General features: G+C 44.8%; 7 protein-coding genes across 8 annotated transcripts; 5 read left to right on the top strand and 2 right to left on the bottom strand.

The window, feature by feature from the left end:
• Nucleotides 1–4,630: 4,630 nt before the first annotated feature.
• LOC310813235 (alpha-1,6-mannosylglycoprotein 6-beta-N-acetylglucosaminyltransferase A-like) lies at nt 4,631–14,229 on the bottom strand (the record flags this gene model as incomplete). Its single annotated transcript, XM_083682098.1, has 17 exons — nt 4,631–4,832; nt 5,087–5,244; nt 5,341–5,415; nt 5,523–5,636; nt 5,989–6,135; nt 6,457–6,606; nt 7,443–7,576; nt 7,930–8,063; nt 8,494–8,613; nt 9,146–9,315; nt 9,622–9,804; nt 10,103–10,147; nt 10,958–11,047; nt 11,606–11,685; nt 13,016–13,225; nt 13,815–13,949; nt 14,061–14,229. 17 exons carry the CDS (start codon nt 14,227–14,229, stop codon nt 4,631–4,633), a joined length of 2,316 nt encoding a protein of 771 aa, XP_083538224.1.
• Nucleotides 14,230–37,763: 23,534 nt separating this feature from the next.
• On the top strand, nt 37,764–65,964 carry pth2ra (parathyroid hormone 2 receptor a; the record flags this gene model as incomplete). Its single annotated transcript, XM_083681532.1, has 12 exons — nt 37,764–37,839; nt 39,379–39,489; nt 40,199–40,320; nt 40,689–40,786; nt 43,393–43,576; nt 48,696–48,849; nt 53,055–53,115; nt 55,794–55,860; nt 59,779–59,873; nt 61,199–61,337; nt 64,970–65,011; nt 65,566–65,964. The coding sequence occupies exons 1-12, from the start codon at nt 37,776–37,778 to the stop codon at nt 65,962–65,964; spliced, it is 1,536 nt and encodes a 511-aa protein (XP_083537658.1). The 5' UTR covers nt 37,764–37,775.
• A 17,531-nt stretch (nt 65,965–83,495) lies between these two features.
• Nucleotides 83,496–91,833, bottom strand: mrasa (muscle RAS oncogene homolog a). The gene is made up of 6 exons (XM_083682688.1): nt 91,711–91,833; nt 88,471–88,680; nt 87,523–87,676; nt 87,173–87,272; nt 86,038–86,117; nt 83,496–85,384 (listed from the first exon to the last, which is right to left on the bottom strand). Exons 2-6 carry the CDS (start codon nt 88,661–88,663, stop codon nt 85,285–85,287), a joined length of 627 nt encoding a protein of 208 aa, XP_083538814.1. The 5' UTR covers nt 88,664–88,680; nt 91,711–91,833; the 3' UTR covers nt 83,496–85,284.
• A 4,666-nt stretch (nt 91,834–96,499) lies between these two features.
• On the top strand, nt 96,500–98,417 carry tmem177 (transmembrane protein 177). 2 transcript variants are annotated; one of them, XM_083681418.1, is made up of 2 exons: nt 96,500–96,564; nt 97,154–98,417. In XM_083681418.1, the coding sequence occupies exon 2, from the start codon at nt 97,206–97,208 to the stop codon at nt 98,136–98,138; it is 933 nt and encodes a 310-aa protein (XP_083537544.1). In that variant the 5' UTR covers nt 96,500–96,564; nt 97,154–97,205; the 3' UTR covers nt 98,139–98,417. The 2 variants fall into 2 exon arrangements, with proteins under 2 accessions (XP_083537544.1, XP_083537543.1); XM_083681417.1 differs by having other exon boundaries at nt 96,507–96,572.
• Nucleotides 98,418–100,138: 1,721 nt separating this feature from the next.
• ptpn4a (protein tyrosine phosphatase non-receptor type 4a) lies at nt 100,139–147,559 on the top strand. Its single transcript, XM_083681763.1, has 27 exons — nt 100,139–100,507; nt 116,609–116,763; nt 121,374–121,481; nt 122,111–122,153; nt 122,478–122,556; nt 123,483–123,527; nt 123,861–123,913; nt 126,137–126,257; nt 126,498–126,585; nt 128,028–128,116; nt 129,846–129,909; nt 131,593–131,765; nt 132,424–132,492; nt 133,120–133,254; nt 133,574–133,735; nt 136,901–137,057; nt 137,270–137,353; nt 137,465–137,521; nt 138,157–138,313; nt 138,674–138,840; nt 140,047–140,137; nt 140,468–140,529; nt 140,869–141,015; nt 141,233–141,361; nt 141,994–142,142; nt 142,921–143,056; nt 144,736–147,559. Exons 2-27 carry the CDS (start codon nt 116,626–116,628, stop codon nt 145,051–145,053), a joined length of 3,021 nt encoding a protein of 1,006 aa, XP_083537889.1. The 5' UTR covers nt 100,139–100,507; nt 116,609–116,625; the 3' UTR covers nt 145,054–147,559.
• A 1,020-nt stretch (nt 147,560–148,579) lies between these two features.
• Nucleotides 148,580–179,169, top strand: epb41l5 (erythrocyte membrane protein band 4.1 like 5; the record flags this gene model as incomplete). Its single annotated transcript, XM_083681442.1, has 25 exons — nt 148,580–148,721; nt 149,875–150,077; nt 153,640–153,744; nt 154,431–154,473; nt 154,717–154,795; nt 154,941–154,985; nt 155,857–155,909; nt 157,401–157,521; nt 158,235–158,322; nt 159,122–159,210; nt 159,325–159,415; nt 163,931–164,100; nt 165,091–165,197; nt 165,411–165,429; nt 166,567–166,597; nt 166,782–166,909; nt 172,411–172,565; nt 173,209–173,300; nt 174,792–174,920; nt 175,141–175,211; nt 175,809–175,931; nt 177,482–177,563; nt 177,736–177,816; nt 178,810–178,872; nt 179,026–179,169. The coding sequence occupies exons 2-25, from the start codon at nt 149,898–149,900 to the stop codon at nt 179,167–179,169; spliced, it is 2,289 nt and encodes a 762-aa protein (XP_083537568.1). The 5' UTR covers nt 148,580–148,721; nt 149,875–149,897.
• Nucleotides 179,170–183,292: 4,123 nt separating this feature from the next.
• On the top strand, nt 183,293–211,656 carry ramp1 (receptor activity modifying protein 1). Its single transcript, XM_083682503.1, has 3 exons — nt 183,293–183,785; nt 197,045–197,180; nt 210,618–211,656. Exons 1-3 carry the CDS (start codon nt 183,728–183,730, stop codon nt 210,871–210,873), a joined length of 450 nt encoding a protein of 149 aa, XP_083538629.1. The 5' UTR covers nt 183,293–183,727; the 3' UTR covers nt 210,874–211,656.
• The last annotated feature ends 3,344 nt before the right edge of the window (nt 211,657–215,000 follow it).

Here is a 215,000-nt window from a genome sequence, read left to right as displayed (position 1 = left end):
CTCACATCGCCAAGACCTAATTGGATCCTTTAAAAGTAGAATTTGACTTTTTAAGAGTTAAAAAGTTCACCTCCTCCAGTGAAACAGACTGTGGAAGTAGTGTTTAGTGATAGTTGAATTCCATAAGTATTGTTAGAGTCTTTCCTAGAGGAGCCTCATTAGCCAGGTCTCCACAGTGGTGCTGCTGGCAGCCAGCCAGCGTTCATAGCCTGCCGTGTCACACCAAGTGAATAAGCCCCTTTTAATGTCCACAGAAGGGCTTTCTCATCCCGCCCCGTAGAATGATCTCCGGTTTGTTTGTGTGGTGGCGGACTACGAGGGAGACACATCTCAAATAGCCTCAACACGTAACATCAAAGCACTTTTCTATAGACAATTCGATTTTCTAAAAAAGTAGTTATTCAAATCAATTTGACTGTGTGGTATATGGAATATGCGAGCCACCCACCCACCATGTAGTTCGCTGGCCTAACTAAAACACACAAATTCGGAGGAGGCACCGTCGAAGCCTGGGAGTGACTGGAAACACGGTTGGTCTCGTTGGCACACGCGGGCAAGCATAGCGTTGGCACCACTGTGGAAATGGAGCTATTGACCCACCACCTCTGTCTGTCTGTCTGTTTGATGAGCTCCCTGGTGCCCTACTGTATATGAGGCTCCAGCCATGGTTCTCTGAGATGAGGGTGTAGATCAGGGGAGGCTGGTGGAGGTAGAAATCAGAGGACAGGCTCATTGAGATGCCTGGGATGGAATGAGGAAGGATATCAAACACGCCTTCCCCCGGTGTAGATGAAGTGGAGAGATACAGAGAGAGGAGGAGAGGTCACACAGTGTGAGTCCTACTGTACTGCTCTGTGCTGTACCCTCCTGAGTATGTCCTCTCTGTAGTGTTTATCCAAGTTTATTTACTGACAGATCCCGGGGGGGGGGGGGGGGGGGGGGCGTCTAGTAGACTACGGTCCTCCACAGAGAGAGAGAGAGAGAGAGAGAGAGAGAGATGGAGGGATGAGAGAGACAGAAAGAGAGAGAGAGAGAAAGACAGAGACACTTAAACAGCAGGGGCAGACCAGCATCTGGAGGGGTATATGATATGACTGCCTCTTGAGCAGTGGTGGTAAGCCGTCACATGGCCCACCATACAGTGTGTGCATTCAACAGAGGCAGGCAGGCGAGAGGTCTGGAGCAAAGAAGGGAGTAGTTATCAGTCAACATCAACTTCAGGGTTCAGAGCCAAAAGCAAACTGTTGGCATTGACGGAGATGAGACACGTTGATTTTCACATGGAGAAGCTGAAAAGAAAGCACCCATATTTACGGAGAGAAGTACAGAAACACAGCCTTTCTCCTTGACAACGCATATGTACAGTAGTATTCATATGTTAGCACAAATTATTGTCCCACTGTGAAATAGAGGGCTAGTAAGTCTTACTGTACACCAGATAGACTTAGCTCCTTTGTTTTATTCTTGACAGCCTTGTAAATCCCGCCATAATGATAACAATATCAGATAGTGTCTGCAACGTTTTGTGGGCTCACCATGACTTCAGTATCCTGTACTAGTCATCTTTTTCAGTGCCATACTTGCTCAAATACATAAACCATGAGGGTTAAGTTATAGTTTTTTGCTTTGTGTACCTTATTTATCAAGACGTTTTATGTTTACAATGATGCATTTTCAGTTTGTTTCATGTGTGTACGTTTATAGCAGTGAATTATAAGCCACTTAATTCTACTACTTAGACTAGCTGGTCTATTGTTGACGCAGGCATATTGATATAATGTTGGTTTTCTTCGGCATATAGAAAGTAATCACAATCTTAATTGCTTGATCTTGTTGAATGGATCCTCTTAGTTTTCCCGCCAAAGTACAATTCCTAACATGTCATGTCAGTAGATCAAGTCGCTACGATCAGTGTTTCTGTGCCATGCTTTACGTTTACAGTAGATATCAATCATTTCTACTACCGTATAGGAAAGGTTACCTGTGGGTTGTTTGGCGAAAATGCACAAATCCCCACATAGTCTGCATGGCCTGACAATAAGCACAATGACCAAGAAGAGGCCATCAGTCGCTATGCAGATCAGTGACTGCTAGCAGCTAACTGTAGGTACATTAAACCACACAGCACAGTAGGAACGACTTCTCTCTCTTGCCATTTGCTTAGGCTGTCTTTGCTTCCCCCTCATACTAGTCATTGCCAGCACGTTTTATAAATACGTAAATTACTGTAAATACAAAACATGAAATGTGTATAGATGTTTGATTCACTGTTAAGGTACAGTAGAAGCTTTTAGGTATAGAGAATGTGTCACTATAGCCAGTGTCACAGACAGATAAAGGATTGCTATTTGTTCTTTTACTAATTAGATTATTAGATTGAATTCAAGTCTTTTAAAGTCTTATATCTTTACACTGTACGTTATTATCAGATGCTATCAGTTAATACACTGTAAATGTGTAAAGTAAGAGTTACTCTTTATCTGAATATGAAGTATCGTGGGTTTAGGTGACTAAACTAGACTACTCATCTGTTCAGCTCACCAACAGCACACCGATTTGTATGGTCCACTCCCCCCTCCAAGATGACAATCGTTCAAGTCTAGAATGACTTAAAAATGACAAAGCACAGTGACTAGGTACGTACTCAATGTCATCCCTAGAAGAAGCACATAAATACGCAGAATGAGTCATGTTTTTGTTTTTAACAAAAGACAAGGAAGGAAATGGTTATACTTCGTAGAATAATATGCTCTAATAGTGTCATAATACTGTACGATCATCGTTTAATGATGTCCATGTGAGGTGCTACAAAGAGAACAATCCCATTCACCCATACCGCTGACAAATTGTGTAACTGGTTCAATTCTGAAATAGTGAAAAAGTCAAACTGTTGTACAGTTATGGTCCAAAGCAGTGTGTACTGTCACAATAATACCATATGAATATCAGTGTATGACGTTTCATTGTCAATTGAGCTGTGCATATAGTGTTAGATGATTATTCTGTGGCTGCGATAGACTGATGTTTAGGAGCAATATGGATTTTGTAATGACTTCACTGTATGAATGCGTCTTCTCAACAATGTTGGAATAAGATGACAGTGTTCTTGTAAAGCTGACTTCTTACTCAACATCTCTAGAAATTCCCATTTCAAAGCTGTGAAGGGATTTTTATTTTTCAGATATAATACTGTATCTTTAATGATGTCTTTTTATTTTTTAATGAATGAATTGGCCCATGGGTTTTACCTCATAAGTACTGGGAATATGACAGACAGGGATACATAGAAACACACGCAGGTACCGTAGGTGAGCAACCACAGACACACATGCACAATCTCACAGTGTGCAACCATAGTGATGCCTTCTACTAGTCATTTCATTGAATTATATTCTAGCAATACTACTAGCCCTTTCTATTGCTTAGCTTTGCATGGGCTGATAGACTCTAACCTTCTACAATAGGCCTAATTTATACTTTTAAGCTTATCCAATTTAAATGCATTCAAATACAGTACACACAGACACACACACACACACACACGGCTACATTTCAATTTACAATAAGGCTGTGACCAGCTTGAAAGTAGTGTATTTGTCTGATTGTAAATATTTCAATGGTATTACAGATGATGATGATGTAAACACTATGTATATTTATTTAGGATGATGTGGAACCTCTGTCACAGTGGAAAAATGTATTGAAAAATAAAGTATCCTGCTTATTCATCAAAAATGTTGACACATCTTCTCATCTTTGGCACATTACATGCTAAAAGATTTTCAGCCTTGAACCCACAACAAAAATCCTAAGATACGTACTTATCTTAAAACACAAGATGTGTACATGATAGCCCATTCTGATACAAAAACTGAACATTGAGGGATGAAGTAAGTACTGTATTTGACCAGCAGGGGTCACCAACATAACACTGTGGGCTGTTGCAGGTGTGGGCAGTACCAAATAACGTACGCTGACTTGTGTACAATTTGTAATGACGAACATGTTTTGCCAATGTTGTTGACATACCCAAGTGCAGTACAATCATTCTTCATAAATAGAATAAAAGAGGGCAACAGAAACATCTGTAAACACGGATGTGAATGTTTACTTATTCAGCATAGGGCAGCAAAGCAACCAACCATTTTATTGGACAAAGGCTTTCAAGGTTTTCCCTGAGAATGTAGCTTGCTTTTCAGACACAGTATGATTGTTTCACTGTATGCTTGTTCCATTCATTCTAACTTACATCTCAGTGTCTTTGTAGTGTAGTCTCTGATAGATGGTGTGTTAACGGCCATACTCCTAGTTTCAAGTGTGATGTAGCTCAAGTTCTCTCAAGGCTTCTAAGAATCTTACTTTCATCACCTCCTTTGACAAGTCAATGATTTGATAGAATTTCACCCTATTGCCTCATCCCATGCTTGTTCAACCTCAATGCAAAGGAAAACTCGACAGCCTGGTGTCAAAAAAGGGCAAATTACTGATAAGAATGTTACCAGGCCAACAAGCTGCTTTTTCTGATCATGAGAGAGAACCTTTCACTCCGAGGCCCTCGTCACAGAAGCCCGTGGTCCGCCTGATTGGTCGTCGCAGTGCGAGAGAGTAGGGTCATGGGCGTTGGTGACCTCTAGAGACAGTCCTTACAGAGGGCAACCTGGTCCTTGATGAAGTCTCGACAGGGGCAGACGCGCGCCAGGGAGCCGTGAGCGCCGGCGCAGCTGAAGAGCAGTGCGTCCGACTGGAACACACAGTGCTTCATCGCAGCGCTGAACGCAGGCAGCGCCACTGTGGCGTTAGAGGACCGAGCTGTTTCACACTCCACACCAAACCTACCACAAAGCAATCAGGAGGTATGGACAGTTGAAGGCTGCACACACGCGCACACGATTACATGACTAAGGTTGGCCTCCATTAGGCCGACTAGTAAGGGAGGCGAGCCATATCAGCGTTGAGCCTTACATTGAGACACGTATGCAAAAGAGAAGCTGATTTGACTTTCAATAGCAGAAAGCTATTTGCAAAGCGCTCGACAGAGGGCATCGGTGTCATGTTCAGATGGGTAGTACTGTTTGAGATGACTCACCTGGCCAGGTCCTCGGTGCTGTTGAGGTGTCGGAAGTAGGACGGCTCGCAGATTAGCCCCTCCCTCTGACACACCTGCTTACAGGAAGACCCGACCTCTGCCACCTTCACCCGGAGCGTGCTCAGCGGAGGCCACCTCGCTGGGCCATGGCAGAAGTCCTAGGAGATGAGGACAAAGTGAAGGAGGATATCTTCAGTCTCTCTCTCTCTCTCTCTCTCTCTCTCTCTCTCTCTCTCTCTCTCTCTCTCTCTCACCTGGTTGTGAATGAAAGCGTTGACCCTCTGGAGCATCCCCTCACAGGTGAACTCATAGGGCAGGTAGGGCTCAATCTGGAAGGAAGAAACATGCGATAGGAAATCCACATATTTTCCCTTGTCCTTATATTGAGGCCCTGTGGACACCAAGGACGAGTGACAACTCGTGTACTCTTTACTACCGTTTGGTTGAGGATGGCCTTGATGGCTCGTTCCACCTCTGAGTTGTTGTTTATGTCGATGGTCCATACGTAGGGCTCTCCGATGGCCTCGGCATAGGGGTGCTGGGAGGTCACCTTCGCAGGGGAGGAGAGAAGCGGTCAGCACTCAATCACAAAATTGCAGGGATAAAGAGACTCCTCTTCATTCTCTACATTCTACTGAACACAAGTCACTGTCTCACTGCCATTTTTCCACCCTAACAGAGGAAAAAAAACCTTGATGCTCTCCATATTGATAAGGGAGTGAGCCTGTTTGGACTATAGATATGTATAGATAAGAAAAAGAGAACCCAGTACAGGGGAGGCTGGTGGAGATAGGAATCGGAGGACGTGTTTCATACCATTCCTCATTCCGTTACATGCATTACAATGAGCCCGTCCTCAGATTTCTACCTCCACCGGTCTCCTGTGACCGACAACCCCTGACCTCTCGGCGGGTGGGCTTGTCCTTGAAGAAGTCTGTGTTCCTTCTGCTCTTTGGGGGAGTGAACCTCGGATTGAGGAAGGCACACCCATTGGCTATGGCCTCCAGAGGGGCGGGGCCCTCGTAAGGGAAGGACAGTCCCACAAACAACTGCAGGGGAATCATATGTATTATTACTCCAAAGCCACTGACTTAGTGTTCATACTCGACAGGAATACACAGTGTAAGAGCTGGTCACAGTGTACACTGGTTAATCCCCAGCAGACAATGGCTGTTTTCTTTTTGCACCACAAGATGGTGGCATTGGCCAGCACACAGTAAGCTCCGAGTAGGATTATAAAGTATGCCATTTAGCTGACGCTTTTATCCAAAGCGACTTACATTGCAGTGAGTGCATACATTTCAGTATATATGGTTCCAGTGGGAATCAAACCCACAACGTGTGTGTGTGTGTGTGTGTGTGCTCCTCACCTTGCTCTCCCTGAGCAGGATCTGTACCTTCCTGCCAGTTAGGAAGCCATGGTTCTTCACATAGCTTGGCAGTCGCTTTGAGTTCTTCTCATGGACCGTCCCGTGGATCTCAGTGTAGTTGTGTATGAGATCCAGGTACTTCCTCTTACCCTGCAATACCAAGAAACACAAATACAATCTGGAAAAGCTCCGAAATGTATTTTCTGAGAGTTTAAATGGCATCAATGGCATCCCTGTATGATACAGTATATAGGCCTTCTGTCTATGTGCGGTAGGTGATGGATTAGTAAAGTTGTGAAGCTGTTGACCTTTGTGGTGGAAATTCTCCACTGTAGTATTTCAGCAAAGGTTAGATTCAAGATTCAAGGGTCTTGTTAAGCCACAATATAAGTCCATTATTATACTTGCAAGCAGAGAGACACACCAGACAGAATTCAGTGAAATCTCTAAAGCAGCACAGCAACTTTCCTTCCTAATAGGGAGGGTTGGAGCACACCGTGCCTCAACCAAGGACAGAGATAGGGATGTTGAGGGTTAGAACATACAAGGGCTGTTTTCTCCCACAGTCTATTTCCAACCTTCAAACCCTGTTTTGCTCAGTAACAATGTCAATAAATTTCCACAACCAGCCTTACTATAAGGGCAAGGCCTAGTACATGGTTATAAGCAACACAGCAGTATTCTGTCTAAAACATTTCTATCAATAATATTTCTATCACAATCCCCCCTTTTAACATTTTACCCCTTAATGTTAACAACTTCTCAAGCCAAGCTTTATTAGTGAAGCAAAAACAATTACATTTCATTACATTTCAGTTTCATCAGACATTTCATAGTCAGGAAAAGGGAACGAAAAGTTGGGGGAAGTCAGGCGTGTCCTCTCGCTGTCCTCCTGATTTCTCAGCGTGATGAACCAGTGTCGGTCCCAAGGTAGTGTCTACCCACACTTGGCGTGTTGTGTACAGTCTCACTCTACAGTACGGTACCTTCCAGAACTCAGCCTTCTTGCCGTAGACCAGAGCCTGGTTCTGCCTGCCGACGGACCGGAGGTGCCGGGAGTCATTTGCGCTCAGCTGCCGCTCCACCACGAACCCCAGGAAGGAGTTGTCGGGCGTGTGGGCTGAAGGGGAGCACAGAGTGAAGGATTAGACTGTCCCTCAGCCCTCAGTAATCATCAACCGCTGACATCACAAACTGGATTGACACACAGTACTCGGCCAGATGTGTTAAGTTCCTTTATAAAATTAAAACAAATGTAAATACATTTTTTGAGCTGTCCAACAGGTATTGCTAAAAGCCGGGGTATTCAATGAACTATGAATAAGATTGACAAATCATCATTGGGATGCCAGTTTATGACTACAAAGACCAAAGCGAAGACAAGATCAAATTGCAATGTCCCCAAGGTAACTGACATTTACTGACATTTACTGTTCTAAATTATGTTGATCCAAGGCAGTATATCTGACATACGGAACATAGTGTAGAACTGCTGGGGGTTGAGGTGTAGCATGCCCCAGTAGTTATTATGGCCTCTCTCTGTGGCAAACACTTCATGGTTAAACTCTGGTTCAGTACCAAAGGAGTCCAACACCCGAATCACACACCTACATGCCACAAAACGGAAAACAAAAGATTTCGGTCGCTAACAATCACATTTCAACACGGAACAGCATTGATCTGAACGATGTGACAGAACTGGTGGATTCTGTTCCTTAGTACCTGCTGCCACTTCTCAAGACTGTTAGATTTATATTCCATAACAGCACAATACATACATTACATTACAAATACAGACACAGTTTACACGACTAATACAAAGCAGAATGTTCTGTATTCCTATTTGTTCTTCTTGTGAGACTGCATTTCAGTAGATGCTGCCTTATCTATTAACATGATGACTGTGACATATCCCCTGGCCTTGTATATATTTATGGTGTGGTTGTTGTTATTGTGGTTGTTTCATTGCTGTTTTTAGACCTGACTGCACTATGGATTTTAAGATATTGATTGATGGTTATAAACGGTGATGCTTACTTGTGGGTGACCCAGGCGTGACCCATCTCACTTTTGAACTGTTGCAGACCCACAATGTCTGTGTAAATCAGATCCATCTTGAGACCAGGGCGAGCAGACCAGTCAGAGGGCACCATGATCCTACAGTATGGCATAGCAGGGATAAATACAGAGAGGGTGAGACTGACAGAGAGAGAGAAAGAGGGAGAGAGAGAGAGAGAGACAGAAAGAGAGAATGAGAGAGAGAATGGGAGAGAGAATGAGAGAGTGACAGAGAGAGAGAGAGAGAGATAGAGAGAATGACAGAGAGAGAATGAGAGAGAGAGTGACAGATAAGAGAGAGAATGGGAGAGAGAATGGGAGAGAGATCGAGAGAGAGAGAATAAGAGAGAGAATGGGAGAGAGATAGAGAGAGAGAGAGAATAAGAGAGAGAATGGGAGAGAGAGATAGAGAGAGAGAAATGTACATTGATAGCAGATGAATAACAGCTAAAGTACAGCTACAAGTTCCTAAAAAAAAACTAAAATTGTATTATTTTAGGAGTGAAGAACATGAGGTTTTGACCATCTAAGGCCTTCATAATTCTGGTTTTGGAGAGCCGGGTTCCAACCCAGTCGATCGCACAGGCACCAGGCATGCACAGGTACAATATACCAGTAGGTGCTTACTTACTTCCTGAGATCATTGAGGGAGCCAGAGAGGTGGACCTGGTGGCCCAGGACGTGAAGAGAGCTGATGAGGTCGCTCCACTGGACCAGCTCCCCTAGTGGCCCTCCGAGGAAGGCCGTCTCAGCAATATGGAACCCAGAGGCCGCCGTCACCAGGCCCATGTGCACAAGGATCTGAGGGGCAAGAGCACAGTGGTAAACGTGATATTGTACAGGCACCTTCTCAATCTCAGTTTTCATCATATCGATTACAAATTCTATATTACCGAATCCCAAATGGATTCAAAATACAAGTATAGTGTGGTTGTGAAGAATAGGGGGCTTAACTGTTCCACACAACAGGGTCATCGGAGAAACAAACATCGGTGCTATTTAGACACCGAAAACTCTTCACACATTAACATGGCGGAGTGGACAGATGGTGGCAAGTGGACATGTGAGGGAATGTGTCATTTGGAATGGAGTGGGATTTGTACCAACCCTCTTGGGCCTCTGTTTGGCGAGGTCTTGCTTGGCTGACAGGGAACGGACAGCGTTCACCCACAGTTCCTCCATGCTCTGGATCCTTTGGAGGACCCACTTAAACTCTTGCCTGTCACCCATGGCCTGGAACAAACCCCCTAGACTGCTCCGCACCTCCATCTTAGAACTAGCTTCATCCTCCTGGGAGAAGATAGAGGGACACGTCTCAATCTCTAGTGCGGGTCTTCATTAAATGAGCTCATGGTCAACACGGTAAATCCTACCGGTCACACATCTGGATAGTTTTAACAATAGCCTATAGCCATGCTGCTAAGTCACAATTGTTTACTGTACAGCATATGGTAAAGTGGTCTACACTTAGGTTAAGGGTTAGGCATGAGTTTAGGGTAAGGGGTTAGGGTTAGTGTTAAAAACCTGATTTTAGGAGCGAAAAAGTAGGCCCTCTGCTTCGCAGCACGGCTTGTTAGTGACAACCCACCTTTGGGACCCCTCTGCCTGGGAGCACAGGACACCATCTCTCCACCTAACCCATGACACAGAAGAGGGGAGAATGCGAGACAGGTACTGTAGGGTCCTGAACACCAGGAGGTAAACCAACCCATATACATACAGAATAATTACACTGTATCCTTTATATTGTGTAAATGACCAATACAATGTGAATTTGAATACAGTTCATATCCGCTGGTGGGTAAACAAATCATGCATGCAGGTACTGTGCGACATGATTTGTCTGACAGAATGGTTTCTGTCAGACAAATCTGCAGGGACATGTGCTGTAAACACATCATGAATATTGTGTACACAGATACATTGTTTTCAGGCGTAGTCAGGGGCAGAGAGAGTGAGGCTTGTGGCTTTCTTAAAAGGTGCAAAATGTAACGTTCAAGCTTTCTAATGGGAATGACCCCTTGAAAAATATCTCATTTCAGAGTGTCTAGGGGTGACAATTGTTTACAATTGGCCAGGGGTGTTCCAGAGGAGTGGACTTCACTGATTTCCGCCTATCACTGGTGGCTGCCTCTTCAAATTGTACACATATGCAGAAACATAACAGCAAGTCCATTTTGGGGGGTTATATTATTATTAGGGAGGATGTTGTTGTTTGGAACTTTGAACTCTGTGGCCAGAGGTGGCAGACTTCCAACAGACTTACACCCCCGGCTCCTTCAATAACTGACTCATTAATTCTCTTTAACATGCATATCATTTAATCATTTCAGTTTTTTACTGTACTCATCGTACTCGTACAACCCACTGGATTGCATCAGATACATACACCAATACAGTGTATTATCATCATCAACACGAGGCTCTCATAAGCGTGACTCACTTCACTGAGGTAGATGAGGAAGGAGCAGGTGGATCCGTTGACCCCGTAGTTTTGATAGCAGGGGTCAGAGTGCCACATGTTCTTTAACCACTGTGGATCAGACAAGCACACTCTGTTATGGTTTCTCTGTCAATGTGCTGTTGACCCTGCATTACCACACGTTCAGCCTTCCCTTCACTTCACTTCACTTTCCACTGACATGAGTGGAAAGATACATCTCTAACTATCTTCCACCGTAGATTAAAGACCCATCTCTTCAGGCTACATCTTAACTGTCCCTCCTAAAGACCTCTTCATCCCCACTCCCCCCCTGTGCAAGTTACTGTACTGTAAATAATTTAATAAAAAAATAAATACAAAAATAAAACGTAATTCTTCCTTCTTCTAGCATTGTGACTGCCAATAGCCCCTGGTCCTACCATAGATGACTTTTTCTTATGATGACTGATGGATAGATGATTCACTTACATAGACAAATGTATTTGTTGTAAGTTGCTTCGGAAAAAGGCGTCTGCTAAATGCCATAAATGTAAATGAGTGACATGGTAATGTGTGTGACAGTGTAGGGATGTCATGGGGACAAGGTGAGGGTCTTGATTGTGGGACCATCTTAAGCAATGACATGAGGTCTTTAGAGCAATCACTCACTTCAATTTTATCCTGGCATGATGGGAAGCCATCCAAAGCTGGCAGGGGGCAGTCCTCATTGTTGCTGGTTGGTGGAGGGTCTACCAATAGGAAGTGGAGAGAATGACAATATAGCCAACATATACCAAATAGTGGAGCCATCAAATTTAGTGGTTTGTGTTATGACATGAGAGGAATAGGGGCAAGTCTTTATTCCACTTAGGTAATAATACAAACTGCTTAGCCTTATTACTATGCAATTACACAACTGTACTACGTAACATCATGTTAATGTTGTTCAAGAGTCATTACAGAGGTATACTACTATACCACGCAGGTATGTGGGTGACTTAAGGTAAAGTGTGAATTTGAGCTGTACAAATGGTCCAGGCTTTCTGTGGTAAACAAGCCTTGACAGGCAAGGGCTGTGGGTTTATTACTGCCTGCATTGTGTTGCTGCAGTTTCATCAGACCTTCAATCATTTCAATGCCACAGAGGTCTGAAATACTAAAGTACCCTCACATTCAACAGGTGGGCTCAACTGCTGGAAGTTTTGGTCCACTGTCACCACTGTCGAAAGGCTGCTGTTGAGAGGCAATCACTGGAAATAAGTTTTGGCTTAGCCCCAGAGGCCAGAGATGCAGGCCTCTGTGGCATGCAAATATTGAAGTTCTGATGAATCTACAGCAACATGATGCAGGGCAGTGTATGGAAAATACCTTGATAGAACTGTTTGAAGCATATACACTTTCATATGACTGATACAACTTGATACAACAACGCTGATTGATCAATGAGAAAGTCTCCCCATTGTTCTCGCTCTCTCGCCCCCTCCCTGCGTAAGCACAGGCCCATCAGCTGATAGACATTGTGGCGCCTACCATTATGTTTCATCTGTATAAAAGTCAACCTTGAGAATTGCCTCTTCAGACTTGCGCTGAACAGACCTCTGGATAGACGCTGAGCTGCTGTTACGCTCTTGTCTTGATTGCAAGCAATAAATACCGGACTCAGATATTGTGGCTACTCAGGACTTTATTTCTTGAATCTCACCTCCGAAGAGCTGAAGTACAGAGTGGCAAAACCTAGACATCCACCACAGCAGTAATGAACCAACAGAGGGTTTATCGTCTGTGGCCACTGAGACACTATTCAGCCAATTCTACTACAGAAGAAGTTCCCAGTCAGTTATACAGAAGCGTAAGGCCGAGATGAGGCATACAGACACTGTGACTCCGGTGTACACACTCAAAGGTTTACTCTGACTGACAAACAACACTGACGGGAAAACCATAAAAACAGGGGAGGAGTTTTATCGTGGCACCACCGACCCAGAATCACCCTGCAAGGCAGAACTAACAAGAGCCGTTTAGTTGTAGCATTCTAATTAATATAAAAAGTCAAATCTCCCAGTAGGTTGGGGGGGTCACCTGTGATAGAACTCTTCCTCACTTTGTCCTTCCAGAGGTCTTGGATCAGCGCCTCCATGCGTGTCACTTCCTGTTGGAGGTGGAGCTTGTCCGTCCTCATGTCCTGGAGGACTTCCTCCTTCAGGCGACCTCTTTCCCTCTCTGCCTCCAGATGCACCTGCATTAACTGCAGCTTATGCCTCTGACTGTGCAGCAGCTCAGGAAGGGACACTGGTCGAAATGGGATATGTAAGAGAACAGGGATCTACAAGTCGGACAATACTGTCCCAAGCAGAAAACAGTTGGAACGTTGGAAAGCCTTTTGGATGACTGCTCTCCTATTACATATTTATTATCGATTAGTAATGTTGGCCTTGTTGTCATGAACACAGACGAAACCGAGACAAAGCGTTATTTGATATCGACATCTGTTCAAAAGGGAGCTGCTTCCTGGGACAGAGTTATTGGGCCAAAGACCGGCCATGCAAATGACGCACAGCCATATACATCTGTGGGAATATGAGTGAAATCCGATGATGCACATCACTGCTTTGAATAACATACGCACCCACACAGAGGACCGTCGTAACCTGTTGCTTTCCTTAAATTGAAAAGCAATAGCAGTTAGACGTGGCCTTTCCCACTTGTACCAGTCACATACTGTAATTAGTTTGAAGCATATGTCTTAATCAAATAATGATTAAGACATATTTGTGACACAATCAGTGACTGTACTGTGATACCGGTTTTAAAGTGTTAAAACAGAGATTGGAGGTCAAACTCACCCCTCTAATGAGATATAATTATAGGTGCTGTTCACCTGCGCTGCGTGAAGCAGTTCTCTTCTTAGCGTCTTTGCCCAGGCTGATGCTGGTTCCACTGTTCAGCAGAGACTCGAATCTGACTGCGAGCTGCAAAAGCCTGTGCTGGCTCTGGTTAAATGCCCTCTGCAGGTCTGAGGGGGAGAGGGGAGGGGGGGGGGTGTACCACAAGCATGGTTCTGCATCATTTATTTGATCCAATATTCATCACATCAATACACTCCTCCCCAGCAGCCCTTACTCACCTGCCCATTTCTGGTTGTGCTGTGCTAGGTCTCTGACATACAGCTGGTCACTCCTTCCCTGGTCATCTGTGTGCACCTTAATGATGAAGTGAACCATCACCATGCTCCAGGAGAAGCCCACAGCAGCCAGGAGGATAGTCAGCCTGTGACTGAACAGCTTCAAGCCCATGGCTCACCTAACATAATCCCTCATATTGGAATTTGGCCTGATGTGATAATCTCCATAACGCATACATACGGCACTCTACATTGCATATTAATGACCAAAAAATATGTTTTAAGTAAGAAGTTATGGCTTGTCAAAAACGCAAAACTGTACAGGGGGGTAGTGGGGGGTGAAGAGGTCTTTAGGGTCATTTTGAAATTCCTGTGTTTATCCTAGATATTTTATACATTCAATAAAAACTGTATTACCTGCAAACTTAACTTGGTTGTGACGCAATGCTCTGGGACATCACAGATATTGCTGTGGGTCTGACTAGAGAAATGTCTTTAGTTTTACGATTTTTTTTTTTAAGGTAAACAAAAGCGGCTAAACAAACTGTCACAATACTCAGGGGATGTGTCGACAGTGACACGGCAGACATGCTAAATAGCATAACAATCGGTGGTCAAACGGCTGAGAAATTAGCAACAGCATCACATTGAGAAATTCGAAAACAGTACATAAGCACATCCCTTCGAGAGTTAGGCTCAATTCCATCCCATTCAGTCTATTCAAGAAGTAAACTGTCATTCCAATTCTACATTTTCCTCATTGAGGAAATGTGTAATTGGAATTTCGGTGAACTTCTTGAATTGACGAGATTGAAATGGAATTGACCCCACTCTGGTACATCTTGAGGTCATTAGGCTTCAAGGAAAAAGTCAGTCATATCCTGTTAGAAGGTGACCGAAGAACATGTCTTTCATTAACACATTATTATAAAATGGTCTGCCTACCTCTCTGGCAGTTTTGCCTTCTTAAAAGGTTGATAAGCTTTAAGACTCCTTTTATCAATCCTGAGAGTGAGTTACTCTATGAGAGCTGGACACAACATTGTACTGTGCCATGGTAGCGAGACATTATTCAAATGAGCCGAGCCATCCAGTCCTATTGTCCATGCAAATAGGCTGGAGAGACAGCTGAGAGAATGGTAACTCCCGTTCCTCCTTTCCCCACAAGCCACCTTGGTTAGATTCAAGATTCAACCAACCGTCAACCGTCAGATCTCTTTATGTCCTCTCATCGCAAACCTGAAAACCATTGTGTGGCTGCAATGAAACGAGACTCTGTTTTCCATATCTGTGATGACCCTACAGTCATCAAACAGGTATAATTAAAACTGCACTTTTCTCCAAAATATGAAACATACAATTGACACCAGTGAATAACCCTTACCCCCTATTTAAGAGTGTGTGTTGTCTCCTACGCTGGGTAGTTCAGCTCCCACAACCAGACCTAGCACCACAGTATGAGTATCAGATGATCTCTGATGGAACAAGGCCCTGGAAGAGGGCTGAAGCAAGTCCACTAATAATAACTAGAAAAATAAGTTCCAGAAGAAACTTCATGGGCTTGCAAAGTCTTATTTTGGTACTGGAAAAGGTTTAAAGATTTTTCGATAGATAGATTTGCTGGGTAGTTGACAGAAAGTGAGAGTCTTATGATGGTAGCGGATGAAGTTAGAGATGGTTTAGTCGGTTGGTTGGATGGATAGAATGTTAGATAGATAAATAGGATGAGCCAGGGGTACTTCAGTGGAGTGGGTAGAGAGTGGTACAGTTGGTTGGTTAACCAGATGAGAGTTTTTGGAGTTTATTGGGTATCAGAAAGCTTTTACCAGGGTTGATGATGATGATGATTTTCTGGGTAGTTGAAAGAAAGTGAGATAGGTTGCATGATTGGATGGATGGATGGAAGAATGAATGAATAGATGAAAGAATAGATGAAAGAGAGGATCAATAGATGAGAGAGGGGAGGTATATAAATATCTAAACAATTAAAAGATTAATCAGTATGGGTTATACTGAGTGAAGCAGTAGTCACTGGTGAAAGGAAGAAAGGATGATGCTAGGTCGTTGAAAGCTTAGATAGATAGAAGGTTGGAAAGATAGAAGGTTAGAAAGATGTTGTTAGAAGATCATAGATAGATAGGACAAGCCTGGGGTAGTTCAGTGGAGTGGGTAGATTGGTTGGTTGAGAGTGGTAGAGTTGGTTGGTTAAGTGGTTGAGAGTGTTTTCGCTCAAATGTAATACAAGACAGCCAGTTAGCTACCTGAGTTTAAGAGTTTAGGACCTGGCAACTGCATCTCGAGCTTAACGCTCTATCCACCTTATCATTTAAGGCACGAGAAGTATATTTACATTATGATTTCGCTTTTAAAACAAAGTGAAATCTATAGAAAACATTTTGTTCTTGTGAAATATGTATAAATCCGTAAACCTTTATTATTATTATTATTATTATTATTGGGGTTCCACCGCAATCCGCAGCGATGTTGACTATTTACACGTTGACAATTTTTTTTAAACTTTGTTTTAATGTATATGAAGCATATTTTATTTGATTCTCTTACCTGTTTACCTGTAGGCTATGGTCTGGGCTTGCATCACAGGTTTATCGTTCTTTAATATTTTATGTAGATCTTCCAGTAAAGTTGTGGTGTTGTGCTAGCCTAGCCTGCGGTAGCCTAATTTATGCACGCACCTGGCAATCAGGCACTTAGTAGGGGGGTGTCAGCGGTTTTAATTTATACATATCTCATGTTCTTGTAATGGTTTGTGACAGTATGTGGACGTCTATAGTATGTGTGTCATCTAGGCTACTGGTTAAATTATGTGACTGCTGTTGGATTCAACGTTTTTCACACGCTTTGCACTAACCACGGTGTTACTCGGGTAAATCAGCTGCAGGCCTTGTTTAAGTGGTGTAGTAGAGGCCATACGCAAAGTTACGCACACCCACCTAACTTGGCAGGAATTTTGCCTATACCCACCTAATTCATCAATGATAGGTATAATTGCGAAAAAGCGATATACGACGCAGATCATCCCCCTTTCCCCTTTTTAGCATAAGCCTTCATCTAATTGTTAGTAGTGGTAAAATGAAATGCAGTGAGGTAAAATGAAAATGAAAAATAAAATTTAAAGCTTAAATCTCAATATACTTTCTGTCGCCATGGTGCTGTCCGAGTGTTACTGACTGTCAAACACTATTTGCCAGTTTCCCGGACGCAGGTGAAGCCTCATTCATATTATGCCAGGCCAACCTTGTGCATTGTCCTCATTCCTTTAGTGTTTGTGAGGGGAATATTGACCCACTCTCTTTCTCTTTTCTCTGTCTCTCTTTCCCACAGTGCTACAACTCACACTAACGCGCTGTTTGCAACGCAGTGTGACACGCAGGCTTTGTACTGGAAACGTCTGTGTGCGTCTGCCCTGGTCGTCACCTAACTCTCTACCAGGTACACACATACACTCCTTCCATATTTCTCTCAGTCTCTTTTTTTCTTCCGCTCCCTCCCCATTTACTTTTCTGTTTCCATTTATGGCATTTAGCAGACGCCTTTATTCAAAGCGACTTACAACAAATACATTTGTTTAAGTAAGTGAATCATCTATCCATCAGTCATCATAAGATAAAGTAATCAATGCTCAGACCAGGAGCCATAGACAGTTATTTTTTTTAATTAACAGGAGAGAAACTTGTAGAGGGGGTGAAGAGGTCTTTAGGAGGGACCGTTAAGAGGTATCCTGAAGAGATGGGTCTTCAATCTACATCCAGGCCCTCCTCTGCCTGTGCTCAGGTCCTGGGTCACCTAGGCCACTCCCCGGTCACTTCCATTGCATGGTCACCTAATGGATCTCTCTGAGTGTCAGCCTTTCCCAGGGACACGGCCAGCAGTCTCAGTCCACAGCCTCCACTCAACTGGTACTCAACTGTGAAGTTGTAAGATATTTGTGACTATCTCTTTCTTGTCTACCTCTCTCTCCCACGTTCCTGTCCTCCTCCCCTGATGGCAGCTACACCCTCTGCCCTCTTCAGGTCAGAGACAGTAGTGCAGGAGAAGAGCTTTATGTAGTTTTGGTCTGGTTGATGTTTCTGTATTATTGTCCATGTGTATCTGTCTTATGTGTGTTATATGTCTATTCTGTGTGTGTTGCTGCAGGATGTGGACTTGTGAGCAAAGGCCTTTTCTGAAGGGACACTGTCAGGTGAGACAGCTGGTGTCATTAACCCTTCTGACTGAGAGTTCTCAGGTTCCTGGCATCTTGGTTTTGGTGTGGTGGCACTGTAGGAGTTTTGAGAATAGTTGAATTACACTGTATGATACTCATTCGAGGTCACACCTCCATACGCCTGGTCAACAGACAAGATTGGTACTGGCACAAAATCACCAGGAGCAAAGAGATACAAATATTGAATTACTTTTGATCAAGTCCGTCTTGTTTCTTTTGAACACTGCCAAACAGGACCAGTTAGAAACAAGATGGATCAGAATATTCCAATACTATTTCATCTCCCAAAGCCTTTTCATAAATGTTTCAGTGCTATTGCCATCCTTGGCCTCCTTATGTAATAACAACACAAATTGGCACCCCTGAGTCGTGCAAGCAAAATGTATTACTGCAAAATGTATTTCTCTCTCCAACTGTTGCTTCTCTGTTGTTTCTTAAATGAAATAATAAAGACCTTTATATTTACAGCACACCAAAGCTGCTTGGGATTGAACAATGTGCCAAATAAAAGTTTCCCCTTGAAATACAGAAGCAGCTCTTTCTTCTAGCTAGCACACCAGGCCCTAAACTGTCTAACCACAATGAGTGAATCCCATCACTTAAGGAATGGAAAAGAGTTTTGATATCATCATTTTATGTTTCTGTTGAAAACTCGTTGACGAATAGAACAGGTCTATTGCTGATGTTTGCTGTTGATGTTGTCTCTGTGTAACCAAGTTGAGATGGGAAACTCACTCCTAAAGTTCAAATACATCCGTGCTGTTGAGTTTCTGTGTTCTGTGAGCTTCAATATTGGAACTCCGCCCACTTAGCTTGGGTGTATGTAAATGAGGATGTAAACTTGTTTAAGCATTGAGAAATGCTAAATATGGATAAAGGCAACACAAATTATATATAACTATATCTGGAAATAAACATTTAATTTGTTTATTAATGTATTATTTGTGTTTTTAAAGGTTTGTAGATTCTTCTAATGTGCTAATTGCCCTAATTAAAGACTGCTGCACTGCATAGGGAACACATAATGGACTGTACACAAAAACATTTCCGAGGCTAAACACTTTTTTTTAAAACTATTTTTACTACCACTCTATTCAGCAGCCATGGAAAATATTTTTCCATACAGTCCACTGTATGACACCCCTCATGGTTGAAACTCATTTGATATGTACATTCACTTAACACTTTATTAGGAACACCTGTACATCTTCTCATGGTGTAATGGTGTGGGGATAGTTTTCTTGGCACATTTTGGGCCTGTTAATACCAATCAATCATCATTTGAATGCCACAGCCTATTTGAGTATTATTGCTGACCATCCCTTCATGGCCACAATTTACCCATCTTCTAATGGCTACTTCCAGCATGATAATGCACCATGTCACAAAGCAAAAGTTGTCTCAAACTGGTTTCATGAACATGACAATGAGGTCAGTGTTCTTCAGTGGCCTTCCCAGTCACCACATCTGAATCCAATAGAACACCTTTGGGATGTGGTAATACAGGAGATTCACAGCTTGAAAGTGCACCTGAAAAATCTGCAGCAATTGCGTGATGCAATCATGTCATCATGGACCAGAATCTCAAAGGAATGTTTCCCACATCTTGTAGAATCAATGCCACAAAGAATTTAGGCTGTTTTGAGAGCAAAGGGAGGCCCTTCCCAGTATTAGTATAGTGTTCCTAATAAAGTACTCAGTGAGTGTATACTAGAACTACTGCTGAACAGAGTGGTAGTAAAACATATGTTTAGCCTTGGAAATGTTTTTGTGTACAGTCCATGATGTGTTATTGGAGGTAGAGATGCCTGTGCTGGCTGAAGCAGCCATCTTGTTAATGTTGTTGCCAGACATTGAAAACACACAACATGGCTCAGTGTGTAATGGACTTGCTAGTGCAGAAACCAGTGGTCTACCGTACCTCCACTGATCGATAGTCAAATACATTTGTCTCCCCTATTGGTCTAAACTGAATACAATAGTATGAATCATATTCCGGGCACTTAAATGCAACATTCACAGTAGGAAATGTACCGTGGCATTTGTTTTCTTACATCATCACGATGTAATTCCTATTATTTAAATGTGTCCTCCTTCCCATCCTCATTATTTTCAAGGCCCTAATCATTGCTTCTGGATGTCACTGTCACCGCGAGCATTGTACAGTATGTCAGTGGAATTACTTTTAGTGCAGTGCCACAGTCACTTTGAGGAAATGTACAACAATCCACTTCCTATAGGGTGGACCCCTGTGGATCTAGAATAGCCTGCATCACAGCTGACCCTTGAACTCTGAGGCTTAGAAGTGACGATGACGACAATAAGTTCCCAAAACACATTTGTTGCACAACCATATGCTGTAGGTTACATAAACTAATACATACAAATAACATACCTTACAATAACTGTTAAGGCATAGGAGCAAGGCCTCCTGTTTTTCAGATAGAGTTCCTCAAAAGAACAGGAGTCATCTCAGTGTGAACTGTTGGGCCTTTACAAAGTAATGAAAAAGGAATACACAATAGAATAGAATGAATTGTATCGTTCCATTGAGGAACATTTCCCAGCTGCCTATCAGTCTTTCATGGCCATCTTAGAATAACCTTGCGATTGACAATGCGTTACCTACTGTACCTAATGCGTTACCTACTGTACCTAATGCGTTACCTACTGTACCTAATGTGTTACCTACTGTAAAACAGCTTCCTTCAAGGCTAGGCCAACATTATCATGCACAGCGTGTACACACTGTGTGTGTGTGTGTGTGTGTGTGTGTGTGTGTGTGTGTGTGTGTGTGTGTGTGTGTGTGTGTGTGTGTGTGTAATATATAATATATGCCAATTAGCTGACGCTTTTATCCAAAGCGACTTACATTACAGTGAGTGCATACATTTCAGTATATAACCTAAGCGTTGTTAGCGCCATGCTCTACCAACTGAGCCACAGAGGAGTGTGTGTGTGTGTGTGTGTGTGTTTGTGTGTGTGTGTGTGTGTGTGTGTCTGTGTGTGTGTGTGTGTGTGTGTGTGTGTGTGTGTGTGTGTGTGTGTGTGTGTGTGTGTGTGAGAGAGAGAGAGCATCTGCAGAGCACTTGAGAAACTGGGCTATTGCTGCCATATTCATTTACTGCTACCTCACTGCAATCTCAACATCTTTATCTCAGCACAATCCCAGCCAAAAGGGAGAGAGCCTCTCTCTCCTGGAGACCAAAGATATGGTCCCTAAAAGCTCTTACCTGACAGACCAAGCTATGTGTTTGTGTGTGTGTGTGTGTGTGTGTGTGTGTGTGTGTGTGTGTGTGTGTGTTTGTGGTTGTGTGTGTGAGGAAGAGGCAGACAGTGAGAACCTTTTTTCAGTTCATCCTCCACTAACAGGCCCTGTTCTTATAGAGCAGCAAAACCTTGTTCCCAACTACTACCCTTTGAAGTCACCAATTCTTCTCTGGTAAGGCAAGGCAAGGCAGGGCAACTTTATTTATATAGCACATTTCCTACACGAGGCAGACTCAATGTGCTTCACATAAAAAAATTAATTCCGACAAAAATAGTAATAATCATTTATCCTCAATGGTGTGTGGTTGTCTGTGACACTCTGAAGAGTCGTGATATCCACCGCACTTGTCTGAAACAACATGTCAACAGCCACTTAACTGGGAAGGGAACATGTTATCCCTCTGATGTGTAGAAGATGAATATGACAGATTGATGATACTCAAGGAGGATTAACAAACACGTCATCTCATCACAATTGACCATAAATTATAATACACTTATATACAGTATACGGCTGGAATTCAATCCAACCTGTACTGCATAGGAAACAATGTTACAGACACAAAGCATGTTGAAATCAATATTGTTTTGATTTGATGAGTAAGCTCTAGCTAATTAATTGTATTAATGAAAGGCAGGCATTATGATTATTGTGATTATTCATTTAGTTGAGCATTCTTACCCTCATTCAAGGAGCTGTCTTATGACCTGCATTTAGGACCTCTGTGGCTCAGTTGGTAGAGCAATGCTTAGGTTGTGGGTTTGATTCTTGCTGGGACCATATAGAAAAATGTATGCACTCACTGCAATGAGTCAATTTGGATAAAAGTGTCAGCTAAATGGCTTATATTATTATATTAGTAGGAGCTGTTGGATGAACTGTGATGACTAAGCATGATCAAAGTAATGATCTAATCTAATCTTGGAACAGACAATATATATGCTATGTGTGCTATATGTGCTATATAAATAAAGTTGCCCTGCCTTGCCTTGCCTTACCAGAGATGTGACAACCGTATGCAAATCAAACACACAGTGGCAGTCAAGTTACAAACTCAGAGTAACGGTCACAACCAATCAAGTCACACTCATTTAACAAGGAAGTGATCTAATAGGAATGTTGATTCCATGAAGTTTCATCTGACAGTACAGATTTAGAATTCTCAGAAATGAGAATCCAGTGGCACTATGACAACACTTAGTGAAACAGTTCCTCTTGCAGAGTGGATAATCAAGGAGTTACTGATTAACATTTGTGGCCTCTGTCAATCAGTTTTAATATGGACGTCAGGCAAGGATGGATGTGTGGCTGGGTTCAAAGATCGCAAATTGAAAGTTGAGCGACTGAATTTGCAAAGCCTTTGACATAATCATCTTGTCCATCACAAGCAATGGGAATCGAAGAGGTCCTCTGTGGCTCAGTTGGTGTAGCATGGTGCTAGCCACACTAAGGTTGTGGGTTCAATTCCCACTGCTAAATGCCATATACTCTATGTAAATGGGAAAGTACTCCCCATGTTTCATTTCCGATGTTAGCATGCTTTCTACTTTCCTAATCTGTATTATTCGGGGCGCTCAGTGGCGTAGCACCATATCATCGCAAGGTCCCTGGTTCAATTCCGGCCATTGACATATCCTGCATGTCATCCCTCCTCTCACCCATCCTTCCTGTCAATCTCTACTGTCTCTATCCCAATAAAGCAGAAATGCCCTAAAAAGATATTTAAAAAAAAACTGTATTATTCATGAAAGAGAGAGAGGGAGGAGAGGTCGTGAGGAGAGGAGATGGGGTCGAGGCTCGATGACTAACGGATAACAGGTAATAGTTGGAACATGGCACCAGTACCAGCATTATGTAACCTTTGGCATAATCGTCTTGTCCATCAAACGGTTTGGGAATCAAAGTCCTTTTAAGAAGACCCGATATCTCATTTCCTCATAGCATTCATCAGTGTGCTTTCCTCTTTCTGAATCTACATTATTCAGCATCACATTTTCCCCCTGGGTAAACAGATGAGGAATCACAGTGCCTGTTTATTTTCTCTTGTGCAGGACACATTGCTCCCGCCAAGAGAGTGATGAGATTTCATTCTATGATAATCATAAGATCCTTCTGTAATAGCTTGGCTATGGAGATGATAACATAGAAATTCATTGGTGATGGTGAATGGTATGTCCACACTAGCATACCCACTTCTTTAATTAAACCCACGTTTAATTCTTTGTAGAATGCTACTGTAGTGTATATTTGCTATGCAATCTATGAGCCGTGACTCTGGAGTGACCATGATTCTGATAATGCCAGGCATCTCATGATTCATATCATGGAGTCATCTCATGATATGATAGATACAGATGGTAGGGTAAACTTCAGGATGGATCATCATGATCAGGATCACTGAGCTGACTACAGATGAAAGAAGTCAACTGTGTTTTCATGACATCTTCAAAGGCTCTCTCTCTCTCTCTCTCTCTCTCTCTCTCTCTCTCTCCCTCTCTTCCTGTCTCCCCTCTCTCTCTCTCTCTCTCATACCCCGATTATGTCACCAGTACAGTTTTCAAAGTACTGATCACAGGTCCTCTCTGGCAGGTATACGTTTCTTTATTTTTTTATTTAAATACATGAAAGAAGAAAAAACATGAGATGTGAGTCTTATAAAAACAGCAGAAGGTCAGTCAGATAAAAGGAGCATATTTTCCTCCACATCCTCCTTGCTACTCTGACTGATAGTGAATCAGTATGGGACCTGGCTGTCTCTCACAATGGGTGGTGTGAAACCCTTTGAGAAACACTAGCACATCAGCTTGTATTCAGTGAGTGAGGCTGATTCAAGACACAATCAGCTGTGTTTGTGTCATGACACTGTAGAAACACAAGGCAGCATTAAGTATATTGAGTATGATGTATAAACATATAGTTCAGAGATTGAACATGCTGAGAAAAGACCATCTAATCAAATGATCTTGAATCAGAATTGCCTTTTAACAAAAAGCCGGAGCAAAGATCTGGTAAGATAAGTTCTAGTAACAGCAGAGGAGGGTAAACTTTTTTCTTTTTCTGTTTTGGAGAGAGAAGCCTGTATTATAGATAACTGTGCAAGGGCAGTTTGCCCATGCGGGTGTATGTGGGAACGGGGCTGATCAAAGCTTAAGACAGCAATTATCCTGTGGGCTTGGGCTCTGCGGAGGCTGGGGGGGCTGGGGCAGCCAGGTACGTCACCTGCTGGGGGGGAAGATGAAAGCAGTTGGAGGGTCACATCTCGGTTCACACCCCACCTCACCACAGAGAAATCTGTGAGGAAAACACCAAATACCGGGGCTCTTTGCCCTCTTTCAGAGTCTATCTGTGTGTGTGTGTGTGTGTGTGTGTGTGTGTGTGTGTGTGTGTGTGTGTGTGTGTGTGTGTGTGTGACTGTGTAATATACAGTGCATGTGTTTTTGTGTGTATAGTGTGCAATCTGTTTCTGTTTTTTTTCTTCTGTTTGCCAAAAGAACATGTCTGTTTTGAAAACAGCCCCAATCAGTGCATGTATGAATATTCATAATTAATCCAAAACCACCTTACCACTTGGCTGCTTTTCAAATCCATCTACAAACCCAACAGTTTTGTAATGTATACCCTCATCAGACATATTCTAAATTGGATTATTGGTTGATGATTCATTTGTATCATCTATGTTCATGTGTATTCATATACTTCAGTACTATTATTTACAGTACATTTGAAGAGTTTGTTTGCAAAATTGTATATCCACATTTTTTAAAATGTGACAAAATGATTGCTGTCATGACATAAAAACCCTTTATGATACTTTCGAAAGGAAATTAGCTATGTTAAGTAATTTGCTTACATAATAATGATTATAAATGTAACATGACAAACATTTGCAAATGGATATAAAGCGTTTCTGAATGAAACTTAATTTAAATGGGGCAGCTTGCCTCTCTATTTAATTTTCTCACGTAAGCGTGAACATGTTGATGTCTACAGTAGAGCATCACAAAATTCTCAGGTTAAAGGGGCAATCTGGGATTCAAACAAGCTATACAGTGTTTGAAGCTATATAGTGTTTGTTTACAATTAGATTGTTTACAAAAATGGAGTAAAACAAGCTTATATTTTGGGTTCTGATAAGTTAGTTGAACGAAGATCATGAGGCATTTATAAGTTATATTCTTGGCTATATAGTATATCATTAATTTAAAAGTAAAACAATTATCAGGCTACATCTTGACTGTCCCTCCTAAAGACCTCTTCACCCCCCACTGCCCCTCTGTACAGTTCCTCTACCGTTAATAATAAAAATAAAAGAATCCTTCCTTCCTCTAGCATTGTGACTGCCAATGGCACCTGGTCCTAGCATAGATGTTTTTCTTATGATGACTGGTGTATAGATGATTCACTAACTTTAGACAAATGTACTTGTTGGAAGTCACTTTGGGTAAAAGCTTCTGCTAAATGTCACAAGTAGTGCCACTATAGTGCCACTTTAAGGCACTATATATGCAATCATTCTCTGAAGTGCTGCATTCTTAGCATTATTCCTCATGTTTTATGTAGTAAGCTATGTGTAGAACAGTATTTCTGAAGATGAAATATCATGAATGGATTTCCTGGAATACACCCTCCAAACCCCAAGGCCAGCTAGATAAATGTATACATGTTGAACCCATTTTTACCCTTACTTGTGCTAAAGGAAAAAATCCATTTTAAGGTAATGGACAATAAATTTTTCTCATCTTATATTGTCAAATGTCCTTTACTGATGACCTTTACTTTAATATGGAGAGTGGTACTGAACTCTATATTGAGGGTTGGCCAAATCAAATATAATGACTTTCCGCACATACATAAATGTCTTTCCGCACATCATATTCAGCGTGACCATTGTGTTATGGTTCTTTCTGTGCCAAATAATGGTTTGAATGGATTCAGGAAGAACACACCGGAAACACATTGACAATGCCTCTTTCTGCTTAATAGAGCACAAATGAATATTGAGCACTCACTGTGAATGAAAGGATGAAGGATGATGGCTGTTTAATTACATAATTGGATTAGTTTAACAACACTGTCTAACTCACACTGTCGGTGCACCAAGGAGCAGTCTCTGAATTACCCTATGACTTCCGGGGATGTCACTGGGGATTCCTGTTAAATTACATGATGATAAATATTTAGGCGTACATCGGAGCTGCTCAGACAAACCTGGCGTCATTTCAGCTAAACCTAGGGCATGGCAGCATGCCATTTTTCAGCACCATTTCTAAGCAGCAGGTTGCTTGCTACCAAGCCACAACATGCAGAAAGAAAACCTGCTACTGCATCAGTTGTGTATACTTTACTTTCAAAGGGCTTGTCACACGCAACAATTGGAATTGGAATTCTTTCAATAGGCCTATGCCTCGTTGAGCAACATATAGCCACTATTGCACACATGAAATAAAAGCTGTTTTTAATGTTGAATTATTTTCTCAAGGTATCTTTTACAAAATGCAACTATTGCACTTATTCAATATGCTACCCGACTTTTCAAAGACAACCGTAGCCTAGGTACAGGGGGCTATTTCTACATTTAGAGTACATATATTACTGAGAGGAGTGAGAGTATCTACATTGATTATCTTTGGTTTTCAGGATTGAAAGTCGATGGAAATAATTAAATCAGCATTTACACAGACCCTCCCAGCATTTGACTTTTGATGCTTTTGGGGGAGCTCAGCTCCCCTTGACTCCCCCTTAATTCGGACACTGCCAAGGAGATGGCATTTGATGAAGAGTCAACACTGAGTAAACTTTGTAATTGTGGCAAGCTAATTGTTGCTACAGGCAAGAGCTGATCAGAGAACACCTGCTGGAGCTCCTCTGTGAACGATAACATCTGTACCGCCAAGATGCCGCAGTTCTGGTCATTAAATACATTTCACACTTTAGCTATATAACTGAAGTTATTTCACAAATGCTTAGGTCTCAGAAAAAATCCAAAGTCACTGAAGAGGAATGATATGGCTATGAACTCTGGAAAACGTGTTCCATTCAGTCTTTTCTCTGGGTTTGTTCGTTTCACAGAGCAACCCCGGACGGATGAAGAAGTATGAAGCTTGTTGAACCCTCAGCTGTGGATAGCAGTTACATGGTATGTTTCACTATCTACTGTATATATATAATCTAATGTGTATATATAATGTACAAAGACATACTGCCTCTATATTGTTAACCATGGGGTGTCTACAAGTGTAACAGGGTAGTATGGTGTGGACCCAAGTGCAGGAAGGACACAGGAGTCAAGGTTTGCAATAATCAAAAACATAGGGACTTTACCTGTAAATTCAGCTAACACAGATACATCCAATGGAGAACGCTCAAGACTGAAGGTGATTATGCCAGACTTATATGCTGGGCTGTAAACTATACACAGTTGCGAACAATAACTCGTGGTGAACAAGGAAAATAATAAGACTAGTGGCCAGTGGAAGAAGCAGCAGGTATAGGCGGATTCCTCACAGCAAGGACATTTCATTGATTTCATTTGATCTAAGATGAGCAAGGCCAGCGGCTGGCATAAACAACGGGGGGCAAAACAAGAGCAGTATTTAGCAGATCCCTTTCATAAGACCACACAGTAACAAATGGAGAATGTTTTTAAAAATGGTCTCAATGTAATGTGCTAGTTATTAGTATCAGTATGACTTTGAAGTACGTATTTATTTATTTATCCAGGTATACTGTGTCCCATTCTGAATCATACAAAGGAGCCCAGAGCAAGATGGCAGACATACAGTGTGCATAACAACCTTATAACTTGTGCCGTCTCTCCCTTTATGCAGACTACGTGCAAGTAAAAACAAAACTAATAAATAAAACAGTTTTCGCTTAATAGTGCCGTCATTGTCTATAACCTTGATTATTAAACAGTTTCGGAGAAATATATGATCTGATTGCCTAAAACTGGTAATTTATCCAAGGTTCATCTCTGACAATCACACAGCTGAGAAAGGGGTGCCGGGCGGTTAAGGGTTAACCCTTATACGTGAGCCAACCTGGCGGGCGTCATGGCCGACATCATGCAGATAACAAGGATATCCACACTCTTCCCGTCCTTTGAGGAGTCAACAGCGAAAATACAAAGATGGGATCCGTTTTTACAAATGCATTAATACACTCCACGGTGTGCATTAACAGCCGATATCCGCACGCTTCTGGCTATGTGCAGGAGCATTTTGAGTGAACTATAATGATGTGGCGTATTAACACTGTAGAATTCCAAGGTGTTAGTGGAGATAACAGCCGATATCCGCACCCTTCTGGCAGTAAGCGCACTCTGTCACACTTTCACGACCACTGGAAGCGTGCGGATATCGACTGTTAATGCACACCCTATAATGCATTAATGCTTTGGCAAAGCCTTTATTTAATAATGATAATGTCACGGTTAAATTCCCTTGACAACGTTTGTAGTTTTGGGAACTATATTTCTCAGCGCAGGGCAGAAACCACCACATTCTATCACCAAAAAAATACGTAAGGCATTGTTTTCTGGCCCAATTTTCTGATTTGTTGTTTAACCATTGTATAAAAGCAAAAATATTCTCAAGGCCGTGATTTATTGTCAATATTGTCACTTGGTAGGGGTTTTCTGACACTATTTACAGCATTATTTCTTAAATGAACTATTTATGAAGAGCATCAGCTCATTCATGGTCAGGCTGACTGTCTGTCCCTCACAATAAGAGCTGGTAGGAATGTGCATGCCGGTCCATAAATGTATCTTGTTATTATGCTACTCAATATATACAGTATATTTACATTTATGGCATTTAAGCAGACGCCTTTATCCAAAGTGACTTACAACAAATACATTTGACTAAGTAAGTGAATCATCTATCCATCAGTCATCATAAGAAAAATCAATCTATGCTAGGACCAGGGGCTATTGGCAGTCACAATGCTAGAAGCGAAATGAATAAAACGGCAATGTAAAATATTTCCTTTTTAGTTTTCACACTTCATAAGCACTTAAAGAATACAATAGGAGCTGGGGTGAATGCAGCCTTGCTTATATAACTGGAAACACAGTATGATAGTTAGTACCAAGGTCAGAAAAACTTCAAATCGACCTTGGCAAGTGTTAAATTAATTTTTAGAAGAGACATAAAATCCACTTTGGTCCATTATCATAATTTTGGATTTCTAATCACATCTGGGAAGTACTACTATCACTAATAACAAAACGTAATCTAATCTTCTGAGTGAAAATCTCTCCTTCCTCTGATTGCACAGTTTCTGTGGAGATGATTTCCACAAATGATGATATCATTTGGATGTGCTGTCTACAGTAGGAGTAATGGAAAAATCATGACCTGAAAAAATGAGAAGATTGAAAGAAGTCGTCCATGGCAGCATTCTGTCCCTGGACTCTCGAAGGAGGCCCATTGTCAGGGTATTAAACAGGCCTCTCATCTTCTACAATCATCCCCACAGCCAAAGATAATGGCTGCATCCGGGTTATTTCCCTCATTTCCTCATTCCCTACTCCCTGTATGTGACAATCTACTGTCAGGACACAATTCGGACACATAGGCGGTGATTTCGGACACATAGGGGGTGATTTCGGACACAGGGTGATTTCGGACATAGCCATAGGACATTTTTCATTTTATTTCTCCTCCTTTCTCCTCCCAATATACAGAACTTGCACTGTACCATTCCCCTGTGCTTAACCAATCACCAGTGTGGCTGACAGAGCGAGATGTAGTGTAATATTGTTGTTGTCTTAGTACTTGTATTGAACCTTACCTTATTGTGTATTGTTTAGGGTTAGGTTTTATTTTTTTAAATTTTTAAATTTGTTTTACTTCTGTGTTACCACTGCACTGTTGAGAGGAAGCTTGCAAAGTAAGTATTTCATTGTACAGTTTACAACCTGTATCCTGTGCATGTGACCAATCAACTCTAACTTGACTTGAATTGATTAGTGACGGTGAAGTTGCTGCTCATAGTATATTCTACGGTAGGTCGGTCACATTTTACAGTACTTGCTGCAGACTCCAAGGGCACTACTGTGAATTTATGTATTGTAACCCAACTGATCTGCCCTTTCCATCCTGGGTGAACAGCAGTGGAGGCTGGTCTCTTGTGACAAATCAGAGACCCTGTAAAAACAAAGATATTAATTCCAAAATTACATGAACTATTATCCTTGCATTAAGATGGACTCAATTCAACTTATTGAGTGATTTGTTGATTACATTTTTGCATTTAGCTAATTGTAAGAGTGTCATAGCAAAGGGTCTTTAATACATTTACTGAGATTGCTAAAAACCTGTTTTCACTTTGTCATTCTGGGGTATTGTGTGTGGAGTGATGGCAAATTATTTTAATTTAATCCATTTTAAATGTGGAAAAAGTGAAGGGGTCTGAATACTTTCCGAAGGCACTGTATATACTGTCCCCTGTAATCAGTTCGGTAACACAAGAACTATTTTGTTTGTGCATGTGATTGCCTGGGGATGATATCGACGCAGGTCAATTGCGATCAACATATTAAGACAGAACATAGAGATACACCAGAGAGATCATATGCAGTACATAACATTTCACTTCATCAGGCCCTGTGGTGCCAGCAGACTCACTGTCACCAAGGACATTCTGGCCCTGAACATCAGCTGACAAGCTAGAGATTCATCAATAGAACATAAAAGTATTCAATAAAGTTGAAATGGTTCAGTGATATGATCAGTCATACAATCATGTAGAGGTGGAAAGAGGACTGACATATCCTACTCAAGTAGAATTTTACTAAAGTAAAAGTAAAGTAAAAGTAAAAGTTTAAGTCTAGGAAACAACCCAAGTAGGAGTAAAAAAAAAAGTAGCTCAAGTAAAAGTAATTTGCGTTACTTGCCTTGATTATAGCTTTTAATCATCATCGAAATGAAATCTTCTGACCGATCAGATTTTGGCCACGGTTTGATTTGTTTGGCCTGTTTAGGCGTGGTGCTCATTATTGAATATGATTGAGTACACTGAGCTCTACTCTGTAAAGGATGATTTTAAACGTACAACATTTAAAGTACACTACTTTGGCACTACTACTGTAATTGCTTTATTATTACTCTATTATATGGTATTGTTGATTTATTGATGGTTGTTGAATGAGGAACTAGATTCAAAAAGCATTTCACTATATCGGATGTATGTGATGTACGTGACCAATAACACATTTTTGGGGATTTGATTAGAGAAATAGAATACTTTATTCAAAACATACTCAAATAAAAGTACAATTCCAGACTTTCTCAAAATACAAATACTTTCTTAAAGTACAAATCGACTCAATTACAGTAATGTGAGTAGTTGTATTTAGTTACTTTCCACCTCTACAATCATGTACAATTGAGAGCCTCAAGTGATTGTGACTTCCATTCCACCTCGCTGAAACAACAGGTGGGAATGTTCTTGATCTTTATGGAGGAGATATACTCCACTGGAGCACCCAATTATCAATTCTCATTAAACAGTAACACCTGATGCTCTACTTCAACTGTGCTTCCCCATTATACTGTCTGCTTGCACATATGATATATATATATATATATATACTGTATATATATATAATTATACACACTGAAACTCCCAGCGTCTTGGCAGATGATGTCTGCGGGGGTTTATAATCGGGAGTGTGAGTGTCAGTTCCTCCAATCAAGTCTCCGACTGAGATACTAAACACTCATCACTATGCTACTGCATAATCAAATAACTTGCTGTGCATTATAAATCACTTCATTGTCTATTCTCTATGTATACAATCATATGCATGCACTCATAAATGCATTAGGCCTACTTTATTGATTTGATGCAGAACTTATTTAATGTAATTCAAAGCCGACTGTGATTTGAAACAGTAATTGTAGTAATTTAAAACAGTGGAACTCCAAACATGCATATTGTCATTTGAAACCATAATAGAGCGTTCCAATGTGTTCCAATTCCAATGTGTTCCAATTCCAATGTGTTCCAATTCCAATGTGTTCCAATTTTGCACATCAATCTCTTAGAGGTACTTCACAACTATTGATTTATTGGTGTGACAACACACTATGTCATGTTTGAAAGCATCTCATGATGAGTGTTTCATACATCCTAAAACATGTCTCAAAACCTTAACAAAAATGTGTTTCAGTACCGGTGAACGAATGGTTTTGAATGCTTTAAATTGGTGGCAGCTCAGCTGAAAAATCTCAGTTGAGCAAATTCAACCTTATTTCATGATTATAATAGGTTTCACTCCAGAACCATTTTGGTATAGGCCTACATAATACCAAAACGTTTTTCTATGACATTTCTATTGCTTGTTCTCATATCTTTTCAACCATGTAATGTATATTATTTGTCTGTAATACATGATCACTGACAGACGGTTGAGCTCAAATCTGAAAATACATTATAAGCCCGATGTGGCGCTCCAGTCAGAGAGAGAGAGAGAGAGAGAGAGAGAGAGAGAGAGAGAGAGAGAATTTATTGACTAGTTTAACTGAGCGATATTTCACATTATAGCGTACACGGCTCTAGATCGCATCTTATAGTCTACACCCAGGGACAACAGCCTACTGGGTGATCAGCATTTAAATTAACTTGGAACAGTAATCTTTTGAATTGTACGCTATAGTGTTTCTCCTGCTTGGCTGGATGATTCAAAGACTCTTCGCCCCTGTCTTGAAGCGCACCGTCTGTAAAGTTCCCGTTGAGCGAAGTTTCAGCACCGTGGACAGTTCTTCAGCACTGATTGTCTGGACAGCACAGACAGCCACCGAAACACACGGTTCTCTATGTCTCATGTAGCTGGAGGATAAGCCCCTTGTTGAAGAGAACAGTGGAATTTGATTATCGACTTCTGAAATTTGGTTGTAATTTGGCTTGTTATGCTACTTAGCCTACTTATCAAATGTAGTTGAATGTTGATGATGAAGTAGGTGGGATCTCGTGTCATTAGCCACTCGTTATATGTGCATCACATCGCAGGTCTACTTTCCACTCAACTGGATACCGAAGTAGCCTTACTGCACCAAAAAGACAATACTTGGGGAATTGACAAAGACCTGAGGGATTTCTACCAGAAGGTTGCCGCCTTCTCAATTTGTGGGACCTACAGTACACACGTGCCTTTCACGTCTTGAACTGCCTCTTGAAAATTCAACCTTTTTTTTAGTTTACCGTGGCCAGTTTGCGCATTTCTTTCAGTTAGTGTAGACTCAATTCTGATTCAGTTACAACAACTGGAATGGATATACAAACTTACCCGATTGGCAGGAATGACTTCAAGAAGAGGATGATGCATGTTGGATGAGAAATTCACCAGGTGTAGCCTACATGTATAAGGGCACTCTGATCTTGCATTTACTTGCTCCGCGTATTGCGCGCCTGATGGACATAGCATAAGTCTATACTGGTGTCGATTGGAACCAAACGTGTGTGCAAATTACAGTGATTGGCGGTTTTTTCCCACAATTGGTAAAAGTCTGATGTTGGGCTTTTTTTCTAATACGGGCAGGGTGAACCTAATGATCCGGCAATTTGTCACTGAAAATCACTTTTATTTGACATGAATCAATTTATTTACCTTAATTTCCATTTGTGTACACTAGCCTAGCCTACTATCCGGAGTTTTTACAAAAATATTTTTTCATGTTTGGAAGCATGGAGAACTCACTCTTGTGGAACTTGGCCAAATTGCTCTTGTGCTGGACTTTGGTTGATGCACAGGTAAGTAACATATCGCAGTATTGCACCCTTGAGCAGATGGATTTACGGTCAGTGTAGCCTACCCTTCAATTGCATAAGTTGAACATCCTACATCCTACATCCTACAGAAGATATTTTAAATGTTTTATTATGACCTAAAATATGATCTCCGACATCGTTCTTAATTGATGTATGATTTGCTAATAGATCCAACCATTGAGTGTACTAATTGTGTGGTTTCACACGTGGGAAATTTGTTTTGTAAATTCCAGGTACATTTAATTAGACCTGCTTAGTTGGTGTTGGTTGTCATTTAGTCTATCTGTGAAAATAATTTTTTCTGTCCATTTATAATTTCATCTGCAGGCGCAATTATCTTATTCAATTAGAGACGAGACACTAACAACAATGTTGCCATTTTTAATTCCACTGTATTGTATACACTGACTCTTAATAAGTGGTTACATGCAGAGCCCTAAGCTTTTCCATATAATTACATTCCTGGTATTTACCAAAAGTAACAAAATGAGATTGAGACAGTCTAAAATAGGAGGTATGATGCGTCGAATTATGAATCCTGCAATTACTGCACATGTAATTACCTGCGCACACAGTCCCTTGTCCCTACACTTATCAGCAGCATACATTAGCCTCCTTCTTCTGAAGCTTAAATGCATGTCGACACACATATATGCCATTTAGCTAATAATAATATATACCATTTAGCTGACGCTTTTATCCAAAGCGACTTACATTGCAGTGAGTGCATACATTTCAGTATATATGGTCCCAGCAGGAATCAAACCCGCAACCTAAGCGTTGTTAGCGCCATGCTCTACCAACTGAGCCACAGAGGACCACATGGTACGGTATTATCTCTGCAGACACACTAGGATAGGCCTATGCCTATACATGCATATACTATGCATATACATACATATACTATGCATATACATACATATACCTATGCATATACAGCATATAGGCTGCAGATAAATATTATGTAACTGCTGGCCACTTCTGAAACCTGCTATTTCCTCTGACAGAATAGTGACGGTGTCTCTTGAAGAATTCACTCACCCTGAGTCTATTGTACTGTGTATGAACTCAGCATGACCCCCTTCTAGACGGATGATAATTATATTCAGGGGACTGGATAATGCTGTTGACACTCACTTGTAACATACTCTTGTGCTGGGCGATACTCTATTCTTGCATGAAGTGGCTGCTTGATTGTTGTTGCTCTGTATTAGCAGTTGAGGTAGATGGGTAAATGCAACTGTATAGGCACTACACAAGACAGATACACCAGCAGCCTCTTTGTTATCACATACATTCCCAGTCCCTCTCAAACCCCATCTTTATCACAACAAAATAAAATCACATTACAACATGGCACTTGTTCTATCAGCCATTACGTACCTGTAGTGCAAACACAGTGTCCACTCATCTGAGCTGTTGTGCCTCTGGGCAGCTGAATGAGCAACCTGTTATTGTGGTCTCTGTATGAGTAGCCTCGTCCCTCCAACCAGGTAATACCTGTTGCACTAAAGAGCAACATGAGCTATTTACTCTGAAGGCAAACAACTGTCCTCGGGACTCAGCTTGCAGGGGTGAATACTGTGTTAATGTAACATGCTTCAAGGTGATCCCTTCAAGGTGATAATGGTTAGATTGCAGGCTGTCAGTAAACTGTCAAAGATCTCTCTGTAAAAACATTATATACAGTTCAAAGGAGTGAACATGAGACAGAGAGATGTGTGGATAAGAAAATTAACTACGGTATGTATTGACTAATTGGACTTTTGAGGTTCATACAACTCAAGTTATACAAGTCATTCACATTCACTTATGACTAGTTCACAAATCAACTCAGAAGTACTGTGGGTAGAAAGGGATTTGAAGAGACCAGGACATAGGAAAAGAGCCTCATACTCAACAGTCTAGCCTCCCAGCCTCTATGACGCGCATGTTCATGAAGTCTAACAATGTAAGCCCACAATATGTTTGGCAAAGTCAAATTCCTTTTTCGTGAGGTAATGATTTTGAATGGCGTATCGTTTGAACGTTTGTTAAATATTTTCGGTGAGATTTTGAAAGGAAGCAATGCTGGCTTTAAAGGGGCAAAGCGGTCACCCCACTACTTTCTTTGGTAAACAGCTGAGGGACAGGGCTGGAGTGTAACCACTCTCAAATTCATAGAGGGAACTATGGAAGCCCGTCAAGAGTGACCAGCAATGCAGTAAGATAATTGAACTTAGCTCATGAGGCATTTATAAGTTACAGTATATTCTTCAAGAATCAATGGCTATATATCATTAATTTAAAAGTCAAAAAATGGATGTACCAATCCCAGATTGCCCCTTTAAGGACATAGCTTCCCCATACCTCCTCACACTAGTTCTCTGGACCGCAGCTGCCTCCTCCACAATGACCTCCATGTCTATAAGCAACACGACTTGAGATAAGAGAGAGGGTAAAACTCACAAACAACATCATTAAACCCTGCTGTGAAATTCCCATTAGGAACCCTAATATAGTGTACTGTGTTGATTAGAGCTAGGAATTACAACACTCTGTCTTATGGAGACCTCACTTGAGAGTGACCCACTCTGAAATGCAGTGCCCTTCGTAAGTAATGGGACAGTGAAACATCTTTCCTTTCCATGCTTGATTTGGACAATATATGAATCTGGCCCATTACTTTTGGTGACCTGAAATATAATATAATATAAAAAGTGTTTTTATTTCTGAATGGTGAAACCAACAGGGTACAAACATACCCTTAAATAAAAGCTATACTTTAACCTCATAGTTTGATTTAAAATCCAAACCTTTGGAGTATAGAGCCAAAAGAAGAGACATTGTTTCACTGTCCCATTACTTACACATGGCACTGTAATTGCTAGCTCTTCTGGTGTCCTGCTAATTACAGAAAACTATGGAGATAGAATTTCTGTGACAGTTATCGTGGGAAGAAAGTGGCAACATGTGGATTGTATCCGTCTCATTTATTCAGGTGTGATGTAGCAAATGATCTTGTGTGACAGTTGCGAGCCCTCAGGTAATCATCATGTGAATCATGTGATGAATCAAATGAGATGGTGATTGGCCCGTTGGGGTCACAAATGTCAAAAGAGATTCATACAGCGAAGAGCTCAACTATTTGTGCTCACAGAAATCAAGTGAAATTAAATAAAACTTGATAACCATGTTTTCACAGGTTAACATCCGATGTTAACGTCCGATGACTCGTTCCTGTCGCTGTTAACGCAGTCCGCAATAAACAAGTTTGCAATCAACAAACTTGTTTATTGCGGACTGCGTCAGCAGTGACAGTACGTTAACATTGGACGTTAACCTGTGAAGACATTAGCCAACCATTCATTCATCTCAGTCATATACCTTTCACACTGTGCAAGACTCACACCAGCCAATGATCTGTCCTCCACAGGTGGGATCTGATCTCACCGCCCGGGAGCAGATGTACATACTATATGACATCAAAGTCCAGTGTCACCAGAACCTCTCTACCCGCGACCCTGCAGGTATAGTACTCGGACAGGGCATTAAGACTGACACCAAAAACACACACAAGTCTTTGTATCTGTGGTGGTCTGTGGTTGTGTAAACACTGCTGTAGCTAGGCAGAGAGATCAAAAGAACGAGACTTCCCTGGAAACTATATGTGTTGTGGGCAGACCTGGGTTCAAATAGTATTTGAAATGTCCCTGACTGAGTTTGCCTGGCGCAATGGAACCAACACAACGGACTAAATTATACCTTCAATAGAACATCTCTGTTGAAGGCTCTTTTTGGTCTAAAATCTGTGTCTGGGAAACGGGCAATTTACAATACTACTTCTACACCCAGGCCTGGTGATAGGCTACAATTGAACAATCAATAATCTGCCACCTCACTTTCTCTCTGAGGTGAATACATACAGGACACGTACAAGGAAATAAAGCACACTGCTGCACACCCAATTTCTAAGAGGATGTTTTGTGAAGGCATTTCAAATCAGCCTGATGATGGATCTGTGATGCATTCATTAGTCATGCTTGAGAGACTTTGTCTGTGTCCCCCTCTACCCTACAACTCCATACCTGTCTAACCCTGTTGCTTATTTGATTCATCACTCATCTTTTAGAGCTTTTATCTGTGCAAATTTGTTGCAGATGAAAGCAAGAAAACATTGCTTCCTGGGAACAACATGAAGTTCTCTTTGTTGCTCACTTTCTCTTTCTGACTAACTCAGAATTGATTCCACGGCAGCATCCAGTAATGACTTGAGCTGGCAACTCAAGTTGGCTACAAAGCTCCTGGGTTAACAGCGCCCAATTTTCCTTCGAACAAAAATGTAAAAGATATTAATCAAAACACTTGATATTCTAGACGGCATCTTCTCGATTTTCTCTGGTCAGTCATGCATGCATTCTCAGGTAGACACAGCTAACCAGAGAAGGCATTGATCTGATACTCTTCAAAAGCAACCACATTTTTAATGTGCGCACTTTCCTTTCCAATTAGCTTTTCCCATGACCTAACTGTTTACAAAGCTGACAGTCTGACTAACTGAATCTGACCAATGATTGGAAATCGATCTCTGAATCGCCTCTCTTGCCCACTGGCGAATTAAAGTGAATAGTCTCCTCTACTACAGGAACAATGTAGTAGAGGAATGTACACTGTGTAATTCAATGTCTGTGTTCTGAGGAATTCAATAACTACTATCTTTAAAGGCATGCTTATTAATTGTGCAAAAGTAGTCTAGGTAGGTGAAGATACAGCATACTGTGTATAGACAGCAGTGGGATTTATGTATTACAAACACCCCCTGAGGTAAATAGAGATCTATTTAACAAGAAAAAGAATGCACGCACGCACGCACGCACGCACACACGCACGCACGCACTTACACACGCACTTACACATACACACACACATACACACACACACACACAATGAGAACATTCCAGTCAAGGACAAAGTGTGCGCCTCTGTGAAAAGTTTTTCAATGTCTGTGATTGGATGAGATGAATGAATAGCCAATTGAGTGACGTTTTTTCTGCCCCCTCCTCCTCCAGATGACCTTTGCCCCCCAGGATGGGATGGCCTCATCTGCTGGCCTCAGGGTTTCCCTGGAGCTGTTACCAAAGTCCCCTGCCCCAGCTATGTGTACGACTTCAACCACAAAGGTAACACCCAAGGCTTTTTAAAGGGAGCCGTGTAACAGATCTGGCATATTGGGCGTTTATTTACAATAGAGAGATGAAATGCTTTGCTGTTTTTTGATAAAAACACAATTCACACAAAAATGATACAGACAAAGCATATTGTAAATCAAGGGAGTGGCATACAGTACCAGTCAAAAGTTTGGACACACCTTGCCAAGAGTGTGCAAAGCTGTCATCAAAGCAAAAGGTGGCTACTTTGAAGAATCTAAAATATAAAACATATTCTGGTTTGTTTAACACTTTTTTGTTTACTACATAATTCCATATGTGTTCCTTCATAGTTTTGATGTCTTCAATATTAATCTACAATGTAGAAAATAATAAAAAAAATAAAGAAAAACCATTGAATGAGAAGGTGTGTCCAAACTATTGACTGGTACTGTATATCCTTATTGTACAACAGCTCTGGTACCTCTCTGTTTGCTAGGGTATTATACCCCCTGTTTGATAGAGCATTAACATGCTGTTACATAATACTGTACATAGTAATAGAAGGATACTAATTCTTCTTCCACCTGTGTTATTACACAAACTGCTCAAGTCCATATACAGTACCATGTAATTACCTAATTACTATGTACTATGTACTACACAGGTATACTGGCAACCTTCTAGTGTTACCTTCTCTATTGTTACCTTCTCTATTGTTACCTTCTGTATTGTTCTCCAGGTCAGGCGTACAGGAGGTGTGATGTGAATGGTTCCTGGGTGTTTATGGAGAGCTTGAACAGGACGTGGGCCAACTACTCAGAGTGCCTTGGGTTTCTCCAGCCAAGCAACGAGGGAGAGAAAGTAAGTACCGTAACGCAACTGATTTACCCCCCTCCAACCCCCCCCCCCCCCCCACACACACATACGCAAACACACACACACACACACACACACACACACACACACACACACACACACACACACACACACATACAGTATACACATACAAACGGACGCACCCACCCACCCACCCACCCACCCACCCACACACACACACACACACACACATGCTCACATAAGCCTCACCATGTAAACACTTGGCTACAATATCTGTGACTGCTTTTATACATCCATCTACTGTCTATCTTCCCACTGGGACCACATATACTGAACACTGCATGCAAACCGCTTTAGTCAGCTAAATGGCATATGTTATTCTCTCTCCCCAGCAGGACTTCTTTGAGCGGCTGTATGTTATGTACACAGTCGGCTACGCTTTGTCCTTCAGCTCCCTTCTAGTGGCCATCGCCATTATAGGATACTTCAGGTAAGAGGGCATATGTGAGTAAGCATATGTGAAGAGTGCATGATGAATCAATGGTGTCAGTAGGCCACCCAACACTGAGAATAGGAGTTGAAGACTGATCCAGAGAGGGTAGGGGGACGGGAAAGAGAGGGTGGGTGGAGAGACAGAGAGAGAGAGAGAGAGAGAGAGAGAGAGAGAGAGAGAGGGAGAGAGAGAGACAGAGAGAGAGAGAGACAGAGAGAGAGACAGAGGGAGAGAGAGAGAGACAGAGAGAGAAAGAGAGAAAAATAGCAACTGGCTGTGCATTGCAGTGTGAAATCACATTTGACAAAATGGAAATGCAGCCTGCAGAGTAATCCAAGATCCAAGTGAATACAATGACTATAACAAAAAGCCTCCCAACATTGAGCTCAAGCATATGAAATAAAGGATAAGGATTCAACATAGTCCACATGGAAGCCTGTTGAGAAAGGCCTTCTTTAAAAGGATTAACCAAAATACCCAAAACACGCCCCGAAACCAAGCAACAAAAAAAAGCCGAGCTTTTTTTTTGCTAAAAGTTTTCATCCGTTTCTTTCTATGGGAATATATTATGTTTTGTCATTTTCCTTTTGTAGACAGAAAAAGTGACTAAATGAGTGAGAATTGCTTTGTAGTCTTTGTAGCCACTACAAACATCATTAGTATGGGCACTGTTGACATATATACTGAAAAATGTAGGCACTCACTGCAATGTATGTCGCTTTGGATAAAAGTGTCAACTAAATATCATATTATTATTCTATATTATTATATTGTTGAGAACGTTGACCCAACTGATCCAAGAGTTCAAAATATATTCATAATTGAAGCCAGTTCCTTTTGTACAGTAGATGACTTAATTAAATCAACACTTCAAAGCAGAATTTGAGACATCTGAGACAGTGTTGTCTCAGCATCTGAGACAGTGTTGCCTCAGATGCTGTTGTTGTCTCGTCAAGCACCAATCACAACAACATCAACTTGAAGTGAGCTCCTAATGGGGTGGCTGTTTTGCACTTTAAAGCTGTAATGACTGTGGACCAAAGCAGAGGACTCAATCACACAATAAAAGCTTAATCCAAAAGAATAATCCTTTAATTCCATAAAAAGGGTTTCTTTACACAGGTAGACAATTCGTAGAGAGGCAGATATCCAAAAAGGGTGTAGGCAAGGCAGGCTACGGTACACGGGAGAAGGCAAAAAGGCGAAGTCAAAAAACACTCAAAACCATGAAAACTAGACACGAGGGAAATTGCTGGGATGTATCGACACAGAGGCACAATAGACAAACTGGCAACAAAACAAAGGAACACACAGACTAAATACACAGGGAATGATGATGAGGAACAGGTGAAATCAATCAGGGCAGCATAAACAATTACATAGGCGGGAAACACACATGGGCAGGTAGTGAAGTGTCTGGAACGAGAGACAAGGTGAGAGACAAAAAATAAACAGGGAACAAAAATTGAATAACATGAAACAAAGACAAAGAAACGAATGAACAAGATGAGACAAACGAGTAACAAAAGCCCAACACAGGAAGACAGCGTCCCTAAAGTGTTTGTGTTCTGTGGGGAGATGAAGTTGAAGCATACAGTACATCAGTGCATATGCAGGTACACTTAGGGTGTACATTTGCTTGTGTATTGTCAGATAGGGACATTTTCTTGTATATTCTTGTCAGTTAGGGATATTTGTTTGTGAATTCCTGTCAGTTGGGGAAATTATCATGTTGGTACTTAGACTTTTCTCTCCGGTAAGCAGGCGGGCTGATGTTGTGGCTGCACTATCAAGCTCTATAATTGTGACAAAGAGGCTTGGAATATAATGGCCAAGACTGAATGTTCTGTTTGGTTGTGTGCATCCCAATCCCTCCTATGCTCTACACCGCACAATGTACCTCACACAGACGCTGTATTCATATTCAGTCATTAGTAGGAAGTGGCTAACTACTGGAGCGTACATGAATTAATAGGCTCAAAGTACGGCCATTACCAAATCCTGCAATATTTCATACTTAGCCATCGACCGACCACCCTGAGATAGTATGATTAAACAGCTTGTGACACACTTCAGCACCTAATTATTATGTTGCCAGCGTCCCCTGGCCTTGTTTGATATGAGGCCCATGCTTGTGCTCCAAGTGCAAGTTCCCCAGAGAGAAGGAGAGGTGAAAGCTACCAGACAGCTCTTCTTGAGAAAGAGAGACATGTCTTTATTTAGAATGATTCCAGAGGGGAGTAAAGACTCTATTTCTTCTAAATGGAGCTTTTGAATAGAGAAGGAGATGGAGAGACTGTGGAGAGAGCACTCAGAGAATGACTCCTCTGCCGCTGGCATCAATGTGAGTGATGGAGGTTTAATACAGTATTGTGGCTGGGAGAAGTATAATGTCAGTCTAGATCTGTAATGTTCTCTGTACTGTACAACAGTTCTCAGGCAACACTTGGAGGTGGGGTCATTTTTGAGTTATCAGCAAAGGTGCGGAAGGTTTTAGAGTTTTTCTCTATCCCCCTGGCGAAGACTGGTCAAACTTCTAGCTCTATTGTGTGAAACCACACATTACCAACCATAATGCCTCATGATTTCTTATTTCCTTCCAGGCGTCTTCACTGTACAAGGAATTACATCCACATTCACCTGTTCGTGTCCTTCATGCTACGAGCCGTTAGCATATTCGTGAAAGACCGGGTGGTTCACGCCAGCGCTGGCCTGCAGGAGTTCGACGCCGTGCTCATGGACAATTTCAAGACTGTCGCCGTGGCGCCCCTTGACAACTCTCAGTATGTGAGTAGCTACAGCTTCCTGTACCTCCCCTCCACTGATGAAGGACTCAATGGTCTCACATGAATCAAGCCTAATATTGCCTATCCAACCAATCACGCTCTTAGCAACAGGCCCTGTTTTTTTTTTCAGTTCACAGTTTCCCTCAACACCACAAAGACACCCATGTTGATCCAGCTGATAGAGCGAATCAGCTAGCTTAATACCCCGTGGCTAGCTTTCAACCAGAAGCCACTTTAAACTCTCTATCCAGAGCCAAGTCCAGCTCGGAAGAAGCTCTGTCTGTTCTCCTACGACTATAGCCAACCTCCTCTGCCCTCTAATTGCTGTATAGACAAAAACAGATAAACAGTTAAACATAGCCATGTGACAAGTAAAGGAGGATAGCTAGACCACAGGGTGCACGTAACGTAGCATGGGCTCTAGTTGCAACAGCAAACCAAGTCACACTCGGGTTGCACACAAATAATTGGACGAAAACAGAAAAACACAGCGTCGCATTCTGTCACTGAATAAACACCAGCTAGTTTGTTGAGTTGTTGCTTCTTTTGAAAAGTTCAAAGTAAATCAAAATAATCGCAAGAAGAGTTGTTTGATTACAGATTGTTTGGTGGTGTACTGTATTACTGGTCCCGGCTGATGCTAGAGCACGCTTTTCACTCGATATGCGACTTGCATGAGCCGGGACTGAAAAATGGATCAAACATCACTTCTTGTGAGTATTTTGACTTAATTCAAACTTTCCACAAGAAAGAACAACACAACGAAGAAGTATGACATCTTGAAGCAGGTTTTTATTCAGCGCTAACGTTTTGTTTTCGGCTATGTATTTGTGTGCAACCCAAGGGTGATGCAGACTCGGGTTGCTGTTGCAACTACTTAGGCTCCTACATCACACAGACCAATGTGTCTCTTCTCTGTCATCAGACAATTGTGAGCCAGATCTGGTTTCGTGATGGCACATATGGCTGAGTGCCGGAAACGGCAAGTATTACATGGGCCAGCCCTAGCTGAGAGCTGGCAATTTGCTGTGGGCCAGCTCTGGTATGAGGAATGTGGCCCTAATACTTTCCTGTAGCTACTGGGCCATCTTTGGTCTGAGTGTGGTTGGGTTGTGGGCCACATCCACATTCTGGCCAAGGTCTGGCTTTTTCATGGCAAAGTTAAGGCTCAGCAATGGCAGCCAGAGCTGGCCCACATCTGACCTGGGGATCACAGTTGTATCTGGGCCTGCTGGTAGAAAACAGACGTGGGCCAGATCTGGGCCATCATTTCTCTGCTGACTGGGTTTTTTTATAGAGGGAAAGCAGTTCAAAGGCAGTGTGTCAGCACAGTGTGGCATAGTACAGCTGGTTCATGTCGTATGTCTTCAACCTACAGCCTCCCGTACAAAACCAGACATACAGGAATTGGTTGTTGTTTCAGTGCTACGTGTGACCTATTGAATAATATTACAGCTCACTTGGGAAGGCCTCATTGTTTTCAGTTAATTAGCAGTTAACCCTCTACTGAGCTTAGTGGACCTCTGTGAGTATACAAATCAAGTTTTTTATTTGGTGCAACAGAATTTTTCTACTGAATTACCCTCTCCCTCTCCTCCTTTATTTCCATTTCAAGTCGTGTGTGTGTGTGTGTGTGTGTGTGTGTGTGTGTGTGTGTGTGTGTGTGTGTGTGTGTGTGTGTGTGTGTGTGTGTGTGTGGGTGTGGGTGTGAGGGGGGTGCAATGAGAAAGAAGAAATGTGTTTATCGTATCAGATGGAGTGGTAGTGGCGATGGCTCATTCTGCTAGCATCCAAAACAAAACACTCGACCGTGCATTTGCGTGTTCACTGACATGAAAAACACACAGGCCGCTTAAATTAGTGTTTTCCCCAAAAGAACCCCTTATCAAATGCCCTTAGCTGTCTGTCTGTCAATCTGATAGAGGAGCTGACCCACAGTGCTTACAGAGACAGATGTCAATGCTGCTAGATTAGAAGGTACTGATGGTGTCTGGCAGAGCAGTGCTCTGATACGTGTGATAAATGACCTACCGTTTGTAATGGTTTTACCTTGTTTTGATGAATGTTTTGATTAGTTTCTTGATGAGATAACAGCTGATACAACGGAAGCTGAGAGAGAGAGAGAGAGAGAGAGAGATACATACAATAACTATGTGGGGAGAAAACAGAGAAGAGTGTGCAAACCCATTAGAGACCCATTAGTTTTGCTAAGGTAGAAAGGACAACACAATCGTAGTAATACCTCTCCCGCACTTGTTGAACTGCATGAACAGTTTGTCTCAGGGCTGTTCACAAGCTGATTATGTGGGTCCACACCTTGGGCTGCTGTTTTAATTGAATTGCATCGTTTAGGTGAATACCTGCCAAGGTCTACACTCCAGAGTGAGAGAGGGTCCATGCCGTTCTTGGCCATGAATGTTTTCATAAAGTGTAAGTGGAGTTACGTCTGATGTGTATTGTCAGATCATGGGTACTAGAATCTATCAAGGACAATTCCAAGGATACGTCTTTTGTTTCCTATCTGCAGGTAGGACATCGGAGAGTTTTCTCTTGTTGCACTCCCACAAAATGCACATGTGCTGTGTCCTTTAAGAGCTGCACTCCTGAATAGAAAAGTACAGTATGTCCCCTACGATCCAATCAGTTTGTCCTTGACCAGTGGTTGGGTTTTAAATTACTTTAACAACAATGTACAGTACCAGTCAAAAGTTTGGCACACCTTGCCAAGAATGTGCAAAGCTGTCATCAAAGCAAAAGGTGGCTACTTTGAAGAATCTAAAATCTAAACATATTCTGGTTTGTTTAACACTTTTTTGTTTACTACATAATTCCATATGTGTTCCTTCATAGTTTTTATGTCTTCAATATTAATCTACAATGTAGAAAATAGTAAAAAATAAAGAAAAACCATTGAATGAGAAGGTGTGTCCAAACTATTGACTGGTACTGTATGTGTACTAATTATGTGTAATTGTCTGGAAATATTGTATTGAATTGTTTCGTTTATTATAATAATATAAGCCATTTAGCTGACGCTTTTATCCAAAGCGACATACATTTCAGCATATATGGTCCCAGCAGGAATCAAACCCACAACCTAAGCGTTGTTAGCGCCATGCTCTACCAACTGAGCCACAGAGGACCACCATTCCTTGAAGTGAAGGCCACGACAAACGGTTACATATGATGCTATTATTATCTGAACAAAGGAGGACAAACAATAACTGAATTATTTCTTCATCTCGGGTTATTTTTACCACAATGTCACAGTCTTTCATTGTTGAACTGGACTCATGTATCAATGACACTTTTGGAGCAATCAGTATATAATAATCTACTCATCAACTCTTGCTGTAATTTCTTCTCTTTTTACCTTAGTTTTTTCTCGACAATTTCCTTTACAATTCAACCTTCTCCAGGAGGCCATTGAACAGGGACATTATCCATTTCAAGTGACTGATTGCTTTATTTCACTGCTCCCCATTATAATGAGCTGCTTGCTAATAAGGAGGATAGATGAGTCACACATATCAAAATGCAAAAAAAAAGTACTATTTTTCCTAGTCAAGATGTCATGATGTAGTTTACGAGCTATATGCTAGTCATATCTAAAGGCTAATTTGTAGCTTTCAAGTACTTCACACGTTTCACACACTAAAAACCTCATTCATTTGGATGGGAGCACATTGTCTTTGAACACGCTGTGCTAATCATCAGCTGAAGCGCAGCTAATAGGCTCATTTAAAAGCACCCTGGCTGCCCAGCTTCTACAGCATATGGCTCGGATCAATGTGATAAGTGCTTGTCAACTTAAACGTAGATTAGAGTTGGATTGGCAACGTGAATCCTGTGGCGCTTCCTCTTTTTCATTTGTTAAACCAATCAGATACACTCACACTGCTGTATGAATTTATAGATGCAGCATGTTTCATGAGTTTCTAATGCTGATTAATGATGCTGTGGATAATGTCTAATTGGAAAGATGGCTCAATGAGGTCTCTCAGAGTCCTGACGTTTGCATCCCAGCCCTGTGTGTCTTGTATAATATATGTCATTTAGCTGACGCTTTCATCCAAAGCGACTTACATTGCGGTGAGTGCATACATTTTTTTTTCTTCCAGTATATATGTCACGATGAGTCTGACATTATACTTACACAAGGAAGCAGCCATTTTCAGAGTCTGTCAATGATAGAGTTCCATCTTGAGAAATGTTACTGGTGCATGATCTAAAAAGTGGTAGTCTGAGTAAATCATTGTGTTGTGGTAACAAATAAACAGCTTCAGCCACCTGTATTTACTTGCATTCTGTAGCTTTGTTCACTCTGCCAAGTGCCCTATACATTCACCTATACTTCAAAAGTCGTCTCAAACTGGTTTCATGAACATGAACATGGTTTCATGAACATGAGTCCAGTGTGCTTCAGTGGCCTTCCCAGTCACAGAATCTGAATCCAGTAGAACACCTTTGGGATGTGGTAGAACGGGAGATTCACAGCTTAAAAGTGTACCTGAAAAATCTGCGTGATGCAATCATGTCATCATGGACCAGAATCTCAAAGGAATGTTTCCAACATCTTGTGCAATCAATGCCATGAAGAATTGAGGCTGTTTTGAGAGCTAAGGAACTCAGTGAAAACTTGAGAAATAAACCCCAGTTGTTATTCTTTCTCATGATTCTTTTTTAATGGTCTCGACATGTCAAATGTGGGCTAATGGGGAAAAAAACAGATTTGGAGAAAATGTCACATTTAAAAGTTTCCACTGTCTCCCTGCTGTGGAGAGCGCACAACCCTTGGCAACCCATGGGATACTGTGAATGATTGTTGCATCCCAGTAATTGCTTGCACTTTCGTTATGAAAAGCAACTGCCATCTCCTCCTTTGCATTTCAGTAAATATTACAAACTGCCGATTTTTGGCACCAGTGAATTGCAGAACCACTTCCTACTTTGAAAGAACTTTGGCACAATTCCTACAGAGAGAACACATCGTTACTTTAAAGGGGGGAAAGGAGGGGAAGACACAAGTGTAAAACCCTGGAAAATTTCCGTTCGTATTCTGAAAAATGTTTATATCAGTATATCATTTGACTTTCTGTCTGTCTCTTTCTCTTCCACAGATCGGGTGTAAGGTGACGGTCTTGTTGTTCATCTACTTCCTGGCGACCAACTACTACTGGATCCTGGTGGAGGGGCTCTACCTCCACAGCCTCATCTTCATGGCCTTCCTCTCTGACACCAAGTACCTGTGGGGCTTCACCCTCATTGGATGGGGTGAGTGGATGGAGTGATGTCATCTTAACACCATAACCTGCAATGGTTTTGATGTGGTTGGTGCATAGGCGCCATAAAGGTCGGTCCACAGGGTCCCCCCCCCCCCCCCCCCGGCACTTCTTAATTCTTAAATCACAGGTCTAAGTGTGTGTGTGTGTGTGTGTGTGTGTGTGTGTGTGTGTGTCTGTCTGTCTGTCTGTCTGTGTGTCTGCCTGTGTGTGTGTGTGTCTGCCTGTGTGTGTGTGTGTGTGTGTCTGCCTGTGTGTCTGCCTGTGTGTCTGCCTGTGTCTGCCTGTGTGTCTGTCTGTGTGTGTGTGTGTGTGTGTGTGTGTGTGTGTGTGTGTGTGTGTGTGTGTGTGCGCGTGCACAGTATGTTTATGTTATCAAACTGCTGGTAAGCACTCATTACATGCCTGCCCACTGAGCCGTCCATCCTTTAGGATCACTCCTCTCATTACTACCCCAGGGTTTCAGGTGTGATGCTCATCCTGGCTTGTCTCTGTGGAATCCCCTGGCATCTAGGTACTATGGAAGGCAATGGTGGTGTACATTAATAAAATATAACCAGGAAGGATATTATACTAAAGTAAGTATACCATAAGTAAAGCAGCAGGAAGGTATAAAAGTATTTGACCACGCGGGATAATATAGTCTTTGACCCAGTTTACGGTATGTTCCATAGCAGCAGTCACATCCATCCGTTTGATGTTGGAACTAATATTCCTTTTGTTGTCTTTGAGACCTTTACCAACTCAGAGGAGAGGACTACCTGCATACACGACTGAAGACCAATAAGACCAATACTGTTGTTGCAGATTGCTTTGATCCTGACTGAGTGTTTAGAGACATTCTTCTATGATATTGTCTTTAATAAACCACCATATGACCAACAGGCCACTGTCAACTCCCCTCTCTACACTGCAGTGAATCATCTTTTTTATCCAGTAGACTTCATAGCAGTTTCTGGCCCACAGCCATCGCCGTGGGGAGTCTGTGATCCTCCATCAAACACAGCAACGTAGCTGCAGCTGAACATTCTGCACAGAAAGCATACTTTGAAACAGCACACTTGACTATCAGCACACTTTGGTACATTTTTAACCTTCATTCTTTTTAAGTGTTAGCGTTTCATGGACTCTCATTATGCGAGTCCTTACAGCTCCACCGCTAGAGGTGTGTGCGCATTAATTCAGACAGTCGGGGGGAGTCATCGCAATCCTGCTCCCTCCTTCTGTTCCCCCTCTCCCCCTCACCACCTCCTCCCTACTCAGCGAGAGCCACAGCCACAGCCACTGTGTTTGTTTTGATTTCCTCTCTCTTAAAGTGTTTTTATTCATGAGCCACTCTCCTTTGATATGCTCACCCTGGTAGCATGAGCAGCACGAGAGACACCTTTTAAAATGCAGATTTCTTTTTTTATTGGGGAAAAGGATACAGTCAAAAAACTGGATACACAAAACTGGATATAGTTTCAAGGAACTGTATGGTGGTTGCTTGTGTGTGCACACACAGGCAACACACACACACAAGCACACGAACGCACGCGCACGCGTGCACACACACACACGCACACACGCACACACACACACACACACACACACACACACACACACACACCTCGGTCCTCAAACTCAATCAGTGTGATCTTGCCTCTGGTCAAGCGAGACAGGGAATGACAACAGAAATCTGTGTCAACCTTTGTAATTACACTGTGGAGTGGCTTACCTAATGATGGGTTCCCTGGGTTTACAGCAATGCAAATTGTTGTGTTATGTAAGTGTGTGTCTTAATCTGAGGACCCATTATCTTCAAGCCTTTCCTCACACATTGGCCCCTGAGCATTTTCCATTTTGAATTTCTGAGGGATCTCCTAAAGGTGCAATATTTAACAAGCTTTCTAAAAATCAAATGGTCCTCTGTGGCTCAGTTGGTAGAGCATGGTGCATAGGTTGTGGGTTCGATTCCCGCTGGGACCATATATACTGAAATGTATGCACTCACTGCAATGTAAGTCGCATTGGATAAATGCGTCAGCTAAATGGTATATATTATTATTATTTGTATAAGTGTCTAGTGTGCGACCCCTAGGTTTGTTTACAATTGGCCAGGTGTTGGTGTTCTAGGGGAGTGGACTCACAGATTTTTGCCCATCTGTCTCTGGTGGCTGCCAATTCAAATCGTGCACTCATGCAGAAACATAACAGCTAATGTCCGACACTGCAAGTCAATTTCGGGGGTTATATTATTATCAGGAAGGATGTTGTTGTCTGGAACTTCAAACTTCAAATTTCACCCCTGTGGATAGAGCTAGCATATTTCCAACAGACTTACGCCAGTAGACTTATGCTATTGATTTGCTGAATAATCCAGGAAAATCATCAAGTATATGGTGAAATTGCCATCTTGGGTAATTTCTCGTCAAAATCATGCTGCGGTTTGAGTGGGAGGATAATTAGAAAAGACATCGCCAAAAATATTTACATCCAATAATTACTGTATGTGGATGAAAATATTGATGTGCAAATCAAATCGGGCTTATGATTTGACTTTTGATTAGTTTGCAACAGTTACACAAGCAGTTATCAACTCTCACCTTGAATCAGTGAGTTTTTCAGTAAAGCAAATGAAAGGTAGAACTCCCCCTCAGACAGAACCATGTACAGTACCAGTCAAAAGTTTGGACACACCTTGCCAAGAGTGTGCAATGCTGTCATCAAAGCAAAAGGTGGCTACTTTGAAGAATCTAAAATATAAAACATATTCTGGTTTGTTTAACACTTTTTTCTTTACTACATAATTCCATATGTGTTCCTTCATAGTTGTGATGTCTTCAATATTAATCTACAATGTAGAAAATAATTTAAAAAAAATAATAAAGACAAACCATTGAATGAGAAGGTGTGTCCAAACTTTTGACTGGTACTGTATATGATAGAACTGACACTAAAAACAATACTGTAGCATATGAATACTGCTTTTTTTGCACTTCTGGTTAGACGCTAACAACTTCGTTGTCTCTGTACTTGTACTCTGCACAATGACAATAAAGTTTAATCTAATCTAATCTAATCTATTATGAACAGACACATCACAGACAATCAAAACACAACACATACCACAGCTACTGTGTGTATATGGCTGCTGTTAGCTTGGCTTCATCTGCTTGAGGGGAAAATGAGGACTTAAAATGGATGTTATCCCTGCAGGCCATCTCCATGCTCCAGATTCAGACTGGAGGACCTTACAAGAAGTAGTACTGTAGCTTTAACAACATTACGGCAGCTGCCAAGAAATTGACTGTATACTGTTTGTCACGACTGCCTGCTTTCTCTGTTCTCCTGAACAACATATTGCAGATGGACTCCCATCCCACCCAAACAACAGCCTAGTCATTTCTCATTGTTTGCGTCACTCGGCTTTTAGTGAGTCATTACAGCAGATTCGGTTCCTGTATATTCAGTATCTAGGATACAGGAACTGAATCTAGTCAACAAGCTCTGTGAGACGCGCGAAAAACACTTATAAACTAATGAAGACTTGGAAAACAGAAAAACTTTGAAGGGAAAAGATGTAACACTGTATGATTAATAATGATTAATAATGATTAATGATGATTTGCTCATCCCTGCATATCAGACACTCATCCCAGATCCTACATTTACAGTAAGAATCCCATTATGTTACGACCATGCAGTTACAAGAAATATAACAAAAAATACTACAAAAGTTTACGAAAGGTAGGATACCTGATGTTGATGACTCAAGGCTGGGTGTTGTCAACTATGTACATGAACATTAACATTAAAGTGATGTCTATGTGAAAATCTGGTCATGAGTACGTCTTGCTGTTTTAACATAACTGTTAGCGCACAATATTACATTGAGGCAAATACTGTAGGAAGAATGAGTGTTGCATATCAATACAAAATAATAGAATGCAGTTGTTAAAAGATTGCTTCCCACACAGAAGCACATAACTAAATTATTGTTTCCACCACATCGGTCTACGCTAATGATAACAATCAGATGAATCACTTTCTTAGAAAAATAAAGTTTCCATATATATTGTTATATTGTAATAAAGTTATTTCTATATATATTGATTTTCTGAGGTTGTACTGTTTCTGATTTGTTCCTTTTATGATGAGCTTTTTTAAACGTTGCCAACAACTGATTGTCGATTCTATATTCATGACCCATTACAGGTGTTCCTGCTCTCTTCGTCGCAGCATGGGCAGTCGTCCGGGCAACCCTGGCGGATGCAAGGTGAGACGCCCCCTACACATTCAAATGTATGCAGGCCATGGCTATCCCCAAGCACTCCTTTATCCAGATGGAACACTCAAGCCATGGCTATCTCAACTCAAGCACCTCTTCCGAGGTCCTGAATGAGAACGCTGCGTTTCATATGATAAAATATAAAAAATAAAAAATAAAATCATTTGTGAGTGTTCCAACCAGTAGCAAGAGCACATTGTGTCTGTATGCAAGAGCACGGTGCCTCTGTATGCATCCATTATCTGCTCCACAAGCAACCTTCTGGAAGTGTCTATGTGAAGAGAAAGCTGCTTTGATCAATTAGAACTCATGTGCTCTGGTCACGTCTTGTCAGGTCTAATACGGCGTTCTGTACTAAGATAGGGTTAGAAATCCAACACTGATGAAGCCTAGTTAGGAGAGGATAGCATAAACTTTAATGTCCCTGGAGGGGAAAATTGTCTTGCATGCATCCAATAAATAAGGATGCAAAAGTATGCTGTTGAATGGATGGTAAATGTCTTTCTAAGTATAGTAATTATATGGGCTATCGAACAGTATTATGTGTTGAGTCATTATGAGTCAATTATGTGTTGCCTCATTGACTCATCGTGCTGTGAGGAGCCATTTGCACAAGCAAACTACTGTATGTACCAGACCGAAATGAAGGCTTGGTAACACGGCCTTGATATCCGTAATGAGGGGTTGCCAGTTAGCGGTTAGAGTTATACCCATTAGCAGTGGGTCGTGTATGTGCAGAGGCACCAGGTCTCACCGAGGCCTATCATATAAACCTCAACAGAGCGGGCGGGGGATACTTATTCCCCGCCAGGGGAGGTTTGGTGTGTTTCCTGAACCTGTCTGGGAAAGTATATGGTCCTCTCAGAGCTGCTTTCATCAAGTATTCAGAAAGGTAGCTGCTAGCTAAAAGGTGCACTGCCTTCCAAACTGTTTCCGCTAGACTAGAGTGGAAGACCACTGCCAGGTTGTTCCAGGTAGGTTCCCTCCCCAGGTAGGTCCCCCCCCCAAACTGTTGTCAATTAACCATAGCCACAAATGGAGCAAATACCATCTTATGCTATACTGTATGTAAATACAAACCTATCAGGAACCATGCCGAACTCTTGAGCTTTTCATCACAAGAGAGCTACATAAAGCTGTCCTAATGATTTAATGTTCAGAAGCAGTCATGTCAGTTGATATTACACAGTATCGTCAGGCGCTGAGGTAAGCCACGCTAGAATGCTCGTCTCAACCTAGCCAATTATAGAGCCAAAAAACAGACTGTGTCATCGCAATGAAAAGGCAGCTAACAACAATCTGAAACCAGCTGTGCGTGAATCCTTTATGTTTGTTTGTCATGACAAATAATTAATTTCTGTCTGACTCCTCCTCGCGCCCTCTTAAAGAGCAGGAGCAGGGAATTAAAAATCTCAATGGTAGCTCATGAAATCTGACAGTGCCTGTGCCACCAAATTAAGGTATTTGTCACTCTAAGCACTAAATGAGACTGGGTGGGTGCTGCTCTCTCTTTACCTCCTTCCTTTCGTCTTCAGTGTTTCATTAAGCCGCTTTTAATTGTTTTTCCTCACTTATCTTCTCCAGCAACCTTCGGGAAGCGTCTGGCGTAAGAGAAAGCTGCTTGGATCAGTTAGAACTCCTGTCCTCTGGGTTCGTTGAGCCGGGAGGTGCTGTGTTAACACACATCTTGTCAGGTCTAAAACGGCGTTGTGCGTTAAGATAGGGTTAGAAATCCAATGCTGGGGACGCTTAGTGGCGTAGCACACTAATGCACTTACCACGTAATCGCAAGGTTCCTGGTTCGATTCCGACCCTCGACCTATCTTGCATGTCATCCCTCCTCTCTCTCCCATCCATTCTGTCAATCTCCACTGTCTCTATCCCAATAAAGCAGAAATGCCCTCAAAACATATTTTTAAAAAAAAGAAAAGAAATCCAACGCTGATGAAGCCAAGTTAGGATAATATAGGATGATGAACTTTAATGTCCCTGAGGGGAAAATGGTCTTCAACACACACAGTACTGCTGTATACGGTAAAAACACTGTACATTACACACTCCACATATAAACAATGCATCATTGGAGACCTCCATTTGCACAATCTGTATAGAGTGTAACAAAAGCCCCTCTTAGAATCCTATGAGCAGAATGTCAATATGACATCCCATCCTCCTCGGCTCTGAGTCTTTTCAGAGCTACTCAGCCAACGATGGAATAAACACCTCTAAATGGAAAAAATATGCCCGAATGAAAGGATAAACACGTCTCTCAAAAAACACTGAATAAACAGTCTCACAGCCTTGACAGAGCTCAATGGAGCTTTATCTGCTGGGTCTCTGTAGTGGATAGGTAGAGAGAGTCTCCAAATGGAGTTCATTACCTGGAGACCAAGACCCCAAAGAGAATGTCAAGAGCACTTATCAGGCGACTTCTTTTTCTCTCTTCCACTCACTGTGTGTGTGTGTCTCTCTCTCTCTCTCTCTCTCTCTCTATCTCTTACTTCTCTTTCTCTCCATTGTTCCTTCTGTCGACACCTCATTGATTTCTCCACTCCCTCCAACTTCATGCCTCATTTTTTCTCTTTGGCCATCTCTCTGTTTCTTCCTCCTTCTCCTCTTTCCTCCTCTTCTTATTTTCATTTCTCTCTGTTTTGCCATGATTGCAGGTGTTGGGAGTTAAGTGCGGGGAACATTAAGTGGATCTACCAGGTCCCCATTCTGACGGCCATTGGGGTAAGTCTGAGAAAGCGCTTCCTACAGAACATGCAGTCTGTCTGTCTGTCTGTCTGTCTGTGTCGGTGCAGCTGAATGACAATACCTTGCTTTAGAGAAAAACAAATCTACATTTTTCTCCTTAATTTTTCCTTTACTCAGGCCAATTTACAGTACCAGTCAAAAGTTTGGACACACCTTCTCATTCAATGGTTTTTCTTTATTTTTTATTATTTTCTACATTGTAGATTAATATTGAAGACATCACAACTATGAAGGAACACATATGGAATTATGTAGTAAACAAAAAAGTGTTAAACAAACCAGAATATGATTTCTATTTTAGATTCTTCAAAGTAGCCACCTTTTGCTTTGATGACAGCTTTGCACACTCTTGGCAAGGTGTGTCCAAACTTTTGACTGGTACTGTTTAGACTGGTACTGTTTAGGAAGTTCACGTTACATCCATATTAGACTTTTAATGTTCTTCACTTTTCCTTTCATAATGCAGAGTTGCAAACCCCTACGGAGACAGAGACACATATGAAAGTAGGAAGGACAAATTCAGTTTACATTATAATTGCTCTCTCTCTCTTTATCCCCCTCTCTCTTTCTCTCTCTCTGTGCACATTGAGGAGCTGATGAAGTCCCAATTATTCCACAGTCACCACCACAATAAGAACATATTCAAAGTAGTCTCCTATCCTTGGCAGTTACTGTAGTATAGAAGGCCTTGCCATGCATAAACAACAGCATATAAACTCTTTCTCTGTGCAGATTGAGGAGCTAATGAGGTTCCAATTATAGTATAGAAGGCCTAGAAATCCTAATCATGCATAAACAACAGCATAGATCCCACTTGTTACATTCAAAGACCTGGGCATTGTTATATAAGGATATAAACAGGGACATAATCAGTTATTAGCTTGCTTGGTTACTAATTACCTTGGTTACGATTATAGTAGGGGGAACATCGATCGATAGATCGAGAGAGAGAGATTATTTAGCCTGAGGCTACTACCCCATGGGCATTTTTTTAAAAACTGCCTTTTATTAACAGTTTTTTTGTTGTTCCATTGTATAAACGATGTCGATTTACTGTCTTGTGTCAACCATAGAGTGGGTCAACGTTCTAGAATGTGGTAACACCATCATACCATGCTGGTTTATGATTGTCATTAAAAATGAAAGTTTTCATAACATCTCACAGTTGAAAATAATAGTTTTTAAAATGTTGCCTATTACAGGTTTTCTGAAAATGTGACACGGTTGCATGTGGACTGTAAAGGAGATTTTCTACATGGCATTATTCAACAGTCATGATCTAACATTGTAACAAGCTTTCCCATTGATTCCTAACCAAACGGAAGTAAACAAATTATTATAACTTGAATGCTTTACTGAACATTACCTATATGAGTACTTTCTCCATGCACTACGATTGAATAAACACTGTTGTTTATGACACAGTTTCAGATTTTTTAGTACATTGTTCTGTCTGCACTGCCACTGCTGCAACATAATGGTTTTCAGATTGTCCATCAGAGAAATTAGAAAGTTGGGGAAATACTTTCCTTGAGGTTGTAAAGACATTCTGTAACACAGAGAATAGTTGGACATGTTGAACATTTGTAAGAAGAAAATGTTGCAATAGCCTTTTCAGCATGGTCTGAACTGTATCCTCCATTACTACTTTTACTGATTTTGTCTTGTAGACTAAGAAATCCTCACTATGTAATAAAACAGAAGTATATCACACCAACATTAGACAACTATGCAGAAAATACTGAAGTTGTTGAAATATACCTGTAGAAGTAATGTATAATAATAATAATAATAATAATAATAATAATAATAATAATAATAATAATAATATAATATATGCCATTTAGCTGTAGAAGTCAAATAAATCAATGGTTAGTGTAGAATAACTGAAACACTAGATAACAGCTCAGGCCAACTTATGGCAATCTGTGCCTAAGTATCCATTTGGTTAGGAAGTTCACGTTTCGTTAATATTGGACTTTAATGTATTTACATAAATACTGAAGGCAACATTTTAAAAACTATTATTTTCAGTTTGGTACGTTTTTGACTGTTGCACAACTGTGACACAATATTAAATGCCCATGGCTTAGTTAACGTATAACACATATTGTAGACACCTAATCCTGCTGAGGCTGATCACATAGCTGAATAGTTTCAGAAGCAGATGAAAGTGTGATTATGTCTGAATGTCATCCTGGCTATGGGGATGTCTAGCATGACAGAGACCAGCTGGAGAAATGTTCTCTATCAGGAATTCTTTTATCTCTCTTTTTGATTGGAGATCAAATAACACTCTGCCCCCCCCCCCCCCCCCCCCACAGCCTCATGTGTTCACTCTATCAACTCTGCAAAACCATTCTCATGCTGACTGCACTTTGATTTGATAGCAACTGGTACGGAGGAACACTTATCTAATCAGAGGAGACTGTTGCAACACGCTTTCCGTGTGACACTTTGAAGCATTTATCCCTGGGGGGTGTGTGTGTGTGTGTGTGTGTGTGGGGGGGGGGGGGGGCGGATAAGGGTTGGATAAGAGTACAGAACAGTGGATCCGATTATATTGGAGAGATGTGAATGATGCCAAACTAACTGTACTAACTGTATCGTCAATGCAAGATGTATAGTGTACTGTGTACTGTATAGTGTACTGTATAGTGTACTGTATAGTGTACTGTATAGTGTACTGTGTATCCTTATTTGTAATGAGTTCTCTCTCTTCATTGACTTGCAAGGGGGGCCGAGGCACCTTGCAGTGTGTGTAAACATCTACTCACAATTAGTGTGGCTCAGGAAAGGGGTTTTCATCTCGTTATCTCTGTGTCTACAGACGTTTTCAGCCTTCAGCACCCACTGGGTCCCCACTGGGAGCAATGTGTTTTTAGGCTGGAGTATGGCATTTGGAATGGAGGATATAGTTGGAATCTGAGAGAGTGATCTGAATCTATAAGTGCGGTGAATATAGGACCAAAAACACCGGTGGTTTGAAGGAGCTCTGTCTGAGATCAGGAGTAAGCTGTGAAAAGATTATCAGATTCTGAGTTGAGGGAGAAGGATGTTATTCATTTAACAGGTCTAAACTTCCAACATTTGACTTACTCACCTTCGAGAGGTTTGTATTAATGAATGGAAATAGGATATGTGAAACACAGATACACATATAATGTGACCACATTGCTAGACTACCTCTTCATCAGTATCTGGTTTAATTATTGTAATTAGCATGCCTCTTCTCTCTCTCTCTCATACAAAGTGACAGAGAGCGTTCATTCTACAGTATGTTCCGTTCCATAAGGAGCTCCATTGAGAGAGGCCCCCGCTCCTGTCAACAAACTGCTGAAATACTGAAATGGCAATTTGCATTTTGCAATTACTTCATGCCATTGAGTCAAAAGAGATTCAAATAATTCCTGACAGTGTTAAAAATGATACTAAGTGCCTGGTGTTCCAGAGATATGATCGTCTATCATAAAACGAAGAATGACTTCAGTTTATCAGACCGAGTGCGGCAAATGAGTTTCTGTCTCAACACTCAAGTCCAATTTTAAACCTTAATCTCTAATGTTGTATTACACTTGGACTTTTATAACTCGTACTCTAAAGCGGATAATGTCCTGTAGTACCAGAGCCAGAACAAGTGTTTTCACACACTCATGCACACTGTTTGGCCTCATCTATTACTGAAAGGCTAAGATGCCCTCTGACAGATTACCTCTGGCATTGTGAAGCGGTATTAAAGACCTTTTCAGAATGTGTTCAAGACTGTAGGGAACTGAGAGGAGATTAGAGGAAGAAGGAAGGATTTATTTGGAGCAGGGGACTCTCTCCTACCGTCTTCAAGTATCCATCACCGCACTGCTAATGGTCACATTTATATTTTATCTTCTCTTTCAGCTGAACTTCATCTTGTTTGTGAATATTGTAAGGGTGCTGGCGACTAAGATCAGGGAGACCAACGCAGGGAGGTACGACACTAGAAAACAGTACAGGTGGGTGTTTTGTTTGGTTTGTTGTCGCCACTGTGGTATAGATTAGGTTACCATAGAGATCTGTTTTCGGATAACAGTGCTTGAAATTAACATTAACATTAACACTCTAAATTAACTGTGCTCAAGACTACAAGAGATGCTCTGTAGAATTACATTACAAGAGTAGAAGATGTGTTTTGGGCTGCACTAGGGTGGGCTGCACTAGGGTGTGCTGCGATATTAGAGTTTTCATCATTTTTCATTCCTTTTTTTTCGAAAGTAATAGAAGACCAAAAAAACAAAAAACAAAGCTGAACAAAAACAAAAACTTTCTTCATTGGCATTGATTTTGTCCCTCTGTGATTCTTGTTTTTACCTCAGGCTCTTTTCTTGTATGCTTTTATGCTGCCTGACATCTCCCATGTGCCTCTAGAACCCCGAACAGGGATACACCATTAGTCACACAGTGGAGTACCCTCGCTATTTGTTATTCTTACATTATTCATCAGCATTTTCATGTTAAATCCCTATACTCGATCACAATATAGTCAGCTGTTTACCCATTAATAATAACCAGTCGTGGACTAAAGGAGCAGTGCAATTGTTCCATGAAGGTACCAAACAAACCCAGTGCTACTGCTGCTAAAAGCCATGATAATTACAGGACTTTGTCGTTCGGAGGTCTAGGTTATTGGTTATTTTGGAATATTTACGCTGGGGTCCCAGATTGGACAAACACCATGTCACTCAGCAGGGCTAATGAATCTAATAGGCCTGGCCAGCCTGGTCTCTCTGTGCCGCAGCTCGGTAGATGGCTGGGGCTTAGCTCCTTGATGGACCCCAGGTGGCTGGGTAACACCAGAAACAGAGACAGGAGTGGCCATGTTTTATACATTAAACTGAGTCACCTCCTCAGAGCTCTGAGGGGATGGAGTGTTGGCATCCTGCCCTGGAGGCTGGCCCAGTAGTGGGCGTCACTCATGAGTTCACTGATCCACTACGTTGGATGACACCATACTCCCATTTGAATGTGTGCATTTAGAAATGGGGTATAATTATTACCTCAAACACTGAAGGGTTCGTTGGATAGTTGGATCGCCATTACTGATGGATCAAGGGATTATATAGCTAATGCAGGTCCGAGGTGGAGAGACAAACTGATGGCCAGCGAGGGCCATGACTTGACTTGTAAACTCTTTGTCAACACCATCTGACTAATGGCCATCTGTGAGATGTGTAAACAGGAAGTCCATGGGTGTTATGAGTGAATCGGTTCTGCTGTAATGATTGGTGACCCAGCCTCTCTCTCTCTCTTTCTCTCTCGCTCTCACTCTCTGCATCCACAGGAAGCTGGCCAAGTCCACCCTGGTGCTTGTGCTGGTGTTTGGGGTCCACTACATCGTGTTTGTGGGGATGTCACACACCTTTGAGGGACGGAGCTGGGAGGTCAGGATGTACTGCGAGCTCTTCTTCAACTCCTTCCAGGTACTTAGCACTTGGGAATCGGGAGGTTACTGATGTTAGATTAGATTCCAGTAGTTTATTGTCGACAAGGAAATTCTCCCCTGCCGTAATATAACAGTATCCATTTCCTACACCACTCTGCGATTTGTCAAGCTCCCACGCTTTTCTGGATGTTTTTGGTAAGCGTATTAGAGTGCCAAGCGGCTATGATGGATTCTGTATGGAAAACCTTTCCCAGCTTTAATGGCCTCAATTGGTTCCCTCAACATCGTAGTGGCCTCAGGGAGGTTGGGTGGTTTACAGCCACGTCTCACTGTCATCCATCACAAATAAACAAGCTGCAAAATGTTTGCTTCATCAGTTATAGTGTACCGGTACAGCCTTATGTATCAGTGACATTTGAGGAGATGATGGACGCCAGACTCCTGGCTACTGTACTGTTCTTTTTAGCATTATCATCTGCTCTCTGCACATACAGTACCTGTATAATCAATAATACTTGTGGGAAAACAAACCAAAACTTGCTGCCAAAATACTACGGTTTCTACTGTGAATGCTGCTCGTGAGGTGATAATGATAGATCACTCTTCCAGTCCCCCAGATATCCAATCATCCAGTCGTCTCCCAGGAGAGAAGGGCTTATATCCTCTGGTTGCTTCTGGAGAGGCTGCTTTAGTTTGTGGACTCTGGGAAAACTTCACAGTTTGTCACAGTGACTTAAAAAGGCTGGGTTGACTCGTATGAGTACGGATTGGGAGACAACAACACTCTCTTTTGAACTCTGCTAGGGAGCCTACAAAGTGCACAGGGACGCATTCATTTTTGAATAAGGTAATTTGATAATGAGTTTGATAATGTGTTTTGTGGAATCAAAGTTACCATTGTTAACTTTTACCACTTTCACACCTACACACGCTCAGAGGTCAGCCAGTGCTGAGAGCCGTAATTATGTTTGCATTTCAAAGCGCGATGTAGGAGAGAGAAACCCGTCATGTCCAATAAAAAGAAGTTAGACATAGTGTGGGAGTGAGACTTGAAGCTTTGAGGGCGGCTTGGCTTCGCAGCCTTCGCCCTCGTCGGGGTGGTGTGACAGGCCCTGCTGTGGTTCAGAGAACCTGAGCTGTATCCTGACTTCATCCCACTGTCAATCTGCTGTCTACTGTACCTCTCATCTGTTCTTTCACAGAGACCCATGATTATGTGGCCTTTCGAGGCACAGTGTAGAAAAAAAGGAACCCCCCCCCCCACACACACACACACACACACGTACACACACACACGCACACACACACACTCTCACACCCACACACACACACACACACACTCTCACACCCACACCCACACACACACACTCTCACACCCACACCCACACACACACACACACACACACACACACACACACACACACACACACATACACACACAGCTGCTTTGGTGCCTTTGAATTGATTTATTGAAGTGTACCACAGCAACACTCAACCGTTGTTAAAAAGAGCTAATGTATTAAGTGAATAGCAGACTGGGGGCGGACCCTATCTGAACCTCACATTCCTGTACAGAGGTAATCCTCCTACAGTCAAACAGCCTTGGCATCGTAGCCTCAGGATTTTCACTCTGTAGCCACTCAAACAAACTTTCTACAACAAAGTGTGATTATTCTCACACAACACATCTTCGATTTTTGTTCCCAGGTTTGTTCCTGATTCAAGATTCAATGCTTTATTGTCATCCCAATAGTAGAATAGTAGTTATGAATTCGCTTCGGTGTTGCACACATAGAAATACATGTATAAACATCCACACACATACGCTTAGAAACGGCTAACAATACGGTAGGAAAATAGAATATGCAGTATAAAATATAGATACTCTGAGATATTCAGTACTGTGTCAGTCCATAAAGTGAAAATATTAAATAGTAAAGTGCACCATGAGGCTAATGTAAGTTGGATGTACGAATAGATAGCATACAGCCTCCGGGTAGGTGCTGCTAAGGAAGAGTGCTGTTTTTGTATTAATGGCCCTCAGCCTGGTGTTTCTTCTTTAATGACATAGCTTTTAATTAAACAAAGTTTTAGCCCTTTTCTAAATGTACTGTTCACCGTAACTGTATTTCCCCCATGGCTGTATAGTTTCTTCATACAGTACGTCTCAAAGCATTTACTCATTAAAACATATACAAACGTACAGTATTTCACTGGCAAGAACGTGTGAAGGCTCCTGTGATTCATGTAACAAATGGAACACCATATATGTGAACTTTGAAGAAAGGTTAACATACAGTATAGTTTTGGTCATTAAATGTTTTGCTCATCATAATGTTGTCATTTTGTATGATGTACAGCATAGCCTAACTATAAATTGTGTATGGAGAGCTACCTTGTAAAACAGACATTGATCTCAATGTGACTTCCTTCCTAAAGGTTGAGGAAAAACTGAAAAAATAATCACTATTCCCTACTATCGATGTGTTCAATCGATGACAGAGAGTGGGAATAATGACATTTTATGACATTTACTGTTCCCTGTTACCAGGCTGCTCATATCTGCTTGCCTCAGTAACTTTGTCTCTACCTCTGCCACACTGATGTACAGAATACAAATGTACACCATTGTGTAATGCACAATAGAGAGCTCACACAGATAGAGGGAGAAGCGCAGAAACAAGGGAGGGAGCAGATTTGAGGAAGGGCAGATGACGGGGGTGAGATTGAGGGTTCCTTGGGAGTGAGATTGAAAGACAGGTAGACAGATTGAAAGAGAGGGCTTTGAATAAAAAATAACGTGACTGTCGACCATGAACGTGTTTTGAATTATGTAGTAAAGGAAAGAAATACTATTAAATCACTATTAAAAAGATGTTATTCACCCTCCTGAAACGCCGGTCAGCTCTAAAGAGAGAAAGAGAAATAAAGAGTCAAAGACCAAAAAGGAACATTTAGAAAGGATTTTTCTGTGTTATGTCACCAGATTGATAAAGTTGCCAAAGCCATGAACAATGTTTGTCTTACAGTGCCTTCGGAAGGTATTCAGACCCCTTCACTTTTTCCACATTTTAAAAAAATTGGATAGCAACTGGGGACTGTTGGACTGTTGGACAGCAATTTAAAATGGGTTAAATTAAAAGAATTTGCCATCAATCCACACACAAAATCCCAGAATAACAAAGCGAAAACAGGTTTTCAGACATTTAATTCAAATACAGAAATACCTCATGTATTTCTGTATGTAATACAATAAGTATTCAGACCCTTTGCTATGACACTCTTAAAATTAGCTAAAATACAAAAATGTCATTAACAAATGACTCAATAAGTTGAATTGAGTCCACCTAATGCAAGGACAATAATTCATGTAATTTTGGAATTAATATCTTGTCTTATGCAAATCTGTCTCTGATTTGCATAGGAATCAATTCCGCACTGTGTAGATTAGGTTTTCGCTATGTCATTCTGGGGTACTGTGTGTGGATTGATGGCAAATTCTTTTAATTTAATCCATTTTAAATTGAGTCTATAACACAACAAAATATGGAAAAAGTGAATGGGTTTGAATACTTTGCGAATTCACTGCATTTGCAAAGCTCCTGTAACACAGTTAAAACTGATAATTCCCTGTGGATGTCTCACCATGTGCTCTTTCATCTCTCCCAGGGCTTCTTCGTATCCATCATCTACTGCTACTGCAATGGAGAGGTGAGTCTGGAGTGTCAACATCAATGTGACTGCATGCCCTGAACAAAGTGCTACTTTAACATATTCAACCCAAAGAGGGCTCCACAGGTTGTACAGAAGTGTGCTTGTACTTGCACTTGTACAGAAGTGGTTCCCAAGTCTTTCAGACTCGTGGCCCACTTGAAAATATCAAAAGTGTTTGTGTATCCAACAGACCACTTGTAACGATAATGTAGGAGCAAAACGTTGGGTTCTCACAGCGACTTTTATTTAAATGATGGGGAGCTTTTCCATCAGCATTACACACAAACAAGCACGGACAGTGAGGGACTAAATACAATATTATCAAGATTTAGCCACAAGCTATAAGCTATAAATTATATTATAAAAAAGTATATCTAAGTTTGGCAATGATTTGCCAGCCCACCTGCAGTAACCCTGTGGCCCACTAGAGGGGTCTAGTGGGCCATCTCTTAATTTACCCCTAACCCCTCTCCTCTCTCTCTTTCCCCCCTCCACCCCCTCATCCTCGCACCCCCCATTCCCCCCCCCCCCCCCCCCCCCCTCACCCTCAGGTCCAGACCGAGATCAAGAAGACGTGGACCCGTTGGAACCTGGCGTTCAACTGGAAGGGTCCGGTTGTGTGTGGCAGCTACCGTTACGGGTCTGTGCTGACGGGCCTCAACAACAACAGCACCAGTAGCCAATCACAGCTGGCTGGGGGCGGCCCCGCCACCCGCTCCACCACCCTGTTCTCCAGTCGCGTGTACCGCAGCAACGGAGCGCCCGCTGTGAACACACACGCCACCCTGCCTGGATACGTCATCAGCAACTCGGACCCAGATAGCATGCACCCGTCCATCCCAGAAGAGCTGGAGGACAGCGCCAAGCAGGTGGATGACATCTCTCTGAAGGAGTCTCTGCCTGTGATGAACAGTAGCACCACAGCAGATGACGAAGAGGAGACGCTGTAGACATGGGGACCACAGGGAGGCGTAGACAGATACATGGAGATACACAATACACAGAGAGTCACACTCTCCAAATGTACTGTGTGTCTGCATACACAGACACACACACACACACACACACACACACACAGACACTACACACACTATCTACACACCACATACAGATGGACACACCAACGTCATCCTATGCCCATCTGTTTGTACAAACTCATGTTCTGCATTTTGTAGCCAATCAATGGCATTTTAAGGCAGAACCCTCCCAGAACCCTCCTTGCTTCTTCATTCTGGGCAACACTTTGCTCATGCCAAACCCACTTGTTGACAATCAGACATTTCACGCTTCAGGACTGAGAAGGTCAGTACAAAGGGCTACTGCATAATGTGTCTGTGCAAGTATGTTTTCAATGCAAAAGATATGTAACTGACTTTCGTTGAAAAGCCAACGGTGTTGTATTTGTCCCATGTCAAGCTGAGATTAGAGGACCTTGAAAACAGCACATTTTCTCAGTGAATTACTTGTTTTTTTGGCTTTAAGAACAAAATACAGCCACCTCTGTGTGTTGATGCTTGTTGTTCTCTCTCCTGTTTACTTGTGATAAACGTCTTTAATTGCTTCCCGATCTTGATATTTTCTGTTGTAATTAACTGTAATGTCCCTGCTGTCAGACTCTCATTAGGCTGGTATATCAGTGTGTAGTCAGACTGATTCCTCGTCTGGTATCATACTGTCAGGCCAGAGGATAATTAAATCATCCCAGGTTTACTGTGTTTGTTCATCCAGAGCCATTGGAGTTAATGGAAGCGATGAAGCCTTGCCATTCACATTTCCCTTCTGTGTCATGTAAAATGGACTTCCATTTTAGAGAGTGGCTTGGTACAGCAAATGGCTCAGCATTGTTAGTCTGTGTGTGCGTGTGCGTGTGTGTGTGCGTGTCCCATTATTCTGCTTGACGTTCAACCAGCTGTCAGTAATAGCTTGTATCATTGTGGGAGGCAACAACAGACGGTAGCCATCGCTGGCTGTGGTTGTCATTGAGTGAGCACCCCTGTGAGTCCTCAAACAACATGGAGGTGGGGGTGGGGGTGGGGGGAGACTGTGTGTTCATTGTGCTGTCACAATAATCACACAGTTACAGGTTTGTCTGGGATCAACTGAGTGGGACTGATCCAAAAGCAACGTGAAAGCTTCACTCAGACAATGACTATTTCAAAATGCCATATGTTTTCTCTTAAATGTCTTCTTCAAATAACGTGAATATGTTGTTTCGTAAAGACAAAGTCTTTGTTCCCACAACAGCTCCCTCTCCCACAATTTTCCTGCCAGACAACTTTTTTGTTATTGTAAATCATCCCTACCACTTGGCATTTGAGCAATATATCATTATGGGTAAAGATCACCAATTGCTGTCGCATTCAAAAAGACAACGCTGATTTCATGTCAAAGAGAAAAACGCACTCGGACTCAATGTGTTCTCACGTCAAACTTTGCTTTCAAGGTGTTTACGTGGCCTTAGCACAAGTTCAGCATACTTGCTCACAAGGTTGTTTTAATGGCTTCGGTGCCAACAACTTGCACTCACTGGAAACTAGGGAGGACAGGTAGAGGCAGGCCGTTAATTCCACTGATGAGAGATGAGAGAAAAATAGAAAGAGAAAGAAATTAAGAGACACAGAAGTGGCTCTTCGTTAGTGCAAAATCTTCCTCTCCCAAAGAACCAATTAAGTCCCTAATTGGGCACCTGCCTGGGTTCTGCATATGAGATGCGAAAGCACAAAAGGAACACAAGGTCGCATGTGGCTTAGCCTCCAGCTTACCCATAAATCCCTGCTCTCTGCGCTGCAGTGATCCATTAGTAGGTAACGTGTGACGTCTGAACCTTGTTGCTGTCGGGGCAACCCTAACAAACAACTTCTAACAGTCAAGCAGTTTCTTTATTCAATTATACATACAGTATTCTCCAACTCGGTTGGCTGATATTGTATCCAAGGTTGTGTTGCAAACTACTAATCTCACGCAATGAAGTAGCAATGGGACAATGTGTAAAATCATGCCATTTACATTTGTGTTACGTCTTGTTTATTGTTTGTGTCAGAATGTATGATTTCTTTTCTTGTCTATTTCTTTTATTTTATTTACCCCCTTTTGTTTAATAGAAACAAACTCGGAGAGAATGAACACACTCTGAATGAACACATGGTGTTCTCCATTGTGTGTGGAGTGTGTGGGTTTGGCTTGGCTCGACCTCAAAATTCGAACGACCATGGTTTCTTTTCAAGGACCATCTTGACCTACTTGCTGTGGGCCCGTCTGAGTAGGCTAGAAGAACATATCTGGGACAGGGACGCTGTTATACTGTTGATCGGGATATCCTCACAAAAGAAGTTGAGTAGCCTCAAGGATACTTGCTTGGTTAGAAAAAAAATCTCTCTCTATATATATATATATATATATATATATATACGTAGATTAGACTATTATGGTAATAGTATTACCGCTTTCATTGTTGAACTGTTTACCAAAGCCTCTTTAATGTCTGTGTTTACTGTATTGACCAATGTTAGTTGGTGGTGGTGGTGGTGAGGACATTGTGGTTATGGTGAATAACTCCTCTCTCTCACCCATCCTTCCTGTCAACCTCTACTGTCTCTATCCCAATAAAGCAGAAATGCTCTCAAAAAACATAAATATAGGTGTTCCTAATAAATTGTGCGGTGAGTGTATAGTATGAAAGTGCTCATGATGGCACCAAGTGGCACCATTGAAACCTGAGAATGACTGAAATCCATTATGTTCCTCTCATAGACCATATAGTGAAAAAACCTTTTTCCAGGCTTTTTAAACACTCTCAATATAATCTCCACTCTCTCCATCCCCTTTTCGAGTTCTTAAAAACACCAGTGAAAAGCAAATTTCCTTATTCTGTTTTCCTATCCTTCTGCCATTAGTTGGATTTAGAAATGGGGTTCTGTGGAGTTCTATGGCGAATTATCATAAATTCAAACTCTGAGACTTCAAAAAGATGCCCCTTGCCCCCCGCCATCCCCTCTTCAGTTTCCCAGGCTACATTAGCAAAACAGGCAATGGTAGCATTGATCTTCATTAGTTTTACCCAGCTGGTTCTCAACAGACTGCAGTGCCCACAGAGAGGTGTGTGTGTGTGTGTGTGTGTGTGTGTGTGTGTGTGTGTGTGTGTGTGTGTGTGTGTGTGTGTGTGTGTGTGTGTGTGTGTGTGTGTGTGTGTGTGTGTGTCCGCATTACTCTTAGTTACGGGGAAGTTGTGTGGGCTTGACTGTTGTGGGAGAAATCCTACATGCATGCCTCTCTGTGCTGCGGTCGTCCTTTCAATCAGCACAGCCAGCACTTTGCTTCCAGCGTGAGAACTGAGAAGATGATGTTCTATGATTGCAGGCCATTAAACTCTCCCAATCCAAATCCTACTTTTTTTTTTTTTTATCTGTAATCAGGTGTCCATGGATGGATGTCTTCTTTTCTCTCATTTACACGTCATCCAACGTCAAACAGAGAAAAAAGGGCGGTGACTTGAAAGAAAGCCAATAAGAAAATAAAAAGAGAGGGGGAGAATGGAAGGAAACATTGGAGGAGCGCAGAACACAGAAACCAGAGGAAATCGAGAGACTGAACAGATTCAAAGAATCCTCCCGACAATGGCAAACGGAAGCCTCGCGCCATCATTCCTCACGTACAAAGCATTCGCTTTTTTCACATTGCTGTACGCATTGCGTCAAAAGGCTGTTGATCGGAATGAGTGAGTAACGATTGAGCACCACAGAATGTCTCTCCTCCATTGTTGGCCTACAGTTGGCCTACATCTCTAACTCAAAGGGCCACCTAACTCTCACTCAAAGTTATACTGTATTCTGGAACTTTGATGCCAGAAGATCAGTGGTATACAGTTAGGGTTAGGGTTAGGGTTAGCCCTAACATATCCAATCAGAATTCCCCCACAAACACCATCAGAAAGGGACACAATGCACCGCATCCTCCTGCATCTGAACATCTCATGTATACAGTACAGTAATGTTCATGCTATTATTAAAACATATATAAACATTAATCACATGTATTCAGAAACACACTAAGCACCCCCACAGAAACTCCCATGCATTCCTGTCGTCTTCAAACACATGGTAACATTATTATCATCTATGGAGGACCACCTCCCACACCAACACTAACAACAACATGTTTTTGATGGTGGCTTGTAAGGGTCATACAGAGCAGGGAGCAGCAGCAAATATCAAAGTATATAAATGAAGTCTGATAACCACGGAGAGATAAACAAGGCAGTTGATGGAAGTGTGATGTGAGAAGAAAGTGAGACAGCAGGAGGTAGAATCAATCACCATCTGCTCTTATCCCATCAGGACGACAGTAACAAAACACTTGTGTGTTGTCCGTGAGGTCACAAATCGAAAAAACAGCAAGTGGCCAATCCTGTTTCAGTTTCTAAAGTGAGGGCTGTGCATGCAGAACAGGTCTCTATGACTTGTGGGGTTGTGTTTTGTTCCAGCAATACAATCATTTCATTCACATCTGCCAATGTAACTTTGTCTCACACACTACTGTACTGAGTGAGAGATTGAACTGTATAACTGTAAAGCAAAGTCACACATCAACTCCAGAGTTCTATTCTCCCATGTCGGGAGTGGCGACAAGAGGGAGTGGAAAAATAAAATAGTCCACCGTGTCCACCGTAAGTTCAGAACCCATTTCCATTTATGGCATTTAGCAGACGCCTTTGTCCAAAGCGACTTACAACAAATACATTTGTTTAAGTAAGTGAATCATCTATCCATCAGTCATCGTAAGATAAAGTAATCAATGCTCAGACCAGGGGCCTTAGGCAGTCACAATGCTAGAAGAAGGAAAAATTAATATTATTATTATTTTATTTTTTTTAATTTACAGGAGAGAAACTTGTACAGGAGGGTAGTGGGGGTGAAGAGGTCTTTAGGAGGGACCGTTAAGATGTAGCCTGAAGAGATGGGTCTTCAATCTACGGCAGAAAATTGGTAGTGACTCTGCAGTCATAACAGCAGTGGGAAGCTCGTTACACCAGCGGGGCGCCAGGACAGTGAAAAGCCGTGACCGAGTAGTGCGGCTGCTGCATCCACGTAGAGGTGGCGGTGCTATGGTAAATTTCTCTAGCAAATAAAGAGAGAACATTCCACATAGGACAGGACAAAGAGGCCAAAACTGAGTTATAAATACCAATTATAAATGTTCCATAAGAAAACAGGTTGATGTAGAGAGGGAGTAAAATCAAGAGATAATCAGATGTTGATTTATGAAGGGAATGACACCAAGAGGTGCTTAGAGGTTGGTGCATGAAAGGATCAGAGCCTAGAGGAAGTAGATACCCAGAGCATAAAAACAGAAAACAGTAATAAGTAGTACAGGCTGTGATATAATATTAACCAATCATAAATATTCCATATAAGACAAGACAAAGAGGCCAAAAGTGAGTTATGAAAACCAATTATAAATACTCCATGAGAAAACAGGTTATAGAGGTAGTAATGATTTATGAAGGGACTGATAACAAGAAGTGCCAAGAAGTCGGTACATGAAAGGAGCAGAGGGTACCAAGCACTAAAAATATCAGGAACAGTACTAATCAGTACCAAGGATGATGTAATATTCTTTTTGATAATTACGATGAGCTCACCACCAATACTGTAGCAACCCGAGGTCTATCTTCAGAAATGGGAGGGGAAACCAAGCCGTGACGAGGTATAGGAACCGGGTGAATGATATTGGTGGCGAGCAGCCAGGAAGTGTAAATGATTTGCATATGAGGGATGGAACCTAAATTTGAAATGTATAAACATGGTGTACTGAAAGAAAAAAGGGAGATGCTTCGCGAACCACCTCGGCTTTTGTTATTTGTAATAAAAGCCTCTGAATAAACCATCAGCTCTCGTCTTTGGCATTTTATTTCAAAGTATTTTAACTTAGAATTCTACCACAGTGCCAGGCGGCCAGCCGAGAAGTCCATAGCACACACACACTCAGTTCCTTGAGGAACAAATTCAGAATGGGCGCACATGCTTCTGTTCTCCCCCTGAGACTCTCAGCTGTCTAAGCAGGAGTCATGAGCTGAAGGTATTAATGCTCTCTCTCTCTACACTGACCTCTCTCCCTGTTGGTAATAATCGCTCTGTGTCTGATGGTCGACTGACAGCTACGATGAGGTATGTGGGAACAGGCGGTGCGAAAAGAGGCAAGCTGAAATGCATCTTCCATTACCTCCTTGTGACAGGGATCTCGTCAACATTCAGGGGGGCTACTATTTTCGGCATATTAGTTTTCACTGTGTTTGAATGGGAGGACTAAGCAGGAACAATACTGTAGCAGATGCTCCATCTGTCTGTCTCTGTCTCTGTCTCTGTCTCTGTCTCTCTCACTCTCTCTCTCTCTCTCTCTCTCTCTCTGCCTCTCTCTCTCTCTCTCTCTCTCTCTCTCTCTCTCTCTCTCTCTCTCCTATGTCTCTCAAAGTTACAACCTAGATGTGAGATTTATTCAAAGAGGTAGATCAAAAAGATACAATAGCACAATAATCTCTATTCGATATACTGTATCTCTGTATATCAAATAATCTGTAGTGAAATATTCATCCACTATGATATACTGGCAGAGGCAGAATACCCCCTACCCCCTGCCTAAACAGACATCAGTAGGATAAGTAAGATGCCTGTGCTTGTAGCCAACTTATTTTCCCCGCAGAGGAAATGTTCGGAAAGTCAGGCAGAAAAAAGCAACAAGTGAACATGTGAATAATCATTAAAAGCGTAGAGTGTTAGGGTTAGGGTTAGGGTTAGGAGTACTAAAAACAGATTCAAAACAACTTGTAAATCGATGTCAGCTTTTAATATCAGATCTCTCTCTCTCTCTCTCTCTCTCTCTCTCTCTCTCTCTCTCTCTCTCTCTCTCTCTCTCTCTCTCTCTCTCTCTCTCTCTCTCTAGCATCCCTACACTCTGTGCCATTGTGTTCCCACTCTTTAATTAGCGGAAGGAGTCATGCTGAGTGTGTCATAGACCACCATTATCCCAGGTCTACTGACAGGAAGAGTACTCCTACTGTCGGTGTTACCAGCAGTTGGTGGTTTCCGCTAGTCTGAAAGGTTTGACTTTTACATTGCTTGCCAGGAAAGCAAAGCACATCGACCCATGTGCTGTGGTTTGCCGGCAGTTATTATTCCGTGCTATGAAAAAGGTCAAAAGCGAAATAAAGAGCTTTGCATTTCTATCTTGAGGAGGAGGTCTGGTTGTTTTTATAATGTTAACACTTCTGGCACAGAGGGGAGCCACGTGGGTCATAGAACAAACTGCAAACTTAAGCTTGCGAAAAGGGATTTGAATTTTATGAAATTTATTAAACTGACCTTCTTTTAAACCTCTTCAGTTATGGCATTATCGTTGTTTGCGAACAGGGATCTGAAACTTAAGGAGTCAAAAGGTTACTACATGTTTCCAAATAGAATTAATATAGAAGCCCAAGTAAATCTTCAAGGGAATTCCTCTACTTGTGATTATGTCAAGGCCTGAATACAGATTTCACTGAAATTGTTGTACAGTTACTAAACTCTAAAACACTGACAGATAATTGTGGATTGGGATTTATCTGAGCAAGAGCTCTCTTTCTCCAGCAGGTTTGGAAGTACAGTATAGAGGAGGATGGGACCCCCTGGAGTCTGGTTCCTCTCAAGGTTTCTTCCTCTGAGGGAGTTTTTTCTTGCCACTGTGCCCTATATTTTCTCCCCTCTGGGGAGTTTTTTCCTTGGCTTACCCCTAGGGGTCTATGATTTGGTGCTAGATCATATTGTTTGTATTGTATTTATTGTTTATATTGTTTAGTATTATTTTCTTGTGAAGCACTTTGTGACATTTGTCTATGTAAAAAGTGCTATACAAATAAACTTGACTGATTGATTGAGTACTCAGACAAGCTGTGTTCCATTTTAAATTCTCCTGTGATGTCTGTGATGTTTGTGTTATGAATAATGCTTCTTTGTGAACTTCATGACAGCATATGGTATTCTGTTTGTTTTCAGAGACTGTTTTTAACTTTACCAAGGAGGTCAAACTACAACTTTTCACTTAAAATGTCCTACTGCACCCCAATGGCCAAATGAACAGACTGATATGCACACTCCCACACAAACACTTTGTGGCAATCTTCAAACACGTTCTCCTGGCATACAGGGACACTGGGTTCTGTAAACCTGGCTGATTGTTCTCTTTGCAAGTGTAATAGCTTTGTGGTTTCACCCACAGCTGTTACAGATGCACAGTTTCATTCAGAGTTAAATGAACAGGTCCCCAGTCAGTAACTCCTCACCACTCAACAGAATGCTAAACCTTGCTCCAAGCCCCAGACCAGGTGCCAAGCAATGCATTAACAAATGCCACTTCCCTGCCGGCCAAGGGCTGACTGGAATTAGTTAGAAAGTCGAAATAATGAACTGCCGTGGATTATACATCCATCTACTTGGCTTCTCCTGGTGGCTTTCCAACTATTTGATTAGCACAACGTCTTTAAGCCCAATACTGAAAAGACTAGTGCACACCTGGACATCCATTGATACTCCTCTCCTGAGGGGAGAGGGGCAGCAGAGTTGGCTTGGCCAGAACATATTGTAAGTCGCTCTGGATAAGAGAGTCTGCTAAATGACTAAAATGTCATATGTCAACTTCATATAGTACCTGTTTGACTGATCTAAGTCTCTTGGTGTTGGGTATAGAGACAGTGGGTAAGAGTGAGGAGTAGACAGTTGGAGCTTTCAATATTACGGGTTCTAACACATATAATATATTCAGACTTGCACATGTCAAATTATTAGCGAAAAGCATTTCAGGGCTCCTCGTCTGAAATTGCTGGTCGCAGGTCACCAGAGTTATTGTCTGGGTAGAGGGACATGTGCGATAACCATCCAGATGGGCACCAGCTATGCAATTACGAGGCATTTTTGATTAACAACCTACTGTAGGGCCTCGTCTCCACTCTTCGGGAAGGGAATATAAATGCTGGACTACGTTTTCATGTAACTTGCCAGGAATAATAATGTCCTTCCTCTGCCAAAAACCATTGTAATTAGATTCTCTATAACTCTGTCTGTGTTGGCTGCATGGTTTGGAATTCAAATTAAATGTTTTAGCATGCTATTGAACCATGCCCTTTTCAGTCAACTTCAACAGAACTCACAGAACTTAACAGAAGGGGGATTCTTCTATACATGTATAGAAGAGGTCATCCTTGGAGCAAGAGCACACAGATGTGATGATAAGCTTCCAATTTCTGATTTCCATGGGCATGTAGAGCATAATAAGGTCAGTTTCCATGTAAAGGTATGGCTGAGACTTTTGGCTATATTTTGTTAATAGCAAAGTATATCTAATATTGGTAATCTGACTCCAAGTAATGTATGTGCAAATAATGGTTGAGTTTGTGCTGATTTGGTGCAAGAATGTTCAAATATAATTCATCAAATGAGGCTTTAATAATACTGTGTGCTTATACAATTATTACAAGGAAAGAATTTACATTTCTACCCTCTTTGGTAAATTTTATATATATATATATATATATACACTCACCAAGCACTTTATTCAGAACACTATTCTAATACTGGGTAGGGCCTCCCTTTGCTCTCAAAACAGCCTCAATTCTTCGGGGCATTGATTCCACAAGATGTTGGAAACATTCCTTTGAGATTCTGGTCCATGATGACATGATTGCATCACGCAATTCCTGCAGGTGCACTTTCAAGCTGTGAATCTCCCATTCTACCACATCCCAAAGGTGTTCTATTGGATTCAGATCCGGTGACTGGGAAGGCCCCTGAAGAACACTGAACTCATTGTTCATGAAACCAGTTTGAGACGTCTTTTGCTTTGTGACATGGTGCATTATCATGCTGGAAGTAGCCATTAGAAGATGGGTCAATTGTGGCCATGAAGGGATGCACATGGTCAGCAACAATACTCCAATAGGCTGTGGCATTCAAGCGATGATTGATTGGTATTAACAGGCCCAAAGTGTGCCAAGAAAACATTCCCCACACCATTACACCACCTCCACCATGAAAAGGTGTACAGGTGTTCCTAATAAAGTATATGGAGAGAGAGAGAGACAGAGAGATAGAGAGATGACCACAGGTCATTCAAACAATGCTACTCACAGCTCATGACAAGAACCAAACAACAGGACAAAGGAAAGAGGACAAGCTATTCCATGACCTCTGCTTTTATATCACTTAGGAGCTGTTTGAGAGGAGACCCAATTAGAATTCATCCCATCACTTCTATACTGATGACATCACAGCTCCGACACTTCTCAAAACATCCCACAGAGCTCACAGCCATGTGTCTCCTCGGGGGAAGGGCTCTGAATGTAGGGGGGCAGAATAGCTCCCCCTTCACATGTTTTTCTGTTCCAGAGAAACCGCCTGTTTCCTCATCATCAATGTAGAACCGCAGGCAGGCTGACTCTAGCTTTCATCTCCGCTTGTCTTAATCCTTCGCCTTCGCCTTCGCCTTCGACACAGACACAGACACAGACACAGACACAGACACAGACACAGACACACACACACATATATACACACACACACACACACACACACACACACACACACACACACATACACACACACACACACACACACACACACACACTGAATTAGCAACCCCAAAGGGTGAAACGGTCAAAGCTGGTGATGAATCAAAAATACAACAAAAACCGCCTTCGCAGCCTAGCACATCTTTGAAATGAGTTCCAAGAAAGAGCATTAACAGAGGAGGATGTGGAGATGAAGAGAGAAAGGTAAAGCAAAAAAAAACAAAAAAAACCCAGATAGAAATATAAACAAATGACACTCATGCATGAACTGCCCTCCCTGCTGTGCGCATTGCTTCAGCGTCATTTCTCCTACAGTACAATCAGCTCATACAGGGTATCTCTTTCTTGGAACTCATTTCCCTTTCAATGTCCCGTCATCCACCTTGTGCCTGACGTCAACAGCACCTGAGTCAGAGTCTGAAGTCAATAAGTCACCGGCTGTTGTGCGTGGCCTGTTGGGATCCGGGCTGCTATGTATTCTGTCTTTTGTGTTTGTCGTTATTGTGTCGTCTGATCTGACAGGGCTAAAGATCAATAGCCTAGGGATTGCATTCAAATTGCCCCTCGGGACCTTCTGCCATAAAAGCCTGCAACAGGAACATAGACATTTATATAAACCCTGAAAAGATGGGAAAAAAAACATGCAGCTTGTTTACTTGACCCTGAATAAAAATAAAATTAAAAAAAAAGTTTGAACTTTTCATTGGGTGGGCAAGACGCACGTTTGGGTGGGCTGAGCCCTCCCCTGCCCATAGCCACCACCAGCCTTGACATAATGGTATTGAATCGAATAACCATATCAAATAAATATCAAATTCTAACGATACCCATCCCTAGTTATGAATAGCCTAACCCATAACCACTTATAAAAATGTGTTTTACATAAATGGCCTGCCAGGCAATTAAAAGGGACAGGCATATTTGAAACTAAAATACATTTTTACAGTTTTGCAGGGTCTTGTGGGATTTACTTAAGCCAGTAAGCATTTGCAGCTGCTTTAATCATAATGGCTAGTCAGGCTGCTCAGTAATATCGCAGATCGGGATCTACATAAATGTAATGCATATACAGTGCCTATAGAAAGTCATCATACCCTGTGAAATCTTTACCTTTTGTCACATTACACCCTGGAAATTAAAATAAATCAAATCTAACTTTTTTGAGCTGTATGTACACATTATAACCCTCGTCATCAAAGTGAAAATAATTTATTTTTAAATTCTGGACAATTATTAAAAATTAATTTGTAAAATACCTGGTTAGGTTAAGTGATCAGCCCCTTAGGGTATACCATTATAAACTTGCTCAAGTGCAACCAATCAACTTCCAGATCAAACACCAGGATAATTGCCCCCCACCTGACATCAACTGTAGTGGTTTTGATTACTTTAGAATAAAAACAGCTGTTTCTTGAGGATTCCACTACTAGAAGTGCATGGTTCTGCAAAGAATTCACCATGGTTGGAAAAGTACTTTCAAAAGGCCTCCAGGATAAAGTTGTAGGAAGCCACAAGTTAGGTGAAGGCTACAAAAAGATTTTGAAGGTTTTAGCTATCCCTCTGAGTACCGTTCAGAGCCTCATTAAGAAGTGGAAGGCGTATGGCACCACCAACACCTTGCCTAGATCAGGCCGTCTGTCCAAACTGGATGACCGAGCCAGGAGGACATTGATCAGAGAAGCTACCAAGAGGACTTTGAAGGACTTACAAGTCTTTATGGCTGGGACTGGTCTGTCTGTGCATGTGACAACAATCTCACAAGCTTTACACAAAGCTGGCCTGTATGGCAGGGTAGCAAGAAAGAAGCCTTTTCTGAAAAAGTGCCACAGTCAGTCTTATTTGATTCTGTTGCCATCTGGAAAAAGGTTTTATGGTCAGACGAGACTAAGATTGAACTTTTTGGACTGAACTCCAAGCGCTATGTTTGGCTATGTATGGTGGTGGCAACATTATGTTGTGGGGATGTTTCTCTTCAGTGGGGACTGGGCAATTGGTCAGAATTGAAGGGAAAATGGATGCTGCCAAGTACACCCAAATTCTTGAGGACAACCTCAATATTTTTGCCATTTTGTAAATTTCTTGTCAATATTTGCTATTTGTTTTTTATGTCCATGCAGCAACCTCACCAAGCCAATTTCCTGTATGTGCACATATACTTGGCCAAATAAAATAATTCTGATTCTGATTCTGATCCTGAAATATCAGACATCCACCTATCTGCCTCCACTGGAACACAGACTGCACCACCTGAAACACAGACTGCACCACCTGAAACACAGACTGCACCACCTGAAACACAGACTGCACCACCTGAGTCCAGTCAATTGCACAATGCAGCATCACTTTTATTACAACTATATAAGATATGTCTAAGCAACATACCACTATATGCGTCTATGTTTGCCTTTGCCTGCAGGTGAAAGGACACCTATCATAACACCATCCCCATGTTTACGTACAACACTACCTCCACCCATCCCATCTACCTCCACTGAAACACAGCCTGCAGAAAGTAAGTCTGCTTACTATCGATCCTGCACCTGTCGGTCCTGCTGACTGGCCAGCCCTGTCTGATAAGGTGAGAACATTAGCTTGTAAGCAGAGGACCCTATCAAATAAACTTTACTTTTCAGAAAAGAGTGGATGGAAGAAGTTGCCACCACCACAACTTTTACACGAAACTAGTAAATGGGGAAAAAATCCAGAGAAGCTGGCTGGAAATATAATAGATTTTACTACTATTAAGTAATACAAAATATGTTTTTGTTTTTATTGCCAATGTGGTTCGTGTTTTTGTTATCATTTTTTGGATTACTGTATGATTGTGTGTGTGGGATGGAAGGGGGGGGATTGATGATAGAGTGCTGCAGATCTCGCCTGGATTGGGGACTAGAATTCAAATGACCACCTCAGGCCCCCTCGTGGCGCCGGGCATGACGGACCCTGTAATGCTGCTCTCTTTCTTTCATTTTAAACAAAGCGTCATCCATCATCTCTCATACCCATGAGGTTTGACAGTTTGCATTTACATTTAGATTAAACCTACATAATAACTACATAATATTGTGTAAAACCAATTGGAAAGTTGTAACTTTCTCCATGCTTCTCTGGCTGTTGCTTTATACAGTGTGTGTATTTGCTTGGTTATGAGGTGTGAATGTGTCTTCGTCCCCCACTCGCTTCCTCTCAAAAAACATTAGAGGTAAATATTACATTTACATTTACATTTATGGCATTTAGCAGACGCCTTTATTTATTTATTTATTTTATTAACAGGAGAGGAACTTGTACAGGGGGTTAGTAGGGATGAAGAGGTCTTTAGGAGGGACAGTTAAGATGTAGCCTGAAGAGATGGGTCTTCAATCTACGGCGGAAGATTGGTAGTGACTCTGCAGTCATGACAGCAGTGGGAAGCTCATTCCACCAGCGGGGCGCCAGGACAGTGAAAAGCCGTGACCGAGTAGTGCAGCTGCTGCATCCACGTAGAGGCGGCGGTGCCAGGCGGGCAGCCGAGGTGGAAGAGCGGAGTGGTCGGGCAGGGGTTTGGGGGCTGACCTGACCTCGTCCCCAGGGTCCCCTCAGTATTTAAAAACGTTTAATCTAGATCAGAATGATCCACAGAATGATCCATTCTTTTTCTGTTATCCAGGATCATATTAATCTGTCAGATTTTGAGTAGTATAGGGGAGTAGTATAGCTCGATCTGAGTCTGGATAGCAAAAAAGAATCCGGATCGTTTTGATCCAGATGAAAAGTTTTGAAATACTGGGCCCAGGCTATTGTGTTGGCGGAAGTGTCCGGGAACGAGATTAGGCCTTCCTAATCAAATAATGGACTGTACACAAATAATTTTCTAAGGTTAAACATGATTTTACTCTACTCAGCAGCACTACTAGAATATGAATCAAGTGTGTTTCAACCGTGAGGGGTGTCATACAGAGTGTTGTTGTGTTTTTATTGCTGCTATTGTTTATTGATTTCTTGTTGAGGTACTGTCCAAGGTCCTAGTCATCTAGTTTGTATCCTGATCGAAGATGACTAAACCGGTCATAGCATTTTAACGAATTACATTTACTGAGGTGAAACAGCACCTTATTACTGAAAGTGTAAACATGATTTGGGTACAGTCCATTATGTGTTCTCCCTATTCAGTGTAGGAGGCACTTTGAACTGTTGGGCCACAGTAAAAGGCCAACAATACTCATGGTTGAAACTCACTTGATATGTATACTAGAAGTGCTGCTGAATAGAGTGGTAGTAATAATCATGTTTAGCCTTGGAAATGGCAGTCTTTCATCAGAGTAATTAGGATATTAGAATAATTCCAAACCCTCAAAAACACAAATTATACATTATTTATTATTTATACATTATTACTTCAGGATATAGTTACATATCATTTGTGGTTCCTTTATCCATATTTATATAATATATCCATATATTTCTAAATGCTTAGACAAGTTTAACGTGGGCGGTTTTACAGAACACAGTTCGCCGTAGCAGCCCTACAGGATGAGCTGAACCCCCGTCATAAACTTGGTGGTGGTGGCGGCAATGCTCCCAGGGATGAAACAATGGCGCCATCTCTTGGTCATATTGGGTTATAGAGACTAATCCTGTTTTAACCATGTAGAGAGGCCTAATCTCTGCTTTCAGGTTTTTTTTTTATCTCACAAATTGAAGATAATAGCCTATTACAGATAGGCCTATCACTGGTTAAAAAGTCACACTGGTAATTAGACTGTGTAAAGGACCAACATTCCCTTTTCAGTTTTTAATCGCTCTCAATGTAGTTTTATTCCATAGTTTCTTGGCAGCTGACAATATTATTGTTAAACAAATGTTATGCATGAATATAATAGCTAAATGAGTCTGTGGTATTCACATAAGGGAAAATAAAAGGTGTATTATTACTATTATTATTATTATTATTATTATTATTATAATATTATACATTTTATAATGACATTAAACAACCACTAGAGGGTAGCAATAGCCAAGGCCTCTCACAGCCAAGCCCCACACAGTTTCTTATCGTTTAAGCTTTGACATAGTAGTTGTTTGCATGTATCCAAAATTGATTTAGGTTCATTAACAATAACAATAGATTTTGTTTAAACAATTTTTTAAAAAGTGCACCTGTTATTTGGATGTTGTGAAAGATGCTTTTTCACAGAATTATTCATTTTGAATTCTGTTTATATCTGTTTTTAGGTACAATGACAATTAGTTTTTAGTTTAGACAATTTCATTTAGTTTAGTATATTAGCATCCCCATTAGCTGTTGCTAATGCAGCAGCTACTCTTCCTGGGGTCCACAGTTCTACGGTACATGTACATATTCTCTCACCAATTCTCCACACTGCTTAACTTTAACCTAGACTGTAAGGTTCCTTTCTGTTTGGTTGGTTTCTGTTCCTCTTCATTGATGATGCCTCTAGAGGGGAAACTCTAGTTGATCTGCATTATCATTCATCTCTCCTGGATACATTTGAAAAACAAAACACAAAAGCAAACAGCCTCTGTGAGGTAAAAAAAATAAAATAAAAAGAGAGATGTTACCCTACTCTCCTGCTCATCAAAACCAATAACGGCTTCTTCTTCATGACATGTCTGTGCCTGTGCCACTCTGAAATAGCATCTAAGAAGCCTTTAAAGTTAGATCAGCTCAACCTCCATGCAGGGTGGTGCTAGCAGCTTTCATCTGCACATGACTTATTCATTAGCTGTGAAAAAGGAGAGATGCCATACTGCATGTCATTTAAATCTCAACTACAGAGCAGCAGTTGGAGAAGTAGGTTGGTGATGCTGAAAGCACGGAGACTTTAAAGTGAGGTAGGGGCCAGAGACGTGGCTCCGTCCAGAAACTCGCCCTTTGGCCCTGAACACCAGTGTGGATCTGAAGATATACCAGGGAGTTTTTCCTTGCCACTGTGCCCTATGTTTTTCTCCCCACTGGGAAGTTTTTCCTTGGATTGCTTTTTGGGGGTCTACGGTTGGGAGTTCATATTGTTTGTATTGTATTTATTGTCTGTATTGTTTGGATTCTTCTTGTTGTAAAACAATTGTTATTTTTTTAAAGCAAACAAATGTGATTGATTGACTGTTTGAGTTGGATAGGAGTAAGCATAATGGTAGCCTCTCCAACTTGCCCACTGGCCGGCCAGGTAGAACCGTCACCTTCCTGCTTAAATCTATCCAGTTCTTTTACACTAGTGTCTAGGGAGTAGGGCCTAGGCTTTCTTTCTAGGTCTGGGCCCTGGACAAACTAAACCCTAATTCACACTGCAGAGCTGAGCTGTACTGGGCTGGCATGGTCTGGCCTGGTTACGCATCCACCATAGTTGCTGAAACAGTGCTGAAAAGGCCAATGTGAAAGGAACATATTAGAGACAGCACAGTCTGGTTTGCATCAGCCCTGTAGTGTCTAAACCCCCTAGCTGTCACAATCTCTGTACACAGACTCAATTGCAACATGAAGTGACACTTAATCAACATGGATTGAAAAGAGGCAGACGGACAAGTGTCATGATGACAAGGACATGAATATCAATCCATTCTACTGTATCTGTTTCATCTCTGCAGGCCGTAATTTATTCCACAAAGAGTGAAGATCAATACTTTGATCTGATAGCTTACGCCATCTACTGACTCCAGTCAGCCATGACTATGATTCACAACAGTAGGTTTTGTTGAACTGGCAACTCTCAAACTGCTTGTATTTGCTGTGATCATCATTATACAGGAAATGAATACACTGGCAACAAAGATGACCTAAATAAATAACATCAGTCAAATTTTTTTGGTGGGCTGTATGAGTCAAATTTTCGGGCCATGAATACACAAGAGGAGCAGACCACCACACACAGACACAGTTGGTATCTTTGAACTCACAATACTTTATTTCTTTATTCAAATATTGAAACCCTGAGGCTAGATAGAAAGGCCATTGTCATGCCTTGTCTAGCTCTTCAGTCAGACACAGCCAGCTATAACACATTGAGGTAACAGTGACAGTAATAAATTATTCATCATATAAAAACACTTGCAAGAAATTCATATCAATAATACAAAAGTATCAAACATACTTGATATGATAACATTTCTTCAGACAAACGTATTACTTCTCTTTTTCTAAAAATACTGCCCATCGTAATTATTTGTTGTTGCTTTGTCATCCAAGGAAGAGGTTTCCAACCTGCCTCTCAGAGAACGCCAGTGAGGTCACTCTAAGGCTGGAGAGTAGCATGTACATACCAAACCTGGGTTGAAATAGTATTAGCTGTGCTTGATTGAGTTTGCCTGAAACAATGGAAACCAATGGAATAGTCCCAAAAGTGCAAACCCCGCCCATCTGGCACTCCCGGCAGGCTTAAGCAGACGCTCAGACCCAGGCATGATACATACATCTGTGATCTATACCTGTGCAACAGGCACAAGCAGGCAGTTTGGGCTACATGGGTTGACAGATAAACTCAGTTTTTACATTCAGTCCATTTTTATTAAGCCATCCCCTTTCATCATTTGCAGATCTGAAAAACATGCAGATATGAAAGTCTGAAATATATTAAAAGTGCAAAGGTACTTCCTTCAAGAGCCAATTTTTTTATCCAGACAAAAAAGCCCAACATCTTGTTTGTTTTTTTAGTGCTTAACAGTACAAGCCATTTCATAGGTTATTAAATACTTTCCGTTCGGACAAAGACATATATTGTCTTCTTGCTTGGAGTGGTCCCCTTTAACCGTACAGGCCAGATTCCCCGTTGATCCCAGTGCAAACACACGCACACACGCACACACGCACACACGCACACACACACACACTTCTCACTCTTCTCATCTATCCTGATCACACTACAGAGCCAAATCGAGCTGAGCTGAACTGGGCTGGCCTGGTTATGCATCCACCACAGTTGTTGTAACAGTGCTGGAAAGGACAACGTTAAAGGAAAATATCCGAGCCAGCGCGGGATGGTTCGAGTCAGCCCTGTAGTGTATAAAGCCCCTTCAAGACCCCGGAACCTTTGCTAATGGCTAGTGCAAATTGACGTTAATCCTCACTACAGTATCATTTCAGAATAACTTTTCAACACTATGGAGAACCAACCACGACCACAATGTACACTCAAATAATCAGGTCCCAACAGCACAAACACTCAAATAATGGGTCCCCAAAACATGTCACATCCCCCCACCCTTTGAGACTGCCTCAATGTCCATCTCCACAAGGGGGGGGGGGGGGGGGGGGGGCGCCTCTGCATCCATGGAGAGCGCTCCCCACAATACTTGAAACTGATTCCACCAACCTCGGTTGTGTGGCAATAAAAGGATCTTGTATCTATCAAAGTCCTTCCATGACGTTGTCTCAATGGAGTGCTTTTTTTCAGACCACTTTGGGAATGAGGGTGGGGGGGAGGAGTGGGTTTAGGGTTTGGGGGGGGGGGGAGTGGGGGTGGGGTGCACAATATCCTCTGTTCGACCCTAACATGGGCCTCTGTTGGATCTGACCCCCCCCCCTTCCCAAGTGTGTGGGGTTTCTACTGTATGACAATGTAACAGTCCGTCAATTCCACACCCTTCTTTTTTCTTTTTTCTTTTTTTTTTTACTCCAGTTCTTGGTCACGGCAGTTCATTCTGCCATGGCTACACAGCGCGGAGGAGGATCACGGTTGGATGGTGGTCACAAGACGACACAGTGGAGCTTGTGAGAACCTGTGGAGCGTTCCCCACGCCATTTCATCTTCTTCTTCTTCTTGAGACTCCTCTCCGGGATCTGTTGCCTGGGGGCGGGGGGGAGATATTAGAAAATTAGCAAGAACTGAGATTTGTTGGCGAAGGAGGTTAAATAAGCTGTGGGAGAGAGGGTGGAAGGTTGAGGGTTAAAATGACATCAGACAAGTTACACTGGCAGCTAAGAGGGCCTCATAAGCTCTCTAAGATACTCCCCTTAACACTTCACAAACAGTTGAGTGGGCCCTCAAACAGGATATGACCTCACTGAACACCAACACATACTGGATTCCTCTGAAATTACACGTCTGTTCATTCAGGAAATAGCTCTTTTTTTTCTCTCATCCTTTTAACAGACTTTCACTGGCATGCCATGCCTATTGTATACAATGTTAGCACAGAGCCCAACGTGATGGGGCTGTCTTGTTCAAGTCGTATGTACTTAGATAGAATCCAATGACATAATCATGTTTTGTTTAAGTGTGCAGCAATTGATTGCATGGGGAGATAGCATGGTTGGCAGATGACGTGGAGAAAGCAGAGTGAATCTGACAGTTTCTCTCTCGTTTGAATCTGACGGTTTATCTACCATTTGAATCGGAGTAAAACCAATCTTGAACCAACCCGGTTTCTGTAAAGGAAAAGGTCCTATCCTCAATCACAAGAAACTGAAAACAAGCCTGCATCCAAGAAAGTGACCTACCTTATTACTCGTACAAGTTCATGGAATGCCTTGTCCACATTCATAGGAGGGTCTTTGGCACTTGTTTCAATGTAGGTTATCTGTGAAGAGACAGACACAGAGACCAAACTTTACTCCGAAAGGCTGAAGGAGTGCCACACAATGTACAGGATGTACTCAAAAAATCACTCGATCACTAATGTTGTGTATTTGGATTAATAATGCTTCATAATCAGCACGATGACACAACAACGATGACTGCTTCACTCCTCCCTGTGTGAAAAGCAACGTCAACAAATCAAATGTACACGTGGCCTTTCAAACGATCACCTTTTGCATCGTCATTACTTCGTACACTCTTAAATAGCGTGTTTTCAAATGGCGAAGCCACACTTGGCAGTGTTTGTGTTTTCCCTGTCACAGCGCCTCAGTGTGTTATGATCCCGGTGGGCCCAGCTAACTCACACCCTGGAGTGAACGCTGAGTCAGCGCTTCAGATTGCACCCAACAACCTCCTCCGGGGCACGGATCCAACACACAGCCCAGACAGAGACTCCTATCACTGACAGTTTTAACATTCAACATTCTTCAATTGCCACACAACAGCAGTTTGTGCCGTTTGCTTTCTGTATGGCAGGGTAAGTCAGACAAAAAAAGTGCATAGGAGGACACTTACATTTTTGACATTTAGCAGACGTTTTTATCCAAAGCGACTGACAACAAGTACATTTGTCTGAAGTAAGTGAATCATTTATACATCAGCCATCGTAAGAAAAAGTCTATGCTAGGACCAGGTGCCATTGGCAGTCACAATGCTAGAGGAAGGAAGGATTCTTTTTTTTATTAACAGTAGAGGAACTGTACAGAGGGGTAGTGGAGTGTGAAGAGTAGAGGAACTGTACAGAGGGGTAGTGGGGGGTGAAAATGTCTTTAGGACATTTCGACCAATACCAAAGGGGGCATAAATTCCATTTGTCAAGATTAAATAATCAAATCAAATCAATTCAAATGACATTGGATGCCGCTATCTAGCTGGTCTTCAGCCCACCAAACAGATGTGTCGGGGGTATACAGCCCACCAAAAACCCTCCCCTTTACAGATGGTATAGGGAGGGTTACGACATCAGTCTGACTGTCTGACTGAGGAGGCACTCACACTGTGTTTGGCAGCCATTTCTTGTCCTTGGTCACTGGTGATTTTCCGCAGGTGAACCAGGTCCACTTTGTTGGCCACCAGGACCATAGGGAAGGCTTCCCTGAGAGAGGCGAGAGAAGGAACAACAGAATTTAAGCCAACATACAGGCATCTCTTTTATCATGTGTAACACAACCAATGACCAATGACCGAAGAGAAAAGAGTAACCTTGGTTGATGATATGAAGCTCGATTTGGTGTACTTGTTGTGGTTGGTCATGAGCAAGAGACAGAATGGAGGACATATGCTCTGTTGATAAACCCTTTACTGCTCAGTCAAGAGTATCAGACATGCATGGAAATATGTCTCACCTGTCTTTGACCCTGAGGATGAGCTGGTGGAAGCGGTCCACATGTTCAAAGCTGGCCTTGTCCGTCACAGAGAACACGATGAGGAAACCGTCCCCAGTCCTCATGTACTGTTCTCTCATGGCACTGAACTCCTCCTGGCCCGCTGTGTCCAGCACTGCACAACAACAACACAGTTACATTAGCCTACTACTACTGCTACTGCTACTGCTACTACTACTACTACCACTACCACTGCACAACAACAACACAGTTACATTAGCCTACTACTACTGCTACTGCTACTGCTATTGCTACTACTACTGCTACTACTACAACACAGTTACATTAGCCTACTACGACTGCTACTGCTACTACTACTGCTATTGCTACTACTACTGCTACTACTACTACTACTACCACTGCACAACAACAACACAGTTACATTAGCCTACTACTACTGCTACTGCTACTGCTACCACTGCACAACAACAACACAGCTACATTAGCCTACTACCACTACTACTACTACCACTACTACTACTACTACTACTACTACTACCACTACTACTACCACTACTACTACTACCACTACTACCACTACCACTGCTACTGCTATACTACTACTACTACCACTACTACTGCAATACTACTACTACTACTACTGTAATACTACTACTACTACTACCACCACTGCTACTGCTACTGTAATACTACTACTATTACTACCACCACTACTACTACTACTACTACTACTGGAAACTGGATATGCTTATGGGAAGCATCTTCTTGCTTGTTTATGGTTAAAAACATAGTGAACGAAGTCTAAATCTCAGCACTGCATTTTATGAGTCACACACTTTACAAATAACGAGTATTGCTATCATTACGTCCAACGTATAACAGATTCAAGACTACAGCCCCTTATCCTGAGGGAGACAAATGAAAAACAAGAGAAAGAAAGATGTCTACCATCCAGGATGGCCCACTGGCCGTCGATCTCGGTGTGTTTCAGGTACGAGTCCTCGATGGTGGGGTCATAGTCAGGCACAAAGATCTTCTGGAAGAACTGGATGGTGAGAGCGCTCTTCCCCACCCCCCCGTCCCCCACCACCACGAGCTTGTACGTGGGAAGGTTGTCGCTAGGGACGGCGCTGGTTGCCATGGCGACGGCGGCTACACCTGGAACACAGCGAGAGGGGGAGGAGGAGGAGGAGGAGGAGGAGGAGGAGAGACGGTGTCAGGACTGCTGCTAGCCGCTGCTGCTGCTAATTCATCGCCAGGGAAACGAGAGAGCGACTACACATCTGAGAGTGATGTATCACAGCAGCAGCGCCTCAGAGAACATCAGCTAGTATCGACGCCTCTGTCCATCCTGCCCAATGGGGACTCCCAGAGAGAAAACACTGCTGCAGCAGGGGAAAGGATACATGTCTGTCTGTAATGTGCAAGCATGCACTGCATTACGTGTGTAACTGAGGTAAAAAAAAAGAATAAAAAAAAAAGAGCTATGCCTCACAACACACCACAATGACTGTCTGAATAAGGAAGTGAACACAGCACACAGCCAACCAGTGGTACTGTATAATCCAGAGGTTTTTCCCATTATGCATTCTGTTTTCTCCCTCCTTTGTGACTGCTAGAATAGCACGGAGCAGCCACTATCCCAGGACCAGAGCGTGAGCAAGGAAATAGGGTCTAGACATATGGATTACTGCACTTTGTAATTATGGCTTGGGGAAAAAATAAAACCATGACATTAGTGAGAAAGGATAGCAGCTGTGGATATATTTTCACCCAAATGAACACAGCATCCTCACAAAATCCCAAGGTTCACACAAGTATTTCTGTTTACTTCTTTCTGTTGCTTGACAACATTATTTATTTTTTTGGACTATTGCACTTTCCATAAAGGGTTGTTTTAAGAACCTTGAGAAATATGGTAATCAAAACACAATACAGGAAGACTGCAGCAGCTTTGTTACAGTATGAGTTACCATACTAAAAAGCTACAGCTTTCACCACTTGTCAAAAAGCCACTGTAAAAGAGCAACGTACCAAAAAGATAATTAGGTCAGCCAATTGAGGACCACAAGTTCTCTGTGGTTTTCATCACCACACTCTTGCTATCATGGAGTTTAGCAATTCGTGCGAAAATGAAGATGAAACCATTTCAGACATATTTTTATGGCAAGGCCTAAAGTGGAGTACTACACCACATCTAACAACATTGACATATCCAATGTCCTTGCAACAAAGAGACAGACTCAAAAACTGTATCATCAGCATGCAGTAGCTACGCTATTATCATTACCAGCTGAGAGCTGCTTTCAATTCCCACCAAAAAAGACGCCTCTTCCTCTAATGGCTCCTAAATGGAGATTGGGAGAAGATGCTGGAAAGGCTCTCCCTCTGCCTGACCTCAAAATGTACAGAGGGCATAGCTCAGCCCAGGCAGTGTGTGGGTAGAGGTCTGCCTGACCTCAAAATGTACAGAGGGCACAGCCCAGCCCAGGCAGTGTGGGTAGGGGACATGGCACCGGGCCGCAGGAAACAGCTGTCAGCTGGAGACGGCAGCCCCTTCCTGCCACACACAATGGAGGGAAGGAAGGCGCTTCCTTCCCCCAACAGACCCGGACCCCTGGAGAAGGATATGGGCTAGGATCTCCCTCACAAGGGAACAACTACATGCCTTAAACAGCCCAAGCCCAACACTCAAAACAGTATGTACCATACAATCAATCAATCAATTAATCATGTATCACTACCACTCCAATACAGTCGATCCTGTTGTCTGACTAATTCATTTTGGATTCTGATCTGGGTGCTGACATCGGTGCCCTATAGACAGTTAAGGAGAGCCTACCTATACTGAACAGAATTCCTGACAAGGAGTGCGTCATCCTCACCGGTTAATACCCAGGGTGCAAACTCCTGTTGACTATACAAATGAGGTCACAAGATTATGGGTCATCACAGATGACTCAGCAACAACATGCATATCAAAAATGATATGATATGGGCATGAAAAATGCATCATGCCACTTTCGTATTTGTGATCATGTATTGTACACAGTCCGTAATGGACAGCAGCTGAGTAAGACTTACTGTATGCTTACTCCAGAACATATAGCTGATGAAATACATAAATATGAGACTGAAAGACTTCAACTGTACATGACTTGGTAAAGGTTTAGATCTCATGACCGCTGGAAAATACCGCAACAGTAAATCAACATGGGTCTGCCCATCAGCGGAATAACTTCATGGGTCAACTCAATGAACTGTGGATCCATGTTGCCATACATCCAGTGACTAGATACTTTTGCTAACTTTGTCTCTTTCTCCTAAGACATTTAGTTATTTGAATTTTTTGAAGACTTGGCAGTCAAATTGGCATCAAAACCTGAAAGGGTTCATCATCCAAGGCACTGTTGTTGCAGAATTATCTGGTGATTTCACATGGCTATTAATAGTGAGATGAATGTGTGGCCTACTGTAGCTGCTAAGTGCTGGATGACCTCATCCAATGATCTGGTGCAAGAGGAATCCTTCAGAAGGACTTCTAGAATGGCTACAAATGTATCTATTCATGATCATGCCTGGTTGAAATTCACTCAAAAAGGGAAGTCTTAAAAAGCAACAGCTACAGCGAATGTATATAAACCCAAGGACTGTCAATGGTAACAAAGTAGGTTACTGTATCATATGACTATTAAGTTTACTTTGTATCCCAGGTAAATGAACAATGAACAAGTGAAGTAATAAATAGAATAGAAGTTATAAGCAGCGGACGAGGAATAAGCCTACTACTGTTGTTCACTTCCTCTCTCACTTCACACTGGGTCTGTTGTGAGCAAAGTAACGGTACTGGCTATGGGAGCAGCAGTTGACTTGCCGCCTGTGAATAAATGATTTATGTTGCTTCACCATGAGAGAAACATCTTTTACAGAAGTTTGCAGCACTGTGCAATTTCCGTAAATGGAATATTGGCGTCCATTTCTTGAATCACACAGAGAAGAAGCCCTTCAGTGTTGCAAATGAAATGATCAAGCCCCTCAGTGCATGAATAAATCACCAAATGAATAAGTCCTACTCACAACACAAATGTTTAATCATAATATCAGCAGGATTAACAGAGTATATCCAAAAGGCTTCATTGGCTAGCGATGCATTATTCGCGACGACAATTTCAGGAAAACAAAACTTACCAATATGAGATTCGTTGTCGTATAAACACAGCAACCTTCACGTACAAGTATTCCTCATCCCTCTGTCTCTATAATGTAATCATCGCCACCCTTCAGTCCGTGAGACGGGAATGTGCCTCACACACCCGCAACACAATACGCTATGTAGCAAATCTTTATATCGCAACAGCTGATACTAAAAATAGAATAACCTCACAGGGGTGGACTCTCGTTTTGCTTAGAAATGAGATGATCAAATGTTGCCTTCTACACAACGACATAACTGTTATGTATATGATTTGTAAATATATAGTCATTTATGTTTCCACAAGAACACTTAAATACCTACAACATGTAGAAATCACGTGGAATTGCTGTAGTGTATCCCTTTTCCGAGAAAGTGGACTGTTCCGTTATGCCGCGGCTCCCCAGACTTGTAAAGAGGAAGATCTGTCACATTAGAGCTTCACGAAACTTGAGGGCGGCTTCTTTGACAAGGGATCTCTATCAGTGTTTGTCACATTTTGTCACAAAACACAGCGTTTGTCGTTATTCTACGGAGTATGAAAATAGATTGATTGATCACTTCCAAATGATTGATTTTAATGGCGCTCATTACTGAATAACTTCTTTCACGTGGCATAAATGTATTTTATTATGCATAACGCATTACACTGATTGGAATGCTTTTTGATTTTACAAAGTTAATATCAACAGACTATTCGATTCGTATGATGACAAGTTCAATGGCCATAGGACAATCACTTATTGTTTCAGTTTAAGTCTCATCTGGACCTGCTGGTGCTTCTGGGATGTAAACTTATGTAATATTGCACAGCAATATAGAAATGTGGAATCAGAGAATCAGAGTGGAAACAAGTGTTTGCCTCAGGTGGCAAAACACAACAGGTAGAAAAATGCACTTTTCAGGTGAAATCATCTCACATAGCCAGGCCCACTGTATGAGGCTTAAGTATAGGCTTGTAGCACCTCTGCTATTACATGCATGTGCTCTTAAGTGTTGCTTAGTGACAAAACACATTCTCACAGATCTGCTTTGTGGGTTTCAGCTAGAGGTCAGGAAATAGATAGGATCAGAACAATCAAATGAAAGGACGGGGCTGGTTGAAGGGAGGTGGTAAAGATCAAATTTACATTTACATTTACATTTATGGCATTTAGCAGACACCTTTATCCAAATCAACTTACAACAACATTATGATCTTTTCTCTCCATACTTCACCAGCTATGTCAATTCTGCATGTGAAACATACACAGCCTTTTCCTTCTCTTGGGAAAATGTCAGATACATGAGTTTCCCCTGCCAAAAGGATACAGTGCTGTTGTGTTCTTTGTGTACAAGATGTAAGTGTCTAAGACTCACTGATCAATCTGAATTTCACCCCCTGGATTGTCCTGCTTGTCCATTGTGTCGGCTTCATGAAAAACAAACACAGCCTGAGGCGGCTGAGACGTGGGAACACAAACACCCTAAACCTCAGGAATGCTGATTGGAGATCAGATGGTCAGTGTTGTTCACATTGTGATAAGGAGACTTTGTCTTTCAGTTGCGGCAGCTTGAAATATTGTAACTTCAAGGTGTTCAAGTTATAATCTGATATTGTTGCATTATTGGGTGAACTCTCAATTCCAACAGTTTTCTGTAACAAAAATGAATACTTTCAGTCGTCATATCAAACAGATATGATCATGTTTTCAAAAAATATATTCCTCAAAGTAACATTAGCGTGTGTGTTTTTTTGGCAACTGTGATGGTACACGCACAAGCACACGCACACGCACACACACGCACACGCACACACACACACACACACACACAAACACACACACACACACACACACACACACACACACACACACACACAAACACACACACACACACACACACACACACACACACACACACACACAGTGTTTACCAGTAAGTGGCTAATGGAGGTAGAAGGTGATAGGAACAGACCTGTGACTGTGGGGAAGGTAGCAGTGAGAGCGTGCTGTGATGTGAGTAATCAGATTGAGATGGGGGAAGGGTGCTTGATATCAGGCTTGCGCCTTCATAAATAAGTCATGCACTAGATGTTGCTGCTGCTGCCTTTTACAACACTCATTACAGTGGCTAATGGGCATGAAATGAAATGGACAGCTCTCTCTCTCTCTCTCTCTCTCTCTCTCTCTCTCAGTACACAGTGGTTCCAGGAAAACCTTGTATTGATGTTCTTTAGTTAAGTATGACAGGCCCTGGTGGCTCACTCAAGTCCCCCCCCCCCTCCTCCTCCTCCTCCTCTCCCCCCACAGAATCACATTAGTGTTTGCGAGGCGTTCTGGAACCTTATCGTCTTTTCCACACATTTTGTTTTCCAGTAAGCTGGGATTTGCCCTTGCTTCCAATACACTTAATGAATGGATATAATAACAGGATGTTAGGTCATTCTCCTTTCACAAGCAAGATTTTGATCATAACAATGTACTGGAATTTAAAGAGAAGAACTCAAAGACAACAATCTCTTAGGTCATGCACTGGAAACTGTACAGTATCTATCTATACCAGGTATTGACAACTCAGTGATGTGAAGGGAATTCATTTGGTCAGAGAGAGATTCCTCTGTCCAATGAGTTGAGAAGTACAAGTATTGATTTTGCTTTGGTAAACTGCTGGAAGGCAAACTAGGGGTGCAAGACTGATTGATTGTTGACTCGAAGTGATTCATTGTTCCTCTCATGAAGCAAGAGGTGATGGGATCTTAATTTGGGTATTGATTTAAAGGTCTCTTTTGCATACTGCATGTGTTGGTTGAGAGACATATTTTCCAGAGACGCAGTATTGCGACATCACTCAAACTGATGTGTGCAAAAATGATAAATGCATGCAAGTTTCTTCCAGGTTACATTATATAACATTCGGCTACATTCACACTACACCGAAATGCATTCCGCAAACACTAGTACTTTCAGACCATTAAAGGTAACTAGAGGAGTCTAAATCTTTCCATTCAGTGGTATTTGACCTTTTGATATGCAGTGCCAATGGAAATATCCAATTGGCAACACTGAAAATGCACAGACAAAGTATGGGAGAGATCCAAAGGTTACCATCAGCCTCCCCTTGATGATTCTAATCTCTATTCAACACCCTGGATTGCTTGGCCGGTGACGTCTGAATTATAGGCCTATGACGTTAGCCGGTGACCTCTACCTAGCCTTTACATTTGTCACCGTGGCAGGACTCCTCTCTCCCGTCATTAAAAGACATCTTACTCCTTTGCCCTCCAAGCATGTGTTCCCTGTTGCCTAGTGACCTCCCGTCAAAGGAACGAAAAGGGGAATTATGGAAGGGGGGTGGTCTTAAGGTGAACTTGTGTCTGTTCATGTGGGGGAGAGAGGTTGTAGTGCTGTGGTTTAAAGAGCAGTGAGGCCGAGGGAGGAAGGCCAGATGTAAACCGTTTGAGGAACACAAAACTCATTCGACTGTATCAGTGTGCTTCATCGTGGAAATGGGTAACCTGATTTTGACTGTTCCCTATTCAAGGGCCCGGAGATTCCCACATTGCTCCTATTGCCAGTTGCCATGGAGATTTGTGAAGGGTATAGCACAGTAGAGCTTTCTCGCTTGGGGAAGATCATAGCCTCTTGCTCTTTTTTATGTAGAGTAGACTATGTAATTCTACTAGCTTTACTGCGGTTTACTAAAATTCACCATGCAATATGTACAGTATACCCAGTTAAAGTGAAAGCCAGTGCTCTGTCGTAAGAGAAAGATGTGTTTTTTTGTATATTCATAAAAAAGGACATTTTGAAATCACTGAATTCGCTGAAATCAAAGGCAAATGTGTCATGCAATTGTCTTACAGGTCACAGGTGACACACACCGATTTCCATTTTTACATCCAGATAGTGACCGACAGTAAGTGTATCTTAAGAGCCTTGCAGCGTAGTCAACCTCACTGAATGCATTTGCATCCCCTGCATTCTGTAACACAGTTAAAATTTCATAACAGCTTGCAGGCATTTTGACACATTGAGCTCTTCCAAGTAGCACATCATTACAGCTCAGGGCCTGAACACCCGTTCTCTAATCAATGTGTGTCTGTCAGTAATAACGCATGAGATGTGTGATATACACTGTAATTACCCAGGAAACGTATGCTAGCAAGACGGGGAAAAAAACATGTCTATAACCAAGCCTTTTGTATCCACCATGCCTACAGAGACAGCTCAGCTACAAAGCCAGGGGGAGATCCTGCAGGGAGGAGGGATTTAGGGGCATGTAAGGTTGAAGCCAATGCAATGTAAGCCTGTTCTTGACTCTGACAAGATGAGAGACACAGAGAGACACTTTGATGGCATTGTGAGTTACTGTATATCTTTCCCCTTTTTTCTCTGCAGACGAGGTGCAGGTGTTTTATAGAGGAACATGGTAAATAGCTTCCTCCATGTATTGTCAAGCCTAGATAGCTATAACAATACACACAGGTTCTTATCAAGGGTGCAGCATGGAAATTAAGCAAGTGAGATAGGCAATGAAGGGTTTTAATTAAAAAGGTAATCTTAGTTTAATATTACACAGTAGGCCTGCATCATCATCACTTGGGTTTGTCAGTGGCTAACACTTACTGTCAATGCTATAATATTACATCAACCCCACATTGATTTAGCCCTAATTTAGCTATGCTGTATTATTCTCAGTGCAAGATATACCGTTGCTCCTGCTGAAGTGTTCCCCCTTGTGGTGAAGTCATGCAGTGACTAGACTGACACCTCGACACGACTGTCGTGCAAAAGCGTGCAAACTGCTTTACGACTGATGCTGCCGTAACATTGGTCCGTCCCGGCTGTCCTTGCCGAGATGTACATACTGTAAGCGTGTGAGTTTAACTTCTATCGTTTCACATTGTTAAAAACATTTTCCATGTTAATTGTGATCCCGACACGTAGTTTTGAGTGTATACACATAGGTCGTAAGCAGTTCAGCCAATGGGCATGTCATCTATGCTTATAGGTTTGTCGGGCCCTTAGGAGCGAGTTGATCAAACTGAATTTCGTTGAATTTGTGGATTCTCTCAAGTCTAGGCAACGCAATTGTACAGCGTTTGACTACCTTTTTTTCGTGTGCGAAGCACTGCTGCACCCTATAATGTTCATGGAAGCACCCTATAACGTTCATGGATGACAATTTTGTTACAAAGCACTCAGCCCACTCACTCACATTCAGAGCATTGGTTATCTAGTCAAATTGGAAAACCTTCCCATTGAAATGCATCTCATAGTGTAGGGACTGCATACCGTACATAACTAAATTTCAGGAAGAACTACATAATATTTCTTGTCTTATGCCTTTGCATAAAATGTCTAGTTGTCAATTCATAGTATTCACTTAGGTCAAACTCTAAACCCTTCTGTGTTTGTTATAAAGCCATCGATTTAGCATGTCTGCTTTTCTCTACAGATGTATCCCCCTGAAGTCTGTAGCTGACAGATAAGGACTGAAGGCCGTCGCCATGGCGTCTACATTTTTAAAGTATGGCGCGATGGTGCAGAAGTACCGGACGCCGCTGCTCATCGTTGGGTGCAGCGGCGTGTTCGTGGCCAACATGTTCTACCATGCATTCCCTGAAAGCACTTACAAGAAGCTGTACCAGGCCTGGAGCAAAGGGGTGCCAGCCAGGCTCTCTGAGAAGCTGGAGAGTGTCTTCCAACAAGTGCTGAAGGACTCTGGCGTCGGCTCCCCCACCGGCTATAGCGCCTTTGCCTCCTTCGGCTTCCACCCTGTAGGGGCTGGTGTGCCCTGGCTGCCCTCTGGTGCCCAGATAGGCATCCCTGCCAACTTCAACAGCACGCTGGACGACCCGGCCGGCATCACCAACCGCACCATCCTCATCAACGGCCAGCAGGTGGAGTGGGACAGCCACGTCGGCACTGCCCTGAAGGACTCGCTGGTGTTCTCCACGGAGGCGCAGAAGTTCGCCATGGCGCGTGAGGTGGCTCGTCTGGAGGTGGGGGGGCCGGTGCTGAAAGCGGCGGTAGCCCCGGCCTGCCTAGCAGGGATGTGGTTCTACGTGGTGGGCCTAAAGCAGCTCTTCGGCCTGCACACAGGTCCCGTCCTCGTCAGGCTCGGGGTGAACGCGTTGGCACTGGGCATGGGCGCCGTGTCTTATTACCTCATCTCTGACACTGTCAGCCAGTGGCTGGACTTCTGGTCAGACCAGCGCGCCGCAGGGCTGTCCCGTGACTATGCCAAGGGAGGGGTGGAGTTCTACGACAAGATCCTCTTGCGGAACAGAACCCTTCGCTCACTGATGGGCCAGAAGGGGGAGGAGATGTACGCGCCCAGCGGCAACCTGTTCCCCGCCCACCTGCTGAGACTGAAACACGCCCCCTACACAGCTAGGAGGGACGGGATTGTGAGCCTACTCAAAAAAGAGGAAGCGTAAAAGGACCTCTGAGAGCGGCTGACTAGTTTTTCCAGCCGATATTTAAAGTTAAAAGGATTGGAAACCTGAAAAACTCACATGCAACATTGCCTGAATAATGACATATCCTTGATCAATGTATTTCTCTATAAATTATGTCAACTGTGTATTCCTGAACTGGTATAAGAAATGGTTTTGATATGTTGCATTTGTATGTGTAGTCTTAATTTCTTGTGTTTGTGTGTAAAGATACAGGTGCCAGACACAATAAAATAAAACCTCTACAAACATGTAAGGCAACATGTGTGTGCGTGTGCGCATGCATCTGTGTGTTTGTGAATGAGAGAGATCGAAAGAGGAGGTGTGTGTGTGTGTGAATGAGAGAGAAAATGAGGATTGTGTGTGTGAATGAGAGAGAGAGAGAGAGAGAAGGAGGAGGAGGAGGAGGAGTGTGTGTGTTAGTCTAATTTGAAGTTTGTCTCTAGAGTATTAAATAAGTCAGTTCTGAATTCCAATTATCCTCTCTTCTCCCGGAAGTGTGTCCCCTTTCCATTATATTTCTTACACTAATTCAGTGCTTTTAAGTCCTTGTGAACAAGTCCATGTTTCAGGTAGGTAGATAATTGGAAATCAGCACAGGAGTATGGCTATTATAGAGCCATCTTTGATGAATAATAATGAATATACCATTTAGCAGAAGCTTGTATCAAAGCGACTCACATTACAAGTGCATTCTTTATTCTTATAAATGGGCCCAATGGGATTCAAACCCACAACCTTGGTGTTGCTAGAGCCATGCTCTACAAACTAAGCCACACAGGAGCACACAGAACCATTCTCATAAGGCCATTGGGTTGGTGATGAAGAGCTTAATATCCAGCTGATTGAATCTTAAGTCAAGGAACTTGTGGCCACATAGGTTGTCAGCATATTAATGGAAATGTAATATAGTATTTTAATCACATCTCAAGTCTCAAGCCTCAGGGGGAGGTCTAAAAAAAGAACCAAGTAATTAACACTATCAGACTCAATTGCTGAGCAAAACTGAGCTTAGAGTTCATTGTAAGATTTAGGTAGCTTATTACATTTTATTATTATATTATTTTAATATATGGTATTTTTTTTAATGGATTTTAAATAATACATAACATATATAGATTTACTGGATACAGAGTTGAGGAATATGACACAATTCTTCACCAACTTTAATGGGAAGCATAATTGGGCCAGTCTGCACTGAAATAAGACTAAGCTAATTGCAGTGCGGCACTGGGTGACCAGAAATTGGGTGGGATGAAATGTGGTCCTACTTTATGACAACAATAGACACTCTACCATTCACAGTACAGGCTAGAGAACATTTAGTATTATTTGTGAAGCTGATTTGGATGTTTTTAGATGTGTTTCTTGTGATACATCATTTGTTTATACACCAGCATCAGTCTTGAAATATTAATACCCGTCATTCTTTGACACAGAGCTGAAATTACAGTAGGATTATGTGACAATGGTGAATATCATTATTTTATTTCGCCACATGATGTCGCCGCAGCCCATCTTTACAGCCTATTGTCTCGCTAACCTAGTCTTATTTGTGTACTGTTACTTTTCGTTTTCAATAACAATAGTTTTCTGACCATCAATGGAAATAGACCTGATGAGAGACATGGCAATAACATGAATGATCACCTGATGCATTGGGATTCCCACACCATGAGACATCATCCATTGAGCCTAATGACACACATGTTTCGATTGTGTGACAAACTAGTGACACTCGCAAAACACCAACGACGTGCCGTCGTCCAACAGAGACAACCAGCAAATATAACCATTGATAAGTAGGCCTTTATTAATACAATGGCAGGAGACGCTCACAGATGAATACCACGCCCCCATACCCTGTGACTCCACCCCCGTGCACTGGTGGCGCTGCGGAGATTGCGCCATTACGTTGCTATGCTGTTGCCTCTGCGCTGCAGCTGCAGCGAGCATTGACAACGGACTCTGTTGAGAAAGAGAACCTATTCGGCGATCGGAAATTCACTTTTTCCCAATCATTTTTTTGGTCGCTCAGAGCCTCTCGTTTGTATATCCCAGGGGGCTGTTAATATCATTCTCTCGCTTTTCTAACTGCTCATTCGCTGTAGCCGATGGTTGCGGTGTTTTTGCGTGTGGATTATTTCCTCGCCGATCTAGTCGGAGATTCGGGCCAGGAGGCCCCGCAGTTGAATGTGTATGAAGGCTCGAAGTGATAAAGATGAGGTTTTGTCGGAGTTCCAAACGGGTGAACTGAACTTGGATTTTCAGGCTTTCACCCTCAACTCATTTCATTGTATTGCTAACTCATATTCCTTAAAAACTGGACACCCCCGGGACTGTTTATGACGGTAAGATAGTAATGGCTAGCTATCTATTGCTGAAAAAGTAGTGTCGCTGTCTGAGCTAGCTGTAGCTATAGCGTAATAACCCATAAATCAATGGTAATAACCCATGATACATGGCTAGATCGTTGTAGCTGGTTAGCGTATTTGGCTTTCGTTACAAAGTTGCATTCCACAAATATCTATTGCGATGTTGAAACAATGTATCTAGCCTCAGAGCTACTGTAGCTGCACTTCTGGTTGATATTGATAACGTTATAAATGCTCCGTGTTGATACAATCCTCAACTGTAACGGTATTCAAGACGTCATCTACACTTTGCTTGCGAGTGGTAGCTGAGCAGTCTTGGCATATCAAAGATGTAGCTGTTCTGCATAATCTGTTGCATTACATTTAACGTTGAATGTGTAAAACATGCAGCAGGCTACTTTTCCGTATTGGCAATTCTTGCAAACATAAAACTATGTTATTAGGTGGAGATAGGTCAGATAGGCTACACATCGGTCCACCACGCAACCCCGGTATACATAGTTAATTCGGGCAGTGGAATGTTCAAATACGTCGTCTGAATATCCAGTTGCACGGTCTCTATGGCCCGCAATATCATTCACAACTGTTTGGTCGCTGTGCTTTATTTTGTGTATCCTGACAGCTGCGTCGAACTGAGCATGGCTGTCACCTTTCTGCTGATCTGCAAACGTTATCATTTGTGGGCTTATTCCTCTTGTTGGAGGTCGTATTTAGCATATTTCTGCAGGCTGTTACAAACGAGTGAACTGAGGGTACTCCGTAGGATAAAACACAATTTGGATGTAGCTAATGAAAACGTCTTCAGTTTTTTTTTTTCGATGACGTAATCGTCTAACCTGCCACATCTTTGGGTCGTAGCCGGCTTCCAGAGTGTGATGCCCGTTGCACGGAGAGAGGCATAGGACCCCAGCTCTTAATCGAGCATGTCACTACATTAAAGCAAATCGATTTCCACGGCAGTTCAATCTTGACTCTTTGTTATTGACTGAGTTCAGCCTGCACAATACATCATTTTTCACCAACATTTTTTCTTGTCGTTTGCCTCATCTCTTTGTCAGGAGGTTGCCAAATCTCATATAGGCAGAATCTAGAGGCGCAGGACACGCCCCCGCAGCCCCAGCGACGCGGGGGCCTCGGAGCTCAGGGGGCCTCGCCCAGTCCCTGACACCCACCTTTATAAAAAAAAAAAGTACCTGTTTCCCAAGTAGGCCTTGGGGAAAGGCCATGCCCTGCACTGTGCTCACCAATGGGTCGCTATCCAGTGCCTGGTGCTGAATATCGGCAGTTTTGTTTAAATTGAGAAACTTGTTGTTGTCTTTTTACGTTCAATGTTCTTCTAATGCACAGATGTGACGAGGCTGCCATTCAGCCTGCTGGCCGATAATACAGTATCATGTATAGGCTTACACAACTTAGGGTATCTTTTGTCATGATAATAGGTATTCTACACTCTCACTTTGTAAAGCTGTGAATATCACGAAAGAGAACAGTTACAAGCAGGCACTCTTTCATCAGAAGCACCAGCAGCGTCCAAGAGACGCGTCGTCCTATTTCACAATGAATGTGAAACATTTGAATGCTGTATGTTAATTTCTAGCCTGCAACATGTAGAAGAGATCGAAAGACTCATCCGCGCTGGTGGCTGAATCATATAGACATTGGATTACATGATGATTAGACTGAAGAGGACCTTTTGCATTTTCACCTGTCCTTGTTTCATTCACCTTCTACAGTAGGCTATGCCCCCTAGAGATCTTTGCTTCCCAGCAACCGGGCCTGTAGGGAAGGGACAGCCTCTTTGGGCTCCAGAAGAAACAAACAGATGATTAGCTAAGAGACACATACTGCTGACTTGTCCCAGTAGCATCGGAAAGGCCAGTGTCTTCATTTCCACATTCTCGAATGAAACCTGGGTATAAAACCTGCGTTTGGAAGGGACCCAGCTGGTAAAGGGGAAGAAGCCTGGGACGAGAGCCCTGGCTTTATGGGTTGTGCACCTGAACCAGGCATCCCAGGGTTTGAATTAGAGTGTGGGGTATTGGGGCTGGGAGAGAGGGACTCAGGTGTGGGGATAATTGGGATGTTCTGCACCTGCTAGCTTGAGGTTTGGTGGGCCCTGGGGGAGAGTGATGGGGAAGCTACTCGGCTATCGACTATAGCCTGGGGAGGCTATTTTTTTTAGGGATGAGTCTGAGGCTGTGCCAGGCCTAGTTATCATGATTTTCTTTGTGTGCTTTTTTTTGTCACTCTTAGTGTTCCCTAGCCTTATTCCAGTTTATGATAAGTGACGTGACAGTTTGCTTATGAGTTGACTCAAAACTGTGATGAGCAAGGGCCGTATAGACCCGTTTCCCCTCAACAGGATGAACTGCGCCTACGTCATGCATTTCTACCCAGGCAGGTGGGCCCTCTGTTCGCTTCGGAGGGCAGTTTCTGGATGATTGACAGCTCTGTTGATGTGGCTCGGGAGCTAGCGAGCACGTAGTCAGCTTCCGAGACAAGAGGAGGCATGCTAGCCTGGGAGATGCTGCTCTGACAGTTTTCCTCTGGTTTGCCTCCGCACTGAAACCAGCCCACACGTTCAGAGTGGGTGCTAAGCAGTGTTGTCATGTGTGCAGGGCACCCCTGTCAGCACCCTCACCGCGACAGCCCGTGTGTGTGGCAATCCATAACAGAGCACCGGGCGCCAGGGCGGATATTGCACCAATTTCAGCAAATCTCCAAAAGGCAAAACACAGCTGTGTTTACTCTCACCCTGTCAGTTCCAAACCAAAGGTGTTTTGGCTGGTGTCTTTACTTCCTAATTGTGTGGTTGTCATCGTATTGCCAGCTAAATGAAGGATATTCATCAGCTACATTGTGCATGTCTGGCCCTCATGATTTACATTAATTTGTGTCTTATGTTTGTGTAGTAACTGTAGTCATTACAATGTTGTTATAACAACATTGTATTTATAAAAAAAAGAAAAGAAAAAAGAAGGAACGTTTAGCTTTTTGATAGTAATGGCAGTGAACAGTTTTGTTACAGGCTAACAAATCTGCAACCAGAAATTCCCCATTCAGAGAGACCCATATCCCAGGGCAGTTGATGGTGATGATCCAATGACGTTAATGGAAGGTCCTAAATGGAGCATACTGTGACGACTTCATGCTCTAGAACACAGGCGAGGGGACATCGTCTCTGTTCAACCAGTCTCTTCCGACCCTAATGTGAGGTCAGGCCTGTTGTCTATGTGCACAATGTGTGGATGCATAACCAATCAGATGAAATTGCATTTTGTGGCATAGCAATGAGTGTTCCTGGTTACTGGCCTTTTGTCTGGATTTAATTTGTTGACAGAGTCTTGTAGAGACAAGTGGAGGAGCTAGGCGAACCCCCTGCTGTCAAGGAAATGAACCTGCTCATAACTCCCGGGTTGACAAATTGTGATTAAACAGTTGGACACGCACTTTGATCTATTTCAAACCCATGATTAATCAGGGAGCTCCACAGGGTAAAGAAAGGGTTGGCACATGACTGACTGACTGACTGACTGACTGACACTCCTCCAGGTGGGAAACGAAGAGATGGATGAGATTGATGATGCAATCAGGTATGAAAACACCACTTGTCGTGTGATTGCCAGCTGTGGGTAATTCCACTGTAGCACACCTCTTAGGTAAAGTCCGGCCCTGAGAGGTGTGTGTGTGTGTGTGTGTGTGTGTGTGTGTGTGTGTGTGTGTGTGTGTGTGTGTGTGTGTGTGTGTGTGTGTGTGTGTGTGTGTGTGTGTGTGTGTGTGTGTGTGTGTGTGTGTGTGAGAGAGTGAGTAAGAGTGAGACACTGATAGGTATTAGTACAGGAAGTATGCTTCGTGTGTGTGTGTGTGTGTGAGAGGTAATGGAATGTGGGATTTCCCAAATTTCGTAGCATAACACTTAACATTAAATTGCCCAATACCTGAGTAATAACACTGCAACTGCTTTACAACACTGTACTAACATTGGTAGGCCTAATTACATTGTAGACAATATGGAGTTGTGTGGTTTGTGTTATTACACAAACAATGTCAACCAAGTGGATCTCAATTTCAGGGATCACCCTCAGGACTACACTATTAGTCGGCTAACTTTGCTTTGAGAGTCCACATCTACCCAGAGGTTAGGCTAGCTAGCTTGTGAGCATGTCGTGGACGATCATGCCCACTATGCCACATAGGGACGAGACGTGATGTGATGTGGGCCTTCTGGGAAGCAGGGTTCAGATTGGGCTTTACATCCTCACATCAACCCAAGTCAGATTAAGAGATTAAGGATCCTGGGGGCTGTCATAGCGGTGTTCTGGATCATCACTGAGGTTGCCATGGTTTATGACATGAAACAGGTAAGAACATTAAGGGATTAGCATGATCTGTGGTGATTACTGTATGGGGATGGATGGATGAAAAGGTGGTTGGATGGATAGATGAAAGCATGGATGGATGGATGGATAACACTGGGCTAGGCCAACTGTGGGAGGAAGAGTAGGCGAACATGCTGTCCACATATGAAAACCGTCACCCAGGAGCTTTCTTCCATTCCTGTTATTATGTTTAGAAAGCAAAGTCGAAGCCGGGTCACAGGATTTCACGTTCAGAGAGTATGGTTCCTTCTTCAACGGCCTTTGTGCTGTCCATCAACATTGAGGAGGACAGCAGGCTATGTTCATCTGTAGACATAAGGGCTAGCTACTGCCCTAGGCTCTCTGCTTGCCTGCCTGCCTGCCTGCCTGCCTGCCCGCCCAATGAGCTTGATGTACTTTGTCATGGCTTTAATGTCATGCATACTTGAAGGCTCTCCTCCCCGAGGTCTGTCCTGTTAAGATGGATGTTTGTGATGTCTATGTTAGAGGTTTGACGCCTTGAAAACGGCAGGACCTCGTCAGAACAAAGGCCAGAGTGTACCCAGGCAGGCTAAACATTGCAATTTTTTTAAAGATTTTTTTTTCTTTTTTATAAATAATTTAAAAAAAATAAGGCTATGTGATGTGTAACTACTGTAGATTATGCATGTTGAAATATTCTCAGAAATCAGGCAAACTCTCTCTTAGACTAGTCCTCTAGCCAGAATGTACTGAGGTGAGTCTTTGTGTTCATGTGATGCGTAGCTAAGAAGAAGACGTCCTGAACTTGCATTATACCCTGTAAGACTCCAGAAGGGTCAGATTGAAGTGGAGTACAATACAGTCTCCAGGACTGTAAAGGTTAAGGCCTATGTTGAAAGGTCTCTTTGTTGTAGGTAGGCCAACAACTCTATATTGGTGGAGACAGATCATAACCCTGTACCAACCAATGTTCACAAACCGGAGATCAAATCATTTCCCTACCTTTTCACCCCCTCAATGGACCCTGTGCTGTGTTGTCTTCTAATGGCAAACCTGTGACTGTACTTCCAGCTAATGAAATTAAAGGACTGATCAGTCTATCCCCCCCCCCCTCCCCCTCCCCTAAAGGCCTGATCTCCTATACAAAGTTTTCCCTAACCCCTGACATCTCTGGCATGTTGCTATTGGGCTGCGTTTTTGCCCAGACATCTATTGCTGCGCTTGTTGAGACTTGCCCTCTCCCTCCCCTCTTCTGCACTCCTCTCCTCTCCTCTGCTCTCCCACCTCAGCCCCAAGGTGTTATGGAGACTTCATCACAGAGTGTCTCCTGTTGCTCAATCAGTGCTGCTTGTGTAACCGGAGCCTCCAAAGACAAGCTCTCTTAACCATATCGATGCACAACTTCAAACCTCAGCGAGACTCCTCTCCTCAGGGCTGATTTTCCAAACCTGCCCAGGCCCAAGTCAGTGTTGTTTGGGAGTCTGTGAAGAATACTACACCATTCATGGAGCCCTGTCTTACACACTATGTGACAGTTGACTAATCGCAGCAATTTCGGAATGTTAACAATTTAGAACTCTGTTTTTAGTTTTTATCCGCTGTGTGTTTTAATTGGACGCGGATAGAGGAAACGAAAATTGAATCTATGTCCAAATTAAATAAGGATACGGCGCTATCCAAAAAAAAAAAAAAAAAAAGGCTTTAATTCCCACTTAAGTTCTTTCCCCTGAAATTCCCTGCTGTCAGAGTTGTTTTCTTTCTCCCTTCCATTGGTTGCTTACATTCCTGTCCACATTCAACCTGTTCTTGAGGCAGAGTTGTTTGAAAAGTGCTGGGTTTTTTTCCCTCCATAACTTCCCTCAGTCAACGTAGCCTATCGGTGCCAAATGTAGCCGGGGGCTGTGAAAATGTCACGCCTTGTCAGGAACTGTGTGTGTGTGTGTCTCTCTCTCTGTGTGTGTGTGTGTGTGTGTGTGTGTGTGTGTGTGTGTGTGTGTGTGTGTGTGTGTCTGTGTGCATCTGTGTCTGTGTCTGTGTGTGTGTGTGTGCGCGTGTGTGTGCAAGAGATCTGGTTACAAACTCTGATGGACATAGTTCCCCAGTGGGTGTGTTCACATGAGCTCCTCGGACGTTTGAGCAACGCCCTCTGCCCCACCTCCCACACAAGCATGCGTTCTGCACTCAACACTGTTAATATGCAGGCTTGTCTTTGCGTCACCCGCCCTTAGCTCATAGCCAAACAAGAGGAAAGGAGTACATTTTATGGCCCTGAAGAAACATAGATAAACCATGGACTCATTATGTTATTAGAAAAGGTATGTAGTTTAGCTTCTCTGCATTCGTGATTGAACATAGGCCAGGCTAGGGCTTTTTCGCTTTTGGTATCTTACACAGCTTCTAGCTCTTGTGCATGTAGTATTCACATGATGTAGGCTACTGGATGTTGTGTGTGAGAGAGGGAGTAACGTGCTATTTTCTCCTGCAGGCATAATAACAGAAGCTGTTACATTCTTGTGGTGACTCTGATTTCAGCGTCGGGCCAAGTCTGACTCGTTCAATGCAGTCCCCTGCAGCTCAGCAGTCCCCAGCTTTTTACACTGGGAAGATTTAGCTGTTTGAAACATTTTATTGAGTAACCAAAACCCCCAATCTGTAACTCTAGGCTATTTAAAGTGGATTTTGACATTGTAGGCTACATTTTCTGTTGAAGCAAAAGTAATTAGCCCTCTTGACAAACATTGCACAGTTCATGATGAATTGGTTCAGAGTGTACAGACACGAGCTCTAAAATACCACATGACGTTACTGGAGAGTGATTTTCAGTTACGAGGCCTACAGTGTAGTTTTCCTGTAAGAGGGTTCTCCCTTCCTATTGGCTGAGCATAGTCTTCCTGGCCTACTTACTTAGCCCTGTCCTTCCTCTAGCTTGATAGTCTTGAAATGAGAGAACCCAACAAAATGGTGGCATGTGCAGGTATATGTGGGTGAGGGCTTTGTGAGGCTTCTCTTGAACGAATAACTGGCCTTGTTGAGGCCAAGAATGACTGCTGAAAACATACCAAGATTAATGTTAGAGTGATTGAGAGAGGATTCTGATTATGACATGTGAAGTATTTTGTATCAAAGAGAGTAACATTTAGCCTAAGGCTTGGCAGGTGGGTCTAAGCCTAAAGCTTGTTAAGTCCAAAAGAAAGACTGTCATTAGGTTATAATTATCAATGGCTTTAAGGGGTCATATCCTCAGGTATCCTAAGATCTCTTTCAAGGAGCTCGCTAACCTCTGTCTGAATATATCTCTTTAGTGCTAGAACAGAGGAGAATATATTAGTAGCCACTTGAGTATAGAGAGAGAGAGAGAGAGAGAGAGAGAGAGAGAGAGAGAGAGAGAGAGAGAGAGAGAGAGAGAGAGAGAGAGAGAGAGAGAGAGAGAGAGAGAGAGAGAGAGAGAGAGAGAGAGAGAGAGAGAGAGAGAGAGAGAGAGAGAGAGAGAGAGAGAGAGAGAGAGAGAGAGAGAGAGAGACACACACACAGAGAGAGAGACACGCTTCATAAATGTTCATTCTCAATCCCTCCTGTGAGACAGAGCAGGGCTGGGGAATCAGACCCCTCTGCTAGGCGGTGTGAGGTCAGATGAGGGGTCAATCCCTTCCAATGAATAGAAGGAATGCTGCTGCCTGTGTAGCTGCACAATCACAGTTGCTGCTGCTGCTGCTGCTGGTGGCGGTGGTTATTTCCCCAACCATACATTAGTGCCACCGAACGACCACTGGGATCCAGCCTATCGTCTGGAGTTACTGAGCTTGGCCAATCAAATGCTGTGTTAGATGCAGGTTTAAATGGGCTCAATCTTCCTCTGTCATGTCTGCTGAGGCAGAGAAAAACAACACGTTACTGCATTCTGGAAAATACCGTACCTCCTCAACCACAGACAAAACAGGCCCTGTGTGCGTGTGTGTGCGTGTGCGTGTGTGTGTGTGCGTGTGCGAATACACGCGAGTGAATGACTACTAACCCTACCTTATTTCCTTCGGGGTTTAGCCTACTTTACATTCACTGTCACAAATTGGGAAACTTTCCAGTTGAGTTATTTTGAGGGAAAAAGGGACCACTTTACCTGAGATTTGTGTGTGTGTGTGTGTGTGTGTGTAAAAGGTAAAAGTCTGACACATGCAGTGAATACTGCATTAGACCTGTGCCAGTGGGGGCTGGGGAAACTGTGTCAAACTACAGTACTCTCTCAGGCTCATGACATCCTGTTTACTGCGTAACCCACAACACTGCAGCATCGATGTCTCCACCGCCATCGATGCCTCTTTCTCACGGCCCAAATTGAAGACTCAACACCTTTTTTTTTTTTTCTTCTTTTTTTCCACTTATGCTTCAATGCCTTTCTTCTCACAGAACCTGACAGGTTTCCTGTGCAGTGGCACGAACAGTGGGATCTTCCTGTGACGTCCAGCTACAGAGAGGGTTTCCCAAATTTGTTTGTCTTGAACCCAAAGGGACATGAATCATTTCCTGTGACCCCCCCCCCCCCCCCCACGACAACTCGATTGTGGGCTATGCCAACACATAATAATGACGTCTTAAGTGTAGGCCTATTCTATTCGCCTAAAAGATCCTCTGTTTGGTTGGATTTGAACCTCCTTTCTCAGGGGACCCCACAACGGGTCCCGATCCTAGGTTTGAGAACCGCTGAGCTGCAGAGAGGTTGGATGAATATGCAGAAAAAACGATTAATCCGCTAGCCTCGAATGTGCATGAGCGGATGCTGTTTTATAGGGTGGTTTAAATGAATGTTCATGATAAGATTAAACTGTAATCTCTTCCATGAGTAGCTCAGTGGCAGCCTAGCAGAGCTTGGGGACCTGCCATTCCTACATTATGCATCAGAAGAAACACTGTCATCAGCAAAAATGTGTTGGGCCAATTAGGTCACATTCCAACCCCATCCACACACACACACACACACACACTGAAAACCACACGGCTGCCTACAGAACAATTACAATCAGAACATGCTAAAGGCAGTCCATCTCTCAGAGGTGAACATGTGCGCACAACACAATTATTTTTTATGTCTTCCATGAGCAGCTGTTTGTGTGTGTGTGTGTGTGTGTGCGTGCGCACGCACTGAGCCACTGTTGGAGCTTTTAGATGTAGTGAGGCAGAATGAAACTTGCAGCTGATGCCGGTTTTCAATGGAAAGGGATTTGGGATGTGTTACATCAGCTAGATTGTTTGCCCGTCATCAAGAGTGCTCTGCCGTCAGAGTTGGAGGGGGAATCCAAACTGTGACACCATTAACCTGAACTGTGACTGGCACATATGCTACTCTTTTTAATGTCCTCTTTCTCCTTACATGGGTCAGAGAATGGATAGCAGGACGACTGACCAGAGTGTTGTTAATCTGGAATTAACAGCTAATGCCCAAATCTGAATGGGATGATAAAGGACTTAATCTGGAGAGGATTACACAAAAACTCAGATTGGGTCGCGACAGGAGCACATCGTTCCCCATCTCCATTGTTCTTAATGAGTCAACTGTGATTCTAGGAAGTTGTTCTCTACAGAATTGTACTGTATGTGCCTGTCTGAGCCTTTAGGGAAGAGAATGTATTGATGCTAAAAGCCTTTTCCTGGTATCTTCACATTGACCAATGTTTCAATGAAAGTCAGTATTAACTAAGTCAATTTTTTTGAATATATGAGGTCAGAATCTGAGTTTGGTCTGAATCATGCCTTTCAGTCTTCTCAGAATCAGAGCCTGAACTACAGAGGGTGCTTTATTTATTTCATCTACTGTGTATCCTACTCATCTAAGATGCTTTTAAGATTCAACCCTGTGGTGGAAGTCCCCTACAGAGGATGTTTTGTATCCAAATCGTCAGAGATGCCATCGGAAATTATCCATAAAGAATTCACAAGGGCCGACTTCCTCTCTGACTGCAGCTCGCGTTCCTCTTTTACCTCTAGCCTGCAGAGCACTGGGCACCGGGGGGTTTTACAGCTTCTAATGAAGAGGCTGATTCACTTACTGCCTCTATCGATCTCACTAAAAGTCCCTGGCTGGCCTCCCCCTGAACACCACACCTCCGAGGTAGGCTGGCTGTTAAGCTAGCCACATGTCAGACTGTTCGCTGCCTGTCAGGCAGGCATCCTGCCTGGGCCTGGGCTCCAGCGCTAACAGGAGCTAGCCGCGGCGTGTTGCAGGAGCGGCAGGGGGTCCGCAGGCGCACCTGGCTTCCCCACTGAGACAGCTGCCAGGCAGGAATGTGCAAGGTCGAGGTGGATGCGGGTGGAAATTCGCAGCGTGATCAGAACACGACCCCCTAACATTTAAACCTGCTACCGTAGGCAGAAAAAAAATGGTGGGGAATGTGCTGCTTTAATCAAATGTATGTTTCTGTTTCTCTTTCTGAAGTGAAAAAGCCTGAGTCTGCTATCGGGAAAGAGAGGGTCCCTTGTTTTGCACTGCTCCTGTGAGTGATGTTGTGTAACTACCTCCCACAGTACAGGATGGCTGATCTAATGTTTCGTAATGTCATGTTTTAATACGTTTGGGTTTGCTAGAAGTGATATTAGCCCAGGCCTACCGTAAATGTGTTAGCTGAGTAGATTTAGTTGCAGTGCACAATTAGGATAGGTCACATTTTTTTATTGACATGCCCCTATACATGTGCAGTAACTGTGGAATTAATCTAGTAACAACATTGCATTAACATGCTGTCAAGAACATTGGTACGTTGCCACAGTAGAGTGTTACTACATAGGTACGGGGCCAATATAGTGTTACGTGTTCGGACAAGTATAATAACCTTTAGAAGATGGATATACTTCGTTATCCTCCTGTATTTGTTGTGGTGTTTAAAGAAAGAAAGAAAGAAAAACAGATCAGCTGTTTGTTTGCTCTGTCAATACATGTGTGTGACATAGAGACACACGGCAGGGTCAAAGGTTCACAGTTCTGTCTGAGCAGAGGACACGGATCTCATGGGGACGCAGATGTCATGATGCTTTTAATCAAGGGAATAAATCTAGGGGTCAACCATTGTCTCAGCTGAGACTTCGTAAGGTTACGGTCTCTTCAGCAGCCTTCTAAGGCTAAGTGGCAACGGTTTGGCATGCATCTGAACCCTGAATCTCTCTTCCCAAGACATTATGGCTTAGAGACCTTGGAAATCTAGTGTGCTTTGACATCTGCAAAATACATACAGTAGTTTACAGAGGCACAGTATGCTTTCAATTAAGGCTGGTTGGTAGCTAACACAGTAAAGCAAATTTTGCCCCAGCAAACACACCGGTCTTAAAAACCACACAACCAGCGCCCTAGAAGCGAGAGCGGAAATTAAGCAGGAGGGGGTAAAAAGTTGTTTTGGCCCAAAGGAGAAAAATGACAAACCTGTGTGCATTCATTTGGCAGCTCAACCCCAGGAAGCAGGCCCTGTAAAGGTCAGGACAAGGAGGCAGGCCGGTGAGCTAGCGACACGGCTAACGCTACGCCGCGCCTGCCCTGCTGCTCAGTGCGGCTCGGCTAGCTGACCTTTGAGCACTGTTTGTGTGCTCAGAATACATTAAAGCTGATGTTCTTGGAAAGGAGCTTTTGTGTGAAACCCTTGGTTGTAAACTGCACCTCACCCCGTCCTCCCCTTTTCTCAGCCCCCTGGCCACTCAGCTGTGAGCTAGCCACTCTCTCACTCTCACAGAAGGGTCCAGTGAACAGCACCAGCCATTGACACTACAATCAGAAACATGGGAAATAAAGTCTTAACCAAAACAAGCCTTGACCTCCATCACAGGCTAGGAGCTTCAGGTCGCTTATACGAGGGCAATCTGAATAACGCTAGCACAGCTGAGAGGAGGAGGGGTTCCCCCCCCCCCCACACACACATTTATTTTGCCCTAGCTATTTATTCTATGTATGAATGGCCTTGAGAGATTGAATGGATTCTCAGAGGAGTTGATGATTGTAATTTGCATAATGGCCTTGCTGTGGAGTGACAGGCAGAATTGGGGTTGAAAGAGAGGGGGACCACAAACACACAAAACATTTACCCAGAATGGGAGGAAGAAGGGGGCAGGGAGGAGAGACGAGGAGTCGGAGACGGGGGAGGAATCCCACTGAGACCAGAAGGTACAAGTCTCCCTGGGCCCCCGGAGTATTCCAGAACATGATCCTAGCTACTGGTTGTTAAGCAGAGTAACTCTAGCTTTATATTCCTTGTCACCTAGAGTGCCCCGTGCTTTACAGTGTTACCGTATTTTCAATTGAGACCCTAGTTGGCCTATTATTTACGATTTCCAAGTTCCCATAACATATTAACAGGCATTTGCTTGTAAAGTAGCTGTCACAAATTACACTACACATTTCCATTCAAATCTGTGGGATTTTATACAATATTTATGTTTTTCTGATGGTCTAAGAAGCAGTGTGGCTTGGACAAATAGTTATTGTGCTGAACCAATCACATTCTTACTTAGTCATAAGTGTATTCATTGTGGCCTAAGCACTGTCAGAGAGATTTTGCTCCAGCCCTGTTTTGACAGCAACTCTTCAGTGGGAAGAACCCTCACTGGTGTCCTGTTGCAAATGCCAGCCAAGATATTTTTGCTTTCTCTGCAAAATGTTTCGTAATCTGTGTTCGTAATGTCTCCATTGCCGATCGCCCGCTCAGTTTGCTCAAGGGCAAACGAACAGTGGTTCAATGTCCTTAAAACAATGAATGCCAATGGACGAAAAACAAACTGCTTTCATTGACCATAAATCTAGTTACTCTGTGACAAGGATTTCAGTGCAGTCATTCTCCACGGCATTCCTCATCTTGTATGCTCATCCTCCTCATCTCTCTCCGTCTCTTTGCTGTCATGTTTACGTGGTCTGACCAATCGCTCCCATTTTATGGTGCAGCTGGTTATCTGGTAGTAACCAGGCCTAACTAGATGACATGCTGTTATGTACTGTAGCTGTACATCGTACGTAGTGGAACAGTTTGTTTTATTACACAGCTAAAATGCAGACCGCACAATAGGTGGTGTCCTGCTGTCTACAAAGGTCAGAGGTCAAATGCTATCCACATTCCTAGGCACCCCCTCCAGGAAATGATACATTCTGCCCAATGTTGTCTGTGTGCCCAGTCCCCCCTCTAATGTTGTCTGTGTGCCCAGTCCTACAGTACATAGCCTACTCCGACTAGAGCTACTAGCTAGGCCTAGCCTATTTCTTCCATACTACTGAAGCAGTGGTAATCTCCCTGTCTTAAACAAGCCTTTCTATTCTTAATTGTTGTCACATACAACAAGGTCACCAGCTACAGTATCTTGGCAGAAAGTCTCGGGTGTGTCCCGGTCTTCTGTAGCTCATGTGTTGAATGATGCAGTGCTTTTTGCTGTTCCTCAAATGCTGTCTCAGTTCTGGTGTGCAGCCTGCTGCTCTCTGCTGTGAGGGATGTCGCGCGTGCGATTCCTTTGAGCTTTTCTTCATATTCTCTAATCTGTACTGTCATAAACCAAACAAAGTATTTGTTGTGAGGACACACATCTTTCCTTTGCAGAGGTTTGTCCCTGTTGATGGTAGTTCTGGGGAGGGGACGGGGGACGGGGGGAGAGGGGGAGGGGACAGGAAGGCTGCTGGGCGTCTGTGTTTGTAATAAGCGGAGAGGACCGGAGGATCCCACCGGTGAGGGAAGCTCTGGGGTCAAGAGGCCCAGCCCCACACACATGCAGAGTGCAGAGCCAGGGTCCAGTGTGTTTGTAAGCTCTGCTGACTGGAGGAAGCAATAATGGAAGCACGCTTCCGGAACGTTCTCCCAGGATGGAGAGCTTAGCCGCCCTGTCCTGTCCTGTCCCGGTGCTGTGCCTGGTAGAGCGCTCTGCTGGGTCTGAGTTCTCACTGGGACCTGGTCATGTGTGCAGGACAAGCCTTAGCTGTGGCGCCAGCCTCTGGTTGACTCGCATGTTGAGCATCAGTGAGGAAGCTTCACAATCACACAGACATTCAGAAATGAAGAAGGAATTGAGGAATGTACAGGGAGTTCTTTTTGGAAGGCAGTTCCTATTTTTCTGTGGTTCGTACACACACACTCCGGCCCCGCTCACTGCAGTCTCACTACAGCTCCATCACCGTAGTTTAGATGGTGGTTCAGTGCCTGGATTATAATGAAAAGCTATTCTGGCTCCTGGTCGTCCTGGGGGCTCGGGGCAGGCGCTCAGCTGAGAGGCTGAAGAGAACAGAACAGCCCATAGCTGTGTGTCACAGAGCTGCCAGCCGCAGCGACAACGCTTCCACATGACTTCCCCTCTCGTCTCCGCTCGCCAATCCGCCCGATTCACTGGCCAACATGTCTGACACGATGACACCACGGTTGTGAGGGTGAGCAGGCTGCCGCGGAGCTGCAGGCCTGACGGAGACGGAGAGACTCTCCGCTCTGCCGGACGCTCGATTGCAGATGACTCCCTTTCACATCGCTGTAACCGCCATCAACTAAGTTGACGTGATTAGACCTGACCCAGAGAGATAGTCAAGTTTTTTTTTTAGTTTTTTTTTTTTTAAGTTTACTATGTAAAACTGTATCAGGTCATGTCACAGATAGACCTATGGGTTTACAGCCATAAGTAATCCTTGGGGCTGGCGCCTTCTTAAATGGCAACACTAATCTTTCCCAAGTATCCCCTGCGCCTAGAACACAGTCTATAAACACATATAGACCAAGACTTGTTTATCAGCCATCTAGCTCTTAACAGATAATACTCTTAACCACCACATGATCAATCGGCTCCGTGAGAGGCCTAGGAGGAACAGTTATAGACCATATATATATATGCCATTTTGCTGACGCTTTTATCCAAAACGACTTACATTGCAGTGAGTACGTACATTTGAGTATATATGGTCCGAGCAGGAATCACACCCACAACCTAAGCGTTGTTAGTGCCATGCTCTACCAACTGAGCCACAGAGGACCACGTAGAATGAATCTGGTGTGTGTTGGTGATGGAACCCCTCCATGGATGATTGTGTGTTCCCAGAAACGCAGGAAAAAGTAGGGCTACATGGTAGGCTGGTTTGTGGGAGTGCTGTTGTAATTCTCATGTCTGCAGTGGTCCACTATGGAGTGTGGCCCCTGGGCTCCCCCTGCAACATCTGTATTCATCTCATCTCATCTCACTTTCACACATCATGCCAATGTCCTGCCACTCGCCATCAGAAATGGCCCTGATCGTGACAACAGCTCAGGAACGCAACGAAAATCTTCCAGATGGATCCGTCGAGTTTAAACGAAAAGGGGGTGAGGGGGGGGGGGGGTGCTTATGTAGGCCTATCCTATCTCGAGGGGATGATTGCTGTAGTCGTGGCTGTGTGTGTGTGGGTGTGTGTGTGTGTGTGTCTTTATGTGCATTTGGTTTCCATCTGAGAGTTCACATGGAATGGCATCTCATTCAGCACGCACTGCCTATTCATTTTCATTCTTTTCACATGAAGCACTTGTTGCCCCCCTGTGCCTGTTCAGGCTTGTAGCCGCTGTGTGCTAATATCAGCATTACGGGGGAGAATAGACTGTGTTTCCATCTGATTTGGACGTAGCTTGCCATTTTGACTCGTACCCTGTTCTGACGGATTGTTTTTTAAATGAGTTGTTTTTAGAAATGAAACTTGTGAGTGTTCATTATCTGGTAGAGCCTGGGTGTCAGTTTTCTCACAGCCCTGTCTATCTCTCTCTCTTCTCTCTCTCTCTCACAGACCCTGGTTGGACCGTAATGACCGCACGCTTCCGGTTGCCTGCTGGCAGATCCTACAATGTCCGGGCGTCGGAGCTGGCACGCGACAGGCAGCACACGGAGGTGGTCTGCAACATCCTTCTCTTGGACAACACCGTCCAAGCCTTCAAAGTTAACGTAAGTACTGCAGCCTCTTGTGTCTGTTTACAGATCCACTTCAAGGGGCTCTTAATGTTCCAACACTGGCCCGTTTAACTGTCTCTACTACAGAAGACGTGTCGGCCCTTATTTTGTTTTGGTTGATCTTCATTCTTTGAGTGCAATGACATAAAAGCCTGTGGAACTCTTTACCATGTGTCAGTGGGGACCGTAAGAAAGAACACGGCTTCTTTAGAATCCGAGCTAGAGCTGTCCCCAGCCAGCCGCTCCTCTCATCCTGTGGGGGGGGGGGCTGTGGGGGGTTGGGGGGGGGGGCTACAGCCCTCTCACCGTGGAATGCCTAACATTCCTGCTTACAGAGGAGCCTCCCGAAGGCTGCTGCACAGTCAAGTACATACTCGCACATAGCGTCTCCGTCTACGACACACACCACACGAATAGACACACACACACACACACACACACACACACACAGAGAGGCATGCACGCATGTGCACACACACACACAGGCATGCACGCACGCAAACATACACACGCAGGTATACACACACACACACACACACACACACCATACAAACACACACACACACAGTGCCAATCAGGACAGGAAAATCATAGTCTTCTGGTGATTGCAACACCAGTGTCTTCCCTCGCGAAAGGGAGGAGTGACTGCGACATGGTTTGCGAAAGAGAGGCGGCCACAGGAGAGACATGTTTGCCACAGGACAATTGTTTTCACTTCTGTCATTATTCAGTCAGAGGAAAAGCCTCCCTCCAAACAAGCGTTTCAGGATTATTGGGCTGTGTGGCGAGGCCCGGGCAGGCCCCATTACACAATCATATCCGATGTCAATATTAATATCAATGTGATTATGCAAACTCTGCCCCGCACTGCAGGTTATGTAACCTCCCGATGAATCTGGAAAGATTCTTGTCAGTTTGATATAACCGCCATCTGCTGCCCAGCGATAGAGCAAGAACATGTGACCCGGCCTTGAATCCGTTACTGTACACGATGAATCAAGATCAGCTTCCCTCGGATTTCCTCCTTTCCCCGCGGTCACACATCGATTTGTACTCTGCGACGTAACAAGAGTTCAATTGATCGCATTTGGCCAACCCTCAGTGAGTGACATTCCCTGGTTATTCCTCTGGATGGGGGGAGTTGGGGGGGGGGGGGGGGTCAAGAGGGTATCTAACTAAGGGCGTGAGCGATTGTTGGTGTAAAAGACAGGTGGTCACGGTAAATATTTCCATTCTTGGGATGTATTTGTGTGTGTGTGTGTGTGTGTGTGTGTGGTTGGAGGTGGGTGGGATAGGGTTTTTGCTCGATCGCCGCATGTGTGCAAGGCAAGCCTGAAGGGTGTGTGTGTGTGCGTGGTGTTGTGTGTGGAGTGTGCGTGTGTTTGTGTTTGTGTGTATACAATGCTGGATACCCGTATATGGTGTCCTCCTGTGTACAGTATGTGTCTGTGTGGGTAGCCCCATGCCCCAGTCATGCCCCAACCCCCGGCCCCACCTTCGGGAGAGAGGGAGGGAGAGAGAGAGGGAGGGGAGAGAGAGAGAGGGGGGGGGAGAGAGGGGGGGGAGGGAGAGAGGGAGAGAGAGAGAGAGAGGGAGGGGAGAGAGAGAGAGAGAGAGAGACACACAGAGACACAGACACTCCCCTGCCTGCCTGCCTGCCTGTCTACCTCTGCTCCTGGACAAGCTGCCTCATGTCTCTCTACATTTCCCTCATACCTCATCCATGCACACACTCAAGTGCCCCCGAGCCTCCTATTCACACACCAGGGATCCATCTCCCTCTCTGTAGACGCTTAACGATGTTCTAGATGAATCCGGTTGATTCATGTTCACAGTGCTTGGTGTTTAGACCTAGCCTACATGTTTTCGCATTCCTCTATTCTTTTCACCAGACGTTTATGCAGCGACCCCTTATTAGAGGTCTGTTTGACTAATTCCATTCAGACCCCCCCTGCCTGCCTTCACCCAAACATGGAACATAGAGTTTATTTTTCCTCTCTTTTCCCTTCTCCCTCACGACTCCAGTTGTCCTCACACCATCTCAGCCTCTCTCTCCTCTCCTCTCTCTCCTCTCCTCTCCTCTCCTCTTCTCTCCTCTCCTCTCCTCTCAGAGGGGGGGGGATTGATGAAGATCAGCACAAAGACTGTTTGTTTCGCTCTGCCGGGTCGTCAATCACCCCCACTCGTTTCTTCTCTCTCTCTCTCTCTCTCTCTCTCTCTCTCTCTCTCTCTCTCTCTCTCCCCTCTCTCTCTCTCTTCTCTCTCTCTCTCTCTCTCTCTCTCTCTCTCTCTCTCTCTCTCTCCCTCTCTCTCTCCCTCCCTCTCTCCCAGGCTTTAGTGGGGATCAGAGCCCTGGCCTATTGCCATTGTGCTCCACAGAGACTGGGCTTGTAGCTCTCTCTGTAATTCACAGCTCTCTCTGAGATAACTGAAGGATCTTTCAAGGCCCACGTTAATCTAGCTGGCCCACTCTCGCAACCTCAAAGAGAAAGTGGTTAACTGACATGCAATGTGAAAAATGTTTGGATTTGCCTATTGTGTGTGTGCGTGTGCGTGTGCGTGTGCGTGTGCGTGTGCGTGTGCGTGTGTGTGTGTGTGTGTGTGTGTGTGTGTGCTTGTCCCTGCCACCATTTAAATAATGCAGGGCTGTTGGCTCTGGCTGCATTTGCACATTTGTCCCGACGCTTTTAGAATACTAGTGGAGAAGACCGCCTGAGAGCTCGCTCCAGAAACGCCACAGAAAGCTCCCACATCCAGCCAGAAAACCCACTTCAGACTACCACACACACACACACACACACAGTATATCTAGACTGAACACACGCACACCCACACACACATACAAACACACATACACACACACACACAGTATATCTAGACTACACACACACACACACAAACACACACACACACACACACACACACACACACACTGATACATTGTACCACAGTAGTATCTGTGAATAGATGAGGACATGAGCTGCAGGAATGTGCGCTTCTTCCTCCAAATAGTTTTTCGTGATCCCATTATGCAATAAACACCTCCTTCCAAACTCTCCTTAGAAGTCGTGTTATGAAATGAGAGAATTCTTTCCCAGCCCATTCATATGGCTGAATGTCAGCCACATGGTTAATTGGCTGAGTTGGCCCGAGCTTTGAGTCAACTGTGTGAATTTCTATGTGCTACCCATGCAATATGTCACATCCCCCAAGATTAGGTCAACTGCTCAGGCATTGTGTGTGTGTGTGTGTGTGTGTGTGTGTGTGTGTGTGTGTGTGTGTGTGTGTGTGTGTGTGTGTGTGTGTGTGTGTGTGTGTGTGTTCAGTCTATATATACAGTGTGTGTGTGTGTTCAGTCTCCATATACAGTGTGTGTTGTACGATGTGTGTGCCCCCCTTTTGACGTCTGGCGCTGGGCCTCTCCATGCATAAGTAAGCCCCGTGCTCTCAGCAGAGAGCGATCCGATTGGTGCGTTAGCCAGGGTCAAGAGGGCACATGACCCAGTGAGGTCGGGGTCACGTTCCTCTCTCCATCGGCCCATCTGTCTCCTCCTCTTCTCCCACTCCCACCTTTTATTATTCATCATGTTAATCTGCGCTTATGCGTCGGGCGCTAGTCTCGCCGTTAGCATCATGGCGGTTTCGCTGCGTTCCAGTTTGCCTATCCGGGGCGACCTACTAACCCCAGCAGAGGCTCTAGACGGCGGGGCATCAGTGGCAGCGAGAGAGAGCCAGTCCCCATCGCTCGGTGTCCTCCAGCCAGGGGTTGATGCTAAACGCAGTGACGTGAGGCAGAGGTGGGTGGGGGGGGGGGGGGGGCTGTGTTTCCTCACGCTGTCAGCGCACGTTTGACAGAAGCGCAGAGCGGAGCGGCCCAGACTGCCGCCTGGGAGCGATGACACCGACGTGGGCCCGGGGCTGCCAGACCGCCCTCTCTCTCCCAGCGGACCGCCGTGTCAACACTACTGTCCCCGCGCTGGCCGTAGTGGCACGCCACGGTGTGCCGCCAGGGGAGGAAGAGAGGCGGAGGGAGTGAGTGAGTGAGTGAGTGAGAGAGAGAGAGAGAGAGGAGAGGGAGAAGAGAGGATGGTGGTAGCGCTGCAGGGAGGAGAGTGTTTGTCACCGTTTCTCTCCCGGGAACCTCTCTAGACCCGTGCCTGTTGCCGTGGAGGCTTCCCAGGAAAAACTGGGGCCGGGCACAGGGCTGTAGTTATAGTAGGCCTACATAATTTATTGTTCGGCCTACATCATTGATGGTTCTATTTTGTAAATGTTTTGCTGTTTTTTTGTTCATATTTTGCTATTTGTACATTTTTTTGTTCATATTTTTGTTCATATTTTTTTGTTCAATGTATTGTTGTTTTTTTACGTCCTATGCACCAACCTCACCAAGTCAATTTCCTGTATGTGTAAATATACTTATACAAATAAAAGGATTGTGATTGTGATTCTGAGTTGGCTGTAGGACCGGTCACACTCACTCTCCCCTTCAATGGCTGTCGACTGGTTTGTGTTTCACACAGGTAATCCTCACTCTTTGTCTTTTTCTTTCTTCTTTTTCTCTCTCTCTCTCTCTCTCTCTCTCCCCCTCTCTCCCTCTGCAGAAGCACGACCACGGTCAGATCCTGCTGGATGTAGTGTTTAAACACCTGGAGCTGACAGAGAGGGACTACTTCGGTCTGCATCTGGCTGACGACTCCTCCGACAGTCTGGTGAGTGCAAAGGTCAGCAGCCTCGCTCCGATAAAGCACCATTTACACTCCATACGCTATTCAGCGCAGCGCTAGTCAAGTGGCAGTACTGTAATTCCTGCTCTTACATGGTTCCCTTTCACTAGTGCTATATTTGTATCTGCAAGGTTAGAGTAAACTTCTTCAATTCATACAAGCCACCTTCCATTCATCTATTATTGGAAGCCTCCATTGATGTTAATGGTAGTTTGAGGACACACAGTGTGGTGAGCCAGTTATACCACAGCATTGTGCTCACTGATCCAGACCAGTGTTAGAATTAGCAGGAGGTGTGTGTGTGTGTGTGTGTGTGTGTGTGTGTGTGTGTGTGTGTGTGTGTGTGTGTGTGTGTGTGTGTGTGTGTGTGTGTGTGTGTGTGTGTGTGTGTGTGTGTGTGTGTGTGTGTGTGTGAGAATTTGCTTGCACTGTGGTAGCTATAGATCAACAGGCTACTTTTCCCATCTGGCAGGGTGGGTGGTGGGTGGGTGGGGGCGTAGTTGGGTGGGGGGTGGTTGGGAGGGGGGTGGTTGGTGGTGAATTATTGAGTGGCAGTAGGGTTGCTGAGGAACTAGTATGGTGTCATTGAGTTTCTCTTCATCAATATTTTACAGAGGTGGCTGGATCCAAACAAACCCATCAGGAAGCAGCTGAAAAGTAGGTGGAATTTACGCTTACGTCACCGTGACCTGCAATTACTGTTTTTGGAATGAATGAATGAATGAATGAATGAATGGATGGGTGGATGGATGGATGGATGACTGAATGATTGAATGAATGGATGGATGGGTGGATAGATGGATGACTGAGTGATTGAATGAATGAATGAATGAATGAATGATTGAATGGATGGATGGGTGGATGGACGACTGAATGAGCATTTTATTGGTCCACTTGGAAACTTTCCTCAGATATAAGAAGCACAGTGTTAATGGAATATTCACTTGTTCAGAAATGATTTATCATCTTTGTTTGTTTCAGGGGGATCGCCGCATAACCTGAGCTTTAGGGTGAAGTTCTTCGTGACGGACCCTAACAAACTACAGGAGGAGTACACCAGGTGAGCACAGTGTGGCGCGCCTCCTCCCCCCGTCCTCCCCTCGCTTCGTCCTCAAAAAGCCGGGGAGGAGAGAATATGTCAGGGGAGGAACCTAGATCTTCTCCTCCGATGCGTGTTCAGTGGGACGCGGGTGGGGGACGGAGGAGAGGACGCGAGAAGAGTCGTTTTCCTAACAATTGAGAAAAGGCTAAGGAGATTACGTGCTATAGGGTCTCTTTTAAACCAAAGACGAGTATTAAACAATTACACGTACAAAAGCCCCATCAAAGCTTCTAATTCGTCTAAATAGGATGAATAGACTAAACTGCTTAGGGCCCTGTAGGGTTTAAGAGCTTGCTATCAGTTAGATGAGATAAACAATGGAGTCTGACCAACGTTGTCCAACCGAGCATGGCGCTAACAACGCTTAGGTTGTTGGGTTTGATTCCTATATACTGAAATGTATGCACTCACTGCAATGTAAGTCGCTTTGGATAAAAGCGTCAGCTAAATGGCATATATTATATTGTATATTAACCCACAGTGCTGGTAGACTCCTTTTTTATTGGACTCGGAGTAGCAAGCAGAGAGGAACAAGGGGGGCTGTCTGTGGAAGAGCCTGGCCAGAGGAGGAGTTCATGGTCAATTAAGACAGAGTTGCAACTAGTCTGGTGACTCTGGTGCTGCTTATTGAATCCATGCACTCAGACGTGACCTTGCTTCACCAGCCTTATCAAGACGAGGTTCACTTTGTATCGCCGAGATACAAAGAGCCGTGTGAATGTTGTTTTCGTGACTACGGTACACTCTTGAACACTAAATATAGGAAACATCCCAATGCAAGGCTCTGTGTAGAGTTGACCATAGACTGTGTTCACATGACCGTTATTTCGATATTTCCAGGAGCCTATGACGTTGTTTCTGATGTAATGCACGTTTCTCCATAGGTACCAGTATTTTCTCCAGCTGAAGCAGGACATACTGACTGGAAGGTGAGTTTGCTGTCCTTACAGTTACATATGAGGCTACCACGACAGCAGGGGAGGCTGGTGGAGGTAGAAATCGGAGGATGGGCTCATTGTAATACATCGAATGCAGTCGAACACACGTGTTAGACACCGCTCCGCATTTCAATCCATGCATTACAATGAGCCTGTCCTCACTTCTACCTCCACCAGCCTCCCCTGCACTACAGCCTCGGCCTACAGTCATTACTCTCGTGCCAATGGGCCAGTAGTAACCGTGGCGGCCGCTGAGAAAAGCTTTATCGATTTTCTCATTGATCCAACTGAATCAATTTTGTGTGTGTGATGTGTGCCCCTCAGACTGCCCTGTCCGCACAACACTGCCGCGCTCCTGGCATCCTATGCTGTTCAATGTAAGTATCCTTCACCTCCCATGCACTCAAGATAAGGATGTTAATTATCAGGAACATGATCTTCCCATGGTAGCTGCACCCTGGTGATTACCGTGGGTTATTCAATTGCTTTTATTGTGAGAACATCAAGGCAAGTTGTGTGGAACCCTTTCTATTAGGGTCAGCGTACTCATCAGAGCTTCTCATGATTACCAATAGTCACTCTTTGTTATGGACGCTTGCATAACATTTACCACGTCAAATCCAATTTATTCTCTCATCCCCCTCTCCCAATGAGACAAGCAGTTTTCAGTGGAGCCTGAAATCAGCCATAATCCACTCTTTATGCCCCAAACCCGGTACGCGAAAGCAGTTCAGGGCAACAGCAGTAATGTATTTATAATTAGTGTGTTTTCCACACAGTTTTTTGTCCTCAATTTATCTGTGTGTGTGTGTGTGACTCTGTTGTTGGAGTGTGACTGGCCTTCTGCCAATCATGTATAGCAGACCACTGTGTGTACAACCACCACATTCAGTCCACTGGTCATCCCAATCTAGCCTGGCTCAGTATTGGACGTGCTAGCCTAGCCTAGCCTTGCCTAGTGACCCTGGCTCCCTGTGTTGTGGCCCCGAGCCTGGCTCATTTTAGCCTATCTTAGCCTAGCCTAGCCTAGCCTAGCAGAGTGACCTCCCTGTGTTGAGGACACAGGGAGTGACCTCCCTGTGTTGTGGTTCCTAGCCTGGCTGATTATAGCCTAGCCTAGCCTAGCACAGCCCGGCTCCCTCTGTCATGGCCCTCTAGCCTGGGGAGCGTGTCCTGCCCTGCCAGCCTCTGTCCCTAGCCTGACCTGAATAATGACTCCTGACAGACTGCAGCGACCGGAGCCTATTTGGTCTGTCTATTCCCACCGGAGTGCTTCACTCCGCTCAACACTGCTCTCCAAACTCTCCAGGGCTTTTACTGTGTGGAATTCCACTGCTATATAGGTCAGAGGGATTTGAACTGGCACTGGACCTCCAACATCACATCACATCACACACACAACCGTGTCCGTGTCCAGATTTCTCCCTCGGCTCCACGTCTGCCCCGATTATGAAGATTAATGTGTACCACGTGGTCCTCTGTGGCTCAGTCGGTAGAACATGGCGCTAACAACACTTAGGTTGGGGGTTCGATTCCCGCTGGGACCCTATATACTGAAAAATGGATGCACTCACTGTAATGTAAGTCGCTTTGGATAAAAGCGTCAGCTAAATGGCATCTATTATTATTATTATTACTATGGGAAGAACAGGACGGAACAGTGAATGCTGGTAATTCGGTTAGTTTCGCGAAAGTGGTAAGGCTGATTGAATTAAACCATGTCTAGGAACGCATTCTACTGAAAGCCTTCACGTCCTTGTTGTTGTACAGTACTGTTTTGTTTGTCTTCCATGGTGCACACGCAAACATCCGTGGGCAGTTGACCGCTTTGCTATACGTTGTGGTTCTTTTGTGTGCGCGTCTTCAATAACCCCGTTTTGAATTGATCCGTTTGTCAATATGGTCGTGAACCGGTGGTTAAGCGGTGCGCTCGTATGAATTGAGGCCGCTTCTCACACACACGACCGCAAGCCAATAGCCCACAGCCACTTACAAGTACAGTACCGGTCAAAAGTTTGGACACACCTTCTCCTTCAATGGTTTTTCTTTTCTTTTGATTGTTTCCTACGTTGTAGATTCATATTGAAGACATCGAAACTAGGAAGGAACACATATGGAATTATGTAGTAAACAAAAAAAGTGTTAAACAAACCAGAAACCAGGTTTATGTTTTAGATTCTTCAAAGTAGCCACCTTTTGCTTTGATGACAGCTTCGCACACTCTTGGCGAGGTGCGTCCAAACTTTTGACTGGTACTGTACATGCTGGAACGGCTGGAGGAGCATGGGAATGCGTTATCACCTGTCTCTTTTCATGAATAGACACCAGAACCCAGGTTTTCAGTTCCCTTCCTCGCTTCTATTAATACCTCGGTTGAAGCAGTACGTTCATTCACTGTGGTCTAGTTATTCACAGATAAACACAATCCAATCCGGTACGACTACATTAACCCTCTCAAGGGGAATTGTGCAGATATTACAGAACCGTCATCATCTCACACACACTTAAACTTAACCTTCTCTATCCCCCTCTTCCCACCCCTCTCCCTCCCTCTCTCTCTCTCTCTCTCTCCCTCTCCCTCTCTCTCTCTCTCTGCGTAGCTGAGCTGGGGGACTACAGTGACTCGGAGCATGCACCTGGTTACCTCTCAGAGTTCTGCTTGTTCCCCAACCCGCCCCAAGGCTTCGACAAGGAGGTCACCAAACACCACCAGCAGCACAGGTAGAACCCCCCCCCCCCCTCCCCACACACACACACACACACACACACACACCTCCCCACCAAACCTTAGCAGACCGGCAGCCCTCTTTCTCTCTCTCTCTCTCTCTCTCTCTCTCTCTGTCTCTCTGAACTTCAGTGAATGGGCGTCATGCTGAGTCTGTCCTCTATCTTCTTTTACACCTCTGTGTCTCTCCTTTATTGCTGCCTCTCTCACCTTCTCTCTCTCTCTCTTCTTCCCAGTGGTCTGTCTCCTGCCCAGTCAGAGTTTAATTACCTGAACACAGCACGGACGCTGGAACTGTACGGAGTGGAATTGCACTATGCAAGGGTAAGGCTGCTCCCCTGTGTGTGTGTGTGTGTGTGTGTGTGTGTGTGCATACGTGTGTGTGTGTGTGTGTGTGTGTCTGTGTGGGTATATTTTTGTACGTCCTGGATACAGTCGAGCCACCCCCGCCCGCTTCACTGCCACAGCTACAGCAGAAAAGCCACTTTCCAGGGCAACCCTGATTACACACCACTGTTCCATAGCAGTGCAGGCAGTAATCTAGGCAGGTAGAACTGGGTCGGGGAGGGGGGGGCGGCGACGCCATGCATGTCATTTTAATGTACAGTATGCCTGTCCCTTCTGCTCTCACCACTTGGGCCTCAGAAAGCCTTTAACTCATTCAATGCCGAGGGTGAATGAAGTCTCCCGAATTGTCACCGTCCCAGAGTGCCAAGGGGTTGCTTTAATCGCCAGAAATGCATACATGATGATGCCTCATTTTGTAGCCAATAAAAGTATTGTTGCTAGGTAAACACCACGTAAAACACTTGGCACTCTAGGTGGTGAGTGTTCCGGAATGCTTTGGCAGTTGGTGAGTTAAGCCAATGAGGAACAGCAGAGCCACGCAGCTCACACAGACAGTCATAGTCCAGTGTGTGTAGGGAAGAGACCAGTGGAGGCTGGTGGAGGCAGAAATCGGAGGACGGAGTCATCGTAACGGAATGGAATGGATTTGAATGCGAGCCCATCCTCCGACAATGAGCACCGTCCTCCGATTTCCGCCTCCACCAGCCTCCCCTGGAAGAGAGACACAGACAGTAGAGCACTCCAGTGTCACAAGGCCAGCCTGACTGTAAACGACAGAGATTCCCTCTTTGTGCAACGACACAAGACTATTTTGACCCCAGACGATGTCTGTGTGTCTTTGCGAGGTCGCTTAGCTGCGTCTTTCTATACGTCTGTCTGGGTTTGGATGTCTGGATATTTTTCTCAGGGAAATGGGTTCATTAGGAAGAGAAGTGGTTGATGCAAAGACGAGGTCGGACACAGAGAAGTGGTCTGAACACCGTTCTGAATGTCAAGTTGCCTCCTCCTTTTTATCTCCATCCAGCCAGTGCTGTAGACTGCAGAGTGAATAGACTGCATTTATGAAGCACCTTTCTGTGGGCCTCAGACTGCTTCATAGTGTGTATGGGGTAAATCACCTCATCCACTGTCATGCTCACCCAGCACCCAGCTGGAGGATGCCTGCCACGGCAGCTGGGATGCTGACCACACATTGTTGTGGCAGTTTTAAGCTGGGGACCTGAGCAGACCCCCCCCCCCCCGCCACTCCTCTGCTGCCACAGAGAGAGAAAGATGGCCGTAGTCTGGGCCTTGGGATCCCAACAGGCTGTACACTGTCAAGAGGCTTAGACTCCTAATCTTAGGCCCTCATTGATTTGCTTGCTTCCTTCCTTCCTTCCTTCCTTCCTCCCCCTCTTCCTCCCCCCTCTCTGTTCCAGGATCAAAGCAACACAGAGATTTTAATTGGGGTGATGTCAGCAGGGATCGTGGTTTACAAGAACAGGGTACGAATCAACTGCTTTCCATGGTGAGTGACACGCCGGAGATTCCCATTTTACCACAAACAAACAGAGGTTACCGTTTCAATTAGAGGATGAATTTGATTACTGCTTCAAGGGAATTGTTTGTAATCACAAAGAGGATACACCGTATTGTAAGTGTGTACTGTGCGTGTGCGTGTGCGCGTGCTACCAAGGAGAGGAGAGTTTATTCATTTCTACAGAATATATCATTTAATCATTTTTCGGAAGCTGACTTGCTGAGGCGTTTAGAAGACGGTGTCTGTGAAATATCAATCTTCTTCTTCTTAGCATCTGAGACATTCACTGTTTACGTTTCATATTAATCTTTAAACCTCAGATCACCATTCCCAGAGCCTCCTTTCAGAGCAGACACCATGGGGCGTAGGCTTTAGTCGATCATCTTTGAGGCCAAAAGCTTTAATTCTTAGAAATCTGTAACATTCAGCAGAGTTGGTGAAGCTACTGTAAATATGTGCCAGGGGTGGGATGGTGCAACCCAAATCCCCTCAAGACGAGTGATAATCCACACCACCCTCCCTTCACACACACACACACACACACACTCTCTCTCTCTCACACACACACACACATACACACACACACACTCCAAGCTCACACACACACACACCCCAAACTCTCTCTCTCACACACACACACACACACACACACACACTCCAAGCTCACACACACACACCCCAAACTCTCACACACACACACACACACACACACACACACACACACACACACACACACACACACACACCCCAAACTCTCTCTCACACACACACACCCCAAAAGCTCTCACACACACACACACACACACACACACACACACACACACCCCAAACACACACACACGCACACACCCCAATCCCAACCCCCCACCAGCTCCTCACAGTACACACACTCCCCATTATTTAAAGCCAGCTGCTTGCCGTTGCACAGACAGCTTATTTTAAGTGTATTGGCTCAGATGCTTCCAGTCAGGCTAAATTTAGGGCTCCTAACGGTGGCGGCGCGTTTTGCAACAGCTGTCCGTCACCGTCACGTGAGAGGTATGGCTCCTAACGACCACTCTCTCTTTCCTTCTCTTTCCCTCATCCCTTCCACTGAAAGGCGGTGTGTGTGAGTGTGTGTGTTGAGTGTGTGTTGAGTGTGTGTGAGGGTGTGTGTGTGTGTGTGTGTGTGTGTGTGTGTGTGTGTGTGTGTGTGTGTCTGTTTGGGGTGTGTGTGTCTGTTTGGGGTGTGTGTGTGTGTACTCCTCACAAAGAGAAGGGAACACTGATATCTTGAGTTGTGTGGATTCTGCCTTGGTCCTATTTATGTCTGCAAAGGGCTGACAAATAAGCATCGCTTAGATGGGGCATGACTCACTGCCTTGGAGGGAGGGAGAGAGAGAGAGCAGGGGGGGAGAGAGAGAGAGGGAGAGCGGGGGGGAGAGAGAGAGGGAGAGCGGGGGGGAGAGAGAGAGGGAGAGCGGGGGGGAGAGAGAGAGGGAGAGAGTGTGTGTGTGTGTACGCTGTGTGTGCATGAGTAAGAATGTAAAATATATTTAGCTGAGCTGTGAGTCATGGCTAAGTGGGAGCGGGGGGAGGGGGAGGGGGAGGGGATTAGGCTTGATCAGGAGACATTTTGATGTCAGCTGCAGCGCCTCTGATTTGAGCCGTGAAGGGGACCCCTCGCCACTGACACAGACACTGAGGCAGTTCTGTTTGTGTTTCTCCTCTCTTTCAGGTTGAAGATTGTGAAAATATCGTTCAAGTGCAAGCAGTTTTTCATCCAGCTGAGAAGAGAAGTGGTGGGTATTTTTTCTTTTCTTTCTTTCTTTTTTTTTTTTTAATACTTTTTTTCATCGCAGCTATGTGTTTCGAGTCATAATAGTCTTGCATAGACTTGCAGAGAAACTGGGACTTATCCAGCTCCATACAGCCGTAATATATTCAAGTTCTGCCCCCACAAGGGTGTGTGAGTGTGACTTTGTTTCCAGCACACTGGCGATCTTGCAAACTCACCCAATAATTGACTGGATCATGTAAAATACAGTACGGCTGTTTCCTAATCGTGATAAACCCCTAACTGCCTCCCTCCTCAGGGGACTGGTCCTATCGTACTCCTAATGTCTCTCCACTACTGATGCAGTCACTTCCCTCCTACTCCCTGGCCATGAATCTCAATCAGAAATAACCATCTTCCAACATTAACAAGCGTGTAGCCCCCTCGCTGAGCCCTGGGTATTTGTTTATCTGAGTAGCTGGCTACGCATAATCACTGGCCCCGCTGTCACAGGACTCAGGCATGAGCCTCTTAACTGCCTATTAATTATGGAGAATAGATAATGCATTTTGCGTGTGGTGGCAGGGGGGGAAGCGTGATCCGAAGGCGAATCGAAAGCGCTGCAGGCCAGCAGCCCCCCACCTAACACCCCAACACCCACCCACCACCCCCCCTCCCTCCTCCCCCTTCACCAACACCGTTAGTTTCACCCACGCTGGAATCCCAGGAAAAATAGATCCCCTAAAACAGCCCGGCTCAATCACGGATGCAGAGAACTTCTCCGCTTCCAGAACAGTCGTACTGAAAGCACGGTGGCACGGCGGGCGCCCGTTGGTGTCTAAGTGTGTTATTCACGGGCAGACGGGGGTGCGGCGACCCCGAGGAAGAACGATGACGGCCGGTCATTCAAGCATGGGTCACGGCACTAAAAACTAAAACAAAACAGGAAATAAGTTCCCCCCCCTTTTTCTTTTTTTGTTTTGTTTTCCTGGACGAGTCTCAAGTGAGCGATGAAGTGGCCTTCGTACTTTATCCTCCAGGCTAGTACAGTATGAGGCTAGTACACTCCCGTAAATGTGCTTACAGTCTTGTGAAAAGCCTGTTTTTCCCTAAAGGCCTGTTGTCAATCTCTGTTGTGTACAGCAGAAGCCGTACAGGGCCAGTCTAGGCTACGTTATGCACAAGTAGTGGGGGAGGTGTCTTCACAACAAGCGGCATATCCCCTCCGAAGACCTCCTTGTGGGTGGGGGGGGGGGGGGGTGCAGACAGAGATTAACCCCCTGCTGCCTGTGTCCTTGCGTGACAAACCTGACAGATCATGGTCGTTAATCCTACACACTCCTCCCTTCCCTCTCTACACCTCCCCAAAAAACTGCTACCAGAGACTCAGGCATGCAAGACACCACACACACATACTACACACACACACACACACACACACACACACACACTACACACATACACAGACTCTCCCTTTGCCCTACAGTAGGTCAGACCACAGAAAGAGTAACATATAATGTAGCTCACACCGCGTCCTACAGAGGCTCTGGATGGGAGGCTGCAGCATGCGCTTCAGAGGTGCCAGACACTGTGGTGTCCTCAGTATGGTGTCCTGTCTCATTTATCATGACTGTTCTCACTCACTCTCTCTCTCTCTCCCTCCATTTAACCCTCCTTTTCACCCCCACCCCCCTCCCCCCCCCCAAAGAATGAGACGCGGGAGAATCTGCTGGGTTTTAACATGGTCAACTACCGGGCCTGTAAGAACCTATGGAAAGCTTGTGTCGAACACCACACCTTCTTCCGCCTGGATCGGCCTGTTCCCCCGCAGAAAAACTTCTTCGCCCACTACTTCACTCTAGGCTCCAAGTTTCGCTACTGGTAAAAGAACTCCCCAGTTCTCTCACACACGCACAAACATGCACGCTTGCATGCGCACGTGCACACACCCACACAGACATGCACACACCCACACAGACACACACACCTACATACACACCCACACATCCACAGACACCCACATACACCCACATACACACGCACGCACACATACATGCATGAACACACACTGAAATGTCAACTCTGGTAAAATGTTTGCTAGGTCATGACAAATAGAATCAATCATCAGTGAGTTGGGAGTTGCGTTATGCTGTTGCCTATCATGGCTCACATCCTGGGGAAAGCATGTGAATTGTTAATGCTGCACAAAAAAGCCCAGCTTGTTTTTGTCAGTCCTTCAAAACCTTTTTTGTCTGTTTTTTTTTTGGGAAAAGGATGTTTTCAATTATTCATTTTGATTCACTTCAAAGATATAGTTCTGAAATAGTGCCCACCAACAAATAAATATAAACTGTTTCCAATGTTGATATGGGTTGAATGTTTGCGGTGAGCTTCCATGGGGGTTGGGGGAGGGGGGGGTTTTAGGCCGTTTTTTTGTTGCATAATTAAAGACACCGTTGTGACGTGACGTGAGCTTCTGAGATGCGGCGGAATGTTACTAAAAGGCTCCTTGGGTGTTGTTGAAACGTTGTTTCTGCAGCGGGAGGACAGAGGTGCAGTCGGTGCAGTACGGCAAGGACAAGGGCATCAAGGACCGCGTGTTCGCCAGGTAATGAGCAGCTCCTCTACGACTCACCTGTTTCCCTGTCTCTCTTCTGGGGGGGCTGGTTATCAGCACTCATTATTGCCCCTTGTCTTAAGGGTGAAAAGAGGTGAGTTAGTGGTGTTGATGGGGGGTGGGTGGCGGGGGGGGGGGGGGGGGGGTGATCATCCCTCCTTGTCCAGATAATGAACAGAACCTCTAGAACGCAGCTGGTTCCCTGTCTTTCTTCTCGCCTTCACGTCAAGTATCTCCAAAGTGTGACAGATCTTAATATAGGTTGTTGCCCAAGGTCCTGAGAATAGTTCAAATGGCTATGCACAGGCCCCTTGGAAGGACGTGATGGCGAACAGGGAGGCTGGTTATTAGCATTCATTTAGGCTTCGTTATTGCCCAGTACTCTTAGGGGGTGAGAAGGGGTGAGTTAGTGGTGTTGATGGGGGTGATCACCCCTCCTTGTCCAGGGCCTCATTATTTCCATTTGGTTCTCAGCAGTTCTCACAGCTTTAGAGAAGTGACAGGCTTCTGTCTCGTCTCTCCTTCACGAGCTTGTGATCCTCCACCGCTGTGGCCACCAGTATCACTTCCTCCTTTGGTGTGGTGGTCCTGTGACTCACTTGATGTTTTCTTGTCTAGGTCGCCCAGTAAGCCTCTGGCCAGGAAGCTGATGGGCGGGACGGACTGGGAAGCGGTGAGCAGGAACTCCCTCTCTGACGAGAGGCTGGAGACCCAGAGTCTGCCCACACGCTCCCCACCCGGAACCCCCAACCAGTGAGTTCTGAACCCTCCGCCCACGACAGGCCCAGACATTCCACTGCTCACTACTTGGTGGATAAACAAATTTATGCACGTTCATACTGTATGTATCTCAAAAGATGAACGAAATGTGTTATAGTTCAAAGACCCCTCTTGACACACATTCCTGGCAACTTTTGTGGTGATACCATGGAGAGACAGAGTAAAACATGTGGCTCTCTATTATTGGTTTCTCATGTCTTCAAAACCTGTGGACACACATTAACATGCACTCTGGTTTACACCTAATAGTGACGTCCATCTTGTTTGTTTGTTTGTTTGTTTGTGTTTGCAGCAGGAACTCGTTGTTTGTGCAGGAGGGGACGAGGCTGCGCCCGTCTTCGGTCGGTCACTTGGTGGATCATGTGATTCACGCCTCGCCGAGCCTCCCCGTCTTCTCCAACCACAAGTCTGCGTCCTCCACCCAGGCCAACAGCATCAGCCTGGACTCCACCCCGTAAGTCTGACCCCTGGTGGACAGACTAGGGTAGTGAGGATGACTATGAAGGGTGATCATTGCACGGGGGAGGAAGGGGGGGTTGGTCGCTCAATGAAGTCTGTTCGGAATAAGTTGACTGCAAATGTGTCATGCAGTTTCCCTCTTGTGATTTTAGATGTTTTGGTGTGTTGGTGAAAGTAGATTCAGTCAACTGCCTCTCCCCTGCAGTAGCGTGATTGGTTAAGGGAGAAACCAATAAGAGAGAGCCACATGTTTGACACTCTGTCTCCATGGTATCACCGCAAAGTTGCCAGGAATGTGTGTCAAGAGGGGTCAAAGAGATCATAATTTCTCGAAAACAAACAATATTGATTCTTTTGAATCCCTTCCGTTAGGACCAGAGACTCCATCTGAAAGTAGATTGAGTTGAATGTCAATACAATACACAGTAAGAGCTGTGGGCGAAGCTGACAACAAACTAATTGAAGTTGTCCGCGAACAGCTCTGCCCTCCCCGCAAAACACTGCTATTGTTCTTAATGAGGGTGAAAGTTGGTGACACAGCATAGATTCCACTGTTAAAAGTGCCCACTAAAGTCCATGACAGAAATCAATGAAAGCCACATTTCAGCTGGTTTGACAATACAAATGCCGGGCTGTCTGCTTACACTGCTGAAATGGCTGCTTTTAAAAAATATATATATATATATATATTGTTTGCTTGTGTGTGTCTGTGGCTTGCAATTACAGTTCACACTCTTTCCAAATGTCATTTAAATGGGCCTAAATGGAAACAGAGTCTTTGAAAAAAGCTGTTGTAAAATGTGTTTACAGCTCCCAGGCCATGGAGGCCATTCAGCAGGTCTGACATGGTTAGGGGGTGGTGGTGGTAAACACATCGAGGCCTTTGGCCCGTCTTTGGGAGTCGTATACACTCGGGCTATTGGCCTGTGACAGACTTAACTGGTATAAACATAGGCCTCCAGTAATTACCCTGGTCACTCTAGCGCAGAATATAACCCGCTGATGTTCGAGAGTGGCCCTGTCTTAAGTGTAGGGTTACCCTGTCGAGGTAGGCTAAGCTCAGCTTGTTAACCACCCAGGCCAGGCCAAGCCAGGCCAGGCCGCTCCCCAACCCCACTTACCCCCCCCCCCCCCCCCCCCCCTCTTAGGTTCCTTCTGCCACTGCTCTGAGATGCCCTTTAAGAATGGCCTGTTTATAATTAGACTGGGTCTGGATGAAATGAGATGCCCTGCTCCCTGTTTGTCTGAGACTCTGTGTGACCATTAACAGGAAGGATGTTTTCATCTTTCTAAAGTTAAGTTGTACCTACGGGTGATGGCATCTAGGACGTTGTTCCATTGTTACTGTTAAGTCGTACCTACGGGTGATGGCATCTAGGACGTTGTTAACATTCTTACTTGTCGATGCGTAGTCAGGCACCAGTTACAGATACTGCATTTTCCCCTCCACCACCTGAGGTTTGAAGACTGTGTACTCGGCACGTGCCTGAAATGACAATGTTAAGTAACATATACCAGGGATTGTTCCACCTCCTACAAATTCCATATTTAATCCATACATACTGTACACATGCCCACACACACACACACACACACACACCATATGCACTTTCCTTTTCGCTGCTGTTCCACTCCCACATGGTCCCCTCGACAAACACACACACACGCACACACACACACACACACACACACACACACACACACACAAACACACACACATGCGCTCACACACACGCGCTCACATTCTGTGCCAAACCATTTGCTCATCTTGCTGTCACTGATCCAAAAGATGACATAACCACCTGCTCACTCTTCCTGAGTGCATGCATCACTGTTATATCCAGTGACACACACACACACACACACACAGACACAGTTGCTCTCTTTCTCAAAAAAGAAACATAAAGACAACCATATTCACTGTCACTTTGCCTTAGCTCTGCGGGTATATGGTTTCATGTAGTAGGAACCTTGGTACTATGAGGACATGATCCTTAAACCAGGACAACATTCCTCCTGAGGCCTGTCCCTCGAGGCTAACCTGAGTCTGACCTGTAAAGAACAAAGACGACTTTGACACACCACAGGCATTGTGAAGGGGACAAGCATTGACTCGACTAGACCTATTGTCCTTGTGCTCTGGGAAAAATATGGCCTTATTGTTTGCCTTTGTGTATACAGTCGTAGCTACGTTGGTGGGGTTTGCTTTCTCCTTTCATTTCGAGGTGTACGTAGGTCCAGAATTTGATTGAGAAGTACAGGATGCTCTGGAGGTTGTACTATTCCTGTGATACTCTCCATCCCTGGGAGACGAGGCTTGGGTCGGTGTCGCCGTTTGCTTTGTAGCGTTGTGTTGTTTGTTTTGGAGAGGCCTGTCCCCTCCCGCCGGGTCGACCTCGTGGCCCATGTGTCCCCTTCACTGTGACACCAGCTCCAGTCACAGGAAGCCAAACAAAGCCAATGTGATGTGACTGTTCCCTGCTCCCCCTAGGCCCCCTCAGGCTGAGTGACTCAGCTGGGGACTTACATACACACACACACATATACACAACCTAGTACATACACACACACAACCTAGTGTACACACACACACACACACACACACACCGACACACACACACACACAACCTAGTGTACACACACACACACACACACCGACACACACACACACACAACCTAGTGTACACACACACACACACACACACACACACACACACACACACCTACGGAGACACACACACACACACAACCTAGTATACACACACTCACTCACACACACACACACACACACACACACACACACACACACACACGCTGTGCTGCTCTGTTGGAGAAGGTATGATAGGACTAGGAGTTGTGCTGTAGGCCACAGAGAGAACAGGGGTCACAGAAGTGCAGCCAAAAGCCATGCAAGTCTGGCTACTGGATGACTCACAAGGCTGTTATAATAGGTCTTAACATGAGTCATTACAGACTGGGATTGTAGATGGGGATCTGGTTTGTTTTGGAACTTAGGGAAAGAGAAGGAACTTATCATAGAAAAAGTATTAGTCATACAGCTTTTGGGTATTGAAACACTGTACGATGTCTAACTGTCTGTATGTGTGTCTGTGTGTGTGTGTGTGTGTGTCTGTGTGTGTGTCTGTGTCTGTGTGTGTAGATCCCCAGAGACAGTAGACGGCCAGCCCCCAGCCCTGCCCCCTAAACAGTCCAGGAAGAACCTGAGCCAGATCATCCAGGCCCACTCCCAGCAGAGTCTCCTAGACAACCACATCAACGAGATGTACGACGTCCCCATGGCAACAGACAAGACCACGGTAAGACCACCCTGACTGACTGCGCCGCGGCCCGTTTCACGGTCGACACGCTGTTTACACGATGTTCTGCTGCGGTTGAAGTTCAGAGAAGTGAAATTGCCTCGAGGCTGGTTCATGACCACGGAGCCACTGTTCACAGAGTGTTGATGTTCTTGCGTGCCGTTTGATTGGCAGAACTAGTAAGTACATGTGTTTGTCCTCCTCCTCTGCAGCTGAACGGCGTCGTCCCTCATGACAATCTGGTCCTGATCAAGATGAGGCCGGACGAAAGCGGACGATTTGGCTTCAATGTCAAGGTGAGGACTCACTACAACCACCTTATTGGTGATGATGATGGTGGTGGAGGTGGAGGTCGTAGTGGTGATGATGATGATTTTATACATGAACCTCTGTCTGTCTGGTTCCAGGGCGGTGCCGATCAGAAGATGCCTGTCATCGTGTCTCGTGTTGCCCCGGGGACGTCGGTATGCCACAGCACCACCAACACCCTGCCACACACACACACACACACACACACACACACACACACACACACACACTCAAACTTCCCTCTTTGGCAACCTCAAAGGTGCTGTCACTCCCTCTATCACTTTCATCCTCTCTCACTCACTCACACAGTTGCTCTCACTTTCTCTCTCTCTCTCTCTCTCTCTCTCTGTCACACACACACACACACACACACACACACACACACACACATATTCTCTCGCTATCGCTCTCACAGACAGATGCGTGATGAATGAAACAGCCCATTGTTTTGAACGGAGACTCAAAGAGAGCAGTCATTCTGAAGAGTAACACTCACACACTGTCTAGGCCTCAGAATGATGTTCTCTGAGATAACTTCATCAACCTCTCTGACTTCATGGATTAGCAGTCAATTCACGGCACAAGACTCACATCCTCCTGAAATTGATCAAGTTAAGGTTTTGAATGAATAGCAGGACTCTTCTGTGTCGTTACGGACCACAGGTGGCCACCTCCCCAGTCCCTTCTCTCTCCTCGTGCCCTGTGTATTCACCCGACATTGACCGCGTTCTGACCGCACTTGGACCGCATTCTGACCGCGTCCTGACCGCAATCTCCTCCCCTCCTACAGGCTGACCTGTGTGTTCCCCGGCTGAACGAAGGCGACCAAGTGGTGCTGATCAACGGTCGAGACATCTCGGAGCACACTCACGACCAGGTGGTCATGTTCATCAAGGCCAGCTGTGAGAGCCACTCAGGAGAGCTCATACTACTGGTCCGGCCCAATGGTGAGAGCTTGGGTCTCTAAACCCCCTGCATGGTAATAGGCATGATGATGATGATTGGATGTTCTACTACGACAGTATTGGTCCGGCCCAGTGGTGAGCACTCAGGGGAGGGGCTAGGGTTTATTGTCATGGTGATGATGTTCTGAATCTACAGTATTTACAGAGTTTTTTTCATCCTACAGACTAACCGAGTGTGTAGACATGGCAGGGCAGACATTAGCATGGACAGATTCAGACAGTACAAAACAGCACAGCCCAGAGCAGGTTAGAAGAGATGTCAAAGTAAAACAAGGCTTCAGCAGTATCCTGGATCAGGATATGTCCAGTCGCTCTGGGTCCTGACGGTGTCTTTCCCTACAGCCATGTACGAGGTGGTGGAGGAGAAGCAAGAGGCGGAGCCGGACTTCCAGTACATCCCAGAAAAGTCTCCACAGGACCCGTCCCAGCTGGACCAGGACGCCTGGAGAGACTCCATGACCATCCTGAAGGAGGGTCTCACCGGCGGGGCCATCCTGTCTCAGTTTGATGTGAGTCTTCTGTGCCTTTTATGGAGGTTACACCAGGGCTCCCCCCCCCCCCCTTCCCCTTACCCTCCCCCTCCACTCATTTTCTGATTCCCTCCCCTGATTAGTGGACACTGTACACCAGTGGAGGCTGGTGGGCGCAGAAATCGGAGGACGGGCGAACACGTGGTTTTAATACCAATCCTCATTCCGTTCCACGCGTTACGAAGAGCCCGTCCTTCGATATTGTTTTACCTCCACCCGCCTCCCCGGACTGGACACGCAAGAAATAGCTCTCCCTTCAGATCTGTTCATCAGATCTCTTATCAGATCTGTGATGGGGGGGGGGGAGATGAGGGCCGACTTTGTAGTACGAAATACCTGGTTACTGTACAGTATGTGTGCTTTAACACGCTTTTAGAGGTGTTAGTGACAGGCTCTCTTTTTTCTCACAGTTCCTCTGAGTGCAGGGTGATGTAGCAACCTCACAGAAACAGCCTTCACCTCTAGGTTCTTACACAACAGGCTTCTTTGTGATGAACAGTGGTGAAGGCGGCAGGCAGGATAAGGAGGTGTGTAGTTTGTTGTGTCGATGCGTCAGACCTCGCGGTCGGGAAACAAAGGTCTTATTATTTCCTCTCTCACATTCCGATGACTTCCTGTCTTTCATCAAGCTGCCTTAACTGCTTCCTGTTGCACTGCCCTGTTGTGTTATTAGAGAAGAAGAATGTGAAACAGCGAGGGTTCAAGGAAACGCGCGCACGTACGCACACACACACACACACACACACACTCACACACACACAGTGAGAAAGAAAGCATGAGAGAGAGAAGGAGAAAAGAGGCAGAAAAAAAAGACAGAGAGAGAGAGAGACAATACACAAGCTGAGGAGAGGTTGCATTTCTTAGCGTTTGGTGCATTAAATCAGCTTAAATATATACACATTTTGCCCGTAGTCCCAAAGATTAGCAGCATCTTATGTATTCCTAACACAGCAGGTAAAAGCAGCTTAGGCAAAGACTTAGCTTCCCGACGTAGGAGACATTCTCAGCCATATTCCCTTCATTTATTTATGTAAACATGGCAGTGACGATGCTCTGCTCAGGGCTCAATCCTCTACGCGTCTTTAATGCGCGAGGGGAACAATAACTGCGCTAGCGTGAACCGCAACTCGTAATTGATTGTCGACACGCAGTTTCATTTGTTCTGCTTTTATTCTCTCCGTACAGCAACTCTATCGGAAGAGGCCTGGGATGACAATGTTGTGTGCCAAATTACCTCAGAACATTTCCAAAAACCGCTACAGAGACATCTCACCCTGTGAGTACTGAGCCGCACTCCGACCAGTTTAACCCTGTTTACTTTGTTGACCTCATCTGTTATGCGTTAACTCATCATCTCTTTTTTCCCCCTTCCTCTTTCTTCCTCCCCTCTTTCTCCCCCCTTCTTTCTTTCTCCCCTCTTCTTTCTTCCCCCCCTCCCCTTTCTTCCCCCCCTCCCCTTTCTCTCCCCCCTCCCCTCTTTCCCCCCCCCCTTTCTTTCTCCCCCCCTCTTTCTTCCTCCCCTCCTCTTTCTTTCTCCCCTCCCCTCTTTCTCCCCCCCCCCCCCCCCCTCCCCTCCCTGTCCCCTCTTGTCCTCCTCTGTTTTCAGACGATGCTACGCGGGTCATTCTGAAAAGCACAGATGACTACATCAATGCAAATTACATCAACGTGAGTGTCTGTCCTCTCCACCTCCTCCGGATCAAACCCGCCCGTTCACTCCACTCCTCCCACACCCGTCCTCACGTCTTTGTTCACTTTAAATAGCTCTATGTAGGCTTAGCCAGAGAGCTGAGGTAAAGATACTGTATAGGCTCCACTTTTATTTTTTTATTTTTTTTTAAATGGACACATGCTCACTTGCCCACACACTCTTGCTCACACACACACACACGTGCGCACGCAAACGCACGCGCACACACACGCACATGTGTGCATGCACACACACACACACACACACACACACACACACGCACACCAGTCTTATTCTTCTCCTATCTTCCTCTCAAGATGGAGATCCCTGCGTCCAGCCTGATCAACCGCTACATTGCGTGCCAGGGGCCGCTGCCCAACACGTGCCCAGACTTCTGGCAGATGACCTGGGAGCAGGGCTCCTCCATGGTGGTCATGCTCACCACTCAGGTGGAGAGGGGGCGGGTACGTGCCACCTCTGTGCCCAGGCAACAGGCCCTCTCTTGTGCCATCATGACGTCCTGTCGTCACAGCTTTTACGAATGTCTTCACCGAATGATTTATTGACACCGGTTTTTGTTTTGTGTTTGGTTAAAATGTTCAAGTGAAATTTCATTTGTCCTCTTCTCCTGTTCAAACCATGAACCTTCTAAACCGTGTGTTGTGGTCCTCTGCTTCCCAGGTGAAGTGTCACCAGTACTGGCCCAACCCAGACAGCTCTGCCACGTACGGAGGCTTCCGGGTGTCCTGTCTGACAGAGGAGGGCAACTCCGCCTTCCTGGTCCGAGACATGACTCTCACACGCTTAGAGGTACAGTCACGTGTTAAGCACCACCTGCTGTGGTGATACCCATGCCCTTTTTGATACCCATGCCCTTTTTGCAAGTCAAGCCAACTGTCAAGTAAACTTTGAATTTTTTTTTAAAAAAAATGAAAAAACGTGGGTTGCAGCTTCTTTGACTTTTCACATGGTAATTCACCAAGGATTATGAGATGCAAATACGGTAAACTTCCTCTTTAAGTGGTAAGGGATGAGCACCGAGCGTTACCATGGTGACTTGTGTGGGCTGTTCTTTTTCTGGCTCATGCGGAGCACGTACGGCTCATGTTGCCATGGCGATCGGCCTCACAGCCATGAGGCGGTATGATATTGAGGCAGCCTGTGTTGTGTTACTATGGCGACACTGATAGATGATGTTAAAGGGCCAAACACATTTTGGCCACCGTATACAACACATCCCACAGACTGTGGTTGACCACTGCATTGGCTGTGCTTCCCTCCCCCATTGTGTGTGTGTGTGTGTGTGTGTGTGTGTGTGTGTTTGTGTGTTTGTGTGTGTGTCTCTGGTGGTGAATATTAATAGAGTGCCCAGACAAGCAGTCTTTTCCCCTGTTGTCATAGCAATGCTCCCCTAACTGTCTGTCTTGTTGCCGTGGGTACAGAGTGAGGAGAGCCGGGAGCTGACCCAGATCCAGTATCTGGCCTGGCCGGACCACGGCGTTCCTGACGACTCCACAGACTTCCTGGACTTTGTCAGCCTGGTGCGGAGCAAACGAGCCGGCAAGGATGAGCCCATGGTGGTCCACTGCAGGTACCGTACCGGAGGGTCACACTGGGCCGTCGCACAATGCACATTCTGGACCTGTCACATACTCAGGGACGGAACTTTACCCTGTGCTTTCACTGTAGGGCCTCTCGCCCTCACTCTGTCTTCAAAGTAATGACATATGGTCATTCAGCTCATTCCTTTATCCAGAGTATATAGTCAATATATGAGGTCTATGCAGGTATTAAGCCCACCTCTCTGGTGTAGCAAACACCATTAGAACCACTACCCAGTCTGTGCCAACCAGGGGAGGCTGGTGGAGGCAGAAATCAGATCAGAGGACAGCCTCATTGTAATGCATGGAGTGGAATGAGGAATTGTATCAAGTCCTCCGATTCCTACCTCCGCCAGCCTCCCCTGCTGCCAGCAGACCTCTCCCTGCCACCACTGACTCCCATTCCCCCAACACAGCAGCCCTGAACACTGCAGATAGACCTAACCCATGTTACGTGCTAATGGGACTCCAGACATGCCTCAACAACACACTGGAATGCATGTAATGCATTGAATGTATCTAACGCCTAGGGATATGGGTTTTTATGCTTTCAAATCTATATGTAAATCGAGATCGTAATATCATAAATGTACAGCATAGTGCTTAGGCATGCAGAACGCCCACTGGAAAAGGATAATTCTCCATGTGAAAGGGAGAAACTGTAACCTCAGTTAACCCCCCACCCCACCCCCTCTCTCCCTCCCTCTCTCCTCCGTTTTAACCCTCTCTCCTCCTCCCCACTCCTCTCCCCCTCTCTGTCACACGCAGCGCGGGGATTGGCCGAACGGGAGTTCTCATCACCATGGAGACAGCGTTGTGCCTGATGGAGTGCAGTCAGCCTGTTTATCCGTTGGACATCGTCAGAACCATGAGGGACCAGAGGGCGATGATGATTCAGACCCCCGTAAGACCTCCTCTCCTCCTGCTCCTCCTCTTTTCTCCTCTCCTCCTTCTCTGCTGCTCTCCTCCTCCTCCTCTTCTGTTCCTCTCCTCCTCCTCCTCTTCTGTTCCTCTCCTCCTTCTCCTCCTCCTCTTTTCTCCTCTCTTCCTCTCCTCCTTCCCTCTTTCTTCTCCACCTCCTCTTCTGTTCCTCTCCTCCTCCTCCTCCTCCTCCTCCCTTTCTCTTCTCTCCCCTCTCCCGCTCGCTCGCTCGCCTCATCCAAGATGGCTCCCCTACAGCCTCCCGATTGTTACCCAAATAGACCTCGGTCTCAGGGTGCCTTTATAAGAACAATTCGAGCACACTTGTCGAATTTCACCAGAAAAAAAGGAGCGGGTTATCCTATGCTGATTGCGCTTGTTTTCTCCATCCCTATTGTGTCGGCTTTGGTAAACGCTCCATTGTCACCGTCTACCAGTGACATTCTTTTGTGCCAGTGACAATGGCATTGTCTCGCCAGACTCATACACCCGGCTGTAATGACTATTCTCCTGCATTCACTGGGCTCTGGCACGGAGATATACTTGTCTGTGCCACTGTTCCCTCTCTGTGCCGTCTTAACCATGCGGACCACAGCCTGCGTTCGATTGACTCACCGACACCACAGTATGTCAGCCCAGTCTGTCCCTGCACCGTCCGAACCAGATAAACAGAAAAACCAAAACAACAAAAAACAGCCCTGCATTCGGCTGCTTCTCATCTCGACCCAGAGCCTCCCCATCCCTCTAGAGATCGCCACACGAGTGCCATTTCGGCCCCGGCCACCCTCAGCCCTGACCCCGTCCCCCGAGCCAGGAAGCCACGGTAGCGGAGGTACAGATGATGATGATGCAGCGGTAATTTCATTAGGATACGCTGAGCTCTAATGAGGCTAGCACACCCCCAGGGCTCTAGGGGGGAGGATAGGAGGAGGGGGGAGAGGAGGGGGGAGATGGGGGCAGGGAGGGGGGAGTAAGAGACGATGTTAATGAGACTAGAGGAAAAAAGAGGTCTACCATGTGTTTCCTCCAGTCGTACACGTGTATGATTACAAACACACGCACGCACGCACGCACACACACACACACACACACACACACACACACACACACACACACACAAGCACGTGCGCACACACACACACAAGCACACACACACACAAGCGCACACACACACACACACACACAAGCGCGCACACACACACACACACACACACACACACACACACACACACACACTCTCACTGCACCCCACCTCAGGGAAGTTAGCTGTTCAGATTGTTTATTCACGCCTGGCTGCCTCTGCTTCCCCATCACAGGCTGTTCTTGCCTGTGTGCTCATGCCTTACCCTCACCATTAGCATCCTTACCATTAGCATCCTTACCATTAGCATCCTCACCATTAGCATCCTTACCATTAGCACCCTTACCATTAGCATCCTTACCATTAGCACCCTTACCATTAGCACCCTTACCATTAGCATCCTTACCATTAGCACCCTTACCATTAGCACCCTTACCATTAGCATCCTTACCATTAGCATCCTCACCATTAGCATCCTCACCATTAGCATCCTTACCATTAGCATCCTTACCATTAGCATCTTTACCATTAGCTCACGTTGTTGTTGTTGTTCTTCTCCCCTCCCTCTTATGTCTCCTCAGAGCCAGTACAGGTTTGTCTGTGAAGCCATCCTCAAGGTGTACGAGGAGGGGCTGGTCAAACCCCTGAGGTCTACCCTTTACCAGAGAGAAGAAGAAGAAGTAGGAGAAGAGGAAGACGTAGGAGAAGGAGAAGAAGAAGAAGAAGAAGTAGGAGAAGAGGAAGAACTAGGAGAAGAGGAAGATGAGGAGGAGGAGGAAGAAGAGGACGAGGAGGACGAGGAGGAGGAGGAGGAGGAAGAAGAAGAGGAGGCTAGCGTTGCTAGTGTGACCAGCGTTACAAGTGTGACCAGCGAGACCAGCTTGACCCCTGAACCCTGACCCCTGACCTCTTGGAGCTGACCCGGGTCCCCAGGGCGACGCCCGCGCCAGGGAGGAGTCCTGGGGACTGGGGGCAGCGGAGAGAACAAAGCACTGTTGCACTTTACGCCGACAAAAAAACAAACAAACAGAAAATCATGGACAAAAGAATCCAGCTATGTTAAATAGGTACCATTAGGGACATTGTGTGTTCAGGGTAATAAAATAAAATGAAAAAAAAGAATATGTCAATATACAACATGGTGAAATTGCTGTAGTGCCATAAGTACGAAGGGCAGGGCAGCGAGGGAGTGAATATTTTTACGTGTGGTCGCCCCCGTCCCCTCCGAGTGAATCTGCGAGACGAGGCGGACATGCCTTTTCTTCGATGTCCATCTCCTGGCTGATTGAGAGAATACCGTATCTTTTTTCAAAGAGTATTTATTGTGTTTTAGTTTGTCAAACTCTGTCCACTGAACAAACGTGTATGTTAGTACAAGTCTAGCTTCATGCTTCCCAAATGAAATCATAGATAGTAAAAAGTAGTGTGATTCATTTGTTTTTTTCTTTACTTAGTGAAAAAAGTGGTTTAATTTATTGTTCTTTTTTTTTTTGCTATCTTGTTGAAATTCAGACAATAGACAGACACATCAGAGCACTTTGTGTGTAACCCCAGCTAACCCTGTGGCTGTTGTGTTGCTATGCCTCTGTGCTTGCATAGATCAAACAGGAGCCAATTGAGTGGCCTTTATTGGCCTGTTAAAACTGTCCAGTTGGTAAACGATCCATCAGAGCTTTTACTGGGTCAGGACATGCGGTCTAAGCTATTTCACAAAGTCCCTTTGCCACCAAGGCAAGTAATGCTAACAAAATGGGAGACTTGATTTTTTCAGTTTTGTTTCTCCCCGTCTATGTTTGTGTGTCTGTCTCTTAAGAATGTAGAGAACACAAGCCAGCAACACTAAGAGCATTCAACGAATAATTATCCCACCTGCCCCCCTTTTTGATATATCTAGATGGTACTTAGAGGTTTTAACGAAGGCACATTTTTTAAAATTGGAGATGATGATGATGATGATGATGATGATAATGGCTTAGGATGTTTTAGGTACAGAGACAGACTGCTGGGCATTTGTTGTACCCAACACAAGAATGACATGATGACATATTTCATTCAAACCATCAGGCAACACATGGGTGCTTGTTTTCACACTGGTTCAACTGTATTGTCATTTTCATGAGCTCCTCAAATTGGAGCAGCTTGGTAATAGTTTTAGGTCCTCTTCTTCTCATGAAAGAGGCTGTTTTCTTGCTTTGTTTTTATTACATGTTGCCATTTTGGCACTGTAGGTATAGTGCCACCCTCTCCAATGCCGTCTACTGCACAACCAAACTGCCGTATGCCTGTGTGTGCGCTTGTGTGTGTGTGCGCTTGTGTGTGTGTGTGTGTGCGCTTGTGTGTGTGTGCGCGCGCTTGTGTGTGTGTGAGTGTGTGTGTGTGTGCTTGTGTGCGCACTTGTGTGTGTGTGTGCTTGTGCGTGCGTGCGTGCGTGCGTGTGAGAGAGGGGGAGAGAGAGAGGGAGAGATGCAGCAGTTTCTGTTGTGTATATTTGTCCTGCCTCTGGTGCTGCTGTGGCTGTGTGTCCAATGGTGTCTGTATAACCATTAGCTAACCTAAGCTAACCTGCAGTAACCCCTCGTCATGCTTTAACTGCCCATTTCAACATAGACTGTCAGTCATTTGTTGTTCAATGTTATCTGTCTGGAATAAGCCTGCTTGTAAACTAGTATGGGTGTGACTTGTCATTGTTACATCTTCCTGATCTGAGGTGACTGGGGTGAATCTATGGTGGAGGCAAAGGAGGGATTATGTTGGCCATTACACAGGCCTTCTGTGAAACCACCAGATTCAGTCCCTTACCAGTCCACTGAATGGAATCCACGCAAACATCATTCGATTCTTCTCTTTTTCTTCCTTCCAAAATCTTCCTCTCTTTTGATCATACATGGATCCCACTCACTACGTTCTGCCTCAGAGGGCACGTGACACATCATAAGAACACAACTACAGTACAGTTACCGAACATCACACCAGACTAGGGATTTCAGGACCATCAAACGATCATGTTTACGAATGTCCAGCATTGAGCTTTGGTCAAAGTGTTGTGATGGCATATTGGGGTACATTGGGGGTACTGTTTGGAGGAGGCAGTATGGAGGGGAGGGGGGGAGGGGAGGGGAGGGTGGCTGGCTGAGTTGTATTTTTGTAAAGGAAACAGTTCTTGCTTCTTGGGAAAGGACAGCACTTTGCAGATGACTGGGTAGCTGTGATCGCTGCTGAATAAGTCAGAAACATAAAGTGGTGTTATGATTTTTATTTATCATTTTATTTGTTTGTAAGACACCTGTAGGGAACAAAAACTCCAAACTACACAGTGCCACTTGTTCATTTTGTGTAAATATACTAGACCATGTAAATACAATGTTGTATATGAAAAAAATCTTTAAAATAAAAGGGAAAATCATTTGTGAGTTGAAATGTTGTTTTTGTTTTGAGAATGACCTGAATCGTGTGTGTTATTAGAATACATTATTACTTCAGTCCATTGCTCTTAGATTTGTCTTTATTGTTTACTGGCAGTTTATTGACAATGCTTTAAATATGTTCCTAAGCCTAATTACAAACAACTAAATATTGTCTGTTAATAAAGCATGAAAAGTGGCTTTGGCTGATGTTGCTTTTCCACACTGTAAAAGTGAGGGCAGGCAATGCAATGTGGTGAAGAGATGAATGGTGTTATAAACCATGTTAGCATTAGCTTGTCAGAGTAGTGGCAGTACTGTCAAGTTAAACGTTTTTTATTTCTGCCTAAACACCTGTAGGAAAATGTCACTGTTTGCCCTCATCTTCTCAAGGATCAAGGTTTGACTAGAGTATTTCTCATAGTTATTAGACTGTGTCGTGTGGTGACTGGTGAGACTTGCATCTGTCACTTTAAATGGTCCTTCTGGTATAGTCTGAGGTGGAATGTAATGGAATCAGTTGTTGTAATGTCGACATGAAGATTCATAAGTGATCTCTGACCCCTAAGCATTGAAGGAGAAGCCCCACACTCATGCTATCACAACGACCAGTAGGTGGCACTGTTGCTAAATGGAGATGAAACCTCATGCAGCCTCAATTTGATCTGATTCAAAAACCTTTCCTTATAACTTTCAGTGTGGTTTTTTTTGCAATTATTTTAGCCATTATCATATTATTGAACACACATTTATTTTAACAAAAGAATCCTGTATTATTATGCAACCCTAATGAGGAGGGCATAACATATCAGAGGCTACAAATTACAAAAGAGGGCATTAAGAATACATTTTGTTTAGAGGAAATAAATACCTTGTAATATAATGTCATGAAATACATGAGGTTCATTTCAAGAGTACCACCCAACACCCCACTATTGTCCCTTTAAATGCAAATCCGGTTTTGTTCGAGATTTATCCCAACGTCACATCCTGGGAATCTTGCCTCCCACTTTTCTTGGGACTTGTGAAAATCATCCCGTCGGCGTCCGAGGGGCAAAAACACACCACACATCCCAACCATGGCGATTTAATAACAGGATCTTTATTAAACCTGGGCAATGCAAGTGGACTATATCTCGTTTTGAATACCAGCAAGTCTTTTTTTGGTGAGTATCGCTTTTAGCTATGACTTTGGGATCTACAAGTGGCCCGACAGCAAGTGTATGTCGGAGTTTTTTCATCTGTTGCCTCAGCATCATCACAGGAGGAGGTAGCGAGCCTGCTAAACCTGTTGCTCTCGTCCGTTGCTAAGTAGCTAAATAGCTAAAATTTCAATATTTACTCGCAGTTGATCTATTTATTTCATTTTCAACAGTGATTATCTTTGGAATCCGGAATCAAAAAAACGTGTAGGCTAATAATAGTATTGAGCAAAGCCAATTGTGTTAGGCAAACAAAGCTTGCTAGCACTAGCCAGCTAGTACTAGCTGCGCAAACCAGCTGGCAGCATGCAAATAAGCCAGTCAGCTAGTTGGCCCTGTTGGGGTGTTTTTGATCGCTAGTTACTTGGTTTTCGGATATTTGACAGCTGTGTCAGAACACTGTGTGTACTGTCGTCTGGCAGGGATGGTTGATGTTGTTTATTTGTAGTCTTCTCCACTGGTACTGGCTAATAATTTGGAACCACTGAAACAGCTCATCATTGAGATGAGGCCTATTGTCAAATGATGCCCCACATAAGAAAACTAATCTAAATCTTAATCTATACAGGAGAAAACATGACGAACCTGTTGCAGATGTTATCATGACTTACTCAACTTGAGTTTGCTCTAGCTACATTGTCCTTCAGCAAAAAAGTATTTTCCATACATTTCACAGGATATATGTGGTCCTCTGTGGCTCAGTTGGTAGAGCATGGCACTAACAATGCCTAGGTTGTGGGTTTGATTCCTGCTGGGACCATATATACTGAAATGTATGCACTCACTGCAATGTAAGTCGCTTTGGATAAAGCATCAGCTAAATGGCATATCTCGTGTATATCATATGCTATCTAACTAACACTGGAGGCTTATCGGCTGGGCTGTCAGTTGTAAAATGTCAGTGCTATTGAACACAACAACAACAAAAAGAAAAAAACAGTTGTGTACAAGGTTAACAGTTGTCTGTTATGTAAAGCTATGGTGTGTTTGATGGATGAAGTACAATGTCATTCACTGAATATGTTTCTACATACAGTAGACATGGTTTGGTTGATGGTACAGCATTCTGCGATGGTCCCTCTGTGTCTGTAAGTTAATATTGTTATGTACCGTGCAGGTAACATCCACTAGGCCCCCACCATGCTGAGTTTCCTCCGCCGGACCCTGGGCCGGCGGTCCATCCGTAAGCATGCTGAGAAGGCTCGTCTGCGAGAGGCCCAGAGGGCCGTCACACACATCCCAGCTGCCGGGGACGCCAAGTCCGTCATCACCTGCCGGGTGTCCCTGCTGGACGGCACGGACGTCAGCGTGGACCTACCGGTGAGGCTTGGGGGGACTGACGCTGCAAACAGTGGGGAACTCTGTGTGGGAAAAGCACCAGCTTTGGTCTCTGCCTGTTGATTCAAGTGATGTCAAGACACACACACACACACCCACCCACCCTGGGAAGGCAACAGGTGGACGTTTGGTAGGATGACAGAATGGCGTTCCAAAAGAAGCAGGATGTTATTGCATAGCTGGTGCCCTGAGAGAAAGTCAGTAGTTTTGCGTATTGGTGCTACGATTTGTCCCCTTGCTCTGAGATCGTTATCGTGTTATGTACCTGTAATAATAAGTCTGAGGGGGTGGGGTGGGGGGGGCGGTGGTAGTGGTAGTGGTCTCAGTGTGTATGGTTAATCAATGACTGGGCCAATTTCAATTTAGCCTCACTGTGTGTGCCAGGATGTGTGTGTATATTGTAAGCAGGTGTGTGTTGTGGTGAGTGGGGCTGATCACCTGTAATACCCTGATCCCTCTGCTGCAGCTGAGCACACCTCGTCACATGACCCACCTAGCCAATAGCCAGGCGAATGGAGGCAACAGTGGAAGACTTCGCCTCTAGCCTCACAATGCCCCGCTCTCTTGGATTCCTCTAGTTCCTAAGAATTTCTCAGGCATTCCAGCCGTCGAACCAGCGGCATTCCTGTTATTCCACTACAGTATGTGAATGCTAGTATTCTAAAGAGCCTCCCCATTACACTCATGCTGTCGGCTTGGGATTTGTCAGTTTGATATGTGTGTGGTGTTGCTGGACCTTTATCACAAGACGCTCTGTATGGCAGACAAGCTTTTTTTTTGTGGAGCTCAATCTAGGCTCCCAGGCTGAGATGGTCCCATTGTACGTTTCTGGAATCGTATCAGCACCGTTTTCTCTCATTTGGCTGAAGAAGCGTTTGACTGCAAAACTTTGGGTCGTTTTTAACAGGGTTTGCAATGTCATGGGAATCTGGTAGCCAACTTTTCAAAGTGTCAGATGGGGCCCTATGTGAACCTATAGTCCCGTTATGTAAGAGTCCTAATTAATGTAGCCCGATGATGACCTTTTTTTCACTGGGTGGTGCTGGCTTTGATATGCATTTCATAGCAGGGAGGGTCGCACTGTTTTTAAGTCATGTTCCCGTTGGGTTGTGTAATATCCGTGATTATAGGCTCCCCATGCGACCATTCAGTGACTGATCCTAATCATCAAGGCCTTGTGTTCTGTTTGCTTGGTGTTCTTCTAAGACAGCTTTCAGCTAATGGTCTTTCGCTTTGTTTACATATTCTTTCTGATCTTTGACAAACATGCTGCTGGAACATACACTCGGGAGACCAACTAGACACACTGGATAAATACAGTGAATAAACATGGTGACAAATTGGAGGAAAAGATGATTATTTGGTATTGGGTAAACTAGTCTGGGAGTGGAACTACTTTAGCAGAACTTGTCACTGATACTGTGAACAAGCATTGGTTAGCACAGGGCCCTTTTGTCTTCTAGCACACCATAGAGGAACTGGCTGTAGAAAGCCGAGCCGTCGAAAGTAGAACAACTTGTGGACGTCGCGTTTGTATTTCGCTTAACAACGAGACTTGGTCTGTTTTTTTTTTTTTAAACCCTCAAGTGCATATAAGTAGTCCAGACTGGCATTCAATGAAAGAGTGAGTCGTAGCATGTTTATTGCCCTTCCCAACATGGTTGATAGATCGTTCAATATGGCTCCTCAATAGGGTTTCCTAGGGTTACCCCTCTAAAGCAGCAGCCATCCCCCCTGCCCTTCAGACTCAGACGCAAGCACAGTAAAGAACCCCAATGATTCACCTCCAGCCTGACACATCCCTCCATCCCTCTCTCCCTCCATCCCTCTCCCTCTCTCCAGGAGAGGGTTCAGTCTGAATGAGCTGAGGGAAGCGTCAAGCTTTAAGACTAGGGTGGGTGATTGGGGAGGGGAGGGGAGGGCCATATTTCTCCCTCCCTTCCCGGGCCCTCTGTGACTTGCATGCGGGAGGGAAGTAGCCTTAGGAATGTATCTGCGCCTCCAAAGGCAGCTTGTTGGCCCGGCAGGCTGGAAACCTCTGGTGAACAACGCGGCAGCGAGGCCCGGGGTTCACTGGAGCGCACAATGGGGCCTTTGTGTCCTTTCTCCAGGCCGCAGGGGCGCTTTGTGCACTATGCCAACTCCATTGGGCCTACGTGAGCGTCCGGCCAGAGGGGCTAACACTAGGGCTGGGCCTGCCCAGTGCAATGGCAGAATAGGCTACATGCATACACCCCCCCCCCCCTCTCTCTCCCCTTCTATACCCACAGCGACCCCCCCCCCCACCCCCTCTTTACAACTCCTGAGCCATAGGTGGGCAGTGTAGGCCTGTGTGCTTACTGTCACTGCTAATGTAAATGTTAGTTTGTCTTGGTATTGTGAGTGTGTGTGCTGTATCTATGTATTCAGCAGTGTCACAGCTGGAAGGCTAATTTGTTTGTGTCGGAGGTTTTTATCAGTGCTGTACAGAGCACTGTATAGAATGGGAACCTATCCAAGTTGGGGTTGTAGACAAAGATCTGGGCCTTTTTAGTGTAGCATTTTTAGTGGTTTGAGTTGCTGTTGCTTGAGCACTCTCTGCCGTGCCATGCCCCCCCCCCCCCCCCCCCGGTGGAAGACTTTAGATCTAGACTAAAGATCAAATTCAAGGGAGAAACTGCAAATAATACCAACCCCCCCTCCCCCCCGTTGACTTTCATGGGTGTAAATCGCCCTCAGCCACTACGAGCTTTGATCATTCAGTCAGTCACCTTGAACGTAAACCAGCCTGAAAGTCAGCCAGTCCAGCGGAGTGACCGGCGGACCAACCGCAGGTTTTGTGTTTGCACCATGTCTTTGGCCGGGGGGGGTTTGTTTTCACAGGCTGGTCCGTGTGGATCAGTCATTAGCCTAGCTGAGACCTTGCAGGACTTTTGACATTTTGTTTTTGACATTTTCTGCTTCTTTTTTTTTTTCTTTTTTTTTTTTTTTTACTGCCTAGAGGCCATGCAAACTCCCATAAAATGCATCCACATTTTCCCCAAGCTCAAACACTAGTTGAATCATGACTTTGTTCAGCACATTTGCACTGTTGACAACTTTTGTGTTAATAGAGAGAAGTAAATCATATAGCCTATTACAGCCGTGAGAATGTCGCTTTCATTTGAATTTAATGGGATTTATTATCCATTGGAAAAAGTGAAAACTAGGCATGATTGAACAATTATATTAGTATCAAAAAAACATAGGAGAACACAGTGAAAAGTGGAACCAAATGTTACATTTACATTTATGACATTTAGCAGACGCCTTTATCCAAAGCAACTTACAGCAATACATTTGTTTAAGTAAGTGAATCATCTATCCAACAGTCATCATAAGACAAAGTAATCAATGCTCACACCAGGGGCCATTGGCAGTCACAATGTTAGAAGAAGGATTTTTATTAACAGGAGAGAAACTTGTACAGGGGCGGTAGTGGGGGTGAAGAGGTCTAATGTTGAATGATTGATGACATCAAGATGCTTGTTGTCACTTTAATGAACGTATGTCTCTCTCCTCGCAGAAAAAAGCCAAAGGTGAGGAGCTGTTTGATCAGATCATGTACCATCTGGACATCGTAGAGAAGGACTACTTTGGTCTGCGCTTCATGGACTCAGCACAAGTGCCGGTGAGAGCAAATTCTCATAATGACTAACTTGACTTTATGGCCACGTCTGTCCTTATTAAGGGGGGGGGGGGTTGTTTGGTCAACCATTCATTTGACTTAACTATATAAGGTTATCAACCAGTCTTTTGGCTCTAAAGCAGAGCTTTAACTGAAGTGTGTCATTCTAAAAGGGTTTTCTTATAGGAAGTTCAAGTCTAGTTCTTAAAGTTGGCTTAATGTGCAAGACCCAGCCAGGGCAGGCTGATGTGAAGGGCATGGAAGAAGAGAGGGAGGGAGAGAGGGAGAGGGAGGGGGGAGGGCTGGAGTGAGGAATGTGGGGGAGAGGAGAGAGAAGGCTGTGCCAGAGACCTTCTGTTCCCTCATCAGCATGAACAGCCCCCACCCCCCCCCACCCCTCCTCTCCTACATTGTTCATGCCTCACAGACTCAGGCCTCCCAGACAAGTGTTACAACTAAGAAAATAACTTTTTAGTGGCACACTCAGACTGGGTGTTAGACATCACTGTGTATTCTGTCTCGTCAGATTCGTCGTGCTGACGTTGCCCATGTGAATGGCCCTTAGATATTTGATGAAATGGTGTGGTTACAAGCATCCATAACATTATACATGTCTTCTGTTCTACTGCATTGTCCTGTCTTTACATTCTACTGCCTAATTGGTTGTTATTTTCTTCCGTCTCCTACAGCATTGGCTTGACGTCACAAAAAGCATAAAAAAACAAGTCAAAAGTAAGTATTCAACTTCTACCCCATAAAGCTGAACATTGACAGGCGATATCAGGCGCGATCCTGATTCTCATATAGGGTCAATCTAGACACACAACGATGGGATGGAAGGTTACCAACAGAGACCGAAGCTATTTGAGGACGATCACGCCCACTGGTGCTCTGACGGCCAGGAACAGATTTATTCCGTTAGTGATAACCCCTCTCTTTCGCTCTCCTCCCTTCTGTCTCTCTTCTGCTTTATAGTTGGACCCCCATACTGCCTTCACATGAGGGTCAAGTTCTATTCCTCTGAACCCAATAACCTGCACGAGGAGTTGACCAGGTGAGGACTGTTTGGACTGTTTAAAGCTTCTACCCAGTTTAAAGCTTCTACCTGTATGGTAAGATTGATGAGGAACTTTTCATTCATTGTGGATATTTTATCTGGTTAACATATGAACAAATTCCTCTTTCCCCCCCCCTGGCAGATATCTATTTGTATTACAACTAAAGCAAGATATTCTCAGTGGAAAGTAAGTAACCGTCTTCAGAGACTTCCCTCCTGCACATATTAGATTTGCTAACCCCCATGCGCTAACCCCCATGCGCTAACCCCCATGCGTTGCTGCTGCTGCAATTAGTTGAGTGTGTTGGGTGTCTATCGGCCGAATGCATCATCACATACATGCATCTGTTGCAACATAACACGGATGCTAAGAGGCTTAGCTGACGGATTACATTTTATGTCGTGAACAGAGTTATTATTATTAACGTCCCATAAGTAGATTTCGAATATTAGTGTCAATTTTCACTACAGGGGGATTAGTGTTGTCTGGCAATCCAATAACACGTGTGTGAGTGTGTAGGAGTGTGTTTGTTTGTGTGTGTGTGAGTGAGTGAAAAGGGTTGTTAGATGGAGTGAATCCCCCTCGGTGCTTTCTGCTGACAGGGGTCTCTGTACACAGGAGCAGCTGTGACTGATCTCCTCATTGCCGTCTACCAGGCTGACGCTGGAGTTAATGAGGATGTGTTGAAGCTGTTATGTGCTGCTAGACATCCCTTGTTCACCGTGGGCCGGGAGTGTTACCCTAGGGGGGGATTGGAAAGTACCAGGAGAACGCCATTTACTGTACCATGTCCTACTGTGGGGTTGAGTGTTAAGCGGAAACGCTTCGGGCCCTAGGCCGACTCCATTCGCACACATTGCAAGTGTTGTGTTCTCAAAACGCTACGAACGACAATTGGTTGTGGCTAAGCGTTGCAGCACTACGTCATTGCAAGATCTAACCCTAACCCTAGCCCTAACCTTAACCCTACCCATTGTAAATGTCCATGGCCTGCTCGTATCAGTGTCGAATGCAACAGTGTGAGTTACTGACCCTGGTCTCTCTCTCGTAAACGCAGGTTAGAATGCCCCTTCGACACAGCAGTGGAACTGGCAGCCTTCTCACTGCAAGGTGAGTGAACGCAGGAGCCCACAGAAACTTGGGAACCTCGCAGGACCTGCCACAGAGGTGGATTAGTGAGGGAAACGCTGGGGGGGTGTTTCAAAACTGGAGACCCTTGAGTCTGTGGAGATGGACGTCAGCATTACGATCGTTAGCAACAGAGAATCAGCGCGGTAGCTAATTAACGGTAAAGTCCCGGAAATTACCTGTCTCAAACGGCCTTACTTGCAAGCTTAGCAGACCTTGGGCGAAATCGGAAGATGTTTACCGTTCGTTAGCTACACCGCTCAGATTTAATTAGATTTTCGGTGACGTCTTGTCTCCAAAACCGACGAGTGTCCCCCCGGTCGTGTTTACGTTCTGCCGTTTGTGACGTGCGGATTTTCGGAGCGTATTATCACTGGGTTCCCTTAGAGGCTGAGGCTACAGCGCCTGTCCACTGTTCAGACTGTACATGGACACTCCAGGGTTATTCTGAATGGAACAGAATCCCCCTCTCCTCTCCTCTCCTCTCCCCCCTCCCTCTCTCTCCCAGCTCCTCTGTGGGGTAAATGCCAGCTCATTAGAGAGGCCAGTCCTCGCCAAAGGCCCCCTAATCCAGCACTGCCCCTCTCTCCTCTCTCTGATTTTCTTTTTCTCTCCCCCCCCCCCCCCCCCTTACACACACACACACACTCTCAATCTCTCTCTATTCTTCTCTCCGTCCCCTCTGAGTACTCAAAGAAATCATCTCCGGCCCGCAATCCCGACGTTCACGCATAGCAAACCGTTATTTTCCTTAGCAGTCAGACGAGAGAAAAGCCGTTCCGAACAAGGAACGGTCACACTTTGTCATTTTCATTTTCGGGTTGAGTAGACATCAGGATTGTAGCTCCGTCCTGCAGTCTGTGTTCTATTCAACCAGATGTCAGGGTTGGTGAAGGCCAGCGCAACAATGGACACCTCCCCCTGCTGTCAAACGCACGGACGCACACACACAGCGTCTCAGGTTGGAATGTCACGTCCAGCTGAATGTCCGAATGCACTGACTGAGCGCGCTCAGTGGCTCTCTCAAGTACTCCGTTAGGGCAGTTCAGCGGGGAGTCTGTAATCCCCAGGCGGGATTTGATTTGTTGACCAGGAGGGGGGTGAACCCTATCTGCTCTGTCACAACCACACCGACTGTATCCCTGCCATCTCCCTGACCCCCTAACCTCTGACCCCCCTACAGTGCTGCTCCACACTGCGTTAAGCTCTGTGTCGCATCGCACTGCTCTATCCCGCACCAAGCTGGACCACATCACTGATAACACAGGAGCTGTCCTCACGTGTGTGTGCGTGTGTGTGTGCGTCTGTGAGAGCCTGCCTGCCTCCAGACAGGGTTATCTCAACAGTGCTATGGGAAGAGGAGGAAAGACCTCTCTGTGTACAGTGTGGCATTTGAGGCCTGTTACAGGTCGTGAATAAACATTTTTCATTTTAGTGGGTTCGAGACTCACGTTTGAACAATGTCCGTTCCAGCCGAGCTGGGCGACTGCGACCCCGCGGAGCACGCCCTGGACCTGGTGTCAGAGTTCCGCTTCATCCCAGAGCAGACGGAGACCATGGAGCTGGCTATCTTCAACACCTGGAAGGAATGCAGGTCAATGCCTTCTCTATTCGATAACAAACTTTATTGACCTTTCTTGTGGAAATTCATTATCTGAGGCAAATGTAGCATGATGTGCTGTTTTCTGATACTGTTTCATTTCCCTTGTTGTGTTGTCGATATGTTATGGCCCCTATAATATTGTGCCACTCTCGGTGCAAATGGGTGTAGTTATAGTACGCTTACAGAAAATAGATGTCGGTTACATACAACATGTGTTGAAGCGTTAAGTTGAAGTAATGTGTGAAGTCAATGTGGGCCAGCTAGGGCTGACCAGAGAGGCTAGTCTGCCTACTTTACCTTCCAAAGGGATATAATGAACTTAAGGGTGGTCAATCATGTCAACGGCTGTCTTTTAAACCAGTGGAGGTAGGAATCAGAGGACGGGCTCTTCGTAACACATGGAATGGAATGAGGAACGGTATCCGACATGTGTTTAACACCATTCCTCATTCCGTTCCGTGCGTTACAATGAGCCTCTCCTCCGATTTCTACCTCCACCAGCCTCCCCTGCTTAGCTCATACTGATCTTCTTTATTATTTCCTCATGGTGGACGTTTTTTTTTTTTAAACTTCAGCCCCAAATTATGATTCATAACCACCAGTCGTGATAAGAGAGCACATTCTTAGTATGTGAGCTAGCCAATGCCTCTGCTGGCCTTTCACCCAGTTTGCTGCCTGTCCCGGTCTCTCTCCAACCCCTCCAGAGGTCAGATGCCGGCGCAGGCAGAGATCAACTACCTGAACAAGGCCAAGTGGCTGGAGATGTACGGGGTGGACATGCACATGGTCAAGGTGAGCGCGGGTCTCTCTGCCGTCCCCGTCACGGACTCTGCTATCTAACTGACACCGGAGGCTTATCGGCTGCATGTCCCCGAGTCCCTGTTTGAGAGAGGCTGGGCTGTCCGTTGTAAAATGTCACTGCTATTGAATAATAAAAAAAATAAATCTAAAAAATAATTTAACAAAAACAAACAGTTGTCTGTTACGTTACGTTAAGCTATGGTATGCTTGGTTATAGTTCATCAGTATAATTCACCTCTGTTATGGACTCCTGGGCTATCCTGGAGTGGTCCTCTGTGGCTCAGTTGGTAGAGCATGGCGCTAACAATGCTTAGGTTGTGGGTTTGATTCCCGCTGGGACCCTATATACTGAAATGTATGCACTCACTGCAATGTAAGTCGCTTTGGATAAAAGCGTCAGCTAAATGGCATATCTCGTGTATATCATATGCTATCTAGCTAACTAACACTGGAGGCTTATCGGCTGGGCTGTCCGTTGTGTCAGTGCTATTGAACAAAAAAAACAAAAAAACAGTTGTCTGTTATGTAAAGCTATGGTGTGTTTGATGGATGAAGCACAATGTAATTCACTGAATATGTTTTGCCTCCTCAATCGTGTGTGTGTGTGTGTGTGTGTGTGTGTGTGTGTGTGTGTGTGTGTGTGTGTGTGTGTGTGTGTGTGTGTGTGTGTGTGTGTGTGTGTGTGTGTGTGTGTGTGTGTGTGTGTGTGTGTGTGTGTGTGTGTGTGTGTGTGTGTGTGTGTGTGTGTGTGTGTGTGTGTGTGTGTGCGTGCGCGTGTGTGTGCCTCCAGGCCCGAGATGGCAATGAGTACAGTCTAGGACTCACCCCGACTGGAGTGCTGGTGTTTGAGGGTGAAACCAAGATTGGCCTGTTCTTCTGGTAAGACCTCACTTATGTCTTTATTGGTGTAAGAACTCTCTAATCAATAAATTGCTGATTTTTTCGTGGGTGTTGTCTCTGTGCACGTGTGCTACCCTGGTGTATCTCCCCCAGGCCCAAGATCACCCGTCTAGACTTTAAGAAGAGCAAGCTGACCCTGGTGGTGGTGGAAGATGATGAACAGGTAGCGCAGGAGACAGAAGAGGTAATGAACCAACACCCTGCGCCTCAACACACACACACACTCCGAGCAGCTCTCCTACAGGACACACACACACACTTTAGAAGCTCTCTTACAGGACACACACGCACACTTTAGAAGCTCTCTTACAGGACACACACGCTCACTTTAGAAGCTCTCCTACAGGACACACACGCACACTTTAGAAGCTCTCCTACAGGACACACACGCACACTTTAGAAGCTCTCTTACAGGACACACACACACACTTTAGAAGCTCTCCTACAGGACACACACACACACACACAGAGAGAGGGGGTAACCATTCCAGCTCCTCCTCTCCCTCTTTACTCTACACTGGGCATTCTTCCTAAAGCCTTGCTGAGGGGCCCAGCGCCTGGTATTGTTCAACCTGGATCTGACTCATCCACGCTCACATCCTGTTCTTTATCCACCACACTCCATTGACTCTGTCCTTCTCCTCTCCGCCAGTCTATCATACTGCTGTTATGATCTACGGGTGCTTGTGTTGAATGGCTCTTCCCTCCTCCTCCAGCTCCCACACAAAGACCGCGCTGCAGGTTCCCGGTCTCATTGTCCACCGGCAGTCTTGATGTCGCTTGTCCTAAGGTCTCGTACTCGGACGAGGTCGATAGACTTTCTTCATTCACACTCGGTCAGAACCGGAGCGCCAAGGCTTGGTTTTATGTCCGGATCTGAGACGAGGAGATGTGAAATACGTGCATAGTTCTGGTCTGTTTCTCTTACCGCTGATCAGATCCTGTCAGAGTGGCGGTTGCCGCTCTCACATAGTTTCATGTTCCAGTCCAATAACAAAGCCTTTGTGTTGAGATGAAAATGAAACAGGCATTATTGCGGTACAACACCCCAGGCTAGAGATGCACAAAGCTGCTTTTTATAACGGGGGGCGGGCGGGCGGTCCTCTGTGGAATGCACTCAGTTCCACCTGCAGCAGAGCAGCCCCAGCCCTAGCACATAGTCATCTGCCCTTGCCTCTCTCTGTGTGTGTGTGTGTGTGTGTGTGTGTGTGTGTGTGTGTGTGTGTGTGTGTGCGCATTGTAGACCTAGATGTGTAACTGTGAGTCGCCTTGAGTGGGTGGCTGGGTGTGTGTGTGTGTGTGTGTCGGGAGGTTCTGTATTGTAGACTTTGATGTGTGACTGTGAGTCCTTGAGTGGGTGGCTGGGTGTGTGTGTGTGTGTGTGTGTGTGTGTGTGTGTGTTTTCCGTTTGCTGTGTTTGGGCGGGGGTTGGTAGTGACAGTTTTGAAGCAGACGAATGTCCTTGAATAAGCGTGTGCGTGCGTGTGTCTGTCTCCGTCCGTCCGTCCGTCCAGGAGGAGTCTTTGCTCCCTCCCTGTGAGGTGACTGGCAGGGCTCAGGCAGGCTAGCTGGCCTCTCTCCAGCCACAGTTAATAAAAGCAGCTCTGCTCCAGAACGTTCCCTCAGGCATGTGTGGCATCTACAGCTCTCGCCTTCCATAAATCAGCCTAGCCGCTAACGTGGAAATAGACCTGGTCATCACCGGCCTGGCGAACAAGGCATTCACACGCTACCACCTTGCACACAGGCGTGTGTGTGTGTGTGTGTGTGTGTGTGTGTGTGTGTGTGTGTGTGTGTGTGTGTGTGTGTGTGTGTGTGTGTGTGTGTGTGTGTGTGTGTGTGTGTGTTCTTTGCAGGTGTTATTGTTGCGACGTGGGCTTCACTATAGCATTTAAGATGGAGTCATTATGCTGTGGTTATACTGTAATCCCCCGGTGTAGGAGGAGGAGGAGGAGGCTAGGAGAGGAGAGGAGGAGGAGGCTAGGAGAGGAGAGGCCAGTGCTGGAGAGAGAGAGAGAGCGAGCGAGAGAGAGAGTAATTAAATTCATGATGACTAAGAAGCCTGGGTCTGCTCACCCGAACTGACAGGTGACCAGTCGGAATGTGGAATGTACTACACGATCGGAACGCCACGGGGGTCTTGACTTTGGGACGTTTTACTAATCTCTGGTGTATGTGTGTGTGTGTGTGTGTCGAGTGTGTGTGTGTGTGTGTCGAGTGTGTGCGTGTCTCTGCGTCTCCGCCCTCGCTGCAAAATGTATTCTGGTTGTCATCTCCCGCCTTTGTTTTGAAGTCTTAATCCTGCCTGTGAAGGCGCGGTGTTCCCAGCCTCCCTGTACCTTGTGTCAGAGTTAATGAAGCCCTGGTAGCAGTGGGCTGAGGAGCAGCAGGCCGGAGCTCCACTGAGGAAGTCGCTCACACTGGCATAACTGATTAAGACGGGAGAAGCGATTTGATTGGCCTCATCAAGGCCTGACGGTGAATTAGATTAATGAGCAACTGGGAAACTGCACCGCAGCCCAGACACCGACCCTGCCCTCTCTGGTCGTCTGACTGACTTGTCCATATACTGACTCAAATTAGAGCTAGAAAATGGGGGATTGGGGATTGTTAGATATTAAAATATGTATATATATACATACAGCTCTGGAAAAAATTAAGAGACCACTGCAAAATTATCAGTTTCTCTGGTTTTACTATTTCTCGGTATGTGTTTGAGTAAAATGAAAATTTTTGTTTTATTCTATAAACTACTGACAACATTTCTCCCAAATTCCTTTATTTGCGGAAAATAACAACTGGTCAAAACAACAAAAAAGATGCAGTGTTTTCAGATCTCGAATAATGGAAAGAAAACAAGTTCATATTCATTTTTAAACACCACTATACTAATGTTTTAACTTAGGAAGAGTTCAGAAATCAATATTTGATGGAATAACCCTGATTTACAATCACAGCTTTCATGCGTCTTGGCATGCTCTCCACCAGTCTTTCACATTGCTGTTGGGTGACTTTATGCCACTCCTGGCACAAAAATTCAAGCAGCTTGGCTTTGTTTGATGGCTTGTGACCATCCATCTTCCTCTTGATCACATTCCAGAGGTTTTCAATGGGGTTCAGGTCCAGAGATTGGGCTTGCCATGACAGGGTCTTGATCTGGTGGTCCTCCATCCACACCTTGCCTGACCTGGCTGTGTGGCATGCAGCATTGTCCTGCTGGAAAAAACAATCCTCAGAGTTGGGAAACATTGTCAGAGCAGAAGGAAACAAGTTTTCTTCCAGGACAACTTTGTACGTGGCTTGATTCATGCGTCCTTCACAAAGGCAAATCTGCCCGATTCCAGCCTTGCTGAAGCACCCCCAAATCATCACCGATCCTCCATCAAATTTCACAGTAGGTGCGAGACACTGTGGCTTATAGGCCTCTCCAGGTCTCCGTCTAACCATTAGGCGGCCAGGTGTTGGGCAAAGCTGAAAATTGGACTCATCAGAGAAGATGACCTTACTCCAGTCCTCTACAGTCCAATCCTTATGGTTTTTGCAAACCTCAACCTGGCTCTTTGCTTCTCGTTGATGAAGGGCTTTTTTCTAGCTTTGCACGACTTCAGCCCTGCCCCTAGGAGCCTGTTTCGAACCGTCCTCGCCGTGCACTTCACCCCAGCTGCCGCTTGCCATTCTTTTTGTAGGTCACTTGATGTCATCCTACGGTTGTTGAGTGACATTCGAATGAGTTGGCGGTCATCCCGGTGAGTGGAGAGTAGTTTTCGCCCTCTACCGGTCTGTAGCTTTGTTGTCCCTAATGTCTGCTGCTTGACCTTGTTCTTATGAACCGCCGTCTTTGAAATTTTAAGGATGGAAGCAACCTGACGCTCACTGTATCCTGTTATTTTTTTATTCCAATTACTTTTGAGGTACTACTAGCACTGTTTTTGCCAATCCTGCTGGTCCTATTGCAAGAGGATAGTGATGACCACAGCAGTGGTTTTTATACTTTTCCTCATTAAATAAGATTTGGTTCAGGTGATCACCTAATCAGTAACCAGCCATTAAGTAGAATGAGGTGTCTGTATTGGAATTCAACAGTCACTGGAATGGAATGGCTGCCATACATGTAGAGATGCTGATTTAAGAAAAATTTGGAGTGGTCTCTTAATTTTTTCCAGAGCTATATATATATATATATATATATATATGTCTAGCAGAGCATCACCAGAGAAGATACCCGGCATATGGTGGGGTCGCAGACTTCAGGCAGTTATTGCATGCAAAGGATTGTCCACCAAATACTAAACACGAGTGCTTCATTTGGACGTTTGATGAATCTCTCCCATTACTTTTGTGTGCACTGAAATAGGGGGACTATGCATGAATAGTGGTGTCATTTCTGAATGGTGAAACCAATATGTACACAAATACCATAGAATATGATTTCAAATCCAAACTTTTGTAGAGCATATATATATGTGCATCTATATGTATCTATACCCAATGGTAACATTTAATTAGCCCCCTCTGTCACTGTTCCCTGAGTTTGTGTTTCTGTCTCCTCTCCCTGTCCCCTGGTACTATAATGAATAGTGTACAGTGTACAGAGTTTTGCTGACAGTGCATTCTCTCCCCCCTCCCTACCTCGGTCCCCCCCCTCCCCCTCTCTTTCCCTACCTCGCCCCCCCCCCCCCCCCCCCTCTCTATCTCTCAGAGTAAGGAGCAGGAGCACACGTTTGTGTTCAGGATGGACCACCCCAAGGCCTGTAAGCACCTGTGGAAGTGTGCCGTGGAGCACCACGCCTTCTTCCGCCTCCGCGGCCCCGTCCAGAAGGGCAACCAACGCTCCGGATTCATCCGCATGGGCTCCCGCTTCCGCTACAGGTACTGCTGAACGCACTCACTCACTCACTCACACACTCGCACACTGCACGCTGTACTTACTACTGCTTTGGTGTGTGGATTGCTTGTAGGAATCTTTGTGAAGCATTCACACGCTGCATACCATTCACTCCCACACAAGCAGGAGGAGCTTCACATCATCTGATTCTGATTTGTTTTCATCTTTATTATTTTTGATAGGACCCCCACCATCCCTTCATACAAATACTGTCTCTTACTGAAGCTTATTTTTTCTATGTTTTCCCCCATTGCGTGAAGTAGCTTCTCTAGCTGTGTCCACTGCAGACTGCTAAATAAGCATCAGCAGGGTCTCTCTCCAGCCCTGTTGTTTTTGGGCGGGGTTGGTGGGGGGTCGGTCCGTTGAGTGGCCCTGGGGTTCAGCAGGGGTCAGTCCCGTGTCACAACATCTCGTGGGGCTCCGGAGGACAGCTAGCTACCCTGAGGGGGACTTGGAGGGTCGGGGGGGGGGGATGGGAGGGGACTCGTAATGGGGACACTACACTGTGTGTAGCATCCCAGCAGCGGCTACAACAACAACAACAACAACAACAACAACAACACCACCACCACCACCCGCTAGCTAGCTAGCCGCCTGCTCTCTGTGGTACCCTAGTACTGCATGTCCCATTCCCATTTAGAAGACCGTTCCTGCCGTTCTCCTTCAAGCCTTAATAACTCACTTTGCGCTCTCTTCATATTTCATAACCCATGCTTCACAGGGTGTTCGTGTCGAGACATAAGCCTTCCTTCGGCTGGATCTTGCTCAACATTTTTTGTTATTTTAAAGCAAATCGCAAACTGTTTGCCTCGGTGGATACTGAGCCTGTACCACAGAAGTTTCAGTCATTATGAAGTCATTTGAAGACTCCCCCCGCCCCCCCCCCCCTCGGCTGTGCCCCTGCCCCGGACCTGGTGGTGTGTTCAGCTCTCTACAGTAACACTCTCTCCTCCCTATGCCGTGTGTCCCCCCAGCGGGAAGACAGAGTACCAGACCACCAAGGCTAACAAAGCCAGGAGGTCCGCCTCGTTTGAGAGGAGGCCCAGCCGCCGTTACTCCAGAAGGACCATGCAGAACAGGGGTGAGTGGAACACACACACACACACACACACACACACACAATCTCACACTCACACACACACACACACACACAGAGTCAGATAAGACTAGTAGGAGTAGCAGCCCCAGATAGCTTATTCTGTCCTGTTCCTTATCTACATTTTGTTATTTTGTATGTGGTACTTTCACATCACACACAAATGATTTCACTCTTCTTTCTGTTTCTGTACTACAGGAGCCAGCAGACCCCAAGAGTAAGTACTGTACAAATTATTTCTGAACAGAATGTTTTGTAACCGGAAAGGTCACTGATTAAATAATCTCTTCCTCTAGCTGTTTGTGAATATCTCTCCTCGGTTGTTGTGTGGAGGTTGGTGTGTAAGACCTCACTCATCTCAGCCAGATAAACACACCGCACACACACACACACACACCACGCACACCATTTTACATTTACATTTATGGCATTTAGCAGATGCCTTTATCCAAAGCGACTTATAACAAATACACCACACACACACACACACACACACACGTCACACCCAGGCTATGTGCTCCTCCAGACCTGCCCTGGGTGTGTGTGTGTTCTTTATCTGTGCTGGGGGAGGAGAGCACTGGTTATCATCACACACTGATCTCCCAGTCCACAATGTGCAGCGTGCCTGTACATTCACTGCCCACTATAGTGTGTGTGTGTGTGTGTGTGTGTGTGTGTGTGTGTGTGTGTGTGTGTGTGTGTGTGTGTGAGCGCGCGCTGCCATGACCATTACTGCCCTTTTCTCTAGAATATTCTTAGCCTCTGTGTGCTCTCTCAGCTGATGATGACCTTTACCATGGCCATTTTGATGTGAGATCTTGTGAAGCGAGTGTGCAATTACAGCTGCATAATCTGCTTGACATTCCTCTGTGTTCAGTGAGCACATTTTTCATGTTCGTTGAATCTCGTCATGGTCGGACCCTGTGTTTCAATTACACACGTGTTAGCTGACGGTGATGTCATCGTGACCGTGGGAGTGCCTGACGACGCTCACGTGGTCGGTCGTCATAGTGACTAGGGATGAACCAGACGCATAGCTCCTTTTGTCTCTCCAAAGACTCTCTGGAAAATAACTTGCCTGTTGACTCTCTCTCTCCCCCCTCTCTCTCTCTCTATCTCCCCTCTCTCTCTCTCTCTCTCTCTCTCTCTCTCTCTCTCTGTCTCCTTCTCTCTATCTCTCTCCCCCCCTCTCTCTCTCCTCTATCTCCCCCCTCTCTCTCTGTCTCCTCTCTCTCTCTCTATCTCCCCTCTCTCTCTCTATCTCCCCTCTCTCTCTCTCCTCTATCTGTCTTTCTTTCTCTCCATCTCTCTCTCTCCTTCTCTCCATCTCTCCCCCCCCCCCCCCCCCTATTAGTTCACACAACAATGGAGTGGGCTCCAACAAGGTACGGTGCGAATGCGACCTCCCCTCAGACTAGTCACACCACTAGGAATGTTTGGATTGTGTCATTACATTGACATACAGTATGTGGTATTGATGGACGGCCTCTCCTTATCTCACCCATTGTCTTGTCTTATCATAACCCTGTGACCCCCCCCACCACCTCCACACCCCCCCCCCCCCTACAGCCCACCTACACCAGAAGCCCCTGGTCCCTCCCCACTGCTGCTGCCCCCGCCTCCTCCTCTGCCGGCGGCCCCATGGAAATCGAAACCCTCCCCAGGAGTCCTGGCGGTGGCCAATCAGAGAAGAGGAGGTGAGCCGTTCGCTGTTCTAATGCCATAAGAGCGTTAAGCTGCTTAGTCTGCCGTCCTGCTGTCACTGGGAGGCCAGGAGAGGGACCACATACTGTACCTGGCTGGGGCTCGGGGGGTGAAGAGGGTGGTGCTGGTTAGGATGGTGGGTGGGTGTGGGTGGGTGTTGATTGACAGCTGTCCGCTGAGGGTGTGTGTGTGTGAGGGAGTATGAGTGTTTTGTGGGAGTGGGTGGTGGTGGTGGTGGTGGTGGTGGTGGTGGTGGTGGTGGTGGTGGTGGTGGTGGAGGTGGAGGTGGAGTGTGAGTGTTTTAAGTGTGTGTCTGTGTGTGGTACATTGATTAAAATTTGAGCTGTGAGGGCTTCTGGAGTACTACTTCCACAGTGTGTGAGTGCATGTTTGGCATCCTGCTTTGACAGTGAGCAGACTACTGCTGCTTCTGCTGCTGTGGTACTGGGGGGGTGGTGGTGGTGGTGGAGGGGGTGGTGATGGGCGGGGGGGGGGGGGGGGTGGTGGGCCCTGCTGGGTTGGCAACAACAAACCCTCTCTCATAACAGACCCCCACTCCCCTCAACCCAGATCTCCAAGGATTTACTGTGCAATGAAGGGGTCTGCCTCTAACTTCCTGGGATATTAAAAAGAAAGTGTGTGTGTGTGTGTGTGTGTGTGTGTGTGTGTGTGTGTGTGTGTGTGTGTGTGTGTAAGAATTTGTGCCCCCCATTTACAATTCTGCCTTTTGTTCTAGTATGATGTACTGAAACCAAACAAGCCTTTGTCTTAAGGCAAGGTATGTACCTTCTGAGTTATTATGCCTCTGGTGGCCTCAGTAGATTTGCTTGAACCAATCAGCTTTCATGGGTGGGCTTCATGATTGTGGGTTAAGGGTCGCCTGTCCTGCAGTCAAATCATCTTCTATGGTCGAGGGTTTGCGCTCTGTGCAGTGATTCTCTCTCTCTCTCTCTCTCTCAATACCAACCCAATCAGTGTAGGAGGGGATCGGTGCTTTACATCGTCTCAGCTATGCATTTACTGTGGTGACTGTCCTCTTTCTGTCCATCATTGTGATCTTCTACTGCTATGTCCTGCCCTCCCTCCTACTCCCCCTCCTCCTCCTCCTCCTCCTCATCCTCCCTTTTTGTATTTGAAAAATACTTTTTATATTCTGTGTTATTGTTTCAGTCCCCTCAGGAGGCGATAGTTCTAGACGGTATGGCTGAAGTGAGACCTGAATGAGACCAGTTTCGGTCCACGTCCCCATATGGTGTAACACACTCCCAGACAGAGCTGCAGTAAGATTAGATTTTAAACAGCGGGGGGATGAAGATCGCACCCCTATGAAAGCTTAATTCACACTGTGCATATTTCATGACTTTCACGACAGGCGTGAAACACTTTCCGTGTCAACTGGCGATTACGATTTAATGATCGTCGACTTCAACCCAGGACATTTCAACAGAGCCACTTCCCAGACTGAGGACCAAGGGAGTAGATTCCCAACTGTGCTGCTCCACTATCAGACCCGAGGAACAGTACGCCAAGCTCCTGTCAGAGGTGGAGAACCAAAAAACCTTTTAGAGGGCCACATTTTAACGCCTCCCACATGTTAATGGATTGATCCCACTGGTGCTCTACCACAGTGCTCTACCACGCTGCTCTACCACGATTGCTATTATCCAGCTAATTCAATCCATTTGTAAGCTGTAAGGAAAAGCTTTAGGGAACAACCGGCGGAAGGAGATTCGTAAAAACAGTCTTGATTGCGAGAAAGTAGAGAGACGAAGTGTGATTTTTATCTCCGTTACAGGCAAAATGAGTTCTAGTAAGGTTTGAACATCGTTTTTTTGTTTTTTTTTGCTGAGCAGATGTGCCTGCTTATCACCCAGTGGTGAGGAATTCGCCTTGATAAATTAGCGCTGGATTTGGCTCAGCTCTGGGGCCACACTGTTCCTAATCCTCTCCTTCTGACATATTTATGTGCAGACATACCCCAGCCTGGTCTACGGCTTAGTATTGTTTACACTGATGGGGAACTCAAGAGTCATAATGAATAGGTTGTTTGTTACCTATTGCCTTGAAATGGAAGGCGATGAGATCATTTAGTTGAGTTCATTGACTGGAATATTGCACCTTCGCATTCCGTGGGGTTTTTAGCAACTCGCGACTGCTTAGCCTCCCTTTATTTGGGAAGATAAAGCTGTTAGTTCCGGTTTACTGTCGTTCACTTCATGCCAAGACTCGTATAAGTGATTAATACGCTGGTACCAATGGCCTATTTTTATTCTAAAGCCTCAAGTATCGTAAAGAAGCGTACGAGTTGCTCCCCGCCCCCCTCCTCCTCCTCCTCCTCTCCTCCCTTCTCACCCTCCCGCAATCAACCTCCATTAACCTTCATCACACATTCATTGTCTTCTGCCTGCGATTCTAATGCATGGCAACAGTGACATACGAACGACTTCTGCAACATGTATATTTATAATTAACACATTTGCTCAAGCGTGGTTTTGTTCTTTTTGATGTCCTTTCCTTCAGACTGTCCCTCGTGTTCCTGTCCGATCTGTCACGTCGCATCTGCTCTTTGACCTCCATTTCACACTCAGCGATGAACAACATCAAGCTACCCTCTCTAGGCTAAAAAAAAAAAAAAAAAAGCAATATTAAAAATTGATTCTCCCCCACATATTTATAAGATGAGAGCGCGTTTTTTCGGGTGCCAGCGTTTCAACGCTGCCTCTTCACAAGGCCTACTGTACTGTGTAGGAAATGTATGGCTATTAACTATTCAGCGTATCCCCACTTGGGCTGACTGAAGGGCCTATTAAATGCCCCGCGTTAGCATAGGAATCATTCCCTCCACTCACATCGAGTTTGGGAAGCTGTCAACCATCCATCACAGGGGACGGATGTCCCCGGGCCAACGGCTGGGAGTTGACATGCAACGCATCCCACTCCAGTGATGAAGTTAGACGACCCCTCATGTTATTTTGGTCATAATGGAGCGATATGTCACCATAGAAGATGGAACACTGTTCTATCTGTATGTCACCACACAGATGACAACACCAACACCATACGTGTGTGTGTGTGTGTGTGTGTGTGTAGTGAAACAAGCGACATGTGTACTCATTCATTCACTCCATACAGTATATTCAGCCAGTAAGACATCCAGGCACGTAGTTATGGAGCAAACGATTACATATCACAACATTACATAAACCCCCGAGACAGATCTAGCCCTGTTCTTCAGGTGTCTTCCTTCTGTCTGTCTCTCTCTCTCTCTCTCTCTCTCTCTCTCTCTCTCTCTCCCCCCCCTTCTTTCTTGTTATCAGCTCTGCCACTCCCTCTTGTCTGCACACTCCTCTTGACTCCTGCATTCCTCCTCCCATCGTGTGTTAATTCCTGCCATCCTGCCTCCCTCCCCCTCTCCTCCACCCTCCCTCCCCCTCTCCTCCACCCTCCCTCCCCCTCTCCTCCACCCTTCCTGTAGGCGTCTCTCCCCTCCCACATCTCAATGGTGACCCCTGACCCCCACACACCCCCCCAGACCCTCTCCCTCTCCTGGGGTCGGACGCCACAAGACCTCTCACCCATCTGTCTCACCCGGACACTAATGCTCAAGGAGAGAGAGAGGCCAGACGAGAAGTGACGCCAAATTACCTGGGCACGTTCACTCCCCCTCCCCTCCCCTCCCCACCCCACCCCCCGCCTCACACACTGAAACTGCCCAGGCCCTCCATCTCACCCCCCCTCCCCCTCCCCACCCCTCCCAGTGATACTGGCCGGGTCGAGACGGTATCGAGGGAAAGGACAATAAGCAGCCTGTTGACTGAAGCCAAGAGGAGAACCTGAACCTGGATACCGGTTCCCTAAACATCTCACTGAAAAATGACTGTCTATCTTTCGATGTCCAAGATAGTACACCTCCCTTTGGCCCTCTCCCCTTCTCCACGACCCCAACAAAGTTGTTTTTGCTTGTTACGTTTCATATTACCGCTGTCTTGTCTAATGTCAATCATTGAGTGATTTGATTCAACTACGTTTTAAAGATTTTTTTTTTATTATTATTTTTATCTATTTTGGTACATTTCGTGGATCTGCACATTATTTAAAATGTCTCAATCTAGCTTGTTTGTGGAATTAATGCACAAAGTACAGGATGAATTCAGTTAGCCTAGATCTTAAACAGTTTACAGTGTTCTGTTTAAACTCCTGTAAACTCGCAAATTGAAATGTTATCTGTTATTTCTTTGTCGACACCTGTTACATGCACATCTCTACCAATGAAAATGATTTGTTTCCGTCACTTACTGTTTACATTGTGACATTATGACCAAAGGATGAATCTTCTATGTATCTTCTGTGATGTGAGACCTTTGATACCGGATCAGACAGCAATAAAGGAGCCCAACTCCACCTCTGTGTGGGCGGTTGTTTTATACATGTCTGGGAGATGCCAGGATCGGGATGTCACTCCGTGGTCCGCTGTGGCTCAGTTGGTAGAGCATGGCACTGACAGCACTTAGGTTGTGGGTTTGATTCCTGCTGGGACCATGTATACTGAAATGTATTCACTCACTGTAATGTAAGTCGCTTTGGATAAAAGTGTCAGCTAAATGGCATGTATTATTATTATATGATAATAATATATAATTATGCTGTCCCTTGGGGGGTGATTATTGAGGCCGGCAGCATGTTCGGTCTTTTCCATGAGGGACGGGGAGTTTCCTGTGTGAAAACTAAAACCAGTTGTCTCAAAGCCTCTTACAGGCTGCTGTAATCTCACTCCTGTCATGTGTGGAATGTGACTCACTCCCCCCCCCCCCCCTCCACCTCTCCCTTTCCCTCCCAAACCGCAGAGAAAGAGGTGTGTGTGTGTGTGTGTGTGTGTGTGTGTGTGTGTGTGTGTCTCACCATTGTTCTCTTTATGTCAACAAGATGACCTGTGTTTGACCTACCTGTCTTAAGGCGGTGTGAGGTAATTTACCTTGTGAGGTAATTTACCTCTCTTCTTTCACCATGACCACCGGCTACAGCCAAATGTAGTAGAAAGGCTTTTGAAAGCTCTCAAAGAGTTTCAAATGTCTCGCTTCAGGACCTCACTGATCAAAAAAGCAAGTTCATCCCTTCTTCCCATACAGTCTAGGATAGCTAGGTGATTTATTGGGCAACTCTGTAGTACATGGTTATTGTGGATGGATGGATGGATGAATTTGATTGTGTAAAGTTGTTCTGAATGGGGCACAGGTTGACTCCTGTGTAGTGGGGAGCCCTGCACTGCCCCAGTGTGGTAAGCTCAGGGTAAAGGATCGCCCTATCTCACCCAGAGTGGCCTCAGGTAAGATATACAGACTCATGGTATGAATTGGTGTCTCGTTGTGTGATGTTATGCTCACATTTTCTCTCTTTCTCTCCCTCTCTTTCGCCTCCCTCTCTCTCTTCTCTCTCTCTCGCCCCCTTACTCCCCCCCTCCCTCTCTTTCTCGTCTCCTCCTCCTCCTCCTTCACAGCGCGCCCCTGGTGGCCGATCTGTTGGAGACCTGTATCGATGATGTCATCCGGACACCTGTTCCCATGGCGACTGCAGCCCTGCCTGAGGAGGCGGGCCCCAGCATGGCTCACTCCGCCTCCAGCGTCACCGCGGACGACAACGTCTCCCTCACTGGTGAGATCCATGTAGAACCACACACACACACACACAGACAGGCAGGCAGGCAGGCAACACCACAGAGACTAAAACACACACATGCAGGTCTACAGTAAACATGTTGTCCCCTACAGTCAAACTGTACTTTGGGAATTTCAGTTGTTTACTACAGCACCCCCTGGGGGCAATCAGTGTATTTGTGCAAATGCTGGATCACTATGGCAAGCCGCATCATTCGCCCAAGTTTTGTTGAAAATTGTCCCCTTTTTATTGTGGGGGACAAAACATTGTGTGTGGTAGCCTCAAAGGCGTCTGCTAAATGCCATAAATATAAATGTAAAGGTAGCCAAGGCTGTCGACGGTGTCAAACCACCTCCAGTAAATGGTGAGAAACCACCTAGATGGTCACGTCCTTTGGCGTTGTCGTGGGAAGTATATCCTTCACAGAGGAAGACTCTGAGAGAGAGAGAGAGAGTCACACTGACCAACATTCCTTACACAATGCTAAAGAATGACGGTACGGCACACCCATGCGTCTCGGTCGATCGGTTCTCGGTGGGGTCGCACCTCAGGTCAGCGTTGACGTGTGTGTGTGTGTGTGTGTGTGTGTGTGTGTGTGTGTGTGTGCTGGCTGTGAGTAAAGGCCTGTGTGCTCCTGCAGAGGCAGCCGCCCGGCTGAAGCAGCTGGAGCTGGAGACCGCAGCGCTCACAGCCCCTTCCAGAGCCAACGTCAACATGAACATGAACAACCAGGTCAGTGCACTCATCTGGAAGAGGGGGAACGAGAGAGGGAGAGATGGAGGGAGGAGCTGGTTCCGTGTGTTTTCTGTCGCACATGCACATACACACACACACCTACACGCACACGCACCTACACACACACACATCCACCCACAAGCACATGCACATACACACGCACACACACACATCCACTCACATACACACACACACACACACACACACACATCCACCCACATGCTCTGTCACACACACACATACACACTTACACTCTCTCTCCCCTGGGAACAAAGCCTGGTTAGTATCACTCACGCGAGCAGCTATTTAACGTATAGAGAAGCAGAGAGAGGCGTGCAGAGTCTCTGGTGGTTCTCACCACCATCTCACAGCTCAAAACTAAAGAAATAGTTACTCCATACAGCTAGAGCTAGAACACTATCTCTGTAAAACTAGAGCTAGAACACTATCTCTGTAAAACTAGAGCTAGAACACTATCTCTGTAAAACTAGAGCTAGAACACTATCTCTGTACAGCTGGAGCTGGAGCTAGAACTAGAACGCTATCGTTGTACAACTAGAACTAGTACACTATCTCTATACAGCTGGAGCTAGAACTAGAACACTATCTCTATACAGCTGGAGCTAGAACTAGAACACTATACAGCTAGAACTAGAACACTATCTCTGTACAGCTAGAACTAGAACACTCTCTATAGGTTCCATTTGACTGGATGAGATGTGTCTACTGTGCAAGCGTATGTCCCTGCTGTTCCTAGCTGCTGCTCAAAGTGACCCTAAAGGTCTCCATACTGTATGCAGAGACAGACAGTAGGTCACTGTGACAGGGAAATGTATGGAAACAATGGCAGACAGGGGCGCCACTTAATTCAAGAGATTGTTGGGGACGGAGTGTGTGAGTGGGAGGTAGGGGGGGGGGGGGGGTGTCTTTGTATGGCCGTGTAGGCGCTAGGATTGTATATGCGCGTCTGACCGCTTAACAAAACAAAGCCATATTCATATGACAGATGGACAATACTCAACACATCTGGTGTTTGTGCGTGCGTGTATGTGTGTGCGTGCGTTCGCGAGCATGTGTTTCTGTGCGCATGTGTTCACGTGCGTGTGTGTGTGCGTGCATATGTTCGCGCGCGTGTGTGTGTGGGGGGGGGGGGGGGTGTAATCTGTTCGCTTGGCATCACAAAAGAGCATTCTTGAAATAGCTATTGCTGCCACACCAATGTGGGAGGCCAGACGTGAGAACCGACCGCCCCCTCAGCCACCCTGACCTCTCCTCCGTGAGATGACAGTGTTTATTTGACCAAATGGAGGTCGGGGCCAAATCTAAGTAGGGCCCCACAACCTTTCCAGGAAGTGAATGACAGATAATGTACCCCCTAACTCTCCTCCTCCTCTGCTGTGTCTGTGTGTCTGTGTGTCTGTGTGTCTGTGTGTCTGTGTGTGTGTGTGTGTGTGTGTGTGTGTGTGTACACCCCCCCTCTCCCCCCAGGAGGATGTGGTGAAGCTGACAGAGAAGTGTCTGAACAGTGTGGGCAGCAGCCCGGTGCTCACTCCATTGCGCCCCCCAGAGGACCTCAAGAGCAACATCCTCAAAGCCCAGGCCGAGGCCGCCCTCAAGGTGACGCACTGTGCCGCCTTTGTGAAAACCCTTGTGTCGTGTGTCAGCCAAGAAAACACTGAAACCCGCTGTTCAGTCTTTGCTAAAGAGAAGCGCCTGTTGAAATCGTCACGTAATTGCCACGTAACCTCACGCACCCTAGTCACACGAAGTCTCAATAACTCATAACTCCTGTAACACGCATCAGGCTATTAACCGACGTCCCTCAACCTGTTTTTAGGGATCAGTGGAGGAGCACGGAGGCGTTGCAGTGGGAGAAAAGAACTGCAACCTACAAGAAGCTGCAGCCAGGTGAGGAACACAGGCTCTCAGGGCAGGATGGCGTGACGATGACTACCCGGTCACGAAAAGAATACCTAGTCGAAAAGATCGTCGTGTGATTGTCTCGTAAACGACAGCCGGGAAAACAAGCTTTTAACGTGTGAAATCCGTCGTGACGAAAGACAAAAAGGCCATCTTCAGCCGTGCTTCGAGGTCTTAGAATGTCTCCGTGCCTCCTCTCAACAAGCCTCCTGAGTCACCCCCAATACTACACAGCCAGCCTCCGCCAATCACAGGCCTGCCTCTAAAGCTGATTAACGGCTAGAATATTCATGAGGGTCCTTTGCATAATTCGGTTATGACATCATCCCCCCCCCTGGTCACAGTCCCGTTCCCAGGGGGCTGGCCTGTTATCTGTGAGTGTGACTAAAGGATTGATTGACAGGACAGGAGTGGTTCTTGTAGCCGTTTTTTTCCAAGTTTAAGAAATTCATTCACGTTTTTCCGGAAGGAGGGAATTCCTCCGAAATGGCTGTAATAAACAAAGCCTACATAGCGAATCCTCGTAGCACTGAGAAGTATTGTAATTCACCCCCGTCCCCCCGTCCCCTGTCCCCCACCCGCCAGGCTGAAGGTGCGGAGTGGCCGTCTGGGTAGCAACTCCTCCCTGTCCCTGGGTGGACGTCCAGAGCGCCAGGAGACCTGGGACCTCCTCAAACCCACCCTGCTCCCCTCTGCTGCGGAGGCCAGGTGAGACTCAGTACCGCTGTGTGAACACTTGGGTGTTCATGGTAGAGATGACAGTGAGCCTGATTCTGGCTGGCAATGGATGAAGGTGTATTTTGTGTGGTGTTTGTGTGTGTGTGTGTGTGTGTGTGTGTGTGTGTGTATGTATGTGTGTGTGTATGTGTGTGTGTATGTGTGTGTGTATGTGTGTGTGTATGTGTGTGTGTATGTGTGTGTGTGTATGTGTGTGTGTATGTGTGTGTGTGTGTGTGTATGTGTGTGTGTATGTGTGTGTGTGTGGTGTGTGTGTGTGTGTATGTGTGTGTGTATGTGTGTGTGTGTGTGTATGTGTGTGTGTATGTGTGTATGTGTGTGTGGTGTGTGTGTGTGTGTGTGTGTGTGTGTATGTGTGTGTGTATGTGTGTGTGTATGTGTGTATGTGTGTATGTGTGTGTGTGTGGTGTGTCTCTCTGTGTGTGTGTGTGTGTGTGTGTGTGTGTGTGTGTGTGTGTGTGTGTGTGTGTGTGTGTGTGTGTGTGTGTGTGTGTGTGTGTGTGTGTGTGTGTGTGTGTGTGTGTGTGTGTGTGTGAGAGAGAGAGAGAGAGAGAGAGACTGTAGTGACTCACACTGTGTGTGTGCTCTGGTGGTGTGAGTAGATTAGGAGTAGGAGAGGAGGAGATCTGTGACGCTGCCTGTGGGACTCTAATCCCCCTGAGACCGAGTGGCTGAGAGGGAGGGAATGAGGAGAGGAGAGGAGAGGAGAGGCAGGCTGGAACTGGGGCACGCCCAGATTAGAGGGGGGCCACCTGTCCTGTCCCTTCCTCCTCCTGGTCCCAGGGCACCACGAGGAAGCCTTCATCGCCCAGGACCGGGCCTTTCGTTAAAAGACAGGAAAGACTGGAGGATGACACGGGGCGTTTTAGGTGGTCGTGGCGGTTTAACAAACTGCTGTAGCGTGGAAAACCGTACGCTGCAGCCTCCTTACCTCGGAAACAAAGGCGTTGTTTTTACACAGCTCTCTGCTGCCACCTGGTGGTGTATTGGACACATATTCCACCTTGGGTCACATGACTTAAATTCTGCCTGGATACATGTACATAATGTGCATAAGCAAATGATGACACACAACAGCTTGACTTCTCAATTAGCTGGATTAAATGGCTACGGGCTCCAGAGACACAGATGCATGCAGATAATTGTTGTCTTACGGAGCAGATTGTTTCAGTTGAGTACAGCGCGGATATTTCTTATAGGTCACCTATAATGAATGTAATCAGGTATTCATTCTTCAGAGCCCGTTGAATTATTGATAAAAACCACTTTTTAGGGGGTGGATGTTGTGCCGTTGTACTGCTCTGAATCTACTCTCATGACAGTGTTCTCGATGTTCCCCCATTGTCCCTTTAACTGGAACATGAGTCATCCTTTTGATCGCTTTAGTTTCGTTGTTCAGGCGACGTTAAACGCATTAGGAAAGAACGGACGGTGAGGTTTTGTGTGCGTACGTGAGTCACTACTTTCACATCTGACCTTGAGTGAACCTATGACCTCTTGCCCCCCCCCTCTGTCCTCAGTGTTGAAATGTTGGGTGAGGATATGATGGCACCTCTACCCACGGTGCCCGCTGAGCCGGTCCACGAGGGCCTGACGACAAAGGTAATCGCTGACGTCATAACCCCCCCCCCCCCATTTTTGCGGCTTGCGTTGCCTCTACTGTAGCAGCATTGAGATATTTATTTGACTGCATTTTTTTTATATTGTATTATATATTTTGCTTTTTTATATGCCTGAGCTGTTTTTGCTAAGACCATGGCTTGTCGCTACGCAGACCGTTCCTGAGGACGCCGAGCTGCCGAGGGCCCCTGCTCTGAGTGATAACCTGATAGACTTCACAGACCCGACCCCAGTAGTAAGTCTATAGACCCCCCCCCCCCCCCCACATCTGCCCCAACAGCCTTCCTGCTGCCTGCTCATGCCTCAGCCGCATCGCCAGTTGGATGCTGTGGCCCAGCCGTCTCGCCTCAGGGAAGGTTTTCTGGACACAGCCTATTCCTGGACTGGGAAGACTCTCCTCTGAAAATGTGGTCTTTAGTTAAGCAGTCAGTTAAGGCACGACAGCCCGCGCTTTATCGTGACAGGGAGAGCTGAGGGGCGTTGTTAGGCCCGGCACGAAGCGTCATGGCAACCCCTCAGCTGTGACTTTCTATTCACCATGAAGCACAGACTCAAGTGCCTTATTGCAGTTAATTAAACGATTACGAAACAAAACAGAGAATTATGACAGAAGAAAACAATGCCGTAAGTCTTTATTTCGTGGTCCTCTGTGGCTCAGTTGGTAGAGCATTGTGCTAAAAACACTTAGGTTGTGGGTTTGATTCCCGCTGGGACCATATATACTGAAATGTATGCACTCACTGCAATGTGAGTTGCTTTGGATAAAAGCTTCAGCTAAATGGCATATATTATATTATTATTATATATTATATTATATATTAGTGATCGATTGTGGTAGAAAACAATGCCGTAAGTCTTTATTTTGTGATATATTGTGGTGGTTTCTGCCCTGCGCTCACAAATATAGTTCTCATAACGGCCGCTGTTGTCAAGGTAACGTGATAAACAAGGTCTTCTTAATTCAAGTGTTTGCAGATATTACTGCAACATACAGTAAACGGGTAAAACGCCTCATATCTGTTACTTTATCCTGGAATAAAGCACGGCTTCTAATGCCTCTCGGCCAATCACAGTCGCCTGTTCTGATCAAACCGTCGTATAATCCATAATCTGAGTCTGAGAAACTAGCCGTCACAATGAATCTGACTGAAAACATTAAATAGGGGAAGTGTATCAGGACGTGTAGATGGTTGTTTGAGTGTGATTGTTGAACGTGGCTCTCTTCCAGCTACCACCAGTGCAGCTGCCTAAAGCTGTGATAACTCCTCGTTGGATCGTTCCTACAACTGCAGTGAGTATTCACATTCACACGGTAGTTCTCTGGACCTAGTAGTCCTGTCTGTCTGCCTGCCTGCCTGTCTGTCTGTCTGTCCATGGTCCATCCCTCATGTCGCTGCTGTGTAGAGACTGACCCAGCCCATACTTCTTCCCCATTCTAACGCAGCCTCCCGCCAGCATCTTTACTAATGGCCTTCTTGACCTTGACCCCGCTGCAAAGGTGGCCCCTCCTCTCCATCCTGGAGGGGGCGCTCTCTCCGCCCCGCACCCCCATCTCTCTCAAACACACAAGGTGATAGCCACCAGGTAAAGCCTTCATACCATCTGACATCCCAGCCTGGCACTCCCGTTTCTCTTCAGTTCTTCAGGGGTTTGTGTGCCGTGTTCATCATGTGAAGCTATGCTGTGTTTAGTATGCTATGTTTTAGACTGCGTTATTTCCCCTTCCCCTTTCCCCTAATTCATTTCAGTCTTTACCACCAGGTAAACTCCTTCACGTCATCTGTCATACCTGCCTAGTTTCACCTTTCTTTAGTTTTTCTGTGACATTTTGGTCCTGTTAGATGCCTTGTTTTGGTCTTTTGGCTCTGTTGTAATACAAGGCTATGCTGTGTTGAGTATGTTATGTGGTAGACCACTATAATTTCCCCCTTGTCTAATTAATTTCAGTCTGTAGTGATTAACATCCCATTCATGTAATCATGGTCCTGATGCACTGGCTAATTGCGTAATAGCGTTGATAAGACTGAGGCGATTGAGTCTAATTTTTCGCTACCCCAGGAGACGTTGGAAGGCTTGGTTGAACCGCTCAGAAAAGTCTATTCATCTTAGATTGTTGTACAATGAAAGATGGGCTGTAATCATTGTCTTCTCCTTCCCACCAGCATGTTTGGTTGAGCTGCTGAGTCAAGTCTGTAATGCTGTTATAAGTAAACCTGATAGGCGGGGTGTTTGGACCAATCATGTGTCTCCCTCTTCCTCCAGCATTGTGGCCCACCACCACCCAGCCCAGGAAGACGGCAGCAAGCCCAAGGGTCTGTTAACCACTGAGCTCTGAGGAGACGGGGCATGGGGCTACTGTACCTCCTGCCCTGCCCTGCCCTGCCCTGCCCTGCCCTGCCCTGCCCTGCCCTGCCCTGCCCTGCCCTGCCCTGCCCTGCCCTGCCCTGCCCTGCCCTGCCCTGCCTGCTCACAATACAAACATCTCCTCTGGCATTCCCTAACCAGCAGCAAGCAAGAGATTGGATAACTCCTCCTCTCTCTCTCTCTCTCTCTCTCACTACATTCCAGTCTGGAGAATTTGTATTTTTAATGTTTTTTGTTTTAATTTTACCACAGGTTGTGTGTCACTGGATCTCTTATAAGCATTCCTACACAGGGCACACAGTTCTTTTAAAGATGTTTTAGGCAAGGATGGGATTGAGGTACGAGTGTTAAGAAAGAGAGAGGGGGGGGGGGACATGGAGGGGACCGGCTAAGAGGACCTGATGTCTGTACTCTAGAGACATCGAGGCCCTTTGTGTGTGTACATGCCTCTGTGGAGTCAACCGTCTCCACACGGCAGATTCTGGACCATCCCGGATCTGTCTGTTGAGCCACTAGATGAAAGAGCTTGATCTCTTTACCTCAGAACCACTGGATGACATTGGAGCACTGGAACAGGACTTTTTATATAGGATAGAGAAGGACTTTCTACTGACATTTTTATTTGACGCTATTATTTTTTTTTTTGTCCTTTTTTTTTGTTTGTTTTACCCCTTTTTTGGATTTTTGTTTGGGAGTTCATGCAGAGTAAATTGATCAAGCACCAGCAATTCAGTGTTTTGTTATTTTGACTACCTGTCATGATTTCCAGCAGTAGATTATGACTCATGTCATATCAATCAGAGGATGACATCGGCGATATGTAGCATGCAGGCATGAATTGAGCCATCACAAGTCATATCTCAAATGTATTCTGTATCCATGAAAAAAAAACACTAAAAAAACAACACTGTGCTGTAGTTTACTACCTGCCTTATTTAGCTGAATGTTTAACCATCTCAGTGCTGAAATGTACGTACTCCATATGGAAATACTGCTACTTTTGTGTAGACTTATTCTGTTGTTTGTCGTTGTTTCCACTGCACAGGAGCGGAGCATCCTATCTGATGGTAGTCTTCATGTAGTTTTGACACTGGTATCGGGTTGAGTTACAGTATCACTGAAAGGTTTAGGACACACTGGCTTTAGGACATACAATTGCTGTGGCTGCTTACCAGTGGAGGTAGAAATCGGAGGACGGGACTCATTGCAAGTCATGGAATGGAATGATGGTATCAAACACCCTGTAAAAGTGCATTGCCCCATTCCATGTTTGATACCATTCCTCATTCCATCCCATGCATTGCAATGAGCCCGTCCTCTGATTTCTACCTCCACCAGCCTCCACTGCTGCTTAGAGAATATAATGTGAAGTAATGGAAAATGTCACCCGCTTCTCCACCCTCAATCACAGTACATCAGTCATCTGTGGTACCAGTCAGGCAGTGTTCCTGATGATTGACAGAAGATGTGATTGAAAATGTATTTTAGATATCAGTGACGTTATGTCTCTCGTACGTTCCATTATGTTGCCTCTGAAGGCTGAACATCAGAAGTCGATTATTTTTGGGCAGACTATGGGCCGTTGAGGTAACTTAAAATGCAGAGCTTTTTGAATTTTGCTGATTTGAAAAATGGAGCTGTGAAACACACCATGTCATTGCGCTGGCTGACCAGCTGCTGAAGCTGGAGAGACTTTTAGAAAACGGCGTCGCGTTCTGGTTTTGTTATGTCTCAGATATGATATTTTATGGTCTTTTTGATGATATTTGATCTTATGTTTCTGGAATACTTAAAGGAACCACTCAGCTAAGCTTTGTAGTATTCTATCCTCTGTTTTGTTTTTTTATTTGCTGTATGAATGAATTATGTACACGGATTTGCCTGGCAAGAACATTCTGTCATTTAAATTAACTATATCTGCATCAGAAACGGTAGGGCTAGAGATTGACCGGCCTGAGTGGTCCACACGTACGTACTGTACTCAACCCTTTTCTAAGCTCCGTATCTGAGGTTAGTTTCTTAGTTAACGATAACACACATTTATCTCCTTCTCTGCTGGTAGAAAATGATGCTTCACCATGTAAGTGCAATTGTGCTGTAGCTCTCAAACTTTAATTTATTCCTCTTTTTGTAAGAGCACCCCTTATCCACACTGTATATTTAAGTGTACTGTAGATGTAAAGTCGGCTTTAGACGTCACACCACAGATCTGTATCATGTATGTACATTGATCATTACTTTTGAAGGATGTGTAGTAGTTGATGCCGGTAGCAATTTTGTACAATGTAGTCGGTTCTCTAAAATAAAAAGTGATAAAAAAAATGTTTTAAAAAATCACCTGTTGCCTCTGTGCGATTTATTTTATTTTTACAGGGCATTCTATTTGGTCACTAATACAAAATAAAATGTTGCTTTGCATGACCGATGATGCAGCATCATCAACACGAGTGTCCATTTCCTTTTGTTGTTGTGTACACAACCCCGCTGTCCATTTATAAAGAAGGTTCCAGTCTTTCATAAGAGAATAATTTATAAGTGACCTGACCATGAGCGTGATGGAAAATGCTAAATGGGATACTTGTGACGACCCAACTGACGTCACCCCATTGAAGTTTAGATTTAAAACTTCCCACGGGTAGTCCAAAGGATCACACTTTGCATCTACTCTTATAAAAGAAGCATTGGTTAAGAGCAGAGCACCATAGTGTGGCCTCCAAAACTATTGGAGGAGAATATCTAAAAGGAGGATGGAGGAGAAGCCGCGAGAAATCGAGTTTCTAGCAATTGAAAAATGCCTGTGACAGATTTGCTGTACTGGGACGGCATGAGCTGCAATTCTGCACTGGTATATTTTAACACTAGGTGGCATTATTAAGCGGCGTTTGGCTCAACGCTATATCATTAGGATTCAGTACATTTCGCACATGGGATTGAACTTTTATATTTCGTAATTCATATCTTTTTCATAAGTGCGAGACCTATTCTTTACATTTGATATCCCCTTGAACATAGATGTCTCATTGGTTAGTTGAACTTTTTTCTTCATTTTGTTTTGAACACACTTTACAAGAAAACTCTATTTTCATTTCGTTTGAAAAATAGCCGCCGTTTATTAATTTAGAAGCATAAAGTGCATTGCCCTACTGTACTTTGCCGTACTGTATTGTAGATGTTTCTGTAATGCTGTAGAGAAAAATGTATGTATGTATGTAGTCCCTCCTCCGATGATTGTCCCTAACCCCAGAATATTTGCCTACATGTTGGTTTGCCTCCCACGGCTCACTCTCACTGTCCTACCGGGAGAGTCCAGTGCGTCTCGTTTCGCGCAACACGCGCATGATTGGAGTTGCCAGGAGACTTCAGTGTGTACGCATATTGCGCAAGATTTGGACATGGACTTGCACCTCTAATGCACCTTTGCCGCTCTAACTTGATAAGCCGCAATGCCGGAGATAAGTATTTAAATGAGACCGGATCTATCTCATAAAGAGAACTGACTGGGAATTCAGAAGTGGAACTCCGACACATGCGTATCCCTCGAGTATTTGCGCAAGGTGGTATTGACGGTGGCGTGACGATAGTTGAGCTGCCGTTATAATTGACTGAAAGACAGCAGAGGTGCTCGATTATGGAATTGTCTTCGATGCCACTTATCTAACCAGGATAGTCTCAACCTTACGTTGGATACATTGGGGAGGACAATTCTGAGACTCCATCCACGGTTTTACACATCTGAAGAACGTTTCTCGAACTTCTCTAATAGGACATTAGTTTTGAAGAAGATGGCAAGGGACAGCGCGCAAGTGTTGTCGAAACAAGCGCTGCTTTGGCTGGTTTTTGGTAAGTTTTAGAGAGGCACGCACGACCCTGTCCCTCTGTGGGTTAGCCTACTTCAATGGCATATGTGTATATATATAGTTAATAATAATTTAATTAATGGTGTATGATTATTTAATGATTGACACATACATCAGCGAAACCTAAATGATGATGATCCCAGGTCGGGGAGCATGAGATTCTAACGAATAAAATTACACTAAATAGGCTATACGGTTTAGGTCTACTGTCAAAGTATTATTTCATAAAAGGAAATTAACATTGAAATCGGGCATAATAATTATATGTCTCAATATCAGACCCAATCTCAAGTGAAGAATGGACCAACAATATTTACTTTTGCAGCCAGTTGAAAGTACTCGACGAACTCACCCCCATAATACAGGGGTCGATTATCTCATTTACTCGTTAATAATGCATGATGGCCTCCTTCTGCTGCAGAGAATTAATTTCACACATATCTTAACAAGACTGCGCCGGTGTGCTGAGCGCGTCTAATGAGGTTTCTCTCCTCTCCTTGTTTCCCAGTCGAGATTCCACGTGGGGTTTCTATGACTGTCTCATCCCCAGCAACATCCTCTCCCTTTAGTAGGAACAGTTGGGGTAATTGTGGGAATGCAGAGGCTAGTGTATGAACAGCCTGACCACCTGGTTTGATGACATGATAACTATTCTCAAGTGACACCAGTGGATGCCTCCTATGTAATGGTCTGTAATGTTTAATTGTCTGTGAGAGAGTCTCTGCTTAATGTCAGGATATGTCCTATGCTGCATCCCCAGAAAACTCTTCAATTTGAGCTAATTGCCTCTCAAGGGTCTTGTCCAAAACAAAACCTCAGTCAAAATGTATGGATGACCTTGTGAGCTAAAATGCCGTGTATTCAGATACTTCAACTTCACAAAACATGCAATTAAAAACAAACTGAAAGTTCCAAACACAATGAAAAGGCAAAGGTTAACCTGTATGCTTTTATTCACTTCTATTACCGTCTGTTCCCCTGGTTGAGCTTAAGCTGATCCAGCCAGACATGCTGCAGTGTGGTTCTAATTAAAAATGTAGATTTAGCCGCTGAATCCTTCTCCTGAATAATGACTGAGTGCACAGGGGCCTGGTGGGGGGGGATTATACAAACGCAGTGTTTTTATTTTCCTTTTAAAGTTCCCACAATAACAACTATATACTGTCTAATAGTAAAGCTTGGTCTTCTGTTGTTTCTCTGTTCAATTGAAACCTTTTTCTTTCATTACTACAACATCAATCACTCGGCAGAAATTGATCCATGAGGTCCTTCAGAGGTACTGCCTTGGATCAATTTCAGAGGTACCGGGCAGGGGTATTGGCTTGGAGCGGAGAATGTGGATCAGGATGTGAGGAAGAAGAGCTTTGTAGCACAGGAGACAGACAGCGTGGTGGACTAGTACCCTAATCACACTGCAGAGCCAGGCATGACCCGAGCCAAGCTGATATATACTGTGCTGGCATGGTTACGCATCCACCACCGTAGTTGCTGAAACAGTGCAGGAAAGGACAATGTGAAATCAATATATATATATCCGAGCAAGCACAGTAGTATGGTTCAGGTAGACACCTGCGGCACCTAAGACTGACTAAGACTGACTACCTAACGCTGGTCCAAGAGAAAAGGTGACCTATAACAATGACGGCAGCAGGGAGAGAAATGTCAAGTGGAGCCTCTGCCTCCATTCAGAGCAGGCTTTGTGTGGCCGACACCACTGAGCCCCCTTCCTGATTCATTACCCTCATAGGAAAGACCTAAGTGAAGTGGACATCCCATTACTGCTACCCCTCTATAGCCACTACACACATACCATCACCATTCCTGGGAGAAGGAAGCAATCAGAAGACGTGCAAGAATCTGTTTAAATCTCCCTTGGTTGGCAAACAGAATCCCTTCCCCCGGAGACAATAATAAGAAATGGCGGAGGCGTGGCAGAAGCAGTCAGGATGAACAAGTGCAGATTGATGCTTTGGTTGTTTATGACTTTTCAGTTGTCAGGTTGGCTTTGTCTCAGCAGCCAGTTTGACTTGTGTGTCAGGCCTGCCCACTTGTCATTGGCTGATTGAATTAATCTGGCTTTACCGAGGTGGAGGGTTCCAGAGGGGAGCCTCGCCCTCCTTTATCAAATTGTAACCAAGTGGAACGTGATGGATGCCCGCTTACAGTGCCGTACCACGCTCTTTAAAACTACAGTACCCACAACTACTTGCACAATCAGTCTTCCAATGCATACACAGGGAGCAGACTACTGCCAAATTCAGCGAGTCAATGTGTTTTGCATTAGAACTGTACTGTACGTGAACCTTTGCAAAACCTGGAAACAGGGGCATGATTTCACTGTGTGAGCAGAGCAGATTTTTACGGTCCATTGACTGTGTGATGCTCTTCTAATAAATCACATTATCCTTATGTAACAATGATAGGGCATCACTGACTCTGCTGCCGATGTATTCCCTGGCTTCTCATGAGTGACCCAAAAATCCACCGGGAGCGCATAACTAAAAAAGACTTCTCTCCCCCGTCAACGCCTCCATATATAGGCCCATCTCTTCACACATTGCCTGGTCATGTGCGATTGGGAGTGAGGACAATTGCACCCAGCAGCTAGTTATTGCACAGTGAGCAGCCACATGTCTGACGCGGTAATTATGAGTATTTGTGGAGCCACTGGTCCACCTCACTGAAGCTGTTGCTGCGCCATCTCGGACACAGTTCTGTCAGATGTTACGTGGCTTTGTAATCCAAATGAGCTGGATGCTGCCTATTAAGGCATCCCACACTGCTAACAAAAGTGTGATTGGACACGCACACACAAATAGTTGGGGGGGGGGGGGGGTTTCACCACTGACCCCTTTATCCAGGCTTTCTTTGTCCAGGAGTCATTCCCTGAAGGTCTTACTGTAATTGCCTTTTTGATATTCATAAAACTAGGAATTCAACCACCAAGTACTCAAACTGCCTTAAAAAAAGATAACTGTAAGCCTTTTAATCAGGCCCCTCTTCCAACCAGAGCATGATTGGAACTTTCAGTCTCTCTGTTTAATCTTTTCCATTCATCTCTCGCCTGCGTTCCTGCTCGCACGCTTTACCCCATCCTTATCTCGAGCTCTGACTCTCTTAGGGCAAGCAGAAGATCAGCAATCTCGCTCTCTATCTGTGTGTCCTTTATCACAGTTTTCTTTTGTTCCTCTGAAACTCTGCAGCCTCCTTCGGGGGGTGATTGTAATGACAGCTACATTTCTGTCAACTTCCTCATTGTTTCTTTTTTTTTGAACATCCCTTTTTTCCCCTCTCTCCACCGTCCACGTCTCTGCTGCTCACTCGTTCGTACGCTTCATGTCTCCCTCTGCCAGAGCTTCTCCTGGGAGGTCATCTGGGTGATGAAAGCGGCCCTTGTTGGCCCCTCCCTCGTGGTCTTGGATCCAGGCTGAGTGGATAAGAGCAGTTCTCTCCCTCTCTGCTCTCTCAGTTTCAGCTGGGGCTAGAAGACTGTCAATCTTCCCCTTCATGTTTGTCATCCTCCTCATCCCCTGGAGAAAAGGAGAACCTGATCACTCAACGCCTGTTGGGTCTCCTGAAAGATTCATCTGGGGATTTGACCAGGATAAGCTTAGCAGGTGGTGAATATTTAATGCTTGACCGAGCTGGGTGTCAACGGGAGGCGGGGGAGATGGGCCATGGTGGGGCGTAGTTACTATGCATGGAGGGGCTTAGTTCAGCAGTTCTTGATGGCAGCTACTCTGCATTAGCTAATTATTCATTATGCAGATCTGGGCTCCCTCTGGCTCAGGCTCTGGCTCCAGCACTGCAGCACAATATTCAGTTATTGAGAAAACAAGGACGAGGAAGGATTAATCTGCTCCCCTCTCTATCCCCCCCCCCTCCCCTCTCTCTCTCTCCCTCTCTCTGTCACTCTCTCTCCCCCCTCTCTCTCCCCCCTCTCTCTCACTCACTCCCCCCCCTCTCTCTCTCCCTCCCTCTTTCCCTCTGCCCCCCCCTCTCTCCCTCTCTCTCTCACTCCCTCTCTCTCTCTCACACTCCCCCCCCCCCCTATCCCTCCCTCTCTCTCTCCCTCTCCCTCTCCCTCTCCCTCTCCCTCTCTCTATGGCTGCCAAGGCAGTGATGGATGGCATCCACAGGCCCTAGATGAGAGAGGGCTCAGCTGTGTGTGGTGCTGAATGTGACCAACAGCGCTGGCATAACTCTGTCCTTGAGAGGATCATTCCTGAAGGTTGCCAGGGTGGACCAGGACCAACATCCATTCTGCTTGTTGTGTTGCTGACGCAAAAGCTGCCATTGTCCAAGGTGTAGCCTTCCCCCTTCACTGCCCCTCTGGCCACTGATCCAAGGTGTAGCCCTACCCCTTCACTGCCCCTCTGGCTACTGATCCAAGGTGTAGCCTTCCCCCTTCACTGCTCTTCTGGCAACTGGTCCAAGGTGTAGCCCTACCCCTTCACTGCCCCTCTGGCCACTGGTCCAAGGTGTAGCCCTACCCCTTCACTGTTCTTCTGGCTACTGGTCCAAGGTGTAGTCTTACCCCTTCACTGCTCCTCTGGCTACTTTTCCCCATGTCCATTTGTCTCCAGTAACCGTGAAAAGGTGTCAGGGTGTGAAAGAGATTATGCTGCTGAGGCCTTGAGAGAGAAGAATCTGATTTGAGCCACTTGAGTCTCTTGCCCCCAAGTGGTGAACCAGACACTTGGACAAGTCAACAAAAGCAGCTGATTTATTTGTCGCTGCTTGTAGAGCAGTAACATGAGAAGCTGTTCTCAGTCTGGGTTCACTGGCCGGTTCACTACCCACAGAGTGCTGCTGCTTTTGACTTGCCTTTGACTTTGACTTTAACCCCCCCCCCCCCCTCCCACACACACACACACACACACACACACACACACACACACACACACACACACACACACCCCAACAAGAGCCTCTGTCTGTACTATTGAAACAAAATAAAAAATCTCATCATAATCTATGTGTAGCAGGGTCGGGTGGTGGAGGGAAAAATCACTCATTGTAATGCATTGAATGGAATGAGGAATGGTATCAAACACTTGGTTGATACCATTCCATGCATTACAATGAGTCTGTCCTTTGATATCTACCTCCACCAGCTTCCCCTGATGTATCAGCACAGAGAGAATAGACATTGGAGATGAACAATAAAGTGTAATATTTCGCTCCAGGGTCTTACATTTTATGAATTTGGGGCTGGCTGAGTGTTGTAGAGGTTCCTGATGACAGCTCTGTGCTCCTATGTTCTCCAGAGAGGGTTAGCTGTCAGAGCTGCTGGCGGGGGGGGGGGGGGGCGCATTCTGCCCATGAGGCTCGTTCTGCCTATGACATCACCACCTCCTTCCCCCAAAGCTACTCTGACACATTGTGTAATTGTATTCCTCCGTTGGCCCCCACACTCCTCCTGTTTTCTCTTCTCCTTTCCTCCCCTCCCCTCCCCTCGCTTCGCCTCTCCTCTCCTCTCCTCTCCTCTCCTCTCCTCTCCTCTCCTCTCCTCTCCTCTCCTCCCCTCCTCTCTCCTTGCCTCCCCTCCCCTCCCATCTCCTCACATCTCCTCTCCTCTCCTCTCCTCCCCTCGCCTCTCCTCTCCTCTAAGCTCTAGGATGTCTCTGTCATCCACAGGTGTCCACTAGCTCACCTGTCAGGGGGCTGACGCAGACAGGGAGTGAAATCTGTAACTCTGTAGTAACTATTTTTTCCGACTATGAATCTATTGTGTACTCCAGAATGTAAGTGGCTGCACGCTATTGTTCCTGTCAAGCTACCGCCGCCATGCTGAAACAATTAAACTTGTCTAGTGCTGTATGTACTGTATGAGTTATGAATTTAATCACTTCAAATGGTCTTCCATAATTAAATAAATATATATGCCATTTAACGGACAATTTTATCCAAAGCGACTTACAGTACACTGACTCGCTGTATTGCATACTCACTGATCACATGACCTACTGTATATACACAGTTACATGTACCCTTTGTCTTGTTCTTCTCTCTGGAATGGACACCAGAGGCTTTGTAGAGACCGTGTGGTTCAGGCTAACTTAAGTAGTGGTGTGTTGATTTCCCAACTAATTGGCAGCAATTACCATGGAGAGAGCTAGGCTGTGTTTAATATTTTCTGTAGCTATGGGCCCTGCGTAAAGAGGATGTGGAAAATATAATGGTTGTGACTGATCTATCACCACCAGCACCACAGAGAGCACTGTCATTGTACTTGTCATAAAGGGTACACACCAGAGAGATTGTGTGTGCGTGTGCGTGTGCGTGTGCGTGTGCGTGTGCGTGTGCGTGTGCGTGTGTCTATCTCAATGTACATTTGTATGTCAATAAAGAAAATGTGTGATACGGGGAAGAGATTAAATTGATTTACGGTGTCACTGATTTGGTCATTATACCATTTTTACGACCTCTTCTCATAATGGTAGATAATATTTAACTGCAAGCAATTAACACTGATTTACTGAACACAGGGTTTACTTCATCATGTATTAATGACACCTCTCATACAGGAAAGACGAACTGTCATTGGTTCTAGCACTCCTAAAAGTTTGAATGTGTATAGATCCTCATTTCCCTTTGGCTGGTTTTTCCTCTCCTGTGCAAATCACATACTCTGAACTATCTGCTTTCTGCAACAGTTCCCATTGCTCTTCCACTAGTCCATTTGAGATTGGGAGTGCTTTCTCTTGTCCAGCTTCACAGCCATGACTCTAGAATTCCCCTGAGAATACCTGATTGGATTCTGTCTCATCTTAGCTTTTCTGCACCTCTGCATTTTGTGTTGTTAAAGCGAAAGTGGATTTTAGTTATTCACTCAGTATCTACTGTATGTGAACAGAGCCGGGGCGGAAACTGTGTGACTATCTGACTCTGACAGACTCTATTTGCTCCTGAGTGCAGGTCGGGGACATCCAACAGTGGAGACATTTATTAAACCGATTATTTGGTTGTTACTTTTACTCAGCGCGAGATTGCTTGTCAAGATGACAAAGAACCACATTTGGTGGTTCTGTATCTTGATGAAACAGAGTTTTTTTTTTTTGACATGCAGACTATTCTCCACACACCAATTATATTGGCTTGTCACTGTGTATAATTGCTAAAACGTCCTTATGTGATTTGATAACCCAGTGTAATTCATTCACATGAAGATAATATACAATTAAGATAATAAGTAGGGCATGCTCTTATAATGTTCTTATCAACTCTTTCAGACTGGCAGGCTTTTTTAATCAAACTCCCAACCCACTGTATAACCACTTTACCATCTAACATGCTCTTCAGTCACTTTCAGTACAAATTAGTAGAATAATTGGATTATGAAACCAACCCACTCAATGGGATGCAGTCATGAGTTTGTTTGAATCTCTTTTAAAGCTGTATTAAGTGGGTGGACAGGTGATTGTCCAGAACACATGAGGAGAAGAATAAAAAAAACAGTACGGTAATAACAGGTATTCAAGAAGTAATAACTCGAAATAATGGTGCTCCTTGCGAGACGTCTAATTTAATTCAGTTCAGATTTTTTCTTTCTTTTTTTGCAGACAATGTGATGTGCCCGACAATAGATGTCCTCAGATAAAACAGTCTGTGCGTCATCTTTCAGCTTCATTTCCTATATGAAATGATTTAAATAATTTATATAGCATAGCTTCTCCACACGACAGTATGAAATGCAAGCCAAACGCAAGACAAGTGTTGCATACAGACCTCTGCAAAGAGCAGTGCAATAGCTATTGTACCTGTCTGGAGCAACAGAATGTCTCCACACACTCTTGCTTTGCACCAGTGGATGTTTTGTGCTGTAGGTTTAAAGTTCTGTGTATTGACGGGCTCTCTGCCCTATTTAAATTTGCTGGTTTGTTTGTGTGCTTTATGCAAAGGGGCAGCTCTTCAAGAGGGCTGACATATCCCCAATAAGCTCAGCCTGAGGTATTTAATAAGAGAGAGGGCTTGACTTTTCCTGCTGGATGTGTCTTGCCAATGCAGACAGTCTTTGGGATCAAATGTTCATTTTAAACAAGTCTGAGCTCTCTCTCTCTCTCTCTCTCTCTCTCTCTCTCTCTCTCTCTCTCTCTCTCTCTCTATCTATCTCTCTTTCTCTCTGTCTCTCTCTCTCTCTCTCTCGCTCGTCCTCTGTCTCTATCTCTCTCTCTCTCTCTCTCTCGCTCCCTCTCCCTCACTGTCTGTCTCACTCTCCCTCACTGTCTGTCTCTGACTGTGTGTGCAATAATGACGATTTAAATAGACAGCTTAAATCATAAAAGTTGTATTCCCAAGAGACCCCGCTGTCTGGTTGCTACAGTGCAGTCTGAGATAAACTAATTCCTAATGGGATGTTATGGGGAAGACTGTCTGGTATTCTGCCACCAGCATTCCTGGCTCTGTAAGTGGACTCTGACAGTGTCCGATATAAACTTGTCCGTGGATGAAGGGTAGTAGTCTGGCATGATAGACGTGGCATTACTGCTGTCAAAATAGTTTCCATGATGGGCACACACTCGATAGAGTAGTTGGAGTGAATCTACAGGATTAGGGATAGTGAGCAGGCCAAGTGTCTCAAAGAATGAGAAAGCTTTTTATCTTTTTCGTCACTGTACTGCACTACTAACGAGCCAAATTTAACTGGCAGTTAGTTTAGTTCATCTGTGCACTAGCGATTCATCCATCTGAGTGGCCAGCTGTCTGCCCTCATTGCTGTACTGACTCAGGGCACTGCAGGAAGCTCCGAAGAAACACAGGCTTACATGGCGCTCTCTCTTTTCATCGTAAAAACTGTCTCAGAAACTCACCGCAGGCATACGTGCCTCTTCTGGAGCGCATTCAATGACCTAGGAACATTACGTTCCACTCCATTATTCATCCACCTCCTAGTCATGATGGAGACAGTGCAGAGAGAAAGAGAAAGAGAGAGAGAGAGAGAGAGAGAAGGAGAGATGGAGATAGAAGGAGAGAGACTGGCTTGACCGGTGTTTATGGTTAGTCAGGTGTGTTCCGTCACATCATTTGTGTAGGCAGGAGCTGTCAATGTCTAATATTGACTCTAGGCTTTGCATTTGCCTTTGGAGTTTGTTATTGGTGTCTGTCAACAAGAGGACCAAAGAGATGTCAATGAAAGTAAAGGAAGCCATTATGAGGCTGAAATATCACAAAATCAATTAGAAACATAGCTAAAACCTTAGATTTACTGAAATCAACAGTTTGTAGCATCATTAAAAAAGAAAGAAAGCACTGGTGAGCTCAGCAATCGCAAATGGGCTGGTAGGCCAAGGAAGACTTCTCCAGTGGATGACCGAAGAATGCTCACCATCATTAAGAAAAAAAAAAAACAACTGTCCCACAGATCAGGAAAACTCTCCAGGAGGTAGGCGTGAATGTGTCAGAGACTACCATCCGCAGAATACGTCACCAGCCAAACTACAGACACAGACACAGACACAGACACAGACACAGACACAGACACAGACACAGACAGACACACACAGACACAGACACAGACACAGACACAGACACAGACACAGACACAGACAGACAGACCAGGTCTCTTCCTTTTATTACTCAGAAACACCATGACAGTTCCTGTCATCCTAAGGGAGGACGACACAGCAGAGGATGGTTCATTAGCTGACATCAACCCTCTCTGTCTGCTTTGGTATCGTGTTTCCTCCTGAGAGGATCTCTCCTCTCCTTCTCCTCCCCTTTCCTTCATTCAGAAAGCAACGGGCACCGGAAACTGCTAATGGACAGAGAGAATGTTCACTGAAAAATGAACAGTCGCCTGACTTTGGTCTGCTTCTCGCGCAAGCTAGTTCTAAGTATCTTCGCGTAATTCAAGAGGCAGAATCCACTTACTATCAGAGTTTTGGCATTGTCAGCATCCTCTGTCCAAACAAACACCTTCTATTTATGGAACGTCATAAAGATGTAGGCTCGTATCAAGAGTTTGATAGTGGCCTCATGTTTGCTCTATGTATGCATCCTCTCTAAAGAAGATGAATCAAAATCAACAGTTCTGGCTTTGAGAAGACATGAATCAGACTGCCTATAACTGCAATATTCAACTTCCCCTCATGACTATTTTCTTCAATCAGCCCTCAAGACTCTCTATTTTTTCTTGTTTTATATTTGGAAGGCTTCTTAGGAAGCCTTGGAAGTTTTATCTGTGAAAAAAACATCCTGTTTACACGTTTTTCTCTTTTCCTTAGAGACAGTATTCATAGCCGCATATTCTCATTCTTGGCAAACCACCATAGAAGGCAAGGAGTACTGTAGCTCTCAGTGATGTAATATTTCAGATCAATCCTGGGGTCGAAGTTGTCTCTGCAGAGGTGGGCAAAGCTTTTGAATATGCAAAAGCTTTGAAGACATCAAAAGGACTGGGTCATAGGAAGAGAATGGAGGAGTTTTATATATCTATAGTCAGAAAAAGATGAGCCCTTTCATATGATTTGCCCTGTGATTCTTAAAGAACTGTGTAGGCTAGCTGCACTGCAGGGTCTCTCTGCTTACATAAATGAACACTTTCTTTAGAAAGGCAGTGACACTGACTGTGATAGTTCAGGGGTAAAGACGGAGGATATTTAGCACTGTTGTCAATGTCAACAGTACTTCCTAGACCTACAGTAGAACATTCATTCTGGGACTTCACCCCCAACACACTTCAATGTAACCATCCCCTGATGACATTGTGGAGAGGTGAGAAGAAACACCAGGCATTTTATTCCAGAGAGATCCAATCAATACTGCTGAAGGTTAAAGATTCTAAATGGGAAATAGTTGCTTGTGTGAACAGACGTTTGTGTAATTACCAGGTCCATGACCACATTACCCGCCTCCACCCCCCCCCCATTTCACACCATTAAAAAATTGCGCCTTCCATTTGAAGAAAAAAGCATGTTGTTGTTTTCATTTGTTGTTTTGTTGTGGATTTGGGAAGATAGTTCCACCCTCCAGCTAATGCCAGCACCAATGGTGAGGATCATCGTGGTACATCTTACATCCGATGCTCACACACCGTCCCTGATTTAATCACCAGAGTGTTGTGTAACAAGTCTCCCTATCAGTTATCAGCCCTGCGTCTCTGGGAGTGTGGAACACGTAAACATGTCCCCTGCAAACACGTCTATACTTCTATCCATCCCTGTCCTCCACCTCTCCTCGCTCCGCTTCCCTCCTTCACTGGGTCATCTCAAAGACACGGAGACACATTCAACTAGACACACAAACCCACAACTCATACATATACAGTAGATTCAACACTCTATGCATACCAGTACTGTCACTTTCGGTCACCTTTCTCTGTCTCTCTGTACGTTGTTTCTCTCATTGGTTTCCTCCCCGTGTGTGCGCCTGCTCTTAAGGCCTCCTATCCTGTCACTTTATATGTGTGATACGGTTGGTGTTGTGGCCTGGGGTGGTTCAGTGGTCCAGTGGTCTAGCACCATGGCCTACACAAATATGCTCATGTCGGCATGGGTTTGAATCCAGCCTATTCCCTGTTGACGTACTTTCTCTGCTGTCCCTGTCCAATAAAAACGGAACAAGTATGTCAACCAATACCCTTTTTTAAAAAAGGAGGTTGATGTTGACCAGCAATGAGCTGAAAATGCCCACCATTGAGGCTAAAGGTCGAAGAGTTCAGCCAAGAGGTTGATTTCCCATGCTGATTGACCAATCTTTCTCCCAGGGCAACCGCAGTGGCTGCCAGAACCTGATGGGGAGGGAGGTAGGTACACAGACACAGGGAAAGAAAGAGAGAGAGAAAGAGAAACATATATACAGAGAGAGAGAGAGGCTCTTCAGATTACACCTTCTCAGTGCACCAAGTCCCAGCGCTAGTGCAACCTGATGTCCAGTCCAGTCCCCATTCTCCAGGCTGCCTCAGGGACCCGGTTTATGCCAGCCGTACAGCAGGGCACATCGACATCCATGATAAGCTGACATCGTGCCGAGAATCGCAAGAGAAATAGACAGACAGAATAAAACAACGTGACGTTTTTAGTGGCCAGTCATTTGAAAAGACTATTTTTTTTAAGTGTTAATTATTAAATCCATTCTGTCAGAGTGAATGAAAGAAGTCTTCATTGTTCTCTCCCTCCTCTCTTTATTTCTCGCTTTCTTTCTTTGTGTCTGTACCGTCTGTTCTGTGCGAGCCCTCCTCGCCAAGAGCTTCTGTCAATGTTCCCCACCATTACAGGCAGAAAGGCAAAGGAATGTACTGTTTTCTGGAAAGGCACCAAATGTTTCCCAGACCAGGACTGACTGAGTCTCTAGATATCATTTATGATGCATTACAGAAATGCTCATGAAATAGATTTGTGTCTAAGGAACTTTGGAGAAGTGTGATGTTTACTTTCAGGTTAAACAAAGGACAAAGTTTAACTAATGAGGATGTCTCACCTAGCCTGCACTGTGTGTCTCAGGATTTTTTTTAGGTATTTTTTTTAGACAATACAACGTTCTATTGAAATGTATCATTTTTTCAATGATGATGAATTTCTCTCAGGAATCACCCAGTTCAGAGCCAATTTAGCGAACAGCGTTATGTTCTAAACTCCTTCAATATTTTCTTTGTAAAAAGGTACATGTCTCCTAATCCCGGAGGTTTAGTTTCCACTGACCCAGAACCTCTGGCTGCTTTGTAAAATGTCTCGCCTAGCTTTTAACAAGAGCATTTTCCCCTGCTCTGAGCCTCAGGGCAGAGGTGTTCCTCTGAGCTAAGACCATCTTTTTGCCAGACATTAAAGTCAATGTCCCAGCCAGCCTGGTCACACACAGACGCACACGCACACGCACACGCACACGCACGCACACACACACACACATACACACACACACACTGAGGAACTGCTACCGCAGGTGTAGACAGCCCCTCAAAGCCAGCCAGCGCTCTGAAGCTCTCCAAAGGAACTGTAGCAGTAGGCTTTCACCTGTCACCACACATGAAATAGCTTTCGAAGAGCTCTGGGGGATCTCAAGAGATATGATGCTAAGCTGTGTCCTCTGTTTAAAATAGAAAAGGATCGATTCCTACGACTCATACCCCTACTCATCATAGTGAAACACCAGTGAATGAGAACTACAGTACAGCACTGTACACTGACTTTCAGCACCTATCAGATCTGTTCTTTTGATTCACCATGTAAGAAACTAGACACCATGAATCTCTGAATCTATGCTTCTGCTCTTCTGACCCTCTGCTCTCTCTGTTCTGTCCCTCAGTGTGTCACAGTGTGTCTGTGATGGCTTGTGGAGGCACCTATGAGTACGCCATCGAGGAGTTCTGCCTGGGCAAGTTCAGACTGGACATGGAAGCCCTGGACCAGCAGCACTGGTGCAGCTGGGACGACACAGTGGAGTGAGTACACAAGCACACACACACACACACACACACACACACACACACACACACACACACACACACACACACACACACATAAACACATACACACACACACACACACACACACACACAAACGCATGCACACACACACACACACACACACACACACACACACACACACACTGTGTACTATTGTGGATTAAATATACATTATCACAGAGAAACCTTAAGGAAACTAGTTTGCTGTGGTTTTATGTTTGGGGATATTTGCATGACATTACTGCCTTATAGGCAACGTCTTGCAATTAGATGGAGGACCTCTGGGAAAGTTCCTACAGGACTGAAATACAATCCTCACACAATTCTGCCACACAGACTGAATACTGAGAATAAAACAAGATAATGTCATGAAAGACATCTATAAATTCTATTACAGACAATTGATCCATTCCCACATGGCCCGTATCCATGGCTCTATCCTCCACTGAAATGTCACAACTGAACAGGCTGTGCTGCACACACACACACACACACACACACACACACACACACACACACACACACACACACACACACACACACACATAAACACATACACACACACACACACACACACACACACATAAACACACACATGCACATAAACACACACACAAACGCATGCGCACACACACACACACACACACACACACACACACACACACACACACACACACACACATACCGTACACTACAAACTAGACCATAACAAAACTCACACATTTCATTCATATTGTACTTACACACCAGATCACAACCGGTCACACATTACACAACAGACCACAACACCTCACACATTACTGTACTGACACCACAACACATTACATTAACATTCCAGTCACTTGAAGGGAGGTCAGGTAATGTACTGTAGAGCTCCAGTGATCAATATGCCAATTTATATTTGGTCTTACAATACAGTGCATGCTCAATAGGTTGTTGTGAACATGTCAATCATTTACTGTAGCAGGTTTCACCTTTCTAACTTCTAACCTTCTCTCGTTACTGTAACAAGCTTTTAGAGAGTGACCAGAGTATATCCAAGTGTTGCTGCCCCAGCCAGGTTCACATAACACCTATTGAGCCAATACCACAGAAGAAATTACTCTATAAAGATACAGCCACCCCCCCCCCAAAATAATTCTATATATAATATAAGTTTCCACCGCAAAGCCATCTCACAATTAAACAGACATACATATATCTTGCCGAAATGGCAAGGTCAGGGAAGGGCAACGTTTGCGCAGAGCCGCTCTGCTCTAGGCAGGCATCTTGAACAGCAGAGATCGGAGCAGAGGGCATTGCCTCTTACAATTGTATCCCCTAAAGGATATGCTATTCCTGGGACGGCCCTGGATGATTTGAATGAATTCCCATCTGTTTTAATGAGATTGGGGGGGGGGGGGGGGGGGGGGGCAATGTTCTGGATGCTTCAAATAGCATGTGACTGCAGCAGCTGCAATTGTTTTATCCTCTTGAGAGAAGACTCTTCCTCGGCCTCAGTGTTTCCCCTCCCATTGTATCAGTGGGGTGGTCCTCCCCTCCCCACCTAGCTGGATTTCCATTCAAGTCTTTGGTGCCAGAGAAGCCTGGACATGTACGGACAATAACACAGTAGGTGAAACATTCCACTGTACTGTACTATACACCACTACCACTGTGGTCATCAGTCCAGTCCAGTCTCGTCCAGTCCAATCCAATCCAATCCGTCCCGTCCAGTGTAGTCCAGTCCAGTCTAGTCTAGTCTAGGCCACTCTAGTCTAGTCTAGTCCACTCCAATCCTGTCCAGTCCAGTGTAGTCTAGGCCAATCTAGTCCAGTGAATGCCAATCTAGTCTAGTCTAGTCCAATCCAGCCTCCTAGTCTTCTTTCATTGTGCCAGAGATGTTAGGCAGGGTCGACGTTAGCGTTAGGGTCCACGTTAGCCTTGACTGCTTGGACAGCAGGGGTGGTTTCATCATCGGCTGTACTGTGGAAATAGATGTGTCAAGTGGACGGTTGTGGAAGGTGACACTGGCATCCCAGCTGTCAGAACGAGGCCAGGACACTCAGCGCTCCCCTGTCATCTACAGTACAACAACAGCCCCCTGTCCTGTCACCCCACCTCCACTCTGTCTCAAATGGGTGGGGGGGGGGAGCTCAGTCCTCAGACTGGTAGAACCTCTCTCTCCTGAATGTCACTGAAAATGTCCTAAGTGTAGGAATTTACCCTTGAGGATTGTTTTTCCACGGCTGTACTGTCTGATACTGTACATGCTGGGCAGATGAGTGAAGATCTCATATGGAACCACTCAACTTCCCCAGGAGTCCCACTGGTGTCACAGACATCCACAGCAGCGCAATTGTCTGTCAGACAGACCACCAGACAACCGCTTCTCCCCACAGGAGCCGTTTGCTGGTCCGAATGCATGAGAGTTGTAGAACTGCTTGGTTGTCCATTGTATCACATTTTGGCAGGCACTCTCTGGTTCACTAGTCAGATCCCATGTCATGTTTGTTTTTCCTTTTCTTTTAGGTTATTCTTTGGTGTGGGGCAGTCCCACTATTATATTTGTTCAGTTTCATTGGATAGAGATAGTGTAGAGAGACAGGAATGTAAAGAGGAGAGGGTATGTCAGCAGGGCATGGGCTGGACCACTGGACTACTGGACCACTGGACCACTGGACCACCCCAGGCCACCCATGTCATGTTCTAGTCATTTTCCCGATAGTCACGGGAACATCCAGAGCGTGGGCCTTTGGATGGGCTACAGTATACTCTAGATCCACACTTGGTTTGAGAACAAAGTGGTTTTGAAACAGAAACAGCTTGTAAAAATCAATTCTATTCTTGTCAGACCGGGCCACGGTGCCTGAATCACTGCTGTTGCTTTGCAAACACGGGTCATTTCCTCCGGGCATAGTTTTCTGATTGGGGAACTATCCCTGCCATTTAACCATCATAAGCCATTTTACCTCATCAAGCCAATAGCATTGGGAGCATAGAGACATTTCCTGACACGTCCATCCATGTAGCCCTAATTACTGTTACTGTTATTATTTTTTCCTGTAATTAAAAAGGTCTTGTTCGGCCTGCTTGTTTCCTTCTCTCTGCTCCGTTGACTCACAGTTCCCTCTGCCCATGAGTAATACTGTATGTGCTTTGATAGACATGCTTGACCTTGGCCAATGCCATGCCTTTGTTGTGTTGTGTTAGTGTTGCGAACGCAATCTGTAGAACAAACAAAAGCCTCCCCGGGTGAATAGAGCAGAACCAGACTCCTTGATGAAGACTTTTTTTCTAAGAGGTATATACAGTTGTGTCATAACGTATTTACAGTATGTACACCATCTTGAAATGACTATTTCAATCCGTTTATGGATTTTCTTGTCAAAAAGGAATGTTAAATTATAGATTCTTTCTGAACTCATAAACTCTGGAACAAAGTTCTTCAGAAACCTCGAAAACAGCTGGTTCCCCCTCTCCTGCTCAGTCTGACCACACAAACACATAGCTCTACTCACAATGTCCAGCTACTGTATGGCCCTGGGCTAAAGAGCCAGGCTTATTAGCCAGGCTACCTTTCCACTTTTAAAACAGGATCCGTCTGTCTTTCCGTGCACCTTTAGGGTAAAAGATGAGACCGGGAGGACAGTGAAAATGATTGGTGGTTAGTGTGTTGCGTGTCAGGCCAGTATGGTCCTTCGGGGTGACAAAGACGCTTGCACTTGGGCTCCTGTACCACTCTCTCTCTCAGCCGTGAAACCTCTCATTAAAGTATGCATGGGCCCCAAGCACCTCACCATCCTTTTATGAGGTCACAGGCTCAGGCTGAACTCCTCAATAATACACACAGCACTGAGATGACTGCCAAGACCTGTCTACGGTCAAACCTGTCTACAGTCAAAACTGTCTACGGTCAAAACTGTCTACGGTCAAACCTGTCTACGGTCAAACCTGTCTACGGTCAAAACTGTCATGAAGTGGTGATAAAGCTGCAGACGTAAACAGTAAAGTGACACTGTGAATCACTGTGACATCCGTTCATCACTGAAACACATTGACTATAACTATCTCTATAATAACTACAACTATTGTTGTTGTTATTATAGAGAGAACCTGCTAGCCACAGATTTCTGCAGCGAGTCCACTTGCCCTGATACAGCTAGCCTCCTTTGGGCTATGATTCCACTGTCCTAGCCTAGCCTAGCCTAGCACTGTGAAGGTCCCCTGCGCGTGAACCTCACGAAGCCTCGTCACCTGCCTCAGGGCTGGGCTCTGGACAGTCTTCTGCTCCGCCGCTCAAGCGAGTGAATCTCTCTCCGCTCTCTAGGGTGACCAATGGACTAAACAAAGTCCCTCAGCTGTTAAATCACACACACAAACCCAACCGACAACACCCAGGGTGTCTGTAACACGATACAGAGAGGTGAGGAGAGGACAGGGCGCTCTCGGTCAAAGACCTAAACTAGCCTCCTGGGACCTCACAGGAGCAATGGAAAGGTGGAACAGCACTTTTTCTATTTTGTGTAACTACTCTTGAAAATGAAAGTGTGGTTCTTAGACCTTTGGCACATGCTCGATGTGCTTCTGTAGCCGCCAGAAATAGGTGAGGAGATGTCTACTTTAGGTCAAATGACACACTGGCCTTGCTCCACCTCTCACTGTCTCTGCTACCCTCTCCCGTCAACCCTCTTAGTTGACGTTCTTGCTTTATGATACAGTGGGGGGTCATTTGCATTTACATTTATGGCATTTAGCAGGCGCCTTTATCCAAAGCGACTTACAACAAATACATTTGTTTAAGTAAGTCAATCATCTATCCATCAGTCATCATAAGATAAAGTAATCAATGCTCAATGCAATCAAATCAATGCTCAAATCAATGCTCAATGCTCAATGCAATGAAATCAATGCTCAAATCAATGGATGTGTCCGAACGCAGCAACATGGGCATTAAAGAGCCGTGTTCACCACAATGAGCAGGTCAAGTGCCATCAGTAGCGCTGAAAAGTCCTAGCCTTGAAAATAGCACTAATATTTCAGACACAGCCCCTAGCGCCACCACCAGTGCCACCACCAGTGCCACCACCAGTGCCACCACCAGCACCCACGATTGCGCTTATACTGGTTTTTACGCTGTTAATAGAAATCTACTATTTGAACTGATTGTTGAGACCTGGGACAGTCTGTCGCGCCTGTAGGATAATCAGGATTCAGAAATGTCTGTGTGAGTTTTCTTGCCAGCAGGCTGCATGTCCAGGCCAAATCTTATGAGCTCAGTTGTCTGGAAATAATTGAGGTTCTTGAACCACAATGATTGCATCGCTAATTACACTGTGATGAGGAGCTGCATCGTTTTTTTGTTTTTTCTTACAGCTCTCCAGATGGCCGCAGTCCATTGTATTGCGCTAAAAAAAGGTGGCCAAGAGTTTTAATCTCCATCCAAACAGCTCTTCCTCTGAACAACCGATCAATAACAGAAGTGTTCACCTTAGGACCTAATGTTCCTACTGGGTTTTATTTATCGGGGAACGCTAAAGCCTGATGCAATTGCCAGGGATATCAGAGGCTTATATATGCCATTTACCTGACGCTTTTATCCAAAGCGACTTACATTGCAGTGAGTGCATACATTTCAGTATATATGGTCCCAGCAGGAATCAAACCCACAACCTAAGCGTTGTTAGCGCCATGCTCTACCAACTGAGCCACAGAGGACCATGGCTTGTCTTGACCCTCCTCCGTCTGCTTCTCTTGAAATCACACTTTCTGCTGAGACCTGTCTTGTCTGTTGTCTCAGTCCAGTTCTGAAGGCTCAGCTTCCATCCCACCTGCTGTTAGTCTGTTCTGTGTCCTGTGTGTGTCCTGTGCCTGTGTCTGTGTCTGTGTGTGTGTGGGTGCGTGTGTGTGTGTGTGTCTGCAACAGAACAGGCCTGTGTGGTACGTGTCTCTGTATGGTTAGGGACCGCTCAGCTTTGAGGGCTGACACATGAAGAGAGTTGGAGGTTTAATACAATACTGCAGTTGATTAACAAAGAGACAGACAACTAGGGAGAAGTGATGGAATGAATGGGTAAAAAATGAAATGTAAATGAGGCAAATTAGCATTAGATTCACACTGGTTTGGAGCAATACAAACAGTAATTTCTGTAATTTTGGCATCCAAGGCATTTCCTGACCTAGATGCAAATCTTGAAAAAAGCAGTGACCATGTCTGTCCTCAAGTGCAGTAAGATTGAGATGGGTGACATTCTCAAGATAAAATAATAATAATAATTCATAAACCTTTTAAGTTGAATGTTGCTGCTTCTAACATCACATTCTTTAACTTTTTGTTTGACCTTGTGACAGATGTTCCCAGCTATTTCCTGAAGCTATGATTTAATATGGGAGCCCAAATACTGTTAAAGCTTCTCATTAATGTCAGATGTTGTTTTCATAATGACAGAAATGCCCTACAGTAGCAACCTTATGAGACTCCATTTCACATCCAATCTAGATACATTTTATGTACTGATCTGTATCTGTTGCAGGAAAAAAGTGTAAAAGTGTTCCTTGACATAATAGGACTCAAACAATAAAACTGTGGAATCTCTGAGGGACTTGTGAGACACTAATAACTACAATATCAGTGGATGGGCTCATGGTAATGCATGGAATGGATTGAGGAACAGTATCAAACACATCCATTCCATGCATTACAATGAGCCCATCCTAACATTCCCACTCCCACTAGCCTCCACTGTAACGTACATAAACCAAGGTATTTGCTCAGTCAAAATGTCCCAACAGAGGGACTAGCTAGCTGTCAATCATGGTGACTGCCACTGTATATCCTGTATCAGATCCCCAGGTCCCTCCCTCCCTGTGGGACGACATTCCTGCTGTGCTCTGCACCCGGAGGGAATCCTGGCAGGGCACCTGTAGGGCCGGCATACAGAAATGCCAGAGTGCTTGTGGGATTGTTTCCATGTGTTCCGCACCCGGTGGAATGCTTCCGACGTGGAGAGCTTCTAAAAACATAACAACCCCCTCCCCCAACACAACACATATACAAACACGCACACACACACGCAGCTATGCACGCAGGCAGGCAGGCAGGCAGGGAAGAGAGAGAGGGAGATAGAGGGTAAGAGAGAGAGAGAGAGAGAGAGAGAGAGAGAGAGAGAGAGAGATAAAGAGAGAGAGAGAGAGAGAGAGAGATAAAGAAGGTAAGAGAGTACAACGCCATGCCTCCTCTTCAGTTGCAAGGCTCTGCACCTCCTCCTTTAGAGAAGAGCGCAGCGTCACATTGTTGAAACCATTGTTGCGGTCAGTTGGAGATGAAAGAGAGAAGATGATCTGCTGTAGTTTCCCCTGTAGACCTCAGCAGGAATGATGAGCCGTAAGCCTAGCCTGCTGGGGCTGAGAAAGCAAAGAGAAAGAGTATACTTAGCCTACGCTTCAAAATGAATAATGCACTATATACGGTCTCAAAAGAAACATTCTTTTAATATAAAAGAAAACCCACTCGTAGATCTCAGTGTTCGAATGATTCCATTGGTATAATAGTCACTGAGTCCACAGGAGCTGCCTGGTAAGAGTTCCCCTTGATCAACGTAAATATGATGTGCTGGTGGAGTTGGGAATAAGTCGCCGCAGGAGGTGTTTTCTGCATTAGTACAGCTATGCAGATGAGCTAAAGAGCTACGCAGGAAGCAGTAGCTAGGCTACATCTGTGGAACTGTACCTCAGGGACATTTCTGTGGATGTACCAAACAGTATGAAGTTTAGAACTGCACAGTGGAACTGGAGTTAAGATTTCGTACTGGAGGACTACAGGGTAGGGTATCTCTCAACAGACACAGACACAGACACAGGCAGCCAACAGACACAGGCAGCCAACATGATGAAAAAATAAACACTTCATCTCATGCTTAGGAGTCACAGAGCATCCAGTTTGGCATGGAGAGGTTTGCAAATAGGAGGAGGACTCATTTGCCATTCTCTGTGTGCTGCCACAAAAGAGATGTGTGGCAAAACTGAGAGAAGAAGAGAGAAGCCTCTCGCAGACAAAATATTTTAAGAACACAGATGCTTCCATCTCAAAAAATGTAGGAAATCTTCATAAAACGTCATTGATGGCGTAAACTATTTTTACTATCAGGACAATATGCATGTGAAATATATATCAAATACCAAGCCTGGATAATATCTCTGTCTCATCTGAGTTGAATTCTATGAGTGAAGGATGAAACCACCAGAAACCAATGGTTCATGCAGAAGTGAGATCAGACAAATGTAAGAACATATGTTCTATTCTATTGCTCTGTTAATCTGAAAACAGCAACGAAAAATCTGCCCAGAGCAGTCCAGGATATTGGCATGGGGGCTCTCTGTCCAGCTGTACCCTCTCTGTCCAGCTGTCAGTCAGCGGAGATACTGTATCCCAAAGCTGAGCTGAAGCCAAGTCCTCTGGGTGTTGATGTTTTGTCCTGGCCCTCCTTGTCCGTCAACCGAGTTATATTTAGGAGTGTTAAAACCCTCCTGAAATTCAATCGGAGGACTTGTTGGTGGCAAAATGTGCTGGAGGATTCTCCCACCACAGGGGAATCTGAAGAAGAGAGCAGCATTTCCTGGACCTGCCCGATTTAGACACAGGGGAAGCTAAAACGGTACTCTCTGTTGTGTTGCATCTGTTTACAACAGGAAGCGAACAGCTGATCGCCACAAATACTGGCTGTGGCATGTTGGAGATTAAATTAAATGAGGACTAGGTTGGCACTTAGTCTCCCATGGCAGATGTGTTGCCTCCCACGTAGGCTCCCAGCCAGCCGCCTGCTTGATGATTGGCTTCCTATTGGAGTCCTATGGATGGAATGGGATGGATGTGTACATCCAGGAAAACCTGCTATCTTTATTCCTCTGAGCCCCCTCCTTCGATTCCATCTGGGTTTCATTCTGAACCCCACCTACCCAAACTTGTGATACTGTATGTCATGATGTGTCTGTAGATTTTTTCCCTCCCTTTTCAAGGTCCTCAAAAGCTGGATCCCTTTTTTCCAGACATACGGCATTATCCGGTACAGATGGCTCGAGACTCGTTGTATCTCACATAACAAGCCAGGTCTTGGTGGTGATAGTTTATTTCGCCCTAAGATGCTCGACTTGCTCTCTGTGAAATGCAAAAAATGAAAATGTCAACATATCTGGGAAAACCTTGATTAAACAGACACCAAAATGGCTTACGTTGACCTTTGTATGGGGTTTCTCAACCCGTGTGTCCAAATATTGGAATGGGTCTTGTTTACTGATGTGTGAGAAGAACAGATAACATGAGATTACTTGAAGCAAAACGTCTCTACCCACCAACATTCTTCAATATCCCTCTCTGCTTATTGCATGATCGGCCTGGCGGCACAATGGCAACAGTAGGTCATCCATAATCCAAATATTAATATCACGAATTAATTTAACACAGACGGCCATGACACAGATAAACGATGGGGGTTGCGCATGTATATATATCAATAACTGAGTCTGGTTAGAAATGATGGTGAATGTTTTCCATCCTTATGTCAGTAAGACAATAATCACAGCTCGGTGGCTGTTTTCAACCAAGCAGAGAAAACAAACAGAGAGAAGAATTACAGGATAAGAGATTTTCTCTCATTGTTTAGTAAATACAATGCACACGTCTGGGTCTGTCTCATCGCGCCATTCAATTCAATTAATTCCCGCTTTGTTGGCTGTGATTCCCCTATCAGTTTTATTTAGTCATATTTGTTTCCAGGCAATGGAGCAGATTAGCCCACACAAACTTGCCTGGTCGAAAACAAAGCTTTCAAAGTCCTTTGGATCATTCATGACATGAGATGATTGAAGGAGAAAGGATTGTTGCTGATTGTTCTCAGAAAGAAATGTGTCATCACTCAGCAGTCTGTCTACAATAGTGACAGGCGGAGTTAGATATGCCACTCAGAATCTCTCCAGATTGTATCTACTGTCGACTCCCTGATATCTTCCCCTGAACGATTATCTCGAATCACTAAATCTCAGCGTACCATTATACTGTACATCAGATCAATCTGCAGCTTCTAAATTACTCTTTACAATTACAATGAGCCTGTAGTTCCGTTCTTGCAAACAGTAATTATCCAATGTATAGGCCACAAAATGTCTCTTTGAGAGGAAAACATTCTCCAGCCTAGAGATGCAACAGAAAGTCCATTAGCTCTGTATAAAACACCCTCCCTTTCCACCTGCAGGCACAGCCGGTATCATGTCAATGCATCTCAGACCCAGCTCTGCCCTCATCTGTCATGTCCATGTCTCAGAGAGTGGACAGCCAGGTCAGGAGGACTGACAGGGAGAGAGGGGGGAGGGGGGGTTCAGTGCCTCAGGAGGAGGTGCAGCCATTGTCTAGCTAGCTAGAGCAGGGTCCTCACTAAATGTCACAGAGGCACTGGGCCATTCATAAGGTTGACCTCCTGCTCTTTAGTAAATGTGCTGTCAAGTCATCCTAGCAGTGGGCTGGTTACAGTGACAGGGTCTCTGAAGGAAAGGCCTGTATGTCATTCTGTACATTATGGGAGGTCATGTGACCTTTGACCTGTTAGTGACCCAGTTTTAAAGTGCAAGGTACACTTATTTATATCACCATCGTCTGATGGGAATTGGAACTGGGCGAACAGAGGCAGGGAAATGCTAGGAACTGCTTTGGACAACGTGTGTATGTGTGTGTGTGTGTGTGTGTGTGTGTGTGTGTGTGTGTGTGTGTGTGTGTGAGAGAGAGAGAGAGAGAGAGAGAGAGAGAGAGAGAGAGGGTGGGGGGGGGGGGTCACACTACATTTCCTGGAAAAGCAAGGGGGATCCATAGAGAGGGGAATAACAGTTGTCACTGCTGACTTCTGATCCAAGAACACAACTGTAGTCTTTCAACAGACCACAACTCAACCTTTGCATACAAGCAAAACCTGGATACAGTCAGCCTACGCACTCCTACACACAGACAGATCAGAGGGTTACTGAAACATAGGTCACATTACTCACCTGCATCACAGGAGAGCCTGTGTGTGTGGGTGTGTGGGTGTGTGAGCGTGCGTGCGTGTGTGCGTGTATATACTTTAAATGACAGAGAAGACAAGATGACTAACCGTTCTACACTGAAAGCAGGTTTGCCCTGCGGGGAGACTGGTGAAGGTCTACTGCTGAGATGGCATGGTTAAGATATGGCCAAGGCGTGGTTTTAATCATAAATCTCATCCCAGGACTAAATAGGTTCCAGCAGGGATGTCTTGGCCACGCCAGAGCCAGTCAGACAGAGGGACAAGCCTCAGGGGGAGACATTAGGAGATCTTTTGGATAAACATACAGAAAGAGAGTTGGAAATAATGAATATCCTTTGTGATAATTTCCCCCATGGGAAATACAGGAATAGGGACTGTTAGGGAATATACTCACATCATTCATTGGTGAAATGTTAAGCATGATGTCGTTTTGGGACTAAGCCCATCCCAAGACAGAGAGCTGTAATATAAAGATTGTATTAATTGCGTAGTGTAAATCATAGTTCATCTGCTGTAATAACACTGGTCACGGTTGGAGTGGATCCATGTCAGAAGACTCAGAGGGGAGATTGAGAGGTTTCTCATACTGTATATCTGTTCCACTGGGTGATCTCATTCTACACGCTGCTCTCTTCCACGCTCTGCTAGATCTCTTCTCTTCTCTCCTCTCCTCTCTCCTGTCTTTCCTTGCTCTCACTCTCTCACTGACTCTCTATCAAAGTGATGCTGTCTAGTATTGTTTGAATTTAACGGTGGTCCTCTGTGGCTCAGTTGGTAGAGCATGGCGCTAACAATGCTTAGGTTGTGGGTTTGATTCCCGCTAGGACGATATATACTGAAATGTATGCACTCACTGTAATGTAAGTCGCTTCGGATAAAAGCGTCAGCTAAATGGCATATATATACATATATTTTGTGCCAGGCAATTTTTGGACTCTCTCTGCTGCTGTGGTTTAATGTATTATGGCCTACTGTCTTTGCCAGGTCGTTATCGTACAGCAACATGTGTTCTCAATAACCTCCCTAAATAGAGTAATGATACTGTCATACGCTCTCCAGCTGTTCACCTGAGGCTGTGCATCAATACGTGTCTGCTTTGGAAGCCATTCTCTTTCAGAGAATGAGTAGATAGATAGATAGATAGATAGATAGATAGATAGATAGATAGATAGACAGACAGACAGACAGACAGACAGACAGACAGACAGACAGACAGACAGACAGACAGATAGATAGATAGATAGATAGATAGATAGATAGATAGATAGATAGATAGATAGATAGATAGATTGTTCTAGATCTAAATCAATGAGGAAACTTAGGTTCATGGCCCATAGACAACAAGAAGACATAATACTACAACACACAACACACAGACACACACACACACACATACACACACACACACAACACGGACAACACAGTAGCAACATAACAACACATCAGCCAGGTCAGGAGGGCTAATAGAGATAAACCTCTCCTACTGAGGTTATATATAGTAGGCCATCTGAAGGGCATGTTCCATACGGGAAAGAGCTTGGCTCTGCCCCTTCGATTAGGGAAGGAGGTGTGTGTGTGTGTGTGTGTGTGTGTGTGTGTGTGTGTGCGTGCGTGCGTGCGTGCGTGCGTGCGTGCGTGCGTGCGTGCGTGCGCGTGTGCGTGTGTGTGTGTGCTTGTATGTGGACTCTCTCTCTCTCACTGTCTCTGTCCTCTGTCATTACCAAGGATCATTACTCCCAATCATGGCATGGCTCTACTCACTAGGGGGCCATTTCAGCTAGATTAAAGGGCAGGGCAGGGCAGGGCACACACACACCTCTGAGATTGATTTTCACCCTATGGTTGACTTCTCATTAGAGTGCGGTTTGAAAAGGCTTTTCTTCTAGCTTCAAGGTGTGTAATCTTCCTTTAAATCAGCTGACTGTGACTGCAGCAGACTCTGGGCCTGTGTATTCCTCCCTGTAGTGTTTGAGAGGGTCTGCTGTTGATTGGAGAACATACAGCCATTTTAATTAACAGCATCAATTATACAGCACAACAACATTTAAATTCATAGTATTCATGCAGTAGCCTGCACTGGTCTGAGACATCCACTAAAATATGATCCATACTGTCAGGTTTGAACCAGGTCCCTCTTTCATTAATTAAAAAAAAATAAAAAAATAATAATAATGTTTTAGGGCATTTCTGCTTTATTGGGATAGAGACAGTAGAGATTGACAGGATGGGTGAGAGAGAGAGGAGGGATGACATGCAAGATATGTCGAGGGTCGGAATCGAACCAGGAACCTTGCGATTATGTGGTATGCGCATTAGTGTGCTACGCCACTAAGCGTCCCCCTCTTTCATTGATTTAACATTTGTTCCTTTGTGTCTCCTCTTATAGGCCTTACGGAGAGCTGACCAACTGCACCTACCTGATAGCCCTGAATATGGACTGCTTCTGGCCCAACCGGATGGTGGACGAGTTCTTCATCCGCATCCACAAGCACTACTTCCACGACTGTTCCCTGTCGGGCCGGCTGCTGCATGACCCACCCAACAGCATCCTGGGGCCCTTCATCGCGGTGCCCGTCGTGGTCACGCTGCTCATCACCGCCCTGGTGGTGTGGAGGAGCAAGCGCAGCGAGGGCATGGTGTAGCTAGCTGGTAGAACAGCAGCCCTCGCAGGGCTACCAGCGAGGGGGGCAGGATGGAGGCCCCTGTCCGTCCACCAGAGATACCCTACGGTGCTACAGTACTAGAGAACGGGACAGAACAGATATCTTTGGGGGGGAGTGATTCGGAGGACAGTATTATGACGCTGTGGAGTAGATGGAGCCACAGGTAGGACAGTAAACGGACTCCCAGACACAGATTCTCATAACTACTCTGATACGCTGCAGGACACTGCTTTCTACCCAATGAAAAGCCCAGCTTCCACTGCCCATTATCTCACAATGACATCTAGACGGATAACGGTCCGCTGCTTGCCAGGAAGGGAAATATTCAGTATGGTGTCTGTTTGGTTAATGGACTTTCCTGGACTCATGTTGTCATTTTCTGTGCAGTCGGTCCATCAGTGACGGACTTAGACGCAGCTTCTTGAGAGGACTTAAGGCGTTTACCAAGAAAAGAGAGCCTTGCAAGAGCGCCATCTCTCCTGAATAGAAGCTGTGCTCTCTCTACCCTCCATAAAAATACCCTGCCTGTCAGAATCAACCGACACACCTCTACACTCACCCTTACAAGTCACTTACTTTACCTTGCATTGTGCCAAATGCTGTAGGAAATCAGAAACAATGACGGAATTGGATCATTAAAACTAATATGAATAACAAAAAAAAGATGGACAAATAGAGCTGATTTGTGTGAGTGTGAGCTACTTAACACTGTGCAAATGATTAAATATATTGTTGACGTTTTGAATTTGAATTTCAACTGTGTACGACAAAACATGGATTAAAACTTGAGAAATGATATTCTGGACCAGGTGATCTTTAATTATTTTGACAGATCCTATTGTACAGTGGAGGTTAATCTCTACCATGACGGCGTTCTGAAACCAGGTCAGGTGAAGAAGCTGCAGTTCTGCATACAAATGTAGATCACAACCTTGCAGTAGCGGACTGGCCCTCTGGCGCAACCGGACAATTCTGATCTGTGTGCTGCGTTGCCGGTGAGCGACACGATCTATGGGCAGTGGGGCCGGTGAGCGACGCCCTGCCCAGGCCTTGCTGTTCGGTTGTACTCTGCTCTGCTCTGCTCTGACCAGCTCTGACCAGCTCTGACCTGCTCTGACCTGCTCTGACCGGCTCTGACCTGCTCTGCTCTCCTCTGACCGGCTCTGACCAGCTCTGACCTTCTCTGCTCTGACCTTCTCTGCTCTGACCTTCTCTGCTCTGCTCTGCTCTGACCTTCTCTGCTCTGCTCTCCTCTAACTTGCTCTGCTCTCCTTTGACTTGCTCTGCTCTGCTCTACTCTGCTCTGGCCTCTCTCTCACTCTCGTTCTCTCTCTCCCGATTTTAAACCTTGTCTTCATTAGGAGTTTGAACATGGTCTAGATTCTGTACTGCTGAAAGTGAAACACCCAGGGGTTGGTTGATGTGAGTCACCAGACCAGAGGCCTGACAGGTGAATTCAGACTGCAACATGATGTGGTGGGCATGGCAATCTACCTACTTGTTTTGCTAACAGGGTCACTAGTCTGGAAAACTCATACAAAACGCCAGTGCACATACCTGCTTACTGATTTGAGAACTGGTTCTGCAATTGTTTTCCTTTGTTTGGGGCATACGACTGACACACATTTTAGAAATACATCTCTAAACTCCAGGCTCCTCTCTGGTCCAGTGTCATGCATATAAAGTTGCTGTGACAACTGTGATTATGACCATAGAATATTACCATCACCAGTGAATGAATAAACAGATTCTTGTCGGAAAGATCGTTATCGTTACAGGGGGCAATAGGCAGAGTTAAACACAGGAGTTTCTGATGTGACAGAGGAGTTGAGGGAATCAAGTGTATTTCCCGTGCCTCTGGCGTGTTCCTGGGTTCCCCGCAGTCGCTCTGCAGCCAGAGGCATACAGTTAGGTCCATATATATTTGGACTGAATTTTTGTTATTTTAGCTGTTTACAAAAACATATTCAAGTTACAGTTATATAATGAATATGGGCTTAAAGTGCAGACGCTCAGCTTTAATTTGAGGGTATTCACATCCAATAGGGTTTAGGAATTACAGCTCTTTTATATGTAGCCCCCTCTTTTTCAAGGGACCAAAAGTAATTGGACAATTGACTCAAAAGCTGTTTCATGGACAGGTGTGGGCTATTCCTTTGTTATTTCTTTATCAATTAAGCAGGTAAAAGGTCTGAGTTGATTCCAAGTGTGGCATTTGCATTTGGAAGCTGTTGCTGTGAACGCACAACATGCGGTCAAAGGAGCTCTCAATGTAAGTGAAACAGGCTATCCTTAGGCTGCAAAAACAAAAAAGATCCATCAGAGACATAGCGGTAACATTAGGAGTGGCAAAATCAACAGTTTGGTACATTCTGAGAAAAAAAGAACGCACTGGTGAGCTCGGCAACACAAAAAGGCCTGGACGTCCACGGAAGACAACAGTGGTGGATGATCGCAGGATCCTTCACATGGTAAAGAAAAACCCCTTCACAACATCCAGTCAAGTGAAGAACACTCTCATCTTTGGACAGATGAAACTAAGATCAACCTGTACCAGAATGAAGGGAAGAAAAAAGTATGGAGAAGGCTTGGAACTGCTCATGATCCGAAGCATACCACATCATCTATAAAACACGGTGGAGGCAGTGTGATGGCATGGGCATGCATGGCTTCCAATGGCACTGGGTCACTAGTGTTTATTGATGATGTGACAGAAGACAGAAGCAGCCGGATGAGCACTGTCTGCTCAGATTAAGTCAAATTCAGCAAAGTTGATTGGACGGTGCTTCACAGTACAGATGGACAATGACCCAAAACATACTGCGAAAGCAACCCAAGAGTTTTTTAAGGCAAAGAAGTGGAATATTCTGCAGTGGCCGAGTCAATCACCTGATCTCAACCCGATCGAGCATGCATTTCTTGCTGAAGACAAAACTAAAGGCAGAAAGACAAACCACAACTGAAGACAGCTGCAGTAAAGGCCTGGCAAAGCATCACAAAGGAGGAAACCCAGTATTTGGTGGTGTCCATGGGTTCCAGACTTCAGACAGTCATTGCCTGCAAAGGATTCTCGACAAAGTATTAAAAATGAACATTTTATTTATGATTATGTTAATTTGTCCAATTACATTTGTGCCCCTGAAAATGGGGGATTGGGTATAGAAATAGTTGCAATTCCTAAACGTTTCATATGATATTTTTGTTCAACCCCTTGAATTAAAGCTGAAAGTCTGCCCTTCAATTGCATCTCGATTGTTTCATTTCAAATCCATTGTGGTGGCGTACAGAACCAAAATTATGAAAATTGTGTCACTGTCCAAATATTTCCGGACCTAACTGTATCTCCCTCTCCCTCTCCCCCGCTCCCCCCCCCTCTCTCTCTCCCTCCCTCCCTCTCTCTCTCTCTCCCTCCCTCCCTCCCTCCCTCCCTCTCTCTCAGAGTTTGATTAGGGAGGGACTGAGAGACTGAGAACGGCTCTGCCCCCGGAGATAGGGCACTATGGGTCCCACAGAGCAGTCACAGAGACCATGAGAGAACCCTTATGAAATGTATTACTGTGGTTACAGAAGCTGAGCTGGCACTACCACACACATAAACACACACACAGAGACACAAACACACACACACACACACACACACACACACACACACACACACACACACACACACACACACAGGAGGAGAAATACAGGAGCAGGAACACACACAAGAGCAGGAACACACACAGGAGCAGGAACACACACATACAGGAGCAGGAACACACACACACACAGGAGCAGGAACACACACATACAGGAGCAGGAACACACACACACACAGGAGCAGGAACACACACAGGAGCAGGAACACACACACACAGGAGCAGGAACACACACACACACAGGAACACACACATCCTCATAACTACTCTGATACGCTGCAGGACACTGCTTTCTACCCAATGAAAAGCCCAGCTTCCACTGCCCATTATCTCACAATGACATCTAGACGGATAACGGTCCGCTGCTTGCCAGGAAGGGAAATATTCAGTATGGTGTCTGTTTGGTTAATGGACTTTCCTGGACTCATGTTGTCATTTTCTGTGCAGTCGCCTTCACCTCTCTCT

This window comes from Argentina silus, assembly GCF_951799395.1.
Source record: "Argentina silus genome assembly, chromosome: 12".
Classification (NCBI taxonomy): Eukaryota; Metazoa; Chordata; class Actinopteri; order Argentiniformes; family Argentinidae; genus Argentina; species Argentina silus.
This window is presented reverse-complemented; position numbering and strand designations above follow the sequence as displayed.

Bases quoted from the DNA above. Each gene is read 5' to 3' on its own strand.
- tmem177 (XM_083681418.1), top strand. From the start codon at position 97,206: ATGGCGTCTACATTTTTAAAGTATGGCGCGATGGTGCAGAAGTACCGG.
- ptpn4a (XM_083681763.1), top strand. From the start codon at position 116,626: ATGACCGCACGCTTCCGGTTGCCTGCTGGCAGATCCTACAATGTCCGG. The intron at 122,557-123,482 runs GTGAGCACAGTG...GTTTCTCCATAG, and splicing joins CTACAGGAGGAGTACACCAG to GTACCAGTATTTTCTCCAGC. The intron at 133,255-133,573 runs GTGAGTTCTGAA...TTGTGTTTGCAG, and splicing joins CCACCCGGAACCCCCAACCA to CAGGAACTCGTTGTTTGTGC.
- ramp1 (XM_083682503.1), top strand. From the start codon at position 183,728: ATGGCAAGGGACAGCGCGCAAGTGTTGTCGAAACAAGCGCTGCTTTGG. The intron at 183,786-197,044 runs GTAAGTTTTAGA...TCTGTCCCTCAG, and splicing joins GCTGCTTTGGCTGGTTTTTG to TGTGTCACAGTGTGTCTGTG. The intron at 197,181-210,617 runs GTGAGTACACAA...CTCCTCTTATAG, and splicing joins AGCTGGGACGACACAGTGGA to GCCTTACGGAGAGCTGACCA.
- mrasa (XM_083682688.1), bottom strand. From the start codon at position 88,663: ATGGCAACCAGCGCCGTCCCTAGCGACAACCTTCCCACGTACAAGCTC. The intron at 87,677-88,470 runs GTAGACATCTTT...GTTGTTGTGCAG, and splicing joins CCAGTGGGCCATCCTGGATG to TGCTGGACACAGCGGGCCAG. The intron at 86,118-87,172 runs GTGAGTGCCTCC...GTCTCTTCACAG, and splicing joins AAATGGCTGCCAAACACAGT to ATAACCTACATTGAAACAAG.